At 36.5% G+C, this 288,358-nt stretch overlaps 1 protein-coding gene across 4 annotated transcripts; it reads left to right on the plus strand.

Moving 5' to 3' along the window:
* The first annotated feature begins 20,682 nt into the window (after positions 1–20,682).
* Positions 20,683–190,086, plus strand: CCDC102B (coiled-coil domain containing 102B). 4 transcript variants are annotated; one of them, XM_071554901.1, is made up of 7 exons: positions 20,683–20,765; positions 38,581–39,201; positions 40,114–40,328; positions 43,178–43,286; positions 71,086–71,190; positions 72,526–72,609; positions 185,431–185,450. In XM_071554901.1, the coding sequence occupies exons 2-6, from the start codon at positions 38,593–38,595 to the stop codon at positions 72,577–72,579; spliced, it is 1,092 nt and encodes a 363-aa protein (XP_071411002.1). In that variant the 5' UTR covers positions 20,683–20,765; positions 38,581–38,592; the 3' UTR covers positions 72,580–72,609; positions 185,431–185,450. The 4 variants fall into 4 exon arrangements, with proteins under 4 accessions (XP_071411002.1, XP_071411000.1, XP_071411003.1 ...); XM_071554899.1 differs by lacking the exon at positions 72,526–72,609 and having other exon boundaries at positions 185,431–190,086; XM_071554902.1 differs by lacking the exons at positions 72,526–72,609; positions 185,431–185,450 and adding an exon at positions 133,117–133,437.
* The last annotated feature ends 98,272 nt before the right edge of the window (positions 190,087–288,358 follow it).

A 288,358-nucleotide genomic window follows, 5' to 3' on the forward strand; every position in this document is an offset into this window, starting at 1 on the left:
TAAAGAATAGTCAATGCATTGATAAGGTTCTTGATGAGACGATGACCTTAGTGAAGCAGGTGCTCTCCCCTTCCATGTGCCCTTACACCACGCTGTTACTCATCATCTCTGATGTTACACAGTCTAGTGACCTACTTCTGCAGCCACTTTGCTTGGTTACAGGCACAGGCAGGCAAGGAGCCCAGCTGTCCTTGTCCCAGCCTCAGTCAGAGGCCCCAGGCACCCCTGCGCCCACATCCCTGCAGAGCTACAGCTCCTCTGGAGCTCATGCTGGGTCCACGCGTCTAATGTGTGGGAGCAGTTCCTCCAGGAGAGTTTGGGGACTATGCCGTGTGGGACATCATCACCAGTGCTGAGCACAGGAAGGCGCTTCTGTCCCTTGCCTTCTGTGCACCCTTCTGTGTCAGCTGCTGTGCCTGCTGGCTGCCTCCCTGAGCTGTACCCTATATCTGAGAGTGCCCCTCACCAGCCACACCAGAGCAGATCTGTAACAGCTGATCATGAGGTCAAGAAACAAATACACTGGATTTGGTGCACTGCAGATTACATAAAGATTCCACTCATGGCCTAGGGATAAATGAGGTTGGTGGAGATGGTCACTGTGACTAGTGCCCTCAAAGGTGCTAACATGGACATTGGGGACTTCTGAAATAAATCCTTTTCTAGTCAGTTGACACATGGTAGCAAGCAGGTAGACATGAGATACTGCCTTTACAGAAGAGGGGTTCTTTCTACACAGATGATCTTGGCATGCTGAAGGCCATCGTTGCTTACTTTTAGGACTTCGATATTATGTTTTCATTAATTAAAACACATCTGCTCTCTGATGATAAAAAAGTTTACTTACATGTTTACCCAATTCTGTAGATGCAGGAAATATTTGAGATTTTCAATTTTTTTGCTTTCCTGCCCGTCATTTGTTCCCAAGTAAGTAGCAATATGTAGATTCCATAAAGCAAAATTCTGAGAAAATCTTAAAGCATTTTCCTGTTTTAGAGAAAACTGAGACACATAAGAAAGTGAGGTGTCTATGTACTGCAGTTTTAAGAGATAACGCAGAGTTCTGTAAGGAAACCATGTCAAAATTCAAAACTAGCAACTAGAGTGCAAAATCACTAATTGTAACAAGGAGGCATTTGGCTAAATGGTTGGGAAATGCACTCCATTATTAGTAGGAGCCAAGAGTGTCTTACAGGAAATAGAAAAATCTTTAAATGATCCCAAAGTTTTTTCTCATGTGATAAACACACTACCTTAAAAATAGTCACAACATATTTTTTAGACCTTACCTATATTATATCTCAAATTTAGTGAGGAACACATTTGAAATATAAAAACTGCATATTCTGATTTGAAATGCTGCATTTTGCTAAATATTCATTCTTATTGCACCTATTCTAATATTCTAGCATGGATGTTTTGCTTGTGCAGAGTCCAGATGATGATGATGATGATGATGATGATGATGATGATGATGATGACGATGATAATGTTATTTTATATAATATTCCTTGGAAGAAATTGCTTATTCCTGTGAAATCAAGAAAACAGCTTTAGTGGATAGTAGATAGTAGATTCTGATTATTCCATTCTTAAATATTGATTTCACTATAGGGTGAGATGTTAATGGTTTTCAGTTTTAATGAATTTGCTTAAAATATGCTTTTAAGAATTTTTAATTATTTTTAATTATTTTATGTGCTCAATTTAATTTTCAAAATTGGTCCTCAATAAGCAAATCTACATAAATACCAGAGCTATTGACATAAAATGCAATAAACAAGTATTTGTGTTAGAAATTGGATTTTAATTTTATTTGATCCTACCAGCCAAAGCAGTCAGTTACTATTGGCAATTAACTGTATGCTCGGAATGCAAACTAGAAATTTCATAGATACAATTTTCCAGTTATGTAAAAAAATAAATAGACTGAAATATTTTAAAGGAAACAATTGTAAATAAAAACAAAGGAAAAAAGGTCAAATTCCTTTCATTTAAATAGTTTGTTGTATGTTGTTATCCTGATACTGTGAGAAATCTGATTTTGCCCCTCACTAGGCTGTATTTCACATATGTAGAAAATAGTGTCAACAAGACAATACACAACATCTGCAGGATGAAGTGAGACAAAATATAGTTATAGTTGTTCTGTAACTTCCTTGCCCTTTTTTTGTTTTTTTTGACAAGTCCATGGTTAAAATTTTCTACAGTTAAAATGGAAAATGATTTTGCAATTTCGGGCTAAGGTGCTGTATCAGGTTAAATATGAGTAAAATAACTTAATACTGACCAATATAATTTTAATACCTATAGATCTCATTGACCACACAAACATAAGCCTGTTTAGTTCATTCACTTTTATGCATACGATGACCACCACCTTTCCTGAACATGAATAGGTTAATTTTCTTACTCTTGCTCTGCAAATGTCCATATATCACCAAATATCTATGTGTGTTATTTCTTCCTCTTCTAATGGGGGAGTTTATAGACATATTGTAATACGGGCTGTAATATGTTTGCATGGTGAAAAAAAAAGAAAAATAAATTTGTTTAACTTTTTGTTTAATAAGAACAGTGTTATATTGTTTTAGATGGACACCTAAGCACATTTTTAATTCTCATAATGATTCTGACATTTTTGCTTCTTCAAGGGCCCTTTAACAAACAGGGTGGTTAATTCCCAGGGTTTTTTTATTGTTTTTATTTTAGTGAAATAGTTTCTAAATTGCAGATAATAGAAAACATCTGCAGAGCTCTATTTGTAGAGCCAACAGGATGCAAGTAGATTGTGGAGTGCTAATGTAATAGCTGTGATAAAAAGCAGACTCTGTATTAAAGAAAATCAACCTCTTGGGCTGGTAACTATTATTTCCTGTATTGTATCTCCCTGTATACTTCCCACTTAAAAAGGGTTATCCGCTTTTGAATGAAAGTCACTGCAGTATGTTATGCAAAGCTTAAACCATGTCATATTCACCATGTTACTCACAGGACAACTTTCCATAGCTGCAGATGGGCAGGAGGGCCTGCAGCTGAAGCCTTTAAGACTGTGAAACTCCAAGGAGAGACCCTCAGGCAGCTGTGAAGACTGGTGGCCCCACAGTCTGTCAGGGCAGTGGGGGCTCTTCATCAGGATCTGTCAGGGCAGGGCATGTCACCCAGTGCCTGTCCCATTGCCCACCAGGAGCAGCCAGGGGCACTGGGGCAGAGCCAGCCCTGGGCACTGGGCATGGCCCATGACTCATGGGTGGGTTGAGCAGGGCTGTGGGAGCTGGAGAGCAGCCCTGCTGCAGCAAGTGCAGTGGTTGTGTTTGAACCGAAGGATATGGCAGAGCTACAGAGATCATTCTTTGTATTTGAAACATCCAAGCAAACATAACACTGCTGTCGATTTTCTTTTAGAGCCAGATATTTTCTATCACTAGACATCCAGTGCTTCACTCTGATGACCTTTGCTCTGTCCTAGCTTTGTCATCTGTTGTCCTGAGGTTAGAGGCTTAGAATCACGGTTAATGTTTTTCCACAGTTCAAAAACTAAGATTTGTTTTTCTTTGCTGTAGTCTGAAAGTATTAAATTATCTGTCCTTTTTGGGGTTTGAGACACAATTACATATGCAAAAATTCAACATTTTCCAGATAAGAGTTTCAATATCAGCTAGAGAAACAGCTTCCAACCTCATGTGGCTGACAGAAGTATAATTACAGAAGAAGTTTTTAAATGCTGTCTCAAAAGGACATACTTATCAGTAAAACACCTGCGCAAGGTACAGCATTAGACAGACCATATACATGAATAAAATATTACTGTTTTGTATAACTGGTGGTGCACAAAAACGACACACAGCTGGACGCCAGGCTGAGGCCCCCAAGAAAGACTTTCTCAGCCGATTTTTTTACAGCCTGTGTAGAAAACATGCGTATTGCCAGATGTTTTGTTGAGGTTAGATCTGTGATATCCCCTCTGGAATGATGGCCAGCATCTTTGTAATGAACAGCTTAGTTTACGCCGTAGCTTTCCAGCATCCCACTGAATTTCACAGAACTCTCTGTCCTCCTTTCAGGCTTTGAAGCTGCAAAGAAAAGTAATGTTTTGTTGGCTTGTGAACCAGTCTGTCAACATCTTGGGACTAAATTACAGCATGCTTACTACAGTTTGCTTGGATTGGCAGAAACTAGTAGTACACATGTCAGCATCCTGTGATTATTACCAGCAGCAGAAAGAAACTGGAGGAGCTAACATAACGTGGGACTAAATGAGATAGCTGGTAAAAGTATTTTTGAGGGTTGGTGTTATCCTGTTCTGATTATTCCATTCATTTGAGAAATTATTCTGCTTTTATTGACCTGAAAACATTATATTATGGCAGACAATCATACAATCTTGATTGAATTTCAAGAAAAAAAATACCCTCCCAGCATTTTTACTTATAGTCTTTGAAATCTATTTGCTTGTTCTGGCACTCCCTTTTTTTTTTCGCTAAGAACTGAATTTCTGCACAATTATTTAAAGATTCTAATCTAACAGCGTCTGGGAGTCTGAATTCCCTATCATCTGTCATTTACTTCCTGTGTGACATACATTATATGCATTTATTTCATCTGCGAAGGGACAAAAAATATTATCATAAGGTTGTTGTGGGATCTAATATTTGTAAAGCATGGTCTAATCTGTTCCATTGAGAAGTTTCATGAGAGAAAATTTGTGCTGTTCAGAATGTTAGCTATGAAAAAAATGAACATATAAACCAAACATCTAACTAAAAATCTCACTATGGGAAGTTTTGCTTTCAGTTAAATAAGTCTGTATTATATACGATCTATAGATATTCCATGCATTGGATCAATATCAATATCAAAAGAAAGTATTAAAGAGTACTTACAGAGGGAATGTGAGAGTAGTTGACATATTATATAAAAAACCATTTTTTCAATTCTGTCATTCCTTTATCCCAGATATTACATTTCCCCTGATATTACTGGATAGTACAGTTTAACCTTTCTGTTTGGTTGGGGTTTTTTTTGTTTTGTGGGTGTGTTTTGTTTTTTGGGGTTTTTTTGTTTTTTGGTTTTTTTAGTAAGGTCTATCTTTTAAAGTATACTTTTGTCATTAAACCTCACAACACAATATGGATGAATTTGAAAATGTGAGATGGGTGTCCCAAGTAAAGTTTGTAGTAGCATTTAAAGGATAGATTGTAATAGCCTGCTATGCCAGAGGCTTTGTGAGAAGTCACAGTCCCTATGTTTTTCAGTCTTCCAAGACTTTCAAGTTTTTCAAGAAACTGTGCTAACATTAATTTGTAAGAATTTAGATATCCTGAAAATCTTGTTTCCAGCTACCTGCAGCATTTTTTAACAGGATTTCATCAGAATGGTTTGTATTAGTAGCTTACATTGAGAACATGGGTGCCAGTAACTGAAAATGAGTTTCTATATGGACTCTTGTACAGTGTTTCTAGGTGAATATATGGTTTCTAAAAATGTCAGTGTTCTAGGGCTAGCCTGTCCTAGTTTGCTTTATTTTAACGGAAGACCCACACAGAATCCAGATAGAAATGTATTTCAGCAAAATGCTTATTCACTGAAAATGCAAACTAGCAGCAAAATTGTTGATGCAAAAGTTTTGTCTTCAAGTAATATTTCATCAGTGCAGAGAAAAGGGGGCTTAAATTCTAAAGATAGTTCTACTTTGAAAATTGATAAGTATCTTTACTTTTTTAGTCACTAACTTAGAATTTTGTGATGACTACATAAAGACATTAATTTCTCTCATTTTATTCTTTCTAAATTTCTTCTCTATAATTTTAAAGTTGATTGTTAGAAATTTCTGGATAATAATTTCTTTTTAGTCTAATTTCTCATAGTACAGGAAATGTTTTACTAGCTGTACTATGGACACAGCATCCTTTCTTAGACACTGTAAAACATTCTCTTTCACACTTCAGTTGGGCAGCTTTCCCTATGAGACTCTAGCAAGATCTATCTGAGGGGTATGAAGGGGTTTTTTGTCCGAGAATACATGTGTCAACAGGCTGGAAGTAGTAAGTGCTCAGGTTAGGTGTTTGCAACCCCTTTAAAAACAGCTCAGTCCTCTTGGGCCAGACAAGGTGTCACTTGGGGAAGGGCCAGACTCCTCAGTTTGACCTTTCATGCTGCTGCTGCTGCTGCTGCTGCTGCTGCTGCTGGGTTGTCTTCCAGTTCCCTAGATCTGGCAGGAGGGGAAAGGCCTTCATTTCTAGTCAGTACTTTTGAGTCCTGGAGCTATTAGCTGTTACTGCTCTAACGGTTGCACTTCTATCTGTTTTCACTTTCCATTTCTTGTCTCATTTTAGTTTGCCTGCTTTCTCACACCTCCACAAGAATTTTCTCAGTGAGCCAGAGCCAAGGTCAGGCAGAGGGGCTGTACAAACCAGGGACAGCTGAACCCCACAGCAGAGGGTCATAAAGCTACTAATGAGAAAAGTTACTGTGAGAAAAGTACTGGTGTAGAAGCCAAGAAGGCAGTGAAACAAAAAAATCAGAGTATGGAAAAAAAGGGCAAAAGAACATAGTATAAATTTTTAAGACACTGGATTCATCATACAAGTATGATCTATTCAAAGTGTAGCTTTGAATTTCATGTCCCTGAATGCAAGGTTGAAGTCATGGCCAAGTATAAAGGTACAATGATTAAAGGTAACTGTCAAAGGTAACAAAGGACAAGTATATATTTTTGCATCCCTGTATGCAATTAATTTGATTTCTGTAAAATGATTTTGGTTTATATTGATTTGATTTCAAATATCCAATATTGACTGAATTGGAAAAAAAGACATAATTAGGTGCCTGTTCCTGCCCACATCCCAGCCCCTGTGTTGCCCTGACACCTTGCACAAAACTGTATTCAGAGAACATTAGCAGTAAAAGACACACACACAAAACTTCATCAAGGTGTTCAAAAGAAATACTACAGTTTTGTAATGAATATATCAGAATCAATTCAAAAAGCAGCTGAAATTTAGCCATGATGGAGGTAATACACACTGGCTTTATTACTATAGCATTGAGGCTGAGAACGTTATTTGGTGTTTTTACGGTCTGCTGCTGAGGTTCTTGTATGATAAAGTCAAGTGACTTTCCACCTAATTTATCTATGGGAAGATGAGAATAATGATGCTTTTGCTTTTGTTGAAATCTGCTTTCTAGAGATTTGGAGACTTTTTTTCTGAAGTCTGTGGATAAAGAACTGAGATTCACTATTTCATACGCATGCATGATACATCTTAGCCAAAGTCTGCAGAAACAGTTTCTATAACTATTGTACTTTGCAATACATGGGTTGATTTTTTATTTAAATACTTCAATATTGTCCCAGTCTCATGGCAGGTTCAGGATGGGTGGAATTCATTGAATAACTTTATTCATCTTCACACTTCAATGTCTGCTCACATTATTCATTTTTGGAAAAAACTAGGCAAGATTTCTGGCTTATTCATTATATGATATTTGACTTCTAAGCTTATTTTGACAGTACAAATACTTTATATAATCAGACAGTAATGCCGAGTTTGGATACTATAGCCTGACTCACAGTGCATAAAGTACATAGTGTTCCATAGAACAGAAAAACATTGTTTCTTACTAATTTTTAAATCTTGTAAATATCATTATGACTAAATAATTTAGCAGATAACTGCTTATCAAAATTTCCTCGATATCCTTCATTTGAAGCAGGTTATTCTTAAGCCCAAGTGCCTGTACCATTGTCTCAGCTTCACTAGTCAGCTTCAATCCGGGGTCTCTTAACTAAGCCATAACAATTTTTAAGATAAATGATATAGGAGCTGATTTAGCCTTTTCCCATTCAGGAGTCAAGTTGAAACATAGTATATTTGTAACTACCTGGAAATATCAATGAACCTCACTCCCAGAATGTAGCCATGTAATTAAGCAACAAACATCTGAAAACACTAATGCATTTATGTCCTATCTGCAAAAGGTGTCAGAACAGATGTTTCTTATATGTTTGGAAATGACAGCACGTGTGTTGATTTGTCCCAGAACATTTTTGCTGCTGAGTCAGTTTTTTTGAAAAGTAAAAAATGTTCCATTTACAGCATTTTTCCCATTTGTACTTTGCCATGGTGACAAGAGGCACCCTTTTAGTGTAACTATATCCAAAACTTCTTTGTCAGAATCTGAATGTCTAGTTTCATATCTTATTAGACTTATAGAAAATTATGTCTGGAGCACAATTATTGCTCTAGGTGCATGTATTTCCTAGAGAATGTTTTGTTACTATTGGAACAACAGAAAATAAAGTTAAATAGATAGGAAAATAGTTATTTTAAAAATTATATAAACTTTAATATAAATACAAAAATATTCTAAAAAAATCTAGTTGTTTCCACAACTTAATACAGTTCAGTTTTGCAAGGTAGCAATTTATTTGTATCACAGTAAATACAGAAGATTTTATTGAAGGAAAGATTGTCTTGATTTCAGCACAATTTCATATAGATAACATAAATACTGTTTGAACTACTTTAATAGCTTTTGAATTAATTATAGTCTATTTCAAGAAATACATACAAAAGCCTGATTGTATTATTATCCTGCTTAATATTAGATAATATATTCTCTTTCTTAGTTGTATTCTGTTGGCTTTTACAAACCTTGATTTGTTTCCTATATTAACATAGCAACTGACACACACTATATATTAAAAAAAATTATAAAATATATAAATGTATAAATTTTGAGCAAGAAAGTATTTGCACAGGTAGTTAATATTTTGTGATGGTTATTTTTATACTGTTGAAAAAACAAAATAATCTTTTTTCGGCAAGCTGTTTGAAGATATCGCTCCCAAAGATCTTGCTTCTTTTGTGTATTTAGATGATCATACATCTAACAAGGCTCTGATGAAAATGAACAGGATATCTAATCAGTCTATCTATTCAAAATGCAAAATTGTTCTATGTCTTCAAACATTAAAAATATCATACTTAGGTAAAGTAGGAAAAAAGTATCACCACCTCTTTGTTCTCTATATTATACACTTTCCTCAAATGAGGAAGAGCACATTAAGATGACAGACTGTATCAGTTCTACTTTTCAAGTTGCGGCTGTTGGCACTGGTTGATGGTAATTCTTTTAGAGCATAAAACAGCAGCATAATAATAATATTTTCATAATGTTTTGGCTTTTTAGCCTCCGTTAAAAGTTTAATGATCCTGTCTATGTTCTTTCTGACTTATATCTAGTCTTCCTCTGGCACAGAAAATATATTTATTTTAGTCAAACATAGCTCTGATGAAATACTAGATGCTAGTAAACTGTGCTAGTACAAAATAACTGTGTGCTCATACCTTTATAAAAAAACATGGAACAAACTTCCGAAGAGGAGATTTTGTCATGTATCTCCTTAGTTTCATCTAAACATATTGCACAAATCAGAGAGAACTAAGGAGAGGCGTTAAATGACAGGGAGAGGATTGGAAGGAAATTAATTTTCTATCCTCATGGAGAAATCTAGGGCTCTAGTGCAAGGCACTCAGGCTAGGAACCTCTGGCATTTCAACTTTCCCTTCTAGAAAGGATCCACAATTGGCTGAGTCTCCTCACAGCTGCCCAGGAAAACACACAGCAGGAAATGCAGTAAAACGTAATACCAGTGCAGGTGTTCTCAGTCAGCATGAAAATCAGACATCCACAGACATCTGCTGAAAATTGGTTTTGCAGTTTTTTCTATCCTGCTTGCTAATTAAATCTTCTTGAGCCATTTCCACATATTGCTCAGAATTTCAAATTTTGGAAGATAATAATCTTTTAGATCAGACAAACTTAGAATTTATAAGGCTGGAAAAAACCTCTAAGATCATTAAGTGCAAGCATTAACCTGGCACCACCATGTTCACCACTAAACCGTATCCCCAAATGCAGCATAGAATCATACAATATCCTGAATTGGAAGGAACCTCCATGAATTATTGACACATTGGCACATCCTCACACTTTTTGAACATGTCCAGGGATTCCACCACTCCCCTGGCAGCTTCTTCCAGTGCCTGAACACCCTCTCTTTGGAGAAACTTTTCTTAATACCTAATCTAAACCTCCTCTGGTGCAACTTGAGGCCATTTCCTCTGGTCCTGTCACTTGTTTTCTGGGAGAAGAAACCAACCCCGAGCTGTCTACAGCCTCCTCTCAAGTCATTGTAGAGGCTAATAAGGTCTCCCCTGAGCCTGCTTTTCTCCTGGCTAAACAAACCCAGCTCCTTCACCCATTTTTCATTTGACTTGCTCTCTAGACCCTTCACCAGCTTCATTGCCCTTCTTTGTTTAATTATACGTGTTGTTAAAATTGGAAAAAATAATTACTAAAGACAATAATAATTCATAACAATTTAATTTAGATTTCTAAAGGAGAATTCATTATTTATTAGCCAGGTGTCAGATCTTGGTGCACATAAAGAACAGTTTAAAGCAAAAAGCAGGTGGTTGATTTTAAATAACCCGATGTCATGTGTCTCCCCTTAGAATTTAGCTTTTGCTAAAGCCAATAAGGAAGAAAACACTCATACCAAAGAGAAGTGATTTTGTTATTTCTTCAGTGTTTTATTGAGTTTGAAAACCTATTACTATCAGGCTTTTGAATCTTTTGGATTCATTTGTAATATCTCTGCCTTATATGCTTGTATATTCTCCTTTTATTTATACACACAGTTTCAGGAATGGTAATCAGCTGGTAGTAGGTTTCATCTCCTATTTCAGTGAATAGAAGCTTGCCATCTAATTTATACCTTTACAAAAATTAAAATGCTTTGTAGCCAGACTATACAAATAATTTTAACAAAAATATGTCCTCAGTCATATGCATGAGTGTGTCTGGGCAGTGGGGAGGGTTCTACATTTGAGAGAAATTTAGTTACAAAATACATAGCAGAACACTGCACTTATTTGTGAATAAAGACAAGGCCGAAGCCACACATAAGTTAAACTAGCAAGTTAACTTCTCCAGGCCAATCTCAATGATTCTAATCAGCCACAGATATAGAAAAACTGCATAGAAAATATGTGCACAGGGGAAAAATGGGAAAAATAAATGGTTTATCTGTCTTTTAAATATGTTCTTTTAGTTATGGGACTGTTGAAAACTAGATCATTCAGGTTCAGGGTTGCCAACAGATAAACTTAGTTGAGGAGAAACTTTTACCACTTACATTCATCGGCAGCAATTCTTGTTGCTGGATGAATAAAAGCAAATACTGACCCATTTACCAGAAAACAGTATTGTTTCTTTTTCTTAAGAAAAAGGTTATTATATCTAGTGTTCTAAAAGCTTTTATGAACACCACATACATAGACAAAATTAACACATACTACTTAGAAAGTTTCTTGCTTTGTTTATTTGAAAAGTCAAAACACAATTTCCATCTTATTTGGTTCTGTCATCCCTTCACAATACATTTCAATTTGTCTGCTTTAGCTTAAAAAGATAAACAATTTCATAGTTTTGACTTGTAATCAATAAGGCATTCCTATTGTCAGTAAATCTTTTTATTGGAGTAAATGAAATTGTTACGATCCATCACATAATATATCAAAACATCAGAAAAGGATAATTTTTTTGTTCTAAAACTGCTTGTATTTTCCTTTCTTACCACATTTCTGTCTTTAATTGATCTCTTGGAGTCTGGGCCAAGAGAAGAAAAACAAAAAATTGAGCAGGCAGATGCAACAGAAGATGTATATTGAATATTTTTAGTCTTCAGAGACAAATTGTTTGATCTTTGTAGATAAAATCTCTATATGCATAGATATGATTACAAATATACTTTCATATTTCTATAAGAGTTTTTATAATTAATTTTAAATAATTACACTTTTCAAGACCATATTACATGGAAAATTTCAACTATAATTTCAAATTCTAACACAAGATGAATTCATACTTGGTGAAGGCAATCAGTCATGATGATGTTGGCCTTAGCCAAACTCTGACAAGTGAAAAGCCAATCACCTGTTCAGGTATAAACATGCCTAACTCTTAGTTTCTCTTTGTAAAATAGTGGGACTCAAGATGCTAAGAGATTCAAGGCTTATCCCTGTGATAGACTGATGATAGGCATCACTCAACCAAAAAAAAAAATTAAATGTATCCATACTCTAAATATGCCTGAGTTACTACATTAGTTTATGGAGGGCTTCTGTTTCTAATTTAATATCTAAATTTGCCCACATACTTCTTGTCTTTGCAAACTCATATTTTTAAGCATGTTTTTTTTTTATTTACAGCACAGTATTTAGTGTTAATGAAAGCTGAGTATTCAATGCTAAATTATCGGGAGTGGAGAACAGAGCTCCTTTTTTGTTAGAAAATTCTCTCTTTCGATTGTAACACGGTTCTTCTTTAGGCAAGCAATGAAGTAGAGATATAGCAGAACAAGGAACTGAAAATCTCACCAATAGTTTTCCCTTCTGTGCACACAATTTTCATATATCATTCCCAACTTGATTTACTTATTTCAAATACTAGAATGGAGGGATTAAGTTACTAATATTTTATAGTTTTAAATTATCCTTGTAGCTTCTCACATTATACATCTGAACTGCATTAATCAATGAAGTTTTCACAGAATGTTTTCTATTCTGTTTCTCATTTGCTTTCCTGCCCTTTGCTTCTTGTTCAAAAGAAATGCTAGCCATCAACTTAGGTCAAGTTAAACAGTACAGAATGTACTGGCTTATCTATGACAGGATCTTGGATACTGGAAAGTTCATCCTTTCATTTCTGCTGCCCATTCCTGTGCTTAAGTATGATGGAAAGCCACTAAGAATAGAATGAGAGAATTAGATTAAGCAGAAAACACTAGAGAGGGGATAATCTGAAGCAGTACAAGATTATACTGAGCAGTTTGCTATAGAAAAATGTGAAGTTAAACTGCAAATGGTGTTAAACGAGGGAGTAAATATTTTTAATGTCTAGATATGTCTTAGTACTCCTTTACAAATAATGAAAATACATAACTCCATGACGAAACCGGCATGCAGAAAAGCAGTGTCGTATTCCATTTCAATAAAATGAGTTGTACAACAACATGGCCAAACTTCTAGTCACATTAACATGGCAAACAAGCTTAAACTGGAATCAGGTTTTCCATTGATATTTTCCCATTGAACATAACTATTCAAAATAAAATTCATACAACTCTTAATAATTAATACCTTAATATTTCCTTTGAAAGGGATATACTTTTCAGGATAACCCACAGCAGTCACTTGCATTATATGTTAACTTCAGAGCTCTCAAGGGCACAGTTAGAATGGCTTTGTTTACCAAGGGGCTCCTCATTACTGACGAATTATGTGGGAAACTCTGAAATGTTAATAATTATGGCTTAAGATTATATGGAAAGAGCCAGAAATATTGTCCATAGTACTTTTAGGAAATGGGTATTTTAGACTATAAAAAAATATTGGTATTTTTAGATTAATGTCAGCTCTGATTTACAACCTCTTCTAGTACATGGACTGGTGTAGTACTTGGAGACTATTTGTAACATGCAAGTATATCCATGAATACTGTTCTTTCTGTCTTGACTGAAAGTGATTTGCACCACAATTTTAATTGAAGACATTTGCCTGACACTCTGCCCAGACCAGTTTCATTTCTTTTTTCTTTTAATACCTTTCTTTTAATATTGTTGCAAGTAGTGTATATCTCTTTGTGATACTCTCTTATGTTGTATACAATAGGCTTAGGTGGTTAATAATGTTTGCTTTGAACCTGTGATTAATTTTGTTAACAAGAACACATAGGTTAACAAAAAAAGAGTAAAAGTTTGCAAAAAGTTTGCAAACCAAACGAACCAAAATTATGCTGTTCCTATCCAAAACAAACAAACCCCCCAAAACAGGCCCATGCTTGACTTTCTACATGTAAATGTGTTCTGGGTTCCAGTGCTCATTTAATCCAGGGTAAGGACAACCTATCTAATCAAAGTAATCACAGGAGTGTGGAACAAGATATTAAATACATTCTTGCTTTTTAAGGCCTCTTTAAGTGCTGTTATTAAGACACTAACTTTCAACATCTATATGCTGCTGATGTTCATCTTAGTTTTGGACTACAGGGGAAAAATCAAGAACACATCTTTCTTCGGATAACATTTATAATCTGATGACTCAAAGACCTAATTACGATAGCTTCTTTTCTGAAATAGATACAGATGATGCCCAGATGTTCAAACTTAAATGAAAATATTCTTTTTATTAATAACATAGAAGCTTCCATCTTGCCAAATTTTATCACTTAAATTGCTGAAGATACAATGTTTTCATTATTGAGAATGGCAGCCTTACAGGCAGAGATAGTGTTGCATGTAAAAGTGAATAAATCATTGCTTTTTAGCTCAGTAACTGTTTTTATAGATTAAAGTTTCTGTGGCAGTCACTGTTGCTGTTTGAACGTCGAGTACAGGCAGTAATGCTATTAGAGTAAAAGAAATTACTACTTTTAGATGAGAAAGAAAAACTATGCATGTGAAAAATTGGAGGTAATTGTTTTTTCAGAATGGAATAGGCAGTGTTTACAGTACAATTTTATACATCTTCCCTGATGTAGGTGTGGTCTGAAGAAACACTTGTCACACTGCTGTTACTGTCCCCTGTATAGAGCAGGGGTATTCTTGTGGAAGACACTGTTATTCTTGGGATATGAGGGTAAGGCAGGGGGGAAAAAGTTGGTTTTAACAATGTAATTAATAATAGCAGCCACATTCTAAATGTACAAAGTAGTGTCTGATCCCTCAGCCTTTCCAAGGTGATGTTGGAAGATACATTTCCAATAAGATACTTTTTATACACTTCCTTGCAATATTTGTCAACCTCTGAAAAAAAATCATTTATTTTAGAGTTGATATCTGAGGAGGCAAAACTGAGAAATCTGAGCATATGAAAGATTTATCAAGAAATATATTTTCCCTAGAACTGTGAAGCTTCATAATTATTTTTGTGGGGGACTTTTCTCATTTTTCAACAAAAATATATGTAGAAATTACTTTTTTTACTTTTATCGGAATGTGCTGATTTATACTGATTCATTCAAATTCAGATTTTTGTGTTTAAACGTGACGAAATGAAGAATAATGCCAAGTCTGTATCTTCTTTGCATCCACATATGCAAGTCTTTGTAATGACTGCATTCCTGGACAAATCTAAACATCACTGTAGCATCACACCTATGCACAGTTAATGAAAGATCTGTACAAGATAAATTGTCTATATTAAACTGCTATCACTGTTTGCACTTGTGAATCAGTTTAACTTGCACAAGTGAAGTCAGAACTGAAAACTAACAAGCTGAGCAAAGTATTACCTCTGGATAAGCTTCTTCTTGTTATGCTTTATCACAACGTTAGGGTAAAAGTAAGAAATTTTTTTTGAGACATTGCTGTTTGATGCTGCTTTTAAGTTTTATGATCTGTTTTAAAATTACTTCGGAAGAATGAGGTGCTATAAGTGGTTTTGTTCATGATATCCTGTTATGCCTGTGTGTAACCTATTGTGGTGGATTGAACCTGACTGGGTACCTGGTGCCTGCTAAAGCCAGTTTCACTCCCTTCTTCAACTGGACAGGGGAGAGAAAATACAATGAAAGACTCAAGAATTGAGATAAGGATAGGGAGAGATCTCCCAGCAATTACCATCAGAGAGACTCAACTTGGGGAAATTGTTTTAATTTCTTAAATACCAGATCAGAGTATGATAATGAGGAACAAAACTAAATTTTAAAAGCACCTTCTCCCCACCCCTCCTTTCTTCTCAGGACTAATTTTATTTCGAATTCTTTACCTCCTTCCCCCAAGCAGCACAAGGGGACAGGAAATGGAGGCTGCAGTCAGTTCACCACATGTTAAATCTGCTGCTCCTCTCTCCTGAGCAGAAGGACTCCTCACATTCTCCCCATGCTCCAACACGTGGTCCCTCCCATGGGAGAAAGGCCTTCATGAGCCTCTCCAATGTGAGTCCTTCCCATTGACAAGAGGTCTTGATGAATTGCTCCAGCATGGGTCCTTTCTACAGGATGCAGTCCTTCAGGGTCAGACTGCTGCAGTGTTAGTTCCCATGATGTCACAAATCCTGCCAGCAAACCTGCTTCCCTGTGGGCTCCTCTCTCCATGGGACCACAGTCCTGCCAGGACCCTGCTCGCGTGTGGGCTTCCCACGGAGTCACAGCCTCCCTCAGGCATCCACCTGCTCCAGCATTGAGTCCTCTGTGGACTTAAGGTGGATATCTGGTCTATCTTGGACCTTCATGGGCTGCAAGTGGAAAGCCTGCCTAACCCTGGTCTGCATCACAGACTGTAGGGGAATCTCTGCTACAGTGAATGGAGCACATCCTGCCCCTCCTTCTAATGAGGTGCTTGCAATGCAGTTTTTCTCACATATTCTCACTCCTCTCTACAGGTGTGCAATTCCTGTTGTGGAGGGTGTGATTTTTTTCTCCCTAAACTACATTATCCCTGAGGGGTTACCACCATCACTGATGGGCCAGGCCTTGGCCAGCATTGGGTCCATCTTGGAGCTGGTTGGCATTGTCTCTGTCGGACACGGGTGAAGTTTCTGTCAGCTTCTCACAGAAGACATCCCTGTAGCCTTCCCACTATCAAAAGCTTGTGAAAGGAAAGCTTTGCTATGATTTCTTGTTTAGTGTGTGCTAGAACTTAGAAGTAAATGGGAGAAAAATATTATTTTTTTTGCATTTCTAATTTTAGAGAGAGATTCTAGAAAATAATTAGCCTGCATCTTTTTCCCAGTCTGTGTATCAAACAGAACTGCAATATGTTGCCCTGTGCTGAGTCTACGCGAGGTTTGGGGGTGTCTCAATTTTGGTCATTTTGTTTGACTGTTTTATCCTTTCTGTAATTAGTTATATCTTCACAGGTTTGCTCTTTTGTGAGCTAAGTTTGGGCTTCACTAATGCTTCTGGAGAAATGAGATCAAAATTATATGGGTTTTTTGCCCCTATTTTCTTCTACTTTGCCCCTTGAAGGTACCTTCTGTGCCAGATTGTCTTCTATGTGTTTTCATCATCTAAGAAAGCATGTCTAGGTTGAAGTACAGTAAAGTATGACCTTGTATCCTTGTACTTTCAAACACATTGTATAAAATTCTGTGGAATAATATGAAATAGTAAAATTAAAAGTTAGTTTCATCAACAGAGAACTGGTAAATTATGTGTTTTTTGAGAACACTTAAGGAAACCCTATTTCAAAAGGTTACAATTTTAGTGCTTCATACCCCTCTCAATTTTCCCATTTCTTTAATAGGAATGTTCTGATTTATTGTCATTTGTACTTGAAGTGTTTTATTGTTTTTGGCTTTAATGGTAATGTAATTTAATATATTGTATCTGTTAAGGAAATTGCATCAATACAGTAAATATTTTATGTTTTGAAAAAGACTTGCTCTTTTTCCTCTGAGACAAATTATTTAGTCTTCTTCATTGGCTCAGTAATCCTAAAAGAGATCCGGTCTCTTCCTTTGTGACCCCAAAGGGATGAGTCTTGACATTTAAAAATTCAAAATTTGGCTTTCATGTTCTCATAATGTTTCTCTATGGATCTTGGAAAAAGCAGGTCAGGCGTGCTGCTGCCAAAGTTTAGAGTCTATCCCACTCTAAACAGAGGTGCCACAGCACAGTTTACAGCTAAGGATATGTATGTAAACATATGTTCTATATTTTAGATTTTGTCTATAGTCTTTTTTCATATTTTCTGAGTACAATTTTCTTACAGAAACAATGACCAGCACCTCATTCTCTTGATGAACGTATGAATGTTCTTAGTATGAACTAAGGACTGTTTACATACATGGAGACTTCCAGGAAGACAATTAAGTTCCCTATCTGAAGGTCAAGTGTTAACAAGCTGGCTGTTGGCAACATCTGTTCTGCAATTAGTAGAGACCCAACATCAAGGTCAACAATCAAATGAAATTGAAAAGGAAGAAAATATTTGCAAATAAAAATACAAAAATAACTAATCTTTTGCCTTACTTTTTCAATAAACCTTTACAATTGCTTATCAAATGTAGCACCTTAGATGTGTCAGGGTCCTTACTACCCTTCCCTAACAGTACGTCATAGTATTTCCCTGGTGATTCCCTAGATTCAGGAAGAGTTGCAATTCAGAAACTTATTTAGTATGAAAAGCTTTTGAGTTTTGTTTTTTTTGTTGTTTTTTTTTAATTTTTTTTTTATTTGAGTCTCTCATCAAAGTTGATGATAAGTTTTTATCAAAGTTTAGAATAGCCAATATTGTATAGTTTGGTACATACAATTTTACACGATAACTTTGCAAATTAATAGTATATTTTTTAATTAAATTTGACTGCACCTTTTACAATGATACAAAATCAATCAATACTACAAATGTAACAGAAGAGAAGCTGATTTTTGGTTCACAGAATCACAGAATATGCCACATTGGAAGAGACCCACAAGGATCATTGAGTTGAACCCTTACGCCTGCACAGGACCGTCCCCAAGAGTCACACCATGTACCTGAGAGTATCACCCAAACACTTCTTTAACTCTCTCAGGCTTGGTGCTGTGACTACTTCCGTGGGGAGCCTGTTCCAGCACCCAACCACCCCCTGGGTGAAGAACCTTTTTGTAATATCTAACCTAAACTTCCCTGACACAATTTCAGGTTATAGTTTTATTATTGGTCTATTATACAGAATTCTTTTTCTGCCTTTTTTCTTGAAGAGTACAGTTTTCCTTACCAAAGAGTACGTAAATGACACTTTCAAAGGCGGTAGTACTTCACTAGTTCCTTCACATGGTCTACTGACACTTTTTTCTCTGTATTTATTTGGTTTTGAATGATAAATTCTCTGCAGATCTATACTTGTGAAGATATCGTCAGTTGTGATCAAAGCTACCTTACCCCCTTTCAGACAAAATAAATGTGCATCAGTTTCTTTAGAAACTGAAAATTTACTTGATATGGGAAAAGTAACAGCCTTCTTGAATGCATTCAGAGATTGTAATAAGTAAAAAATGGTGGAAAGTGAATCTCATTAATGGGTTGAAATGTGAATAGTTACAAGGGAATAATATGACGTCTGAGTTATGGAGTGTACATTACATAATTTTAAAAATGTGAAGAGATTTCCTGCAGTAGGGATAATGGAATGTAGCCAGAAAGTATTCTAGTGGGAGATGAGATCTATGGAGTTACTAAAAAAGCCATAGAAGATGCATTAAGTAGCTGTTGCCTTATTTTAATTTCTGAACTTGGGGTTTGTTGGGTTGGGGCTTTTTTTGTTTGTTTGTTTCTTTTTAATCAGATACAGACTTGTGGTTTGGTTTTGTTGTGGGGTTTGGTTTGGGTTAGGGCTTTTTTTTCAGTTTGGCCTTGTTTTATGTGGAGTCATTCTTTGGGTTTTGGGGGATTTTTGCTTTGGCTTGGGGTTTTTGGGTTTTTGTTTTGTTTTGTTTTGTTTCGTTTTTAACAGATATGTCTAGGTGAGGGAGGTGTTGTGTGTGAGAGGGGTTTCGGTTTGGGTTTTTCCCCACCTATTTTACTGAATGTCTTTTGTCTCCTGGCAGTGGAATAGATTTTGTGAGTCACAAAAGCCACATAATGCCTAGGTAATTTATGAGAGCAGGAGGATTTGCTTATTAATTTCCTTAAAATAAATTTTTTAAAAAATTTAAAAGGCCTAGTATTAGACAACAGAAGGGCCCTGTAGCTATAGCTACTATTCATGATGAAAATCCTACCTACGATATTGCTGCTAAAAGTGTCAGGATGTTAGTATGAAAATAGAGATACATCCCTTAAAGCTATGAGTAGGGAAATCTGGCTTCTCAGTCTGAGCTTGTGACATAAGAGTTGTCAGTATTCTGTACATTATGAGGGGTTTGGGTTCTTTTAGTGAAAAATATTTAGCTTTTCAGAGCTATGGAGAATCATATCAGCTGTGTCGAACTATATCAGTTTTATGTCTCCAGGACCTGCCATTTTGGTGGCCTGTGATACCAGTCTTAGGACAGTGGTGTCATTCTTTGTCATGTTGGTTACAAAAATGTTGGAACTTGTATTCTGGGAGAAAAAATTTAATATATAACTGAACATTTTAATGCAAAATGAGCTTTTCATAGTTCATATTTTTTTGTTTCCTCATTATGGTTTTTTTATACTCTGATAATCCAGAATTTTTCATCATAATGTCCAACAGCCCCTGGCTAATTGCTGAGGTAATTATGAAAATACATGTATTTGCAGGACTGTGTATCATCTAGCTGATTAAAGCCCTAGTGTTATTATAGGATATTTAAAACTCAGGAGGTATACTAGGAGCAAGTAGCGGTCAATTTGGTTGAGTACTAGTACCTACGCTTAAGCCTTGTGATACAAATAAATAATTTCATTTTATACATAATATTTGGGGGACTGGGGCCACAGACTTCAGCTTAGAAAGGGAAGGACAAATAAAAATGAACGATGCAATGCTTAGCGAAGAACAGTATGGCAAAAAGTTTTATTTTTTATAAATGATTTCTATAAAAAAATGTGGGTTTAGTTTTGGTAATGCCTGACCAATGAGAATCTTTTTCAAGTTACTGTGGAGTGGCCTTAATGCTGTAAATAGTCCAGCTGGCCAAGTCCCAGTGCAGTGCAGATGAGAAAAGGATGCAGGAAATTCTGTTGTTTACACATGTGTCTGTAACACTGAGAAGCAAGAGGAGCTCAGCAAACTCAGAGGGTAAGGGGACTTAAGCTTCTGGGTTTAATGTCTAATTTCTATATTCCTCTTCAGGGACAATGTGTTACTATCATGCTGATGGTGAGGAGGAAAACAATTGAAATATCCAGCAAAAGTACTGAAGATCAGAAAACAGTATTTGAAGTATGTGGCTAAGTTATATCTAGCTAGATTTTTCTCTTCTGTCTTTTTCACTGCTATCAGATAGTATTAGTTCTAACACCCCATTAAATACAGCTTGTTTTTCAAATGTAGTAGGATCCATACTTACCATAACCAGGGTAAGTTTTCAAAACATTCAGAGTGGCAGTTTGTCAAATAGTTATTTCATATCTTTGATTTAGAAATTAGTATAAATGCAGAAATTGCAATACTAAAACCGCTTTTTAAATTATTTTGCAAAATGCATCTGCAGCAGCATGAACTGGTAAATCTTTGTTACCTTTTAATGAGTTACAGTATTATGGGCGTGAGTGTAGTGAAAATACTGTTATGAGTTTGCCGATGTTCACACTTCATTTTTCTTATTTAGAAAGCAATGTTGGCACGGTATTTCTATTTTCATAAGTTATGCAACTCAATAATAGGTTGTATAATCCTAACTTCCTTCAGAAAATGTCTGAAGATGGGATAAGAAAAGAGCATGTTCTTAGCTATATATTATTCTAATGCAATGCAGCATGTTCACCCATACTCTGATTTGTTGATGCTAGACAGAGATATTTAGCTTGTCATTATTTGAAAGGCAAGTATCAGAGATGGTATGAGACTATGGATGATCCATCACCAATGAGAACCAAGGATCAAATTCCAAAAGTAATGTTGATGACTTTAGTAAGTATGTATAACAAATAGTACTAACAGGCTTCCTACTGACTATGCAGATAGTTTCATTTTGCTTGTCTTAGTTCTCACTGTTTCTTACCATTTTATGAAGCAGACTCTGTTATAAATAATCCTATGTCAAGAATCCTAGCTTTTGTTTTATATTACCTGTGCTAAAAAAGTTACTTTTGAGTTTCTGAATGCAGTTCCTTGCATAATAAAATGAAGATAAATGGATTTCCAAAATATGTTAGGCATCATTAATAGAACTAATCATATCACTTCCAGAGACATCTACAAAAAATTAGAGAAAAATGTGAAATTAGATGTCTATCATATTTTTATGTGTTTGCATGTAGAAGTTTTGAATTGAGGCCACTCTTTAACATTAAATATAAATTACTAATATTAATTTTGTGTAGATCTGAAAAACAAATTGCTTCTAAATGAATACTCTAAAGCATGTCTAATTAACAGGCTTAAACCACTGTCATTGACTTTTGATATTCATGGAACCATAGAGTCAAAGAATGGTTTGTGTTGGGAGGGACCTAAAGATCTACTTCCAACCCTCTTGCCATAGGCAGGGACAATTCCCGGTAGATGAGGTTGCTCAGGGCCCAGTCCAACATGGCCTTGAACACTTCTAGGGATGAAGCATCCACAGATTCTCAGGGCAACTTGTTCTAGTGCCTCATCACCCTCAAAGAATTTTTTCTTATATATTCTACTGGATGACTCTTCTATGAGTTGAAGAGACAAGCATTACCCACAATAACAATTCTATATTCTACATCTTTCCATTAGAATTTGCTAATTTAGCAAAAAGAAAAATATTTTTTTTCTGTTCCAAATAGTATTTTCAGAATAAGAAGGCATATCTACTATCACTTTCATTAAACAAGTTTTATTTTAACCCTTTCCTATATATATAATTAACAAGAACTTATGGACACTTCAGGCAATATGCTATCATGAAGAAACTTCTAGTGTAAATATATATTTTTGTAGCCTATAGAATATTCTTATCATGAAGTATGTATTACTTTTAAATACTCCTTTCTTCTTGTATTCTTGTAAACTCTGTGTCCATCTTCTTTAATGATTTTGTGTTCATTACCGTTCTTGCTCTTACTCTTCACTTCTTTCTGAGCATTGAATCTTCCTCTCCCCTTAACTCAATGAGTTATAGTAGTAATTGAAAACTGAACATTAATCTCACAATTTCATAAAGCTGCTTTAATGTCAAAAGATTTTCCTTCATTCCCCAATCAGATCTTTATTGCAGTTACAATTATGTCTGGTGAGTTTCTATATGACTAAAAAATTGCCAAAATAGCTCGTAAATAACATTTTTATTGTTATTAACAATCCATTCCATTTGCAGGGACCCTTATTGAGCTTTTTTCCCCATATAATTAGGAACTCCCTTTTTTTTCCTCCTCTGCATTTTAATGTGGTATTAAGAGAATTGTACCACAGAGGTTTACATAAAAATGTATCAATATATAGAAACTATGTTATCTTGCAATTAATTTCCTGTTAAATCTGATACAAACCATATTCAGATTTCCTCTGAAAAACAAGTCTCTAAGCAAAGGGCACTTTTGCTCCTATTCTCTTTTTAGTCTTTAATTCACTGGTTTATTGTGAAAATTATCCTCCCTGAACAGCTTGAGTCTCTGCTCATGCTAATTTGAGTAATCTAGGTCTGGTTTATATTGGGTTAAATGAGACTGTGTTTATGCCAACTCCATTCTTATTTAATGTCAGTCACATTACTGGAGGAATACCAGGGAGGAAATGCCATGAAAGTTGCAATTGGTTTGATTATTTTTTTAAAATGCATTTTCAGTTGACTTGAAGGTTTCTCTGTAACTTTTGTAGGTATCCATGTTGGCAAAAGGATGCCAACTTCTCCTCTGTCTGAAGGACAATAATCAAAAGAAAGTATGCAGAAGTCAGGCTTTGTAACCACCACTTACACAATTTCTTCACTTTTAGTGGAACTACTCATTAGCCTACAGTGAGTGGGCACTGAGAAAAGAGATGCTCCTCCAAGCATTTAAGTGACCTCTAGAATACAATAGATGGTGATTTATTTTATGTGACCACTATAGTAACTGTAGAATTCTGGTTAAAGTGACAATATGAATTATTTCTTAAGTTCATTTTCTTCAAAGACTTAGTGGAGTTGGCAAGGAGCTATCTTGAAGCATGAAATCCCACAAAGGAGTCCTTGAGCTGTTGAAAGACATAAAATGCTGTTAAAATGCTAGAGTGGTTATGGAAAATCAAGAATAATTACATATGAATGTCCAAATAGCAATGATTTTGTACAGAATATTCTTAAAAGACCTAATTATAAAAGAAATGGCTTCTAAAATTGTTCTGATAAAACTGAGAACATCTCTGCACAACAGAATTGTTAATTCTGATAACTATATCAGAGTAGTTGAACAAGCCAAAAGGATATGCTCTGACCCAGAGAAAACAAAATATTCATCAGCGTTTTTACTTGTCCACTTATGTGGGTGGGAAAATCACTTGTTTCCAGGCTGACTCTGAGGAGCGTTTTGATGAAAAAATTGTTTCATGTCCTAATAAGCATTGGAATGTTTTATGTCTTTGTCTGAAACAAAGTATCAGATATGTGTGATTAATTTTCCCTACTCGCAGTGTTATGAAATTTCTTTTTAAAAGTTAGGTCATGTTTTGAATAGGAAAACACCATAAATGATTTCAACTCTAACAAGATAATCCCTGATCTCTCATACCATATAGCATATGGTTTTAAGATATTGTCAAGAGTTTTAAAACCCTGAAGAATTTCCCAGTGTATAAGCAGGGATTAGAAACTCAACTTTTTCAGAGATATGCCATTACATATTCACACTCTGAAAAAAAACCCAACAAAAACCTAAACCCTATGTTGCTTTGTTAGTAAGCAAAAAAAGGCTGTAAATGAAGGTGAAATTATCCAGTTCAAAGTTTCTTTCCAAATGAGTAACATTGAAGTTGTTAGAAATACAGTATAAACTTGAGAAAATATTTTTTGGTGATTTTTATCTAAATAATGAAGCTTCTCTATATATTTAAGTGACCTCTACTCTTTGCATGGACAGGTTTGAGCATTGCATCTGACCTAATCCTTGTTCAATAAAGTGCCTTTCAGATTGGTTAAAGTCTGTCTTCAATTGAATTTTTCAACTTCCTTTTGAGACTGAAAGAAACCCATCTGACCTGATCTGTAGCCCAATCTGAAAAATGTGGGGAAAAAAACTCCCACAAATCTGTGAAGTCCTCAGTGCCATTTGGAGTTAGCTGAACCTCCTCACTATACCAAATAATAACTTACAGCGACTCTCACAAACCAATGAATTTGGCTTTTAAATATATGAAACAATAAATAGAAGAATGCTAATATTGTCAATAATTGCAAAAGGAATTTGATCATTGAGAATTCAACATAATACAATTGTCTTTGCTCTAAATAGTATGTTTTAAATATTGACGTGTAAAGTCAGCTGGTCATTTTCATCCAGGTTTTTTGTTGAACAATTTAAGATTATATGAAACACAAATATTTGCAAGTAAGCTTCATATAATCTTAAATTGTTCAACAAACAACATGGATGAGAATGACCAGCTGAGTAAGAAGATTTAGCTTTCTTTTCTTGTTTGACTTTTAACTTACAATAGACTTTAATGCTGCAAATTTTAAGGTCTTCTAAAACCAATTATCAATTGCATGCTCAGAGGCAGGTCTAACCTTATGGAGGATGCATGCCTTGAATATTCTTTCCCTACATTTCTGGGGTCTCCCCTCTTTCTGAAAAGTTCAGAGCAAGTCTATGAAAGATGCTGTTCTATGTCATGTTAAAGGGCTGTCTGTCAGTATAAGCAAGCTAGTGCATGTCTGTACTTGCTGAGCTGTGTATCCTTTAATAGCACACTGACAACTTGGATTGTGTGGAGTCTTCAGGTTTTATGTTGTTAACTGACAACTGATTCACTTGTTACTGAGCTGACTGATGCAAAAAGCTACCTGCTTAGTCTTCCTTTTCCCAGAAAAGGGGCTATGACCCTTTTAGCACTACGGTTCATTTTAATGTGGTGTGATGGTTGTCACATTAAACACTCACTGAAACTACTTCCTCTGCCTTCTGTGGAAACAGAGGAGGAAGACTCATGCACTTGGTTATTCTTTGCCTTTACTCTGGGACTGCTGAAAGCAAAAACCCAAATAGATACCATTTTAATGTGATTAGGAAGAAATCTCATTGTGCCTGAAGATCAAGATACCCATAGGTGTTTTCATAAATCACGCAAAGTGTTCACTTGCATCTTCAGCCATAATCATTAAAAAGGATAGTGTTTCAGTATAGTGAAATAGTGTTAACTAATATCAACACTATTCTTCTGCAGCAATACCTTTCTCAATTTTGAGTATAGACTACTTTTGTTCTAAAGAAATCTCCCTATGCTATTAAACTAGAAAAAAAAAAAAGTTTGGGAAGGGCTGTCCCCCAAGTGGGTGTGCCCTTCCAGCCTGCGCAGTGGATTTTAGGTGAGGCTCAGCATGCGCAGAACTGGCCCCACCGTTTAAGTCCTGAGGTTCATCTGCCACGGCCAAACGAGCTTGGACAGTGCCCAGTGAAGTTTCCTCAGGACTAGAACCTACAGCACCCGGCATTTCCCAGAAGGTCTCCCATCCAAGTACTAATCCAGGGCTGACCCTGCTTAGCTTGTGAGATCTGACGGGATCGGATGTCAGGGAGGCATTTAACTGCCTATGGGTGGTCCTGTGGTATAATGGTGAGCACTCTGGTCTCTGATCACAAGGTCATGAGTTCGAGTCTCAGTGGAGACCCTACCGGGCAGTTAAATGGCTCCCTGCCATCCCATCCTGTCAGATCTCGGATGCTCAGCAGGGTCAGCCCTGGTTAGTACCGGGTGCTGTAGACAGTCCCGAGGACTTCACTGTCACCGTCCAAGCTCGCTTGGCCGTGGCAGATGGATCTTGGGACTGAAACGGTGCGACCTGTTCTACGCACGCTGTGCCTCACCTAAAAAATCCACTGCGCAGGCTCGAAGGGCACACCCCCACGTGGTGAAAGCCATACATTAAACTAGACATTTAACTGATATGAATTTATTTGTAAGTATTAACCATCTTTTTTTAAATAAACTCTGTATCAATTGAAGTTACTATTCAAATTATTATTTGTAGCCTGTCTTTTCTAATAATTGTACAGAGCATTATTCAGACCATATATTCCATAAGATTACCAATCTCCACAGAGGATGAGGCCAGTTTGAATTTTAGGAGAGTTGGCTGCTTTTTTTAGTTAAGAAGTTTACACTAGCTTTTGTAAACCTGTTTGTAAGTTGGTTACCCAGAAAAGATCTAAAACTTTGACAGTTCATACTTATCCAACCTACTTAGAAAATTTATTTTGCCTGTTTTTCATTGATCATATTCTAATAAAAAGTGATAAGCAGTCTCAAAGGGGAGCTAACCAAGCAAACTGTTGCATCTTAAAAGCCACAGCTGCATGATTATATCAGGTTACACTTGTCTAACTTCTGCTTAATGCTTAGTTCTGTTTGAGACTGTCTGGGAAAGTTGTTCATTTCACACACTCCTCTACCTCCCTGTATAATGTGATTATAGTAGATATTTTTCATGTGTGTTGGCTGAGAAATGAGTATCAATTCTACAGACTTTAATGTATAAAAATTATAGTTGATATACTATGAAGGTTTGTAATCAAACAAAACATTCTTGGGGAAATGAAGTTACTGTAAATTCTATTTAAAGTAGTAGTTCAGAGCTTCTTTTGGTCTCATGGGTAGTAAATGCCAACTTCTTTGTGTACAAATATTTATGTTACTCATATTTAACCCTAAAGATTTGAATACAACCTCAAAGATGTGAAGAAACATCAGCTTGTTTCTGTAAAAGATTTTGAAAGATATTGCAATGATATGTAATCACTTGTATTAGCCAGTAGAACTAAATCAGATTAAGTATATACTACTGGTTCTCATCTTGAAGAAATAGTATCCAAGCTGATTAGAGTTTATTGAAAGTGGCAGCCAAAAACAAAAAAGGAAAGAAAGAGTAACATCTGTTTAGTCTTTATTGTAATCTGACTACCTTCCAAGCTGTCTTTTTTACGAATGTGTTTGCTTACAGTATGTATATATAGTATATACAGTATGCATATAATCTGTATAATAATATATGATATATTATATTCCTGTGTTTTAAAACAAATTGAAAGAGTGAAGAGGATTTTACTTTAAACTGGATATTTAGACATGGAGAGAAAATGGTAAAAGTAAAAAAGGAAAAATAGTACATTGGGCCACTAAAAAGTGGACCAAGTTCTTTTTTGCTGCATCCTTTTTCAAAGAGTATTTCTGTATTTCATTTTGAACAAGAACCTGTAAGAATAGCCACCACTGGCAACAATACTGTAAGATATGCTGTGAAAGAGTTCTTGCTCTAATTTACTCCTTTTAATTAAAGGCACCTTATGTCTTAGCGTAACTTAATAGAAAAATTCTCTTTACTTAGAGGTGTTTTTGTTCAGTGCAAAGAAAAATATGGTCAGTTTTTAAAAGCTTCTAGTCATGCTAGTTTTACCAATTCTGTGATCAAGTTCTCCTATTGGCATAGAAAGGATCCACTATACTTTACAGAAGCAATTCACTCATTGAGAGAAATATATAATACCTTACGGTTAGATGAATCATAATAAAGGTATTCACCTCAATAAAAGCTTTAGACCAAATATAAAATTTTATGAAACTTCATGGAGAACTAAATGTTTCCTGCAAGTCACTAATTGTTGCTATTACAGGCGTATTTTTTTCTGGATTGTTTCCACCTGTGCTTAGAAATGACCTTCAGCCTGGGAAGTATCTGGGAATGCTTGATTACCTTGTTTGCCCTTTTCTTTCACATACACTGCTCTCATATTCTCAGTATCTGATGGCAGAACAGATTTTTGGGGATAAAACCATCTTTTTTTCTTTTTCCATGTGCCTTACAGCTGGTTCTTTGCAAGAGTGCAGAATTGCTGCTTGTAAGAGAGTTGTCCCCAAAAAGCCTTTTTTCCTGTGACCGTTCTCTACTTCCATGATGTTTTGTGAACCATTTGGCTAAAAGCTACATATTATGAGATTTGTGATCTTAATTTCATCTCAATTCTCTGCTTTTACGGTAACAACTGGGAGAGCAGGCAGAGCTCCTCAGAAATTACACTCCTCAGAGAATCATGGAACAGCTCATGTTACTGGGGCCCTCTGAGATCATCTGATCCACTCTCCTTTCTCAAAGCATCTTACTCAAGACTCCTACGTAGCATGCCTTTGTTTCAAAAGAATTGCTCTCATACTATATATTTTGTTTTCTCTAATATGAGCAGGACTACTTCCATTTGGAATTGGAAATCTTATTACAAAGGATTGGAATAAGATATGGAAAATGATAGCAAATAAGAATAAACTAGTAATAGGACTGGCATGGCCAAACCTGAGGACCACTTAGGGCTACATCATGTTTCTTTTTGTGACGTTATAAATTATAGATATGTACTTTTATTCTACATGTCTTCATGAGATTTAATAAAACCTTCAGGAGAAGCAAACTACTACTAATAATAGAACTCTTCCTCTGGAGCCAGGAAATGTTTGTTTATTATAATACATACTGGAATATCAAGTAGCTGTATACTTAGTACTGCTGTACAGTGTAAAATGCTTATTTCAACATTATGGTGATTTCTTTATTTTCCCTTTGTTTCCAGATAGCCTGACTAAATGAGAAAAAAAGATTTAGCCATTTTTGATTACTCCTTTCACTTATTATTCACTTTGTGGTTTATTGCCTTTCACTCACTATCTTCACTGTGCTCATGCTTTTCCTCCTCTCCTGGTAATTTAGGTATACATGCACAGTTAGTATAATGCACAATCTGAGGCTACTTCAGAAACACCTTGTCTGACACAATGTTTTATATGATGATAAATGCAACTCTCCCTGCAGAAATGCCACTTTCTTGAAGTTACTTTCTGGTTTTGAGCTTTTTAGGATGGATAGAGTAGTCAATAAACTGTTATAATGAATTTTTCAAAAGAAGGAAAACTCTAAATGTGGGGTTTTTTGTTGTTTTTTTTTTTTGCCTTCTCTCTCTCTGTCATGTTATTCCCTCTCATCTAGGGTTGCACAACTCAGAAATGAAGTCTGACTCCATTTACTCCATTTTTACATAGATTGTACTATCAAGAGCTAACTTACTACTTTTACTGCCTCTGGAGTTTTTTAATGCCTTATGAGAATAGATTAATTTATTTATTTTCAAGGCAAAAATGTTCATACTATAATGAAATAATGAGGAAAACAATGATATTCAGTTTTCCCAAGATTATATACTTGGTCAGACCTATAGGAAATGTAGAAGACTACTCAACACTTCTCCTTGTGCTGTTGCTTCTGAAACAGTGTAAATATTTTGGGGTTTTTTTTCCTTCAATTCTATCCTTTTTTTTTTAATAAAACATTTGAGTTTTAATCCTGTCCTTTAGGTACTTTGAAAATTAAAGAACTTGGAAATTAAGATTTAGGCCCGACATTGTCTCTTACACTTCAAAAATTCAGGTTGAGAATACCTTACAGAAGGAAGATGCAGGTGCATAATTTTAATCTTATGTATCAGAACATTAATGAATTTTGGCTATGATTTCATTTGATCTCAAAGATGCACTTAACAAACTATACTGTCCACATTGATATGGTAAGAAAACCAGTTTCTTTCAGACACTTCTAAGATTTCATAATTGGACAAAAATAAAATAAAAAACAAAACAAAGAAAAAAAAACAAACAGAAAAACCCCAACCAAATAAGAAAACCTTGTAAAAAATCCTCACTGAGACAAAACCTCAGAAACCCATAAACATTTCTCTTTGGGAAGATAGAAACATAACTTTATATTTTATTATTTTCATAGCATAAGTGTTTTTAGTTGCTGGACCTGAGAAATCAATAAAGCAGGGTTTGAAAATAAATTAGGTTTGTATTGATATTTTGATACAAAAAGGAATTTAGAGAAGTATAAATAGGAAGAAAAAATTATCACATAACTCCTAAAAGGAAGTAAATAATTTGCATTATTTGTCTCTTGAGGACATTTTTTGGCTTATTTTTAGTTATGGCACTTGTAAGAAATATAATGTTTGGAAACAACATAAACAGCCTAAATATATACCATATGGTTTAATATTGTTATGTTTTATAGCTGCGGAAAAAATTAAACAGAATCATCTTTGGCTGTCCATTGAAAAGCCTTGAAATCACTATCTTTTCATTTTCATGTGGAAGTATGATAATCTGCATATGATGTCATGGTCTGTTTGGATCTCCCAAATTTACAGCCCTGTGTACTTTATAAATTAAACTTTATTTTACGAGCTTATGATCTCGCTAAAAAAAAAGATAAAAAAAACCCCACCCAAAAATAAAATACTCTGCCCCAAAATGTCCTGCCAAAACATAGAAAGACATCAAACAATGGTGGAATCATCTTTGTCCAGACTAGTCCCACACATGAACTCACTAATTCATTATTTCACTGTTTCACAAACTCTCTCACAAGTTCTCTAAATCATATTTTCTCAAATTAGTTACCAAACTGTTGGTGAGAGTGCTCATTTTTCCTTCTCCATCATGGTGTGAGTGTCCTTCATACTATGTTGACAAGCACAAAAGCCTCAGCAGTCTGCCTGCAGTTGGATCCGCTTCAAAAATTTTAGGGGTAAGCTTAGGCATTTACATTTTCTAGCTCAGATGTTTAGTCTACAGCATTTCCATGAATCAACAGATCCTGAAGAAACTGTCAGGTAGTTACTTTTTGAAGATGCAGGAGGTCGTGGCTGCAGATGATATTAGTCCACTTGCTGCTCTCACACTGACCTAATGACACTGCTCCCAGCATACGTCAGACTTCAACAGGAATTGTGTGATCACTGCCATATTTTTCCTTTTCTTTCCTTTAAGCATTTTCCAAGTCTTTCTGGTTATTGTAACTTTAGTTTCTCTCAATACCAACAATTTATTGGCTAGGGTTTGAGTATCAAATGAATTCAATTCATATACCAATTACACCCAGTAGATTTTGAATATCTTTTTTACTTTTATGCCGTATTGGTCAGTGACTTTGTAGACATCACTGTAGAGATGGTCACTATAATCAGTACTAGTTTTCTTCTGTACAAGAGTGTATGCATTTCTTTTGTTCAATGTATGTTCATTGTCTTTAATTTTGGAAGCATAATTCTAGGCTCTTGTGTATCATACAGTTGCATTAAGTGAAAGGTACTTTTATTAGGAAGTTGTTCTAATTGTTTTTTAAGATAAACAATCAGAAACAAATGGTAGCTTAAATTTGTCCATTTACACTGACTTGCACAGCAGTTAGTAAGAGACTTCATGAAAAAAATAGCTGTATTTTTTCTCATTGTGTACCGTTACTGTAATTATTGTGTATGGTTATAGTGTATGATTAGATGACTTACATGCCAGTAGTACCCATTTCACACGTTGTCACAACCACATACAGCTTCACATCTAGTGTTACTAAATATGGTTAAATTCAGGTTAACTTTAGAACTTAGGGTTAACATAACATTATCACCTGCTGTCAGTACTGCTCCTTGTGGTGTTGCAGATGGTACTCCTTCTGTAACTAGTTTTAAATCAAGTTATGACTGATCTGTAATACCTGAGTTGTGTCATGGGCAGTGTTAATAGGCAGGACCTGTTAGAAGCAATTTTTGGGTTCCAATTACCAGTGTTGCCATGGTGATTTCATAAGGGCGCTTAGGTCTTGGACATAATCCAAACCTCAGTTATGGTTAACTTGTTCCCTTTTCCATTGTAAAAAGAGAGACATACAGATAACCCCTGAGGTGGATGTTTAACTGCAGTCTCATTTTATAGATTTCAAGAGGGTTTTACTTCTGTTTGAACAGGAATTTAGGCAGCTACCCATATGAATCCTTTATCTATGGTTCTTCCTGTTGGGTATTGTCATTTGTGTAGCCAACTTGCACATTCTCACAGATAGGACCTCCACATACAGTATCAGTAGGTTCGTTCTTGTGTAGCTGCTGGTTTAGTAGTTCATTCCATCAGTCTACTGTCCTAGTATTTTCAGGTTTATACAGTAGGCAGAAAATCCAGTGTACAACATTTGAAACAAACCAAGGTTGTCCTGCTTTATTCTTAAAATGTTATCCATTATAAGATTGTATTTCTCTGGACAAGGGAAAATAACAAACCACCAGTTTAAAGCTGTATCAGCTGTGAGACCAGTGATAGTTTAGGCAGAGAACACATTCCCTGCACCACTATTTCTGCTCCTGTTAAGGATGTGTTTCTGCTGTCCAGGTGTTTGTTCTAAAGGATCAATATAATGTAGATGAGATGTTTCCCAGATTAATTTACCTTCCCTGAAGGGGGTACAGAGTTTGTGATGATGTACCACTGTTTGACAATAAAATAATGGCACTAATATACAATTTGTTTTTCCAGAACTTTTGCCACTGGGAATCCTCTGCTGTTGAAAAGACCTCCATAGATTGTTGAAATAAATCCTAAGTCTCAGTGTGTCTAAGCCATTCCCGTAACCAGGTAGACTGGTGTTCTGCCTGAGCCTTATGCTATATTTTTTCCAGCCAAATGATCAGCCACCTCATTCTATGTTGCCAGAAGTTTTAGGGATTTGGTAACTAGATGCATTTTTATGATTATATTCTTAGATTGAGCTATATCATAAATCACTTTCCATTGTGATGTTTTTTTCCTGCCAAATATTTCAGTCATTTACTTAGCGGTATTTTTTCATCCAATTCTCTAGCCACTGGTTGGAACCTCTAAGAGTTACTAATTAAAACCAGCTTTACAACAAGAACAGCCATGTATGATTTGATCTCCTTTTGTTGAGTTAATAGCTTGATGGTTAGCAGCCCTTAGGAAAGAGACAAGTTTTGGGGAGTGACAGTCAATCACTCCCTCTGTTATTCTTCCCTGTCACCCCTGCCTATTTTCTCTAAGCCTTCCTCCTTTGTCGGGTTTGATTGAATAGTGAACTGCAGCAATGCCAAGGATAGTTCTGACTTTCCAGTAGGACTTACAAAAGTACATGTAGTTTCTACATTTTATTTTGTCCTATTAAATGTGTAGATTACACAAAAGAAAATTAAGTGGCTGAATCTGAAGCAGATATTTTCTGTGAAGACAGAACACCTTTAACAAAAGTTTGCCTGGGGTCTTAATGTAACTAAGGATTGTCATGCAATTACTAAAAGGGTGTTGAAATATTATCCTTGAGTTGCTGCTTTAGCTATTCAACTGACTGAAAAACCTGAGTTCAGTGAACAGATTTTAACATGGGAAAAGTGCAATATTTCTTATCCCTCCTGATGATTTTGTTTAATTTTGCTACAAGGGCTAATGTGCTTGCTTATAACAATAGCTGGTAACAATAAATCAAGAGCTCTTCTTTTTCTTACTGGTGTTCAGGATCTTTAAGTAAATAAGGAGAGGTTGCAATGCAATGAAATGTGGTTTAGAACTATACTCCTTGTTGTGTTCACCAAATGTCTGGAGGTTTTGTTCTCTAAGAACTATCAACGCTCTCTCACATGCTGTCCCCACTCTGCTCACATGATACAATGAATGTTCATTCATGTATTTTGTTCATACTTATTGTAAATTATTCAGTTAAGAACAACTACTCTAAAAGGGAATTTGTGTTCCTTCTTATCCTTCAGTTGTTAAAAATAAAACTATAAGGTTTCAGTGAACAGAAACCCCCCATTTTCATCCAATTCTCTAACTTTACCTTATCTTTCTATCTAATTATCTTTTATTAAGTAATCATGTCAGCTGAGCTCCATTTGCTGTACTAGATAGTCTGGTGCTGCAAACTCAAGCTAGCAACTTTAGCTGCATGCAGTTTTGAGTTTTGGGTTATTTTTTTCAATTTTCAGACTTATGGAATTTCTGATGTTCTGATGTTAGCACATAAAAAAACCCAAAAGCGAACAAACAACAACAAAATAAAACAAACAAAAACCCCCAAACAAACAAAACAAAACAAACAAAAAAACCAAACCCACAACCCTGTAAAGTTTGTTTCCACATTAAGGAGCTTAGGCTAAATCACTTTGAAGAGGTACTAACAAGATGAGGAGAGATGAAGCAGTGACTTTTGAAAACAAAAATCTAGGTGAAATTCAAAGTTCAAGATGACCTTAAATCTAGCAATATTAACATATAACTTTCTTCTTTTAATTAGCATTAACATAAAAGTTAGAAATTATTCTTGTGCTCCCTGGGAACATATACGGATATTTTATAGATGAGATTTTTCTGAGCACAATGTAGATATATGATGTTTTACAGTGAAATGCTTTTCTATGAGCTGGTCATACACCAGAAAAGAGAATTATTTTTTTTTCTTTAACATCTCCTAATAACTACAGGAATGATTAAAGATTTACTATCAACTGGTTCAGTACTACAACAGTCTTTAGTTGGACTTGTTTTTAACATTACTTCATCAGAGCAGTATTTTTGAGAACATGAAAGAGCAGGTGGATATGAAATATAAATGAAATTAAAAAAAATACTAATGGTCCTTTTGGAACTATGAGATTTTTGACCCTTTCAAGTCTTTTACAATAATCAACACAGTTTTCTAATTTTTAAATCTTTGCGTCCTTTTAAGAAAAATCTTTTAGTCAACTTAAAAACATATGAGCACAGATCTTAATAATTCATAGTTGTAATAGAATTCCTGTTACCAGTTTCATTTATCCAATAAATATTTCTATTTTTTCATCTTTATATTCTGAGTCAGTCAGCCACTGAAATGGATTGTGTTGAGATCTGTGTCTCATAACAAGAAAAATTGTATCATTCTACCTCTTGTATACTCAAAGAGGATTTCTGAAAAAGAGTTTAGATTGGATTTTCTGGAAAGCAGGCAGGGAAATTAAGACACATAGAAACATCTCCTTTTCCTTACCTCCTTGGATTGAGCCAGCACTTCTGTTATGTGGAAGAGGAGTAACTTATCTTAATTTCTTAATTTTTTGGAATTTTACGTACAGAGTTGGAATTATCTATCCATGATGAAAAGTGCAGTCCAAGTTCAGCCTGTCCTAAGACTGTTAGAAGGGTAACTGACTACTAGTTCACCGTACAAGCCTGCTTCAAATATTACAGCTGTAATTTTGATGTGACTGGCAGTGTTCCAGCCCCAAGAACACTTAAGCCATCACAGTGGAAGGGACAAAGAACTCATGACCACTGACTCTCGTCTTCAGTAGGTTACAGTTAAGTCACCTCACACCCATAATGAAAACAGAGAAAGATCTTATTCTGATTCATGATGATTTCTGAAGTCTTCAAAGTTTCTGCCAAAGAAGAATATTTACATTTGTATTTCTCCAAAGATTTGTTGTTATGGGTTCACCTAGGTGGGCCTAGATTTGGGCTCTGAAGTTTGGACTAGGCCGAAGCTGTCAGCTGACTTGAGCTGGGCTGAGCTAACAGCTGACCTCTTCTAGCCAGTAACTTTGTATTCCATACCACATTATGACATCATCTCCAGGGAAGCAGGAACCAGTGTGGGAGTGGTTAAGGCAGTCGCTTCTCAGCCCTCCTCTTGGGAGGACACACGATGCTGCCCCAGGGGGGATGGAGAGGACCAGGCCCACCACTGGCTCACAGGGTACCTCAGGAAAGTAAAATGTGTTGTTCTGGGTCTCTCCTTTCTGCCTGAGTTTGTCTCCCTGGGGAATAAGCTTCTTCTTAAGTAATGTGTAGTTAGGACAGTAGAATTTGTGTGTTCGTTAAGAAGTTGAGGTGGGGAACTTGTTGTTGCAGACTTGTGTGAGTGTATATTTGTACTCTCTTCTAATTGTCTCTTTCTTTCTGTGAAAAATATATGTAGATTTAGTATAAATGCAGTTTGAAGTGTTTTTTTCTTTCCCCTCTCTTTTCCTCCCTTTCCCTGGTGTTAGGAGGGAGGCTTTTCTCTCTGTGCTTGGGAGGGTTGGCAGTTGCTTATCTCAAACCAAGACAATTTGTAAACTGTACATTCCCCAAGTTCTCCCTTCTTTTAGTGAATATGCAAAGCCATTGGCAAATCCATTAAAAAACCCCTACTAGTTATGAAGAGTGTAATGAACATTACTAGTCTGGAACAGATACAAAAAGTGTCAGAAAAAAAATTTAACCCCCCACAAGTTTCAACTATTAATTATATATTTATTATCTTATATATTTTATATTATTATATATTTAAAATTTATTGGGTTGGTTGGTTTGTTTGTTTTGGGGTTTTTTAATTAAAATTTCAGGAAACAAAGGCATTACCACAACTCGAAAGTTAAATTAACAATTTTCTACAATAGTTTAGTTATTTTGGTTCTATTGGGTCTCATAAAAAATTGGGGGTGGCAATATCTTTGTATTTTGGATAAGGCTTATTCAAATTAGATTGCTGGAAGAAGAACAAGAAACATGAAAATGGCTTAACCTTGATGAAGCTTTGGAAGCAGCTGTGCTACATCTGTGTAGTGTTGTGGTGGGGGTTGATGGTACTACACCACACAGTGACAATGAAGGGAGCTGTGAGTCCTTTACTGTCCTTTTCCTTCTCACTTATTCATACTTCACTACAACAGTTCTCCATAAGCTTCTAACAAATGGCAAATAAATATCCCGGAAATCATAGAAAAGTTGAAAACAGCTGGAAAACCGGAAAAAATCTGCAAAACACATCTATTTAGCTGAAGTGAAGCATGACTGAATCTCAATGCCAAAACTGTCTACTCTTCAGTATTTTGTTTGCAGCATTGACCTTCTACATTTCAACTGAAGGTGTTACCACTGATTGCTGTAACATATAAATATGATATCTTTGCAAATTGATATTAGAATACAAGAGCAATTTCTTTTTTACTTTAAACAACTTTTTCTTCCATTGAAATTACAAGATTTTTAGATTTGTATATTTATATTTTGGTTGCTTGGTAAGTTTTTTTTTGTTTGTTTGGTTGGTTTTGTTTGTTTTTTGTTTTTTTTTAAGATAAGGAAGAGAAAAAAAAATTAAGGAGGTTTAACTGACTGGTCTCTACAGACTGTCCACATCAGCATTTTCTCAGCATGGGGGTGGAAAAGCAATTTCTGAGATACTATTTTTTTCTCTGATCAAATAAGTAATAAATAATGAAAATATTAATAATGAAAAAGAAAATAAGATTTACTAGCAGAGTCATATCATCACAAGGTAGGCTGTACAGTACAGTCGGATAGTGCTACGCTTTCAAGATTAATGTAAAAATATACTGCCTGGACATCTTCTGAAATGTAGACAGCAAAATTAATCTCCCTGTATAAAAGAAATGAAGAAAATCCAAAGATCAGAGGGATTGATCATATTTTTTAAATTAGGTATGCAAATTAGAAGGTAAGTTTTGTTCAGTATAAAATTCCATTTTGGGAAAAAAGGCAAGTAAATTGTGATTGGAGTTCTAGACAAATAATTTCCTCTTACTAGATATTTAAAATATATATTGATCCAATTTAATCTTGTCTTGAAGGAAGAAAGCTTTTGTCTGCTTTCTTCAGACTCGAAATTTTTTTGAGAGCATTATAATTATTTAATGACACTTCCTTTCTAGAAATTCCCAGCCAGGTAACAGCATGTCTGTTTCTGTTACTAAAAAAGTATTGCATAAAAGATATTTTAATATGTATTTCTTATCAATTAAACAGACTTCTGAAACATGAACAGAATTATTAAAATTAACTCAATTATTGTAGTAAAACCCCACTACAGTTGGAGTTTATCCATATAATTTAATTGAATAAAGTTAAATTATTGTCTGTCTGTCTTTTTTAGGAGTAGAATTAGATGGTGAATCAAAACATGAACTCAGACTCTGCTCAGAAACGAATGGAAGAGGCACACATTTTTGGGACCCAACCAAGACAACCTTATAAATTAGATGGAAGTTGTCATCCAGGTGACCATCTGTGTAATCCAAATCAGCCATCTCAGAGTTTCTGCCCATATTCATCTCATTATACATATATGCATATGGATTACAACAGTGATTGGGAAATTTTTGAAGCAGTAAAAATTCGGGAACTGGAAGAAGTCAAAGCTAGAGCTGCGCAAATGGAAAAGACCATGCGCTGGTGGTCAGATTGTACTGCTAACTGGAGGGAGAAATGGAGCAAAGTTAGAGCAGAAAGAAATAAAGCCCAAGAGGAAGCAAGACAATTGAGAATCAAATTAGATAGTGTCATAAAAGAAATGAGTATGCTTAAAAAAATAAATCAAAATTTGTTAAGTGAGAAGGAAAACTTTGAAAATGGAACTGGCTGGAAAACAAAATGCAGTTGCTCAGAAATATATTATATTAAAAAAGACCAAAACTTGTTAACATTTATGGAACCAGAACCTGTGAAAGAACTGAGCAAAATCAACAAAATTCCTGGAGCAGAAGACACAAAGAAGGTAAGAATGGGTATTGGGTTTTGGTTCATGAAGTGGCAGAGTATGGACATGTATCTAGAAATGGGATTTTTCAATCAAATCAATGGGATTTTTGGACAATTATTTTGTCCAAAATGTTGCTTCTTCCATTCACTAGCAAAACCATTTTTTCTTCATCCATCTAAATATTGTTAATACATAGAAATATGGAAAACAATTCATACTATTGAACTATGACTAAACCTTTAAGTAACAGAGACAGACTGTTCTAGCCAATAACTTACAGTATTCTTATTCTCATGTTTCATGGTAACAGACTACCTCTGTTATTTAAATTCATCATGTTTTATGGACGTACAGTTCCTCCCCCCCCCCCCCCAAAAAAAAAAGAAAACCAAAGAAAATTAGATTATTTTTATTCATTTAATTCTCCCTGAACTTCAGAAATATGAGAAGGGGTGAGGCAAATTCTTCTACAACTTTGCTCCTTATGAAAAACTTTTATAAGCCTATCACCTGCTTCAACACAATTTACATTCAAAGTTTAAGAGTTCATAATGTAGTGGTTTCTTGCTATATTATTTGTAGGCATAAATTGCATTCCATGTTTTATTAGTTCCAGGATTCTGTCTTCACCATAGTTATAGCCAACAAATGATAAACAGAATCAATTTCTTTAGTAAAGAAATATTAAAAATATTTTGGACATGAAACTTGTCATAAGAGAAGGTGTGAGACATCACAAAATTACAGATTCAACATTTTTGCATGTTCTATCCATACCCAGTGCAACTGTCTAAGATGTTACTTATTTCTTTTTTTGTCCTATTTGACTTAAATACCTAGAAGAGCCTTTGTAGGCCTTGTAGGAATTATCTTAGACTTTTCCCTTCATTTATGTTTTCCTCAGATGTTATACTTTTGTTTTCCCAGGATGTAGAGGTAAACAAAGACCAAAGCAATCACAATAAAAAAATCACTCCAAATCCTCCTGATCTCTTCCCAAATGGACTTCCCAGCATCTATTTGGAGGACCCTAAAAAAAGTTTGGACATTACAGCTAAGATGAATGAGAATGATTTAATACATGTTTCAGTCTTGCATTTGCATTTGGCTGAGATGAAGAAAATCTCACAGAAGGAAAGAGAGTAAGTGCAAAATATATCCTACTTTTGGAAATCTCTGTTAAAAATAAAGGAGTTTAAAACACTTTCTAATATAGGTATGGTGATTGTGAATTTTTAGCTCATTTGTTCTCATTTCTAAGCTTTATTCATTGCGATATATAAGGCTTTGATAAGAATTTAGAGGGATAATTCAACATAGAGACTGTAATTTTCAAAATCAGTTGAAGACAGTTAGAAAATCAAAAGGAAGAAAATTCCTATTGCAAATATATTCAACAGTTTCAGTTCAGAGAGTGTAATGATAAAGTGTGTTTATCACAGGAATTTCCTTCTTGTCAGTTTATTTCATAATTGTCCTGTAGACAGCAAAAGTCTGAGAAAAAAAAATCCTTTAAATTCCTAAGCAGTATTTACTGTGTTTTCTTATATGAATTAAGACAGCTTTAGAAAGCATACAATGATTTTTTTCTTGAATCATATTGTAGAAAATGACCAGAAGTATGCTCTCTCTCCTTAAAAAGAATTTAATTTTTTTGTAGAAGCAATACATATGTACCTGTGAGTTATGAGAATGATGCCTCACATATCTATTTTCGCTTAGTTGAAATATTTGGAGTCCTAGATGTTTCATCTTTCAGTGGCAGTCAAATATATATACATGAATCTACAGTAATTTTCTTTTAGAAAGGTGATAATTTTTCAACTCTTGTTTTTAATCACTTCTTAGGCAAAATGTTCATAAACCCAGATTCTGAGCCCTGGTTTTGTCTTGTTTGTTTGTTCACATGCTTCTCTAGCTGATTTGTAACTGTACTTCAGAGAGTCACATTTTCCCACTTATGCTTAGATATAGACTGACTGGTATGAAGTAATGAATTTACTAACATATGGTAAGAATTGGGGCATATCTATAACATACAATATATGACTGTGCAAACTCAAGTAGAAAATGCTTACAGAGCAGTGATTTCCACATAATAGCAGGTATTAGTATAACAACTCCCTCTCTAGGTCAGTTTGGGCAGCATTTTCTCTGTGCAAAGATGTTATGTAAGCAGAATATATGCATCTTCAAAGTATGAAGCACTTATATTTGGCAAAGTGCACAATGAATATCTAGGAGTAATGTTACTAGGATAAGTATTATCATAACCACTGGTCTCTTGAGATAGCTGATGCATGTTTGTTGGGCAGGCTGTCATCTGCCACCTCAGAAAGGATTGTTCTCTGCTGCGTAGTGGAATTGGCTCATTTTGCTGTTTCCACCTCCAGAGCCCCAACTTTCCCTCTTAGGTTTTATTCTTGTTCATGTCAGTGATTCTGCTCCTAAATTCTGGAGCTGCTAATGATGTCTATCTCAACAATCTCACCCCTGTTTGCATTTTTACTTCCCTTATCTTACATGGTTCTAGTTTAAGTACTTTCTCACAGCTTCTTCCTCACAACTTAGCAATTTTTCAACGAACTTGAGCCAAGGACACACAGCTGTGCTTCATCAAAAGCAAGCAGATCACCGACAGCTTGAACCCCAAGGCCAAAGGTTACTTTGGCAGTTAGTATGGTCTTACTCATAGAGCAGAGGACTTCTCAGCAATTTTCTGGTCTACATGCAGTACTTTGAACTGTGGCTGCATTTTTTCCACGGTCAAGTTAGCTTAAGCAGATACAGTGTTTAGACTTGCCCCTAGTTATCTATCTAATTTTCCATTAGGTGTTTTGCTTCTTCATCCTGAGAGAACCTATGCCTATTGCATTCATCAGTAATGCTGATATACCCTTATGCACACAGATCAGGCTTTGCAAAATAAAATTTAAAAAAATCTAAAATAAAATAAAATAAAATGAAGGGGTGAAATGTTATGTTTTAAGTTTCAAAAAATGTCAGGGCTGGGTTTGCAATGTAAAATCACATACCAACATCCTCTACTAGGCACTAATAGCTCTTATCAAATACACATTTGAGGTTTCATTGACATGAACAGAAATTAAAACCCTATGAGCTGTTAGCACATTAAATAATCATTTGCTTAAAATAATTCGTTTTAGAAATTTTTTGGATCAGTGTGCTCATCTAAATGTCTTCTAGTTTTAAGATTGTGCTTTGTTCTATTTTGAACTTGGAAGTGTTTCTTTCCTCTTAAGAGATGAATTTTAAAACAAATATTCTCAGTTCTAGTCAGTCTGGCAATGACATCTTTAGTAGAAAGGCTGACAATTAGCCTCAGAACAGAAAATAACTACACTGTGACATACAAAAGTTTCTTTAATTATCAGTATTAGAATTTTCTTTTCAACTATTTCAAATTTTTTTTTCATTCTACATGCATAGTACTTCTGAGATAAATAATCCATTTCCCTAAAATTCTTCTAACATTTTCTTTCAAGAACACTTATTTTTTGAAAAATGAAACATACATATTTTAGTAATGCTTTTTAACATCTAAAGCTGATCATCTTTGGTTTCTGTACTATATTCATACTGTATATTTTCCCCTGTGTATGTGCTTAAACTAATTTCTACCAAACCAAACTGGTATATTACCCTTTCTCTGAGGATCTTCACTACCTTGCTATTAATAAGTTTACTTGAATCATTAACTGAAGTCAAAGTCCAAATTTCTTCAGTTTATCTCAAAATTTTATTTCACTTGAAATTTTAATTCTGTAGTACTGATTTTCTTTTTTTTCTCTGTAGCTATTATTTTTGGTAAATCTCTTGGAATAATTATGCAATGGTAACACAGATTTTAATTAAAATCAAGATATACCATTGACAAAGGCAGTAAAATATAACTCAAGCCATGAAAAGGATATTTGTCTTTTATCAGCTTAAAAATAGTGCAATGCTGAATTTTAAAATACTTTTTCAGAATGAATGCATTTCTGGAAAAAGAAATGGAAAAGATGAAAAATGAATTATTTCTTTGGAAATGGAAATATGAAGAACTGAGGCAAAACAAATTGGAAAGCCTTAAACAGGTATGTTACAGTACATCATTGTCACATGGAATAAGAAAGAAAATTTAAACTTCTCATTTCCTGTGTTGTAGCTAAAGGTAAAATTGTATCCAGGGTTTATGAATGTGATAAGGGAAGGGACGTGATGTGGTGGGAAGGGACGTGATGACAGTGTGTGAAGCCAAGCCCTGGGTGCTGCCATGGCAGTGCTGGTGTGGGTAGCTGTGAGAGCGGCACAAAGGTGGCCCCACAGTCTTACAGGAAGGAACTAGCCAGAGAAGCCAGGCTCTGGTGCCCCATCCCTATGTGTGGTGATGCTGGTGGCCCTGAGGTACAGCAAGCCATGATCAGAGGCCATCTAGGCTTGTGTTGAGGGGGAAGGGACCCATGTGGGGCAAGAGGATGTTTGGGGAATCCCTGCCACCTGGAAAACACAGCCCCTGGAGTACTGAATGGGCATGGTGGTGGTATCGACCTTGCTAGGAAGGGGGTGGCATACTTGGGGACGGTGGGGACACCCCAATTATACAGTGTTGAGGGGTAGGAGACAGCTCTTGCAGGTCCCTCTGAGCTGGGGAGCCCCTACCCAATCCTGTCCAAGTTCCAGCACCTTCACCTCAGAATCCTATAGAAGCCTTGTGATTGCTCAATAAAACATTATTCACCTCGAGTCTCTCTGAGAGAACAGACATCTCTCTTGCTCTCTGGCTCGGAGGGACCTGAGGGAACTTTGCTACCAGGCATTTGAACCTTTTGAACTGCTCTGAAAAAAGAGCCATTCTCCAGTTGCTAAAAAGCATAAGTGTCCAGCCCTCCTACTATGGGACTCTACCTTGCAATTCACAGTCTCTGGCTGCCCCTCCCAAGTGGTTCAGACTTTCTTACCTCTGAGTTTTAGACCCCAGTTCTCATGGGTGACTGACAGTACAGCTGCTAGAAAGGCAACATGGATATTGCAATCAAAGAGATTGCTGGAGAGTTTCAGGAATAAATTCTTGCTGAAGGGCTTTAAAGGACCAACCAGTGATGATTCATAGCTGGATCTGCTGTTGACCAATAAGGAAACTAGCTGGGGACGTGATGATGAATGATCTCCTTGTCTGTGGTAACTTTGAAACAACAGCATTTGTGGTCCTGAAGGAAGTCAGAAAGATGAGCAGCAGAGTACAGACCCCTAAACCTAAGGAAAGCAGGACATTAGCTTAGTCAGGGAACTGTTGGGAAAGATCTCATGGGAGGCTGCTCTGAACAGTAAATGAAGGAGTCCACAAAAGCAGGCAGGTCTTGAAGTACAGGAAAAAGCAAATGTTGGTCTTAATACTCAGGAGAACTGGTAGATGCCTAAAGAGACTGAAATAGCTTAGGAGTGCACTCTTAGTGGAGTTCTCATGCCAGAAAGCAATGTACTTTCATAAAGAAGATCAGCGTTCAAAGGAGTAATTTAAGAACATTACCTGGTTAGGTAGGATTGGTGTTAGGAAAGAAGTGTTCATGTCAATTCAAGTTCATGAGTAGAAGAATAAGAAATATTTGTGTTGCTGTTTACAGAGTTTAGTTTTCAGAACAACAAATTGAGGACCTCTTAGATTCAACAAAACTGAAAATATGTGTCTATGCAAGTAAATGCAGATAGTGAATTTAAAATTTCCTATGAATTTAACATCTCAGATTTGAATAATGCAGGGAATTTACTTAGCTTTCTATCATGTTTTGGAAAATATTGCAAGCAGTCCATTAAATCTCAAGTTCTATTTAAAAGGTGGTGCATGTGTACATGCAATTTCCGTCACAGATGAACATTTGCAGCCACAAATTAGTATCTATCTCTCCTTTTTGAGTTTCTTCATATTTTAGTTTTTTATTTTCTGCTTGCTCTTCTATCTTGTTGCTTCTGCAAAACATAGGAAATTGAGATTGAATTAATTGTTTTGTTTAAGGAACATAATCTTTATACTTTATGTTGCTGTCAGTAGGAATAGAACAGGAAGTATAAATTTGCTGAGAATTTGTTGGAGATTGATAGATAAAAATTTTTATGCATATGCATGCATACATATATGTGTTGCTGCTTTTCTCTTGTGAACATGCTCAATTGCTGTTATTGCTAACAGGAGGTGATATTTTGAGCATTCTGTTCATCTTCTGAGACTTATAAGACATACATCTAGTTTTTAAATTACAGAAGAACATTGGTCTTGATGAATCTGATTAATGTGAATGAAATTACTTATATTATTGGGAGGGTTGTATGTGAAAACTCTACTGAAAAAACCCAAATCTTGATTGCTGCTGACACATATGTGAATATCATTCACTTTATATTACTGTTGAGAAATGGATGATGGAACACCATAGAAGGTTTTTGACAGTGAAAAATTTGAAAATGAAATAAAGGAAAGTGCAGACATGTACTAGGCTAAGCATGGAATCTGATTCCTATACAGACTTGTAATACTAAATCAAAAAGGAATTTCTAGATTAATAACAGATTAATCATTACATCTTGATTATCTTCATGTCCTTGACTAAGAGGTTTTGGTTTTAGTTATGCTTAAATTATTTTGCTATTTCCTTTGGTAGATTGCCTAAGAGTCCCACTGGAAACGTGAAAAAAGTGCTTGGTTTGCAAGTGATAGTGCCATAACAAATTAAACCACTTTTAGGAATGGTTAGCTCTGCTAGCCTTTTGGAAATTGGAGAGATTTTGTGACTTTATAGAAACTTCACAGGACTCAAGACTTGATTATTAGAGCTTCCTGTAACTAATTACTTTCTGTTAAAAGATGACTTTTTACTTGCCTTGGAACAAACTGAATATAAAAAGCCTTGGTGATCTTGATAATCATCTTTTTTTAAAAAAAATGATGCATTCTTTATCAATTTGGAAACTGTAGATAAGTTTTCAAAGTATCAAATTAACTAAAAAGTAGTAAAGTGGCATTTTATGTTCATGGTAACCATGAGAACTATAGACAGGTTTGTGTGATGCTAGCATAGCATTTGTCTTGCTTGGGGTCATAAATTAGATCATTTCAACAGAAAGGTTCATTTACTGTTGTAATTGATAATTTCCTTTTGTGTCATAAGCATTCTGTTCTCCCTTTAAATAGTAAAGTAAAAAATTAACACTAAGAAACTTATGGCTCAAATCTTCATTATGTTTGACAGCACCCTGTTTCTTTATTTTCAGGTAGTCAGATGTCTTCTGCTTTTACTGCACATGATTTTGTTTCTCTAAGGACACTCAGAATTCCTTGTTCATTTTCCTTTCTCTGGCCTTTCCTTAAATTCAAGTATACTTTCCTTATGACAGTTTCAAACAAAGTTTTAATTGATTGTTCTTAAAATTACTTCTTAACGACCGACTAGGGCTTAAGTTTTCCCTTCCTTGTCTGAAAAACTGAAAATTATGTCTTGACTTTCATGAAAGCATTTATTGTAGGGAAAATGTATTGCGCTACACGGAGCCTACCTTGCAAAGTATTGTGAATTTGTGGCCCAGCATTGCTATCAGTATCCACGATTGTTAGATACTTTGGGGGCTTTTGAAGAGACCTACTTATGAGTTTGTTACACAATATTCAGTCCATCAAATCACATCTGAAACTGAGATTGATGAGATATATGCACATTTCTTAGCTGTCAAAAACATTTTGTATGTATTGTCGAGATAATAAGCTCCACTTCTAGAAGAACTTTTGGCTTTTAATGGGATACTAAATCAATTAATATTTTATTAGCCTTGCTTTTCACACATATTACAAATAACAATTTAACAGCTGTAAAACACTTTGTTAATTTAAAAAGAGGAAAGAAATTATTCTGTATAAAAGTACACATTGTTGTGCTTGTATGAGAATCCACAGAAAAGCAAAAATCAAGTCTTTAAAAATATTGAATAAATGAAGGGTGTTGACATTACATATATTTGGGGTTAAATCATGCTATATTGGAAAAAACTAGAAATCTTTAAGTTCTCTGAAGAACATGGACATTTTTACAACAATAGCATTACGAGTTGAATGTCCCCAGAAACTGACTAGCCAATTTTGTCAGATACAGTTTAGTATCAGTATTAACCAACAGTCTGAGAAACACAAAATAAGTATCTGAGTTTGATTACCTAGTCCTTGGACTCTTTGTAAAACACAGCAAATCCTTGTCCTGATGCTTGCAAACACAGAATTCTAGTTTGCAAGATTGTTAAAGTTTTAGGGTTTAGAAGAATCTTTCAATCTTATAACATACACAATAAAACATTCTTGTTTATACTCATTTCAAGTCTCCCTTAAAATTTTATATCTGTCTTTATAATTACCAAAGGATGTGATTTTCTGGTCATTTAAAAGATGGAATATTTACAGAGCAATTTTACATTATACTGGAAATAGTGAAAAAATGCATGTACTACTATATTCCACTGGTGTGCACTGTAGACTTACAAATACCACTATAGGCATTGTCTTCTGTGTTGTTAAAAGTAATTTTTGACTAGCTGAAGTACAGAATGTGCTCTTACTCCATATTATATAGTGTTTTAGTAGTTAATGGGGGAAATTAATATCCTAGGTTGTGGGCTATAAGGCTAAAATTGCACTAATTGGTACTTAACTTATCAAAATATCAGTAATAAATGTCCCTATATAAAAAGGAAAACAGGCTAAATTAGAATTTTGTATCTTCAGCAGAGATATTTTTCTTCTTTTTTACATAGTTGAAGGTAAGACACCAGCTATTGATTTTGCACTAGAGCTAAAAAAAAAAATCTTTAAACAACTTTTAAAACATATGTTTTCTTTTCTCTCTCTCATTATATAGATGTTTTACACTGTGCATTACTGCAATCTTTGTATTGTTACTTAAGAGATCACAGACTATTCAGAGTTGGAAGGGACCCACAAGGATCATCGAGTCCAACTCTTAAGTCAATGGCCCACACAGGGGATTGAACCCATGACCTTGGCATTATACAACCAAGTTTTAACCAACTGAGATAATCTCAGGGTCAATACTTAGGAGCATTACTTTCTTTGAGAGATCATTAATGGTTCCCTACCCATTATTTTCCAGGTGGAGGAAGCTCCACTGATGCGAGTGAGGCTTCTGGATAAATCAGGTCTTCTACTATCACTGTAAACACTTAAATGCTCTTTAAAATGGAGTGGTCTTTTTGGAGGTTCAGGTTAACAGCTAGTTCTTGAAGATTCTACATCATTTCTACCTTCTCCAGAAACCTTTATTCTGAAATTATCTTAAGGCATGAATATGCTACACAGTAGCTTATCTATAATTGTGGTTTGGTTTTTTTTCTCATTCAGTTAGTGTATACATGAAACAGAAATAGAAATAAGGATATTTGATGATCTTACATTTAGACACAATTTGGCTACATGTAGTTCAGTCTTCTATTCTGTCCCGTACTCTTTAACTGACTCAAAAAATGCCTTCTGATTGTCCTTTGAATCCTGCAGAAGACATAATCATTATCCGACATAACTCAATAGCCTGAATGGCTATCCTGGCTACTGTGAATTTTTATGTTTAATTTCTCACCTAAGATACACACACATATTGCATAATTTGCATGACTGTAATATGAACAGATGTCCCCAAAATTAATTTTGTGGTGCTTTTTATATACTACAGAATAGACAATAACCTGTTTTAGTGAGCTAAAGGAGTTTTTATAAAGTTTGATATCAGAAGCCTCAAGGCTGAGTTTTAAAATGTAATTAGGCAATTTTCTGAAAACATCATCTAAATTATTGGAGAACTCAAATGACTTTATGGAATGGAAACTCAGTGCAGTCAATTTTCCTGTGACAAAACCTCATTATTTTTAGATTAGATCTAGAATTTTGAGTGTCCCTCAGTCTCAGTCCTTCATTTCTCTGTGATTTTCAGATTGAGTGAAATGGGATGGTAATACTGTCACACGTTTGACTTGTACTTTGATAAAAGTACTTTAAAAATTGCTTTTGATATACATTTTTTCTATATAAACTACAATAAATGACAAATAGAGAGTAAGGAAAGAATTAAACATTGTTGCTTAAGCTTAAGTTGTAAACTTTTAGCTATTTTTTCCACTGTTTTCATAAACCAGGTCCCAGTTCTTATCTCTAGAAATTGTGTATTTCATGTGAATGTTCTTACTGTCCAGCATGAAGTAAAATTTTTCACATTGCATAACATCAAGGTTCCATTTCATGTTTATTTTCCCAGAAATATTATTTGGAAAGTACAGGAAATGTCTACTGTTTTCATTGACTTTCCCCCCCCCATACTGACTTCTAACAAGATACTGTATTGAGTTGTACTTGCCAATATTTTCTCTGCTTTGTTTACATGTTTTGCAATGAAAATACCAAGCAAGACCTTTCTTTCTTTCTTTTCTCTCTTTCTTTCTTTCTTTCTTTCTTTCTTTCTTTCTTTCTTTCTTTCTTTCTTTCTTTCTTTCTTTCTTTCTTTCTTTCTTTCTTTCTTTCTTTCTTTCTTTCTTTCTTTCTTTCTTTCTTTCTTTCTTTCTTTCTTTCTTTCTTTCTTTCTTTCTTTCTTTCTTTCTTTCTTTCTTTCTTTCTTTCTTTCTTTCTTTCTTTCTTTCTTTCTTTCTTTCTTTCTTTCTTTCTTTCTTTCTTTCTTTCTTTCTTTCTTTCTTTCTTTCTTTCTTTCTTTCTTTCTTTCTTTCTTTCTTTCTTTCTTTCTTTCTTTCTTTCTTTCTTTCTTTCTTTCCTTTTCTTTCTTTCTTCCTTTCTTCCTTTCTTTCCTTTCTTTCTTTCTTTCTTTCTTTCTTTCTTTCTTTCTTTCTTTCTTTCTTTCTTTCTTTCTTTCTTTCTTTCTTTCTTTCTTGGCATTCTGTTACAACTGAAAGACGAAAACTTAGTTTTATGGGTAAATATGTTTAGAAGAAACATATCTGTGCATACTGATATTCTGTGAAAGGAATTTCATGGCTGGGCTTCGCGAACGAAGATTTGAGAAGGGCACTACCCACGCTTGCTGCAAGCGTGCTGGTGGCTAAAAAGGCCGATACGGGATAGGCAGGTCCGGTCACAAAAGGCACAGCGGAACGTCTCCCTAGGTGACATTGGCAAGGAACGGTTCTTTCTGCGTTGTCTTTTCCTCTCAAGACTGACTCTCCGTGCATTCTCAAAGGAAGCAGCAGCGTCGTGAATGGTGTGCCTCCATGAATCGCAATTGGAGGCCAGAGTGGACCATTGGTGGCAGTCAATATGGCCAAGGCTGAGGTGTTGTTTCAGGGAGTCCTTGTATCTCTTCTTCGGGGCTCCTCTCTTGCAGCAGCCGGTGGCGAGTTCACCATAGAGCACAATCTTCGGAAGGCGGTGATCCTCCATCCCGGAGACGTGCCCTGCCCAGCGCAGCTGCATTCTCATCAGCATGGCCTCGATACTGCTGACCCCTGCCTGTTCAAGAACAGACACATTGGTCACGTAATCAGACCAGTGGATGTTTAGGATTGAACAGAGGCAGCGCTGATGGAAGCGTTCGAGAAGCCGCAGGTGGTGGCTGTAGATGACCCAGGATTCAGACCCATATAAAAGAGTAGACAGTACAATGGCTCTGTAGACACTTATCTTTGTACTTTTCTTCAGGTGTTTATTGGACCAGACCTTTATGAAGTTTTCCGAAGGCTTTGTATCCCTTTGCTAACTTGTTCTCTATCTCTTTGTCGATCTTACCATCTGAGGAAATGATACTTCCCAGATAGGTGAACTGCTGGACTGACTTAAGCTCTGAATTGCCTATGGTGCTGTGAGGATGATGGAAGACTTCCTGAGGTGCAGGTTGGTAGAGAACTTCCGTCTTCTTCAGGCTGACTTCCAGACCAAAAAGCTCAGCAGCCTCTGCAAAGCAGGATGTTAAGCGCTGCAGAGCTGCTTCTGTGTGAGCAACAAGGGCGGCATCATCAGCAAAAAGCAGCTCACGGACAAGGTGATTCAGGGTCTTGGTGTGGGCCTTCAGTTGCCTTAGGTTGAATAGGCATCCATCAGTACGATATCGGATGTAGATGCCGTTTTCTTCATCAAGGTCTGCTGTGGCTCTTTGGAGCATCATTCTGAAGAAGATTGTGAATAGAGTTGGTGCAAGAACGCAACCTTGTTTCACACCACTGGTTATTGGAAAGGGCTCAGAGAGTGCAATGCCATATCTGACTTGTCCATGCTGATCCTCATGTAGCAGGATGATCATTTTGAGGAACTTAGGGGGACATCCTAAACGTTCCAAGATCTGCCACAGGCCTTTTCTGCTCACAGTGTCAAAAGCTTTGATGAGGTCAACGAAGGTTACATAGAGACCTTTGTTCTGTTCCCTACACTTCTCTTGCAGTTGTCTGAGAACAAATACCATGTCTGTGGTGCTCCTATTGGCTCTGAAACCACACTGGCTTCCAGGTAGAAGTTCTTCTGCAATAGTGGGTACTAATCTGTTCAGAAGTATTCTTGCAAGGATTTTACCAGCAATGGAGAGCAAAGTAATACCTCGGTAATTTGAGCAGTCTGATTTTTCTCCTTTCTTCTTGTACAGGGTGATGATGACTGCATCAGGGAGATCTGGTGGTAGTTCCCCTTGTTCCCAGCAACGCACAACAAGCTCATTGAATTTGGCATGGAGTGCTTGACCTCCATGCTTCCAGATTTCAGGTGGAATTCCATCAACCCCAGCTGCCTTGCCAGTTTTCACCTGTTGTATGGCCTTGAGTAACTCTCCCATAGTAGGGGCTGCATCCAATTCATGTTTCACTGGTTGTTGTGTAATGTGCTGAATTGCTGAGCCTTGGACTACATGGTTGGCACTGAAGAGAGTCTGAAAGTGCTCAGACCATCGGTTCAGGATGGAGGTTTTTTCTGTTAGAAGCAGTTGATCATCTGCACTGAGTAGGGGGCTTTGAACCTGGTGTGTGAGTCCATACACTGCTTTACTCTTTGGTCACCCAAATCTGCGCATAGTTGTGTCTTTTCTGCTAGGTTGAGCTACCATTTGTTCTGGATGTCTGGAAGTTTCTGTTGGAGCTTACTGCATGCAAGATGAAAGGCAGCTTTTCTTGCATGGCAAGATGGCTGAGCAAGGTGTGCTTGGTGAGCAGTTCTCTTCTTCTTCAACAATTCCTGGATCTCTTGATTGTCTTCATTAAACCAGTCTTTGTTTTTCTTGGAGGAGATCCAAAGGATTCTTCAGAGGACTGCAGGATGTTGTCAAAGCAATTCAGGAGAGGCATTATCTTTAAGACTAGTTTGAAGGCTTATCCGAAAGCTGTCTCTCACTGTAGCTGTTTGAAGATTGGTAACTTGGAGCCTCCTCCTTGGAATGCCGCCTCTCTTATGTTTGGGCTTGAAGTGGAGGTTAAGTGTGCAATGCACAAGGCGGTGGTCTGTTTGACATTTTGCACTCAGCATCACTCTGGTATGACAGATATCGCAAATATCTCTCTTGCACTAAGACATAGTCAATGAGGTGCCAGTGCTTGGATCAAGGATGCATCCAGGTCACCTTCAGGCTGTCTTTCTGTTGAAAGATAGTGTTGGTGATGGTGAGCTGGTGTTCTGCACAAAATTTTAGCAGGAGGCATTCATTGTCATTGCAGTTTCCAACAGCATGCTTGCCCATGACTCCTTTCCAGGCTTCAGAGTTCTTTCCTACTCTGACATTGAAGTCACCAAGGATTATGATCTTATCATCTGCAGGAACCTTTTGGGTGAGGCAACACACATCGGTGTAGAATTTGTCTTTTTCTGCTGGGTCAGCTTGGAGAGTTGGGGCATATATGCTAAAAGAACAACATGTTAGTTGTGTAGTGGGAGGTGTAAGGACATATGTGATCGGAATGACCTGTCGGCAAATTTTCAAGTTTGGAGGCAATGGAGTTTTTAATCATAAAATCAACTCCTGAAAGGTGACTTTCAGTTTTGGGTTTGCCTGACCAGTAGAGTGTGTAGCCAGCACCATGTTCTTTAAGGCTGCCTTCCTTGTGAAGACTTCACTGAGAGTAGCAATCTCGATGTTGAGTCATGACAGTTCACGGGCAATTAGAGCAGAACGATGCTCAGCATGTCCACTATCCCCAGTATGAAGCACGGTTCTGATGTTCCAATATGCGAGTGTTAATTTGAACACACCTTTGGAGGCAGGTGTATGCCTTTGTCTCTTTGTCTTTGGCCGCATCAGAATATGGCCGCTGGCTGCGGTTAGCCAGGTGGGTGAGCGGTGTAGATGAGCTTTGGTTAGGCCACCTTTTCTAGGTCTCCCTCCGTGTTGAGCAAGCAGTTCTCTCCTTGAAAAAGGCTGCTTAGTCATTCAGGATGCTCCCACACAAGACTGTTATCTCCCGGGTCAAATCTCAAATGACCAATGTCCTGAACCACCTGCATGCAGGGTTGTGTCTGCAGCTTCCAGCACTTCTTATTTTCTGCTGTTTCGACCCTCGTCCGTCATTACAGGGCTTTGCGAAATGGGCGAACCCTTCAAGCCTGCGCAATGGACTTTTTAGGTGAGGCACAGCATGTGCAGAACTGGCCCCACCCTTTACTCCTAAGGTTCGTCTGCCAGGGCTGAGTGAGCTTGAACAGTGACAGCGAGTACCTCAAGACATAGGTTTAGTTAGAGTATCCTTCTCTTGGATGGATGGCCTTACAGGGCTAAGAGAGCTCCATCTGCCTGGGCTTGGAGTTAGAGTTGTCCTTCTCCTGGGATGGTTGCCAGGGGGCTAGCAAGCCTATCCTGCCTGTGGATAAACTTTGTCCGACCCTTCAGTTAAGACCTGCCTGGCATGGGAGACCCTACTGGAAGCACATACCACCATCAGCATAGCTCTCAACTTCATGAGGGCACGCAAGCTTCTCCCCTGAGACAAGGGGTTGTCTGTGGAGAGGCAGAATCTGGTACCTTTTCACTTATGAACAGTTTCCATTGCAGTCTCAGCAAGACTGTTAGGATGCACTGCTTATGTTGAGGCACAAGTCTGTGCAAGCCTTGAAGGCTTGTGAAATCCATTGCTGTGTAATAACCTAGAGTTTCAGGTTTGCTGTGTGGTAGATGGATTAGGTAATTTTTTGCATTCCTTTGAAGGGAAAACACGTGAGGAACTGGAATTAAGTTTAAAGCTAACTTAGCTTTAAACATTCTTGTCACAATAAAGACAGTGCCTAAACATGTAGTGTTAGAATTAATGTAGCTTCAGGCCTTCTGTCTTGGATACAGTTATATTCATAGAGCTTGAAGGATGGTTGGGTATTTTGCTTCCTAATTTATGTGTGTGAAATAAAGGATCAGACTTATTGTTTCACTGTGGCTGCAGAGATGGAATTTTCTTCTTGACTCAGCTACAATATATACACAAGACAGATATATTATTTCTGTAACAAAGAAATAGTGCTTTCATGGGAGGTAGGAAGAAAATCTGATAAACTTACCCCCATGAGCCCCTACTGTTTCTTTCTTTTTTTTTCCTCTGCTTTCTTTCTTTTTTTTTTTCTGTTTATTCTGCAATAGGAATTTCTTCTTTGATCTTCTTTCTTAGACAGAACCGTCTGGCACTGACGTAAGCACTGTTTCATTGAAGCATTATCTTGTCAGATTACTTTCAAACAAAGGATTGAATCTAAGGAAAAATTAATGACTGTCTCGCTTGAATACAGTAACAAAACTTCCCTTGCTTACAGGAAGAAAGAGCATAAGTGGTACCCTAAGTCAATAAGAAATGTGCTGAAGTCCATGAACTTTGGATCAGTTTCCAAATGAAACTGCAGTAATAGGTGATTAAGAACTGATCCAGAAGATTCTTCAGGAACATTTGTAACTTCAAAATACTAAGATAATTAGTTATTGTATGGCTCAGGTAAAACAGAGGAGGTGCCATGTAAACTGTACTGAGAACAGTAGAACTATTGCAACAGGCACTTTCCACCAAACCACTGTGGTATAGAAATTATCTTACATAATTGCTTACGCAGATCAAGTGACTAAAGCTGCATATTTCATATTCTTGCTCCAAGAGGAGAGCTGAATGAAGACAATGTTTATACTGTGTTTATTTGAAGTCTAAGCATGCCAACACTTAAAAATTTCTTTCACTTTTAAATATATATGGATTATTTTCCTATGGGAAAGTACTGATTAGAAATTCTAGTATGGTTTCACACTATTTAGTATTTTAGTATTCAAGATGTATTTATTTGTAGAGACCTAGTTACAGGAAACATCCTATCCCCAGCATCCCTTGACTATTAATCTGAAAAGTCAACAGCCTTCATCTGTAAGATAAGTGAACTACTGTAGTTCCTAAGTTAAATGTAGAGGGCTTTGACTGTCGCTGTCAGTTTTGATGTATTTTTGGTATGATTCATTTATAGTTACATAAAAAATGTACTGTAAATTGAAAAAAAATTTAGTATTTTATTTTCCAATCTATTAGAATTCTTGTTATATCTTTAATATAATTAATTTAATTTCTCTTCAATCAGGTACAAGGGTGCTTTGATCTGCAACATGTAATACTGATACAGTGTAGGAAATTCTTGAGACTGATGACAATTTGAACCTGCTTTGAGTGTTTCCAGTCATGCTGGCCACTATTGATTTTTCTGTTTCCTGACAGTTCCTTATTTAGATATATATTTGGTTCAATTCAACAATATAAAGTGAGGATGGAAAATTGGCTTAGAAATTGGTTGTAAACAAGAGAGTTATTGACCTTCTGTACGGCAAATAAAACTTCAAAAATAGTAATAGAAAAAGGAAATATTGTCAATGGCACTGTTTAAATTTTTTTTGCTTGCCTTTTTTTCCCAAAGTTTTTCCTTCATGTCTGCATTCATCTTTTTGACACAAATCCCTATATTTTTTGAGAAAGGGTTCTCATCTTTCTTTTACAGTGCTTTTGGTAAATGATAGATGGTAAATGGCATTGCTCTGAGACTTAAGAATAAAAATTTCTTTTATTATTCCTTTCCATAGAATAGAAGCTTATTTTTGCTTTCAATAAAGTCTATGTATGTATTTCTACTCAACCAACAAATCTGTTCTTTATCTTGATATTAAAAATAGTTTTGCATTAGTCAGCCTGAGTTCTCTCAGGAGGTGGTCTGTGTTCCTTATTTTGGAAAGAAGATTCTTATATTAGGTTATGTAGGAAAAAACCCTAAAAAGCAGGACACACACCTTGTCCCCTCCCCAGGATAAGAGAAGTAGTAACAGAAGTAACCTTTGATCATAAAAAGTCTTAAACTCGATAACTTCAGTCTTGTAAAAATACTTGAAGAAAAAGGGCATAAAATAGAGTTTGGTAAGAATTTTCAAGTGCAATTAAAAAAAAAAAAGAAAAGAAAAGAAGAGGCCTATTCTACTTTTTTTTTTTTTTTGAAATGTCAACCAAGATGTCTGGAATTGAACCTTTATGGACACAGTAAGCAGTCTTTCTTTTTTTTCTTTTTTTTTTAGCCCCACTCATAAAGCTAAGATGTCTCTGAGACAAATAAGGGGATGAAAGCTCATGTTTTGCTTCAGACCATTTAGTTTAAGAATGCTCCAAAGTAGCTGCCCTTTGAGATTTCAAATGAAATTAGGAAAAATAATTGCTGTAATCCCTATGTATAAAACAATCTTTGCCATTTACTTAGGTCTTTTAACACAGTTTGTTTAATCTATTATTGCTGTCACCCCTACTGTGTTCTGTCATAATCCAATCAACTGCATGAAAAGCATGCTACTATTTGTAAAGCAAACAAAGTAAACCTTTTGGTGTTAATTTCAAGAGCTCTAGTTTCCTCTTGCTTGGTAGTCAAACAGCAATATTAAGGTGTAATTTTTAATTTTTTTTAAAGAAATTGGTTTGAGCTACATTTATTAGATATGGGAAATTTTGTTTACTTCATTGATAAAAATTCAACCTCTCCATTCATAGTAGCACAAGCAACAAAGTGTTTGTTAGTAGACTGGAATTCTCATTCTCCACATGAGTGACAGCTTTTCAAGTTTTGAGAATTCTGGTTGATGTATGTCTCATAAATTTCAAGCAGAATTCTCCAAAAGGATTAGCTGAAATGTGAATTCTTCCCTTGACTGAGATTAGAGAACATTTTAAATTCACCTAAACCATTGTATAGTGTTTATTTAGATTAAACTTGGTTGGAACTCTAATTATTAGGTTCATGTCTAGGGAAAAAAGGAAAGGTAGTTCAAGAAATCATATTAATCCCATTTAAATATCATTTTCATTAATGAATATAGCAAATGGGCATACTGTACACACCATTTTTAGGTGAGATCATGCACAAATATTTTGCCTAACATAACAAAAAATGGTAATTTGAAGAGCTTGCAGTAAGAGGGATGTTGCAAAAAGATCCCCAGTACATTTAAATGAGTTTAGATTCAGTCTCTGTTTCTAATTACAGGAAGCACACAAAGCACTTGAATCTGAGTGGTTTTGTCTTTATTAAAAAAATAGCCTTCAAGTCAAAGGCTACTTAAGGGATGCCTAATATTAAAGTTATGAGTAAGTCACTGAATCAATGCTTCAACTTTCATTTCTGCAGTCAAGAATGACTCTGAGAGTTGCTCTCTTCAGACTTGTACAAGGAGGAATGAAAAGTATTTGACCTATGGGCAATATCAAGGAACTGGGGAAATTTTTGGAAGTGATTAATATTAAGAAGTAGGTTAGAGTGGAACTAAAATAGAAAGCTGATATTGGATAGTCTGAAAGATCATAGCAAGAGGGAACTTCCTTAAGCCATGTAGTATATTTGCAGAGTTAAATTACTGAAGAAAGCTTGTGAAACATCTTTTTGGTGCAGCTGTTTAAGTGGCTCAGGTACATTTTATACCATGAGCATTGCTTTTAAAATATGGCAAAGCCATAGAAGTAGTAGGGCAATATATCTGAACAGCTTCTAAAGTAAGAAACACAGAGCAGGCAAGGTTGTGAGTGATGCGGACAGCAATTCTGGAGGTATGGTTCTTTGCCCCAGCCTGAGGCAGAAGTCTGGGGAAGGTTAAGCAAAAGGGAAAGCTAAGAGGTGTTGTTGGAGTGGGGCTACAATGGGGCTACAATTGGGGGGGAAGTTAGGACAGCCAAGAGATCTGTACTGTGAGGGCCTTTATGGTGTGAGCCAGAATTGCGCATCTTAGTTCCCAGTCAGAGCTGGAAAATATGATTCTTCTGCTGTTCTCATACTATAATAAAGGTATAAGGTCAGCAAAGATGATCTGCATATATAGGGGTGCAGTATATATAAAATGAGAAAATATGACTATTTGTTTCTAAACAACAGTAAAAGTTTTAAAGGAAGAATGACTTGATGCACCATTTATTATTGGTAATTTAAGTATAATCAATCTTTTTCAATAAGTAAATAGGTCTCACTCAATCACATTCATCTTATGGGGGAAGATAGGAAAATTTCAGGATGTTTCCCAGTGTCTAGACAGATAGGACATTTGTAACTGAGGGGTATTCTTAAATAGCTTTAAAAAAAAAAAAAAGAGAAAAGCAAATTATTACGGCAAATTTGTTACAATGTAGGAGGACAGATTATAGACTTCATAGTTTTTTGTAATTTAGAAGTATTGCGGGGGCATTAATTCTGTCTAAGATGCAGTAAACACCAAAATGCCCTCTGACAATTCACATCAGCAGCTAGATGTCCCCATTCCCCAAGTAGGGAGTTTCCTACTGCTATTATTCACTACTTCATTCTAGTGCTCCTGAGTGGCTCAGCCTCACTCACTAGAGAGGCTTCTCATCAACTGCAAAGGCACTGAATCTATTCTGAAAGCACAAGTTAACAAGTTGGGCATAAACCTGCTGCAAGAAGTCACCAGTTTCCAGTCTTCACCATCATGGGAGATTCCACTTTCCAGCTTCATAGACATAGCTTGTTCCTGTCCCTTCACTAAAGGGGATGGTTCAGGCTCCTGAAGTTGCAAGACCTCAGATATTATCTAGCCCATCTGCGTCTCATCCTCTCTGATGGTGTGCAGTCTTGTGGCCCCTTCCCACACATCTTTCACAAGGGAGACAGTCCCTTGACAGCTACACACTTCCTGCCATCTACAAGACCATGTGTCCAGTGAGAGGCTCAAGGGACTCTGTGCACCCTGGCAGTTGCTGTATCCTCCTTCTGAAGTTCTCTCTCAATACAAGATTCTGGTAGTGAAGGTGCAGTTACTTCAGTCGTTCTCTGTGTGGCAGCAGCAGATACTCACAAATACCTGACAGACTTCCCATGAGCCCCTCAATAACCTCTGAGAAAATGCTGAGAAAGTCAAGAGACTTACACCAGAGCACTTTCAACTTCAACTTGGAGAATGTATTTCATCTAGGGTACTTAAGAAAGTCAGTCAATAACAATAATAATAACAAAATTGAGGAATTGTTCTTACTCAAATATTTTATTTTGAAATATGCAAATATATGGCCTGCTGTCTTGTTGACAATATGGGAACTCCCCAACCAGAAATGGTGGTAAAATATTGATATATTTATATTACCAAATATGAGATAAAATTGCATCAAAAATGAACACTGAGATGAGGCTGATATTCTGTTTTGTTTTGCAAGGTACAGGAAGGTGGTCATAGGTAGTTTTTATGGCTTTTATTGTTTTCCCTAAATAAATTTGCATATAGAAGATACATTAGCGTATATTTTCCTGTGATCAAGGAATCATTTTTTTTCTGTGCTACTATCATCTGAAACACTTTACTCACAACAATTACTGATATTTGTGTGGACTGGTAATGCATGAGATTTGTATCTTGAACTACAGATTGTTAAGTTCTGTTCTGAAAGATAATAAGGTATGTGCATTAGTAACTTGGTTGATTAGGGCACATGGACATGATATATTGCCTGGCTATAAAAATGAATAAAGCATTTATGCATTCATTCTCTTTAATGCATGGTTAAAAGCCCTTCAGTTTCCAAGACAGAAATAGTTTAGCATTTGGTTTATTTCTCAATAGAACTGTATTCTTACTTAAGAAGACTTCATTCTTCAGTATTCTTGTCTGGAAAAAAATCTTATTGTTATGCAGCTCTCGAGATTCATGTCATCATCCCTGTTCCCCAGATGAACTCATTAAAATAAATGACATGAGATGTGTGATTTTCTCCACATAGTGTGAATGTGAATATTAATTTCAGTATTTCAATAATATCTTAGATTGCTTATTTTAATATATATATATATATATACATATATGTATGTGTATATAAAACAAAACAAAAAGATTGAATGGAAATCTATGTTTAGTGGTCTTTGATTTTCAGTTTAATACATGATTGATATATTCTTTTGATACCATTTGGTCTTCTGGGAAAATGATTTTCATATTAATTTGGAGTTAAGTACACAGGTGCTTTGTATAATTTTTAGTCAGTCTGCACCTTCTGATTATGTACACTAAAGAAATGACAGCAGCACTTCATGAAACTTATTTATGTCAGTGCAAAAAGTATATTACTTTTTCATTTCAAAAACAGCTTCTGTTTATACCACGTGTCATACACAGTTTACTTCTATACTCAGCAGCAGCTACTAGAGAAAGGATACTATTGCTAAATAGATACTACTTGCTAAAAAGAAGCAACATATTTCAGACTCTTATAAGTAGGGCTGTAGAATTGAGGACCCCAGCATTATAGGGCTAATGTGTCCTGAAGAGATTATAAATGCTTTTCAGTTGATCTAGTTTTGCTACAGCTCACTTAGTTTAGTTGCAAAATGAAATATACTTGTGCAAAGGAGAACCTTTCAGTCAGTCTGGTTATCACCAGGTTTTGTGCACTGACAAGTATTGTCATTCTAGACTTTTCATCCTGAAGATAGTAGAAGTGCAGACTTCTTTCTCCTGCAGATGTATTTAAGGAAGATTTTTTGTCTTTTATTTGTGGTTGTAGATTTCAGAAAGAAAGCAACTACTTTCCTTCATTTTTAAATTCTTACTTTAATTATCAACTTGATCATAATTTACTAAATTGATTTACTGTTCTCCATCAACAGTAGAATCTAATTTGGAGGCCAACGGGAAGACAGAGTTTTTTATTTACTTAATGTTATGCTAAATTAGGGGAAATCTGAGACAGTAAGGCTCTAAGAAGGATCATGTAAATATGTAAATATGCAAGTATGAAAACAGACATTATGTGGGAGAAGACACAGCTAAAACAGCATAGGATTTATCAGAAAAAATAATCATGCTCTTACCTTCCAACTCACAATGTTCTCTGATTATGTTATTTGTTTTTAAATATGCATTCAAACATTCATATATTTCTAGCATACCTACAAGAATATCTACTTGAAAGAATTGGCTTTACATCTTATGGCTATCATACATTCTATTTATACCATGGGTTTTTACGTTCATTTTAGCAGTCCTTCCTAGTTCTAACTGGTTTCCTTGATAATTTTTACAATAACTTGTTATTCATGAAGGAAAATGTTGAACAAATAAGCAGCACTGTATAACTTGGTAGACACGGATGGTTTGGGCATTCCTCTGGTGTCACTCTTGTTTTGAATTACTGATTGCACTATTACTTAATTCACTGGCTACCATGAAGAAGCCCAATATAGCCTGATTGAGCAGGGAAGTTGGACCAGGTGGCCCACTGTGGTCCCTTCTAACCTTACCCATTCAGTGATTCTGTGATACTGCAAGAAACTTACAGTATTTGTTTAGTCATCTTGCTAAAATTTTCGTCCAGAAAAATGTAAACATCTCTTGTTTAAAATGAGATAAAACACAAAACACTTTATAACTTTAAAGTAAAAATTAACACATGGTGTGTTGGCAATTCTTTACTCATCTCAACAGTTTAGATGGTAAAAGTAGTTCCCCTGAAGTTTTTCATTAATTTCAGATATTTGCTAAAAATAGAATTTTGATCAGGTATTATGGATTATTTTCTCTGATACTCATTGACAGAAAATATGTTTTCCTTGAATGCATAGTAGATTTTCCTGAACCAGAGGTCTTAATTTTAATGTAATACATAATCCATTTGAAATTGAACTAACACACAACTGATACACACTGTGCCAGATCTGCATGGAAACAAAGGTCTGTGAGATCAAGAGTTATTTTCCCTACCTCACACCAAGCATTTTCCAATTTTTAAACTTATTTATGGCTCTCTGCATATATTACTTGTGATTGTTGTAAAGTTTTAGGCTTAAAGATTTTTGTATATCTATGGACAACTTATATTCCTGCATAAATCACTTCTGGTAAATTATCATAGACACAAAAGACTTTTCTCTGTGTACACATGGGGGAAAAAAAATAAGTGCTGGTAAACCAGCAACTTTTTTTTTAATGTCATCATTGTGCAAAGATATCAGCTTGGAGCAGACTTAAGCATTTGAACAGAAGGAAGAAATATTTGATTACTAAACATGGTGGTGCTCAGCATTCTTATGCATATAAGCATTCATTAAAAAGTTCAATTTGTTGCAGGGCTTGGTTTCTCAAGATATCGTCGGTCACAATAACATTTATCATGCTTTCAGTAGTTTCTGGTGGACTAAATGGTGTTCTTGGCAGACTTGCTCACAATAAGAGAAAAAGCAGAGCAAACTTTTTTGTTCCTCTATTGAATATTGAAGTACTTGTCAAATAAAAATATATCCAACATTTGTCTTCTTTTTCCTGTAGAAGGAGTGCTATGGATTCTGGTAGTCTTTGATTGCACCTTTTAGATGAAAAAGGAAAAGAATTCCAGAAAATGTCAGATATACTCTAAATAATCATTGCAAAACTGCCCAGTGTCACACATGCTAAGGTACATACATGCCAGCAAACACCACACCTGCGCACAGCAGTGCTGGTTTCAGAAGCAGGAAAGCTGATTGATGAGTTTCCTTTCAGATGTTAGGAACTTTTGCAATTATCCTCATGTTCTTATAAACCTCTAGCAGTAGAAATCTCAAAACAAATAAAATAAATATTATATATATATATATATAAATAACCCCAAACCAACAACAACAAATAAAACCGAAACCCCAAAACAGAATCATCCCATATACCAACAAAATAGAGGTTACTTTGCAAGAAATGAAGATTCTTGGAATTGTTTTCTATCCACTTGTACATGAATGTCTTGCTTATGTGAAGTCTATCTTACTCTTACACCTTTCTCAAAGGGAGGTAGGAAGTGGAATGGAACCATTGTCATCTTCCAAGTATTGTAGACAGAGCTGAACTAAAACCAAAAGTGATTTCAGAGAATTAGATTTCTTAATCTAATTATTCTCTTCTCTTGTGTATATAGTACTGCATTGAAGATGCTTCTGCCTGTATGAGTTTTTTCCTGATCATCCAGCACAGACTATTTTTTCCCCAGTTATTCTGAGAGAGTGTTAAAGGTTCAAACACAGGAAGGTGGTGTTGGGAGAAGCCCCTCAGAGAATTTTTGTTAGCATAAACACAAAAGGTTTAGGCTTGGAGTCCCAAGGGTGAGGACAAAAGATAGCTGATGACTTTTAGATTCAAGCTTAATGGTTGGGTGGAGGTGAGAAAACAGAACCCCAGCACCTGGGCTTGGGGAGAGGTTTTTCTTTCTTTGTTCCCTGTGTGCTGGTTTGACTTTTTGGGGGTTTTCTTTGGGCAGCTGCAGAAAAGGAGCCACTGCTTGCTGGTGAGCTCTTTTTCTGGCTCTGCTCTTTGTTTTTCCCCCTTCACCTCTGGGGACCCTGAGCTTGAGAGAGAGAGAAGAGAGGAGAGACACAGCTGCTTCAGGACACTGCAGACCCTTTTTTTCCCCTCTTCCTGGGGATCAATTTGGACTGCAAGGAGATTCCTGGGAACTATCACCATTTCCTCCACTCCCAGGTTTTTTCCTTCTTTGTTTGGAACAGAGGACAAAGAGAGAGTGAGAGAGAGAGAGAGTTCATGTGAGTGCTCCCTTCTTGACTCTGCCTTGCTGGGAAAAGACTGAGAATTCATCTTGCAGCCAGCCAAGGTGGGACACTGACACTGTCCATAAATATAACTGCTCCAGGAGGAACCTACTGTTTGGGGGTTGTTCTCTTTTGTTTTTACTTTTGGTGTTGAGGGAGTAGTTTGCTCTGGTCTGTATACAGTTATATCTATATCTACATATATAGTAGTTAAGAAAGTTATCCTTATATCCATTTTCTAATTAAAGTTCCTTTTCTTAAATTTAATAAAGAGTGACATGATTATTGTGGAGGAATCCTCTCCTCTGCCGTTTTTGGTAAACATTTTGGTTTTTTCTCTCAAACTAAAACAGAGAGTGTCTTTAAGCATTTGATACAGCTCCTCTCACACCACTGATAAAAGATTTTCAGACCCAGTAAAACTGTGCAGGTGGTTGGTAAAGCTGCATAACTGTTGAGTTCTTGACTCTGGTTTTGAACATGCCATTGGATATGACACTTTTTGAGTGATACTGTTCCTGTCTGAGTTACAGAAAAGGAAAATTTACTTCTTGTGATGAGTTTTCTGAGTAGAGAAAAGATCTACAATAATCAAATTCACTGATTTCTTAATGAAGCTTTATAGTTATTTTAATTAGTTTTCTTTATGAAGAAAGTGAAGTGATCCTTAATTCACATTCAACCTGTGGCTTCTTAAATTTTCAGTTTAATATATGTCTTGCTTAAAATTTATAGAATAATTTAGAGCATAGGTAAATGGAAATTACCTGCATGCACAAAACAATTGGGATGTCAAGAATCTTGAAAATTGTATTCATTCATCATGCTTTAAAATATGAAAAAGGCTCTGCACAGTCATTTAAAGCACAAAAATTTTATTGATATCAAATTTTCATTTTTGATTTGTGTAAACTGAAACAGATGTTTTACATCTGTAATTGAATGAGTGTGCCAGAGTTTTTAGTAATTGGTTTAAACGGAGATTCTTGCACCTCTGGATCACAAGTAGGCCATATTTGGCTTGCCTGTAGATTCCTAGTAGAAAGACAGATAGCATTAGAAGTTAATATTTTGGTGTGGTTGTGTAAAGTTCAGACTGTAAATAAATAAACCTACTCTTTTCAGTCAATTCAGCTGTGGTAAATGCCATGCATGTAATGTGAAGTATCTTGTATGGACAGCTTTTATTTAAGATGTTTGTAGAATCTCAGAAAATGCTCTTGGTAAAAAAGGGCAGTTCTGTAAAAGAAAATTTTTGGAGGGAGAATTTCTGGTTGAATTGGCATTTTTATGTTTTTGATATCACTGCCAGTCAGATCAGATGAAAATGACAGGGAATTTCTACCATAATGCTTGTGTTCTGTCCATCTCTATTTTAAGTGCTTCTTTTAAAAAGCTGAGGAGCATAACTCCCTAAATACACTTACCTATCTTTTCCCAAGTTTTATAGGAAGCTGATAAATTTTTTGCACTAGAACAAACAAACAAACAAACAAAGAAATTGCACCCATCTTAATCTCCTTTGCTCCTGAAGGGTGTGTGGAAATTCTTCTGTTTTCTGTTTGAAGTCATATTGACTGTAACGCCTCTTCATCATCTTTCTTTTTGCTGTCATTACATATTAATTGCCCTCCATCCTACTCTATCTTCCTTTGACTAGGGGAAAAAAAATCTTGTTTCAATAAAGCTTTTTGAGCCTCAGACACTGTTATGTTGCCTTAAACTGAACTAGGGCATTAAGATTTTCCTGCTAATGAACTGTAAGAGGTAGAGTTCCTTTCTCTGTCTCTGGGGTTTTTTTTCTGCGGTTCTACCTTCATGATAGTCATAAAAGGATGCAGGTTAGCTCTAAGATGCAATTATCAAGTTTCAAAAGGCCAGTACACTGTACTTCATTTCCACCATTCACCTTTGCAATTATTCACTTCACTGACAGTACCTCAACCATACTCTACGCTGCAACCACTATTCTGGTCTTCCTATTAAAAGGTAAAATTCAGTGCAAGTCTGAGGAGACATTTTATGGAGAGAAAATATTCACATTTGAAGGGAAAATTAAAGATCTCAAGATTTTTTTCAAATGTTGTAAATTTTTTCTTATCTTTCACTTCCTTTATAAATCAGAATCTAGAGTTGCACACAAGAGCATCTAAAATACTTAATGTCTTTACAAATATGACAATGTATATTTTCAGTGGAAAAATAAACCACACCTGAAATTCTTTTCACTGAAGGTGTGAGATAGGTATCACTGCTGTTCAGTCAATTTGCATTTTTAAACTGAAGCTTCTCTAATATGTTTCAAAATGAAAAGTATGTGTTACTGTTCTGGTGAAAAGTTTTTCTGTGAAAAATGAAAGGAAAGAGTTGAATTTAAGGCAGCAATAGATTCATTTAAAAGATATTTGTTTGTTTTTCATGTAATGAAAGACGGGAAAAAATTTTTCAAGTGCCAGGTTCCATTTAAAGTAACACAGGGACATAGAATCATTTTCAATTGATAAACAAGGAACATTTCAGATCATGTTTCTGGAGATAAACAGATCCCTGAAGATTTTTTTGCCTTTATTTTTTGTTTGCTTGTTCGTTTGCTGGGGGTTGTTGGTGGCATTTTTTCTTTGATTGGTTGGGTTGGGATTTTTTGTTTCTTTTAATTTGTTTTCTTTAATTTTGCCTTGTTTTAATAAGAACAGATTCTCAAAAATCTAAGTAACACCTAGCATTGCCTTTAGTAGTTTCACTTTATCTTTCCTGAAAGACAAATCATCCATTATACAAAGACCTTTCTTACAACATCTCAAAGGAGGTTGAACAGAATTGAGTGTGTTCTGAAAGACCACAACCCTACAAGATTTTTTGTAGGAAATTCCACAAAAGAGATCACAAATTATCTAATTTTGCTTGTTCTTCCTAACTTAATTCCAGACTTTTCACTTTGCTTTTATCTCTCTTCTTATTTTGGAAGAATGGCATGAATGACTGAGAAATAAGGTTTAGGGTTGGTTGTTTTTTTCTGACTTTATTGTGGAGTTCTTTGTGTATATGGTACATACATAGGCAGGCAGTTAAACACCATGCAAGTGTTCGCTCACTCCCCCTCCAGTGTGATGAGGGAGACAATCAGAAAAAAGGGTAAAACATTTATTGAGATAAAGACAGTTTAATAGGAAGATAAAATAATGATAAAAAATATACAAAACAAGTGGCATACATTGCAACTCAGCACCTGCTCACTGATGACCAGCTAAACTCTGAGCAGCAATCAGACCCTCCCAGACAACTACACCCATGTATTTTTTTTTTCAGAGTGACATCATCCTTTTAGCTAGTTTGGATCAGCAGTCCTCTCTCAGCCTCTTGTGCAATCCCAGCCTCCTTGCTGGCAGGGCAGTATGAGAAGCTGAAATGGCTTTGACTTGGTGTAAGCACTGCTCAGCAACAATGAAAATATTCCTATGTTATCAACATTATTCTCATACCAAATTCAAAACATAGCACAGTATCAGCTATTAGCAAGAAAATGAACTCTATCTCATCTCAAATCAGGAGAATTAAATATGCAAATTTATCATTATTGGAGCTTGTAGACATCTTGGGCACAATGAATTAAAATTTTACAGACAAAGAAGTAAGTAAATTTATCTTTAATATCAGATCTTGGCTTGGTAGACATCTTCTGTTTAATTGCCTGACTGAAATTCAACCTTGAATGGTTTCGTGATTTCTCTCTATTTGATGTCTGCCAAAAGTGAATTTGTATTGATCAGTGTCAACACTGTGAAAAGGTGAACTTTCGGGTTTACAATTTCAGCTGTTTATTTTGGCCAAGGCATTGCAAGAACATGTTCCAGAACTTTCATGGATACTTGTAAGACATTATGCCTGTACATTAAGGAAAAATATAGGGTTTGTGATTGTAGTCCAGGAGACAGTATTTAAATGACTAAAAACTTGCATAATTTTGTTGGGGGAGAAATAATGTTTGGGGCTAAACAGAAGTATGTGATCTCTTCATTTCCAGCTCTTGTACAGAAATTCAATGGGTAAAGTTTAAAGACCTCATTGCGAACATGAGAGCATCAGTGTCATGTGCATTGGAGTTAATATACTCTAGTCTATCACCAGCAGCCAGACCACGTGAAAAGAAAAACCAAGCCCAAAACTGATGGTACAAGATTATCTTTCCCTGATTCCCTGTTTAGAATCACAGTATCACAGAATATTCTAAGTTGGAAGGAACCCACAAGGATCATCAAGTACAACTCCTAAATGAACAGCCCATACAGGAACCAAACTCATGACCTTGGTGTTATTAGCACCATGCTCTAACCAGCTAAGTTAATTTCTTGTTTTAGTGTAAGTACAGATGTTCATCAAGTTCTAATGAATTTAATTTGGTAAGTAACCTATAAAGATTATGAGGTAGAATGACTCTAAAATACATAGACCTCTCACTCTCTTGTATTTTAATCAGGTGGGCCACCCTCCAAAACTAGTAGTTTTATAGCTGTATTAAGTCTTCTCATGCAAGAACAAGTCCATAATGTAAAAAAACCTGCTGAATAGTGTAATTGTTAAAAAAAAATTAAAATTAGTTCCCAGTTATTCAGCCAAGATGATAGAGAATGTAAAAGCAATGTATTCCTTTCTTTATTTGCTATTTTAGGCAGTCTTAGATCAAAAACCAATTTTAATTTAAGAACTGCTTTAGATTTATCTCCAAATGCTACCACCCAAGAGTGTATCATGATGTTAAGACTGGCCAAAGTTTAAGCAATATTGTTGGGTTGTGAGGGAAGGGTTGCACATGTGTTGCTGTTTTATTTGTTAAGGAAAGCAAATAATTCATGATGAGAAGGAACAGCCTGTGGAAATATCTGTTGTTGATAAAATAAAATGCCCTGAAGTGTAATCCATTCACTTTGAAAATCTTTGACAAGTTAGTTTTCTGAGTGAAGTAGTTGGTAGTCATCCTCTGTACTTAGAATCACAGGATCTCTCAAGCTGGAAGTGACCCAGAAGGATCATTTAGTCCAATTCCCTGCTACTTGAAGGTCTACATAAAGATAAATCATATGTGCAAGAGCATGGCCCAGACACACCTTGAACTCTGGCAGTTTTGGTGCTGTGACCTTTTCCCCAGGGGACGTGTTCCAATGACCAACCATCCTCTCAGTGAAGAACCTTTTCCTAATGTCCAACCTGAACTTTCCCTGATGTTGCTTCACATGATTTTCTCACGGGTCACCAGGGGTCATGCCTCAGCCTTCTTTTCTCCCAGCTGAACAAACCAAGTATCCTCAGCCACCCTTCATAAATGTTGCCATCAAGCCTTTTCAATATCTTGGTCATTCTCCTCTGGACCCAGTCTGATAATCTGATCATCTTCTTATATTGTGGTGCCCAAAACTGCACACAGTACTCGAGGTGAGGCTGCACCAGCAGAGTAGAGTAGAACAGTCACTGCCCTCTGAATGAATGAATCTCTTTAACTCTATGGAGTTTCTAATTACTTTTATTTACTCAGAAATGAGGTGGCAACAGACAAGTTTGCAATTAGATTCAGCTAGAAAATCATTTAGTAGCTATTCACAGGATCTGAATTATGTTTCTCTGATGCTGTAACAAATCGTTCTCTTTGCCTCACATTGAGTAGCTTTTCATTATTTGCCAGAAATTGCTTTTAGAATAAAATTAAGCAATATTTGAAAAAGAACACCTCTATGGCTCTTTCTAAATCTTTCTTGGTATGTTGATACTCTGTTTCTTCAATGAAGAAGCGCCTCACAATGTTATCAGTCTCTTTTTTGATCAAACAATTGATTTTAGTTCTCACAGAACTGAATGGTTAAAAGACCTTAAAATTTTAAGTTTTATATATTAACATATATATTAACATATATATTTTTCATCTCAATCGGGACTTTTTATTTTCACAGTTTTTATCTTAATCTCTTTTAATCTAATTTAAGAACCAGTTAATAATAACTTGTTAATAGTAAGAACTTGTCAATATTAATCTTCTGATCAATATATGTTAGCACATGATAAGTACCTGTTTTGTTCTATTTAAAAATATTCATTTCACCATGTTTTCTTTTGAATTCTGAGAAACATTTAATGCAGCCTTAACAAAACTTCTGTGTAGTTGTCTCTGAAGAACATATTAGTTCTTCAATAACTACACTATATGACTTAGTAACATGGCTTTTTATTTATCTATAGAATTCTCTCTAAATGTGGATTTGATGGATGAATTCATAAAGTTATCCTGAATTAAAGTTACAGCATTTAGCACAAAAGACAATATTTCCCTTAAGCTTTAACTGTGACCACAAGAAACAGATTAGTGTGAAAACTTAAAAATCTTTTCCCTGATTACGAGGTTAGCAGTATGCAATACTGAAGATATACTTTAGAACTCCTTCAGTTTAATGAATATTCATTACAATCCTTCTAAAGTGTAAACAGAGTAAAAACATGCTGACTTTCATCCTTTGTAAAATAAAAAATAAAGTTTGACATTGTCAAGCCAAACTCAGTGTCCATATTATTTAAAACATTTAATTATTTTTAATATTGTTTTTCCATAAATAGCAGGAAAAGAATAAGATTTTGTTACCAGTTACTGTGTTAAAAATGATCTATGCTTTCCTTTTGAAAAGGTAAATTTGATGAAAAAATTATTGTCTTGGTTACTTTCTTTTCAAATTGAAGTATTTAACTTTATGAAACATGGAAAACATATTTCTTGGACTGATTTCTAAGATGCCCACCTTACTCTGAGGTGAAACCATTAGCCTCACCCAGTGAACAGGGGGTTTTAATCATATTGTTACTTTTTGTTTTTTTCCTCTTTTGGCTATTCTTCCTCTGATCCCAACCCTTCCCAGCTGGAAAGAATGCAGTCTGAGAATACCTCTGGATGGGGAAAGAGTGAGCCACTTGAAGCAGAAAAGCAAAATTTGGAAGAACAGACCAGAAAACTGAAATTACAGGTAAAATAAATACTGAAACTTCTGGAGATGAAAAAATAAAACAACAATGACTAAACTGAGTTGTGATCTCAAAACATACAAAGATGTTGGTTAAAAATAAGGTATGTGTATTACTTAGTTTGATTCTTTGGGTAGCATTCACACCCAAAATTACTTTTTCACAATGTCAAAATGTGTCTCTAAAACAAGGATTATATAAGATAGAACAGCCTGTTCTGCATCTCAAACTTGGATAATTTGAACTCAGTGACTTAGAATTTCTGTAGGGTACAGAAACAGAAAAAAATATATTCCCATTTTTAAAAAGAGCAGGGAGAAATGACAAGTCTAACAAGACTAGGAAACAAAAATGAAGACTGAAAAGAATAGAAGAGATTAAGTAAGCTTTGGTAGCTACAGAGTCCTGCTGAAGGTTAAAGCAAAGAAAGCTATAAGTCAAATCATTTCTCTGGCATGTTGAACATTGAAACTCTTCTTAGGGGATGATCTGTTCAGTTTTAAACCTTATTGTACTGCTAAAAATGATGTGATAAATTATTCAGACACTCCGTTGAGCGTATTTCCTTTATTTTTTTGTTTTCTATGCCAATACCAGAAGGCTCCCATTTTCAATAACACTCTGAAAGCTGTGGAAGAGAAAGGAAAAAAAAAAACCAAAAAAAAAAACAACCAGAAAAACAACACAACAACCAAAGCCTACCAACCAATTAACAAATGTGCATACCAGATGCTTTGAGCTAGGCAGTGAGAAAGTCTTTTTTATATTATTATTTTCCTGGATAGCAAACAATTTAATCTAATTTATGTGCATTTATTGCTGAATAATGTCATGCTGAGTAACAAGATTTAGTTGCAAGAGTTAACTCCTCTTGGGAAAGACTGAGATCTGAACTTGATGTCTACTTTTAAAAGTAATTATATGATTTTTCTATATTTCTCTGATGGGTAAGGAGCAGTAAATTGAAGTTCATGCATATAGGACACCTTTCTGAAATATCTTACATAACAAATACTGGCTATGGACTTTACTAGTATTAATTTTATCTTATTATATCATACATATCATATAACATCGTACTGTATCACATCAGTATTTTCTTGATTTCTGTGTAATACAAGTAATCTGAGGTTGTATATATGGCCAGAAAGATGCTCTTCTGCTAAGGCATGCTATTGTTTTTCAAATGTCTTTGATTTACGTGTTTCTGCTGCTTTGTTTATTTGTTTATTTTTCAAAAATACCAGTTACTTGTAGATTATTAGACATCTGTGATGAACTCTGTCTGTTACTATGAAATCTATCTGTTAGTATCACACCTCTATTTGATTTACAAGATCTGCAAAACACGGAATCACAGAACAAGCCAGACTGGAATGGACCTCAGGTGATCTTCAGTCCTACCTCCTGCTCAAAGCAAGGTCAGCTCTGAAGCCATAATTAGTTGGTCGAGGTTTTGTCCAGTGAGGTCTCAAAAGCCTCCAGGACTGCACAACCTCTCTAGGCAGCATGTTCGTGATGGGTTGACCCCAGCTGGCAGTTGAGCATCCCCCCAGCCCTCATTCACTCTGCAGCAGTAAGGTGGGGGACAGAATTGGACGGGCAAAACTGAGGAAAACCTTGTGGATTGAGATAAGGACAGATTAACTGGAGAAGGGGAGAAAAGAAAAGAAAAAAAATGAAAAAGAAGGCATGAAAAAGCCATCACACATCACCGGGAGGCTGCCTGCATAGCCAGTCTCCAGGCAACAGTTACTTTGGAAAAAACATAAGCCCTCTGCTCTTGCAAGGGACTCTTCCATCCCAGATGAAGTGTCATTACACAATTTCACAAGTTCCCTGTTGGCCCCTTCTTTCAACCTGGGGACAGAACTTTTTGATTCCACCTACAGGCAAGGATATTGCCTCTGCCTGCCCCATCCTCAGAGGGAGATAACAAGACCTTTATGGGAGTAGTTTCCATCCAGAGCTGTGAATTGAGATATTTGCTGTGTTTCTCTATTTTGGACTGAGAACCATGCCCTGGGATATATCATCACCAAGGCTGAATGCTCTTGTAGTCTTCAGCAGGAATTCCAGCCAGGACTTCTTGCTAGGGTCTGCCATGGTATCCTAAACATATTTGTTCACTGTGTCCAGGGCTCCTGGCCTCTGGCTGCAGGGAGACCAAAAATTACCATCACAAAAAGCATTCTGTGGCACCAACAACCCATTAAGAACAAATAAAAATCAACAGTATCAGAGGAAAGGACTGTGGTGAACTCTTAATCATAAAATTAACTCCTCACAGGCAGAAAAGGAAAAGTAGAAACAGTCTTCTGAGAAGTATTACTCTAGCAATGGATTAATGTCCAAATCAGTCATGGTATTGGTCACCTGGCAAGATGTATGTGGAGAAGATAGTGGTTTGTAGAATTAGTTAGCATATTTTTCAAGGTTGCTGCTGCAATTAAATCAAAAACAGGAGTTAAGGAAGGAAAGAGATTTTTTTTCAAGGATTCCAGCCTAACTGAATTTATATCTTAGGTGGAACCTGTCTATTCCCATGTAGACATAGCCTAATGTCAGTCTTGAACCTTTCTAAATTCTGAGACTATTTCTATCTAATATGCTATAATAATGTAAATAATCGGAAAAGAATGGCTTTGACTTCTAATTGTGGAACTTTTATTTCTAGGATGGTAACTGGAGTTCAAATAAAATAACACATTATGTGTGAGGTTAGAAGAGTACAGAAGGATGATTCCTGTAATATGGGTGATAGTTAGATGTTTAGGTTAGCAAAGATTGAAATTAGAGCTGTGTAAAGACCTTTTTGCATCTTCATCTGTATGATTGGGCTTTATTTAGCAAGTAGACCAAAGAGATATATGTAATGCGTTATGAAATGAATTTCAGAGCAAAAACCAGTTACCTAATGTTCTAGCTTTTCCAGAACCTCTATTTTGGAGATCCATTGGAGTTGCTTAGAACGATGTGATGTCATTAATTGATAAATGGCTGAAACATACTTGTAGAGGGTATAAAGCAAACATTGGCAACAATATTTTGTTTAATAATGGATTCAGTAAGATTAAAAACACAGTAACAAAATGTAGATATTAAATCCTTTCTAAATGATTTCATCCCTTTCTAAATGATTTCATGTTGACAGTTATCTAGCTCTTTAATATGTATGTCACTACAGAATATAGGTTTTGTGCAGTCTCTTGCCACTCATAGTGGTAAACCATGCAGATGGAAGTTCTGAACATAAAATTCTTCCTTCATTGTGTATCACAGAAAATGTGAATCCTTAATATTATTCTTAGCTGGCAGTAGGTTGGTTTATAATTTTTCCATATGCAGTTTTTGAGAGTTTGACTTCTGTTGTACAAGATGAGCAGAATTGATGAAACAATTGAGATCAGACATTGTTGCTATGCAGTATTATTGATTGTAGTTCTTGGAATGGAAAATACAGTTTAAATTAATAGCTATGTTATTTGACACATAACTTGGCAACAAATACTAAGTGGATTTACTTGGTTCATCTAGGAAGGGATAAAATGAAGGAAAAAAATCCCGTTGTTGATAGTATAAATCAATACCCAAACCATGCTGTTTATAGAAAAATATTTTATGTTTCATCTGTGAGTATGACCTTTAAACAAACTTATAAATTAGTTTTGGAGAATAATAACTGTATTATTTCTAAAAATTATGGTAAATATCTGGTTATGAAATATGAAATTAATTGAATATGTTTTGCAGTGGACTCATGCAGAATACTGAACTGTGGAGCTTGTAGAGCCATAGATTGATTTTTTTTTCCTAAGTTTAATTTCTAACTTTATTATGATAAGGTTATCATGTTGTCGGGTATAAGAAACTGTATATTTTAAAAATGGAATGATAAAAAACACGAGTTTTTAAGAGGAACCAAATTTAGATTAACATTAGCTAGCACAATGTTTTTTAATTCATCAATATTTTAGGTTTGATTTTTCAAAAGTAGGAAATACTACTTTTTTTCTGTAAATGGTTTGGAAAACAGTTTACATAGCAAGGTTTTGCTAGCAGGGGGGCTGCAGGGGTGGTCTCTGTGAGAAGAGATCAACAATTGCCCCATGCCAGACACAACTGGCTACAACTGGTTCCAAAACGAACCCACCACTGGCCAAAGCTGAGCCAATGTGAGAGAAACAGTCCTGCTGACAGCAAGGTCAGTAAAAGTGAAGGAGAAGGGGGTACTCTGGGCACCAAAGCAGAGATTCCTCTGCAATCCATGGGGAAGACCATGGTAAGGTAGGCGTCCCCCTGAAGCCCAAGGAAATCCATGGTGGAGCAAAGACCCATATTACATTCCATGGATGACCCTACGCTGGAGCAAGTGGACTTGCTCTAAAGGAAGGTGCAGCCTGTGGAAAGCATAGGCATGAGCAGGCTCCTGGCAGGAGTTGCAGTCCATAGGGGACCCACTCAGGAGCAGTCTGTTCCTAAAAGACTTGCCACATGGAAAGGTTCCATTCTCAAGCAATTCTTGAAGAACTGTGTCCTATAGGAAAAAAACCATGCTTGATCATTAGATGGAGGACTGTGTCCCATCGAAATGACAGCACCCACTCTGGAGCAGCAGAACAGCATGAGGAGGAGGGAGAAGCAGAAGCTGTAATGGACTGACCCATATCCCAACATTCCCATCTCGTGCAATGAGGGAGGAGGTAGAAGAGACAATGAGTAAAGAAGTGAAAATCAGCCTGCAAAGAATGGTGAGAGGGAAGGAACATGGTTTTAGATTCATATTTGGTTTTAACCATCTTACTCTATTTTTAACTGCAAATAATTTTAATTTTCACCAAGTCAACTCTATTTTTGTTTGTGAGGATAATTTATCTCAATGCACAAAACCTTCTGTCTTCTTTTTTGCCCCTATCCTAGAGCAGAGAGGGTAGTACAACCGCTGGAAGGGCTTCTGGAAGCCAGCCAAGGTCATCCCATCAGTGTCAGAAATGGGAGTATTCCTTGTGTTTCATAGGCAAAAGTTACTTTTATGATGCAACTTCAATGAGGTTAGTTTTCTTTATATTTTTTAAATAGAGGGACAATATCCTCAGTCTCCTTTTCCTTAGACAAAATAAGTGAAAGGAGTATTTCTCCTTCTAACTATATAATGAGATATTTGACAATGGTTTTCTTACATGCAGAAACCAGTTACCCAGCTGTAGCCTTTGTAATTTCTAATAGTATCACTTTGTAAACTCTAATTTTTATTGATACAAAATTTTGTGTGGGAAGGGTTACAATGTGAATGATAATCTTCTTAACTTTTAACTAAAAAAAATAAAACTAGTAAAGGCTATAAGACTAAATTGCTGGTAAATCAAAAATTATTATTAACAATTATTAACAATTATCAAATTAACAAAAATTTTAAAACAAAAATCATCTGATTCTGCACATCTCTAAGGAAGATGTTATAAAACAGCTGTACTCACTTCCACATTTATTATTAAGATAGTATAACTTAATTTCTTTATCATTTAGGCACCTGTTCCAAACAAAGTACAAATACTGGGATCTTTCTTAGTATATAATTGTATGACAAAGTTTTCAAAGTGACTGAAGTATTGGATGTGTTACTGGAAGGGAAAAAACCAGTCAGTTCAAAGAAACAGTGCATACATATTTGATTCTCAAGAAAGAGAACTGCAAATACCAGAGTTTTGTAGAGTCATAAGGGTTTTCTTGATTCAGAGAAAAATGTTATCACTTATTTTTCTTCTCCAGTTAGAAACTGACTGTTTTCTGAGGATTGCTGTGTATATATATCAGGCCTTTCTGTTTCTTGTGTCTGCTGTGCTTTAATGGTTACCACTACTTACATGTAAACCCTTTGGATGATAAGCTGTAAGATCAGATCATATCGTAGTAACACGTAATTTATATGGTTTATGAAAATGATTTATTACATTTCTTTATGAAAACATCTCAGTTACAGTTTTAAAAACTTTTTATGTATGCAAAATTTTGATATGAGGAAGTTTTATTGTTTGAATATTAAATGCTTTTCTCTTTCACTATGGAAAATATTATGAAATGTCCCAAACAGGGAGCTAAAAAGATTGTTCATACTGTATTTTAATTCTTCACCATGACGGTGGTGAGGCACCAGAACAGGTTGCCCAGAGCAGTTGTGGATGTCCCATCTCTGGTAGTGTTCAAGGCCAGGTTGGATGGGGCCCTGAGCCACCTAGTCTACTGGGAGATGTCCCTGCTCATGGCAGAGGAGTTGGAACTAAGTGGTCTTTAAGGTTTCTTCCAAGCCAGACCATTCCACAATTCTATGATTCTATTCTCCCCAGAAATTTTTGGATCATTTTAAAGTTCATTAATATTCATTTGTTCCAACTGTTTGATATTTACTTGAATGTAGATGTACTGGATTGCACTTTTGGCTACAATGAGGCTGATAATGCACCAATGTTTTGCCTGTTCCTGAGAATACTTTCTTTTCAATCTCCTGCTCAAAGACCAGTATAGTGGTAGTGGGCAAGAGGTTTAGATAGGAAACATTCAGGACAGCTGACCCAAATTTATCCAAGGGGTATCTTTACAATATGATGTGCTCAGCAGTAAAAGCTAAGGGAACTAAGACTGGAGACATTTGTTGCTAAGGTGTTTGTCTTCCAAAGCAATGCCTATGTTATTCTGAAGCCCTGCTTCAAAGGAAGTGGAAGGACATTACCCGCTGTTGGGAAGTAGAGAATGCATCACTATGGAGTTTTTTGAGGGATGGTTTGCTTTACTTCCACATGTAGCCTTTTGTGTGTATTTGCTGGTTTGTTTGTTTGTTTTTGACTAAGCAGCCTGTATCTTGAACCATGAGGTTTCTCATCTTACTTCCTCCCCGTGACCTGCTGAGGTTGGGAAGTGAGAGCAGGTGGGTGAGCACGCGGTAGACAGCCAGGATTAACGCACTGTGGTAGCACTTTGTTGCTGAGAGACAGCCTTAGTTCTCTGAGTTCCACAGAAACTTATCACAAGTTATTAATTATAACCATATTATCAAATACCTTTGAGAAATCAAATTTAAGAAGTGGTTGAGAAAAATAAATGGAGTAAGAGAAAGTGACAAGTGCTGCAGCTGCATTAGCATACCTTTACATTTTGGTTAAAAGTTGTAATGTGGCTTTAAGGCAGATTTATTCATCTTCCCCTCTTGAACTGGTATTGCTTTACTTCAGCATGGTTTTGTGTACACTTAATTCTTTTTGAAGGAAACTATGTGGGGAGTTCTGCTTCAGGTATTTACAGTCCTTGATCCAAGCCCTTAGAGAGTGGCTGAGACTAGAGCATTGACAGTGTTTAGGATGGCCTCATACCACGTGTGGATTAAGGGCCAGAGGAGAGGCAAAGTCTAGACTCTTGTGTTTGTGCATGGGCCTCAGCACTGGCTGCTGTAGTCTGCTTATTAACTTCTGTTCTGCTGACTTACTGATGTGAATAGGGCCAAATGCAAAAGGAGATGGAAACTGCTTCCTTGTCAACAGTGATCACAGTAGACAGTGATTTGTCTACTCACTATCTGAATGCCTGTGGACTGCCAGATGCATTTTGAGGACGCAGCAGAATATGCAGGAGGAGTTTTATAATTTGCCTGGATGATAAGAGAGGAGATTGAATACTATGGGTTTGTACTAATTCCCATGTGTTTCATTCCTGGTTTTGTGTCACAGATCTCTTGGACTGAGTTTTTAATATAGTTTTTGTTCTTCATCAGAACAAAACTCAAGACAAGACATATTTGCAATATTATTGTTAAAACCCTTGATATTCATCCAGTGCTATTCATTCAGTGGAGAATTATATTTATTTCATTGCAAACCTCTGGGGCTGGTTGTTGCAGTGATAAAGCACAGACTCCACAGTTTGTTCCCTTAACAGATTTCTAAAACACAATATATTTTGTCAGAATTATGACTTGGGATATAGTTGGTTTTATATGCTTTTTTTCTAATTACCTTCTGATGAAATGCTTTTTTCAATTCCTTAGAAAACCCTTTAAACTGTAGAACTAAAACCACACAGAGTTTTACAGTTTTACAGTTCATTTCCTCTAGCAAATTATGTTGATATTTAATAAAAGTAAGGAGAAAAGAATTTACTAGATTGCAAACTGTTATGGATCAGTCCTCAGCACTGTACTTTTCTCATCAAATTGTTTCCAGTTTCAAAAGTATTTAATTCAGAATTCCTGACAAGAAAAGGTGAAAGTGCAATAACAGATTTAAAAATTAATCTCTCACATCTGACTAGAGGTATAAGAGTATTAATATGTTTCAAATTTTAAATTTATCTATAGTATTTTATCTCCTATTTTCTAACTTCTTGAATGAGCCTGTAAATTGTAGTGATAAAATTTTCAAAGATTGTATAAAAAAATTTAAATTACACATTTTATAACAATGATAATAAAAAACTATAGGTTTTGCTGATGAATGTATACAGGTGGCTATTCTATATTGTTTTTTCTACTTCAGGACAATATTTTTATTTCCCTTAAGAAGAGCATGAATATCTTAATTCAATAATTTACATTGAGATCTACTCTAATCATAAGATAATAGAAGGTCTAGTTGGAGGAGATCTCTTCAGTCATTTAACCTCAACCTCAGTGATGAGACCAAAGTAGTGAAACCTGTAATTTTAAATGGAAATATATAGAGTATTACCTATACCAGTTAGAATATTTTCTTCTTTTTAGACTGAATTTCTCTATTTAAAAGTCATTGGAAGCCATTCAAGACAGAAAGGGGAAAAACAAAAAGAAGAAAGATTAATTTTTCAACTCTTTTTTACATACTGTTTATGTAACAGTCAACAAACTATCTGATGTTCTGCTGTGGATTTGTTTATAAAAAGACAAATAAGGGTTTTTATAATTTCTGCAAGTTGTTTATCATATTCTATTTGACCTGCCTTAGTTAGCTTTACAAAAATCTGCCAGATTGTAAGATCTAATTTTTCCCCTTTGAAAACAGCCAGTTGCACTATTCATGTGATATAATATTGTATTTAGTTCCCTTTATGAAATAAATACAGTATACTCCACCGCAGAATATATGTTTGAGGAACTGACTTAACTTTTTGCTGCCCCATTCTGAGTCTTGAATGTGTTTTCAGACTGTTCCCAAAATCTGTAATAAAATCCAGATATTTAATTCTGTTTTTTCCCCATTTTGTTCATTCTTGAAATACATTCTTTACATTTTTGGTGTTGATACAAGGTCAGGAAGTTTCTTTTTTTTTTTTTTTGTTTCATTTGGTTTGGATTTTTTGTCTCATGATCAATTGTCAGTTGGTAAAGGGGGAATAAATGCATCAAAGTGTGTTGATGCTCAGTTCAAGTTTCATTCCTTTACATTCATCCTGACAAATGTGACAATTTCAGTGATTAATCTTCTCAGTTAGAAACTTTGTTCCTATGTGGAAAAGCCTTAAGCTTATCTCAGTTGGCGAGGTACTTTTTACAGTTACTGAATATTTGAAGAGTGCTTCTGATTAACTTCTGACTTCTGTGAAGTAGCAGACTTTCAAATTCACTTGCTGCAGGAACAGGAGCTGGATCTTGATGATCCTTGTTGGCCCTTCCAAATCAGGATATCCTATGCTTCAAATTCCTTTTTAAGGAAAATAAAATAAAATAAAAATAAAAAATAGAGAGAGGTTAATTCAGCCTTCAGTTTGGGGCATCTTTTAACGGTCTTGGACAAGGAGCAGTATCCCTCTTAAAAATGCATGTTTGTGGATTTGAACTCTATTTTGTGATATTTCTGATTAACTTCAGAAATTTCAGTTTTTCAAACAGCAGTAGATACTTGGAAGATCTTGTGCTTTGCTTTGCTTTGCTGTGCTATGCATATCACATTGCCTTTCAGAACAGCTTTCTTGAGGTTTTATGTTCATTGAGGAGGCCATGGGGTCAGTTGTTCTTGATAATCTCATAAACCAACCTTCCTTCCTTCCTTCCTTCCTTCCTTCCTTCCTTCCTTCCTTCCTTCCTTCCTTCCTTCCTTCCTTGCTTCCTTGCTTCCTTCCTTCCTTCCTTCCTTCCTTGTCTGCCTGCCTTCATTTCTTTGCATCCTATCCCAGGATACTGTGCTTGAGAAATGGACCAGTGGGCATCTCATGAGATTTAACAAGACCAAATGCAAAGAGCTGCACCTGGCTCAGTGCAACTCCCACTATCAATACAGGCTGAGGTATGAATGATTTGACAGCAGCCCTGCCAAGAAGGACTTGGGGGTTTTGGTGGATGAGAGGCTGGACATAACCCAGCAGTGTGCACTTGTGTTGTAGTTTGGGATTATTATGTAAATTCTCTCTCCGGCCACTAACTGCTCATGCCAGCAGTTAACAAAAGAAGTAGTTAACTGCTGATCACTTGGATGGGGGCAGGTTTGTCTCTTTTGTTTTGGGGGACATCTTTCCCTTCTTAGCTCGGCGGAACGCGGGAGCGGTGGCGGCCGAGGAGGGAAGCTGCTCTGCTGACACTGCTGGGGCTTCTGGCTGAGACGCTGTTTTTCTCCTCGCCGTGGCTGTTTCTCCTGGTTCCTGCATCTGGGATCCCAGCCTCTGTTCCAGCCTCACCACCGCCTGCACCATCACGGCCTGCCCGCCCCGGCTGGGGCAGTGACCCAGGAGGGAGAGAGGTTTGCAGCTGCTTTTGCAGGACACATGGTGGTTCCCCACTTTCAGCTTTCTTTCTCCTTCATCTGGGACAAGAGACACAGAGTTCATCTGGGAGCTCACCACTCGTCTGTCTCGCTGGAGAGGGACTGGGAACTACTGGGAACTCACTCCGCAGCCAGCCGGACTGTGGCATTTGCTTAAGTATAACTTTCCTCCTGGAGGAAAACCTGGTGGGTTTTGTTGTTATTTTGTTGGGTTTTTTTCTTTCTCTTGTGGTGTTGGGGAAGCGGTTTGCACTAGTCTGTTTATATATAGCAGTTAAGAACAGTTATCCTTCTTGTATTAAATTCCTTTTTCCTTAAATTTTATAAAGAGTGGTGTGATTATTGTGGAGAAGGCCCCCTCCCCCGGTTGTGGGTAAAATTCTTTCCTGAGAGTGTGGTGAGACACTTACACAAATTTCCCAGTGAAGCTGTGGATGCTCCATTCCTGGAAATGTTTAAGGCCAGGTGGAATGGGGCCCTGACTAACCTGGCCTAGTGGACGGTATCCCTGTCCATGGCAAGGGGGTTGGAACCAAATGATCTTTTAGGTTCAATCCAAACCAAGCCATTCTATCGTTCTGTGTGGAAAGAGTAATCTAACTGGAAATAGTCAGTTTGTTCTTCATTGAACCTTACTAAAAAAGAAAAGAAAAGAATAGAAAAGAAAAGAAGAATAGAAAAGAAAAGAAGAAAAGACAATACCTCAAGGCTTAAGAATTGCGTAAAAATTAAGTTCTGTGCCAAAGAAGGTAATAGAAATAACTGTCTTTATTTTGTTATTAGATAAAATAATTTTGTTGAGAGATTTGCTAAAAACACTTGTTGTTTATGTACATTGGAGAAAAAGAGTCCTCAAATGGCATAATACTTGCCTATAGATCTGAATACCTCTTGTCTGATCCCATCTGTTCCTGTATGATTTGCTTTTCTCAGTTTAGGAATATCAACCTCTCTGTCATTTTCATTACAGAAAATTTCTGATGAAGAAAAATAATAGATTATGTAAGATAACCAAAGTTATTTCTCTATTTGAAGTTAAAATCCTTTCTTTCTCCTATCTATTTTTTTCTCTTTTTAAGGTGCTTTGACCAAAATTTCATTTATATTTGATGATGATAAAAGCGTTCCTTAAAAGACAATGTTGTACCCTATAACTACCCTTTCTAATGAAGAAACATTGGGAAAAAAAGGAAGTATTTAATATTTCTGGTCTCTGTTTAGACATAGTTGAAAAGCGAGTATGTTAAAAAAAATCAAGATAGTCTCATTCTGTGTTGTCATACAACAGACAAAGGAAAGGAAAATAATTGCAAAGGAAAATAAATAATCTTCAGCATTATTTCACCTCTAATCTACAATTAGAAATATCAATCAAGAAGTCATTTAACCAGAACTCTTAGATACCATAATAAATCCTTACTTCAAGCCACACATCTTACCAAGGGTATTTATTTTCAAGTTACTAAATATGTAATACAAATTAGTGGCAACCATGTTGGAAGATTTCTTTAGTACCAAATAGTGTACTATATTCAATACACTGTTGTACACCTTGCTTAAGCAAGGTTGTAAGAACCTTTCTAAAGGCTGTTTAGAAAATATTTTTTGTCATACAGTTTGAGAAGGAGTTTTGTACCTTCACAAGTGATTAGTCTATGGAGACTGCTTTGTTTGCCAGTGTTGGATAGATATATTATGTCCATAAGTATTTGGAATAAAGAATTCTTCTTACATTGTACTTCTGTAATTTTAATATCTGCATCAAAACCAGTATGTTAACCTCTACCCCAATATGTCAGAGGGGCACCTATTCCCTGAGGGAAGCAAAGCCAGGAGCTGAGCAGCACTTGCTTTTACTTTCCAACAGCTTTCTGGAAGGGCTTTATGTAAGGTGCTTTCTAAAAGGGGAGCAGAGGCATGCCCTCAGCTGTACTGTCTAAATTGATCCAGAGCCCAGGCAGCCAAATCTGTGCCCTTAGAGCCCTACTGTTCCTCCCTTAGTATCAAATGACAGCATCTGCATTAGAACATGGCTAAGAGGCTACAAAACAGTAGAACAGAGAGAATGTCAGCCTTGTCTAGACTAATTCACCAAAATATTAACTTCCTTTTTTTCAGATTAATTAATAATGAGCTGGGGGTGTTGAGAGTTTTTGTTTGATTTTGTTTTACTAACATATTGTGATTTTTGGCTGCTCTTGTAAATTCATCAATTAACAACTTTTATGTCATGTTGAAGGTCAATGGTGGTGTTTGCTGACCTTCAAATGGAAATGACTGTAATGGGCTCCTGTATAGTTGAGTGGAAATGCCTTTTATCAAGTCTAATGGCCTAGAACTGATAAATTTAAATCAATTACTCTACATTCACAGTCCTGTGGTTTTATGATTACTAGGTGTAAAAGTATCTGCAGTTCTGAATTGTCTTAGACATTTACAACTCATCACACAACATATAGAAACCACATACCATGATTGAAGAAGGTGCTTTTTCATGAGAAGTTATATTTCCAGGTAAGTAAGTGGAATTGAATGCTTTTGGCAGTTCTGCATCCCTTGCTCCCATGGTATAAGGTGGATCAATTTACATGAAGAATATTGTTGGTAAAATCTGAAAGGTCATGGTACTCAGACATACATAATAGTCTGTCTTCTGAAAAATCAATCTGTCTGCATTGATTAGGTGAAGAAAACTATTGATGTTTCTGTTTGTTTCAGAAATGAATGGTTGAGAGTAAACTTTATTTCCATTGACCTTATTGGGATTTCTTAAATCTATTCTTTTTTCTTTTAGATACAAGAATAATCTGTACAATTTAGAAAATACTAATTCCATAAATGTAAATTTTTAAGGAAGATAAGCTGTAAAAAACAAGAACAAATTGTTCTAGAATTAAATAATTAGAAATAGGAAAACTAAGCTCTGATCTACTCTGGGGTAGATCCTCTTGAGACTATTTCTGTGATGCTCTTTCACATATAATAAATCACTGCTGATGTGATTGAGGAGTTCAGTTCTTATCCAGCCTGAGCAGTCCAAACATTAAGATTCTATGAAGACTATGTTTATCTTATTTTTGTTCAACTTTCATTCTACTGCTTTTCATACTCAAAAGCATATGAGCAACACCCCACTCAAATCCCTGGAATTATTCCAGCATAAACGGGCAATATTTTGTCTTTCAGTCTCAGGAGTAGAAAGGCTGCTGATGCTCAATTCCAACACTGCCAAGGCCCTCAAAGAAATAGTTTAATCCTGCAGATTTGAAAAGAACTTAACAGGAAGCATAATAAATAATTTGTGAAAAGAGGCAGTCAATGTTTGCATTCAAGGAGTTTTATTTTCATTCTCTATGCTTAGTTACACTTTTCAGAAAATAAGAGGTTAGATTCTTGATGGGCATTGCATTCCAACTTGAAGATTGTTTTTTTTTTTCCTTTCAAGACATACTTTTTAAAGTTTTGCCAGTAAAGGGCTTAAATTGCATTAAGGCATAAAATTAATTTGTATCAGTGATGATGGACTTTTGATTTCCACATTTAGACTATTTTTAATTAAAAGAAGACAAAGTGATTGTTAACTCCAGAAATTGGACTGTTAAGGTCAATAGGTGGACAGTTTCAAGTGTTACTAGTGGAACAGAGGCAACTGTATAACTTTTTTAGCAGTACTTGGAACATAAGCTTAGTGTTGCAGTTCAATTAATGCAGATCTTTTTTGTTATTTTACACTGCATTAAGGCACTTCAGTACTTTATTTCAATTCTGTTCTGATGTTGGTATATATAACAGTGAAAAGCTTTTAAATGTATTTTTCACAGCAAGATTTAATTAGTGGATTATTTTTTATTTCATTGAGATTTTGCGAGTTTGTATAGCTGTACTGTTGGTTGTACTAGTCCCTAGTTATCTTGGTGAAGATGTTGCTACAGTACCCTGGCTTTCATACTTTATCTCAAAATAAATGTCTTTGAAACTTGTAACTGAATCCACCAGTATGGGCTCTGAGTGCAGGTATCAAAAAAACAAGAAATTATCTGGTTTCTTCAAGGTGAAGAACAGAGGAAAGTATTTGCAAAATGTGTCTTAGACTATCAACTTTTGTATGATAGGTACTGCAATTACTGTTTTATTTCGAATATTTATGTATTTGAAAAATTGATGCAGATTCATATGGATACAATTAATTACAACAATACTATAATAGTCATCTATTAGATGAAGAGTTTATCATATCAGGTCTTTGAATCTGGTTTAACCCTGTGGTTTTCTGTCATAGCTGCTGCCTCTGTGCATCACTAGACTTTGAGTATTAAACCACATACAAAAAATTCTGTACAGAATTATTGGTCCCATAGCATGGTACTAAAAAAATCACAGTGTTCTGTAACAAAGGACACCAAGAGTAAACATATTTTTAGCACTGTACAGAGCATAAAAACATCCTGGACACTTTGGTTTTGATGTTCATTGATAGTTCCCAGATTCCTTTTTTATGAAATACGGTATTGATTATTTGATGAATTCTGTGGATACTCTGAAACTCTGCTGGAATTCTAAGTATTACTCTTTATGTTGACACAAATGTGAGAATAGGCTGAAAGAAGGCTATATTTTCTTATATATTTTTCATGTCTCAACATCTCTGCTCTCTCTATTTCTTCAGATTTATGTGTTAGAAGTAATCACACTTTCAAGTCTTAACATTACGTGCTCCGAATGGCAAGATATGTCTAAGTCTATACATACTGAGGGTTTCTGCTCATCTGTATATTTATATAAGATATGGGCCATACATTGTCACCCATACATTGTCACTTTAAGCCATAAATAATACATAGCTTTCTTTTCTCTTAAAGGAAGGAAGTAAAGTTTAGTATTTTACACATTGTTCATATGGAAAGAATTTTTCACTTTCACTACCACATGAGTGCAGTGAATTCAGACTTCAAAAATCAAATTGAATCAAATCAGAGGCAGCACTAGGATATATTCTATTTAAAGGTTTATAGGTTTATAACATGTCTTAATCTAGTCTTCAATAGTAGACAGTATTTTTTAAATTATTTTCAACTATGAAGAAGGTAGAGGATGCATATTGGAGGTATTAGTTTCTTTGAATTTTAAGGGGTTTTTTAGAAACAACACCATGAGTTACACTTCAGGCTTACCATAATACAGTGATATGACAGAACTAACACCATTGAGATGCTCTGCGCTGGAACAAAATATTTCAAATAATCTTTGTAAGAAATAATTCATTTGTTTTGTTGGTGTAAGAAAAAGTTGTACTGGATGTATAACTAAAATATACATGCTTTTAGATGGTAAAAAAGTCAAATTTTTACACTTGAATTTGAAAATAGAGCTTTTACATTTTAATAAAACCAAAGGAATCATATTGTCAAAAGTAAGTGTTCTGACACGTTAGACATTTACAATTTAAATTGGGATTAAAAAAAAATCAGTTTTTTTATACAATTGAAAACTTAAAATTGACTTAGCATCTTCTTCCTTGTCCTCTATTCAATATTATATTCTGAGCTAACTCAGTTGAATGTTTTATTTATCTGGTTATGTCTTTAATTTCCTTTTCATTAGTAAATTTTGAATTCAGAAGTAAATTCTTAATAAATATGTACATGACAAAAGGTGTGTTATTTGGCTTCATTCTAGTGTTTGACTGTTTAACTGAAGCATTAAAAAGATTGAGTAAAAATTATTTAGTTCAAAAGTTACTAAGTTAACTTTGAAGAAGTAGAAATAAATCAGATATTTTAGCATGTTTGTACATGTGCTGATCAAATTAAAAAAAAAACAATAAAAAAAGAGAAAAGCAGAGTGGCGGTAAAAAATATAAAACAGGTACTCTGAACAAGTACTCTGACAAAAGACATTACATACCTTACTGTATTGAAAAGTATTGAAATATTTTCCAGTGGTATTAGAAGAATTAAAAGAAGAGTTAAAAGAATATTAAATGTGGGAAAAAAATTTAATTTAACTTTAGTCATATTTTCGGTTTTCAAAACATTCCGTAAAATCTTGCAGCTTATGAACTGATCAGTTTGTTTTGATTAGGAATAGAAGCTTCAATAATGTAAAAAATTGTGGTGTTAATACCAAAAGATAAAGGATATTGAAGATAGTAAAAAACCTTGGATCTTTATGGGTTTTTTGATGAACATATGCATTCTCTGAAATAGAAAGAAATAAATGTGAACAAAATTATATGCCTGTCTTAGTTTAAGGGGAAACCCCAAAATGTTTACCAAAAAGCAGAGGAGAGGATTCCTCCCCAATAATCATGTCACTCTTTATTAAATTTAAGAAAAGGAACTTTATTAGAAAATGGATATAAGAAGGATAACTGTTCTTAACTAATACATATAAATATATAAATGAATGAATGAATAAATAAATAAAGACACACACACACACACATATATAAATATATAAATATATATATATATATATATATATATATATATATATATATATATATATATATATATATATGTAGGTATAGATGTAACTGTAAATACACCAGAGCAAACTACTCCCCCAACACCACAAGTAAAAACAAAAGAGAACAACTCCCAAACCCGTAGGTTTCCTCCTGGAGAAGTTATATTTATGGACAGTGTCAGTGTCACACCTTGTCAAACTGCAGGGTGAGTTCTCAGTCTTTTTTTCCAGCAAGACAGACGAGCGGTGAGCACTCAGATGAATTCTATCTCTTTCTCTGTGTCCTTTGTTCCAAAAGAAGAAGGAAAACTGGGAGTGGAGAGCCGCAGCATGTCCCAGAGAGCAGCTGTGATTTCTCTCTCCCAGGTCGCTGCCACGGCGGGGGCGGGCAGGCCATGGCACTGCAGGCAATGGTGAGACCAGAGTGGCAACCGGGGCCCCAGTGCCAAACCAGGAGAACAGCCGTGGCAAGGAAGGAAAGGAACCAGCTTGCTAAAAAAAACAGCAGCAGCGAGGAGCAGGAGAAACGGCTTCTCCTTCACAGCAGCACACACACAACTGCCCCGTTCAGCCTGAGCTAAAATGGAATGTCCCCAAAACCAAAAGAGACCATCTGCCCTCCACCCAAATGATCAAGAAGGAATCAGTAGCAGTTAACTACTTCTTTTGTTAACTAATGGCATGGGCAGTTAGTGTCAGGGAGGGAATTTACATTATCATTTCAAACTACAACAATGCCTTGACAGGTTGCAACTACAATTTAGTAATCTGTTACTAACTGATTAAGGAACAAAGGATTAAAAATCACATTTTCTGAATTTTTAGGCCTATTTCTCACTATCATAGAACTTATCCAAGAAAAAATTATTTTATTTCTTTTCAAGTGCTTATTTTTTCTGAAATGTTTCAGGTCATAAAATTCAATTTATAATTTATTTAAAGGAATTTATTAATAGTGACCCAAAATATATGATGACAACTCACTAGAGGTTTTCAAGGAGACTGGTCAGAGTATGTGGTGCTCACTAGCTTCCAAATGCAGATAGGTTCATTTCATTGTACAGTGGACACAATTTTCACAGAAATGTTTAATCAAATGCTTCAACGTCTGCCTATATTAAATTTCCTAAGAACAAATCAAGCTTGTGTGCATGAAGCAGAAGTTTTGCACCCTGGAATTCTGAAAGTCATATGCCAATCAGCAGAAGTTGTGAAAACTGGAGTTTATGATGAGCAATGACTAGAAATGATTTAAATTCCATTTATTCCTCGTATGGAAACAAATTCTTACTAAAAACATTATTCATCTCTAAATATTGGACATGATTCCCTAACTTGCATATAGTACTTTAGAATTCTACACTATATGTTCTATATTATCTTTTATAATTTTCTGAATAGGTATATTCATCTCATGCATTTGTGTTTTGTCCATTATAAAGATGTGTTCACGTAAGTGTCTTGGTTTGAGATAAGCAACTGCCAACCCCTCCAAGCAGAGAGAGAAAAGCCTCCCTCCTAACACCAGGGAAAGGGAGGAAAAGAGAGGGGAAAGAAAAAAACCACTTCAAACCGCATTTATACTAAAGATTTATCCTAACTACACATTACTTAACGAGAAGCTTATTCCCCAGGGAGACAAACCCAAGCAGAAAGGAGAGACCCAGAACAACACTTTACTTTCCTGAGATACCCTGTGAGCCAGTGGTGGGCTTGGTCCTCTCCATCCCCCCTGGGACAGCATCGTGTGTCCTCCCAAGGGGAGGGCTGAGAAGCGACTGCCTTAACCACTCCCACACTGGTTCCTACTTCCCTGGAGATGATGTCATAATGTGGTATGGAATACAGAATTACTGGCTAGAAGAGGTCAGCTGTTAGCTCAGCCCAGCTCAAGTCAGCTGACAGCTTCGGCCTAGTCCAAACTCCAGAGCCCAAATCTAGGCCCACCTAGGTGAACCCATAACAATAAGGAATAATATAATAAAATCAGTTGTTGAAGAAAAACCACCAACATATCTATAATCAAAACAATGTAATATTTGAAATTTGTTTAAAATACTGGTGTTAAATACTGCAAGCTAAGATTTCATTTGTTCTTTATGTTAAATACAGTACATTAATGGGGATTTCCACATCCTGAAAATGAAAAAAATAAAGTAAATATGCTATTTGTATATATAATTCCAAAGTTTCAATAAATGGTCTTACAAAGCTATACCTAAAGTTAAGTTTTATGTATTTGGGACTTCTTGCTTTGATGCAAGAAGAAAACAGAATTATTATTTAAAATCACACAGCTCAAAAAAAAGGACTGTAAACCTGTTTGGATTGAAAGCATATTCCACTTCAACTGGGTGGCTTTATGAAAATGAAGAGTAGTTAGCTGATATGCTGGAAATGAACATTGTATTTCAAATATCCTTCTTTCTACTTAGAATTGTTCCTGCACAGAAGATAAAAAATATTTTTTCTGAATATGGGTGAGACATGGAAAGTACAAAACTTTGGGACTTCTTTTAATCTACAACATTGATATGAATGATAAAGCAATTTATAAAATGTAGCAATGTTACATACTCCCAAGTAATTTATATAGATTAATAGAATCACAGAATCATAGGATGGTTTAAGTTGGAAGGGACCTTTAAGATCACTTAGTTCCAACCCTTCTTCCATGTTCAGGAACACCTTTCCCTGGACCATGTTGTTCAGAGCCCCATTCAGCCTGGCCTTGAACACTTTCAGGGATGGGACATCCACAGCTTCTCTGGAAACCTGTTGCAGTGCTTCATCACCCTCACAGTAAAGAATTTTTTCCTTATATTTAGTCTGAACCTACTCTCTTTCAGTTTGAACTCATTCGCTCTTTTGCTGTCACTACATCCTCCTGTAAAAAGTCCCTCTCCAGCTTACTTATAGGTTCCCCTCAGGTACTGGAGGACTGCAATTAGGTCACCCTTCTATTAGGTCATGTCTTCTATTTTCTAGTCTGAATGAATACAATTTTCTTTGCCTTTATTTGTACAAGAGGTGCTCCATCCCTCTAATCATCTTGATGGCTCTCTCTGGACTTTTCCAAGAGACTGATGCCCTTCCTGTGCTGGGGACCCCAGAGCTGGATGCAGCATGCCAGAGGGTCTCACCAGAACAGAACAGACACGCAGAATCCCCTCCCTCTCCCTCCTTGCCACTCTGCTTATAATGCAGTCCAGGACACAATTGGATTTCTGGGCTGCAAGTGCACACTGATGGCTCATGTCCAGCTTCTCAGCCATCAGCACCACCAAGTCCTTCTTGGTAGGGCTGATTTCTGTTCATCTGCCAGCCTTTATTCCAGGGATTGCCCAATCCAGGTGCAGCCCTTTGCACTCGGTCCCATGAGCCCACTTCTCAAGTTTATCCAGGTCCCTCTGGATGGCATCCTATCCTTCAGGTGTGTCAGCTACACCACTCAGCTTGGTGTCATCTGCAAATTTGCTGTAGATGCATTTGATCTCTTTGTGTATGTCACTAATGAAGATATTAAATAACACTCTGAAACAGCTCTGCAACGCTTAACATCCTGCTTTGCAGAGGCTGCTGAGCTTTTGGGGCTGAAAGCCAGCTTGAAGAAGACAGAAGTTCTCTACCAACCTGCACCTCAGGAAGTCTTCCATCATACCCACATCACCATATGTGAATCAGAGCTTAAGTCAGTTCACCTGTCTGGGATCCATCATTTCCTTGGACAGTAAGACTGACAAAGAGATAGACAACAGGCTAGCAAAAGCATACAGAGCCTTTGGAAGACTGCATAAAAGAGTTTGGTGCCATCAACACCTGAAGAAAAGCACAAAGATCAGTGTCTACAGAGCCATTGTACTGTCTACTCTTTTATATGGGTCTGAATCATGGGTCATCTACCGCCACCACCTGCCGCTTCTCGAACGCTTCCATCAGCGCTGCCTCCATTCAATCCTAAACATCCACTGGTCTGATTACGTGACCAATGTGTCTGTTCTTGAACAGGCAGGGGTCAGCAGTATCGAGGCCATGCTGATGACAACGCAGCTGCGTTGGGCAGGGCACGTCTCCAGGATGGAGGATCACCGCCTTCCGAATATTGTGCTCTATGGAGAACTCGCCACTGGCTGCTGCAAGAGAGGAGCCCCGAAGAAGAGATACAAGGACTCCCTGAAACAACACCTCAGCCTTGGCCATATTGACTGCCACCAATGGTCCACTCTGGCCTCCAATCGGGATTCATGGAGATACACCATTCATGATGCTGCTGCTTCCTTTGAGAATGCACATAAAGTCAGTCTCGAGGAGAAAAGACAACGCAGAAAGAACCGTTCCTTGCCAATGTCACCAAAGGAGACGTTCCTCTGTGCCTTTTGTGACCGGACTTGCCTATCCTGTATCGATCTTTTTAGCCACCAGCATGCTTGAAGCAAGCGTGGGTAGTGCCCTTCCCAAATCTTTGTTCCCGAAGCCTAGCCATGATGATGATGAAATAACACTGGTCCCAGTATGGAACAGTTTATAAAATACAGTTTGGTAGTATAAATAATTACAAAAATATAAAAATAAACATAAATAAGCATGTTTTGTAGACATGGGGAATGACAGAAAAATTGTGAACCATCCATTTCATGGCAGGTTCCAAAATGCAGGCCCAGTGATGTGGACTCACTTTCTTACACCTTCAAGCAGTAAATCAGCATAATAGCAGAATCAGAAATCCTTAACAGATGCTACTTATGAACTTTAAAATAAATACTGTGCAATTACACAGTGCATAATTCTTTTGACATAAGAATTACTATAAAATCTGATATTCAGTATCTGAAATTACCTGAGTGCTCTTTGTATAAACTACTAAGCTGTGGGTTTGGACTAGTAAAGGTAGGCTGATAGAATCCATTTTGGATGCACATGTAGGCTGGAGTCTTTCATATTTGTCTTTGAACTGTGGTCAAAATCATAAGACTTTGTATTTTTCTTAAACTATGCTGATGGGCTAAGGAACTTCTCTTACACTGGCATATTTGTTCAGTTTGGCTCCAAAGAAACAAGAGCTGTTTCATAAGATCGGCTAAATTGATATTTAGAAATGTCACCCATGATGTGGTGGCCTTTTCTAATATATCCCAAGGTAAATATAACCTTTCATTCAAAATTTTTGTTGTTGAAGTTATATGAGCATATAGCCACTTTCTTATTTGAAGTTCTTAATATTTAAATGATATTTTTAAAAAATCAGATTTGCTTTTTTTTTTTTTTTACCTCTTAAAATCACTGATTTCTGCTATTTATACATATGGTAGAAAGCATGTCATTAGCATGGTAGGAAATTATTGAGTTAAATTTAAATGTTTGATCAAAGAATTTCCACTGAGAAGCAGGTAAATGGGCCTTGTTACACTAAGCAAAAAGGAATTTTTTGGCATGACAAACATATATGGAAAATGGTGCAAAGCATACATACCAACTAAAAATTTTTATGAAATTGTGCTATCTTTCTATGTATAACCTTCAGATGGTAAGAAGAATGCTGTAATACTTTTATCATTAAACCTTTGCACTTTTCTCTGTGTATTGTGTCCTCTTACCCTTTTGCCCCAGCCTGCTGCAAAACCAGGTATAATTCCCCTGATGACACCAGCAAATGTGGATAGAAAAATTATGCTATTTAAAGGAATTGTTCGGTAAATTGCTCAAGAGACCTGCCATAAATGCCTTACTGTTCTTATAGCAGATGCATTAGAGTTGCCTTCTGGGTGATCTGAGGAAAGAATAATGCTACATACTTTCTTTTAAAGATTAGATTAGAAACATCAATATTATCCTGCAAGAAGGCTTTAGATGTGCTTCAAAAGTTGCTTATTCTTTCAACCACAGTGGACTAACTCAATGGCTTTTAGGAACATACCAAAATTACACAATTTTTGGGTTCTTTGTTGCTTTGCTGTGTCTTTTTTTTTTTTTTGTGTGTGTGTGTGTTTTGGGGGTTTAGGGTATTTTAATGCCAGGTAGCATTTCCATGTAGTTTCAGAGATCTATTGTTCAGAAAAAAACTCCAACAAACAACTCAAAATAAAAAGATAACCACCCACCAAGGTTACTATATTGCTATGAGGTGGGCAGCTCTCAATTTAAAAATATAGTCAGGTACAGTGGATCAGTAAGATAGAAAAGTTTAACTATGAAGGATTAATAAATTAATATATTGCACTAATATAATGTGCTAATGTGTGTTTAGGACAACTGTATGAAATTGCTTACACCAGACAGTAAGATAATCTCTGTGGCAATGTGCCTTTTAACTTTTCCATATATATTAAATAAGAAGCAGCTGTGTGGAATTGGTAAACTGAGCTAGACTATGTTATACATGAGATATATAAGATAACATAACACAGAAGGAGTGTAGTACAGAAGGACTGTAACTGTCAAAACTAATGGGTTTTTTCAATGTGATAGCACCCATCTAAAGATGTAGCATAAGGCTGCAATAAAAAGCAAGCAAACAAAAAACATATTGATGTTTTTGGAACTAAGGTGCTCATATCTCTTCTCCACCCACAGAAATTGTGTGTAAGTGGTATTCAGAATATTTGGGACTGGTCTTGCTAAAAATACAAGTCTTGAATGAATGACAAAATTTCCTAACTAAAAGTCTGGGGATCTTGGACAGTTCCATTATCTAGATCAGCTTCATAAGACTTGTGCAGTGGCACCCTGATTTTGAGAAATGCAGAAGTTGTGTTGCAGTTCTCTGCATTATTGGTCTGACCATACACTTTAAATCTGGCATGAGAAAAATGTGATGCCTTTCCTGAGTATACTCATATCATTGGAGCACATCATACCCAATAGATTGGAAACCATTGGCAATATCACACAGCTGGTATGTACAGGGCCAGAAGAATAAAAAAACCCCAACTGGATGATAAATTCATGGCACCAGTATTAAGGGATGGGGCAATCCTGGTAGTACATACAGAGTGGGGAATGAAAGGCTGGAGCATTGTGGTGCAGAAAGGCAGCTGGTGTCCTGGTCAACAGCAAGTTGAGTATGAGTCAGCAAAGCCCTGGCAGCAAGGCATAACCAGCTGGCTGAGGCATGTGATTGTCTGGCTCTACTCTGCAGTGGTGTGGCCTCATCTTGAATATCGTGTATAGTTTTGGGCACCACAGTAAAGAAAAGATATTAAGCTGTTAGAGAGTGTCCAAAGGAGGGCAAGACAGGTGTGAAGGGCCCTGAGGGGAAGCCATATGAGGAGCGACTGAGGCCACTTGATCTGTTCAGCCTGGAGAAGAGGAAACTGAGGGGGGACCTCACTGTGGTCTGCAGCTTCCTCATGAGCAATAGAACCTTAGGGAATGGCATGAAGCTGTGCCATGGAAGATCTAAGTTGGATAGTAGAAAAAGGTTCTTCAGCCATAGTGTGATCAGGAAACGGAGAGTGGTCACAAGAGAAGTGGTCGCGGCATTAAGCCTAACAGAGTTTCAGAAGTATTGGACACATGGTGTGATTTTTGGGGTAGCCCTGTGCAGGGCCAGGAGTTGAACTTTTAGGATCTTTGTGGGTCCCTTCCAGATCAGGGTTTCCTCTGATTTTGTGATTCTATGACATGATGCATGGATGTTTGTTAAAGTAATTTTGCACTTTTTTTCCCTCTCTTTTCATGCTGTGCCTTGGACTTATGACTATTCCATTCTTTCATTTTCTGTGCAGTCTTGCTTCTTGAAAATATGGTTAGAAACTAAAAATTAACTTAGTAATCCAATTATAGGTCATGTAATTTATTGTTCTGGTTTAACCTGGGAAGGTAGCCCAGCTCCACACAGCAGTTCACTTGCTCTTCCCCCTGGTGGGATAGGGGGGAGAATCGCAATGTTAAAAGTAAAAAAAACTCATGGGTTGAAGTAAAGACAGTTTAATAGATAAAGTAAAACTGAATACACAAGCAAAGCAAAATATTAAATCAATTTGCAACTTCCAGTCAGTTATGAAATGTTGAGAGTCACCGCAGGAGAGCAGGGCTACATAACACTTAACATGTAGGTGAGAAGACAAACACAACACTCTGAATGCCCTGCCCTTTCTCCTTCTTCCTCCAGCTTTATCCACTAAGCATGACGCCATATGGTATGGGATATCCCTTGGGCCAGTTGGGGTCAGCTGTCTCAGCTATGTCTCCACACAGCCTCATGCCCACACCCTGCTCCTTCAGAACCAGAAAAGGCTCTGATGTCATGCAAGCACTGCTCAGCAAGAGCTAAATTATCTAGTGTTACAATACTGTTTTGTTCACAAGTCCAAAACACAGCATTATAGGAGCTGCTATGAAGCAAATTGACTCTCCCAACGAAACCATTGCATCTATGAAAGTCTCCTTCAGATGACATTTATCTCTTTTTTAAGGATGACTTAAAGCAGTATTACTCCACTTAAAATAAGACATCACTTGTCTGTTTAAAGCATCTCCTTCAATAATTTATTTTCCTCCTTTATGTTGATAGAATTTAGGAAATAAACAGAAAGAGTGGATGAAACTAAACTATGTGAGTAATATATACTTATTTAATTATGTTTATGAAAACCCTATCATGCATTTCTAATTAGACATTTGCTTCTAATAATTTTATCAGATATAGACTCACAGGCTTCAGAAAAATACCTTTCTGTTATAATCTGGAGGTGGACCAGGATTCCTGTACTCATCTTTATTAAAAAATAAATGTTTCATCTGCCCTTTTTTGCTAGGTAACAAAGTAATAATACCTAGAGGGAAAAGTATCATCTCTCTGTGTAGTTAAGGATGACTGCATAATAGTGTGAGATTCTGTTGCTATTGTTCCCTTGCAATATGTTAGAGATGCAAAAAAATATATTTTATTGATGCAAATCTATGATGTTTGTGACATCACAGTAATGTTGTAGTAACATGAGAAGTTTTGTGGTTTGAACAGGATTGTATTAGAAAATGACTGGTATAATAATTCAGTTGATTCAATCTTAGTAAAGGCAAACTAAATAAAACAGAGACCAGAAAATCATATGTTCCAATTTAAATAGCAGAATGCCCATTAATTTAACTTATCTTTTTAAAACTATTTGCAGAATAATACTGTCATGGTTCCTGACTCACTCAAGAATCCTTTTCCAGCATGTCATAAATTCCATGCTACTTATAAGTAATTACATGGAGTATCTCCATTGTCACTTCAGTTTAAATAAATTTTATGTTTAGAATCTGGCATAATAAAAGTTGAAAATACTGATTAAATGAGCTTGATACTGGAGGGGATGAGGTGGTAAGGGTGGAAGCTGGAATTCTTCTTGAATATCCGTAAAAATTACAGGTTCTTTTTTCTGTCTAAGGTTTGTATTTTGAAAGTCTAACAAATCAACTTGACAGTGGTAAAGACAGATCTTACAATAAAAGTTAAAATTACCTTCTTGAGAAGTCCTTAACTGGCTTGTTTTCCTATTTAGCAATTTCTCTGTGATAAATTTTGTCTTTTTAAAACAATTATTGTTTTTAATTACTTGACCGTATTTGAATATTCAGTTTTTCAAGATAATTCCTTCTTGTTTGCCATAGTTCTGTCTTGTCTGCCATGTCATCTTTTCATTAGAGGCACTTACATATACAAGCAAAATCACCTCTTGTGTTGTCAGGATTAAGAGGAGAAAAAGGAAACCACTGTCAATTATCGTCCCTTTGTGATATTTTAGATTGTTCTTTAAAATCCTTTTATTCTTTGCCTCTATAACATCAACACAAACAGATTCTATGAAACATCAGTAATTAGAGTTCAGCTCTGTTATCTTAGTTGCTATTTCATTTAGTATCAACAGAATAGTTAATGGGATTCTTTTTTTTTCTTAACAATTGAGCTCTGGATGGCATTAAATCCTTTCTGTTCTTTGAGGGACATGTAGTTGTCATGCTATGCACATTTTCTGTAGGTGTGCACAATTCATATCTCAAAATCAGAAGACTGGAATAAAGCAGAAAACATCCTATTAGATCTGCAGTACCTGTCAGCTTGCCAAATTATAATAACAGAATATCCATCAAAAGTAAAGAAAGAAGAACTGTTGGATTGGATTTTTTCCTTCGTGCACCATAAATGGATATTTTTGTTAAAACCAACGGGGACATTAATTTTCAAACTTCATTTGCTTCTTGATCCATAGAAATAAATGTTGCATAGGAATTTTCTTTCTAGTCTCTCTGATTTTCATCTTCATCTAAAAGGGAGTAGAAGCAAAATAAAAAATGTTACAGCTGGATGTGTTTTTTTTTAAAATTGAATTGTGTCAGTAAGCAATAGATTAGGTACGGTGACAATTAACAGCATGGGCCTAGGTAACATTCAGGTGCTCGAGGATCTGAAGAATGCCTGTGCAGTTACAGGAAAGAAAAAAAAACAACCATAAAATAAAATAATAACATAAAATAATAAAAAGCTGTCTCTTCATAATGCTGATTCTCTTTGTTTTTTTGTTTTACTAACATACTGTGGCAGACACTAGAGAGGAAATTGTTAATTAAATGTTATTTTATCACATTCTTTAGTGAAAATTAACTGTCATCCTATTTAAGATTTGGACTTCACTACTGTGAGTAAACTGCAATTTGCTGGCATTCCTTTAAGTGTAGTAAACTTTGAACTTGTCCCTGATTTATTGTTGTTTTCTTTTGGAGTGATTGATGTATATTGTGGAGTGGTAGTTGTATCAGACTAAGACAAAAAAGGATTTCGTAATCAGGATATCTTGAAATTAGGAGGTGCATGTGAAGTTGGTACTAATTCAGGAAGCTCATCCACACTTTGGATTATTTTATAATATCAATGGTGTATCTTGCATATCCAGAGGCTTACCATCCAAAAGGTACTAATGGTATTTCAGTAGGAGTAAGGATAGACCCCTTGTTATTCTTTTATATATAGTATTCATAATCCTGCCTGTACTTTGAGAATTGTGTTTAAAAATACATGGTGTAGCTCTTGGGGGTGGTCCTGTGCAGGGCTAAGAGTTGGACTCCATGATTGTTGTGAGTCCCTTTCAACTCAGTATAATCTCTGATTCTCTGATTTTTTTTTAACAAAATATGTTATCAGCTTTACAGTAGAAATTGGAGGTCTTTTTTAGTTATTCCTGGGAGGAAAGAATTACATGACAGTACAAGTTAGTTTTCAGCAGCTCATTCGATTTTTTTAAAAGTAAAAAATAACCACGTTTTTAATATCTTAGATTATCCTGACTTGTCAGGCACCCACTAGGATCATCAAAATCCAACCTCTGGCCTTGCACAAGACAGCCCCAAGGATCACATCATGTGCCTGAGAGCATTACCCAAACACTTCTTGAACGCTAGCAAGCTTAGTGCCGTGACCACTTCCCTGGGGAGCCCGTTCCAGTGTCCAACCACAATACGGGTGAAGAACCTTTTCCTAATATCCAATTTAAAACTCCCCTGACACAGCTTCTTGTCACTTCTTGTCAAATCACACTTTATACTTAAACAGCTGTTGTATCTCTTGTACTCAGCTGAATGTTCCTAATCAAGTTGTATAAGATTCATTGACAACAACATGAGAGGATTTGGAAGAAAAAGAGTAATAAAAATTTAATCTTTGAAAAAAATGAAAGTGACATACAATTCAATATAGAATGCCAGAGCATATCTACTATGAGCATTTCTATACTCCTAGTCTTTAGAATATGTAAGACTTGATATTCTACGGTCTTATTCAATGTCTATTTTTTCTGTTTTAACTTTTCATTTAAGGGGAAAGAGGAAAAGTGGTGTCTCCAGAGATATATTGTGAAACTAAACAGCTTCAGTGGAACAGCGTGCCTTTCCCATATTTTGCTTCCTCAGCTCCTAACTGATAACAAAACAAAAAAACCCACTGTCTCTCACCATGCTCTAAAATGCTTCCTTGCAGAGTGTAATAACATTTAGTTGTAGTTATCAGCCTGTTCTAACAACTGTTTTCAAAACTGTTCTGTCTGAGAAACATGGGCTCCTGAACAAAAATTTTTACTACAATGCTGTAAATCTCTTTAACTGAATGGCCTGGGGCCTGTAGGTTCTTTTGAAGGTGGCTTGTTTAAAACCCATACATAAGTGACTATACCACATCCATCACATGGTGATCTATAAGAGCTGGCTCTGTAAAAGTGGTTCAGCTGATACCTGTAAGAGAGGGTGATTGACATGAGAGTAGAAGGAAAGGCTCAACCCATCAAAAATAACTTCCTATTGTGAAGATACTACTATATTTGCAGAGCAAGTTTCCGGGATTGAGGCTGAAGAAAAAGGTCAAAAGAACAAGTTAATCTTGAAAGTTCAGTTTTAAGAGTGGTCATTGTTAAATGAGGAAAACAGACAAAAATGTTTAGTAAGAAGCCTTGCATAGTAATGTTGGCTCCATTCTTATGGCTTTGCATGGATTTAAATCTTTGAAAAGTATTTACTGGTTTTTAAGAGAAATACGAGAAAAAGTAAGAAAAGAAGGATGTATATGTACTAATAGCTTTAAAAGTTACCTTTGAATTGCCTTTTTACACTATTAAGTACTTTCATAGCAGATGGTTCTTTTCCCGGTTTGTCTTTCCAACTTATTAAAAATCAAGGACTTTTGGATTCAGTAAAGTGATATTTATGTCCTCTGAGCAGAGAGGAAAATAAATCTTTTGCCTTGAAAATCTAGATATTGGATGCATCAAACTCCTGTGGGTAGAAAAAGTGAGGCAATGCTGTGACTCTGGTCATATATGCTGGATTCTGCAGGTAATGGATCCACTGTATACCATAGATTTCTGTTCCTCAGTCTTAAAAGCTACATTTATTGTTGAGTTTTATTTTCTATTTCTGTGAGTCAGATGATTCTATAAGATTTTTGCAGTTCTTTCCTCTAACAATTTCTACCAACAATCCTGAAGAACTGTTAAATGAAATGTATGATCAGTTTTGTAATTTCTAACAGGAAAAGTGACTCATAATATTACAATATTTTCATCAGTAAATGTGATAGCAGTGTAATGTTGTTGTAAGGGTATGCTTCATGCCTGCTAAGCAGAATTTCTTATTTATCATTCTAAATCTGTGGAGATCTGACCTTGTTTAGTAAAAGACAGATGTAGTCATGAGTGTTTTGGCTTGAATTCAATCCCCCTGCATATGTACTTGCTAAAATACAAGTAATACAGGCAGCTGCTTTTTGACCCATTTAATAGGTATATGGATCTACTCAGAAAATTTATTTTATGCACAGAAGGTTGATAACATCCATTTCTTATGCTCTTCTTTTGAAAATTTGTGGATAGATGATGCTGAGTAAATAATTCTCTTGCTTGCTGATTTTTGTTGGTTTTTTTGACATGCCTGTTAAAGATGTTGAAAATACAACTGGGAATTAAAATAAGCAATTAGTAGAAGTAGATAATGATAGCTTAAAGAAAACTTTCAATGCCTTAAGAGCAGTAAACTATATGATGATGTAAGATTTTTATTTACTGCATCTACCAAACTGACAATCAATAAGGATGAAAGTATTTGATGTACACTGTATTTTACGCCTTTTATGCCTGCCCTGGAGAATTTTCAAGGTCTGTGAGAGGAATATACATAAGTTACATCAATAAATACACTATTTGCAGTGCTTTTTTATTATTATTGCAGTACTGTCAAAATTCATTCTTCTTTATTTTCTTTTGACTAAGTACAAAAGCAACGATAATTCTTGACATGTGATGTTAGTAGGAGTTCTGAACAGCATTTGCCACAAGTATCTACATTATATCAATGTGACATAATATTTGGTGTATAATTTTGAAAGTCAGAACCATATTGCAGAGCTGTCTCCAAATTTCTGAAACTATGTAAAGTTCAAGAGGAGAACATCTAGTTGAGCTCTCTAATGGTAGGTTTGCTATGCCTCCCCCACATAACGATCTTATTGAGGGAATTGCTTCTTGAAGCTGCTGAATGTTAAATAGTGTTCCTTGTCAATCCTTAATGAGGTGGTCATTTAGGAAAAAAGTGCTGGATTAAGACTTAACAACATGTAAGTCTTACACATCTTTCAGTAAAAGTCCATGAATGGCCCGAAGGATCAACAGAGACCGTTTGCTCTATCTCAAGCACATCATTCATTCAGCACAACTTCATCTTTTGTAATACCTCAAATTCTCATTATTATTTTTATCTCATAAAATTGACTGAAAAATCAAATTTAACACTCCACAAATTTGTATATGAATGCAGAAGGCTTCAAAGAAACACTTAGAAGGTAAAATATTTAGTTAATTGTTGCTCAGTGGTTGATCTTGATCAGTAATTATTAATAGTAAGTATTAGTTAACTAGATGAGTAGTGCTAAGTAATTTTGTTTCTGTTGAAGAATATTCTACACCAAAGTATATCTGCTAAAATCAAAGAATATGGAGAGGGAATATGAATTTGTACATAACAGTAATTTAAAAAGAAATGCAGAGAGGGTAGTGACATCATTTTCCTGTGATATTTAACTTCGATGCAACTCAGAGACTGCAGATACTTTTAGGTGCCATTCAGAGCAGTTGTACAACAAACTGTTGAACAGATTAGAAGAGTAAAAGGAAAAATTGTTAGAGTTATGAGATCCCAAAGTACTGCCCTTCTAACAGGTGTCTCAGTCAGTTTGGTCAGAACGAGCTTTTGGCTATTGCTAAGTAGCAGCAGGGTTACTGCTGATTAATTAACATGGCCATCCTGCAAGAAGATGAATAGATCCATGCTGCGCTACCATTTCACTGCCACCATTTCCATGATTACCATAGAAACCATCAAGGATGAGATGTTGCTGACAAAACTGCACACTGCAGCTGCAATCCTTATCTTCAGAATGGCTGAGCTTCTTACATGATCAACCTGAAACTTAACAGTGGACATTTTTTCCTACATTTGGTAATCTGCCCTTTTTCAATGGAATAAGTGGGGTCTAAAAAAAGACTTCAGGCAAGTGTGGATTGATTGTTAGTTATTCAACCTTTGGCCATTATCTTATATCTCACTTTTTCTGCTTATGCATTTATGTTTGCACATGGTCAGATTTACTTGGCAGAACCTCAATGTAATATAGTGGTGTAATACTTTCTGTGTGAGAAGAAATAAAAATGAGATTTCATCATGGTTCTCATGATTGATGAGATTTGTAAAATAAGAGGGAGTCCAATTACTAAACAGTTTTTGAGGCAAAAAGATCACTGAGTTTCTCAGTCACTGCTGACTGCTAATCAATTTGTTGAGTGATGATTAAAATATATTGCTTTGACCTAAAATGACTTTGCAGTTTGAGTCCTGGCTAAATGGTTCTTTATGATAAGGAACCACATTCCTCATCTGTATATAGGTTTCAGTTCCCTGTTTTAAGATGAAGAATTATGAGTAGCTTTTTTAGGGTTTTATAATTCCCTCCATTTTTATTTATTCAAAACAGGAATTTGCCATCTTTATAAAACTTGCATAAATTTTGTGTTCATGAAGATAGGAGAAGAAAATGAACTATGTCAAAATAAAGAAGATGCTGATATTTTCAGGTTATTTTTTCAAGGTCTTCCTCCATAATATTTTGACATATGAATTTTCTGTTTCATAGAGGGTTGTTGAGACAAGGGTGCAAAAAATCACATATGTAAAAGCAGGTGACTTCACCTTGCATTCCCAATAGTAAAATCATCTTTCTTAGATATGTGAAAAAAATAAAACACACTAAATTTTAATGAGAATATTTCATTTTTTTACCTAAGAAAGATTTCGTACAAGAGTTTATTTCTATACCTACACTTTGTCTGCATCAGGTTTTAATAAAAATATGTGATGGTAGAACAATTGTATTATTATATTATTAATCAAGAACTTCAACTTCCAGAAGAAAAGAAAATTTTCATAGAGGTGTATCCCATTTGCAGGTAGTCCAGATTTCAGTGTAATCTTTTCAGATGCGTGGGTATGATCCAGGTAAAATTTCATTGAACAAAGCCATCATTACTAATAGCCTCAGTAATCCTTTTGCAAGATTTATCTAACAGTCAGATAAGATCACACCCAAGTTTAATTTGTTTGGCCTGGGAAAAAAATTGCTGGTACGTCACAATGTCAAGGCAACCGATAACACTGAAGATAATAAACCTTTCCCTCATAGTAACATATGAAACCCCTGAACCTATAATTTCCTAAAACAGATTTACAATATAAAAGCTTTGTGCAGAAGTCAGGTATGATTCAAACACAGAAGTCTGGCCAAAGTCCCAGATTAAATGCTGTGCCATTAAATCTGTTACTAGTCTAAAATCCAGAGTTTTTATAAGTGTACTATTTGCAAAATTATTCAAAACCGAAAGAAGTCTCAATACTCTTTAGCAGGTTTATTCAAGAAAAAGTTAAATTTGCTGTAATGTTTTATTTTGAGTGACTGTTAGCTTAAACAAATTAGGATACATGCTAATTAGAATTAATATATATTAGCTTAGAGAATTCAAATGTCTTTGGAGAGCTCTAAAAAAAATTTGATAACTATGTACAAGTTTGTATTTCACAATTAAAATTGCAGAGAATAAAATTGCAAATTTGCAGAATTATTTTTGAATTGAATTTTTTTTGTATCAGTCATATTTAAAGACTGAATATTCTAGTTCAGGGAATATGAAAATCTAGAAGTGTGTTACTTTCATAAGTTAAGAGGAAAAATTCATATTCTCTATGTAGGGCTGTTCTGTTCCACTATTCCTGGATTTAACTGAAATCTTTAAGCACCATAAATATTCAACTAAAACAAAATACAGAAAGTCAAATGCAGAAAGCAGCATTAAGTCTCCAGCTGTGTAGGGACATCTATAAGAGTAGAACATAATACACAAACTTTCTTGAAAAGTGCAAAGGTGGGAAAAAACTGAATTAGCTTATCCACCTCCTAGTAGCAGAGTCAAGCTGTTCTTTGGAATAGTTTGTTTTGCCCACAGGCAGAAGCAGTGCCAGTGTTCTCTCTCCACATTTACTCTAGGTAGCAGAGCTTTTTGGGAAAACACTCTAAGCGATGCTAAGTAGGAAGTTGGAAATGCAGAGCAAGCAGACTGTCTGCTTGTGGGGAAAAGACAATCTGTCTGTGCTCAGAGAAGTAACATCTCACTTTAGCAAGATTTATTGCAGCTCCCAGCTGAAACAACTTTCTTGATATATATATATATCTGAGAAAGGGGATGTGGTTGTCTTGATCAAAGCACTGCCTTAATGATTAATTGATCTGTGCTGCATGTTCAGTTTTGCAGACTTGAAGGAGACAGGTAGTAGTTCCCTGCTTCAAATTTCTCATAAATCAAAATGGATGATACTTTCTTACGTTGTCAGTTTTCTATGAACAAAACTTATTGCTCATAGGGTCTCTTGTGGGTCCATAGTTCCATAGAGAAACTTAAAATATTAATATTCAGTACCTCTACATAATTTCATACTAATATTTCTTCACTGTATTATGGTATCTGCCAAGTGGTTGTCCCACTTTTTGTTTGGATTTAGAACAGTTTACCTGCGTGGCACATAGTTGGCTGTGAGTTACTTTGCCCTTCATTTCTATGTACATATGTGGAAATTATTCTTTCAGCTTGATTTTAGCTATATGTCATTCAGATATGTAATTATACGAAACTTTTGCCTTTTTAAAACTGCAAATAATTTCAAATAAATCTGACAAATATATATAGACCTTGTTGATGATAGATAGATACTTAATAAACCTGTAAGGTATGTTCATAGAAGATAAATAAAAATTCTCTATATTTGCTATGTGATAAGGCATATCTCCTTCTGTATATTACCAAATATTTATAATTTTTCAGTTTTCCATCTTAACTTCTTTGCAGAGAAGTGCTGTACCTTGAATATCTTGACAAAACCCCAGGTGATCTACCAGGAGAGTATTTCTTTAATGAATAAGCCCTTTAATTATATTCTCGTTCTGCTATATGCTCAAGATTGTAAAATTACTGAGGAGAAGAGTAAGTAATTGAATAGCAATTTAAGTGTGAATTTATTTAATCAATTAGATTTACAAAAGTAATTTGAGACACAGAGCTGCTATGTTGGGCACACCAAGTATATAAAAAATTTAAAATAGATGCTTGTAAGTGTAGCATAGTTTCTAATGGGAATTTGTCTTGCTTATAATAGTAAAAATGATTGATTCTACATGTCTTGTAAAGCTTATTCTGTAAGTTATTCTTATCCTAATAGTACCTCAGAGGTAGGTCATTTCATTTCAGATTGCTGAAGAATCTCTAGGTATAATAAAAGATTTAATAAACTGATGAAAATTTAAAACAATGATTGAAATATTTCTGTGTTTTTATTTTTCTCTAAAACAAAGATAGTTAAGTAGTTTAAAACAGCTATTAATTTCTCTACAGTCTGAAATTCCATGAACATTATGTTAAAATTTTACGTGTACTGTACTATGTAATATTTTATGTGGTACTTTAGAAAGCTAAAAGAAAATGAATTTATGCAATTTGATGGGTCTGTGTGCTGTAACTAACCAAACATAAGGATTGAAAATGGTTACAAGGGCTTATGTGACCAATTGCTCCTTTAGCCTTCCTAAAGACATTAACTCATACCATGGCATTATGTGCATTATATCAGAATGTGAGAGAAGTTACTGGGTATCAAAAACCAGAAAGACTGAGCCTAATATGTGAGGTGTGACTACTACTCATTACCTACCTTTCTTACCTTCCAAATAGTACAAAAGAATTTGTCTGTTCAATCTTTCCTTAATGTGACAAAATAAGGTGTAACACATGCAGAAATTTTTGTCTCTTAATGGCACCAAGACCTCATGATACACTTTTCATTGCCCCTTCAGTTTAGTGACGATCTACTTCCTTTTCTGCCTCCCAAAAAAATATCTGCAGTCCTTCAGGTCATCTTGACATTTCCTATCCCATGAAACATGGTTTCCCTGCTTGCTCTCTGGAGATACACAATACTTTGAAATACAACTTTGTTCTTAGGTTTGTTTGGTTGTTTTTTCCCCCCTCTCTGCTTTTAAATGTCCTTTGATATCTGATAATTAAACTCCAGTCACTGTTGGTATGTTGCTTCCTCATCCCATCACTTTACCTCTGCCACGTTGATTGGATATTCAAGGTCTTCTCCCTCTCCTCTTATCAAATAATATTTTAGTTTCCAAATTCTGTATATTAATTTTTTACTATTCTCCTCAGTCATGTGAGTTCAGGAAATTTTCAGTTTGAAGAGGCAAGTTTCATGTTTGAGGAACATTTATTATCATGCAAATTTCTTCCTGATTACTCCATTGTGTACAAACTCAATGTTGGGCTACATGTTAGTATTACCATCAAAATGGGGTAGGAGAGTGAAATCAAAAATAATGTTGCTAAAAAGTACCTGAATATTCCCATGACATTGAGTGAAGTATCATAAAGATCAAAGCAGAAAATGAATGTGTTCAGTAATAAATAGATTGATCATTTATTTAACTAAACATGAGACTTGAAAAAACTTTTAGTTTAAAAGCACAAAAGTGAGTAGTGAAATATTATTACCAATAGTAAATTTTGTACACAGAAGGTGGTCCCAGAATACGAGTATAGGCACATCCATTTACTATTTGTTTTTAAAGCAGTAATAGAGAAATATTTGTAGACTACCACTCTCTATATCAGCTTGCGTACTCTTTGGGTATTAGGCAATGATTTTTGGAAGTAAAATAATAAAGCCCTGGTCTTAAAATATTACAGCTCAATGAACATGAAAATATCCTAAAATTCAGATATTTATTTTGTAAGTTATGAAGTGTTGGAGAAGCTAATGAAAGAAAGTAAAACCTGAACTGGTTGGCTTTATAAGGTTCCTGCATATTTTGAATTTATAATGATAAAAACAGTGAAATGTGGAAATGGAAGATTTATAATTAAAAACTTCATAATGCCCAATTGATTGCTGATTGCCCAATAAAAAAGCTGATTTGTTATGTTTTCTTAAACAACTCACAGAATCACAGAATGGGTAAGGTCAGAAGGGAGCACAGTGGGGTGATCTGGTCAAACCTTCCTGCTCAATCAGTGTCATACTAGAGTAAATGAAACAGGATTGCCTCCAGATGGTTCTTGAATATCTTCAGTGAGAGAGAGTCGACAGCCTCTCTTGTCAACCTCTTCCAGTGCTCAGCCACTGCACAGTAAAGCAGTTCTTCCTGATACTAAGGTGGAACTTCCTGTATTTATGTTGAGCCATCAGTGGTTGGCCTGGTAATACTTTCCATACTCAGGAAACACCATTGGCAGCAGGCAACATTGACATTTAAGACACACTGCAATACCTGACTCTTTGGCAGGCTGGGGCATCAATATGCAGAGCTATGTCTTCAACATCCACAATCCCTATATTATCACATACCTCATGAAGGTAATGAGTTATATTCCAAATCCCACAACATCTCTTAGGCCTGACCCTACTGTCTGAAACTAGTAATCAGTTGCCCCATCTTGCATTAGCACCCAGCTCCTTGCATCACCTTGTGTGCTCTCACATACTGCACACAGCACAGTCCCTGCCCCTACTAATTACTTCATAGAGCCATTGCTGAGCTCATGGGGTAAAGTGTTGTGTGCTAAAGTGTATGAGCCCTTTAGATGAGCCAAAGAGCACTGGTGGCTTTAATAGACACTGATGCAGATTCTTTCCCTAAGGAATCAACTTATTTAAGGATTCAGAAGTAAATGTTCTACTGTGAAGTAGACAATTAGGATGCTAATCATCTCAGAGCTGTTTTCTTGACCCTTTTAAAGGAATTAACCAATTAGTGGGTGTAAAGTGAGTAATGTCTCCTTGAAAACTTTTTGGAAACCAACTAGTCTTATTGGCTATCAGGAAAAACTGAAAAAGTTTTGTGTACTCACCAGAGTTTGGAGTGAGGGGGAAAGCCCTAAGATTTTGTTCTGTTTCTGATTTTTTTTTCACTTTTTGTTTTCATCTGCAGTCCCAATGATGCAAAATCTGACAGCCTTGTAGCTCAAGGAAAGAGCAAACTTAGTGGAGAAGATAACCACTACCTCTCCACCTGCATATGAAATGGTCACAGATCAAAGAGATGTTTTCTCCTGGTGCAGTCTCTCTGAACATGTGACCAATATCTTGCTAACTAATGCATTTTAAATTTAAGCACCTACTTTAAGCAGAAAGACTGTGAATTCTAGGGCTATTAGATACTGAATTTGAACTCACATTCTTGTGAAGGAAGATTGTATCCTCTATACACAAGATACTTAACAGCAGACATTCAAATTAACATCACCCTGATGGCATGCTTGAAGCCAGGCAAGGTAGTATTGATGCAACAGGTAATAGCAACCCTGTCACTCTTCTGCAGGCTAGTCTAGTAGGTCAGTTCCAGAAATAAAGTTGAGATACTGCACATTTCTCAGGGGAATGACAAATAAGAAGATAGTTCCTTCCAACTGACACCAACAATAACAGCTAAAATCTTGCTGCGAACAGTGCTGAGGCACAGCAGATGTGGTAACAATCAAAAGGACTCTAGGTAAAAGGTGAGAAAATCACACTAATATGCTGTGGCATGAAAATATACCAGTAAAACCATTTCAAGAAGTGGACTATCTTCTTATTTCTCCTCTTACCAGATTTCTTGAGGATCTCCAACTAATATGTAATATAGTAAAAGTGTTACAGTTAGATATCACCTAAAGAAAAGGTCTTAATGCATGTTCAACTTAGTCCAACTGTCTTAGTCTGGTCTAAATGTTTTTCATATACTGAAGGTAATGTTCAAACCTGATCTCACTTGGAAGTATGTCTTTGTTTCACTTTATCGCTACTGTTCTGCAGTTAGCAATTGTCCTTTTAGATCATCTATTTGCTAATAATAATATCACCTTAGTATCGGTGATCACAATTATAACATGCTCTTTTTGTTATCACAGAATCTGACCACTGTAAAGGTGACTGAGACAGTCATCAAAATCTCTACTGTAACATGGATGGTGGATGCTATGTAGGGTTAGGAAAAATACTGCAAGTGTGCTGATGTTCTTCAGTGAAGCTAAGTTAGCTCAATACGCTAGTGCCCTTATCTACAGCACGGGTGGCCTGAGAAGAAATTGGCAATTTTGCCTGAATCCTTTAAGCTCACAGACTAGCATAAAAGTTCAAATTCTCACCAACTTCAGTAAAAATTATACTTTGAATTAGACTCAAACATAGGCATGTACATCTGTCTTCAATTCTGTCATGAGTGTAGAAACCAAAAGATGACACTGTCGGGAGCATAAACCTCTTCAGACATTACATCTAAATGCACCAGAGCTGGGCTATTGATGCTTCATCTTTTGGCTGATTGATTTCAGTGTCAGTAGAATGTATCTGTGTACCGATTAACATTTACAAAGCATTGCACAGTTCATAATGACATTACTATATGTGTGAATATTGTAATACAAACCTTGCTGATTTAATCCCATGTATCTAATGAGCTTGCACTCTGAGCACACGTGCGCACATGCGCGCATGCACACACACACATACACACATCTGTTTTCATGGATATCTTGTTTTTCAGGGTTCTTTGTGACCCTGAGCTATGCTAGGAAGAGTTTTGATAGTAGTGACAGTAGCAGTCAAATTTTATTGCTGCTCTTTTGTTACTGCCGTTGTTTTAGACTCTTTTTTCAAACAAACGTTAGTTTCACTGTAAGATATTTTTTTTCTGTACATTAGCTCTCAGTTTCTTTTCATGTTGGCTTCTCTGGTAGGTAAAAAGGACAAAATTCTTAGTATTAGTTACTGGTGTACCACAATGTAAACAGCCAACTTGCTTTGACAGAAGGATATTAGAAATGTTAGAAGAGAATAGGCTAGCATGATGGCTTATTATCACAATCTAGATTAATGTGATTGAATCCCACACCTGTGGCACAAAAGAAGGCATTAAAAGAGAGTGTTTCTTCAGTTACTTAGTGTGCCTGGGCTATCCAGTACACTGCATTTCACAAAACCTTGGCAAAACTTCTAGTACTGAACAGAAAAAAAAAGTGTTCTTGCTGTAATTTCCAGATTGAAGATTAAATTTGTGTTGAGAGATCATTTCTGTTTCCTCTTTCCCCCGTGGTTTCAAAGATTAGGTTACCATGTATTTGTAGAACTGCAACACTCTAGTGTGGACAAATAGTGTCACTGCACGACAATATTAAACTTTCCTCATTTCTTCACTTGTGGGCTTGACTTACAAAAGAGAAGTCACCCTCAGAAAAAATGCCTTTACATTCAGTCACCCCAAAAGTAAACAATGTGTTCCAGCTAATAAGGAAATTTGTATTTATTGTCTCTAGTACATATTTTGTTGCTTTTCTAAGAAGCTATGATGTTCTGGGATTGATATTTAGGTGATTTTCTGTGACTTTTGAAGATATCATGACATTCAAAGCATTAGTGTAACATAAATTTCTAGGTCACTCACTATATGAATAAGGACAGCTATCCTCATCTAGTCAATAATCTTGCATCAATTGATAGGAAATGCAGAACTGATAAACAGAATATTATAACCCATTTCAGACATATTAATGCGTGTGTTTATACCAGCTGAAGAAATTTGCAGCAGGTAAAATTTAGACATACAGAGGAATGAAAATGATTTTTAAAATTATGTGTCAGCATTCAGAATTCCCATACTGAAATTTTGTATGCTAGTTGTTTTGTAAGGCTCCTTACATACCCCTAACTTTTTACAGATATTTATATCTCTAAAGTCCATTTTGGTTCTGTCAGAAAATCTGATGTATTTTCAAGTACCTGGAGTGAATCTTGTCAGCTTTGAAAGTCATAGATTCAGTAACATATTTCAAGGTTCTTGAATTATTCCAGGCCATTTTTTTCTGGCAGTACAGTCTATCTATATTTATCTGTGGGGAGGAAGGGAGGAAATTAAGCACTATCAATAGTATGTGATAGTAAAATTCTAATTTATGTTTTAAGATAACTAAATTTTAGCTATAGGGGTCTGCTCTCTGTAGGAGAGTGAATATTTTTATGCTTTAGGTCAGAAAGGAGTGGGTTGTGTAACCTTGGTCTCCTAGATGTGACCTGGTAACAGAGCAATTAGCAGAAACATAGACTGTAGTTAGAAAAGTTGTTTACTAAGTAATAACTATTTACTATAATAGTAGTATTTCTCTGTTACTTTAAATTGATTAAAATATTCATTTTGTCTTTTCTTCTGTCTCCCAAGTTTTCTGCCTCCATGAATGCAGACTTCAAATGGAACTTTGGATGCAAATAATGGAAGTAATTTAACTTAATTTAGCAGAATGGGCTATTTTAAGATACAGTTCATTTCATCCTAAAGTGGATGTCTCTCTGAAAATTTCTGTTATCTAACAAGTCACACATGCAACATAAATATAGTGGATGAGGTATGAGTGTGCAAGGTCTAGAAATGACTAGTTCACTGCACTTAGAAGCAAATTTTATTCACTTCAGTCATTACAAATGTCATTCTGACATATTGTTGACCATTTATGAACTGCAGGAGCTGAAAATTACAGTAATAGATGGTGGAGATGGGAAATACGGACCATTTCTTTCATATAATCACTAATGTGGCTTTTTTCAATACTAAGAAAAATTAACACTATGATAGTCAATAATAATTGTTCAAGTTTGGAGCTGATGGGGCAGATTTCTTCAAATTTTACTTTTGGGTAAGTTTCATTTTACTTAGGGTCTAAGTTATTCAGGGTAATGATTAATTTTTCTGTTTGCTCTAACCAGAGTGTAATGCTACTGCACTGCAGCCTAATGGTGCTGAACACCAATATGATAAAACCCACAGCTTTTGTTCCAAAGTCACCCTCACACATCTACAGGCTATTTTGTGTTGTTTCTTTTAAACGCCCATTCCAACCTCTGCCATTACAAACTAAAAATGTTAAATGAGCCCTATTATCACTTCTCCACCGACATCCAAATTATTTCTGAGCAAGTGCCAACATTATCACAAAGGAGGGATGGTGGTGTCTCAGTGTACATGTACAGCATCAATGTTCAGGAGGAAATAGTAGATTGTACACGGGACTGGCAGAAAAGCACAAGATAATAGTGAGATAGTTCTGTAATATTTCTGCTGTAGGGACTCTTCTTTCTTTTATGATGTCTAAAAGAAGAGAATGACCATGCTGTGATAAACTCTGACAGCGACCTTTGACAATTTACACCAGTTGCACATAAGTCACAGCAGAGGTTTTTTGTCTCATTTTTTTCCACATAGCCTCTGCCACTACTTACATTTTAAATGCAAAAACATGTTAATCAAATATAAATAAACTATATTAGCATAAATAAAATAGGAATCTTCTTTAAAAACTCTTTGTCTCTGAAAGTCTTGCCCCAGATAATATAGCAAATATGGTCAGATAGAGATAAAAAAAGAACAAACACCAATGTATGAATATACAATGTTTTTGCCCATACCTGTTGAGAAACATTATAAAGCCTTTTTTTCCCAGCAGCAGACATTACTTGGCATAACTCAAGATAAGAACTTGGAGTCTCAGTTGTACTTTTTTCAGTTCTTGGTTAAAAGTAACTCCAAAATCTGCAGCATGCTTACACCAAGGTAAAAATGGAGTATCAATAAAAAATAGCAAAACTGCTACGTGCAAACAAAGTAGTAGAATGGCATGAAACTGAAGTTAAAATACTGAGAATTTTTAGGAACTCTTAGGGAGCTAAAATACTCAAAAGTTGAGGTAAGTCAAAGTAGAAGTGACTAGTATTACTATTTTGTTAGAAGCAGTTGACTGTCAAAGTTTTGAAAATTTATATATTTATTGAAAATTAATCAAGACATATCTGAATTTGGACAAGGATCAGTCTAACCCATCGTTGATACTGTTCTTTCTATATCTTTTCTCTCTACACATATTTGCTTTCCTACTTCTGTGTGTGTGTGTCTGTATATATGCACTTCAAAATGTCTGTATTTGTATAAGTCACTTAGACTGTGACAGGCTAATTTGTAAAACACTGCATTGTTTGATGGTAACATCTTCATGTGTTTTAAAACATAAGTTTCTGCAGTCATGTTGGTATAAATTGAAAGAAGAGCATTTTCTTTTTTCTTCAGTCTCAGGATTATTTACTTAGAGGGAAACTGAAGAAGATATAAATTAAAATTTTTAATGAGAAGGGAATTGAACTCCATTTAGGCATCTAAAAAATGGTACTTGGCAGAAGCAATGCGCCCTTGTTATTCAACCGTAATTGTATATAATTTTTAGCAGGTTGGTTTGTTTTATAAAATTCAAGTGTAAGATCCTCATGAAAGACTTAACTCTATACTTCCCTCAAAAGAGGCATTAGGCAAAAGAGATCAATCTTTACCTTTTAAATTGTATGTGCGAGGTATGCATTCTTCCTTCTTTTCAATCTATCTTCTTTCTGAAAATACTCTTCCTTAATAAATGCTTTCTCACCAGTCTCAGAGTAAGGGTTTCTTATTATTATTACTATTATTTTTCTCCTTCTTCTTGTCATGTGTAAAGAATTGTTAGAGGGCAAAAGTAGGTGCCTTTCTCATTCTCTGCAAAATGGCTGGACTTACATTATTACACTTCATTTCAAGGATCACCCTTCCTCTAGGAGTGCATGGAAGTTACGTGTTTACTTTTCTCTGAATTCATGGGAAGGGACAGAGAGATGTGAATCACTAGCTGCATTTTGAAATCTATAATAGTCTTTTCTGTAATCACAGTCATGACACAGCATAAAGAAGACCTCTCCCTATCACTCACCTTTGAGGGTTTTTCTCTTGTATAGAAGTGTGTAAAGATAAACATTTTCTTATAAAACAATATGACCCTTGTAAAATAACACAATGTATAAAACCTCAGGTGAAGAAGTAAAAAAAAAGAAATTATTTCCTTATTCTGAAGGATGTGTCTTTTTTTCTTGAAGTTTTGTTAGGCTTTTCATTTCCTGTGATTGAATTTCTGACAGCCAAATACACCCAAAGACCAGACCTGAGTAAACACATCTGAAAGTAAATGTAGGAATGGTAGCAATAATAGAAAAATACAGGATAGTGGGCATTGATGAGTGTTTTTTAAAGCTTGTTTTGAGTATTTGGGATTTGTTTTTTTTGCTGTTGTTTGTTTGTTTTAAGATTAAATTCTTGCTATATATATATTCCTGTTTGAAAGCTTCAATTGCCTCACTCTGGCTGCAAAACCTAAACTTTGCATCACAGCTTGCTTTTTCACCATCTTCCTTAGTCTTAATCTGAACATCACCTCTGCTTTAGCAGGTGATCCAACAGCTTGCTTTGAGATTAGATAAACAGGTGCAACTGCTCATGACTTTAACTGTCACAGGTTACAAGTTCTTTAAAACTGAGCAGCAGATCAAGAACCACTACAGTCAGTAGGGTTTTATTTCCAGAGAAAAGATTTTGATTGCAGAATGCATGAGGAACTTCATCTTTTTGCTTTTTTTGTCAATAAAGTACCATAATACAAGACAAAGGGATACACATATATTTGGGATGCCTGCTCAAACATTTTATGAGTGATAAGGGTATCTGATCAAAAGTGTTTGGAGTCTTTTGGACTTGACCTCCTCCAGAGACACATTCCAACCTCAGCACTTCCATGACTGTGATTCTGAAATTACTTGGCATATTTGCTAGAAGTGCAGGAAAGGATTTTTATAAGTATTAATACAAAATAATTTAACTTCCTTTACAAAACATTCATATTGTGATGTTGTGTTTTGTTTTTCATAAAGCTACAGCTCACCTGGAACCTTTTTTGTTGTTTGAAAAGACAGTTTTCTAGTCCCTAATTGTTTACCTACTGAATCTCCTGATATTCAGTAAAAGACTTCCCTCTGGTCTTTCTGGGGTAGTAAGTAAAACAAAGAAATAAAGTCCCCAGTAGTGGAGGAATTAGTTTTCCTTTATTGCCCTAAAAACCCCCACAGTGTCAAAGAAGAGGTAATTTGTATTTTTATAGTATCACTTTACTTTTTTTCTCTAACACATCAGTTTACCAGTCGTTTAGCAAAAAACATGAAGATATGTTTTCACTCTAAATTTAAGTGGTAGGAATAAAGGGATAAGACTAAATGTAATTTTCTTTAGATAGTATTTAGCTATGGTATATTCACTGATAATTTATATTGCACAAAAGAATTGAACTTAATAGTACAGGCTGTATGTCTTTAACACACCACAAAAGTAGTTTGTTGTTTTCTCTGTTTCATTGCCAGAAAATTATCTTGTGTATTCAAATTACATGTACGCTGTGATTATTTATATTCTCAGACTTGTAGGAAGATGGAAAGTTCTCAGTTTTTCTAACTCTGCTACTTTTTATTTTACTGTATGATCCATATTAATTTTCACTGGCCCTCTTAGGAGTACATTTATATAGCCATGCCCTAATCTATCAGGTTTTGAAGGGATATGTGACATACTGTTAATACTCAATCTGATTTATGCAGATCAATGCAACAATATGATGTGCTGCCAGATTTTCTCATTATTTAATGTACTGTTTAGGACATGAATCATTGAAGTGATCAAGGCTTTTCTGGGGTAAGTGGGATTCCGAACACTATTATCAGTGAGTCATTAGTAAAGTCTACAATTTCCAGAATAAAGGGGTTCATTCTTTCTTTGGATTTGTTATTCTCGAGTGAAAAAAAATATTACAATGTGTGGTAAAAATATGTAGCACTTATGTTTTGTATGTGAAATTATGTTTATGTACAGCTATTGATATTGCTACAAATGGTAAGATTATCTTGTTCCAATAAGGTAATAGCTCATTATTATAACATTTTCCTCTACAATGGAGTGTGTTTTCTTTTTTTTCCTATGGTTGTAAATTTTTAGATTCTGATCATGTGGTTGTAGATTAAATTCTTTGTGACGAGTTAGGAGAATGAAATTTTTCCCATGAGAGACAAGAAAGAAATACTCCAAATATTTTTGCTCTATAAAATGCATTTAGACAACTGGAGTATACATGCTGAACAAGGTATGAATTTTCTAATAAACAAACTATGTTTTTTCTTAAAAACAATATAGTGTGGAGTTGGTTAGAAACAAAGAGAATTTTGTTGCAGCAGATGTTCCTGTCAATAAATAAAATCAGAAACAGTTACATTTTTTAACACTGCTAGGATATTGCAGTATACTGCCCCATTAATTTCTTTTGTAAACAGTCTCTACCTCTGCAGTGGCTTGTGGTCTGTTTTCTGAGTAAGTAAATAATTGTGACATTTTATTAACTTAGTCATTTTAGAACGGTATTTAGTTTTCCAAAACTCTTTACATTATCATGCTATGTTTTCACTTTAACAACAACAGCAAAAAAATAAAATTAAGAGTGGAAATGTCAACAGTAATGTTAAGACATTCTTTTGTACTTTCTGACAGTAACCTGTAGTTAGGGATGCAGTGACATTTGTGTTTCACAGAAGTACCTGAACTGATTTAAGTCTTTCAAAGACTGGAAATATGCTTAAGCATCACCTTTATGGTATTTTATCTCAATGAAAAATGAGACTGCACTTGAAAACTGGTGATTAAAATGTGGTAAGGAATAGAAAAGGAAAAAGTATATTACAGGGAAAATTGTGAGTATTCTATGAACTAAGAAGCAGCAGAACAGGAGCATTAAACCCATGAATGGAAAATAAGATCAGCTAAGATCTGGCTTTAGGGATACTACATGAAGAAGTGGATAATGACTTCTACATACAGTTAGAAGCAGTCATGCACACGTCCTGGTTGTCATGGGGGACTTCAATTACTCCAATATCTGCTGGTTAATATTAAGTGATCCTCTTCTCTGAGCTCAAGAGGGGTCCATCCCATTCAGCAAGAAGTCAGGTAAAATTTCTAGGAGGCTTGCATAGATAAAAATGGAAAAACTCTAATGCAAAAAGGAATTCTACAGGGTGGAAGTAGGGAAAGGTAATTTTGGAGGTATACAGAGACATTGCCCAAACACACAGAGATGCAATTAGGAAAACCAACACCCAAGTGGAATTTAATCTGGCCAGGAATGTTGCTGGAACAAGAAGGACTTCTATAAGGATATAGGTGACAAAATAAAAGCTGAGTAGTATTTGAGTCCAACACTAAATGACAAAGGACATGGAAAAGGCTGTGGTGTTGAATGGTGCCTTCATCTCAAACTTTACTAGCAAGATCAGCTTTCAGAAATCCCAGGGCTCAGAGACCAGGGTGAAAGTTTGGAGCAATAAAGACATATACTTTCTGGTAGTGGATCTGGTCAGAGAATACATAAGAAAACTGGACATACATAGAACCCTGGGCTCTGATGGGATGCACCCACAAGCACAGAGGGAGCTGGGTTTTCTTAGAGCCAAGGCCACTTGATAATCTTTGTAAAACCATAGTGGTTGAAAGAGATACTTGAGGACTGGAGAAATGCCCGTGGCTGTTCTTTCTTTGAGAAGGGCAAGAAAGAGGACCCAGGGAACTACAGACCACTCAGCCTCATCTTCATTCCCAGAAACGTGCTGTAGCAAAAAATTTCCAGGTAAGGGCAAGAAAGACATTGCATGTAGCCAACATGAATACACAAAGAGGAAGCCATGCTTGACTAGCAGGGAGAACCTGTCAAACCTATTTGGTTAATTTTGTGAATACTAGGATCTGAGCTAGAGTAATATGCAATAAATATACATACATATGAGGTAACAGGACTATGTCCATATTAAAAAAGCATTTGAGAGAAAAGAGTGGCCTATATGAGAAATATTTATTTATGTGTCTTCTTTCATTCAGTATTTTTGTTGATGAGTTTCACACTACAGTTAGTTGAAAGATGGATACCAGCATAACCCTTTCTCAATTTCAACCATTTCTTTTCAAATATCTCTCACAGCTTCTGTCTTTGCAAACTCCCATCATTAAACTGATTCGTTCATTTTCTTTTCGAAGATTAGCAATTTTTATTATTCTTTTTTTTAATCATGTGAATTATTTAAAAAAATATTCTTTTTTATAGAAAACAAAAACTTCCAACACTGTGAACATTTCTTTTCCAATTTATATTTGCCTGCTTTTGATCTCAATTCTGCTTTTTTCTGCAACGGGCTCATTTTCTGTCCCCTACACACTTTATCTCACTCTTTACTGAAGCCTTTGTAAAGTACTGTTAAAACAGTCTTTCATTTTAATTTCTCTCAAATTTACACCTCTTTTAAATGATAGCATGTGGAAATTAGTAATTTAAATTCTATTCATTCCGTTCAGTTTGGTGTATTAAAATCTCTGTAGACTACCACCACTGCCAAAACCAGGTCATTCTTTTGCATTTGTTCATGAACACCAGGAACTCTGCTCTCTATATTCCCAAGTATATGTTAAAATAGGTCCATAAAATCGCATATGTATAAAATAATCTCATATGGTGGCACATTCGATTTTTAAAGCAATACTGGTGTAGTCATCAAACAGCTCATAATAACCCTAACTGTTTTAACTACCCACATTGATCTCACTCCAGTGAAAAAAGGGCAAGAAAAGTGTGGGGTTTTTTTCTGAGAAACGATACAAGGAGAAGCCTCGAAGCCTCCAACTGCAAGTGAGATAATCAAACTCCAATTAAGCAGGGACCATACTCTTGTTTTTCAGATTTTAGTCTTGATTACGGTTTATTGTGGCTCCAAAACATAAACATGATGGGAAAAACACAGTAAAGGCAAATAATTTTGACTTGCAGCATGCAAGGGAGAAAAATGCAGAAGGCTAACTGTAGTTCTTTTATAGATTTTAGGTCAGAAAGTCTATGAAAGGAATAAAAAGTTACTTCTTTTTCCTTATTCTTTTTATATTAGTTCACAGCGTGCACTAATATACCATATAAATACCATAAAATACCAAAAAATTGTCCCAAAGTACTGCATTGTTTCAATCCAATAGATTTATGAGATTGTTAGTTGGACTGATAAAGAATAGACATGTTAACAGCTTCACACCTTTCATACATATTTTGTATGGTTGAGAAAGCTGAGGAATTCTTAGGAGAAGTTAAATGTACATGTTAGCATTTATTTGAAAGGAAATAAAGTTCTCAGCACAAGAGATTGGAAATCTTTTCTGCAGGGTGTCAGGTGACTGTGTCTGCATAACAAATTCAACAGGAACTTCTCTGCACTTAACTGCTTATCATAGAGGGAAAATTATTTAAAGTATTTTATCCAAACATAAGAAATGATTGAGTGATCTTAGGCATCACTAAGAGGATTTGATTTTTATAAATAATTCTGTTAACTGCATGTTTGCCTATTGACAAAGTTCTTAAAATCAATATTATTCTGGCAGATTAAGAAAAAAATAGGAAAAAAAAGGATGTATATACCTTGAGGAGCACAAATAGTTTGTATTCTAAAGTCACATCTTGTTATAGGTGAAAAAATGTATTGGCACTGTTTCTGCTCTTTACTGCTTTCCTTAAAAAGAAGTAATAATGTCTTTCATATCTAAAGATATAATATCTCTCAAATTTAGATCAATATTGTCTAAGTCTGCCAAGATCTAATAGCAAAATCCTTACAGATTTATATTTGTATCTTTCACTGACTTGAATGCCTTTGCAGCTTTATGTCTCATACATTTTATGACAAATATTAGAAAAAGTACTACCTCTATGTATTTATTCTTTATTCTTTTCAACATTGCCATAAGGTAGACAGTTTGAATGCTCAGTGTTGTATACAGTTTATCAAGTTCAAACACAAAAAACATTCAGGTGTGTTTAATAATAGTGCACAGTTCTATATGCAGAGTTATGGTTGGGTGGATAAAGGCTTAAAATAAGTTAATAAGCTTGCTATCATTGCCTAAACAGTTGTTATAAGGATAAAGCAAGGCCATTCTCCTGGTGAAACGCTCTCCCAAAAGTGCCACTTTTGACTATTTGGCATTAAAATTTATTGTTTTATTGTTGAACCATGAGTCCTTCAAAAGAGTATGAATTCACTTGACACAGTAAAAGACAAGAAATTTAAGATGGAAAAGGAAAATTTAGAGATACATTGAAAGTAAGATTAATCAAGTACTGTATTAAATTTTGGTTTAGATAACTGTCATTAAAACTTCAAAGAGACAGTTGAGGTCATGGATATCACTGGCATACAACAGATGATAAAGTACTGAACTAAGGTTCAAAAACCTTGAATTCTCATTCTAGTTCTGCTACTGAGGCATCATGATGTCTTCTGATGTACTCATGCTTTATGATCTACCATTTCAACTGACTACAACAATGGGACAAAACCAACAAGAAATATCAGATTACTTTTCTTTCAGAATTTAATTCTCCAGAGAACTTATCAGTGTAAAATATAGTCCATTTCAGATGTGATACATGGTTCTCCTCTCCCATGTCTCCAGCCTTACAGGTCATGCTTTAAGTCATTTGTGTAGCAATTGAAGATTCTTACTGTTTGTAAGATTAGGAGGACTTCTATGAGAGTCAATTGTTTAAAGACGATCTATCAAACATCTACTCATTCAAAAGAGGCACAGAGCCAAGGTCCTGACCACTTGCAGTGATTAGGCCCCATGGCTCAAAGGGTTTAACCAGTGTTGAGCCAAACTCTGCCCACTGATTTTAGTGAGATGATATGACTGCAACAGATGGCAGAATCAGTCTTTTGTTTCTCTGGCCTCCTACCAAATTGAGTAATTACATTCAATATAACCACAGTTATGTACAGTTTCAGTTCAGTATTTTTCATTGCCTTCATTGCTAACCAGCCTATATACTTGAGGAACCTGTGTTTGTGTTGTGTGGGTTGCATAGATGATATTCTTCTATAGTTAAATGAGTATTTTTATTTATAGTGATGCAGCATACTTATGTTCATATCATTGCTGAGAACCTCTCTACACAGAACTGAGCAAAGTACAGGTTTTGAGGATCTTAGAGTTTTTTTGTTACACTTCTAATATATTAAAGTCTATTTTGGACCTGTGTTTATATAGTGTCAAATGTATTAGCACTGTAACATCCACCACTTCCAGTCCTGCAATCAACCTGAATTAAGGATGGTGTATTTGCAGCTGAATGTAAATAAATCTTCTTGCTATTATATAACATCTATTTAATCTGAAAAAAGGCCGAATGAAACCTCCACACCCCCTCCCCCCCCCAAAAAAAAAAGAAAAAATCTTGAAACAACGCAAAAAACCCAAACCAAAACAAAATACTATTTACTAACAAAGTACTATTATGTTCCAATGTGTATTACTAATGGCTTGTTTCACTCTTTTCATAACTGAGGTTAAGAGAAACAGATGCGAAATAAGAAAATTCAGCTGTAAGTTTGATCTTAAAATACAATAGGAAAACAGTAACCAGAGTAAATCATGTAAAGAAATTAGAGTACACAAAATTCATATCTCTGTGCTAAGAAAAATTTACACATTTAAGCATAAGCTAGCAAAATACTTGAAAAGTAGTTATAATGATTGCAAATCTTACTAGAACTAATTCTAGACTTAGTGAGAGCCTTGATCTCATACCTATTAATGTTACCTTGGAAACTTCTTTTTCAGAGTCTTTGAAGAATTCCCACTCCTCCTCCTCTAATCTCTGTCATAAGTATCAAAAAAGAATTTTCAATGAAAGGTGCAGATTTTTACCAGATATTAGGCTAATTATACTGTTTTGAGATGTTTACTATTTAGACTTCATGATTTGACTGTAAAAATAACCTTATTTTTTTACTAAATTCAGCAACAGTGCGATTCCTGTGTTCTCATCTCTCTGTGGTCTCATAAAAGTATACCTAGAGATTTTTGTGTCTGAATGCTTACAGTTCCAATAAACACTTCAAGTGATTGTTATCTGTCAAATTGAAATACTTGTCAGCTTTTCCAGTTTCTTCATATTGAAATACTTGTGTATTCCTTACCTCTTAATATCACCCATCATTGCACATTGTACAGTATGTACCCCACCAAAAGTCCTCTGGTTTAACTTTTACGTTTAGCTGATGCAATCAATGTAAATTTGTGTAGTTCTACATATAATCTCATGAAGATATTGAGCGACTACAAGCCTTTCCTTGCAGCTGAAGGTTCACTGTAGGAAGGAATTATGTTATATGTAGTGTGCCCATTGAACCCATTTATCTGAAACTGCTCAGAAATTCACAGTATGTCTTCAGGGATTCCAGAGATCATGATTTGGAAAGACGGTTACATATCTTTGGGTTTCTTAATTACTCCACTTTTAAAGAGTTTTATTCTCTTGACTCCTTTGCTGTGGCTAAACCATCTGGCTGGGACATGTTTTATTATTTCTTGGGGGACTATGCCAACATGGCTCATTTTGTGGCTTTTTTCACAATAAATTTTATGCAATGATAGTTAGATTCCCCCCCCCCTCCCCAGATATGATCATGATGTTATCCCAGTCTGAATAGAACTTATTGGACAAAATAAGCTATTTGGTATGTCTTGTGTAAAATGAAACTCCCTACACATACTACGTGTAGGAGGAACTCTCTTCTGCACTGAAAACTCTTAATGGCATAGCAGCCATTATCACTAGTGTCAGTAGTTATTGCCAGTATCATTCATGCAGAGCTGGAGAGGAAGATGAATCATGCTGCTAATTGTTGGGAGGCAATTTAAGAAATGAATACAGAAACATTTGAACTTTTGAACTGAAAAATTGTCCATTAAATCTAGAAAAGAAATTGGAGGACATCAAAGTCTTTACACTGAGTTGAGAGGGCATCAAAGTCTTTACACTGAGTTGATTTTCTGCTTCCCCCAATTTGAGTCTAGTGAATGCTATACCATGAAAACTGCTGACTTCCCAAACAGTGTTCTGAATAGTTCTTAAAAAACTTTTATTTGCTTTAAAGTCTAGGTTGTCCATGATTATTTAATTAATTTTCTTTTTAAGTAAATAGTTTTTACTCTTCTGAGAAAGCCACAGAATAGTACAAATATTTCCTTTCTCCCTTCCATTTAGAACGCGCCTGTTTATGGATTTTGATCCTTGAGAACCAGAAGTATTATTTTATTACTATCAGCAAACATCATCAACTTTCTTGTGTCTCGTGGAAAATTGCTTTCTACACAAAGTTACTAGGATGGCTATCACTGTTATTTGTCAAGTTCTGACAATGAATTTTATTAACAAAATTTAGTTTCCTCATGAAAACAATGAGTAGGTTTAGGTTTAGGATATGTATGAGTGACATGACAAGAAAAAGTTATTAATACTCATGTACAGAAATAACCCATATAATTATTTTATATTCATTATGGTTTTTTTCTTTTGCATTCAGTTTCTAGGGACCTATTCAAGTCTGGTTAAAACATAAAGGAAGGCTGGTTTTACTTGGAAAGGAAGCCAGGTAAAACTGCTGCATCTAGTGGAAAACTTAATGAATTCTTTTTGCCTTCTATTTGTAGAGAGAATAGTTTAAAAAAATTAACATCATGAAAACAGTATTCTTTCCTCTTATTCCAAATTGTTTGAAGAGGTAGGATTTATTCCCTATACTGAAGTATTAAGCAGAGCTGTCACTTTTTCACCATCCATTTTTGAGTGTTCTGTTAAATTCAGTCTTGCTATATTTACATCTCACAGTTCTGCAAATAAGTACAATTTCACAAACAATTGAAATAACATTCCCCGTGTCTCCACTAGGCATTATGTCCTTTGGTTTTTAAAAACAACAGGACAAAAAGCCTATTTTATCTCATTCAGGCTGTGCACAATAGGTTTAAAAGTTCATTTAAGCAGGAAGAAACGTGCAACACATGCAGCAAAAGAAGCAGAACTCTCTCAAGGAGGAGTGAATGCACTTTCAGCTGATGACCTAACATTATCTTATTTTTCAACAAGTTCATACATGTGATTAACGTTTGACTGATTTATATGACCACATTGTGTAAATTATATGTTTGGGGCTTTTTTTCACCATACCTCAATATAAAAAGGATTCTTTTACTCAATTCTTTAAGAGGAATCATTTACAAAATTCCTGAAGACAAGAGCTTATCCTTAACTTTTTCAGCATTGTTGACTACTTTCAGTTCCTGTCTTCAGAACTAACACATCATCTAGTGTGCTGGTTTGAAGGTGAACCAGCAGGGGAAATGAACTCACCACGAGAGAGATTATAAGTCAGACCTAAAATTTAATAATAATATTACAATAACAACACTGACACACAAGGGAGATTGCTTTCAGCTCACAAAAACCCAGCAGTATAACCCAGTGTCCTGGGGCACAAACCCAAGGGGGTTTGTTTGCCCTTGTGCTGAGACCCCTGTGGTTCCCCCAAGTCCAGAGCAAAAGGAAAAGAAAAACCTGTTGGTGCAGGCGAGGGCTGTGGTCTGGGCAAGAGCGGGGATCTCCTCCTGTCAAGGTCCTGCTGCTGCTCTGGATCCGACGAGAGGTTCCCGAGGTCTTCTTACCCACCCCTTATGTACCCTCAGGGAGCTCTCAGTCCCTCCCCCTGGGTGGGGACTCACACAATGGGTGATTAACTCTGGGAGCCAGGGGGTGTTGAGCTGTTGATGGCCCATTAGCAGCTCCGCCCCCCTCAGGCTGGGTGTGAAGGTGATAATGGCTCCCTGGGCAGCTGCCGCTAATGGCCCATTGTCCTTGGGGAATGAATAGAGGGGGTAGAATACACAGCTTTGATCACCCCCACACAGGGTTAGCTGGTCCCTCCTGCTGAACTAGGACATCTAGTAAACCAAAGAGGAGTTACTGAATTCAAGTTATGACCAAAAAAAGAAATACACATATTAGTATTGTAAAGTTAGAAGTAACTATCCTAATATCTGGGGGAAATATTGTCAACCATGTCAACTGACCGTATAATATTTTATTCTTTCCAAGATAATCAAGTAACAGTATCCATAGAACAACAGTTTCTACTTTGACTGATAACAGTTAGAAAGACAATGTAATTATAGTAACTAAAACGTGTGTCATGTTTTTATGGAGTCATAAAAATAAAAGAATAGATCTGGAAGATGCTGAAGAATAGTTTATCCAATAGCATTTTTTTAGATGTTCTGTATTATGGTATACAAAATATTTCTCTTTAGCAGCTAGTGAAATGAAAGTTGAGCAGAAACTTAAATGTTCTTTCCATTGAAATTTGTATTTCAAGTCACATTTTCCATATGGGATATTGTGTTTATCTGATTCATATTTCCTGTGATGTAAATTTGTCTCATGTAATGCTGAGTAGCACAGATAGTCTGACTAATGAGAACACAGTAAATTATGATTGGGTACCATTCCAGAAAATCAATATTTTTTAAGCTAATGTATTATATATAATTCCATGTCAGTTTAGAGAACCAAATATTTTGTTGGTTGGGAGTCTGGGGGGGTTTTTTTTTTTGGGTTTTTTTTTAATTTTGGTATATCAACTTGTTTGTTTCAATTTCAATAAGACATGTTTGCAAGAATTTTCATATGACAATTCATGCAGTATTCAAAATTATAAAATGCTTTTGAATTATCTTGGACAAAATGTCATATTGTTAAGAAACAAAAAATAATTCAGTATGTCAATCACCATCTTCTTCTACTGCCTGTGTCTAGAAAGGAATTAAAATATTTTACAAGTATCTTGATACTGATTGCAAAGAAATTCCTGCATCAGATCATGTTCTAAGCCATAATGTCAACCCTTTATTAAAAGCTTTTCCTATATGCTATTAAATATTGTCATTATGGGTTTTGCATTATTTTCAGAAATGTAGATGCAAGATTTTGAGACCCCAGGTTATGCTTTTTAGAAACTTAATTGCCACATTATATTCACTTCTCCCCTTGAAACTAATTTTTGACCTTGAAACTAAAAATACAGTCCACGAACAGCCTCTGAAAATACAGAAGACCATGGAGAATGGAGACCAGCTCAAGCTCAGATAGAACTTTCCTGATGATGCCCTTACAAAAATGCTGGTCATACATTGGTTGCTAATGTATCAAACCCAGAAAAAAATAGTTTCATCCATTATTAGTTTTCATTGCAGAAATTTCATAGGGCTCCAATTTCAGTTCTGTGATGAAAGTTAAATGTGTCCTATTTCTAAACCACCTCTGTACTATATTACATTTCCAGTCTTGTGATACATTCTTTGTTGTCAGTGGCACGGAAACTGTAGAAATACATTAAGGTAAAGAAATGTCCTTTTCTGTGATTAGAAGGAAAGATCTATGTGATGCCCTATTGTCCATAAACTGTCCCATAAAATTTTAATGAAAAAATTTCAAGGTAGCTAAGACAATGGGATTTCTGTGGATAGCCTAGAATATACAGTGCAATGATATACCTGCCATAAAATCTGACAACTTACATTTCAGGCATGAAAAGGAGAATACTACTCTTTGAAGTTCAACATTTTTAAAAGTGAAATATGTGCATGTACAGAGAAGTGCTTTAAATATTCTTGGATGTTACTTTTCATTATAACCAACATCAAAGTAAAAGTGTGCTTAGGATACTTGAAAATCAGTCTATTTATTTTCAGCTTGATGTTTTGCTAAATTAGATTCAAGCTACAACAGTGCCTGGATAAGCAGAAAGAAGCAAAAGAAAATCTGCACGTTCAGTTTAGGCATTTGAACAGTATATAGATGACATTAATAGCTAGGCCTTAACAGTGATGTTAAAAGGGGTAGATTAAGGGAAGGTGCACTATACATTGTTTTGCTCAGCAGTTTGCAAAAACTACTATAGTGAAAATATATCCTTTTTTATTTCTTTTAATTTTTTGTTCTGCCTCTGTGTTTTGAATGTAAAATGTTGGCTTTAATGATGGATGGATGAAACAATATTAGACAAAACACAGGCAAACAGTGGCATTCTGAAAGGAAAAAGTCATGTTCTTGCAGAATATTCTTCATGAGGTACAGCGAATTGTGCACATTCATATTGTGTCTATACATGCTGTTTCCAATGGTCCTTGCAGAAAATAAATTTATTTAGCATAGGCAGTACATAATTGCTGCAAAAATTAATTTCATGACAATGAAAAGAGTAACTGAAAGGAAGTCTATGTAGAAACTCATAATAAAAAAGTTTGAATATCCAGTTAAGGATATAAGATATAATGATACAAGAATACAACCTCAAAGAGATCTTAGACTTAATGAGGAGTGTTGATTCTTAGAAAGATGTATGCGATACAATCTAATGAAGAATATTAAAGCTATGTTTCTTTATAGGAACAAGAGCATTTGATTTTCCAGGAAGTTGATTGGAATTATAGGGTTCTGGACTAATATCCTGATGAAGAAATGTAACAATCTTCAAAAAACTTTTCCAAGAAACTCAACTTAGCTTCATGGAAGAATAGACCTTGGTCCAGAAAAAGCTGTTTTTTTCTACGGATTATAACTGACCCTAGGACTAGTCAGGCTCTCCTGCATTGTCATGGAAATATACCCATTCACTATATGGAGTTGGCTGTAGTATAGCTTTGTTGTGTGGACATGGCTAGGCCACATCAAATAGCATTGTATAAACCTTTCAGTTTACTCCAAAATTTGGTGTCCTCCTGTATTATCACACTCAAGATTAATGTCAAGCTAGTGGATACAATGCAATTGTCAGCTGCCTTATCCTTAAGTAACTTTTTTTTTCTTTCTTCTGTGGATGATCGTCATGAAGTCCAAGTGTTCACCTTCTAATGCCAGATTATCCTAGTAAACATGTTTTTGGCAGAGATGGATATTTAGAACAGTAACATTGAAAGATCAGTGGAATAGCATTGTGTGATGCTAGTTATTATTAAACACAGGTTATTTGTGACAAAATAAAGTTAGCAGCGGCTCTTTTTAACAGCATGTTTATGTACTTTGCAGCTTTAGCAAAGTCTGAATGCTGTAGACTAGAATTCAAACCTAGAAATAAAGCCTTCGGAATGAAACCTCCCTTGTTAAGCAGACAATTAGCAATGTGTTAAACAAAAAAGATTTAACATTTACATCATTTCTAAATATCCTTTCAGGTTTTTTCCACTACCTTATGGAACAGCAGATCAGCTGGCTAAGTTTTTTAATGTCAATGCTGCCAGCAACATTACAGAAACTGATTATCACAAATAAACCAGTTAGCTCTTAAATGCAATATTATTCTTGCTTTTGTGGTGTTATCTTTCCGTTATAGTTGAAGGCTTATGGATTTAATAAACCAAGAAGGTGTTAATTAATATACTAAAATTGGCAGACAATTTGTGGGGTCTGAGTGTACTTTGGACAGAATCTGCAGGTATTGGAAAAGTTCCAAACCACATAGGAGACTTCTATATTTGTGTCAGCAGATGGGATTGTGTTTGAAAATGCAGGGTTGCAATAAAAATTTGGGCCACCATTTAGATACATAAACTTTTCTTGACCAGGTGTTCTCTCTGTCCACTGTTATGCTGAATGTTAGAACATCCTTTTTCAAAAAATTTATCTGTATATTACAATTAATTTATTTTGTAGTGCTGCATATAACTATAGAACAATATTAAACAGCTGTGTGCAATAGTACAATACTGCTTTTACTTAAGCAAATACACATAGGTGGAATAGTCTATATACATTTAAATGAAAAAAGAGGATTATTTCTTTACAGTTCTTTTCTTATACTAATTAATGCTCATAAAGAAGTCAGTTGCTGTATAATCTAATAAAAACAAATCTGATCATAGAAGAGAATTTCCCCATTTCAAGAAAATGAATAAATTTAAATATTACACACTGCAAAGTGTTGGCATTTTTCCTTAAGCACCAATGCTAAGTTACAGGAGTTATAAGTTGATAGTCATGAAGTCCCAATAGACAAGAAATAAATTTATGCGATTGTCACAGAAACATTATGTAGCTAATAAGACACATGAAGACTTTTGTGTCTATGCATACAAAGGCTTAGTCTTTGTACACAGCTTCAAAATACATTATTCCAGCATAATTAATTATCTTTTTAATATAAAGACGTATCTTTTTTTTTAGGAAAAAAGTTAAAATTATTTGTAGGATACAAATTATGTTATGTTATGCACTTAAAATGAATTATTGCAGTTAAGCACCGTGTTTAACACTTGCCTACAACTTCCTGTATACTCAATAATTTCAAATTTTTAAATATATTTGTATACTGCTTACCAGTTCAAGATATCTTACACAGATTTTGCTGCTGAAAATGCCACGTTGTGCCCTGCAGTCAACCAAAAGCTGTTTGATACTATAAATTGAGCTAAAAGTGAGGAAAAGACAGTATATCAGGAAAGAATCAGGATGCCTAAAATGGTATGATACAGTTCTCTTTATAAAAGACAGTTCCATGTTTAATTTGCTTCTCTCTGAGTCTCAAGGGCAGCCAAGTGAACTGCCAACATGCATTTCAGAAGCAGAATCTTCAAGCCTTCAGAAGCCCATTTTCTGACAACAGATTTCTTTCTTCCTATTTAGATAATGATTCCACCTAATACCATAAAAGTGTTTTACATTATATAGGAAATACAGATATTATTTGGATTAAGAGCCATTATTCATTTTTGATACAAATCAAAATTGTTTTTGAAATGTAATTTAATTCAGAGTTCTTTCCAACTTTGACTGATGCTTCTATTTTTCCCTGATTTTAATATATATATATATACATATATAAATTTTTTTTAAAGGAGTATTTTCAAAATGATGTGTTTTAATGCCCACTAGATTTAATAGAATAATAGCTTCAGTTCAAGGAACTAGTATGCAGGGGACAAACTGACACAAAATTTTACCCTACTTTGCACAATACCCCTAACTACACTAAGTTTATAGTTTCAACTAAATGTTCTTTGCATTTCAATTTTAATTGAATTAATAAAAGTTGTTCACAGTTTAGTCTTTAAGTGCTCAGGAACTTGGCTGTGTAATTGTTTAATTTAGTGTCTGCCAGTATTTTCAGATTGGTTTGCTTTGTGTGTGTCTATGTTTGTATGGCCAGACTTTGCGAAAGAAAATTTGGGAAGGGCTCTCCCCTCATGGGTGTGCCCTTCCAGCCCGCGCAGTGGATATTTTAGGTGAGGCACAGCGTGTGCAGAACTGGCCCCACCGTTTAAGTCCTAAGGTCCATCTGCCACGGCCGAGCGAGCTTGGACAGTGACAGTGAAGTCCTCAGGACTGTCACAGCACCCGGTAACTAACCGGGGCTGACCCTGCTGAGCTTCCGAGATCTGACGGGATGGGATGGCAGGGAGGCATTGAACTGCCAGGGGACGGTCCCCGCTGAGACTTGAACTCAGGTCCTTGGGACACAGAGTCCAGAGTGCTCTCCTTTACACCATGGGACTGCCCCAGAGTTATTCAGAAAAACAGTCTTTGCCTTCCCAGTAAAGATGTGAAAGAGTTTACCTGTGATAAATTTGGGCTTTGGTATCAAAAATGTGACATATTTATGTTTGGAATGCTACTAAAGGGTGTCTGAACTCAAAAATTCTACATTAAACTGAAAAGTCTCCCTTAAGGCTACTGTGACTTTTAGGCAAAGGCAGGTCCTAGTTATTTTCAAGTTAAATAACTTTGAAAGATTCAGGTAAAGCATAATGATATCAAAAAGAAAAAGAGATGAGTTTATATATGAAATGAGTCTATAATATTCTTCCCATCTCTCATTATGTGTAATTATATATGTCTACTGGATAAGATCGATTCATTATGTTATGAAACCACCATTTATTGTTGGTGAAATGAATTAACTGCTCTGGGTTACCAGCTAGCTGATTATACTAGGATTTGGCACATGCTGTTCTCTTACAGTGACTCTGCAGTAGATCTTGGATCAATCACTTCTCTGGTGATTTTCACTTCTTGAATCAATCACTTCTTCCCTCTTCTGCATCCTCTCTATCTCTTAATTTTAATTTTTTGTCTTTTTAGACTATGAAGTACTCCTTATTATACACTTCTGTAACATCTAGAACAGTTGGGATTTGAATTCCACTGTACTTTATATGCACTTCAGCATATAAATATTCCTGAAGGACTTCAAAATCACTGAGGTTATGATAATTACAATTATATGAAGTGTTTAAGAAAAAATGGCTTTCCTGAGTCAATGCTGTAAAAATTAAGCTTGCTGAGGTCTGATATATTTGGCATTGAGGTTTATCTTAGAATATCTCTACATTTTATTGTTGGAAGATGCTCCAAACCTGATTTTCTTATTTGTGATCTTGGGGAGGAAGAAAGATACTGCAGCCAACACTGTCTCAGTCTCTTTCTTTCTCTCTCCTCTTCTGCCCTCTCTGTTAACCCTGTCTTGGCTTTCTTTTTATTTCTTTTTTTTTTTTTTCAAATGCAAATTTCTGTTCTAGGTGAGAAGGAAGATTGTTAACACTTTACTCTGTTTTACTCTACTTCTATACTGATTGTGTTCCGGCAGTAAGTGGGTAATAACCCCTAATTCTCTCTTTCAGCTTCATTTTCTTAGTCATCTTGTTTTTATTTTCTTGTTATTTTCTGGTTTTAAGACAGACAGACAGGAAGTTATCGGATGTCTTTTGATATCATGGCAATTGTTAAATGAAATTTTGACTGCTAGAATTTAAATAATGTAAAATTGATGTTTTCTTTAATACAGGTTACCACAATACTCCATTCAGATTCCAGTAGTTGAAAACTGTGCCACTGCATTACAAAAATGCTTTAAAACAAGCTCCATCAAGTCAAAGGCTGTTGAAGGTTTTGTGAGTTTCAGCTCAATCACCTGGGAATACAATGAAAAAAAATCTATATATTTTACTCTGCACTTGTTTAGACATGCTGAAAATGAGATTCTGTCTCATAGCCATCTGGAGGTAACAAAGTGCACTGACAGTGTCCTCTGAACTGGAAGCTGCTCAGTATTGTTTTGGAAAAGTAGCATTAAGCATAAATAAAGGTGCAGATTTTTTGAACTTTGATGTTTCATGTAAAGTAGAATTTTGATATTTAAATGGAAAGTACAAAAGTCTGTTAGAGATTGCTCACAGGAAAAAAAACAAACAACCCACTCCCCAAAATAATAATAATAAAAAAAAAACAGATAAAAAACCTCCCAAACAAACCAGGAAAAAACAAAAATACAAAGCCAAACACTAATAAAATTTCAAGTATTTGTGCAACTCTTGCTATGGTTCTCAGTGATTATAGTATTACAATACAATAGTTCTTACATATTCAGTCTTCTGGGCAGTCAGAGAGGGTACTTTCAGCAATGCATCTTATGCTTAACATATGGTAATATCTTAATTTCAAGATCTTGACACAATCTAATCTGGTTACATTTAAGTACATATAGTACCAAGAACCAAAAATATTTTGACTTCTTCATTTCAGGTTGAGTTGTATTTTTCTGTATCTAATCATACTTACCTGTGGAAAAGAATCCTAACCTTGCACTAAAACATAAATTCTAATAATAATGGAGTTATTAATGCATATGCAAAATAATATTCAAGAACATTACTGTATTGTGTTAACAATTTCAGAATGAGTCTAGGAAGGACAGACAAGCTAGATGATATTTGAGAATTAATTTTGGCTCAATCTCTCTGTATGGATAGATTTTCTGTGTCTTTCTTTGCTATATCTCTGCTCACTAGACTAAAAATTAGAGATATAAATGTGTTCAGAGATTACATTTACTTTTCATTGGCTTGATGTAGAAGGTTTCTTTCTAATACTAATTCACATATGAATTACATGTATCAATGAGAATCAAAACATGATTTTACTAACTTGACTAAGTACTTTAATTCAGAGGGTAGGATGACAACACTACCTAACCATTTTTCCAGTAAATGAAATCAAATAAGTCATAAATATGTTATTTGTCTCCTTTGAGGAGGGACTTTGTGGTTCTGTTGTCCATATGACATATCACAGCAAGGTCAAAGAGTAGACTGTGTATCTCTCCAGGCATTTTATCTCATTTTAGAAAAGAAGCTTATAATAATTCATCCAGAAACATTTTTATTTCCATTTTCTCATTACGGCACTCTTCTGCCAACCAGTCTTTTTTTTAATAGCCAACCATTTATTTACTTTTACATGAGTACTAAAATATTTTCCTTCCTTGAGCTCAGGGTCAGAGTCCATGAAAATTCAGCTTTGAGCACTGACTATTAGGCTGCTTTCTCTATGAGATGACTCTGAATTTATAATAATTTACTATTCACATTTGGTGTATTCTGACTGTGTCAGCTGATTGCCACCCCTATATCTTCATGCCCTTTGAGCTAACTTTTGAAATCTTGCTAATACAGCCACTGAACTGTGTAACATTTTTTTAAGCAAATAATAGAAAACTAGTTCAATTTCATATTCACTTATGTGTAATAAATGTCGTGATCAAGTTTACTATTCTGTTTAAAAACGCAGCAGTTGCGACTTGGAGTCAGACTTTGGAAACAGTATCCACACCTTCATGAACAGAAATTTTTAGAAGAGGAAACCAAGAAATTATTACCTCTAGGATATTTTTTAAAGAAGTCAGTATATGTAACAAACACTTGATATTTCCATATTATTTGGAGTGGGGCAGGCTAAAAAAGGAATTTTTTTGTTTTCTAGCATGTATGTATAATACTTTTATGCACTACCTTTCTTTTAAATAACTTTACAGGAAACCTAAAAAAACTTGGAAACTGCCAAAATTACTCTTTTGATAGTTGAAAATGAAAATATGCCAAATTTCTTCATGAAAATATGAAATGCCTCAGTAAAAAAAAAAAAAGTTTACTTCAAATTAATGATTTGTCCATTTATTTCTGACTACCTCATTCTTCCCATTTTGCAAAACGTTACCTCCTTATGTAACATTTATGCAATATATGAAGCCAAGGTTTCCTTTAATTTCTGTGTTCATTCTGAATCTCACCTTCAGGTGAAGCTTTAAAGAATTTTACAAATGTCACTTGTATTATCCTAATAGAGAAGAGTTTTTAAATTTACTGTACGTTTTATAATATGTTGTCTTTAGAAATATAGAGCTGATGTCCAATTCTAATTCCAGTTCTGGTGAAAAACAGGGACACGGAACTGTGTGTTGATTCTATTACAATGGAAAGGCACAGACATAGTGAGATCTCTCATGAAAAATCAGGTAATGAAGAAGTGGAGAAAAATAATAAGAAGCAAAATATTCTGAAAAAGAATCAAACACATTTCCCTTTGCACATTCAGTAGGCTGTTATGAGTCTGTGCATGTTGATTATTTAAGGTGAGGACAGAGTATTGAATACTCTGCCTTTTAAAGTTCTTTGTCACTAATACTGGTAAAAAATAGAGCAGATTTTCACTGAGTCTATTTGATCTTCAAAGTGTATGGCAGTGCTGAGTAGATGAGCATAGGGTTTGTAGATGTGTGCATGGAAATTCTGTTTAATGTTTGTTACAAATCCTTACCTGCAGATAAAGATTTGTGACTAACAGAGGCTTTGAAATGCAAGTACCAGAATTTCAGCAGGAAAGAACCTTCTCTTTCTATCATCTTGTAATTGTGTTAGGAATCAGAGTAGATTTTGTGGTTTGGTTTGGGGGAATTTGGTGGGGGTTCTGTTGTTGTTGTTTTTGTTTTGTTGGGGTTGTTTAATAAAAATTTTCCAGCATTATCACAGTAGTTGGATAGGTAGAGTGCATAAAGAAAAACCCCATGGCCTACCAGTTAAGGTCTTTGTGTCACAAAGAAATTAAAATAAAAACGAGACTTAATCAAACCTCATGAATGAATAATCAAGTTGAACATTAAATCTTAATTGCATTTTCTAAAATATAACAAAATTATTTTAAGTCATTTTTGCAGTGTGGCAGCATTTACATTAGCACTTCTCAGTATGATAATGTTTCATACTCCCTAATATGGTTAATGAGAGGCATTTTAATTCTTTCATTATATATTATCTTTCGTATATCAAAATGTTTATATAGTTTTTTGAAATAACATGATAAAAAATATTTAGGACCTTGTGGGTTTAGACTCTCTGACACATTTCCATGAACTGTGCAGCAACACAATGCTCCAGCTGAATTATTTCAGTAATTTTTTATTCACTGTTGTGCTAAACTTGAAATTATTTATTTTGTCTTATACTACAAACGCTGCATCTTCTTCGTAATTGATCAAAAAATCATTTAGCAGCTTTGGAAAAGCAGCATACTTCTAATGAGTTGTGAAGATTAATAGAGGTGTTCCGTCTAGAAAAAATAAATTTATATACCACTTTTTAAATAAAATTTCAGATGTAAAATTGAATTTGTGAAGTTTAGGAAAAACTCAAGGTTCACATATGTCCTGTAAATAGAACAAATGGATTATTATTAGATTACTGGAAAGGAAATAACTGATGTGGTGGTTGTAAAAGACAGAAAATGCCAGTTTAAAGCAAATAAAAGTAGTAATGTGAATAGTTGATAACAGAAGTTGACAATTATTTTAATTAGAACTGCATGTTTATTTTTCAATAATAATTTGCAGGAAACATGTTTTGTAGAAGAGAGTAATATTCAAATTAACGATGGTTGAATCTAGCTACTAGAGAAGACTTTTGTGTGCGTGTGTGAAGTCATTTCTCACATTGCTAAGCAGTTTTAGATGAATAGTCTCTAGCTTGACACTAACAGTTACTGACTAGCAGTTCTCTAACAGATAATAAGTTGCATTTTTCATGTTGAACTGAATTACAATATTCTCATATTTATCAATAATAATAAAGAAAACAAATGCATAATTTGACTATGCTTTCAAACATAAATACAAATATACCGATCTAGTCAAAGATGATGGTTGTGCCATGCTGGCAGATGCACATTTTTTCCTATAATTTTTGAAATTGGAGTATTAATGGCTATAATGACATGTATTCAATTGCCAATTGGAACCAGTTTTTGATAAATACACTTTTTAAAATACATGGACTCTAAGGGATTAGGTACTTCCACTGAAATATTTCTGATCAAAAGTAGGAACATATGAATGTGGGTTTTTTTTCTGTTATTAAAAAAAACTTCTCACTGAATATCCAGATAATTCTAAGAAGATTTAGTTAGCCTGAAAGTTTGTGGAGAAATGTGTAGTGTACAGATATAGTAGCCCTTCTGTCCAAGCCACTGAAGCCATTTGTTAATAACTTTTCCCAAAGGTCTTTTCCCCTCGACTACTAATAAAGGCAATATTTTAACTTTTAATTTTTAGCATAGTTTATACTGCTATTCCTAATTTTTCAGTCACTGGTATTTTGATGAGAAAAGTATATTATCATAGCTGCTTCACTCTAATTTACATCAAACTAACTGAAGCTTTCACTTACAAGATTTATTCCATTTTATTAGTAAGAAAAAAGTTTTTTAGATAGACTATGAGGGTTCAGGGGGTAGGAGACGGCTCCCATAGGTCCCTCTGAGCTGGGGAGTGCAAGAGAGATGTGTTCACTCTGAGAGACTGAAGGCAAAAACCCATTTATTGTGCAACCATAAGGGTTTTGCAGGGTCCTGAGGGGAAGGCACTAGAACTTGGACAGGATTGGGTAAGGGATCCAGAAGAAAGGAATGACTTGGGCACTCCTCTAGCCAATAGGGGAAACAGAAGGATCAAACCAAATAGGAACACAGGGATTGGGGATAGACAGGTGAGATGACCAATGGGGTTAGGACAGAGGTGGAAACAAATAGGAGGGACAGGGGTGCTGCCGGCAGGTACATCACCACCTTGAGGCAGAGCCAGTTCTGAAAATGGGGTCACCTCAGCCTGGACTGGTGGGTTTGGACCTGGCTGCTGCCACTCAGCCACAGAGGCACCCACTGTGGCAGCTGAGTTGGCAATGCCATTGGGGAGACACCCCCCCAGCCGGGGCAGTCCCAGCCCAGGAGACAATCCCTGTGCCTAATCAGTTCAATGACTCATCAGGAACAAAGCCTCAGGGGGAACACACGGGAGGGGTGCTAACCATGTGGCAGAGGAGGGGTGAAAATAAAACCTTTTGAACTAATATCTGTACAAGTAAAATATGTAACTTTCAAACTCCAACAACCAACATCTTTCATATTTGTAGTTAGTACTGTCTGGGCTGTTTTTCAGTGCCATTCTCCATGTAGGTCTGTATCAGAACTTCTTTCCATATTTCATAGTCCTGTTTGTTTCCCACAGATAGACTTTGGGAAAAGAGTGATCAGACTCGAATTTCTTACACATTGGTGTTTGTTTATATTCAAGACAATGTAAATACTGAGACAGTTCTTCTCATGAAATATAGATTCAAAGAATCCGTCCTCTTAGATGAGTAGCCTTAGCCATGACGTTCCTGTATATTCTTGCCCTGGATATCAATTTAATCATTATAGAATTAAACTATTCTGACACACGTGGTCTATCAATGTTACTTTACTTAGACATTTACTTTGTAACTTAGAGTTCCATTAGGTGGAAAATGTAGGTTCATATCCATTTAGACAGAGAAACAATTGGATCCAGTTCTAACCTCCAAAATAATGCATAATAATCATAATACAAGAGCTGACTTTCCAGACCACCATAAAAGCAACATATAGTTTCCAATCTTTCAAGAGGAATGAATTGCCACCAAAGAATGATTTCCTTGTCAAGTGATCTGGATCTGTCAGTGGTTTATGGTCTGCTTTTTTGAATTACTCTTGAGAAGGAGAAAACCTTCTGATTATAATGAAACTTTTCAGAGCTGAATTTGCATTTCCAAGTAATTACTCTAATGTTCTAATAACTTCACAGTCATGCCCAAGTAATAGTAATTAACGTGTATTTTATGTTCCTAATACTTACTGGTTCCACCAGTAAAGGATGGCTTAAAGGATAATATTGAGTTTTACAGTGTATTCAGAACAGTTCAGGGTAGTTTTGGATTCCAGTTCAAGTCCTTAGGGTGAATTGTGTAGATGTCAGTGTCTTAGTTTGAGGGAAAAACCAAAATGTTTACCAAAAAGCAGAGGAGAGGATTCCTCCACAATAATCACATCACTCTTTAGTAAATTTAAGAAAAGGAACTTTAATTAGAAAATGGATATAAAAAGGATAACCGTTCTTAACTAGTATATATATATACATATATATGTAGATGTAGATATAACTGTAAACAGACCAGATCAAACTACTCCTCCAGCACCAAAGGAAAAAAAAAACCAAAAAAAACCCAAAAGTGAACAACCCCCAAACCGGTAGATTCCTCCTGGAGCAGTTATATTTATGGACAGTGTCAGTGTCCCGCCTCGGCTGGCTGCAAGATGAATTCTGTCTTTTTCCCAGCAAGGCAGAGATGAGCACGGAGCACTCACATGAACTCTCTCTCTTTGTCCTTTGTCCCAAACGAAGAAGGGAAAAACTGGGAGCAGAGGCATGATGATAGTTCCCAGGAAGGAAAAATCTGCAGCATGTCTCAAAAGCAGCTGTAATTCCTCTCTCTGGTCGCTGCCAGGGTGGGGTGGGCAGCCACGTCACTGCAGTTGACAGTGAAGCCAGGGTGGTGACTGGGACCCCAAAGCCAAACCAGGAGAAACAGCAGGGGCAAGAAAAAACTAGCTTACTCCACAGGAGCAGCGAGGAGCAGGAGCACAGCTTCTCTTTGGCAGCTGCCCCAAAACCAAAAGAGACAGTGCAGACCCATTCCCGCCACACCTTCCCCCAGTTTGCCCTCCACCCAAAACTATTAAACAGGAATTTGTAGCAGCTGACTACTTCTTTTGTTAACTAATGGCATGGGGAATTAGTGGCAGGGAGAGAATTTTTGTCCTTTAACATCCCAAAACTACAATCTAACCACTGTTATTTCTTCATGTTGTGTTTTACCACACTATCTCACCTAATTAATACAATAATGGTGGGGTTTTCCCCCTATTCTTACGTTGGTTCCTTCTTTAGGATTACTAGGGTTGTTTGCTTTTTATCACTTTCCTTATAAAGCATTAAATACTGTGGCTTTAGTTGCCAAGACTTGCCTGTAGTTCACACTGTCCAAGATTTCCAACCTCAGTTTTTGTAGATCATTAATTTCGTGTAAACCTGCTCATTGCATATAAAGCCAATGTTGCTTTGCAAGTTATGGCATAAAAATTGAAACATAATTTATCAAAGTGCTGCATGTTCCTACTTCTACTTTTGTGTTCAAGGTTTGCAAGTTCAATATCTGTTCTGTACAGCACAGCTTTTCTTCTTGTTTTTGGTGTTATGAAATAGTGTTTCCAATAAATAGATTTTAGTCCCATTGCTCTAGCACACCAATTTGTTAGTTCACTGATAAATTTCTTTTGCCGTTCAAAGCTATTGTGAAGATAAAATGGTTATAAGTGTTAAGTAATTTGAGAGCCTTGTCTATTCCAATGCACTGTTTCATGACTCTGGAAGTTCAAATTTTGGCAGTATGAACCTGTAAATTTAAGGATTGCCTACAGTAATAGAAAATTTAATTGTATTTCTCTTTACTGGAATATCTGTTCTTTGTTTTAATAGTATTGCTTATTGATACTTCTTTTTTCTGAAGAGCGTACTTTATCTCTTCAAAGCACATCAAATTCTACTGGCTTTTTGAGTTAATTAAATCAAATCCACTTCCAGCAATGATGTGCGGCCTGGGAAAAAATCAGAAAATCCTATATAGATCCAGATTCAAGGCCAGGCTGGCACATGAAATCACTGATAATTCAAATTCCTTTTTTCTCAGTCTTTTCCTTTGACTTCAAACTATCTTTCATCCTTCCTGTATGCCACTCCCTACAGAAACCAGCATCATTACCTGTCTATTCCCATTCTTTCATAGTTACTGGAAAAACAGAACTTCGATTCCTTTGTTCACTTCATTTAAGTATTAAGATTTTCCACTAACATTTTTTGCCTGGATTTTTATGGCAGAAAAACATGTAGTACTAAAGGTAACACTAGAAAATGTATGCATTGTAATGTAAAATGTACAGAATTGGTAACTGGCTTTGTTTACTTTAGTTTATGGGGTAGGGGGGGTTGTTTTTTCGGATTTGATGAGGGTTTTTTCAGTAGTTTTGTCGGAGTCCCTGGTTCTAGTGCTCGTAGTAGAAGATATGACATATGGAGAAGAAGTAGCAAAAATATTTTGAGAAAATACTTTTACTGATGCCATTATGGATAAATAAAGTATATTAAATGCAGTTCTATTTTAAAAGGGATAATTTAAATGTGGCATTGTCATATGCTGTATCTGTTGCCCTTCTGGAAAGATGCTGCTTGTTGGATATCTTTTTGTATGAGGAGTCCTTGTCACTTAAGCATCCACTAAACAAGGTTAGTCGTCAGTGTATCTTAATTTATTGGGTTTTTTCAATAAATATGAAAAGACTTTTTTTTAAATTTGTTTGTTGGGGTTTTTACTCCTCCAGATGAAGTTGCTTAGGTAAAGGAGGGCATATTTAGTATTTCAGGCTATATTTTCAGAAGATTTTGGTGCTCCATGCCTCTCCAAGAGTTCAGGAGTTCTACATTTGCAGTAGAACTTGAAGCACAATGTATTTAATAACTTTTTCTTTGTTGTTATTCCCAGAAGTTATCAAAATCTTTTTAAAGAAGATAACTTTGTGAACATATTTCTCTAAAAAACCCCAATTAACAAGTGCATAAAAGTAAATTCCATTCAAAATATTCAGGAAAAGAGACTAAGAACAACTGTAGATTTAGTTTTGAGGGAGGAGAAAAAGAGGAGACTGTATTTTTATAGCAAGGCCTTACGTTTTAAACTGCATATCACTATTATTTTCAGTTTAAAGTCTGTTCCATTTTTCCTTAATATGAAGTAAAGACACTATAAAGGTTATAGTATACAATTAGATACATAAAATAACATATTTTCAGTTTGTACAACAGAAGATCTGACTATTCTTAGTAAATTATGTCTGTTACCGAAGGAAACCCATATTCATGCCTCGTGTCTTTGGAAACCTAATTGTTCTCCCCTTCAGAAATTAATAAGGAAGATTATTGAAGGTCTGGAACTTATGTAGATTTTAGATAATTAAATTATGTTTTCAGGATTTTTTAAACCAAATTAATGGCAACTGATACAAATCTCGGCTTAAATCTGACAGTTTATGGTCTTCAATCTATAAATATTGTAGTTAACATATTCAGTACCAACTAAGATGCAAAGGATTAATCATCCACCTTTATTCTTTTTCTTTATCAATCCAGTATATTTCTTCAAATCAGGCTATTAAATGTATGCTACATGAAGTTATTTTTCTGCTTAGCACACTGAAAAATAATATACCTAAATGTTCCTAAGAGCTTCTGTTGTAGTATCCAGCATCATATCCTATATCTAATTAAAATATTTTGTAACAAAATTCAGAAAATATGCTATGTTTCCTAAACATTTCAAAGTGCTTAACAATCATTACATTTTCAACAGTAGGAAAGTTGAAAAATGAAGTTTTGTATTTTAGTCAGACTGAACTGTTCCAGTTTCATTAGCATTTTGGAATCATAGAATAATTCAGGCTGCAAAGGACCTAAGAGAAGGTGGACATCCCACTCAACTATATGCTCAAAGCAAAGTTGACTTCAAGGATAAATATGGTTTCTCAGAGCCTCACCCAGTCAATGTTTTGGATGTTTCCAACAGCAGAGATGTCACAACTTCTCCAGACAACTCTTTTGTTGGACTTTACATGTGTGCATTCAACAACAGTCCCCATCCTAAACACAATAAATGTTAAACGTCTGAGAGGAAGCTCCATACTGATGAATAAATTATTGGTAACATTGTCTGAGGGAACAAGTGCAGTGTGCTTCTGAGATACCATCTATCTACATATTTGTAATAGTTCTATGGTAATGAAGCAAAGATAAGTTTTTTTAGAGGATTCTGAATGATTAAAAGACACTAATGGAAATGTCTAAATTCCTGTCTAACTTAAGCAAGCATAATGTCATTGGCTTATTCAAAGCAACAAATTTTTGTCTCAGCCCAGAAACTTCCTTTAATCTTGCCAGTTGCAATCTCATACTTAGGGTTTTCTTTTTCTGTAGCTTTTCAACTACTTATTTCTTAATTTGATGTTACTTTTTATTTATTCAATATCTCTTAACTTATATAAATCATTTTGTTATGTTCTTCTCACGGGTATTGGTTATGACAACTGTTATTCATAAAAAGTAACAAAAGTATGAATTGTAATCATATTTCCAAGTCCAGAGCTATAGAAGATGAACAAAAATCTTTGATAAACTGAAAGAGGTGATTCCATTCTTTCCACAAGATGTGAGAGTGAAATATAAGTTCCATTTTTTATATGATACCACATAAAGGGATTAGGGCTAATACTGTTTCCGTTACAGTCAGGGAGGAGCATATTTGTCTCTAGCATTGAGAGAAAGGGCAAGATACATGTGTGTCTGGACTAGAGCTAGAGCAAGAGGCTAGATATACAATAACTCTTTGTATAGACATTGCTAAAGTCAATTTACATTCCCAGTGCATGCCAAAGTGAATTTGTCTCCGAGGGGAAAAAAAATAAAATTCTGAAGTTTGTGATATGAACAAAATAATTACCTTGCAGTGAATATAAACAGACAGCATTTCTGCAGCTGTCTAAATCATGAATGCTTACTGTATCACTTTTCCCTGTGGTCCAAGACTAAATGTTCCATGTGCAAAATGATTAAATGGATTTCATAGGTAAACATATTTACCATTCCGTTTTAATGGAGTTATCCTTCATTAGAGGCTGTCATTCAAAATTAATATGAGGAGCTATTACTGAGGTGTCTAAAATGAAGAGCTGAATGTCATAGTACTAATTTTTCATACATATGGATGTTTTTAAAATGGAATTTGAACACTGATGGCAGATTGATGTAATACTTAGTTACATTTTTATGGCAATTCCTCCTGTCAGTGTGACAAAGGATAAAATGCAACAGAAGAAAAAATCAAAGCAACAAGCACAAACAAGCTTGTCCTCTTGTCCATTTTGCTTATAACACTTCCATAAACATGGAGGAACGTTCTGGGTTCCTTGTTTGCTGGGGTTTTGTTTAGATTTGGAGGTTTTTCTATTTAAATTAATATTAAATTATTGACTATTCAATTAATGCAAATTTCAAGACAAACAAATGGGCACTGAGCCTATATGAGCTTAGTGAGTGAAAAGACAATATGTTTATCACTATTGGACTAATATCGACTAATATTTTTACCTAGAGTCTTTACCTACAATGGAAAAAAAAGTAAAGGAAAAATGTCAAGTACAATTTTATTTTCAGTAAATAGTGTGTGTCAGATATCTCTACTAGCCTTTCTGATTTATTTGCTGAGTAGTATATCACCAGATTTATGTGTTCTTATAAATTACTCCATAGAGTAATCAATTTAATTTTCTACTCTTCTTTCCTAGCAGAGACTTATATTTCTGTTCTCTTTAATAAGAGTCTGTATTGCCCTTCATATACAATCATAACTGTTAGAATATGACTATATTTTTTAAGATGTGCATTTTTTTTTGTCCTGCTTTTATAGCCTATGGCATCTTTTGCTGTCTGTTTGTCATAAGGACAAAGTATTTCTTTATAGATGCTATTCTATCAATTCAGTTTATATTTTCTCATATATTAATGCTACCAAAATTTACATATAATAATTACTATTGTTTAGTTTTATTAGAGCATGCATCTGCTCCTCAAAACTATGAAGTTTCAATTTTATTTTACTGTTTACTCTCACTACAATGACAAATCCTAGTTAGCAATTAGACCATTGTTTACTTCAAGACCTGCAAGTGAAGTAGTCATTTTATTTCAGCAACATCTGTCTGCACCTGCCATCTGTTCTTCTCATGCAGTCATGAAATATTATCAGTAAAAATTTCTCCCTTTAAGTTTGTGATTGGTGTCTACAATTTCTTAATACTTGCTGCTAAGCAAATTAGCAACTTCTTGTATATAGAGTTAATATGACCTTAGTCATTAAAAAAAAAATTAGAAAGAAGAAGAAATTATATCTCAAGAAATATTTTCAGCCTGGAGAAGCCAAGGTTCACAGAGACTGCATAGTGGCCTTCCAGTACATAAAGAGTACCTACAGAAAATCTGGAAAGGGATGTTTTACCAAGGGCATGAATTGATAGGACAAGAGGGAACATCTTTAAACTGGAAGAAGATAGATTTAGATTAGATGTTAGGAAGAAATCCTTTATAGTGGGGGTGATGAGGCACAGGAAGAGGCTACTGAGAGAACTTGTGGATGCCCCATGCCTGGCAGTGTTCAAGGACAGGACTGATGGAGCTTTGAGCAACCTGATCTAGGAGATGTTCCTGTCCAATGCAGTGAGGTTGGAACAAGATGATCTTTAAGGTTTCTTCCAAACAAACCATTCTATGATTATTTATATATTACTATCTGTCTGCAAAGGCTGAGGCTCAATGCTGCAAAATACTAGTTTTCATTACTGCTTTAGCATTTTAAAATAAGAAAAATGTTCTGTAAAAGTTAAGTGGCAATAAACTGAAGTCTTCTGTAAACTGAGAATTTATTTCATTACCAGTAAAATGTAGTACACTTTTTCATCATGAGAACCTCTTTTTAGGTTTATCAGGTTACATTTAGAGTATTGATGGTTGGGTAAACATATTTCTTCTCTTGAGGAAGTAAAGAGTTAAAATTAATTTAGCATAATGCATATCATTTGTACTGTTACAAAAATAAAACATATATGCTTAGAGATACTGTACTAATCCTGAGACACGACCAATAGACACAATTGATCTTTATGTGGTAGAGAGGGATGAGTCACATTTTATCATTTTAAAATTATTTGATTTCATCACTATTTCTAAATATCTTTAAACCAACAATAAATTGTGTTTTCATGGTTTTGAATACCTTCCTATTATCACAGCAGAACACCATATAACTCCTGTATAATAGTTTAGGTTTTCTTCTGTCAGTCACATAATTAGTAATGAGATTATGAATGGAAGACTTTATAAGCCTACATGTATGGGAAATCTGTTTGGCAAAATAACCACTTCTAAGTGCATTTGATCTTGTAAAATTTTCAGCTTGTTTTCTGTAGCAAAATACTCTTGTGTTCTGTTTGTGCCATTGTCAGGAAGTGGGTATAGACAAGATCACAAAATCACAGAATATGGTGAGTTGGAAGGGAACTCAAGCATCATCCCTGCATGGGAACATTCCCAAGAGTCATACCCATGTGCCTGAGAGTATTGTCCAAATGCTTCTTGAACTCTGTAAGGCTTGGTGCTGTGACCACATTCCAGGGGAGCTTGTTCCAGTGTCCAACCACCAACAAGATGAAGAAACTTTTTCTTATACACAACCTAAACCACCCGTGACACAACTTCAGGCCATTCCTTCAGGTCCTGTCACTCATCACTACAGAGAAGAGATCAGTGCCTGTCCTTGCCCTTCCCCTCCTGAGGAAGTTGTAACTGCAATGAGGTCTCCCCTCAGTCTCCTCTTCTCCAGGCGGATCAGACCAAGTGACCTCATCCACATCTCATATGGTTTCCCCATAAAGCCCTTCACCATCTTCATTGCCCTCCTTTGTCTGCTCTCTAATAGCCATTGCTGAAAATTTAGAACACCTAAAATAATTTTAAAAAATATTAAAAATAAAGAAAAAAGAGGAATGTTAGTAAAACTATGGTATTAAAATTCTAAGACTTCTTTCCTGAAGTTAAAGGAAGAAGACAAGGGCAGGTATTTGATACAATTATTATCTCTGTTTTACATTTTACCTTACAGCTTCTCTTCCCTCCACCCACAGACTCTGAATATAGAAGAGGAAATGTAGAGAATATAGGACTATACAGAGGAAAGAGGTTGGCTTTGTAGAATGGAATATGCATTTTATGTCTTGATAATGGTTTCTAGCTTCAAACAAACATGAAATCAACATTAGCTATTAGATAATCTTAAGTTCTTAATCTAAGAACAAGGATAATGGTAAAACAAATCATGGACAAATGTATATGGCTACAGCGTCCATTCTGCTTGGTCTTAATGTATTGTCAGTATTTTCCTCCCCCTGCTTTACTTTTAAAAAATACACATATAAAAACTGTGTAAACATAAATGATGAGAAAGGAAAACACTCAGCAGTATTTCCATCAGAATTTAAATACGCATTATTAAAGTGCTGATCCTTCCTGCTTCTTGACAATATTCATCAGAATAAGTGAAGATTGATCTAGTGCCCAATGTAAGTTTGATTCGGGAAATAGGAAAGATGAAAAATGTCCTCTTAATACACACACTGAAGTGCTAATTTTAGTTAATTTCTATTGGTTTCATAAGGCTGAAGCCACATATTCACATCAACATTCAATGAGCATACATAACTAATGAGTAAAAATGCTATTTCTATTAAACATTCTTAATAACCCATAAAGAATAGATTGGAAAAATGATAGTTCTCAAATTTTAGCACAAATAAAGGAAAAGCATGAGAAAAGTAAAGTAATCTAATAATCCTTAAAGTGAAAAATCAATTTTTGGAATTAAATTTTCAGGAAGAAAAGCTAGTGTTTTGCTGATAAGCTGCAATTTTCTGCTTAATAATTATCTTTTAGGGAACAGTCACATTTTATTAAAATGAGTAATTAACTCACTACTGCTGCGCTAATAGTGAAGGAAGCACAATAAATGAATATTGATAGTATGAGTTTTTAAAAAGACAAAAAAAATTAAATAGCGATATGTTCCCCATATTCCATAGCAGCAATTTAAATGCAAATGTACAATACAAAAAATGGACCCCCATTTTCACCCTACATAGAATATGCATAGATATGCATTCTGCTAAAGAACACTTTTATTCAGGAACCAACCTGAGAAAAAAGACAAGTTAATGGGGAGATATCAGTTGTTAAAACACAGTCAAGGTCAGCAGGGGGAGATTTCAAGCAGGGTTATTCTCCTTGAACTGTGAATTCAAAAGCAGTAATCTCCAAGAATCTAATTTCCTGAGTTTTATGCTTCTCAACATGTCAAAACCCACTTGTCATTTGGAGCAAAACTGGAGCTACAGACTTCTGGTGAACAAAAATTGTTTCTCTACGAAAGTAATAGATAGATACAGTATGGGACTAATCAAGGTTTCATTGCTGCTAACTGCATTTCTCTGACATAATCAGAATTTTTCCTTTACTTAACAATGCACTGCACAAGTAGTGGCTACATAGGACATAAAGTAATAGCAAGAAACTTGGCCTGATGGAAATTTTTGCTGAAAAAGAGAACCTGGAATAAATAGTAAAATAAAAGTAAATTAGAGATTTTCATCAGTCAGTATTTCCCCATGTCTAGTCAGAATTTGGTTTATCTTGTGCATAGACCTGTATGAACTTTTAGTCAAATAAGAGCTCACAGTAAAGAGAGAGGTTAGAGTTACATGGTGCTTCAAGGTGAGCAACAAATTACAGCTGTTTTATACATTGTTTCAAGCAGGCAATTTTCAGAATACTCTTACCATCTATAAAGACCTGACATCCAAATTTTGCATCCAGCTAGATATTTCAACCTACTATTATATTTATAGCTTGATAACCTTACTTTGCTTTGTCATTTCTTATTTATAACTAGGCAGTCTTCTAAATAATTCATATTGAATATTTGCACTTGTAAAGTGGAGAAAGTTGAAAGACTATACATGAAAGATCTTTTTCTACTATCTTCCAATTGTGCTTCCAGAGCGATGAATGGAAAAACAGACAGCAAACTGACATTTGGGCATATTAGTATGTTCAGTGCTACATTGTGTATCAATATGAGATTTAATCCCACAGTGTTGGTTGTGTCATTGCAAAGCTGGCTAGTAATTTCCTGGTATGGAAATCTAGTGTGGAAGCTCTTGCATTAAAAGGTGAGCAAAATGCAAAGAAATAGTCTATGGCATTTTCAGGTTGTATTTTAGGTTTCTACTATTATTATTAGGTTCTGATTTTTTTTTCTTTAATGAAAAGGTGTCCTAGATTCACTATCATCCTCACATCATATCATCTCTGTTGTTGAGAGGAGCCCTTTTTCTTTCCTTTTGTGTCTCATTTTATTTCTCTTGCTCCTCTCTAATTAGTCTAGTCACTAACCTGAAAACTCGTTTTACTACGTGAATTGAAGCAAGAATTGATGAAGGGACTTTCATTCTGAATATATAATGGCAATTGTAACAATGAGTTTCCTCACAATGTTGCATTTTGCTATAACAGTTCGTGGCTAAAAATACTGAGAAATTATTCATGTCAAAATTAGAATAAAAAAAGAATCTTAAAACTGCAGAAAGCAAAGAAAGCAAGAATTTGACTTCCCAAAAAAATTGTAACCAAGACTAGGTTCTTTGGAAAACTGCATGAAGATAAGGTTGGAAATTTACACCAGAACACAAAAAGTTGCAAATGATTTCCAGGACTAGAAATAAATATGATGAAATGCAGTATTTCATATAAATAATGCTGATAAACAATGTAATCTGTTAGTAGCAGTCTCAGACAGGATCATACTAAGCATCATGTGCTATTATAGCAGGATTCTTTACATTCTCCTTTCTTTTGATGAATACATAGGCAAGAACCATTTCTTCTGAGCATTTTGGATTCAGAGTTTCCGTTTGGAAAAACAAGTTGAAGGTTTTCTGTCCTATCATCTCCAGGAAATAAGGTTATGAAGGAAAACAGACTTGCATATTTTCATGGCTTTCATACTTACTGCTGTCAAAGCCTAACAAGGCCTCTATAGTCTGTCTGAGCTGTGCTGCAAATGGAAACGTGAAGTTTTCAGAACAATGAAAGATTGTGTTCTTAGGGACTCCACATCTTCTTGTCATAAGCTGATAGCTTCATCAACACATCTTTATGTTACATTTGTCATATATTCTGAAATTTGATACAATTTGAGGTTAAAATGTAATTTGTTTGTAAATGAACGATCTGTAAAATACATTAACTTTCTCATAACTTGAATTTTGATTCAAAATCTAAAGATCTTTCTTAAGCATTCACAACACTAATAGGAAGTTAATTAAAATTCTATTTTAGGGGATTTTGTTCTTTTTTTTTTACATAAGAGATATCTGGAAGTTTCAGCAGGATGCAGCAATGATTTTTCTAGTAGCATTGAGAAATTCTCATCTGTAATATGTAGGCAAATTTTGGACACATTAGGAAAAATTCACCCGTATATTTCATAAATGTATACTTCTGTGTGTGAATAGACAACTTTTTAGCTCTCTTGGACCGCCATATTTTGTTGGCTTAATAAAGACTCACAGATAGAGAGCACTAGGCAGCCCTATGTAGCTTGCAAAATCAGTTATGCTTTATGAGTTTTCAGTTAGCATTGGTTTAAATCCTTGTGATTTCCCACTATATAAGCTCCAGAATGATATTCTGTCAAATTCTGGAGTTCATAATCAAACCCTGGGCACTGAAAAAAACCAGACCAAACCAAATCCCCACCTTATACATATGCAAAATTGTTTGAATTTTTTTTAATTAAGTTTGATGACTAGGAATGTAGTGCTTATGCAGTTGTTTCAAATTAATGTGATCTGCAAATTCTTGCAATAAACAATGATTAAAATGTATGACTCAAAACTATGGCTGCTGGGTTGGCTTTTTTGTAATTCCCAAGTATCAGCTGAACACAAAATTATGTGCCGTATGTAGTGGAGCACCGTATAATTACTGTCAGGAGTGACACCACTCAGTCTGCTGAGTGAGAAGGCTGGGCTTTTGGTTGTTTTTTCTTTCTTCTTCTATAATAGCTGTGTTTATGTATTAAACTGTCAGACTCTCTGATTAAGTTATTATTGTTGAGATTGCCTTCTTCAGAGCCAAATGATTTCAGAATAATGGGGGTGCAGGCGTTTTTTGTGTGTGTGTCAGTGTTGTGTTTCTTTTTTTTTGTAACACAAAAGCCAGCAAACCTCCAGCTCCTTTTATTTCTGACGTTGTGGAAGTATATTTGCATCCCATCATGGGAAAAGATTTTTGTATTTGTTGTATTGTTTGATCTTAGAAAACATAACACAACATCCTGCAGGCTGCTTGACTAACTTCCCCTAGTGATATCTTATGCTCCCCAAAAAGGGTTTAATTTCTTACTTGAATCTTAAATCTAATGTGAATATTAATGCAACTTGTGAAAAATGTTCCTGGAGCAAGGATTAAACCTAGACATAAACTCTGCTAAGACAGGCTATTGAAGAAAGTCAGAATTTATTTAAGGTTATGTAGAAATATAAAGAAATCTCTTAAAAAGCTCATCAAATTCAAGATTAAATATGTTTTGAATAAACTTCACTGTAACACACATACACACAAAATATAACACAGGGAAACAAAAAGCCAGAAAAAAAGTTAAGACCACTCTACCAAAGAAAGAAATATTGCCATTAAGTAACTTGTGAAGCTAATTGCAGAATAGGCTGTTTAAAGAGTTCGGGTGGATATTACTATGTCCTTCACAAGAAGTGATTTCCCAAATGAATTAATTGCAACAGTCAAGAAATGCAAGGATTCCAAAACATCTTGACTTTGTCTCATTGAAGATTAAAACCCCACATTTGTCATAGAATACCAGATGGGAAGGAACCTCAAGGATCATCTGGTCCAAATTTTCTTGGCAAAAGCACAGTCTAGACAAGATGGCTAGCTGAATCTTAAAAATGTCCAGTGTTGGGGAATCCATGCTTTCCGGGGGAGATTATGGTAACAGGTGATTGTTCTCATTGTGAAAAACTTTCCTCTTGTGCCCAATTGGAATCTCACCAGGATTAATTTGTACCCATTGATCCTTACCTTTTACAAGGAAGTCTCCACCTTCTCTGTATACAACCTTTAAATACTAGAACATGATGACAAGGTGTGCCCTGAGCCTTCTTTTCTTAAGGCTGAACTCATTTCTCTCAGCCTTTCCTCATACAACAGGCTTTCCAGTCCTTGGATCAACTTTGTGGCCCTTCTCTGGACTCTCTGCAGCTCATCCACATGTTTTTTTTTATAGCTAGGGCCAAAACTGAGCACAATATTCCAGATGTAAAGTAAAAAAATGTCGATATTTTTTGAGCTCCCGAGGGTCAGTGCCAGAGTCAAAGACATCATCTTCACAAAGTATTGTCAGGTCTCTGATTTATTGTTTACATTACACACACACTTATCACATACTTCTTGAGACTACGAATAGTACAGGAATATTATTGGTTAACGGCTAGGGTGTGCTTGATTTACCACACAACTTGATTGGTACTTTTCTCTAAACTATGTCCCTCTGTATCAGTGTTTTTACCTGCTTTTCCTAATGTCTGCTGCATACTTTATTGTTTACAGCTCTTCTTGAAGCAGGTTCAAGGATACAGGGGCCCTGTTTTCCCTCTCCATGGGCTGGGTTGTGCACATAAACTTCCAAGTTCAAATTTCTCTCTACACAGATGTGGTCTGACAAGCACTGAGTAGAGTGGGACAATCACTTCTTTATTTCTGTAGGTGATGCCCTTGCTGATGCAGCCCGGCATTTTTTGCTATCTTTGCTGCTGCAGCACACTGTTCACTCTTACTGGGGTTGTACACCAGGATTCCCAGGTCCCTTTTCATAGAGTTGGTCCCCAGCTTGGTAGAACTCAGCCTGTGCTACATTCCTGAATTATATTTTCCCAGGTGAAAGACTTTACATTTGGCCTTGTTGAACTTCATAAGGTTCTTGTTAGCCCTCTGTTCAAGCCTGTCCAGGTCTTCCTTCCAAAGTGTTGACTTCCGCATTCAGTTTGATATCATCAGAAACTTCATCTGGGTACACTTGATCCCAACTTCCAGATCACTTATTAAACTATTAAGCACTTTTGGGCCAAGTATAGATCTCTGGGGGACCCCACCTCAAAAAGGAGCTATTTACCACCATCCTCTGGGTGCTGACTGCCAACCAGTTCCCTACTGATCACATACAGGCAACTTTTCTAGACTGTAACACATCAGTTTCTCTAGAACAAGACTGTGGGAATCAGTATCAAAAGTCTTGGAGAAATTCTGGCAAACAAGGTCCCACTGCTTATGCCACAACAACCCAGCAGGTTACTTTGTTGTAGCAGGAGACTGGGTTGGAGAAGAATGATTTGCCTTTGCTGAACCCATTCTGGCTTTTTCCAATCATTGCTTCATCCGACTTGTGAAAGCCTTCTGAAGGATTCATTCCATAATTCTCCCTGTGATTAACTAAGACTGATGGGCATATAAATTCTTGGTTCCTCCTTGAAGCTGTCTTCTATTCTTCTAGGATGGTCCCTGATCTCCACAACTTCTCAAAGATCATGGAGAGTAGCCTCACAGTTATGTCAGCCAGCTCTCTTAACACCCTTCAGTAGATAATGTCAGGGCTCATAAATGTTTGGGGATTATGCTTGCATAGTAGCTCACACACCAGCTCTTCCTTCACTGATGGTGGGTCTGTGTTTCCACCAACCTGGATTTTTGTTCCTAAGTCTGGGGGCCTAACAGGCAGAGGTGAAGAGATTTTTGACAACATTTATCTTTCTACCGCTCCTCTTTAACATCAGGCTAATATTTTTCTTCTGGGTTTGACTGTTGTTTACCCAAAGAACTTTCTTGTACTTTTTGACATCTCCAGCTAATTTCAATTTGAGCTGAGCTTTTGCTTTCCTAACTCCATCGCTGTACACCCTGGCAATACCCTTGTAGTTCTCAATGGGTATTCATCCACTTTCCCATCTCTGCTATGCTTTTTGTTTGGATCTGATCAGACTCAAATGCTTGCAATTAAGCCAAAGGAGTCTCTTGCTCTGCCTGCTTCCCTTACCTTAAAGAGGATAAAGTGGTTCTGTGCTTCCAGAAGAGTGTTCTTTTAAAGCTCCCATCACTAGTTAGTTCCTTTATCCTCCATGGAAGTTCCTGTGAAATTCTCCCCAACTGGGTTCTGAGCAAGATGGTTTCCTCTTATAAAACCTAAATCTTTTTGTCTTAGAACTAACCTTCTCTGTGCTCAGCAGGATCCCAAAGTCCACAGTCTTGTGATCATCACAGCCAAGGCTATCACTAACAGAGATAATACAAAGCGGGTGTCCTTGGTTTGTGATCAAATTCTGATTGAAATCATCTTAATACTCAGTGGCTGTAGTCCTTCTAGTTCCATAAAAACAAGTGAACAATAATTAAAGTAGACTGATTTACCTGTAATTTCTGGTTGTTGTGGGTTTAGTTTCTCTTTTTTTTTTTTTTATATAAAGCATAGCTGCGTATAAAGAGCAATATTAAAAAGTCTTTCTATCTGAAGCTTAGGGGGCAGTGACAGCACAGTTGCTGAGCTCTCTTAGTAGCTCAGCAATTAAGAGAACAGTCCATTTTCTGAAATATGAAAGCAAAAGCATATATTATATATTTCACAATTATACAAAAACCTAGGGGATTCTGTCCATGGTAGACTAAAACAGCTGTCAAAACATACTAATTGAAAACTTAAATATTCTCCAAGTTTTCTAAAACTAATATATCTTCTCTGTCCTTATATAAATAATATTCAATGGTGAACAAGAAGTGAGAGGAACATATGGGGAATTTATATACATATATATATGCAGGTTTAAATGTAAACCGGCAGGAGAAGCAAACTCAACACAAAAGAGATTGTAAGTCAGAGCTACAATTTAATAACAATATTACGATAAATACAATGGCACAAAGAGAAAATGGTTTTAACCCACAAAACCCAGAAGTGTGACCCAGAACCCTGGGGTACAAACCCCACGTGGCTCTTCTAAGTCCAAAGTAAAAAGAAGCGAGAAACCTGTTGGTGCAGATGATGGTCCCAGTCTGGTTGAGAGTGGTGGTCTCAGTCTGGTTGAAAGTGGTGGTTCTCCTGCTATCGAGGTTCTGCTCCTCCTCTGGATCCAAAAAGTGGTTCCCCGAGGTCTTCAACCCCCCAGATTATGTACCCTCAGGTCCAAGTGGGAGCATCCAGTACCTCCTCCAGGGTGGGGAGTTACACGAAGGGTCATCTGCCTCTGCAAGTCATGGGGTATTTTGGAATCGTTGCTGGCCCATTAGCAGACATGACATCTCAGGCTGGGTGTGAAGGTGCTAACGACTCCCTGGAGGGGAGTTATCACAGCTCTTATCTCACAGGTGTCCTTCACACTCCGCTCACACCCTGAGGAGTCGGGTGTGCCCTGGGCTGCTGAAAATGATCCATTGTTCTTGGGAAATGAATAGAGGGGGTAGAATACATAGCTTTGGTCTCCCCCACACAGTGATAAACTGGTCCTACCTGCTGAACTAGGACATTATATGACCATGAAGAGTAGATATGCACAAATACTGATATCAGCCAATGGCACTACCATCCCTAACCTTCCTTGATGTAACTTACTAAAAGTTTTAACAACAGCATGTAGTGACAGGACAAGGAGGAATGGATTCAAACTACAAGAGAATAAGTTTAAATTAGATACTAGGAGGAAGCTTTTTACTGTGAGGGTGGTGAGACACTGGAACAGGTTTTCCAGAGAAATTGTGGATGTCCCATCCCTGGATGTGCTCAAGCCCAGGCTTGATGGAGCTCTGAATGCCCTGGTCTAGTGGAAAATGCCTCTGACCATGGCAAGGGGGCTGGAATTAGATGCTCTTTAAGATTTCTTCCAACCCCAACCATTCTGTGACTCTGTGATTCTATGTTATCGATATTTTTGTAATTTTTATTTGAGTTTTATCTTTGTTTTCTTTATGTAAGATACCTATTTGAATCTTTTGTCTTTCCAAGATGTTTCTTTTTCTCTCTGTGATTTGAATCAGATCTTTCCATTGAGGTAAAGACCATGCTAGTGCACTTTATTAGTTAGAGATTGCAAACCATTTTTCACATATATATGTGAATTTGCAGGTCTTTAAAAGTAAAGATGGCAGAACCTGTAGGAACAAGATCTTTTTTGAAGGAAATAATTTAAACTGGTCATTCCCTTTCTAGTATCAGTAAAGCATAGGAATAATTTCCAAAGATACTAATGCAATTTCTACTAGAACTTTTCAAAAACAGTTAGCTAAAAATGTTTTTTTTTTCTGTGTCACAACATCTAATCTCACTCAGACACAGTTCTGAGCAGCTTTTTGTGAGGCTACAACCTCTAGTTGTTACATAAAGCACTTTGACTTTATCTAATTTTAATTTTTTTGAGATTATTCAAGGTCCTCTTCATCATGGATTACAGCTACTTGAGGAATAGTGGAAAAAGGGCAATCTATGTTTACATTAAAGCAATTTATCTATTCATGCATAGGGATATCACTAACTACAAGAAGGGTTACAAGCACAACTATTTTTCCACACAGTTGCACACAATTTTAAAACTTACACAAACTATCCAAACTATCTAACAACACATCACTACAGCTAAATATCAACAAATATATATTTCACAAAATTGTTGGATCCAAACTGTCTTTATGTATCGTATTTTTATCTTTAGAAAAAGTGATCTTATTAGATGTGTTTCTTCATGGAGTTTAGCAGGCTTCTCTCACCGCTGCATAAGCCCAGGGTCACCTGAGAGATTCCACAGTTATCTCAAAGGCTCCCACCTGGGAGTCTGCCCTTGGCTCACCAGCCTGAAAAAGTGCATGTTTTCCAGCATTTCTGTACAATGTAATAGCATTTTTAAAAGTAATGGAGTTTTCAAGTAAGAGCTATTTCATTCCAGCACCCAGAAGGGTTTTTCTTAAGAACTTGAGGAAATTCCATCTTCTTAACTCTTTTTTATTTCTCTTGGATAAATGATCCTTAGTCAAAACTTTTAGAAGCTTGTCACTTATAGTAATTACATAAAAATGGAAAAGAATCCAAACAATAGCATGTAGTATTTATGCATATCTTATCTATTTAGATCTTCCCCCTTGTAATTCTGCATGAGATCTGGATTTGTCTCAGGAGCTAAAGAAGGGCAAAATACTCTGGCAGGAACATGTCTGTATGGCAAGTACTGCTTATTTTTTCCACAAAGAATTGAAATACCATTTTTATTTTTTGCCTGCAGTATTTTCCATAGCACTGTTGACTACTCCTGATTATCCTAAATTGTCTGATGGAAATGAGATATTTATTTGCTTGTTGGCTCAGAACCTTCAGCAGTGTTTTCCTTCTCTGAATTGGCATTAATATTGCCCATTGGCTTTGATAATTAAATTGTACACCTGTTCAAAAATAAGCACCAGATTGTTAATGATTCTTGGCCACTACACTGTTGGTAGTTTTCCAACAATATTTCTCTTCAAATCATCAGAACATTTTTGTATCCCTCTAATTGTGACATTAACTATTCCAAGACTTCCATGACAATATATGGGTATAACCATAACTTATTCTAAATCACTAACATTGTAGCTGAAGCAGGGAACCTGTTGAAGTGAGGGTTATTATTAAGAATTTATTTAATTAATCAGCTTATAATTACACTTAATAAGACATATTTCATTTCGGTTATTTCTATAAAGATATGACAATTCTACATGTAACTAAATCACTGGACACTAAGAAATGATAGTAAATTGAAATTCACCATATCGCATTCTCTGAAAAAATAATTTATTATCTTTAAAATTGCATGTTACTGAGTAACTATGAGGAGAATAGCAGAAGCAGAGAATAAACTGTCCCATACATAAACATTATTGCTTGATATCTTTTTCAAGTAATAGATGCTATCACTATGAACATGTTAGGTCTTTATGAATAACCCTTGCAAAATCCTTTAAGAAATATTTATTAAGAGATTTATGGTCTTTGTGTTTCATGTAGAACCTTTCCACTGGGTCAAGGCTTCATTGCATAAAATGATTTTTGAAAAAGCAAAGTAAAAAAGGGACTAATACAGTACATGAAGGCTTTTCCCTACCTCTAGTCTTTGAATTTATTAAATTTTTATAGTCTGATTCATACATTTCTAGAGACAAGATGGGCAGAAGGAAGAATCATTGGATATTTCCTGAGTGTTATATGAATTAGAATGTCATCTTCTGTTGCCATTCACTCCTTGTTAATCTGAATGCCTTATACAGTTCAAGTTTGGCTTCTCAAGGATTGCTGGTTTTTATTTTTTTATGGCACTTTGCCTATAATGGAATTAATATTTATTTCTTTTAAGCACAATTCTATCTCTCCTTCAGAGATGATCTGATTATTTGTGGTCTGTATAATCACTAAGCATGAACTATTTTGCTCTGTATAGCATCTCATCCTGCTCAGTTGGGTCTCAGCTGTTGGGCCTCCCAGACCTAGAAGCAAAGATACAGCAGCATGTAAGCATGTCTGTCTGTTCCAAAGTGCCATCTGTGTGGTACTCTGAAGCTGGTTACTGCATCTGGCAGCAGTGCTGTTTTTCCTGGGCTGTGCCTTATTCTCACCTTGCAGAGCTGAAATTGCAATAGCTGGTGCTGCAGTGAGCTGAGCATTACGTTCAAAAGGGTCATCTCCATGATATAGTTTAACAGCTTCTGTTCAGACTGCACATCTGCTGTATGGCTAAAGGCAAATTGATGAAACAGTCCATGCAAAACAAAAAAACCAGTAACTCCTTCTCCATCTCTCATCCCTTTTTATATGCCTTTTCTGACTCCTGCTGTCATACAGAGCACAAGGACCCTCAACCTGTTCCAGGCGTACTCTTCTTTTCCTACATTAAAGTCCCTGATTTTTTTGTTTCTTTTTTCAGTTTGTACTACCTGTCTCAACGTTCTTCAAGTTCCAAATTAATGTGAATAGAGAAAAGAAAATGACTGTTCAGACCATATGCATCGTTAGACTGTATTCATATCTGTAAGCAAGAGATTTACACGATAGCTGGCACACATTTAAACATCTCTCTATAACATTCCCAAAGGTCAGTATTTTTAAGGAAGAATCATCTGTTGTATGCCACATTGATGTAAACTTCTTCCTGTTCTGGAGCTGAGCCTCACTTTACCTGAATAAAAAGTCCTGTATAATCTGGAGAAGAGATACAAATTCTTTACAAAGACAAATACAGAGTTGTGAGGTGTGGAGTTGCAATTTTGTTAGTTGAAGACCTTGCCTCCAAAGTTCATGTATTTCACTGGACTTATGTTAAAAGTCACATAATCCCAATTTTACCAATACAGATTCCAGTGATGATTATCTACACTCGATTTTTATATGGTGAACTCTTATCTTTCTTTTTCCCTTGTTCCTGTCTCTACTATATTGACATGGTCCAGATGTCTGCATTCTGATTTGTTTTATGCCCGTCATGTCTCTTGAAGCCTGTGAACTTGCACAAAAATATAGACAGCTTGTATTCAGAGCTCAGAGAGGGCTGCATTTTCAAACACAAAATCATTTTTTAAGGAAAACAAGTGACATGATTACATCTCATGTTAGACAAGATAATGATACTTTAGCTTTTTTTGTTTATATATCTACTAAGTAATAGAAAATTGAAAACCTTAAGAAATGTCTCATAAAATCTTTAAAATACTCATCTGTGGTGGATATTGCTAGCATTTAATTAAGGTTTTTGAAAGCTAAAATAATATGAAAAGTAAAATGTTTTTAGATATTTCAGTTACACCTGCATCTGTAGCGAAAACCTGAATAACAAAGCAGGTGTTATTTTCATGTTCATTTAGCCTTCAGGGGACTTAAACCTTATATTTGAATGTTTGAACTGTGGAGTTTATTCAGTGTATTTACTTTTGGTTCATTTTTAACTCAGTATTGTTTCTAATGTTTTAGCTGATGAGTATCCCACTTCCCACTCCCTCCTTGCCACTCTGAGGGCTACAGCTCTGGCACAATATCCTGCCTGTGCTAGCAAGTTTTTCTTTGTCCAGGAATTAAATCTGGGAAAGAGTCATCAGGCTGTAGAGTTAATGGTGAGGGTGGACCCCACTGGCCCTCGTAGTGAGATCATTCCTCTTTTCATTGACTAAAATTTAGTTTTGGATAAATCAAGTGAAACAGAGTAAAATCCATACTATTTGATAATTACTTCTATAGACATAATGTTGGTGTTGAAGCTTAGAGATGACATTTTAACATAGTGGTTATTTTATCTTTTTAACATATTTATAAACATAGTGGGAAAATATCTAATATGATAGGACAGGTAATTTCCTTAAAAATATGATATTCTATAAATTTTAGAAAAATATAAAATTACATACTGTTAACAACAGATCTCTAAAATGAGTTTAATAAATGCAGAATGTTGGCATTTTGTATGTATCCATGTTTTTAAGGAGTTCAGACCACACTATGTGTGCTATATACTGCAATCAACAATTTATGAACAGTTATATGACAGGTTCTACATCAACAAGGAGCTTAAGTTTCCCAGATATTATTCCTAAATATCTTAATTAAGTCTTCAACATTGAAATAATTTTCTGGGTGATATTGTTGTAGTGTAACCCATACATATGCCTGTTACGAACAGGCAAAAGAACACAGAGTTCATACAGGCATCACAGAGAGCTTTCAATACTTTTCTGCACATTTTTCTCACTATGCTGAGATCTACAAAATCACACCTTTCAAAAAATTAGCAATTGTGTAAGAAACATCAAAGTAGTGGAGGAATAACCCGGGTAATTTTCCTGGTAAAAAGATTTATGTACCTGTATACTTGTATATTTTCTCCTAGTGCTATTGCTTTAGTTTTTTCTGCAGTTTAAGGGATTAAGCTGATATCTACTGTATAAGTTTTGTTCATTTAAATTGCTACAACAGCATAATTGCCAGCAAATAAATCTTAGTGGAAAAGGTAACCCAAATCATATTATACTTTTCCTCTCACATCATTTATGTTACCCACTTGCTCTCCCTCAAATACATGGTAACATTTTTAGTGAATTTGGAACAAAAGTTCAGCAGGTAGTTGACAAATCAATACTACAGAGCTTGGATTAGCATATTTTTGCAGCCCGATCTGATCTGGATTTCAAATTCTTTACTCACTTGTCCTTTGAAATTCCTTTTGAAAAGCTATTCATCTATTGTATTTCTCAGTTTTTACAAATATAAGACAATTGGAAAACAAACTAGACAAAAGATCTCCAGATTAATCAAAGTGGTAACCCTGCACATTATGATACAATGCAAAATACAGATTTTTTAAAAGTATTATATTTCAGAATACAGTATAATATGTATTTGCAGTTAGAATTTGCTTTATAAGGAGATTATGGTCTTTACCCTTCACAATCAATTATCTCTTCTGAAATATGTGAATCAACATTGCTATTGTCTGGATTTTCCCCACTGTAATTTTAACAGTGTAGAATGTAATTGTGGGTTTTATTGCCCACTGGAAAGAATGTGATAGCTTCATGTACTGTCCTGCTGGTTACATGGGAAGGATGACTAGATTTTACCTCCTGTATTCACTTTAGACTTTAAGCCAGGCAAGGCCATGAAGCCTATTAAGAAAATTACAGCTCTCTGAAATTAATGACAAATGCAGCTGGGCAATGAATACAGTTTTATTTCTGTGTTTAGTAGATTTGAAAAAGACTGTGGACATCAGAAAAACCACTACCCGTAAATGCTGGTAGCTGGCATAGACAGCTCGTAGGCAAACAGGAGAGACCAATCTTAGTATTCAGAGTGTTGGATGGATCAGACTTTCATAAGGTAGGCTGTTCTATTTGCACAATCCCCTATAGTTGCTAATATATAAAAATAAAATCATATTGTATATGATGCCTTGAGAGACCCCAAAAAATGGACTCTGAGCCAATTTAGTGTGGGATGAGATAAAAAGGTAGATTCTTTAATGTCTAGGCTTAGGGCTTTCAATAATACATGATGACTCACCTGTTTTGAACACTGATTTCTATGTCTTTCATAATATTGTCCATCCAATCCCCAGTTCACACATCTCTCGGTCCAGCCCTGTCCTGCCTCTGGTCACACCTCCTCAGGATTTGAGTCTGGGGGACAGTAGGACCCTCTGTTCATCACCTCCTCTTCCTCAGCACACGCAGGGCTCTTGGAGCTTTTCCGATGTTCTCACGTGGAGGTCTCTGCCCCTGTTTATGTCTTGTGCTGCAGTCCTTCTGATATTCTTCAGCTTTCTACCTTGGAAACAAGGCTAAACAGCTAAAAGAATTTGCGCTCTTGATATGTGGTAGAGGTTGGCATGTAAAAACATTGAACTTAATACTAATACACTAAAGTCTGCATTTTACTACAAGTACTTCTAAAATCAGAAAATCAGGAAAAAAACCCCTGAGGCATCATATAATATAATATAACAATATATTTATTATATTTATTATATCACTTTGCTTAAAACCAGTTTATGTTGACAGCAATCATTGTATCTGGGTATGATAATGATCATAATAATAGCAAATAAAAACTTTCCCTCTCATTATTGTACCAGTTTGACAAATTACTGGGGTAAAGAAATACATTGGGGAAGGCTGGAAACTATGTATGTGTCTCTGACATACACATATGCACAGATACATACGTACATACATGCATACATATATATATATTTTATATATTTTTTTTCAAGCTGCTATAAGGATTTGGCAGCCCCCATGATAACATACTGATTTTTAAAATAATTCTTAAGTTTAAACTTTTTGACTCACTGTGCTTTAGAGAAGAGACTTTGAGTAAGGTAAACTGATGATTCTGCTGTCAGATATATGCTTCTTACCCTTCCCATGAAGACCTGGAATATTCTAATGACACCTTCAGAGATCAATTTCCCACACTGGAGTCTTATTTTGGAGTCTTCTTACCTTCCCCATCTACCTGGTTTTGATTAATCCTGACTCACGAGACAATGCAATATTTGTTAGAACTGCCTCTTCCACCTGCAGAGGACATCTGGAATCTGCAATGTTTTGGGGCAGGTTCTGTTCTGTGTTTGCAATGCTCCCCCTCTGACATCCACACCCTGAGGAAGTGCAGTGTGGCTGAGAGGGGCAAAGATCAGTAGGGCTGGCCATGACAAGGTGTAGAGCGAAGGAACTTGGGCCAGAGGCAAAAAAAGTATCAGATAGTAGGAGATGGAACAGAGGGAGATTAGAAGCAGAAAGGGTGATTAACAAGACAGATGGGAATAGGGAAACAATACTCAACCATGCATGTAGGACTATATTATAAATAAAATTTGGGTCCCCCAAAGTGTTGCAGGTCTTAATTCTGCAACTTGAAGCTTATGAGATGTTTGATTTTGCAATCATACAATTTTATAGCAACAGGCAATAGGACAGCCTGGCCATAAGTCTTACCTTTCCATCACACATTTCCTCCACCATTTGAATTTTTCACTTTTTCCCTGTGCTAAGTGGAGGATAAATTCTGTATCTCGCCTCTCCACCAAAAATGTCTGTAAGACCAATTCTATCTCTGTCTTTCTGCCAGTAACAATTTATTTTCCAAGATTAAAGCAGGAGGAGAAGGCAGACTTAACTTTTCACAATGACTGATCTGACTAAACTCATCAATATCTCCATCTTTACTGAATAAAAACAGCTATTTTTTTAATGCAGTATTGACAGAAATAAAGTAAGTGCTTTCTCTGTGTTAAGGGACTTCCTAATCTCCAGTCTGTGATCTTATGACGCAGCTATCCAATATAAGTCATTTCGTTGTTGAACATATACGAGTTATCTCCATGGAAGAAAGGTCTGAAAATAATATCTACAATATTCATTTCTTCAAATGAAATTTCAGGCTACTGGAAATAATGTCCTATATTTCAGACCATATGAAAAATGAATAATTCAGGTGTTTACAGGGGCAGTAGTCTGAAGTTTAAACTTCTTTCCCCCAAAACTTGCCTTTGTTAAAAGCCATCAAATAGTCAACCAATATTTAGATATCAATTAATATGAGTTTGCTTTCTTATTTACATATTGTGTTTACTGCATAAAAGCTTTCAATGAAGATTGGATTACATTTATTTACACACAGAGAGAAATTAAAATAATTAGTTAAAATTATATAATCAATTAGCTTACCAACAGCATTAAGAAACCAACCTATAGAATATTAAAAAAATAGTTTAAATAACTCTCCTAAAAATAAAAATCTGTTTAAGCTGATCCTGCCATTCAGGGAATGAAAAAAGATGAAGGTTTCAATAACATAAAGTCAGACACTTGAGATTTGGAATGGGCAGAGCCGAAAGGATGTAAAATCTGACTGGTGTGCATGTTACAGTATTATATCCTGCAGAAGCAGTAAATTATGGCTACAAATTAATACATTGTAACATCAGCAAAGTTGCTAAATTTTTATGTTTCTATCAAATTCAAAATGGAAAGTTTATTTGAAAGTTGGCTCTCAAAAAGGAATTTTTTCTCCTTAGCAAACAGTGTGAAGAATGCATTTGATGCTGTTGCTTCTGCAGTGAAGATATTAAGTACCTTGAAAGGATATCTAGAAGTGCTATTTTTGTTTTTTTTGTAATGCATATAGATTCATTTTTCATACTCGAGGTGACGATTCAAAGAACTGTGAATCAGTGGGTCTTGGGAAATGAGTCACATCATGGGGATTGATTGATTCTAAACTTCTAGTACCATACCAATTCTTCTTCTAATCTAGAGCTTAAAATATTCACATTTCTGACCTACCAAGTTGGGAGCCAGGAATTACAAGGATACTATTTCAATGAATATGAGATATTACATTGTGTAGAGCAAAATGAATCTGGGAAAAGAATATTGAGTGATATGCATACTTCTACCAGATAAAAAATCCCAGTAAAAAGAGAAACTGCACAGCATCCTCATACTATTAGCTTCTGCAAAATAAGGAAATGCTAATATTCTTTCTCTATAGCTTTAGAAGTGGTCTTCCAGAAAATTATATTGATAATCACATATATTTCCTATCTCGTTCATTCTGAAAATTGAATGTTTTCTAATTGACATCAGCAATAAATTTATCCCATGACACATTTATTAAGACTTTGAATAACTTGTTTTCATTCACAAAGTTTGAGACATTATCTGTCAGATGCAGAGAGGAAAATGCATCTCCCCAGCTCCTTAATTCAATTAAGAAATAAGCTTCGAAAAAGAAATTATAAATTGTGATTCTTTTTCACATATTCTTTTTTTTTATTTAATTGGAAGTGTCTGAGCTAAGTTGCTGTTCTTTTTGAATACTTTCATTTATAGATCTTTAAAAATGAGAATATATTTGTGCAAAATGCTTTTGATTGATACTTCTAAAATTTAAAACTGCCAAGCTGATTTTGAGCAGGCATTTCATAAGACACTACTGTGTTGTTTGCATGCTCACAATCTAAAAAAAAGTCCCTTTATCACTAATTTTTATTTTTCTGATGTTTAATAGAACTTACACAGAAGAAAATGTAAGGAGATGGTGGATGGATTGTTACTGATCACTTAGAGGAACATAACAGAAGGAGAGTTTCCATGTGGTTTGACTTGCACAGAACACTATAATTGTGTTTGCCCTCTCTATTAATTAAATTGGAAAGCCAAAGAAGTATGTTTGTTCAATGACCTGCTGAAACTATACCCTGCTTCTCTGCACTTAGCCCCTCTTATACCAACTTCTCATTGGTTTCTTTAAAGCATTAAAAGTTGCTAAACACTTCATGTTATGATTTAATGTCAGAACAGAAGTAACTTTTAATATTAGAAAAAAAGGTTTAGTAATCAAATAGTTCCAAGTCCTTTATTTTTTTTCATTATGACTGACAATGTTGAAATGCCTACAGCATCAACCACATTGCTTCTTATAGGTTTGGAAAAGTTCAGTTAATGAGAATAGTTTTATGTTATGCTGATTACCTCCAACAGTATATATATCATTTGTTATATATACAAGTTGTAAAACAGTTGTAAAAGAAAGACACTTCTTTTTACAAATTACTTGGAATTTCAACTTTTCTGAATGTATCACAGTAAGTGGATGACTTTATGCTGAACATTATAAATTTGTATCATGGCCCAGATTAGCTAACAGTCTTCAGCAAGACTTTTAAAACATTTTCTGTAGTCAACTGTGTACTTTCTGGTTCTTAAAGATCCTTCAAAAGATAATTTGTTATGACAGTTTCTGTGTCAGCAGCTCTTTATTCCTGAGAGCTTTAATTAAATCTTTTAGATGTGCTTATCACTTCTCAGCACATATTTCAGTTATATTTGATTCAAGAGACGAGAAGAGTCACTTTCTTCTAGTTTTCAGATAGCAATGTGAAGCAATTTTATGACACAGATTCTTTCAACAACAATTTCAAAAAGTTAAAACTTACATTGCATACACTTTTTTTATCATGGTATCATGTTTGTCATCCATACTTGAAAGCCTTCTGCTGTGCTTGCAAAAAAATTTAAAAATTAGGGTATATTACTCATATTTTGAAAAAGAAATTTCTGAAATGCATTTGAAGAATTTATTTTGTGTGCTTGCCCACAACTGGAGGCAAGTTGAAAGACACAGAACAAACAAAAAAGTAGATTTTTGAAGCATCATCACAGATTTGTAGAGGCCACCATTAGAATTCTATGACAAGCCTCACATAATGCAATGTGAGAAAAATTCCCCAGGCTGTTGTATCATCCCATCATAGCTGTAGCTGAACTGAAGTTACTGTTCAGTGAAACTGTGATCACTACACTAAATACGAGGAAACCTTATGATAAATATTTGATTTTGAAGTACAGATTTTCAAAATTTAAGCCAAACTATTTACTTGAAACACACAAATCAGTTTTGTTTATATGGTATTTCATTTTAGAAAACAATTAGTAAACATAAGTGTATATCCTTTATTACATTGCAGTATTAAGTATACAAATTAAAATTCTTCAGAAGCACTAAAAGTTTTGTGCCTGAGATCTAAATGAAAAAAATACATCTAACCAGAACTGCTCTACCAGAAAGCTTGCAATTTGTTGTAAAATATATTACTTCAGAACAATTAATAAATCAATTTATATATTCACAACATATAAATACAATAGAAAAAATAAGAACGTGGAAAGTAGTGCAAAAGAGGAGCATTAATTAGAAAGTAATGTATGTCCAAGTGCTAGGTTTCATAATCAATAGTGCACTTTGCAGAGGGTTCTGCAAACCTGTCATTTGAATAATTATTTTCATAAGTACCTAGAGATTTACTTCCATATTCTGGTGTTATGGTCCCTTTAAAGGAGACCAGCTAAAGATGGTTCCATAAGATACAAAAAATGAAGTATCTTCGGATGGGTCGATGGGAAACTCCAGCACTAGAGAAGTAATATTGCAAAATTTGTGCCAAAGAGGCCATCTTGGGTGAAAATGGAGCATATGGGAAAAATTACAAGAGAGTTGTGATGCTTCCAGTGTTATGTGTCTTAAAAAGATGCAGTTTTTTTGGAGTGAAGTACTATTCTAATGGATTTTAATTCTCAAGTAGGAGATGTTATTTCAGCATTTTTTAAAACCAAATCTGATCTCAAAAAAGAAATAAAATATATTACATTTATCTGAATTACTTAAATTCATCAAATTAACAAGAAATTGAACATTGATTTCAATGATATATAAAGGTGAGGGTAGCTCAAAGTTTTTCAAAGAAGAAACTGTAATTTCACCTCATCTTTCAGGTCATAATACATGGAAAATACCACTCAATTTTACTGGACAGAGGGAAATCACCATCTGAAATCAAAATCCCAAACATTACATTATCTTTTGCTATACTTTGAGACATTGATACTGCTTTAATGTAAAACAGAAAGTCATGCATCTGAATGTTTCTCCCTGGTCAGTGAGGCTTTGTGTCTTAAATTCAGTTGGACAGAAAAGCTACCAATGGAAGCAAAGCATCCCCCAAGTTCTAGTAGAGTGCATTTCACACTTCTAATGTAACTTTAAGCATGAGTCTGAAAAAAAGCCCCTTAATTTCAGATGTTTTTCTCTATGCTCCCTACTTCCTAATGAGTATAACAGAACAATATCACACAAATTTCCATCTAAACTGGTATCCTCTTTCTGGTGGTAGGCAAAAGTGGGTCTGCACAAGACTTTAAAAGCAAAGCAGACATACATCCCAGGAGTACGGTGTGAGATTCCAGGAAAACTCAGGTCAAGAACTCCACAGTCAGAGATGGTATTTTTAAGCCTTAAATTGAGTTTTCTTTTACTAAACTGTTCAATTGCTTTCTGGACCCTATAAAGCTTTTATAACAGACTACTAGAAGAGATTTCAGGACTTAACTGTGTTCTGTTAAAAGTTACTCTCCTTTGCAACAAAGATGCCTTTTGCTGGTTTCATCTGCTGCTCCCTGCTTTCGCTTTTGTTAGATTGTGACCTGTTCCTATTCACTCCATCATATATATCCTGAAGTTTGTTTAGTCTCCTCTGCTAAAGGAGACCATAGTCTCCTCCGTGCAAACATTTGTTTACATGTTTGTGGTTCTGCAAACCTTTTCTTGATTTCTTGTGATTTCTTCTGTGATACAGTGAATGTTGTACTCAGTACTCAGGATATGGTCATTTTATTGGATTAATATAGTAGCATAGATGTTGTGTTCTCCATTTCTTTCCCAATAGTTCACTTCTTTTTTTGTTTGTTTTTTTCTACTTAACTGTTCTGGAGCATTGTTGCACCATCTTATCACTTTCTGAATCCCACATAATTAGCAACTGCTTTTCTTTCAAGGAACAGAGCAACATATTCTCACTGAAAAAAAGCAATAGGGTAACTAAAAAAAGCTATTAGTTTTATGAGCAGAATAATTCAGAAATTTTTAAGTTCAACTACAGCTTATTTAGAATCTACTTTTCTATAACTAATCAGATGTTTGTTATTCCTCTATGATTTTTTTCTTCTTTTTCTGAATTCTGATGGCCTCATGATGCTTTCCACTCTATTGATCTCACTGTCACTTCACTGATCTCAAACTATCATCTTTACAGGTCCTGAATGATGATGTGTGAAATTGTTTTTTGAGCCTATTTCAAACTCCAAATATTTCACTTGTTACTTCTATCTCTTTAGACAGAGACATAGTAATGCATTTTTCTATTGCCACTGTGGTGTGCTTTAGAAAAAAAAAAAAGAAAAATAATCTTTTTACCTACAAATTATTTACATAAGCAAGGAGGGTCTGTCAACATGGGCCTGTCAGCATTTGTGGTGTTTATAGGGTGCTGTTTCTTTACTATTATCTGTAAAGTATCTGTCAAAGTTACTTTTTCATTATCGTTTCCATTATTCAGCTGAGATGTGTTTCAAAATTTTGAAAATAAATAGAAAAAAATGTTCTTATAGTTCTTTGGTTCATATCTAAGTATCTTATGTCTTCCTCCACACATAAGATGTTTTAAGTCAAACAGCACCTCAGACTTGGAGAATGCAAATGCGTTCCATTTAGAGAGACTTTCAATGCTTCATTCTGAAGATGACACCACCACTAAGGAACTTCTTTCCCTTCCCAATAAAGTGACACTTGTCATAAAATTTTCCAAGTGATAATTGTGCCAAACTGAAAGACTGTAAAGCTAAAGTTGAGATAAGATTATTCATATTATTTGCATAGTTTTCCTAAATTTCTAGGTTATAAGGATGGAAGACTTAAGAAAGCTTAGAAATTCTTATAAAATTAAAAGCTGTTCTACCAAAATTATTTATATATTCTCAGAATTTCTGTTAGTTTTGTGAAAATAGCTCTATGAATGCTAGATACATCAGTGTGAATCTGTCAGTGGTGCTTCTTACACAATTTTCAAGGGAAAAATTATTTCTCACATCAGGCCTGGGAATAATTAAATGCTGTGTCTTGTTATGAATAAGTGAACCACCTCATACACATGCATGCACTTGTAACAGATGGCTATATATTCATATATCATTATGTTACCCACAACTTTCTATGTAATTTAACTTGAAAGAGATGAGCTACTTACCAAAATGTCATGGCCACTCATTATTAGAATCTGACAGAGAACAATTCTAACACTCTTTGTGCATCAGTTTATGGAGTTAACATAATTACACTGGCACAAAACTGATCAAATTCAGTATCTACAAGACAACATATGAGCACAGTTCATAACCAGAGGATGAAACTATGAGCTTCTTCAGTTTATTCTTTTTGTTTTTCTTAAATTTAACATAGGTTTGGCACGTGTCTCTGTCTTCTATATATTCTATGGATTCTGTATCTTCTATAAAATGCTGCTAAAGTTCCTACAATCAAAGAAATCTACCATGCAAACAATATTCTCAAACTGCTTTTGTTATTTCTGATCCCAGTAGGGTGATGTTTACTCTAAATCCCCTGCTGTGATTCATAATTCTCAGGAAATAAAGTAAATAGATTGAATAAGCTATGCTTGGTTTAAAAACATAACAAAAAGCTGGATTTTGTTTCTGGTCACAGAAGAGCTTCATATAATGTCAGTCCAATACTCTTTTAATTTTAATGCTATAAATAGATTATTTTTAATTATTATAGCATCAATGTTTTTGAAAAGTAGAGATTTTCAGGTATCTAAAGAATTGTGTGGCAAATTTAATCTTTGAAAGCAGCAAACTATTTAAAGATCTGAAAAACCAAGGAATAGCAAAACAACAGCCAGAAAAAGAATTACAACAGTAATAAAATAAATCAATAGAAACAAAGAAAAACCCAAACCACAAGATTTTTGTGAAAGAAAAGAAAAGAAAGGAAAGAAAAGAAAGACAAGAAAGGAAAGAAAGGAATAAAGGAAACAAAGGAAGAAGGAAAAAGAAGGAAAGAAGAAAGAAAAGAAAGAAAGAAAGAAAGAAAGAAAGAAAGAAAGAAAGAAAGAAAGAAAGAAAGAAAGAAAGAAAGAAAGAAAGAAAGAAAGAAAGAAAGAAAGAAAGAAAGAAAGAAAGAAAGAAAGAAAGAAAGAAAGAAAGAAAGAAAGAAAGAAAGAAAGAAAGAAAGAAAGAAAGAAAGAAAGAAAGAAAGAAAGAAAGAAAGAAAGAAAGAAAGAGAGGAAGGGAGGAAAGAAAGGAGGGAAGGGAAGGAAGAAAGGAGGGAAGGACAGAAAAGAAAGGAAAGAAGAGTTTAAGATATAAGTCCTTTTCTATTATTGAAAAGTCCTTTCCTATTACTGAAAGTTAAACGTAAAATTGCAGATGTGAAATCAAACTCAATTACATAAATTGGAGCAACTAATAATCCATATTAATATATACATGCTTTTTAAAAAAAAACCTGTTGCACATAAGGGTACAATAAACCAATAGTTGTGTACACTCCAGCTTCTCAACTGGTCAAATGGATGAAGAGACTGCTTTGCAAGGATGAAATCTTGGACTCTTTCACTGGAATACAGAGAGCTGAGGGGGGTTATGAATGAGATTTATAGAATTATGACGGCAGTAGATAAACTGAACATGACACTGTTGTTGGCCAAATATGAGAACTAGGGGGCACTGAAGCCTGGATTAGAGCATGAACAACAGAAGCATCAAACAGGCACAGCAGTTTGCACAATCTTTTGGATAGAAAGAGGCAGAAGGTGGATATTATGGAAAACCACAGAACAGTCAGTCTCATTGTTATGGGTTTAGCCAGGTGGGCCTAAACTTAGGTTTTAAAGTTCAGCTAGGCCTAGGATTGTCAGCTGACTTAAGCTGGACTGAGCTAGCTAACAGCTGACTTCGTCCAGCCAATAATATTGTATTCCATACCATACTACATCATCTCAAAGGGTGTAAAGTCCAGTGTGTGGGAGTGGCTGGGTGAGTTCCATCGTGGCTGCACTAAGAGGAGGACATCTAGCAGCTCCTCTACTATGCTAGGCCCTGATTCTGTTGCCTGTGCTTGTATTTTTTTTGCATTCAGGGAAGTAGAAATATTTTGTTGTTATACTTTCTCTTTCTTGCTGAGTGTCTTTTGGAGTGCTTATGAATTTGGAGTAATGGGCTTTGTATTAATTGGGGAGTGGGGAGTTATTCCTTGTTATATACATGTAACATGTATAAGTGTGTGCTATATTGTAGTATCCTCTTAATATTCTCTTCTCTGTATAAATACATGTAGTTAGTTTCAGCATAAACCTGGTTTTGAGGGTTTTTCTTTCCTCTCCCTCTTCTTTTCCCCTTGGCTGGTTGGGGGGAGGAGGAACTCTCTTCACTCTGTCCTGGACAGTTGGCATTTTGCCAGCTCAACCCAGGACACTTATCTTAATCCCCAAGACAGTAACAGAAAAACTAATCCTGGAAACCATTTTCAAGCATACTGAGGACAAGGAGGTGGTTATAAGCAGTCAGCATGGATTTCTTAGCATTGTAATGGATTTGTTCTCTGACCAACTTGGTAGCCTTCTACAGTGAAATGTCTAACTTTCTAAATTATGGGAGAAAATGAATGTTGTTGTTTTCTTTATCCTGACATTGGTAATAGTTTCAACAGTGTCTCTCATAACATAGTCATAAACAATCTGATTCAGTACAGAATAAATAAATTATAAATTATGTGGATGGAAAATTAGCTGGACTGCTAGGCTAAAAGATTTGTTGATAGTGAAACGAAGTTGCCCTGGAGGGCTGTCAGTAGTGGTATACCCCAGGGGTCAATGCTGGGTCTAGTACTGTTTAACTGCAGTAATCCTCTGCATTATGGTGCAGAAGGCCATCTCAGATGATGACACAAAACAGGGAAGTCATTAATTGACCGACTACTTTTGCTGTCATTCTGAGGGACATCGAGAGGATGGAGAAATAGACAGACGCTAACCCCATAAAGTTCAAATGGAAATGCCAAATTCTGCACTTGGGTAGTAACAAACCCTTGCACTAGGACAGACTTGAGGCTGCCTGGCTGAAAAGCAGCTTTACAGAGGGAGTGGTGGGCAGTCCTTTTGGAGAACATGCTGATAAGGTCAGGAATGCACCTTCAAGGCAACGAAATCTGACAACATTAGAATAAGCACAGTCAGCAGGTGGAGGGAGATGGTCCTTTCCCTCTACTCTGCACTAGGAAGACCACATTAGGAGTACTGCCTTCAGTTCTGGACCCCCAGTATAAGAAAGACATGGACATACTGTAAGGAGTTTACAAAAGGTCACAGAAATGATTGAGAACTTCACTGCTGTGAATCTGCCTTAAAAGATTCCTCAGGCAAAGTGTGTTATCTGGTTCCAAAAAGGGTTATCTGAATTGCTGGGCAATAGGTCAGTAAGAGAATCCTGAAAGTACTAGTCAGGAATGTATCCTCAAATACTCTTAACACAACAGTTATGGATGCCTCAGGAGTATCATTAAAAATAGACAGTAGAAACACAGCCATTTCATTATGAATTTTGTCCTGGCACTGTCATAATCCAGAGACACTAAAATTAGAATTTTCAAAGGAGTGTATGGATAATAGGTCAACTTATCTCAAACTGTATTGAAAAATTGGTATATCATAAATGTCATTGAGATATCAAAAACCTTCAGGCATCATTCCTCAGAAAAAAACCCAAATTTAGAAAAGCAATATTATCAATTTCTTCCAGATCCATGAATGGTATTTGGCAAAACCCACTTGTTTTACATTGGTAAATAGACAAAACATTGCTACAAAAAATAAACAAGAAAAAAAGTAAGAGTTCTCTTTATCTTATCTGCCTGAGCATTATATCTTGTCTTTAGCTGCTTTAGTCTTTCTCTGCTTTTGTCTTTGTCTGCTCTGCCATTTAGGGATCAGTGCTTGCCTCCTGCTATTTGCATGCATAAGATAATTTTTCTGGTCCTGAGAGCACCTGTACTATTTTATCAGACACAGTAGGTCCTAAGATAACAAAACCTTCACATCACCAGATAACCATCACCATTTGTTGCTTTTCACTTTAACTCCCACATGATTTCAGCAGTCAAAGCCTTACAAAGCACCGAACAGGAGATTAGTGCTCTGTGGCATTTGAAAGCTGAGGTTCCAACTTCCTTGGAAGTTAGATGACTTTCTAGATGCATGCTATCTTTAACAGCTGGTGAGATAGTAGCTGCTATCATGTCGGAATTTGAAGCTGGGAAGAGTGGAAGGGAGCAGAATGAGTCATTGTAATGTACACATTCACATTCCATCTCCAGCCTTAGAAGTTTTAAAAGAAATGCTTTCACTGTTGCAAAGCTCGTAATCACAGCAGAGCAGTTGTGCACAGTATTTGTTTCTACTCCAGCCGGTTCAAGAGATATCAGACTTTAATACTGTCAAAGATGAACAGTGTTTTGGGCAAAGATCCAAGACAGAATGTGGTCTATGTCATAAGTCTCTAGTGCTTCCCAGAATGCTCATACAATTTTCACTCAATGACTGTAACTAGGAGGCATAACACTGAATGATACTGCAGCATAGTAAGCAATTTTTTCAGGAACTGAATTATTTATTTTGTTGAGTGCACATGTTTTTGGTTTTTTCCTTATTTTGAAGAGAACTTCATTTTCAGTTTAAATATTAGCATGGTGTAGTGTTTGCAGAGTAAAAAATCAATACAAAGAACCTTCCTGACATAATTCTGAAAATATCCCATCCAGTTTCAAAACATACTTGGATGGAGAAGAGGAAGCAGATAAGGGAAGCGGAGACGAAAGTTAATGTCTGCTACAAAGTTGCAACTTTCATATTTGGAAAAAGAGGAAAGTAAGAACTATGCATGTTGAGCAACTGCTAAATGTTAAGAATTCTGAAAGGGTAAAAGGAATAAATTGAAACTGGCAACCATGTAACTACCAGGAAGGCAAATGATCAGGCTTTTGATTGGCCTGAAGATTATGTAGGTGAAAATATTACTGTGGCAAGTGAATTTTAATGTATAAAACAAGGAATGAGAAAACAGCTTGCACTAAGTATATTTTCTTAACCTTTTTTCAGCTATTAAAAAAAATACCCACAAAAAACCTTCCATGGAAATCACACATCTTAAAAGAGAAAGAGTGTATATATTATTTATACCTTCTTCTCTGTAGGACCATGTAGTGGGTTGACCCTGGCTGAAGGCCAAGTATCCACTAAAGCTGCTCTCTCACTCCCCGCTGCAACTGGACAGAGGAGAGGAAATACAATAGATCCATGAGTTGAGAAAAGAGCTGGGAGTGGTCACTCACTGATCACAATCATGGGCAAAACAGATTCAGAGTGGGGATATCAATTATATTTATTGCCAACAGGACAGAGCAGAAGAGTGAGAAGTGAAAATAATCTTAAAAACACCTTTCCCCAGCCCCTCCTTCCTTCCAAGTTCTACATCCTCCCCTTTAGTGGTGCAGGGAGACGGAATATCACCAACACTATCTTTCAACAGAAAGACAGCCTGAAGGCAACCTGGATGCACCCTCGATCCAAGCACTGGCACCTCATTGACTATATCTTAGTACAACAGAGAAATGTCAGTGATGTCCGTCATACTCGAGTGATGCCGAGTGCAGAATGTCAAACAGACCACCGCCTTGTGTGCTGCAAACTTAACCTCCACTTCAAGCCCAAACCTAAGAGAGGCAGAATTCCAAGGAGGAGGCTCCAAGTCAGCAATCTTCAAACAGCCACAGTGAGAGACAGCTTTCAGGGAAACCTTCAAACTAGACTTAAAGATAATCCCATAGATCCCTCTCCTGAAGCACTTTGGCAACATATTAAAAATAGCATCCTGCAGTCCTCTGAAGAGTCCCTAGGGTTCTCCTCTGAGAAAAACAAAGACTGGTTTGATGAGAACAATCAAGAGATCCAGGAATTGTTGAAGAAGAAGAGAACTGCTCACCAAGCACACCTTGCTCAGCCATCTTGCCATATAAAAAAAGCCGCCTTTCATCTTGCATGCAGTAAGCTCCAACAGAAACTTCGAGACATCCAGAACAAATGGTGGCTCGACCTAGCAGAAAAGACACAACTATGCACAGATTTGGGTGACCAAAGAGGATTCTATGAGGCCCTGAAAGCAGTGTATGGACCCACACACCAGGTTCAAAGCCCCCTACTCAGTGCAGATGGTCAACTGCTTCTAACAGATAAACCTCCATCCTGAACTGATGGTCTGAGCACTTTCAGACTCTCTTCAGTGCCAACCGTGTAGTCCAAGGCTCAGCAATTCAGCACATTACACAACAACTGGTGAAACATGAATTGGATGCAGCCCCTACTATGGGAGAGATACTCAAGGCCATACAACACGTGAAGACTGGCAAGGCAGCTGGGGTTGATGGAATTCCACCTGAAATATGGAAACATGGAGGTCAAGCGCTCCATACCAAATTCCATGAGCTTGTTGTGCATTGCTGGGAACAGGGGAACTACCGCCAGATCTCTGTGATGCAGTCATTATCACCTTGTACAAGAAGAAAGGAGAAAAATCAGACTGCTCAAATTACCGAGGTATTACTTTGCTCTCCATTGCTGGTAAAATCCTTGCAAGAATACTTCTGAACAGATTAGTACCCACTACTGCAGAAGATCTTCTACCTGAAAGTCAGTGTGGTTTCAGAGCCAATAGGAGCACCACAGACATGGTGTTTGTTCTCAGACAACTGCAAGAGAAGTGTAGGGAACAGAACAAAGGTCTCTATGTAACCTTCGTTGACCTCACCAAAGTTTTCGACACTGTGAGCAGAAAAGGCCTGTGGCGGATCTTGGAACGTTTAGGATGTCCCCCCAAGTTCCTCAAAATGATCATCCTGCTACATGAGGATCAGCGTGGACAAGTCAGATATGGCGATGCACTCTCTGAGCCCTTTCCAATAACTCATGGTGTGAAACAAGGTTGCGTTCTTGCACGAACTCTATTCACAATCTTCTTCAGCATGATGCTCCAAAGAGCCACAGCAGACCTCGATGAAGAAGACGGCATCTACATCTGATATCGTACCGATGGAAACCTATTCAACCTAAGGCGACTGAAGGCCCACACCAAGACCCTGAATCACCTTGTCTGCGAGCTGCTTTTTGCTGATGATGCCGCCCTCGTTGCTCACACAGAAGCAGCTCTGCAGCGCTTAACATCCTGCTTTGCAGAGGCTGCTGAGCTTTTTGGGCTGGAAGTCAGCCTGAAGAAGACGGAAGTTCTCTACCAACCTGCACCTCAAGAAGTCTTCCATCATCCTCACATCACCATAGGCAATTCAGAGCTTAAGTCAGTCCAGCAGTTCACCTATCTGGGAAGTATCATTTCCTCAGAAGGTAAGATTGACAAAGAGATAGAGAACAGGCTAGCAAAGGCATACAGAGCCTTTGGAAAACTCCGTAAAAGAGTCTGGTCCAATAAACACCTGAAGTACAAAGATTAGTGTCTACAGAGCCATTGTACTGTCTACTCTTTTATATGGGTCTGAATCCTGGGTCATCTACCGCCACCACCTGCGGCTTCTCGAACGCTTCCATCAGCGCTTCCTCCGTTCAATCCTAAACATCCACTGGTCTGATTACGTGACCAATGTGTCCATTCTTGAACAGGCAGGGGTCAGCAGTATCGAGGCCATGCTGATGAGAACGCAGCTGCGCTGGGCAGGGCACGTCTCCAGGATGGAGGATCACCGCCTTCCGAAGATTGTGCTCTATGGTGAACTCACCACCGGCTGCCGCAAGAGAGGAGCCCCGAAGAAGAGATACAAGGACTCCCTGAAACAACACCTCAGCCTTGGCCATATTGACTGCCACCAATGGTCCACTCTGGCCTCCAATCGGGATTCATGGAGACACACCATTCACGATGGTGCTGCTTCCTTTGAGAACGCATGTAAAGTCAGTCTTGAGGAGAAAAGACAACGCAGAATGAACCGTTCCTTGCCAATGTCACCTAGGGAAACGTTCTGCTGTGCCTTTTGTGACCGGACCTGCCTATCCCGTATCGGCCTTTTTAGCCACCAGCACGCTTGCAGCAAGCGTGGGTAGTGCCCTTCTCAAATCTTCGTTCGCGAAGCCTGGCCATGATGATGATAAATCCTAAAACAACCATCTATGCAATCTACTTCCTTCAATATTCTTGACATCTGTTTTCAATTTTTACTTTTAAATGTGTTTAAACGTTGAGCACTTAAATATGAATGTAAAACACAACTACCTTAATAATGAGAAAAATGGCAAAATCAGTTTGTTTTCATTCTTGATGTATGCTTAGTAATAGAAAAAGAGCTGAAGCATGCTTTGTATTCAAATATTAGAAAAATTACTGTTATCCTGTTATAATATGCAAGGAATTAAATATTTATTGTCACAATTACATGATAAACAGTGACAGACATAGGAAAAAAATATTTTCAAGCAAATTTTGGAAAATGTACTGTTTTCCACATTCTTTCACTGTAAAAGCAGATGATAGGGATATTCTGGTTCATTGCAGTAGGTTCATAGTATTCTGAAAACCAAAGGTAGAAAAGTCAAAATATTCCTATCAGTTTCCTAAAAGCTGATTTTTTTATTTCTTGTGTTCGTTTTGTTGGGAAGAGTGGATTGATTTTTTCTTCTATCATGTAATTGCAAGAAAAAGTAGTCTTAGCCTGGTATGTTCATATTCAAGAATATTAGAATCAAAGGAAAATGTTACTATGCAAAGTCAACTGAGAAAAAAAAAAGTGATTATCTGAGAATGGGGTCGTTCATCCTCTCCCTTCCTGCCCCACTTTTGAGTGATCCTAAAACACTCATTTCATGACAGAGAATTAAGGGAAAAAACTAAGAAAAAGGAGAGCTTTTCAAAGGTCATCTTAATTCTTATTATATGTCAAAAAGTGAAACAATTATGTGATAAATGGGAATAATTCTTCTTTTAACCTAACTGTTAACAAGACCTGAACTTATGAAAGACTTTTTGAAGGAGTCCTTTCTTCTTATGTAGCTACTTACTGCTGTTTATCTTCTGCCATTCTAAAAGTGCTTATAGTGGATAACTTACTCAAAATTTCAAGTTCTGATCTGTACAGCTACAGTGATACAGAAGCAAAGAGTAGGTTTTAATTTGCAGTAGCAAAAGTTTGATCAAATTTGTCATTTTGTTATATTCTACTTCAGGGAAAATATTAAATGTAACTGTACAGTAAATTTCAGTGGTACCTGTTGTTATACACAGTGCCCAGAAACATACTACAGAAATTTCTTCTAAGACAAATTTTGAACTCAAACCAGGTTATAATTATGTAGGAAAATGCATTTTCTTTTGAGGGAAATCAAAGAATAATTTCAAATGAGTTCAAAAACTAAAAATAACTGAATGAGAAATACAGAAAAACATGTCTTGGGGTCTTGTGGCTCTCAAAGGAAATTGAACATTTAACATTTTAAAACAATGTCATGATGTTTGAGAGCCCATATAGTATTTTTAGATGTATGAATGGCATGGAGGATGAATTTCCTTTGGGTCTATGCAATTTCTGTTGTGTAAAAATATCCATATGTTCACTCATGATCTTTCACAGTCCCCTAATGCCAAATGGCAAATGTGTTTTAATTAAATCAGAAGCTGACATAAATCCATGGTCTATAATTTGGGAAGTAACCTGTAATTCCACTCAGAATATTAATTATTTAGGTCATTAATAAGTGTCTAAAATTAAGGTGTATTTTATATCAGTAAAGATGATAGCTCAAGGTTTTAAAGATTTTCTTTCTTCATTCTGATTTTGTTTCATAATAGAGATTCCTTTCTTCTATATCCACACTTGGAAATAATCTATGCATGACTTTTCAAATAATCCTGCATAGAGCCTCGGTGACTGGTGAGACAGTAAATGACAAATCACAGTGGATCTAGACTGACATTTATTATTTATTATTATTACATGAACTCTCACCTTTTATAATTATGTATTCAGGATATTAGTTATTTGATCCAAAGGATTGTTTGATCAAAAGATTTCTGATTGAAGTATTTGAGATTTGGGGGCGGGGAGGGGGGCGGGCGGGGAGGAGTCTTTTTCAGTCTAATTTCATTTTCTATATCAAACCCATCAAACAGTATATGAAACTTTTAGGAAGGCACATAAAATAATTAACAGTATTCCTTTGAGAAGAGAACTATTTTTCACTTTCTATAATGAGTCCAGAAATCAAATACGAACCGGTGTGGGAAAGTTCGACTCTTCCAGGATACCTGTGAAATCATCACCAAAGAAAAAGTGTTTTGGAAATAAATTTCATCTCTTTTTTTGAAATCCTGAGATTCCATACTCTTTAGGTTCTCAAAAATAAATGTTTCTTGATGTATTTTCTTTAACACTGTTACACTAGTCACCTATTATTTTGTTACAAATCTACACTCCTGAGAAATACCTTCGTCTGTCCTTGGGAAGTCATCATTGATTAAAACAAACAACAACCTTGTAATGTTTCTCTGTAGTTTCATTAGAGCAAATTGTGTGAGGATTAAGTAAGACAACAATAATAATTTAAGTATCATGTATAGCTACCTTAAAATAGTTCTATCTAGCTCTTCCATTTAATTAAGATTTGGAAAGAATCCCATCTTACATTAATATTTATTGTGCACTTGCACTAAAAAAAAGAATAATTTAAACAGCAGTGAAAAATTTTAAAATGTTCTGTGGAGAAATGCACATGCAAACTATACTAATTGAGCTCTAAAATTGTGGTGCTAAACAACAAAAGCAAGGAAATGCACAGTGAAGCAGGAAATGTACCATATGTTATTGTATACCTGGGCACAATGGGGACACTATCTTAATGGCTTTCTTAATGTTCCTGTTGTACTAGATATTGGTGGACATATGGTATGCTGCCTTTTTATGCTTGTGTATTTTCATGATTTTGTTACTGACTTTGATAGCATTTTCTATTTGTCTACTGTTGGAAAAATGGCTTTAAAATGTTTTGCTCATTTATCTAGAGTTTGAAGCCCATGCATTTTATTTTGATTATTCATTTGCACCCTAAATTTTTTTAGTTTTGTTTTCTTCTGGAGCAGTTGCATATTACTTTTACGATTAGGCTTTCCACAATTTTAGTCCCTTTTGGCAAAAATTCGGAATACAGTTGTGAAGTCCTTCCACATATGGAGAGGGTTTAACTCACTGTCAGTGCTGGCCAAACAGATGGCTAAAGCAACAGTTGCACAGCTCACCAGGCTTTGTACAAGCAGGATGGTACAACCATAGAATCACAGAATTATACAATTGTTTAGGTTGGAAACGACCTTTAAGATCATTGAGTTTACCCATTAACCCATCACTACCAAGGCCAATACTAAGCCATGTCCCCAGGTGCCACATCTACATGTCTTTTGAATACCTCCAGGGATGGTGACTCAACCACTGCCCTGGGGAGCTGGTTCCAGTGCTTGACAACCCATTTGGTGAGGAAACATTTCCTAATATCCAATCTAAACCTCCTGTGGTGTCACTTGAGGCCATTTTCTCTTGTCCTGTTACTTGTTACTTGAGCACTCATGCAATTGGCTTCTTCCCTGCCTGCTCCAAGGGAACTTGACAAATTCTAGTTGGCATGACAGGTTTCCCACTTCACTTGTCTTCTAGTGCTTTTCCATAACAGCTGAGGGGCAAAATAGAGCAACTCTTGGCTCATCACTTCTTGGATGCCAAGATTTTTTTCAAGGTTGGCTGATGCAGACTCCCAGTGGGAAACATTTCCTTTTTTTTTTTTTTTAATAGCACAAACTCTATAAATGTTTCCACTTAAATAGGCTGTTCTTTGCTTCCCTAACATGGAATACACACATTGAAGTCACAAAAGTGCAAAACTGCAGGGGAAATATAACTTGTAAAAAGAGAAGAGCAACTGAGCCAGATTCTTTTGACATACATGTGAATTACTGAAGTTATACCCTGGCAAATATTATGCCCTTCCTTAAAGCAGTCAGCTCATGAGTTCTTACAGGAGGTGTTTGAAGACTGTGGTAAACTAATGTGGAGATAAGAGAAAGTTGCTGTCAACAGGCACTCTTTAAGTTTTATGTATCATTACAGATTGAGACTAGTTTTTAAATATGATTGTCTATCTGATAGTTATGTCTGGCAAGTATGAGCACTTTAGACTAAACTTTCAAAGTTTACCATTCTATATACTCATATAGTGGTTTTAGCAGCTCATGGTATTTTAGATGCATTAATCTAATTATGAAATAGAAGGCAGAATGAAAGTCTCTTAACTTTTCATAGATGTCAGATGCCCTTACATGACATCTGGAAATGCCAGCCTATGTGTTTCTGAAATGCTTAAGTAAGAAATACTTTAAAAACAAATAATGTGTTTTGTCCTGAAAATTTGCTATGTGTATTCCCAGGGGAGCAAGAGGTAATTTAGGCACACAGCCATGAGTTAGAGTCAATGTTTTTCCATATATTTTAGTTTACTTTTTTTAAATTTAACTTAAAACCTTTTCAGTTGCTAGTTTTAGGGATTCTATTTTTAGTTTATATTAATATATTTTCAATTAACAAATGAATAGAAAATAATAGAACTATGAGTAATATTGCACAAGTACTTTAATAAGGAATTTTTAATAGAACTTATCTAGACTTCATTTTTTTAAAGCAAAGTCATTATCAGAAATCATTAAAGTAATTAAAAAGGAAACAGCCATCCCGTTCTAAAAGATTCCAGTAAAATTCAGTAACAGCAACCAAATTTCTGAATAGACCGGTCTTGTGTATCCAGCAGGGTGAAGAATTTGCCATCTTATTGATTCTTACTGATGTAAGGCTTGGCAATCAGTCTGTATTTGGAATGATTAGTGAGCATGTTCATCAGTTGACAGGAGCATCATGAGGTTTGTGATGCTAGAAGCAATCACACTGCTATGCTAGCTCAAAGGCTTTTATACTTTGGCAGCTTAAATGATTTTGACATGTGATGCTGTTTTTTCTAAGAACATAGTGATTTTATAAGCAGTAGGCAGATTAGATTAGATATGTATTCATAATGGCATGACTGACCCATCCACGCTGCCAGGAAAGGGATTACAACTATGACAAAGTAACTAGATACCACCTGTTATGATCTGGTTATTAAAATGATTAGAAATGCCTTTGCCTGAATTAGACGTGCAAACAAGACCATATGTCACAGTCAATAGTATGGATTTTATTTAACAGTAAATGTGAGGCAGAGAGAAAGAGACAGAAATAGGAAAAAGGAAGTGCAGGAAAGACAGAGAATGACAGAGAGAGATTAAATAGAAAATGTATCACCACCCCATGGAACTCAGCAGTGTCCCATGGGTCCTTTTCTTCTAGTCTTTTTGATGGTGAGGGTTCCACAACAAAATATGGAGTCCAATGAGTTAATATACATTCAGGAGATATCCAGGCGCCTCCCTTTGGAGGGAGAAGTTTTGCAGTCTCTTGCAACAGGCTCTGTTGCCTCACTTGGATCACATGAAGTCCTCTGGTGGTGAAAGACCTCAGGAGTGAGTCTGGGTGGCATTTTGGGGGACTTTGATGGCTTATGATCACTTCTTAGCTGCCTTTCATGTGAATGCCCCATGTGTATGTGGTATTCCTGGAGTGGGAGCAGAAGTTACTCCTTTTGTTTGCTCTGGAGAGATTTCACCATCACACATACAAAACCCTTCTCTTCTGCTATCCACTGAGCCTTGTTGACCTCTCCGTAGACCTGAGATAATTAGCCGGTAGTCTCATCTCAAGTTCCCATTATAGTCCAAACTCCAGTTAGGAGTCATACTGGAGGGAGAAGAGGCAGAGGAGAGGGAGTGGATAGGGTGGAGAGGGAGGTGCTTTGGTGCTTGCAGACAGACAGTTTCTTTGCAGTTTGACAAAATGTCTTTCTATGCTTTTGACAGTGTTTCAGACATTAACAGCATTTCAGTCTATCTCACCACCACAGTGTTCCACAGTTTGGCAAAAACTCTCAGGTTACTTGATATGTTGTTCAAAAAACAAGACTTTTTAAGGTCTCAGAGTCAGGTCTGAACCAATGGGTTTGTGAATTCCCTTTTTAGAAAGCCTGTTCAAGACACATAAAAACAAACAAACCAACCAAAGCAAACCAAACCAAAAAACAGTAATCACACTGCAGCTTGTGGTAGAATTTTGGTGAAAATGCAAAGATGACATGGAGAGAATTGGAGATGTATGTCCCTAATTTTATAGCCCAGGGAATTCTCAATTAACATGGATGAGATAAAAACTAATAATATACAGAAACAGTTTAGATCTGCCAGGATTTGTTTACTCTTGCAGGCAGTCTTCTTGAGTCAGTTTTGAAGCATAGCTACTCTGGGTAGTATTTAAGATCCTAAATGCTGATAAATCTCTGTTATTCTAAACAAGGCTATTGTCTGTTCACTGTGCTTGAGTTCCACAGAGCATAATAGCCTGTTTCTAGTGTCCCGTTTGACTGGATTTTCTTGATTGGCTGCACATTGTTAGTAGGAATGTGATTTATCCACCCCAAAAATATAAAAAATAATATACATTTTAGCATGGTTGTGTTTTAATGATAATCTTTATGGTGAATATGTTTTTGTTAATAATCTCTCCCTATTGTTATTGATATACTATGAAGACATTATGCTGAACTAGCACCTGAATTCTGTCAAATGAGAGGTTTGAGATATCTTTAATCTTTTCCACTCTTCCCCACTTTCCCTTCTTGCAATAAAAATAATCATGAGTTACAAATAAGTACTCTAAATGTATCTTGAGTAGCAGTAGGACTGCAGTTCAGGACAGCCAATCAATAAATAATGACTCGTAGTCATCAAAAGAGTAGCTTGTTTCCCACTGTGTAAGACAATTCCAAGTAATTGCTCTGAAACCCTATACTGCTTTGTTCTTTATTAAGGTATGAGCTGAAAAAGTACCCAGTGTGTACTATAAAGTTAAAAATACTGACAGATTTTCTCATCTAAATTCCACTGTCTCCTACTAAAATTTGTTTCATAGAAGAAACTTGATCTGCAATTGTTTAAACTTGAATTGACTTTTCTGCTTCATGTTGAGGTCACATCTTTTTAAAAATTTCATTTCAGAGTAAGGAGATGAAACCAAGCAAACAAAGGATTTGGGACCAAACTAAATTCCTTGTATGTTGCTGGAGATTCTACCGAGACAGTGAGTGAAGAGGAGGAACATCATCAAACAGTCCTATGGCAGCAAGGCTAACAGTGAAGAGGAGCAGCAAACACCTTGTACTCTTCATAAAGACTTATATGAAAATGTCATTGAAGTGTGTGTCAGCCATATATAGGAACACTGCATCCATTGTTTCTATGTATTCCTGATTTTTTGCTAAGAACAAGGAAAATTATGCTAGTGTCAGTGTGTACAAATATGGAATTTTTGCTGGCCATTATCTATCCTTCCTTCTTAATGGTTCTCTTCTAAAGCAAAATGTGGACTTTAATTAGCATGTCCAACTTTTTAACTGTGGGGAAAGGATGTGCATGGCATATGAGAGAGGTTCACATTTTGTCCTGGAAAGATAATGAATCTGAAGTGGAAGTCAATGGTTGGCTTCTAGCTTTGCTCCTGCATTTTCTTTTCATACAGTAGTGGGCAAATACATCTGTACTTCAGGTCTCTCAGTTCTACCAGGGTTATGCATATTACACCTTTCTTTCTGTAGAAAAAAAAAAACTAAATTAAAGAAGAAAATTTATTTTATTTAAAATACCATAGTGTTATCACATATACATTTAGATTAAAGAAGTACTCTTTCTCTATGCATTTCTTTTACTCATGCCGTAATAGAAATAACATATCTAAAATTAACCTTAAGGTCTATATATCACATTTTTATTTAAATTGTCCATTTAACAAACTGTAAATATCAAATAGGAAGCAACAGAAATATATTAAGACAAACTGAAAGAACAAATTTTGAGAATTTTAAAAAAACCCCATGATTTATAAAAACAACAACTTTCGGACATCAAATTAGACACAAATAACAATTAGATGCTATTTGCCACATACAACTGATAATGTGTATATGCAGATTCTATTGTGCAAGGATTCTGTGAACTTGATGCAATTGCCCAGGAATATGCTTGTTTCAGACCTTATATCGCTATTAACCAAAAACTTGTAAGAGAATTCTAGTTTTTTGAAAAGCCATCTCCTTTCTAAGAGGGGATTGTATGATCTCTTGATTTCTCCTGTAACCTAAGACCATACAAAAAAGGAAAATTATTAAGGATTGTTAGTAACATAGAAATAACATTTTGCCCAGGAACTCACTGAGCTGCAAATATTTGGAAGCTGGGATCTACATGTTTTTATGACTCTCCATGAGCTTTTGGCTGGTGCTGGAGATGGGATGCTAGAGTAGAAGGATCTGTGTTTTAACTACCTTCGTACTTTCTTAACTCTCTTTCATGTTTATAAATGCTGACCTAAGCCCAGCCATTACCTCTCAGGATACACTAAGGAATATACAAAGAGGGAATGTTGTCTTTCTCTTTTGTCAGTAGCTAATCAATCAGTTCATCAACAAGGTACAGAGTTACTGTGAGGAAATTTATTTTTATATGGAGTTTAAACATGTAAAATGACAATAAAATAAGGTTGGTATTTTTTTTCATAATCCAAACTTCTTCCCTTTATTAATTCACTGGTTCAAGGGTTTATATTAAACAAAAGAATTGGGGCTTTTTCTTGTGAAATGACATACTGGTTTTCTCTAAAACTCCATCTGCTTTTCTCATGCCAATGTCTTCATACCACTGCAGTGTGTAATGTATGTATGGCCAAACTTCGCGAACGAAGATTTGGGCAGGGCTCTCCCCACGTGGGTGTGCCCTTCGAGCCTGCGCAGTGGATTTTTTAGGTGAAGGCACAACGTGCGCAGAACTGGCCCCACCATTTAAGTCCTGAGGTCCATTTGCCACGGCCGAGCGAGCTCGGACAGTGACAGTGAAATCCTCAGTACTGTCACAGCACCCGGTACTAACCGGGACTGACCCTGCTGAGCATCCGAGATGTGACGGGATCGGATGGCAGGGAGGCATTTAACTGCCCGGTACGGTCTCCACTGAGACTCGAACCATGACCTTGTGATCCAGAGTCCGGAGTGCTCACCATTACACCACGGGACCGTCCCTAGTGGGTAATGTAGCTATATTGAAAACATTGATTTGCAAAATATTAATGGCAAGTGCATAATTATTGCTTTTTAAATGCTGTAACAGCCAAATGCACTTTTATGGTTACATTGAAACACTTGAAAATACAGCAACACAACACAACACCTTACTGATAAAAGCTTCTATAATTTAGAGGAGATTTACAGACAAGATCATTTTTTTTTTCCTCTGAGAAGATATGAGAAATATAGTTCTTTTGGAGATAAAGCTGTAAGGTTTGCTTTGGGAAAAACCTCTATAAACTCCAGGGTCTCTTTTCAGCCCACAATAATATCTGTGGCTAAAAATCAAGTCAAATTATTGAGTTACTAGGGGAACTAGGATTCTCAGATTACTCTCTATATTTCTAAACATGTAGGAAAAACAAATAACCCTTACTTGGTGCTGGAGAACATTTCTGTGCTAACAGCTTGGTAGTGTAACATGGATATTGATGGAAATCAAATTAGAAGCTAGTTTCTGCTGCTCTGTCTAGCTCTACCATATAAACTTTTTGTACTTGCTGACTGTATTATGACACCCAGCAGTGACACCTGGCTAGTCTAAAGGTCGTGGTGACAATAAAAATATTATCAGGTGATGATAGTTTTAAAATTTATATTTCAGAATATAAATGTAGTATATTTTCTTTCTCATTAGGAGGTTATAGTTTCTTGTGAGGTAGTCAGTATTCACTTATTGTCCTTGTAGTCCTTGCAATCACTTATTGATCATATTTTACTTTCAGATGCCTTCTGAATAGTACTTTTTAAGTTTTCTTGCTTGCCTATGATAAATCACACAAGATGCCTTAATTTTTCATAATTTCTTCCAACTACCTGAGATAGAGAAAACTCAGCTACTTCAATTACTACATAAATATTTATTTCATCAATATATACACAAAGAACTTCATAGACCTCTATAAAGAAGTAAACCCATAAATTAATCACTTGAAAGTAAGCCAAAATAAGATGATACATGATTGCCCTGGCTGCAGTTCATAATGACTGAAAGTGTAAATTTATAACCTTTTCATAATAATACTAGAATGTCTCCTGAACTTAAATATTTGACCTATGATATTTGCTATATAGCAGTGCTCTCATCCATTCCTCTTCACACTTGACATGGGGGCAGTGAAGATACACAGATTTGTACAGGAGTGATTTGCTCAGGATCACTAAGCATAATTATGGAAAAGCGAGAAAAACTAATGCTAAATCTGGTTGCCAAATGCTGTGCTGTTCTTCATCTCTTACATGATTGGTGCCTAAAAAAGTGGATTGTCACTAGAAAACCTTCACAAAAATGGTCTTTCTTGTTTTCCCTTTTATGATAAATAGCATGAACATTTTATGTGGATCAGTTTTACAAACTGATTATAAAAACAGTGATAGAAATACCTGCAAATAATTTTAACAACTGGCAATTAAACCTTGTTTAATACTATAAATGTGTATATTATTTAATATTGGAACACATGCAGAAAGATAAGAAACAATGATTTATGTAGTCTGTAGTTGATTAGTCTGTTTAGTAGTTGATAAGGAAACAGTGGGTAACACTGTGTTTAGAATAGAACAGAATAACTCACATGGAAGGGAACTGTACCAATCATCTAGTCTTTCCATGACTTTCACAATTGAAAGGCTATCTCAGAATAAACTGAGTCTATTTTCCCCACTTTAAAAGGAAAGAAACGTCCAATACTAAATTTAAGATATGCCACTAAGAAATTATTTCTCAGAAAATATGAAGATTCTTGGATGCCTTTTACCATTACAGACCTCTTATCACATGACTTCAGGAAGAAAGCAAGCAATTTCACTCAAAAAGGTCTATTCATAATTTTATAAAATCTAAATCAAAATTATCTAAAAATCAAACACTAATTCAAAGGGATAGTCTAAATATATTTAATAAATATAACTATGTTAGACTGCAAGTGTGGTTCAATTGCTTCCTTTAATCTTGAATAGATTATTTTCCAGGTAATGCCCTTTCAGGAATTTATTGATCGAAATTAGGAAAGGGACATGAATGACTGCTTATGCTAAGATTGGATAAAATAATTCTTAAGGTTATTAACATTTGAAAGGATGAAAATGCAGATAAGAAAAGGACAAAGAAAACCATGCTACTTACCATTTAAGCTTTAGGTTTTATCTTTGTAAGAGTTTAGAATGAAGAAGCACTAGCATATTATCAGTCAGTGGGCACATCAGAAGTTAAAACTGCATTTGCTAGTCTCATTAACTCAACAAATTCTACGGTACACATACTTTAGAGTGTAGTTCAGTTTGTAAATTAATGCTTTTCTTCCAATGAGATGATCAATAAAAATACAAATGGATTCAACAGCTGATGTTTTACAAAGCTTCTTATTACACATAGCATTGTTTTATTGTGTCTTGGGTTGAACTCGCAAAATGCCAGCTGCCCAATACAGAGTCAAAGCCTCCCTCGCTCTCCCAAGGGAGAAAGGAAAAAACTGGAAACTCAGAACAGGTTTAAACCCAAACTAATTATATATATTTATACAGAAAAGAGAAAATTAAAAAAAAACCCTACAATAAAATACACTTACACAAGTTAGAAATAACAAGAAATAACTCCCCACTCCCTACCAAACACAAATCCTATTATTCTAACTACAAAGCACTCTGGAGAATTCAATTACCCAGAGACAGACCCAAGCAGAGAGAAAGACTAAGAACAAACATTTTACTTCCCTAAGATATCATGGTGGTTAAGCCAGTGCTGGGTCTGGGCCTCCTGTCCCTCCTGGGACAGCACAGTGCATTCTACTGGGACCACAGCTTGAAGGAACTGACCAAGCCACTCCCACACTGGCTCCTGTACTTTGAGATGATACCGGAATATGGTGTGGAATACCATTGGCTAGAAGAAGTCAGCTGTCAGTTGGCTCAGCCCAGCTCAAGTCAGCTGACAGTCCCAGGCCTACCCTGAAATCCAAAGCCTAAATTTAGGTCCACACTTACCCAAACACATAAATATTGATATCCACAAACAGAATTAAAGAAGCACAGCTTTGAGAGTTTTGAAATGGCAGTGTATTTCTGAAAGTCCTTAGTTGTTCAATTATGTCCTATGGACATTGATTAAAGCTCAATAAAATCATGGATCTCTCTCATAGGGAAAAAAATTAAATTATTGTGTGGACTGAATAGTGTCTTGATAATTCCGTAAGAAAACAATTTAGAATAAGGAAAAAGATCAAGCTTTGAGGTGTCTGCACTTAAAAGAAAAAGAAGAAACACAGTATTTTTAATGTACTTTGATGTATCTTAGACATGTATTTTGAAAAATCTCCCTTTATAAGCAACTAATAAATTAATTCTAATTTTTTTCATCATAGGACCAGAAATATCTAAAATTTTCCTCATATTTTGTTCTTTCCTTATTGTGTGCATAATCTGCACTATACTTCACTCCTATTTTGTATTGCTAGATATATTTTAAAAATCATGTTTAGTGGAATAGGAAATATAAATGCTTTTACTACACCTAATGGAACAATAATTTTTTTCGATTTTAAATGCCTTATGGAAGCTTATATGTAATTACATATAAATGATCATTGATCAGAGTCTCCTTTTGGAGTGTTGTGGTGGGTTAGTCATGGCTGGCTGCCAGGTGCCCACTAAGATGCTTCTCCACAGGAGAGAGGGAGAAAATAAGATTAAAGAACCTGAGAATCAGGCTAAGGACAGGGTGATTTCTTACCAGCTCTGGGGAAAACAGATTTGAGTGGGGGAAATTTATCTTATTGATAATTAATTACAGTGTAAGATAATGAGAAATAAAAAAAAAATAAAAAAAACTCATCTTCCTCTCCCCTTTCTTCCCAGGTTAAGTGTGAATCCTTCACTCCTGACTTCTCTACCTCTTTCCTTCAAGGAACATAGGAGGATAGGGAATGGGGCTTGCCATCAGTGCATAACAACTACTCCCTGTCACTCCTTTCTCAATATGTAGTCCCTCCCACAGGATACTGTCCTTCACGAACTGCTCAAACGTGGATCCTTCCCATAAGGCATGATCCTTCAGGAACAGACTGCTCCAGCATGAAATCTGAGCTGCAGCTCTTGCCAGAAAATCTGCTTCTGCATGGTTTCTCCATAGGCTGCACCTTCCTCCTGCTGTGTCTACCTGCTCCAGAATGAGAGCATTCCTGGGCTGCAGCATGGATCTCTGCTCCACCATGGACCTTCATGGGCTACAGGAGGACAGCCAGCCTCACCACATTCCTCTCCAAGCGGATGCAGTGGAACTTCTGCTCTGGTGTCTGGAGCACCTTCTCCCTGCCTTCTTCTGGGGCATTGATGTCTCCAGGGATGTATGTCTCACTTTTCCTCACTCTTCTTTCTCACAGCTGCTGTGTAGCACTTTTACCCATTCCTAAAAATTATTCCAATGGCTGGTGGGCACAGCTTTGGCCAGGGGAAGGCTCTTTCAGGAGCTGTCTGTGGCATGGGGTCAGTTTCTGTTGTCTTCTCACAGAGACCCCACCCTGCTACCAAAACTGCTCTATAGACCCCTCCCTGCTACCAAAACTTTGTCACAAAAGCCTAACACAGGAGTCTTTATTCTAATAGCATAACACCTCCTTCTAGAGTAGTTTGAAAGGTGGAAAAAACAGAAGTCAGAGTCAATTTACCCCATTGTCTTATTTAAGCAGATTTATTCCACCATTATTCTGTTATTGTGTATCAAGTTTTTGAGGGGCTACATGAATTATGCAATACAACTCGCTGTGTAGCAGTATACTGATCTGTTCCAAAGAGGTCAGAATTTATATCCTTCTCCATGGTTGATAAGAGCTATTTCCTATACTGTCATTCATTACACTACTTAGCAGTGAAAAGTCAAGAGTACAAGAATAACTGAACTGGATTAAAACCATATGTAGGAAGATGCTGAAATGAATTCCAAAGACAGTGCTGGACAAACACCTTAAAAAACTCAGAGACTCATAGTTGAAGTTTTAAAATGCAGTTTTTCTTGTTCTGTTACCTTGCCTGGTTCTCCTTTGTGCTGGGTCGTTACAACACACCCTGTCTCCTTTGTGTCTCCCGTAAGCTTTTTGTTTCCCTTAACGAGCCATCAACCTGAGGTTGAGCATGTTATTGTTTCTTCCCAGGCTGGGTAATTGCCTCCCCGCCCTTGGGGGGTCCCTGGACAAAGCAACCTCCCCCCACGGGAAGCCCCGTATGTGCCTCGAGGCTGGGGACTGTTCTAAATTCATTGGACCTTTGACCCTGCCTCTTCCTCAGTTTCCTCAGTCCCCAATCCAGCCGAGATCTGGGGACTGCCCCTGGAGACCTGATAATACCTCGTTGATATTTTGAATAAACACTCTCTTGCTGTCTTGCCTGGAACTGCCTGGACTCTTTGGTATCCTGTCTCTGCCCCCCTCAGACAAAGGGGAACACAGAGACTCTTTCTCTCTTTCCTCCAATGCTGCATAACCATAGAAAATTTTACCTAATTTATTGTTAGTAAAGTAAAATTGTCTTCAAAAAAACATACTGTGTGTTTCTGATCTGTTAATAAAAATGTAGTCACTTTGTGCAATTCATGACTTCATAGAATCATAGAATGACTTGCGTTGGAAGGGATCTTAAAGATTATTTACTTCCAACCTCCCTGCCAAGGCCAGGGACACCTTCCACTAGACCAGGTGTTAGGATCCATATTAAAAGATGACTCTACCCGAATTAAGATGCAAATGAGACCATATGCCAAAGTCAATATGATAGATTTTATTTAATAGTAAATTTCAGGGAGAGAGAGAAATAGGAAGAGAGAGAGACTGAGAATGAGAGACAGATTAAATAAAAAAGTTAAGATGTCATCAACACATGGATTCCGACAGCATCCCGCTAGTTGTTCTTCTTCTGGTCTTCTTGGTGATGAGGATCCCAAATTTGTGCTTCTGAGGTACCATTTTTTATAACCCAATTACAGATATTCACAGCATCTCAGATATTCCCACAGCTTAGGATTGCATGAGTGTAAGTAGTTGTTTTCTTTACCGCAGCTTGAATAGTGGAATTTTGTCTGGTGAGCTAATTTTGAACATTTACCTTCATTTAGGCCTGGAATTAACACTTTTCATTCTCACAGTTCTCCACAGTGGAAACCTTTGTTTGAGTAGGTTACCCAGATCTTTCTTATCAAGTCCAGGTCCTGTTGCTTGCATCTGCTGTTATCTCAAGGTCCTGTCATTGTGGCTTATCTTATGGGAATTTCCTTCTTCGACTGTGTTCTTAAACTCCTGACACCGGTGTGCTCAGACCCCCATCCAACCTGGCCTTGAACACTGCCAGGTATGGGGCATCCAAAACTTCTCTAGGCAAGCTGTTCCAGTGCCTCATCACCACCACAGTGAAGAATTTCTTCTTAATATCTCATATAAACCTAATTTCTTTCCGTTTGAAGCAATTTCCACTTGTTCTATTACTACATGCCCTTGTCAATAGCCTCTCTCCAGCTTTCTTGTAGGCTCCCTTGAAGGCCTGAAAGGTTGCAATAAAGTCACACTTAAGTATCCTCCTCTTCTGGCTAAACAATCTTGATTCTCTCAGCCTTTCCTCATAGGAGCAGTGCTCCAACCCTCTAGTCATCCTTGTGACCCTTGAGTTGCCATGTATGGGTTGATGGCAGGGTTATATCATGGGATAGCCTAATTTTTCTAGAGCTTCAGACCTTTCTAGCAGTTTCATTCAACCCTGGCATAGGTATGCAAGATTATATCTTATATTTTTCTCTGCATTTACATTACTACAAATACTCTGTAGTTATAGATACATCTTATGCTTAAGAAATACAAATTTTATTTGAAGTGAAATAGATTAGTAAAGAACAGTTGAAGAAAATTCTTTCTAGAGTGGCATTGTCTTGGTACATATTGCTCACTAGCTATGAGACAAATGCACTTCAGAGCAAGGTAGAAAAATCCACTTGGAGAGAGCTAGAACCAGTATTCTTGTGTTTCTGGTTTTGTTTGTCTTGCATCCTGCTTGTCAACTTTTAAGTATTGAGATGTGAAATAAGAGTAGCTATATGTGATTTATGAATTTTACTTTTCATTTGTTTTTCTTCTTTTTTTTTTTAATGTCCCAGACTGCTGAGATTTGAGACAAACAGAAAATATGTTCTATAAAATATGATTTAATTTTTATCAATCTTCCTTTCTGGTAAAGAAAAATTACTTTTTTCTTTTTTTTCCCTTTTTCTTCACTTTGAAGTTTTGCTGCCAAACTGAAAAACCCATTCTCACAATCCTTTTATAATGCTGCATGGAACAGCATAGACTTCTGGAGAGTTAAAGAAATCTATTCTGTTACTTTTTCTTTAATTTGTAATGGAAAGGTTACTTTTTCAAATCTGACTTTATCTGTTTGTGGTTTTTTCCAAAATATTCTTGAGATACAAAGGTGTTCACAGTATTTTTATCAATTTGCAAGAAGATGCATGTCATCAGCAAATAATATTTGAAACGTTTTTTTACAAATATGAGATACCTCTTCCATGTTTTTCCATCAAAACATATGTTATCAATGATTTATTTCTCTTCCACTGTGTTTCACAATGCTGACTTTGCTTTAGCTCATTATTCAAACCTTGTAAAATACAAAAGATAACAACAGCACTAATTTAGAAAATACTGAATATAAACCAGGCTTAATGTTATAGATGTATTAAGGGAAAACATGAAGACTTTAAACTTATTGAAAATTTTTTAGGGCTGAAAAGTGAAAGTTTTTCACCATGACCAGAATATACATTTATATTAACTTTAAAAAATGAAGTATGATTTAAACTGAAAGTGTAGAAAGATGAATAAAAATGCTTTACTGCTTGTTAGCTCTGTAAATCTGCTGTTGTTTCATTTCTTCATTTGTGCTTTTCACAGACATGCTTTTTTGCATATTCTGAGTTAAAATTAAAAAACAAAAAACAAACTTAAAATGAGAAAATGAAGGAGTGTTTCTGGAACATAAACAAGACTTCAATGAGAATGAGGACTAGACATATAACTTGGCATGTTCAAGATAGCTGGGAGCTAAAAATCACCATGCTCTTCAATGATAATGGAGCAAACATTCTATTTTTATTAATTCAAACCATTAAAATTCTCACAGTTTGTATCAATCTGCATTCCAACCTACAGGAGAAGGAAAATATTAAATATTAACTGTATGTTGGATGAGACTCTTAATGCATACGGGGGAAAAGGAAACTTTATGAGCTGGAGAGCTATTGGAAGTTTTGCATTTTAAAATTTGGTTTAAAATATCTATCATTAAGAAATATAAACAGGAACTATAAATGTGACTACTCTGTAGTTCTTTACCTATGAAAATACTGCTCATGTAATTGAAAATATGTTCCTAAAGACACTTCAATTTCACAGTCTTTTTTAATTGAAGGTCACCTTTTTTCCATTATTCAGGGAAAAAATACAAAGATATTTGGGTACAACACTGACACAAAAATAATTATGAAGATATGTTTTATTTATGAGTTTTCTTTTCATTCTTTCATTTGTTCATATTTTTTTGCATATACAGAAGTACAAACTTCATGTTTCAGTTCTCCCAACTCCCTCAGTAAGATGAAGTTTAATCCCTCAAAACTGAGAGTTCTAGTTTGACTCTGTGCCCACCTAGGGAATATGAAAGTCAGATTCAATTTTTCAGATTTCAGGTTTTTTCTTAGAAACTTGAATTTTTTTTCTGTGACTGTACTGTGTTATTAGGTGTTTCTTTACAAACTAATCTGTTGTGGAGAAACAGCTTCTTTTGTGTTTAAAGTCAACAACTCAGGATGGTAGAGAAAAAAATCAAGTCCTGGCTAAGTTACATTCTCCTATATCTCTACACATTGAACATTAAACAGGAACATTGAAGAAGGAGTAAGGGTCACATGAAAAGGGCTGACTAAAGACTACTGTCACCAGTACATGAAATAAAAACCTTACTGTTACTGGTATCCCTCTCTTAAAGCCAATCCTGAAGGGAAAAAGATTGCTTCATTTTCCTTTAGAACTAATGCACACTATAACTCAAAGTTCTCCTTAATTTCTTCAGGCCTGGCTTCCCATAATAAAACATTTCACCCACAGGAAAAGATATATTTGGCTCCTGAAGATTGAACCATTTTCTTTAGATAGTGCCCTATGGGAGACACAAGGAAAGGGAAGACTTATTTTTTACTCCTAACTAATTTTCAGTCAGTAGAAAGGAAATGCTAGAGCTCAAAAGATAGTCTTTTCATACTAAATATTTTTAGATTTAAAGCACAATTTGCTGCAACACTATTGAGTGGGTATATATCTTTGATTTTGCCAAAAGTAAAGTGGCCCTATAATATTTTTAAATGAAGAGTCTTAAGGTTAGTTCCCAATTAAGTCTTTCATGCAGTAACCATCTATGCTATTCATTTAATCATATCAAACTGATACAGTGTATTGGAGGATATATAAGGTATGGTGCATATATATGACATATACAGCATGCTCATACATTAGGAAAGCTTTTGTGCATTTAGCAAAAGGAAATCAGAAAAATCAGAGTTTTAGTATGCAAATATTCTGCTAATTGTTAGTTAATTCCCCTCTTATTCAAGCTAAAAAAGGTATAACAAAAAAGGAAGGTGTTGTGCCCAGGAGAAACTGATATGATGGAATTTTTGCTGAATGGAAATATCATAGGGTGTAGTCCACTGAATTTATTGCTTTCTTAAGCTAAAAGTTCATTACTCTCTGTCCTAAATATTTGAATTTAGAACCATTATTGACTTAACCTTTTCACTGAAAATTATTCTTCTAATATATTTATACTGAATTTTAAAGTCAAGTGTTCTTCCATGCAAGTACAGAGGATCATAAGAAAGTGACACAGGAATGCAATCTTCTTCTGATGCACATCAAAGCCTCTTGACCAAAGGCATGATACTAAAAAGGAAGACAACTAAAAGACAGAAAAATCTGTGAACTCATGGGTCACAGCACTGTAACAGTTTAGGCCCGATTAACATTTTTTTTTAGTGAGTAAGAAAAAATTAAATGATTGCTAGAGCTACAAATACATTAAAATGTACATCATCTCCAGCAAGCAGCATGTCCCTTGCAGTCCCAGATTGCATGCATTTAGCAGAATTTAAGGCACTGATATCATGAGTCTTGAACCACATAAATATAGGTGAATGCATCTGAATCTAAGCATAACAAAAGATCTATACCTGTTATCTTCACAAAACTCCTGTCAGCCTCTGTTCTTGCTCATGGAAAGATTCTGTCAATGAGAAATTTTGGATTTCTTTTAGAACAGTGATGTGTGTGTCTGTGTGAGTCTGTGTCTCTGCGTAAGTGTTGCCTGAAAAGACTGCTGAGAAAAAGACTCCAGGCCAATTCAGTAGGAGATAAGATGTAATGAGCACTCAGGCTCCACTAGGAATACACATCCATGTGCCTGTCCTGAACACTGGTTTCATGGGTTTTATAATAATGTCCATCCAATCCCCATTCACCCATCCCTCAGTTCTACCCCATAATGCTCCCAGCACACCCTATCAGGAATTGAGTCTGAGGGACTTTTGGGACTCCTCTTTCATCATCTTCATCTTCCTCATATCACATTGGGTTCTTGGAGGTTTTCCAGCATTCTGGTCTTCGAGGTCACTCTGCCTATGTTTATGTCTCCTGGTACAGGCCTTAAGGCATTTTCCAGCAATTCTACCTTGAAAAGAAGACTACAGCTAATGGAATTTTGAGGGGTTGATATGAGATGAGGTTAGCATGTATAAACATTGAACTACTGTGGTTGCTTTTACTGGTACATAAAAATCTACATTCAATAACTATTTCAAAAATCTATAAAAAGTAAAAAAATCAACAATCAAAGAAACTTCTGCATCATCACCGTATGGGGTGTATGTGTCTAGAAGCACATAACAATTTATTTATTTATTTATTTATTTATTTTTACCATGTACTTATCTTTAGGCTTGACATCAGTTAGCAAAACAGAATTAAACTACTATAGATTTGGTTACAAAGCTCTATAGGACATTTTTAAAAGATATTAAAATATATGGAAATTAAGAGAACTACTTACACTGCATGTTAATATATTTTCTTTGGGGCTTATAATTCAAAGAAAATAATTGTGTCCTTCTTTTCTTCTTCAAGTCACATGGATTTGAATAAAATTGACCAAAGTGACCAAAATTAGAGAACAAGACCAAATGATGAAGAGAATAAAACTAAAAATGATTAATGCAGGTAAAAGCAGAAGTGTACAAAAGTAACACAATTAAGTATGCTACAAATATTGCCCATAGAAGGATCAAAGCAGAAGCATAATAGACACTACACAGTATATTAAGACTCATTAGACCAAATCTTCTACCAAAAGTTTTCAAATGTTGTGTGGCAGAATGCATGAACTTCAGAAAGAAAGTTCTGAAGATTTCTCTGGACAACTTTTTCCAGTATCTCAGTAAAGAATTTCTTCCTAATTTCTTCTAATACCTAATCTAAATCCATTGTCGTTCAGCGTAAAGCCATTCCCCCTTTTCCTATCACTACATTTATTTGTAAAAAGTCCCTCTCCAGCCTTCCTGTAGGTCCCCTTTAGGTATTGAAAGGCTACCCTAAAGTCTTCCCAGAGTCTTTTCCAAACTGAACAACCCCAGCTCTCTCAACCTGTTTTCATAACTTGTTTGCTTTTAACTGTGACTTTTTGAGTACAATTCCCACTTTCAGAAGTGAGAATATAGGAGTAGGCAGAATGTAGTTTCTCAGACTTGATTAGGGTAATGAAAAAAAAAAGTATGTTTGTTTTGATTTTTCTTTACTAAAGCACTTCAAAAATATATTTGCGGACAAGTATTTTTACTGAAAATGTTACTGATATCTGCATCAATAAAAGAGGCTGAAAGATGAATTTAAATTATTCTAACAATCTGATATTTTAGAAGTTTATCAGGTACATAACTACTAAATTTTTAAATATTTTGGGTCAAATATGTGGTTTTAAAATTGTTTATTATTTTTACTGGTTTATGGAAATGTCAAATGGAAAAACACATATTAAAATAGATTTTCCCTAATACTGGTCTTAAAATCTATCTTGCTTTATAGGTTCATTAATGGTTTTGACACAAAATCTAGGGTATGCTTACGAAAGTGCTGACAAAATAAAGACAGCAGAACAGAACTGGCATATAATATAGGCATGAAATAGAACTGAACAACCCAGTGACTAAAACATAAATAGTGTAATTAGAAACTGATCATGTCTCACCTATATCTAGCGATAGATTTAGTCAAAAATGAAGAGGGCAAGGAAGCCACCAACAGGTTTCAGAAGAACTTTGGTGTTAGTAGAGGAAGTAGCAATGAAGAGGCACTGAAGAACACATAATAAAGCTACATACAAACCTCATTGCCAGTGTTCAGAAAAATAGAATTCAAATTTGTTGTAGTCAGGGGCTACTAAGATGGGTATATTTGACTAAAATAGCTTTTTACTACACAAAGCTGAGGTTGACTCAGAAACACACTGGATGTGGGTGAAAGCAGCAATATAGGTCATGCAGCAAGCCTATGTCACAACAAATGACCATAAATTGACTATGAAAGATTTGTCTGCAAAACTGTAACAAAGTCCCTACCTTTTCTTGTGGGATATTGTATGTTACAAGGTGAGTGATGCAATGATTTTGTTAAATTTAAAACAATAATTTAAATTGAAATTTAACTGTTGTATATTACATGTTGTTAGAATAGGGATGAAAATGTGGACTGCAAGACCTTCTAGGGTCTAATGTGTGAGCTTAGTCTGATGTACTAAGAATGATAGAAAGTGATTGACTGCAGTTATCCATCAACCAGACTGCATTTCGCCACACTGTGTTCCTGCCACAACACTGTAATGCAAGCATTGATCACGCTGTTCCAAGATTCCTGTTCTCCAAGGTGTTTAAGAAGTATTTCATCTAAACTTGTAGAAATAATAGTAAGTTATATTCAAGTGAGGGAAAAGTGTGGTACTGTAGTCCTGTTTACTACAAGGAACCTCTGTCTACTGTCTCTCAAATTCTGCACCCTTTGGGATATTAGAAGTAAATTGTTTCCCTGAGTTTGAAGACTGGATAAAAAAGCTTCCTGACATGTTTGAAATGCCTCTGAATCTCAGATGAGGATTAATCATAAGATGCAGCAAACAGCTGGCTCTGCCACTGCCAGCTCAGCCTGCAGCTGAGCAAGTCAAGCAGTGGCAATAGTGTGCTGTACCACCCCTGCTCCCTGGTGGTGGAGTGAACTTCAGAGAAATCCTTCCATTTCATAGAGACAGAAGAGGCTTGCTGTCTTTCACACTGAGAGTAAGGACTTTGTGAGGCTGCAAAGGCCTTTCTCAACTGTTAAAAAGAAGGTCATTAACCTTCTCCTCTTTCAATTAATATGTTATATAATAATCTGTTATGCTATATGTCTATGCCTTGAAATAACCCACAGTTTCAGACTTAACTGAATCCACTCAGTCTATGTTGAAAAATGTCATACTATTTAAATATTTTTAAGTGACTGGAAACATCAGAGACCTGAATACTGCCCTCAAACAACGGTATGGACTGACTACAAGAAAAAGTTGCATTATTAATTTTTTGCTCAGTGTCTTCATTTCACAGATATGTAAAGTGCCATCAATAACTTACCCAACAGCAAATTGACATTTTACTTCTTAGACAACAGCAGGAGAATTGATCTCTGTGTGGGAACAACAGCAAAAACAATTGGTGCTCTCTGGGATTTGTTCAACATATGCTCGTCCATTGAAACCTTCTTCATGTTTCCTACATAACAGGGGCTGGATCTCAGCCGTTCACAAAGTAGAAGACAGCCATAAGCACCAGGCCATGAGATATATTCTCTGACCTTTTCTCAGTAAACCTTCTCATTACCCAGAAAAGAACATTTTCTAAACTTAAAGTTTTTAATTAGATAGAATTCCCTCTTTTTTACCAAATCTGATAATTTTTCATATCCCCTTCACTTTAAATGAAGAAAAAAAAGACTATTATTTTTGATAGAATGTTATGGCAAATGTGAATTTTTCACAATTGAATAAATTACATTATAGCATAACATTTTAAAACACCGTTAATAAAAATACATATCCTTCCTTTTTGATAGAAGTGTCATATCCTCTATTCAAAATTGAAATTAATTTTCAGACTTGTCCCTCTTCAAACATCATGCTTTTCATCCAAGACTCCTAAAATAATGCATTCACTTCACATGTTAGAGAAGTGCAGCCTGATCCATGCACCTTTTCCAGTCTCCACAGCTTTATAAAAATCCTCAGAAAAACTAATTTTTTTCCCAGATGATCTTTAAGTGATAGCATTGTTGTTAGGATAGTCATATTTCAGTTTCAGTTTATTGGTCTGTAACGTAGCTACCAAGTTGTATTAAAAGCGGTAGGTCATGGCACTGAGGTTGAAATTTCTTATGCTCCTGCAAAAAATCCATGAAAACATAGATAGTTATATTTTCATGAATCAATTAGAAATTGGAAAAAAAAGGCTTTATTAGCATTTGAGGAGCCAAAAGAATTCTTCCCTGTAAAGATGGAGATCATTCATTGGTCTCTGGAGCTGAGTATAGGATGTCAAGATCTTTTCACTGGCTCTGAGAACAAAATCACATAGCCTAGCACACATTCATATACCCGTAGCCTCTTCTCCCTCTGTAGAAGTGGGCAGCACCAAAATTGCCTGTGTGGTATGACCTTCTCAAGTGCTATTTGTGCCAGTACCTGCTTAGGCAGAGGAAGGCAGAATGCCACCTGACATTGACTAGGGCTGTAAGGGACCATGCCAATGACTGAGCATGCAGCCATAGTAGACTGTAACCATGATACAATTATAGACCATAATTGTGATGCTGCCTCAGACCTGACCCTATTTTATTTATTTGTACAGACGAGACCTCTGAAACCTGTGAGACAGTAAAAGAGAGATGCTTAACATTTGTAGAATATTAATAGGGTATAAGCTGATTCAAAGATTATAAAGAGCTATGAAATTATATTTTTTGTTGTTTCTGTGAGAACTATGAGTTTTAAAATCCTATACATCTTTTGATAGATTCTGAGTACTGTGCTTTCATTAGCTATTTAGGCTCCATTTTAAGGAAGCCTCATCACTCCAGATGCTTAAACTCATGGTTAAGTCTCACAGAAGTACAAGGTGAGTACAGTCCCCATATACCTGGGCCACATAGTCTAGTATTTCCTGCAACAGGATTCCCATGTATTATTGGTCATCCTCTGATTTACAGCAGTAAACTCCCCTTTCTGTCTTTTTTTGCAACATTTTTATGTCTTTCTTACAATAAGAGCAAGTTCTCCTCCAGAAAATTATAAATAGTCTCAACTCACCATTGAAAACATCTTTTAACTTTTGAAACCAGAGGGAATTTGGATAATAGAATGGGACTTATACAGGCAGAAAGCAGACGTTACCATAAATAATATATTGTAGAGGTGTAATGGAGTCAGAACATATCTCAAACCCAAATCAATACTAGCAAACTAGTCCCATAATAGATTTTTTACTCTGTACTGTATAGTTAAAGTTTTGAATTGACTTTACATTCATAAAGCTATTCCTTGTGGAAATACAAAGTTATTATTCAGATTTTACCTTTAATAATATTTGTACAGAAAGTACAAATGATCATTGAAGAAACTTGTCTATTTTTTAAATGTTTTCATTTGCAGTGAACAGAGTTGCGAAGTCTATGTCTTGTAAAACTTAAGAACTTGAATCCAGCTGGTATATAAAAGAAAGCTGTGACCTGTGAGGGTTTGGAACATGACCAAGAAAACACAAAGAACTGCAATGTAAGGAAAACATTGCTTATTTAAAAAACAAACAAACAAACAAAAAAACCAACCAAACAACAAACATGGATGGTTAAGCAAAGTTTGGGGTTTTTTCCTACTGGCAATACAAAGAAGAGTTTCAAGAGACAGTTGCCATCTGAGTCCTAAATCACCATGTGTGATTTACTCAAAGTTTGAGAAAATAAAAAGGAAGTATTTTTGTTCTAGATGCATGACCAATGCAAAACCATTGTAGAGAATTTTTTCCTTAGACCTTTCTTTGGGCTCAATTTAGCTTTTATTGTTGCCCTACAATACTTGAAAATCTCTCTATATAAGTAGTTATAACATTTCTCTAAAAACATTAATGTCTTGTGTCAGTGCTTCCAGTGTGTTCTAAAATATTTTTCCTATTTCAATGTAGAATTGCCTTTTTTTGTTGTTTTAGGACCACATTTTTGCCATTAAAAGAATATGTTTTTAAATATTTTAATGGTATTTCAGAACTGGTTATTTATGATGGGCAAATCCAGAAAACCTTTTTAGTCTGAGTTTCAGACAATAGTGATAACTAGTTATTTCTGTTGTCCTGTACATGAAACTTGTAGGATTATGCAAGTCTGACATCATCGAGATCCAGCTTGAGATTCAGCCAAGCTTTAATTTTGGCAGCTAATGTTAAAGGTATCAAATTGGCAGTACCAATAGTAAGAAGAAAACTTTACTTTCTTCTGTTATTCTTCAGTATATAACCTGAAAAAAAAATCAGGTGGAATTATAGTTCTTTTAAGAATTATTCCATATAAATCATTAAATCCTTTGATTTGTATTCTGTTTCTCTCTGCATTTATTAAATGCTTTGCTGATTGACTCGACTCTATTGAATTATCCATAAAATTATATAAAAAACCTGAATATTTGGCTTTACTTTAATTTAGTATTAAAAAGTTCCTTGTAATGCTCTACCTTCATTATGAAAATAATACTTCTATTGCACATAGGATAATTTAGTCTCATAAATAAATATCATGACAGGTGTCTTTAAAATGAGATATAAAACAGTTTATAAAAATAAGATGCTGTGTAAATGTACAAGTGCTAGTTTTTTTAATATCTTCTTGGTGATTTTTTTCTAAAATTATATCTGTTTAACATAAAACTAAAAAACATTGGTTTATTTAACCTAAAATTATTATGTTTTTGTAAGCATATTTTATTTGCTCAGCTCCAGAATAATTTCACTCATGCACCCTCCTATAAGGCTCAGAAAGTCTGAGGAAAACCAAGAACTATAGATAAGGTACAGCTGACCTCCAGGATCATTCTTGGCATCTGAGACTTAAAGGACAGAGTATATAACATCAATGGGTAGGAAACATAATCAGCAAAGTCCATGTCAGTGTTCTTTCACAAAAAACTTCTTAAGCTTGATGGAACGGTCCAAATCAGGATATTTTTCATAAATAATAGTTTCTTTATTTTGCATTACGTGGTGAAAATCTGTTTGTTACTCAGAACTGTTCTCTTTTGAAATCCAGAAGATTGCTAAAAAGAATGAAATTTTGTGCAGAGTACATATGCTTTAAAAGTTAAAATTATATACACTTTAAATATCTGGGTAGTTCTCGTGTGCTTTCCTGAGCACAGGACTTCCAAATTTCTAAGCAAGGCGTCTAGCCTGACACACACTAAAACAAATCTGAACATGGTTTTCAAAGAATCACAGAGTTGTAGAATGGATTGGATTGGAGGGGATCTTAAAGATCATCTCCTTCCAAGGCTCCTGCCATGGGTAGGGACACCCACCACTAGACCAGGTTGTTCAAAGCACCATCCTACCTTGCCTTAAACACTTCGGGGAACAAGGCATCCACCACTTCTCTGGGCAACCTGTTCTAGTGTCTCGCCAGCCTCATGGTGAAGAATGTCTTCCTAACAACTAATCTAAACCTCTTCTCTGTCAGTTTAAAGCCATGCCCATCACTTAAAGCCATTAGTGTTCTGCAGGTTTGGACAGCCTGTGGGATATTTATTGCATTAAAAGGGTGAAGAGGAAGCTATGAAATGTTATACATCTTTCAATGGCTGTTATTTAAAATATAGCATCTCTCTAAATATAACAGGCCAGGGGCCACTTGCACAGCATTTTGTTAACACTGAGATGGCATCACATGCAGCCAGGTGCCTACACTACCTCTCTGAGCCGTATTCAGTTTCCACCCACTCAGGGTCAGAGCAACAGCTGGGGGCTGCCTGAGCACTCCTCTAGCCAAGCCTCCTCTGGGAGCATGCTGGAAACAGGAATATAGACATGCCAGTAATCCTGCACTGTTGTCTGTTTTATTTAATGATAAAACCATAAATCAGAGAGAATGACAGTATTATATCCTTTTCACCTTTTGTTAGAGTTCAGTGTTCGCCCGATAGAAGATCAGTCTCTCCAGAGAGAAGGAGCTGATCCTAGACTGATTTCAAAATACTCTCAAACTTCTAGGAATTAAGAGGACATGGAAAATTGATTTGTATTTCACATGCTACATTCATTTGTAGAACATGTCTTCAGCTGCAATAAACTAGTATTTCTCCATTACAGTAACGTGTATGAATCCTGATTTACATTAGGGTTTTGTAATAAAATTCTCTTTTAACTCCCAAGACTATAGAAGACATTGATATTCCTCACTTACTTTTGGCATGAACACATTAAATGCTTGAAACCTGTTTTTTGAGTCAGACCTAATGCTTCCCTCTCTATCCTGTTAATGACCTCTTTTCTGAATATCTCAAAGAAGAGGGATAGAATTTTCAAAACAGGAGGCAGGAGACATTACTCCATTCCACTGTGTCTGCTACATGAATTAAGTACAATTAAGCTGATGGCAAGATTTAACTCTCAAAATAATCATTCCTGAGAGAAACAATATAATGAGAGTTTCTTTTAGAAAATGTTCAGGTGAAGTCTGTATATTCAGAAAGAACCTTATAGACTGCATAAAGCTAGCATTCGTAATACTTTTTCAGTTCACTGTTTAATTTAACTCCCCTTGATAATTATCAGTTTATTGTTTCTTAAACAAATATTGTACTGATTGTGAAGAATCTTGGGTCTATTAAAATGAGCAAATCAATTTCATTTATAACCCTGACTTTTCTCAAATGTCGTATGCCAAGTCTGTTCCATATTATTTCTCTAGTTAAGTCATGATTTTTCTTGTTTCTGTTATGATTATACAGAAATATGAAATTAGTTTTGGTTTGGTCAACCTGAATTCCACAGTTCTAAAACTCACTGAACAACAGAAGGTTCAGAGATAAAAAATCAGACCTTGTTCTGTGTCAGGAGGGTATGAATGCACATATGGATTCCAATTTATGACAATTGACTTTCTGCAGCATGAAATAGATGTCTCAGTACAAAAATGATGAAATATTACTTTCATAAAGTCTCTTAAAAATGAAGGTAATTCTCCTAGGATTTTCAGCTTTGTATTGGTATAAACAAATGGGAACAGTTTATATCCTGCTACCTCTATTTCAATGGCTTTTAAAATGTCATAAATTTTAGTATCTGGGGTTTTTTTTTTGGTTTAGTTTTGTTTTGTTTTGTTTTTCTAGCATGCAATAAATATCTCCTTGATTGAGAAGTACCTTTTTTTAAGAAATTTTTTTCTTATTCTTCCTTTTGATCAAAGAACAAAGTAGAAAAGATTTTACTGTTGTGTATTGCCTCCTGAAAATACAGCATAATTTTTTTTCCCTTGGGATCTTAAGATGTCAACACAGAGCTACCAAGCAAACTTCCATTACCTATCTTTAGTAAAAATATTAGTTATTTCTTGAGTTTCAAAAAATCCTCTTTAACTTTCCTCAGGAGATGATGGGATAAGTAGTAACTGAAGTGTGAAAAAACACCATGGAAATTGCTCCTTTAGAAATCTTTTATAGAATCACAGAATCATAGAATGGTTTGGGTCGGAAGCAACCTTAAAGATCACTTAGTTCCAACCCCCCTGGCATGGGCAGAGACACCTTTCACTAGGCCAGGTTGCTCAGACTTCCATCCAGCCTGTGCTTGAACATCTCAGGGGATGGGACATCCACAACTTCTCTAGTAAGCCTGTTCCAGTGCCTCAACACCCTCACAGCAAAGGACTTCCTCCTAATATTTAATCTAAACCTACTGTCTTTTAGTTTGAATCCATTTCTCCTTGTCCTGTCACTACACGCTCTCGTAAAAATTCTCTCTCCATCTTCCTTGTAGGCTTCCTTCAGGAACTGTAAGATCGTAATTGAGTCACCCTGAAGCATTCTCTTTTCCAGGCTAAACACATTTCTCTCCACCTTTCCTTGTATGAGAGGTGTCCCAGTCCTCTAATCACCTTGGCGTCTCTCCTCTGGACTTCTCCAACAGGTCAATGTGCTTCCTGTTCTGAGGCCCCAGAGCTGGATACAGTGATCCAGGTAGAATCTCACCGGAACAGAGTAGAGGGGCAGAATCCCCTCTGTCAAGCTGCTGGCCATGCTGCTTTTCATGAAGCACAGAACACAACTGGACTTCTGGGCTGCAAGTGTACACTGATGGCTCATGTCCAGCCTCTCATTCACGAGAACTCCCAAGCCTTTCTTGGCAGGGCTTTACTTAGACAGTTCATCCTCCCTGTGTTGATACTGGCATTGCCCCAACCCAGGTGCAGCACTTTGCACTTGGTCTTCTTAAACCTCATGAGAACCACTTCTTAAACCTCATGGGCCCACTTCTCAAGCTTGTCTAGGTCCCTCTGGTTCGCATCCCATTCTTCAGGTGTGTCAACTGCACCACTCAGCTTGGTGTCATCAGCAAATTTGCTGAGGGTGCACTCAATCCCTTCATCTATGTCATTAATGAAGATTTTAAATAGCATTGGTCCCAGTAAAGACCTTTGAGGGGCACCACTTGTCAATGATGTCCATCAGGACTCTGGGCCGTTGACCACTACACACTAGAAGTGACCATTCAACCACTGTTCTATCAAACAGCAAAATTCATTTCTCTTCAGTTTAGAGAGAAGGTGTTGTGAGATTTGTGCCAGTCTGTAGTCACCTCATTGTTTCTATCCTACCTAATAGAAACCTCTAGTCCACCAGATTTCTTGTGTATTACTACCTACAGCAATTCATTAAGTAAATCTGGAGAGAAAACTAGAATTACTGGTATTTCTAGCAGCATTTCTAAAGAGGTTGGTGAATCCTAAGTATCCTCTGACAATACCCACTGGAGATATGTTCAAACTAGAAATCCTGATGCCGACCCTTGGCATAACAAAGGTCACATGAACCTCTGGCCCAGCCAGAGGACTGGACACTGAGAGACACAGTAGGAGCCGAGGACCCCATACTTTCCTGGACTTAGACTGTGAGTGGATAAACCATCCTTGTTTAGGGTCCCTCCTTGGAGGCACCAGCTCAAGCTGCTATTTTGTTGTTGCACAATGATTGAATTATTTTAAGGATTGAAAGGTCTGACTCTGCTGTGGGAGATCTGGGATCGAGCAGGTGAGGAAACCTGGTCTGACAGTGTGAGTGTGGTGTGTGTAGGAAGTTAAGTGGGATATTCAGCTCACAGGAACTATCTGCTGCGAAGGGACCTTGGTCCCAGCTCAGCTGGTTGTCTTGGTTTGAGATAAGCAACTGCCCACCCCCCCAAGCACAGAGAGAAAAGCCTCCCTCATAACACCAGGGAAAGGGAGGAAAAGAGAGGGGAAAGAAAAAAAAACACTTTAAACCGCATTTATACTAAATCTACATATATTTTTCACAGAAAGAAAGAGACAATTAGAAGAGAGTACAAATATACACTCACACAAGTCTGCAACAACAAGTTCCCCACTTCAACTTCATAACGAACACACAAATTCTACTGTCCTAACTACACATTACTTAAGAAAAGACTTATTCCTCAGGGAGACAAACTCAAGCAGAAAGGAGAGACCCCGAACAACACATTTTACTTTCCTGAGATACCCTGTGAGCCAGTGGTGGGCCTGGTCCTCTCTATCCCCCCTGGGACAGCATCGTGCCTCCTCCCAAGAGGAGGGCTGAGAAGCGATTGCCTTAAACACTCCCACACTGGTTCCTACTTCCCTGGAGATGATATCATAATGTGGTATGGAATACAAAATTACTGGCTAGAAGAGGTCAGCTGTTAGCTCAGCCCAGCTCAAGTCAGCTGACAGCTTTGGCCTAGTCCACACTTCAGAGCCCAAATTTAGGCCCACCTGGGTGAACCCATAACACTGGTGTAAGTGTGCTGGCCAGAGGGGCTCCTGGATGGTCAGACAGGAAATTTTCCTTAACAGTCCTCTAGAAAGGTGCCACTACCTTGTTGGTTGCTTAATGTAACAAAATCTGAATTCTATTCTGTGTTAAATATATTATCTACTCAGAGCGATAAAAATTTGCATGCATTGTTTGCAGGAACAAAGGAAATGAACTATGAAAACAGTGTCTCTGCCAGAATCTAGGCCTAAATTATGCTTTAATTCCATCAAGCCGTCAGTTTATCTCCTAGATGTTGTAAGGTAGGACATTAGATTGCTATTGCTATTCCTTCCCTTAAAGAACAATCAATAGCAAACATGAAGAATAGCTCTAGGCAAAGAAACAATGATCCTGGTTGTGAAAGATGCCAATTACATTTTGCCCTTTGGGGCAAACCTTCATTTCACAAAAGTGCTAATACAAAGCAACTCTTTCTCTCAATAAGCACTTATTTGAAGACTTTTGTATTCTGACTTGCAGCTCTAAACTTTCCAGCACATAAACTTTCCAGCTATGTTACTGTCAGAAACATATTTCTGCCTTCAAAGCTGTTTACAACAATGCTGTGTTGAAGAAGGCTACTCTCACATATATTTAGCCATTATCCCAATCTAGTGTCCTAAAAGAAACCTCTGTGGTTCTCCTTCTGCCAGCTATTTCTCTGTTTACTTTCCTTTTCCTCCAGTTCAACCTAGGACCAGCCACAGTTCTCTATCTTCAACCTCCTTGTCTAAATATTGTTATGAGTTGCTGTTAGCCGAAATGCAGGTCAGAGTACTGTACATCATTATTTATTAAATTACTCTGGTTATTATTTCATCTTGCCATTAACAAAGGAAATATGCCTGTGAAAACTCACAAATATTTCCATAACACCATGAAATAGCTGAGAACAAAAGACAATAAAATTGCTTTTTCTTCTTCTGTGTCAGAATCAATCTAATGTACTGTTAAGGAAAACCCTCTCCATTGCAGGAAAGCTTTCAATGGTTCACTGCCCCAACATTATTCAACATGCACTGAATGCTGTTTCGAAGAGATGAAGTGACAAATATATGTGAAAAATGTTGTAGTTTTACCTGAAACACAGCACCGTCTTACAGTTTCCATGCTTTCCAAATCAGAAATTGGGTGGGAGGGAAAGGTAAGTGTTTTATACCTGACTTGTGCTTGTTATAATTTAGAATTCTTTTATTTATCATAGTCTTACTTACAGATCCATATTTATTAAAATTCTCATAGTAATATATATCTCTTTAATTAAAAAAAAAAAATCCTAAAAAGAGAACTTTAAAAATCTTGCAAATCTGCTGGCTTCATCATGTCAGAATTGCATTTGTAAGGATTTCTGCAGCTAACATAATTTCTGTGTGGAATTCAAATTAAAAGATGACTGGCTTTCAGTGTTTGCAGGTGTATTTTTTTCTAAAATTTCCCTCTACCCTCTCCCCCCCAGTATAACTTAGAAAAATAAAACTTACAGAGAGATGTTTCATCATAAGAATTTATTTGTTATTTTAAAGTCTCTTAGTATTGTACTTACATTGTTGGCTATTGCAAAGCTCTAGAATGGAAAGTTTATAATTAAAGCACCCTATTTCATATGATCTTTATTTCATATAATTTACCCTGGCTGGAAGAGTAGACCAGACAGACATGTGACAAGGAATTAAACCTCTCATACTCAACATTTGTATCCTCAATCTTTCTTACAATCTGCTCCCATTCTCACTTTCACACAATGTTGTTACACATTTGCTATGTAAAATTATTAGTGATTTTTTTCTATCATCATTATGCATATGGCTATATCTTTTCACAAACAGTGAGAAAAAAGTCAACCCTAGAGTTTAAATTCCCTTATCATTTCTAACTGCTAATTCTTCAGCTGAAAAAGAAGACTGTTTAAATCCCTGACATCACCATGTGAATTTTATACTTGGGCCTTTGGAGGAAGAGTCACTGGTAAGTGTCTCTCCAGGTTCTGCTGCTGCTTTTCAAAGTATTCTTCAAACCACAACACACTAACACTGTGAGTGTTGCTTTATGGTAATACCCTGTTTGGGTCTGCCATTTTCTCTTGGAAAGTATCAAGCAAGAGGAAGCTAAAGGGTGACATTGACAGCAAAATATTTGACAGTTTTGACCTGCTGTAGACATGTCATTGACAAACAGCAGCACTATGATCTAGTGGATGGCATTTCATGGGTGCTATGCTATATGCATATGCCTTTGATTCTCCTGATTTCCATCCCTTTCCTTCCCCTCTTGGTGAGCTCAGACAGTGCTCCATCTTGAGAACTCAAAGTCCTTTTACAATAAGATGCTTATAAACTGGGACTGTGCAAGCATAAAGTGTGAAAAGTCCCTCTAGAGCGAGGCATAGGACAACAATTCTAGAAAAGGATAATTAATTGTGATACATTATAGTCCCTGGCATTGAAATCATGATTGCTGTTTTGAAAACTGAAAAATACATGCAGAGCAAGTCTGACTTAAAACATAGAGTATTAACAACTAAGTAAATGGCAGAAACCATAATGTTTCCCCACAATCTCCTGAAACAGGTTCTTCTAGTGTTTGCTAATGTGTTCAATGACATTTTATGAACTTGGCTATTTGTTCTGCTGCTGAAACAAGTGAATAGGTGAGGGGAGAATCTCCTGTAGGCAAAGCTTCCTTGAATTTCTGCAGTCTAGATGCCAGGCAATTTCAGGCTGAATCATACAGTCTTATTAATTATCAATATTGTTGATGTATTCTCAGAAAAGAGTCTTATACTGCAACAGTTTTGTGTAAATACAAGGAAAATTTCATACAGAAGAAGTCAACACAATTACCCATTTACTAGATCCCATCGTTACATCATGTATGAGATGTTTGACATCATCGCAGCAATAGTTATGATACTGTAATGGTTTGACCCATGGCTTCCTCAGTAACCATTGTATCTAAGGAAGTTACAAGTATTCCACACGTGTCTTCCACGTAGCGGGGGGGGGGGGGTGGGGGGTGGGGGGGGGGGGGTGGTTCTTGTTGCTGTTTTCCCTTCCTGGGCTGAGGAGCTGGTGGGAGGTTGTTGGAGTCTGGTCCCTCCGGTCCCTGGTGGTCCTCCTGTCCTGGGTGAGATTGTTTCATTCTTGTTCCCCTTCCTTGAGGTTTTTAATTGTGTTTGTTTTGATTCATTCGGTTTCTTTAGGTTGGGTTGGTGTCTTCCCTATTTTCCGGCTAATCAATCCCCTTTTCTCCCTTCCCCTCTCCCCTGGGGAGCGGGATCCTATGTATTGTGTATACAATGTGGTTTGTAAATGTTAGTAAATATAATTTATTCTTTTTATTCAGTTCAGTTTCTTTAGAATGTGTGTCTTTTCTGGGTTTTTTTCTCCTTTCCTTTGCTGGGAAGGTTCTGGGTGTGGGAAGGGGGTCCAGTCCAGGGTTGGCAACAGCTAGGCCAAACCTGCGACACATACAATTGGATCTGAGATGAGCAAGGTTCATTTTACAGTTAGACTATCTAGAATGTATAGTGAATGTTTACTTTAACATACCATTTAATGAGCTCTAAATGGGATATGAGTAAAGAATGAGAAAATTTTCATTGCTGTGATACACTTTGGTCCATACCATAATATGTAAACCCCAAATTAATATATCTAAGTTCCAAAAAATGGCCAAAATTCAATATAATTTCCAAATGTCATGAAAACATAGTTTTTCTAAGACAAAAACTTAAATGAAAGTATGAATAAAATAACTGCAATTTTTAACACAGTCCTAATACTAATCATCATTGTTAAAGCACCTAAGACTTCCAACTTATTTCTTTTATTTAAGGATCTCAGATCTCCTTACTGGTTTAAAGGCCCAGACATCTTTATAAGGTGAACTAATGTTATCTTCATTTTGCAGTAAGAATAGTGACAAAATTATCTTCCAGGAAAGTTACAGAAAACTGTTTCAGGCACTGTTCCTCCTCTTCCTGTTCTGAATTACCTCATATTTTAACTATCTAAGCACTTTACTTCAAAATTGGAAACTTTTCAGCCAGTCAGAATTCAGGAATGCTGTTACACTTTTGACTGATTCACCTTTGCAGCAGAGTATGTATACTTAAATATTACTCACTCCATTTTTTTGCACTCATATTTGCATAATGATAGAACTAAGTTATATCTTAGCCATTTAGCATAGTATGCAAATTCCCCTACTCTGAATTGCAGGCAGCTTTTATTAGCCAAGCAAAGTACAGGGATTTACATTAATCAATGTATTGCTCTTTTTCAGTTACTTTATTGCAATAACCAAAGTCTCCTAGTTCTGTTTATGAAGAAAGAAAGACTCTTGAGAAAACTGAGGGGAAGCGAATTGAAGTTTTGAGATCACTGTGGGTTTTACTGACAATAGTTTTGTGAACAATGTGCTTTCATCATAAAGATTACACATGTGGGAAAAATTCTAATAGGTAAAGGCTGTACAAAGACTGTCTGGATGAGGGCACCATTTTATAAATGCCAGTAAGACAAAATGTATCACATAAGTCTGTAAGTCATCTTAGTCTGTTCTGTAAAGTGACCATTTCCTCCTATATCTAGTTCATTGATAACAGTATTTATCAAATACTTTAATGTGGACTACATGACATTTAAAATATAAGAAGACAAAATGTTCTCAGCAAAGCATAAGTGCTTAAGGATACTCTAATAATTATGACATTAGAAGAATCAGAAACATTCCCAGTATTATGGATTATCACCACTCTTTTTATGCCGAAAAAAATGACATTAATTTACAGATGGCATAAAGAAAACTCCCAAAAATATGTGAGGGACTTAGAAATTCAGCTTTAGAGAACTTCATCTCTTTGTGCAGGCACATATTCAACCCTTTGGCTTATTTGTTCTGGGGGAGATTTAAGAATTAAAAGCCTTAGATGACTCATCTTCCTCTTTGGGAGCACTCAGGGTGAAAAAATGGAGAGAAAATATTTCACATAAAATAGCAAGCACAATTGTTCTTCATAGGGAGACAGATCCTCTCCCTCACCTTGTCTTCAGAGCTGCTACAGCCAGGCAGCTGGGACAGTCTTGCAGGAGGTGAGATACTCTTGCCAGTGGAAGATTATAGACAGTTTATATCAAGAATTGATTTGGCCATTAGGCTGCCAAAATCTGTTTGAGGGGTAGCTCTTACTTTAGAGATAGAATCATATAGAATGGTTAGGGTTGGAAGGGACTAAAGTAAACAATTTATAAACGGCAGAGGAACTGGACTTCACACCAATCTATGAGATTCATAGTGAAGACATTTTATTACACAAAGCACACAGTTTATACAGGGTTAGGACTACAGCTTATTGGCTAAAAGAATTAACACACCACCACGCCAGATACTTCAATTGGTTAAAGCCTATCTCTCACAAGTCCCATGTTTATATTATTTCATCCTGGCTGTTTTTGTGTCCCTGCAGAGTCCTGTGAATTCCTACTATGTGAATTCTTGGGGAGTAACCTCCTCCCTACCAGCCAGCAGCAGCTGAGCTCTTTGCTGCTTCTGGCTGATAGCTCAGTCTCACAGGGTCTTTCTATAGATCTGAATTGCTCACTTTTGATTTTACTGTAACAACAAATCCCCTTTCTTCATTTTGAGCAATTCAGATTTATAGCATTGACTTGTGAAGTATGTCTACAACACACTACAATAGGCAAAGCAATAGAACTAAGACAAATACAGTGATTTAAACAATTGTTAGGCCTTCTTTCAGAAAATTGAATAACCAACCATTAAATCTTAGCCTTTCCAACCAAATATCAAAAGCAGATGATGTTACCATTAGCTTTTTCATATAGTCTTTTAGCTATCTTAAATCTGTATGAAAAGACACTGAATGATCTGACAAAGTCATGCAGCACATCCATCAAATTCCTCAAAACTGAGGCCTTGAGCTAAAAGCTGTGCTGAAAGCAAAGAAAATTAAAAGAAACTACTTTATTTTGCAATAATGCATGCCTAATGCATATTTAAATCAGTGGTAAGACAAGGTATCTACATTCTACAGGTGGTTTTTTGGTCTTTAAAGATGCATTCATCAGTCATTTCAGATATCAGAGAATAGACACACACACACACGCTGGCATCTTGACAATTCTTTATAATTATGCCACAAAAATAGCAATAGCCCTTCAGCATGAGCTTTCAGGACAAGGCTACTGCATCTGATAACAACAGCACTTCAGCATGGGCCCTTGGCTGAAAGCTACTATACCTGATGTTAACTGCAGCACAATTGTCACCATCAAAAAATTCACCAAAAAAAATCTATAAGTCATTTTTAGAGCAGTTTGTTTAGCTAACTTCATTTATCATTTGTTGATCTTGACTTGGTTTTTACTTGCAGTTCTGTCACCTCTACTACTTTATTCTTTTTCTGATGTTAATGTCACTAGTGTTCTCCCCCGATTTTTTTTTTGAGATCCATAAAATTATTTATTTATTATCATCTTTCTTTTTCTCTTTTTGCTTTTTCCATAGTTTTCTCCCCCTTTTAGTTTTTAGAATGTGTAGTGAAAGTACTAACTGACAATACACTTAAAAGTTATAAATGCAACCTTATTCTAATGACTTAAACCTTAACCAAATTAACATTACTCTGTTAACTCAATTAACACTTTAAATCTTAACTTATTCTGCTTAACATCTTAAATTATAAACAAATTATAACACTATTCGATTTTACCTAAAATTCTTATTTTCTTAACAAATTAAAAATAATATTCTATTAGCTTAACAACTTAACTATCTTAATAAAAGAAGAAACTTTATCCTATCTGCTTAACATCATTATCTGTAACAAATGAAAAAACATTCCTGCAGGCATTGTCACCGATGCATCAAGAAACTTAAGAAACCTTAACAGAAATATAACAATACTACACAACATTATTTCTATAAACTTGTTATGTTGCATTAAGTCTTATAAAAACAGATCTTAACACTTCTAAGTCTTGCAGTTCTAGTGTTACTTGTGGTAAATATGCATTCTTGTATTTAAAAGAACATGTCTTAACTAATTTAAAGCTTTATAATTAAAACCACTGTTTGTTTTAATTCACTTTTGCACTTTAAAAGAGCTTGTTTTGAAAACGCTTAAAACTAACAGATGGAGACACATCAAGCATCACCAGGCGTTATGAATCTTGAATCTGAGGGGTCAAACTTAAAGCTTTAATCAGCCACTCAGATGTTCAGCTAACTGATCTTGAATCAGTCAGAGGAACCTGGCTGTTCTTATCCATCGCTGACTTCAACCTGTGGAGACAAAAATAGAAACTTTTCTCCAAATTATTAAAAGCTTAGAACACTCTGTAACCATTTAACAAAAGCCAAAATTAACAGAGAAATCAGTTCAACAGATCTCTCCTAGGCTTCTCTGTTGCGCTCTGAATTGCTGGAGAAAGATGCTGCATTTTGTCTGTGCATGATGTACTGTAAAGCTGTGACACAGGGCATCAGGTGCCTGTGTCCCGTTGTCTCAAAGGCAAGCTGGGCTGATGTTTGTTAAAGCAAGGTCACTCAAGCCGCTTTCTGGTCAACTGACAGGCTCACAGACTGTCAGGGGATATGCTTGAACCACAACAACCAGAGTCCTTTGCGAGACTGCATTACCCAGGGGTCTGTGCAAGGAGCTGATGTCGTAAGCAAAACTCCGCCTGTCCACCGTGATGTCTCCAAGGGACCCGCCTCCCTCCCCATCGGAGGGGGGCTGGCCCCTCCCATCTCAGAGTGGCAGTGCCATTTTCAAATTTCGCAGCAAAAATTCTCTCAGCATCGAAAAACTGGAATACGGAGCTTTCTGTTTTTGCAAGCACAGTTGTCCTCCCAATTCCCGTGTCGTGCTGTCTTTCTGTCTTGTGCCGATTCCAGGACTCCTCGCAGGACGGCGGGGATGGCAGTGGGTGGGGGTGGCGAGCGGGAGCGGTGGGGGGTGCAACGTTCCCCAAACGCGGAGGGAGCTGGACCTGCGCAGCGGCTGCCAGGGCTGGGGTGGATGGAGGCGGCGGGAGCGAGAAGAGGAGGCAGGACACAGGGCGGGGGGGGCAGTGCCCTCGCAGCTGGAGCCACAACGGAGCCACGGCGAGAGCCAGCGGGAGCGGGGGGAGAGGCAAGGCGTCCGCCAGAGCCTGAGCACGACCTCCAAAGGTGTCCCCCAGGTCAGCCTGCAGCCGGGGGGGTGTCGGCGGGAGTGAGAGCCGATCACGGCCAGCACGGAAAAACGCGGTAGTCCCTTAGGTTTTAATGTCCCGCAACACATCCCTTGCAAGTTTCTTCCTAGCTCTGAGTTTCCCACGTAAACAGCTTAAACGCCGTAACACTGGGAGAAAAGTCTCTATCTTGTGCCCACTTTCAAAACTACTTTAAAGTCCAAAAATTATGGCAAATACCTTTCTTAGAAAAGATATAAACAGAAGAGCTTATCCCCATCTCTTCCCCAACCGCTTGCCCACCTAAAGTTTTGAGCAAGATTTCTCGGACGACTTTTCCTGTCGCTCCATGACGCGTCTTTTCTGCCTCAGGCTCCGCGGGGCAGAGCGGTCCTGCTTGACCACCAGGGCAGTGGTCCTTCTTGGTTGGAAACTTCTCCGCCTTTCATCCTCGTGTCCTACTGCTTCTTCTTCAGGGTGCAGGAGTAGGGAAATGCAGCCATCCGAGGGAATTATCTTCCTCATTGTCTGAGGGTATCAGCCGTATTAGGGCGCCAGTTAAAGAAAACAATTTTTGACGGAGAGAAAGGACTTCACCAACAAGCTTATGAAGTTTATAGTGAAGACCTTTTATTACACAAAGCACACAGTTTATATAGGGTTAGGACTACAGCTTATTGGCTAAAAGAATTAACACACCACCACGCCAGATACTTCAATTGGTTAAAGCCTATCTCTCACAAGTCCCATGTTTATATTATTTCATCCTGGCTGTTTTCGTGTCCCTACAGAGTCCTGTGAATTCCTATTATGTGAATTCTTGGGGAGTAACCTCCTCCCTATCAGCCAGCAGCAGCTGAGCTCTTTGCTGCTTCTGGCTGATAGCTCAGTCTCACAGGGTTTTTCTAGAGATCTGAATTGCTCACTTTTGATTTTACTGTAGCAACAAGGGACCGTAAAGATCATCTAGTTCCAACCCTTCTGCCAACGATAGAGTTGCTATTAACTAGATCCAGTTGCTCAGGGCCTCATTCAGCCTGACTTTGATCACTTCCAGGGATGGAGCATCCACAGCTTCTCTGGGCAACTACAGTGCTTCACCAACCTCTGAAAAAAGAATTTCTACCTAACATTTAATCTAAACCTGCCATATTTCAGTTTAAAACCATTGCCACTTGCCCCTTCACTATTTACCCAAATAAATCTTTTTATAGGCCTCCTTAAGGTACTGGAAGGCCGCAATGAGGTCTCCCCAAAGCCTTCTCTTCCCCAGACTGAACCCCAGCTCTCTCAACCTGTCTTTACAGGAAAGGTGCTCCAGTCCTCTGATCATCTTTGTGGTGATGTACCCACTCTAACAGGTTCTTCTTGTGTTGAAGATTCCAGAGCTGGACACTACTCCAGGTGGGGTCTCACAAGAGCAGAGTAGAGGGGCAAATCAACTACCCTGACTTGCAGGCCACAAACTTCTTTTGTTGCAGCCTAGGATGTGGTTGGATTTCTGGGTTGTGTGGGCACACCTGGCTCATATCCATCTCTTCATCCACAAGAACCCCCATGCGCTTCTCCACAGGGCTGCTTTCAATGAGTCTGTATTGTATTGTACTGAGACTATACCAGTCTGTACTCATGTCTGGAATTGCCCTAATGCAGGTACAGCATGTTGCTCTTAGACTTGTTGAACTTCATGAGGTTCTTGTGGGCCCAATTCTCAAGTAAGATGGTAAAATTCATCCCCACCCATATACTTCAAAACTCTTTGGACCTTATTTCCCTCCTGCTAAGCACAGAGAGTGCACATGCTGTCACCAAGTCCCTCATCAGTTTACACAGTTGTATTTATGGGCATGTTGTAGTTTGGGATTATTATGTAAATTCTCTCCCCTGCCACTTAACTGCCCAGGCCAGCGGTTAACAGAAGAAGTAGTTAACTGTTGATCGCTGGGGTGGGGGCAGGTTTGTCTCTTTTGGTTTCTTTTTTTTGGATTTCTCGGGAGTCTTGGCTCGGTGGAACGGGGGAGTGGGGGCTCGAAGGAGGCAGGCTGCCCTGCTGGTTACTGCTGGGGTTTTTTTCCTGGCTGTCTTGCCGCTGCCCACCTCGGACTACTTTTCGTGCCGCGCTGCTGTTGCTACCTGCCTTGGATTTGCTGCTGGTTGCTCGTACCTTTCTGCTTCTTGGACGGGGAACACAGGGGGAAGAGACTGAGTCCATCTGAAAGCCCACTGCTCGTCTGTTTCGCTGGAGAGGGACTGAAACTCACTCTGCAGCCAGCCGGGCTGTGACAAGGACACTTAAGTATAACCTTTTCTCCCGGAGAAAAAACCTGCTGGGTTTTGTTGTTGTTTTGTTTCTTTTGGTTTGTTTTTTTTTCCCTCTCTTGTGGTGTTGGGGAAGTGGGTTGTACTAGTCTGTTTACATATATATATATATATATATATATATATATATATATATAGCAGTTATCCTTCTTGTATTAAAATTCCTTTTCTTAAATTTGATAAAGAGTGGTGTGATTATTGTGGAGGAGGCCCCTCCCCTGCTTGTGGGTAAAACATTTTGGTTTTTTCGCCTCAAACCGAGACAGGGCAGAAAGTGTATTCTGGTTACACTCAAAGTTAAAGAGGGGGGCATGAGGTAACCCAGCATAAGCATGGACACAACATGAAGTGGAAAGTTAAAAAATCACAGCATTCCCAGCTGTCCTGTGATTCTGTACATGGGATGAGTAGTGTCAATCTATTATGTAACTGCATGCTTGAGCCCTCCTTTGTATGATGACCATGAATAACTGAGGACCAAGGGAATGCAGAGATCCACCTGTGTATGACATCCACGCCAGGGCAGGTGGATGCCTGAATGAGGCTGTGAACCTGTGAGAAACCTGTGCTGGAGCAAGATCCTAGCAGGGACTTGAAGACCTGTGGAAAGAGGAGCCCACACTGGAACAGGTTGCCTGAAAGGACTTATGATCCTGTATGAATGTAATAAAATTCAAGTAATATCCCCAACATAAGGCTGTTGTCCATGATGGTATTAAGTGATGAATCCGTCCTTATCTCAACTCATGAACCTTTGCTATATTTTCCGTCCCCTGTCCAATTGTGGAGCAGAGTGATAGAGGGGCTTTGGTGGTTGCCTGGTCTTCAGCCAGGGTCAACCCACTACAGTTGTAAACTGCTGTTTTGTGCAATACTTTTTCTTTAAATATTCTCCTTGGTGCATACATGGCAAACACATAATACACACGCATCTCCTTTAAAATTTTCTGTTGACATTCCTATTAGCTGAAAAGCATTGGAGCTACCACTGTCTCTTGAATTAAAGGTCTGTATAGGATAATTGTATACACTTCTGAGATAACCTAGTCTATGGGGCAACTTTCTAGCAGCTGTTTTGAAGCTTTATAAACCACCTAGAACTTGGACCCAGAACTTTTCTCAGTGGTTTTAGTTTAATACACCATTCCCCAAACTAGGATTTCCAAATATTTGTAATTGCTTGCAAGTTTGAAGAAGCTGAAAGAAAGCACTCATTAAATTTTGTCTTCCACTCCAGTTATCTTTGCTTTTTTCTTTCCCCAGGGAATATTTTTGCAGACAATTGCTATATAAAATTTACTTATATGTGATACTAATTTCCTAATTTTTCCGTAAACTCTCAGGAGGGATATGGAAGTTATTGTCTATATTCCTAGAAAAGATAATTTTATAAACTAATATAAGCAATAGAGAGCTATATTTGGGACGGCTTATGCCTGTGTTTATTCTTTGAAGTATAAATAGAGCCCTGAAACAAATATAAGCACGTACAGAAACATGGTAGGATTTTGTTTTAAGATTATTTTTAAAGGCACTGAAAGTACAATGATGCAATTATAAAAAGAATATACCTCAAAAAGAAACATATCCTTAATCTCAAATTTACAGAAGTAGTTGTAGATACACTTAATCTCTTGAAAACAACTGAGAAGGGCCTACAGGAGTACCACATATTTTGTCAAGAGGTGGTGCCCTTAAATAATGTCCAGAATGCTAGTCTGTCATCTATTTATAGTATATTTGTATATATTCATACATAATGTTTATATATAACATATTTATAGGTATGGATGTGGGTGGGTAAATGTGTATATGATAGGTGCTTAAGAAAGGGATATAAAAACACTAGTAGGCTGTTTCCTACTGAAAGAAATACTGATCTACCAGTGTCTTGAAAACAGGGAGGCCCTTCTTTCCAACTTCTATTGACAATCTTTCAAAAATAATTGTTAGAGCTAGTGTTGTTGCTGTCTCTTGCTTTTTCCTCCATAAATTTGCATATAAGTGTATTCAGTCAAGTGACCTTGACAAGGACCTAATACATATATCTTACTTCCCAAGCATCCTGGCCTACACTTCATGAGGAGTGTGCGTGTGGATACAAACATGAACTGAGAAGCATGTGCTCTCCTAACTTGTGAAAATTTCTAGCTATGTCTCAGGCTGACATGACAAATAGTTCAACCTGCAGTAGAATTTCTTTGTTCATAACAGGCAAAAAGATAAAATATGAAGTATAGTATAAGATAAGAGTTATGGCTCCAAAGATATTTGCAAGTCTCCAACGTCTGGTAGCTACTGAGATGGAGTTTTTTAAATCACAGTTTGAAAGTAACTGAAATCCATTTTCAGCTTTTGTGTATCTTATTCCTCTTTATCCTCACCAGGATCTTAAGATTTTTTTTTAAAGCTTTGACTAAATTAGACTCTTATTACTAAGAAGAAAAGTAGTGCCTCTGTTTACTCTTACAAATGGGAAAATGTTTGACTAAATTTGTGGTCACAGTACTATGGTAAAAAATGAAAGACAATTAAATCTAACAGGGAAATCTCATAAATAATTCACTGCAAGAGCTGGGAGATGCACAACAGTTTTTCTTGTGATAACTATGAGAAATCCAGAAAGACTTGTTCTCCTCTGAAGCTGAACAAGTCTAGAATAAAAGTGAGCATCAGAAAAGCAGTATTGCTTCTAATGTGAACCAGTTCCTCACAGCCAAGCGTTTGCTCAGAGCTTCTGTTAGCTTTTTCTTCCTGGGATCCTGAAATATTTTATGTATTTTCTGTTAGGGTCTTCGGAAAAAAGCATACAAAATCTACAATATAAGACTTGGTTTGATTTTCAAACTCAAAGAATACAGTGATCAGTAACAGAATTGCCAATTGAGGCAATTCTCTAATACTCTGTAGTAGATGTATGGTTTGTATGTTTGTCAGCTAATACTGAGATTTGAGTGCAAATATATCATTATTCAAAAAAAAATACAAACCTCAGGGGGCACAAATTCAAAAACCAAAAATCCTAAACCAAACAAAATCCTTTCCCACATGTAGAAAAATAAAAATATGATGCCATTATATTTGACAACAAAATCATGGGGTTTTACAAATGTGTGTGAAACAAATAATAGGCTAGCAGTTAATGAAAATCTGCCTTGAGTTTTAACAAAAAAACCATGCTCTTGTTGATGATGTTGTAATTATAGTGAACTATATTGTTTGTTAAATAAAATGGCAAATATTTGAAGTTTTGTGAGTCTACCCCAAGATTCATGTTCCTTTGAGTTTTCACTTGTCAAAGGATTAATCTGCAGTAAATAAGAAACACTGAAATGTGTAGCAATTATGATCATTATATAGTTTTGATAGTTTGCCTTTTTGGACTTTTTAAACAAACAAATCCAAATGAGATTAATGTAATTTGAAAACCAAAATTCCTGCCTATAAAAACTGATATTTAGATTGTAATCGAGACTGTCCATGGATTTCACAACTTCAGTGTGGATCATTGAAAGGTAAAGACCCACCCACTGTTTTCAAAGGAGACAGAGCATAAATGAGCTGGAAAGCAGTGAGCTAGGCTTGTAGTTTAGTAAGTGGAATGGGAAATTACAGAGCTGTTTTGTACACAAGATCCTTCTTTCAGTCTTTGCTAGATGTGTTGCCTTGTGTTTTTTAGGTCACTGGAGATAAGCCTTTTGACCTGCAGAACTCAAATTTGCTTCAAATTTTGTATGACATTTCTCGATAATTAAAGAACAGCAGTAGTGGCTTGCAGCTTATATTCTCTCTGTTTAGCTGAACATCTTTCTACTAGAGATGACATTGTTTTTGAAGTAATTTTGGTAACTCCACAGGGAAACAGATTTTATTATAAGTATGCCATAGCTATTTTCCCAATCTGCACCTGCTCAGAATGCTGCCTTCTGTCCTAATATCCAAATTTATGAAATAACGAAGAGTTGGGGTTCAAATTTGTATGCAGATCCCACTGTTGGTTTTGATTTCTTTGTTCTTTATTTGTACTTTCAATGAGATATATTTGGATTTCCATTTTGGTTTTAACATTTTCCTTTTTTTCTTGATGTAATTTCAAGGCCCATGAATTTCAGGCAAGATGTATTTTATGTCTGATTTTTAAAGCTTTTTAAGGATTGCTTTGTGGTTTCAGATAAATTACCTTGGTTTTGGCCTGTATCTTTGCTTGTTAGACGTTACATATTGCAGTTGGCAACACGTATTCCACAGGATTTTTCCTGGGTTTGATGATCCATATTCTTTTAGGTTATTTGGTTTCCCAACCCAGGGACCATTACCTTAGTTATGTGGATGTTAACAAAGACTTTCTTATTTGCTTCCATTAAAGCAGCCAAAGGAGAGAAATTTTTCAAAATGAGCAATTTGCCTCTTATAATCTCCAACAATGATTGGTTAGCATCTTGAGTCAGCAGAATCACTCCAGCTTGTTTCACAGGGAGCCTGTCCACGGTGCATGATATCATAAATGCTTTTTTAGAACCCAGCACTATTTAGACCAGTCCCAGGATGTAACAAACTCATAAAGCTTGTTAATAACACCTCTGATAGAATCTTTGATATAATTTCTGATAAAAACTCCTCCTTTAGTAGGCCAAACTGAAATTAATTAGAAATTAACTCCAACTGGTTGCTTACAAGGGTTTTCCAACGGTGAAAATCTCAAAGGAGAAGGCCAAAAATTGTATTAACATGAACTCATGTTTTGTAAAAAATGAATAAAACAGTTCAGACATACTTATACCACTGAAGATAGGTTTCAGATGTTTTCCCTTACTCTAAGAAATCTCTTCTTACATAACAAAACATAGTGATACTGCAGTTGCTGTTAATGGATGGGAAAAAAGGGTAGCTCCCTTTTTTCATGATCACAAATATTAGCATATTATGCACATCAACGCATACAAACCCCACATAATTTAGAAAAAAACTTCTGCAAGAAAAGTATTTCAGCACCAAACTTCCTAGCTAGGAAAAAAAAAAGATATAGGAAAAATTACCCAATGTTATTTTCATAGAAAATTATGATTTTCTGCTGATTGCACTTAATGTTCTTCTTCTCAGTTATTTCTTTAATACATTATTGCTTTGTATATAAAAGATAAATCTTACTAATTCCCCTCATCAGCTGTCCATTTCCTGAATTTCTTTTCCTACCCTTAATTGGTCACTTTGTTTAATTTTTACATAAATATTTATCCTTTCAAACTGCATTGTTTCATAGAATATCAATCTTTTGTAAGGAAACAAAAAGATGCTCTCTTTCTGAAGAGAACTAAAATACACACACCACCAGAAGAGGTAAAATACATGTATTTATTTACCTTGTCAATTTTAAACATACATTAGCTAAGTATTCAGCCATTATTTATCTTCTTTTTTCTTTGCAGTGTGGAACCAAAAGACAATGTTTGAGAAGGGTAGTACTCATAGTTCAAAGAAATAATGTTTAAGGTCTTTATTGCAGCAGTGAAGCATTTGCTTTCTTTTTGGGCATAAAACTGACAGTTTTGATGATAGAGTTGCTGTTTCTTCCAATTTCTTTCTCAAAACAATGCTTTTTTTTTTTTTAAGAGATTCTCTTTCATGTTTACTTAATTTGATTGTGCAAACTGTAGAACTGGACAAGAATTTTGATGTCCTTCAATTGTAATTATTCATAAAAACCTCAAAGACTTAGTGGGGAAAACCATTTGATGAACATGATCAATGTAGCTGACATTTGACAAACAAATGGCATCATAACAGATGCCTTTGTATATTCCTGGCTAGTTTGCTTCTGTTAAAGACAAAGTATGAGTATGAGATAAACAGAATACCTAGTATTTTTTTTCTGTAATTTATGAGATTGCAACTTAAAGTCATTGCAATGATCTTCAAAAATGAGACTATTTCAGAAAGTAAAAAACTCTTTCTATGACCTGAAATAATGCAAAAGTCCTAATATTGAACTTGGAAGGAAATAAAATAGGACCAAAAAAAAGTGGAAATAATCAGAAAATAATTTTCAAACATAAAGGGCAATTTCTCAAATAAAACTATGAAGTATAAACTGTGATACATAGGAAAAGACTAGAAACTAAAACCTTTCTGACATAATCTTTGCATATAAAAATTCCAAAGGGATTCTGGAAACAGCAGATTTTTTTTAACAGTTTATTGTATGATGTAAAAACCTAAAAGCTTTAATTCAGCCTGGATTAATCTTACTCCAAGGTCACTGAAGGGTTGGAAAGGTGTTGAGAATGGCTGCACTTATGAGAGCACAGAGGGCCCAGACAAGTGTAAACCTTTCCAGAAATTATACAATCTGGCATCAGAATAGCTTTTGTAAAAAAAATAACTAACCACACAAACCAAAAACAGCGACATGCACACACACACACACACACACACACACACACGTACATGCATGCATGTACACACAGTGGGAACAACAGCTGAAAAATACAAAGTTGATTTTAGGGAATAATTCCTGTTATTCTCATTTCTAGATTGATGAGTAATTTTAGCATTTCCCCTCTCATTTCAGAAAACCTAATCTCCACTTTTTAGTACTGATATCTGGCTGAAACCAGTGGCATCTTCTGTACATTTTTGCTGCCACACACAATTTAGAAGACATTCATGCAGGTGAATCTCCACTGGCACAATAAATGGTAAATAAATCATTTGTTGCTCTTAATATTTTGCTCTCCTAGGTGACTACCTGGTCCACCAATCCAGTAGAACTAGTTCTAGGCATCACTGATGCCTCATATGGTTCTTCTTATTTTTCTTTTAGTGTTTGACTACATTATAGCTGACTGATCATCTAAAACAGCATTGGTTGAACTAGTTATCCAGCTTCAAAGGTGTGTCCCTTCCCAAATGTTTTGAGTAGCACAATATCTCTTGGTTTCTAATCAGTAAGTTTCATTTTATTGCCTAGTTTGCTACTGGATTCCATTTTTGTTGGTAGTGAACTCTCTGTTTAGCCTCTTGACTTGATTTCTGTCACTGTGATGAACCTCCATTAACCTTTCAACCACTTTTTCTCCCCTCATATGTACTTTAATTCACTATCTTCTTACTGTCTCCTTCCTTTCCTTTCACCCTCTGGCAGGCTACCACTTTCTTGTCACTTTGACTGCTCTGCAATAGATGGGGTGTACTCTCATCGCTCTCAAGCTGCTGATAACTGCCATGTTTTTTTACCATGTGGCTAGAAGCTACAAATTTAAACATTAAATAAACAAATAAATAGCATAAAGTATTAGAAAATTGCAAGCTCTATCATTTTTTTCTTGCTTGCTTTCAGCTCTCTCCTAATCCCTAGAGCAAGACTGTTATGCTATGACTTCTTAAGAAAAAATGATCAAACATTAAACCCTCAATGTCTGCTTTAAAATGTTAATTTCTTCAATTCCAGTGCCAATACTTTTGTAAAGGAATATAATTTCATTTCGATAATGTTGGCATTTTATCCCAATGGTCAGACAACAGACCTGAAACACCTGTGTTCCCTTTTATCCTTCTAAACCTGATCTTCTATAATCATATTCTAACCTGGAAAAGAATAGTGAGGATTACTTTCTTCAGTCTATAGATGTTTAGTTTTAAAGTAAAAACCCAAATACCCTGGACTGGAAAAAGATAATATTTATTACTATACTGCTCATGTTGTTTCTTTCCCCAATTGCCCACATATGATTTTTCATATTTTTAAATTTTAGGATTAAAAAATATCATATCCTTATGCAAACTAATGTTCTAGATACCTTGAGCAATGATCAGTGTAAATAAAATATAGCCTCAAGAATGCAAGGTTTTAGTATCTTTGTTAGCTGTTCTGCAAGCCACTCGCCACCCTGGAATATCAGAACCTTTCACCCAAACCAGAATGAATCATTTCACTGCAGAAAGGTTATTTTGAATATAAACATGAAGGAAAACATCATGGTTTTACTGCAAGGATTTTTGCTTCCTTACTTTCAAGTACTCAAAGTAATTGCAGTTCTTGAACATTTCTGAGGCCGTCTTCATACTGTATACATGGCATTATATTAAGTAGATTAAGAACAGGGGTAGAGGAAAAGGTACTGATGGTTCTTGGCACAGGAATATGGTTAGGAAGATGGGTAGAGGACGAAAGAGAACTTAGGACAGTTTTTGGCAACCACAGATCCATAAAAATCCTTAAGGTATAGGCTGCCTAAACTGAAATCAGTTGGAAATGTGGGATGGATCTTTCTTGACTTCTTCCTCATACTGAGATCCCCAAGAATATCAAATGACATAATTAAGCACCAAATATGATCTCTATGAGAATTTACATTAAAAATGAAGATTCAAAGTGACAGAAGACAGAATAGAAAGTTTAGAAGAACTTTACTAGTACCAAAATGCAATAAATACTTTAAAAAACCCTGTTGTCACTTAATTTATGAGCTCTTATGAGATCAATTTCTTCCTGGAAAGTATAAAGCTCCTCCTTTTTAGGGAGTTTCTCCCTTTTTAAAGTAATATGGAAATACAGAGTAAATGTTCTTGTGAGTCCTGTGTGCAGTTTTGGGCATGACAAAATAAAAAAACCACTAAGCTAGTAGAGACCATTAAGAGGAGGGCCATGCAGATGGTGAAGGATCTGGAGTAGAAGTCTTATGAGGAGCAGCTGAGGTCACTTGGCTTGTTCAACCTGCAGAAGACTCTGAGGCAAGACCTCACTGCGATCTTCACCATCCTCACAAGGGGAAGCAATGGGGCAGCCATGGATCTCTTCACTCTTGTGACCAGTAACAGGACTCAAGAAAATGGCATGAAGCTGAATCTGGGGAGGTTTAGGTAAGAATTAAGAATTTTTCACTCAGGGGGTGGTTGGGCACTGGAACAGGCTCCCCTGGAATGTGGTCACAGCACCAAGCTTGACAGAGTTCAAGAAGCATTTGGGCAATGCTCTCAGGCACATTGTAAAACTCTTGGGTTGTCCTGTGCAGGGCCAGGAGTTGGACTCAATGATGCTTATGGGTGCCTGCTAACTTAGTATATTCTATGATTCTATGAAATACAGAGCTAACATCCATCACAGATTATAAAGTACAGTTCTGCACTTTGAACCCCTAGAGAACCTGTCTCAAAATCTGTGCAATATAGAAATTCTGATAATCTCCTGGTGATCACCAAGAGGGAATTCCTTGCATTTGATCGCTGGGTCCATCCAATTCATATAGAACAATCTGTATGTATTTTTCCTATTTATGCATATTTTAGAATCAGACTCTTTTTTTCCTTCCTTATAGTAGAGTAATCTCAATGGATGTTTCTGGGTTTCTTATTTTTTAAAGCACTGTATATGGATATACCTGTAAGTATGTATATATACATATATATATATATATATATATATATATATATATATACACACTAATATATTCCTGTCATGTGCCTTTGCATCCTCTAGCACTGGTACCTTTTTGAACTCCTGACCCTGTGCCGAAAACTTATCCTGCAATTCATCTCAGTGCTACCATGCAGTGTCAGAAAACTTGGGTGCAAATCAAACAAAACCTTTTTTTTTTTTCAAGTACTCACAGAAAGTTTAAAAAGGCTGAAGGTGACATTTTGGCCTTAAGGCTTACTTCATATTGTTGAAATACAGACAGTGTCCTCTTATTTACCACCTGAAGAAAAATTTCTGAATGGCAAGAAAAAAAATTATATTTCCATGTCTCCTGATCTCTATAGAGGTACAGACTGGCTTGATTCACAGTGGGCACCAGTATTGCCTACAGCCAATGGTATGTTTTGAGTTTGTTCAGTGTGGGTCCAGGCACTGTGCTCATGATATGATTTAGCAGGCTTTTTTTTCCCAGGCTTCTTTAGAATTTCCTTAATGTTTTTCACTTGAAGGAGAGCACCTAAAGTGCCTTATCCTCATGAACCCCTAATCCTCATGAATTAATGTTAGGTATATAAGTTTGGCTGCTTTTCTGTTCCCATCTCCTCCTCTTCTGCCCCTATATATATAGTCTATTTTAAAAAATTAATATATATGTATATATATTTATTAATATATTGCCTCACCTTCCCTCCTCTCTCTTAATTTTTTTTTTATTCTTTCAGCGTTATACTCATTAGCAGTCAAAAAATAGTTGTTGCTCCAAGAGTGGAAATGTTACATTTAAGTTTGAAATGAAAGAAGGAAAACATTGAAACAGAAATCAAGTAAGATATTTATAGCCATTTACAGCACTTATCACACTGACATAAGGTCCCAAGGGCCTCAGATTTTTCAGCAAAACTAGAAAGGATTCATTATTTTGTCAGTCAGCTACTGCAACTAACTTTAGCAAAAACAACAGATTCTGAAGAGCTGATGTAAGTGTAAATAGACAAATTCCCTTGATCTACCTCCTTCTTATGTACTGTCTTGACAGAATTGCTGAGCTTTCACTTCTAGGAGAAAGTTGAAGTTTACCTTTCCTATCCAGTGTTTTGTATGATTTAAACAGTGCCTTAAAGAAATTAGGGTTGTTTTTTTTTTCCTTTCTCTTTGAATTATTCCTTTTTATTCAGTTTCTTTGTTTTTGCAGGTAGTATTTTCAGCATTCTGGTGTGATAAATTGTTGGTCCAGAGAGGTTTAATAGATACATTTATATAATCACATTTCTATTTCCTTTAGTTTATAAAGCACTGATGAAAAAAATGTTTGCAAAAAATTAACCAGAAGAATTATGCTATGGTGTGAAAGCAAATCTTAAAGAGCAAACACTACATAACTATTTATTTGGTATCTACAAATTGGTTGTCAGCCTGAATTCCAATAAGCTTTTGAAGGAATAGGCTCCAGGAAATTTAGTTTGCTACAATGTTATATTGTTTCATTTGGAATGCCTTCTGGATTTTGGGTATTAGAAGGCAACTTTCAACAAAACAGGTTAGTGTTGCTGTTTTACTTCGTCAAATTGTCTCCTGATATACTTAAGATGATATTATCTGAACTATGAAAATACTGAAGAGTGTAGTTTAGGTTCCTGTTCTCCTAATGACAGCATGAAATACATATGTTCTGACAATACTGATGACAGTAATGGCAGTGGTCCCTACACCACTATTCAAAGCATTTTTTCCAAACAGTACCTTTGCTCAAAAGAGAAAAATTGTTCTGACTGTTCAAAAGTTGATAGCAATGGACAAGACATGACTTGCAGATGGCTAACTATATTTTGGTCTTTAACAGGTGCCAGGCTCTTTCAAATATATCTTAAGCCTGTGTACTGTAAATCTGACTGCCTTCATTTCCCTTAAATCTGGAGCTGCACAGCTTTACCACTAAGTAATTGAGGATATGCATTGGATTCTTTTTTTTTTGTCTCCTCAGTATCTTATGCGTAACAGAGTGATTAATATTACTACAAGTACTGAGTAGACTACTAATGTATGGTTTTCACAGTAGATATCCCATAGCATAAACCCACAAAACAATAAGCTCTATGCTTTACTTTTCCCTAAAAAGCTTTCTTACATTCTCTTTAGCCCACTTATTTGCATCTTTATACTGAAGTGAGCAGACTTCTCATCGCAGTATCGAGCTGCATTCTCTCTCATCCGTTATTTTCAGCGTCTTTCTTCCCCCTTGCTATGTAGGAATACACATTTCAAATTCAGTTTGTACTTGTATCCCAAGTTTAGCCTGGAAAAAGCAAACTTTGCTAGGCTAGGGTATACCACTCTGTGACTGGGGAACCCACTGCTTCCCAAAAACCTCAGAACTGCTGTTTTCTGCTGATTTCCTTGGTGCTCTTTCTGTTAGTCTAACTGTGCTGATTTAAAGGTAAACTGGCAGGAGAAATGGACCCACCAGAAGAGAGAATATAAGTCAGAGTTACAATTTAATGAAAGATATTACAATAAATACACTGACACAAAGAGAAATTGCTTTCAACTCACAAACCCCAGCAATATAACCCAGTGTCCTGGGGCACAAACTCAAAGGGGTTCGTTAGCCCTTGTGCTGAGACCCACGTGGTTGCTCCGAGTCCAAAGCAAAAGGAAGTGAAAAACCTGTTGGTGCAGGCGATGGCTGTAGTCTGGTCAAGACAGGCAGTCATAGTCTGGTCAAGAGTGGTGGTCTCCTTCTGTCAAGGTCCTGCTGCTCCTCTGGATCCAACGAGTGGTTCCCAAGGTCTTCTTACCCACCACTTATGTACCCTCAGGGAGCACCCAGGGCAGGGACTCACACAATCGGTGATTAACTCTGTGAATCATGGGGTATTGTTGAACTGTTGATGGCCCATTAGCAGCCACACCCCCTCTGGCTGGGTGTAAAGCTGCTAATGACGCCCTGGGCAGTTTCTGCAAATGGTCCATTGTTCTTGGGAAATGAATAGAGGGGGTAGAATTCACAGCTTTGATCATCTCCACACAGTGATAACTGGTCCCACCTGCTGAACTAGGACACTAACTTTGGACATGCAGCAGGATACTATCATTATATTAAACTAAAGAGCATATAGATGTTGTATCGCAGTATGTTAATCCTATGGTATACCATAAATGGATTTGAATTTATCTAGTACTGAAGTCAATTTTCATTCTTAGCATATATGTGTATATATAAGTATCTGTTCACATACACGTTTTAAGCCTTTTTTAATATGTTTAATTTTTAGTTCAGTAAAATTCAGTAAACTCTCAATATTTATTAAAAAATACTCTAAACTTATTTTAAGTGTTTCTAAATACTAAAAGTTATTAAGTGTCTTCTTCCTTCTATTTTCATGAAGTTATGGGAGTTTGGCAAGAAGTAGTAAATGAATAGGATTGATCAACATTGCAACGATTATTCTCCTTACTAGAATTAAAATTCTATTAAATTTGTTTAAGATCTGACCTACAATGGGAATACAAATTTAAATCTAACTCAATGTTAATATTAACTGGCTTCTTCAGAAGACGTGAAAAAATCCTATTCTTCTAGTAGCACACATTATAAATATATTTAACCTCACCTGCTGCTCTTACTGTAATAAATTACAGGAAAAATTATATGATTCAGTCTTTTAAAGAGTAGCCACCTTTTTAGTCATAAAGAAGGTCTTAGATTTTTTTCAGGTTTTCAACTCTAATTTTTAATATGTGATTTTAGTGGAGTTTTGTTTAGAACTGATAATTGAATTTGTCTCAAGGTATTAGCCACTGACATTCCAACAGTGATGGGAAAATCAGTACTCTTTCTCAATACTATATTCATCCCATTGTTAACAGTATTCCTGATCTAAATGCTGCCCACTCCAGCTATGTGACAACATATTAAAACACTCGAAGCTCTATTGGTACTGTTGCTAACATGAAGATAGACAAACTATGACTGAAGTGTAGGTATTAAAATCAGCACAACTGATAAAGCCACAGCTTTAAAATGGACAGTGTCTCACTATAAATCTAATCCTATTGTAAATATTCATACACATCCTTTCCAATTTTGGATGCTGTTATGTTTCTTTGAACGTTTTCTGATGTAAATGCTTCTTTTTTCACAGTTGCAGCTGTAGTCCATTTATTGCTTGAGAAGCAACCATGCAGGAGGTTAGTATTTCAATTGCTGCTGTTACAGACAGTGTTAAGTCTGTTTTCAACAAGCAGTCAAGTAAGGACAGTTACGAAATGGCAACATTCTGTATTGTAACTCAAAAAATAATTGCAGTATATGTTTAATTTGTTCATTCATCAGGTTATTTACCCCTCAAACCAGATCCCACAGACAATGGACTTTTCCTTTCCAGGCTGAATAACATCAATGTAGTAGTTAATCAAACAATTGTGATAATGTCCATTTTACAGCCCAGCTTGTAGGAAACCATGCATTTCCAGAGAAAAAACATTTTACCTTTGTGCTTTCACACATCCTTGTTCCAAATAGAAAGAATATACATGCATATATACATACAATCAATATATATATAAAAACAAATGATACAATATATCTTTTGATCAGTGTCTGATATCATTGAGGAATTTAAGATGACTGGCCAAAGGCCATGAATACTGGAGAAAGAAAAAGCGGAATTTAATTCAATCTGATGGACTCAGTAGTCTAATGTACATTTTATACCTCAGTCTTTTTATGTCACCCCAGTTTATACTACTGGAGTGACCACAACAGAATGATCTTTACCATCACTGAATATCTGGCTGTGCTGTTATCCACTCATAAAAAAAATTAAACTTCTTTTTTTCTTACTAAAAGCAGTATTCTTTAACAAAGTAGCATTCCTTTCACTTAACTGACTGCCATCTCAACATTCTCCATCCTTAAATGCCATCTCTATTTATCAGTAATAAAAAATAAGAACTTCTCTATTAGCAAGTAAATGTTGGAACTTAGCTTCACTTTCAGTCTTCTGATTTTTCTGTCTTATAGGAAAACAAAATAAAGGATTATATTGCTGGGCATGTTAAAGTATTTTTAATGACTCTACTTAATGAAATATGACTCTTAAAAACACATGCATATTAGTTCTTAATTGAAAATTAACAGACTTCACTCTTCACAATATGACAGTTATTGTTAAAAGAAATAATTCAGGCATTTGGAATTTTTATAAGAATTCTTTTCTTTGATTTGTGTAGTATATATGTATGGCCAGGCTTCGCGAACGAAGATTTGGGAAGGGCTCTCCCCACATGGGTGTGCCCTTCCAGCCTGTGCAGTGCATTTTTTAGGTGAGGCACAGCGTGAGCAGAACTGACCCCACCCTTTAACTCCTCAGGTGCATCTGCCATGCCCGAGTGAGCTTGGATGGCGACAGTGAAGTCTTCAAGACTAGAACCTCTAGCACCTGGTATTCCCACGATGTCTCTCATCCAAGTACTAACCAGGCCTGACCCTTAACTTCCAAGATCTGACAGGATTGGATGTCAGGGTGGCATTTAACTAATAAAATCTAAATGAGGCATTTGTACACAGAAAGACCTGATGGTTTAATGATGCCATTCCCTCATGTCACAGAGCATTTTTATCACTCATTCTATGTTACAGAAAGATCACACAGAGCATGACAAGGCAAATCAGGAAAGGATTAAGCTATATATTTTCATCAGGCCACAATAATATGACCTGAATTATACTAGATTTAAATATTTAGCTTAAGAGAAATGAACTATTTTCTGTTGAATATATGGTTTGGGATAGTTAGTTAAACATATGGCTATGAGTAATACCGAGCAGTACTTTAAAACATGCTTCTTCATATTCATGAAATTTTACTCCTACCTTTCACAGCCACAACCTGCCATTATTACTCTTGCTATTAACAGACTATTTCAGCTTGCTTATTTTGGAGGCTAATGACTTCTAAAGTCATGTATTCATACTGGTGCATGAGAATCCTTCTTGTAATTCCTAACAACATTCTTGGAAGCTACTAATACAAATCCTTATTGAATTAAGAATAAAGAAAGGGCAGCATATGGAAAGAACATTGAAGGCAATGAGAACTTTTGTCACAAAAGATTAAAAGTCAGATTTTAGAGCCCAGTAGCCAATTAGTTCCTTTAATAGTGTCTTAGTTTATAAACAGATAAAATAGTCATGGATTTTCACCAGCATTTCATTTTGAATCCAAGACTATAGGATTGTTAAAAACATAATTTAAATAGTTCTAGAATAATGAATGAAAGATATGATCTAAAGGTTTAGACATTTATTTGTTTAGACATTTCTTAATTTATCATATCTGGAAATACATTCCCTCACAATTTTACATTATTTTTCCAAAACATAAAGAGAAATCAAGTGACCTTTTAGCTACTGTAAATGTCTTTATTAGCTGTGAACAAGAAGGAATGGAAAGTTTATTGATTCAATCCTATCAACTTCTAGCAGACATCCAATGCAAATAAGAGAGGGGTGGAATTTCAAGAGCTCTTCACAGTGACCTGGCTTTTACTCTTGTCAAATAAGCACATACATGATCTGCTCAAAGTCATTAGCAGTCACAATATCTCACTTGTGTTACAAATTACCTTTATTTTTATTAAACATAGTTTTGTATTGATATATTAACAAGAAAGAAGCCTCCACATATAATAAAGCTGTACTGGAACTCTTTCAGTTTTAGATGTGTATTCTCTGCCCTTGTTTTTTGTCATCACTAAGTGATAAATAAAATTATTACATGATTCATTATCTCAAAGGGGGAAAAAAGAAAAAAAATAAAAAAGAACAGAATGAGATTTATTACCCTGCCTAATGATCTGCCTACTCTGCAGAAAACAGATGGACTTTCAGAAAAAAATGAGTGCTCCTCTACTGTGTATGCAATCTTTGTGTATGGTATGGAATTTGTGAAATTATAGCAATCACTAGCAAAATAAACATCTGAATGCCATTAAAATATGTTTGGGTGAGAGGGAGAGGAGCTGGGAGATTTCTTTAACATGTTCAGACTAGCATATATAATTTTGTCTCATGAATTGCTTGTGACAAGTATTTTCATTCCATCGGGATCATTACATATCTTTTTCAGTTAATTGTTGTTAAACGCTAATTAGTCGATGAGGAAATCCATTATCATATCTCATTTGTCAAGGACAAAAATGAAATTTATGTATTAACACTATCAAATCCAAGAAGAAGATGTTAGTAATGTTTTATCTTAATTAAAACATGATTTCAGTACTTTAAAATTCAGTATTCTACTTTTTACATAGTGATATTACAGACTGTGTAGTGTCTTCTTGTTTCCCATTTGCTATACAATTTGAGATGAAGATAGACTGTGAAAGGTACAGGATGCCACAGGCTTTATGTGGTTATAAATCTAATTAATGTCAAAATGGTTAAAGTGTTGGATAATTACTTTGGAATATTAATGAATACTCCATTAGAAAGAATAACAATATATAAACTAGATTTTAATTTTGGTCTTAGCATTGATATGGAGAACTCTAGTGAAAGCACACAGAGACATGCTCAATTATCATATTTCTCTTAATTATAAAATCAGTTGCATGGGGGAAAAGGTAAAGGCCTATTTCTGTGCAGTAGGTAACTCTGAGTTAAATATCATCTGAAATACAAAAGGGAAATGATTGCACTCGGTAAATATTAAGAGAGGAGAAAGTAAATAGGAAGGCCACATTTGACTGGTTAATTCACAGGTTTAGGTCTTGTTAAAATTATATTGCATTGACAAAAGTCCCCAGCTGTACTATGGTCAATATGATTTGTTGCAGGTACTCCAGATATACATATAATCAGACAATGTAACAATTGTGTCCCACATATTCCTTTCTCCATTTCTTTCTAGGGGTGGAGGCAACTCAGCAAAGTGTCTGCTCACACTGATTAGACAAAAGAAAGATCTTCATCCCCTGGCTTGGCTAGGTACTAATTTTCAGAATTACAGGGAATGATCAAATTCAGTAAGAGAACAAAAATTAAAAGGCTGGCTTAAGAAGATGGTATCACCTTCTAGAAGTAGAATGTGGCAGTCCAGGGCTCACTTTAAAAGTGGGAGCCCTCTATAGAGGAAAGTGTAAAGATTAAATTCAGAGAGAAGATAATGAGCTGTATACTGAATCCCATATCTTTAAATATTGCTCTCAACTATCCTTCACCTCTATTTCTTCATTTCTGTTTTGGCTATTTAGGTCTTTCTCTTAAGATCAGTTCCAGATGAACAGAGATCTTTGCTTCAATGGAGCAAGGAGGCTTCACTAAAGTAGACTTATTACAAAACTTTGATTGTAATGCTCTAACTCACCAAATTTTCTTGACATTTCTGTGAAGTCCTGAAAGCTGTTATTTTATGGATAGGCAATATCTGTAAGTACAAACTTGAATATTCTCTGGGTGAACTTCTGTTGAGTTTTCTATTAGAATATTAATATTTTATTACTGTTTTCTCTGTGAATAGCATTTTATTTGACCATATTCTCAGTAAAAAGAGAAATAACATAGGAAGGTTACATTTAGAAAGGTTTCTTCCTCAAAGGAAGGTTACACATGGAGGTCCTGGATCCTGGAGTGAGTCCAGCAGGGGATGACAAAGACATTTAAGAGACTTGAGCATTCTCTTATAAGGAAAGGCTGAGGAAGCTGGGCCTGTTCAGCCTCAAGAGGAGATGACTGAGAGGGGACCCCATAAATGTATATAAGTATCTGAAAGAAAGGTGTTAAGAGGTTGGAGCCAGGCTCTTCTCAGTTGTGGCAAGCAACAGGAAATCAAGCAACGTACAGAAACTGATGCACAGGAAGTTCCACCTGAATATGAGAAAGAACTTAATTGTGCAGTTGACTGCGCAGTAGAACAGATTGCCCAGAGAGGCTATGGAATCTCCCTCACTGGTGATATTCAAGAACCATCTGGATGTAGTCCTGTGCTATGTACTTTGGAACGACCTTGCTCAAGAAGGGAACTTGGACCAGATGACCCTGTATGGTCCCTTCCAACCTTACCCGTTTTGTGATTCTGTGATTTTAAGGAAGATGTCTTTCTCAGAAATTATGGAAACTTTCATAAATGTAAGCTGTACCATGGAATCACTGAGCAAGTTCTATGTCCAGTTTTAATGTAGACAGGAATTGTTTTACAAGTAGAGGCAGGTCTGGTACTATGGTATGTTCAGGAAAGACACTTGCTACTGAAGGTTTTCTTGTCAAGGAGAAGAAGAAAAAAAGCCACCCAGAAGAAAATAATGTAAAAGAGTAGGCAAAGGATACACAGAGACACAAGTAGAAATACAACATAAAAAGCATGATACGATTGTGGAATCATAAGAACAGAGAATGGAAAAACTTTAAGTTGTTTGAATGTCTGGACATTAATTTGTTATGGTAATGACAGGTTTATTTGATACTAAGGCTTCATTGGAAGTGTTGGGAGAAGACATATTTAGTGAAGGCAATTTACATACCCAGCGAGTATGTGACTGAAAAGTTCAAAGGTATCAAATCAAAAAGGAGGAACCCAAGTTGGGAATCTGAATCCAGCTTGCACCAACTCATTACTGATGGTATAACTGAAGCCCCTGCTACTTCCTTCTTTCCATGGGCATCTCAGGTTACTGAGACTGGACCGGTTCCTTGCCTCAGGCAGACAACATAAGCCTACTTTAGGCTGAGAAACAGAGAGGAAATTCCAGTAGTGCATCATTCCAGCAATGAAGTTAGTATGAAGCTCACTTCTCTCATACTCTCCCTTCATTTTCCAAAATGAGAAATATATTGTCTTGACAAATTCACGAGTTATATATTAATGACTGGCAAAAGAACATAGGTAGGTGAGTAAGTGATGATGCTGAGACAGAGCAGCAGTGTCCCTGTGGGGGGTGACAGTGAGTGCACCCCTTAAGGAAAGCTGTTTGGAGTTCTACCTTAAAGAGAACAGAGCTACCTGGAGTATGTGTGGCTTGTGACCAACAAGAGGCTTTGGTGTATGTAAGGTGAATTGGTTAACCAACTATGTGGTGGCATGTTGGATGTGAGAGGGTATAAGAAGTGTGGATGTTACTGAGTGAGAGCTAGATGTGAGATGATGTAATAGAAATTTCTAGGAGCTACATCTACTACTTCTTCTACTATGAGCTATAAGAACTGTCTGTTATCTATCTTGAATAAACTCTCTAATTGTAAGCCTTCTGATCAGCCTTCTGATGTCTGCTGTGCCTGAGCTCTTCTGACTGCCATCCATGCTGTGCCTCTGCTCGGGACTAAGAGGTGACCCCAGTATGTCCCCACCATTTTTTATTCAGTTTGGAGACCTTTGATAACATTGATTCTCTTTATTACTTTAAGGAGGTGTCAATGAAATTGTTAAATTTGTTACTTGAGGAGAACTTGTTTCACCTTTATCAATAAATTTTGCTTTCCTTTCTAAGAAGTCTTGAGTGAGTCTTGAAAATAAAGCAAGCAAAATTCCCATGAAAACAGATATTCAATAGACAATTCAAGCTGAATGCAAGTGAATAACAAAGTTTATAGAAAAATCAAATTTCTCTAGATTTCCTCTTTAGAGAAGAAAAAGACATATGATTGTCCCCCTCTATTGTGTTTTTATGAGACCCCATCTGGAATACTGCATACAGTTCTAGTGCCTCCAACATAAGGACATAGAAACGTTGGAGCAAGTCCAGAGGAGGGCAACAAAGTTGACAAGAGGACTGGAGCGCCTGTCTTACAAAGACAGACTGAGTAAGTTGTGGCTGTTCAGCCTGGAGAAGAGAAGGTTGCTTGGAGACCACATAGCAACCTTCCAGTATCTGAAGGGGGCCTATTGGGAAACCAGAGAGGGACTGTTTTTCAGGAATTATAATGATAAGACAAGGAGTAAAGGGTTCAAACTGAAAGTGGGGAAATTTAGCTTAGAAATATGAAAGAAATTCTTTACTGTGAAGTGGAAAACTACTGAAACAGATTTCCCAGACAAGTTTTGGGTGGTCCATCCCTGGCAGTGCTCAACACCAGGTTTAATGGAGCATTGAGCATCGTGGTCTAGTGGGAGGCATTCCTGTCCATGGCAGGGCAGTTGGAATCAGATGATCTTTAAGGTCCCTTCCAACCCAAACCATGCTATGATTCTATGAAATTAGAGAATAATAATGTAAATCTTACGTAGAAAGAAAATGTTAATTAATTTGGAAATATTAAAAGGGATCAAGAGGAAAATGGAAAGAGTTTCAGAGACTAGTTTGATGCTTCTGAGAGTGGCTAGAGGTGCAAAAATGGGGGAGATATCATGGCAGCAAAGTAGTCTAAAAACAAGCTATATAGCTCCTAGAAATATTAGATGAAAGAAAGAACAATAAGGAACTTGTTACAATCAAAATAAAAAGAGACAATATGCTAATAAAATACATATCCAATAATCAAGACAGAAATTAGCAGAAGCAAAAAAAGTCAGGATGTAAAAAAAAAAGAAAAAGAAACAAAAAGCATAGAAAAAATATTTGGCTTACATTGTTTTGGTGGGGGGCTGGGGGTGGGGGTGGTTGGTTGTTTGTTTTTTCTTAGATTGTGTTTTTTATTTCAGTTCAACTGAAAGTCTCAGAGACAGAGAAGAAATCACGAGTAAATCATTTAGTCAAAAGCATACTGTGACCTGAAGATCAAAGAAGTAAAACTAAAAATGTAAATGCACGAAGGTGGAAAGAGAGCAAGGGTAAAGGAATATTCATGAAAGAAGCACTGGACACTTGTTAAAAGTGCAGCTGCCTGGACAGTTATAATAGGAATGGGAAAAGACATCACTTAGAAGAGATGTTGCATAAAGAGGAAAATACAGATCTTTTCAAAATTAGAAGGTCCTCCCTTTCAAATCTATGATATTAGTGGAGTGAGAGTGCTAAGAAAATGTTTAGGAAAAAAACCTAAATCCAGTAATCCTAATCAGACTACAAGAAGATAAGTGGATCCAATTTATAAGTAGATGCTCCACAAGACAGGATTTTCACAGACTGTGAGAATATCTTGCTCATTATGTCAAATTATGACTTAATCCTCTTGAAAGGAAGAGATGTGAATAAATGTTATTACCAAACTACATTCATACTTGATTGCTGTTCATCTAAGTCACTTTTAAGTAAATGACATAACTAATGAGATTGGAAAAACACCAAGCACAGATCATGCCAACAGTGCAAGTAAATTATGATTAGCACATACAAAAAATATAATTCCTTGGAATGCATAATAATTAATAAGTAGAATGTTTTTGGAAATTCTTTTTGAATAGATATTATTCATGTCATTCTGTTCCTTCTTGCTGGCCTCTGAGCTTTTAGTCTGAGAAGTACTGAGTATATCTGTATGTCTCCAATGGTTTCTTGCTCCCAAGAGGATATTTTATTACTTTAATTCCAGCTCTGAGCAGAGTAGTACTTTCTAAAGTCTAACACCACCTCTTTATGGGTGTATAAGCAGCATAACATGCAGTGTTATGGAGCAATGGAGGTGGCAACCATCACTTTGAAGTCTGAGGTTATGATTCAGAGCCCCCACTGTATCATAACAGTATCAGCAGGACTGGATCATTTCCTTCACACAAATATTGCAGTGACTTCTCTGACCACACAAAGTAACTCAGCAGATCAAATTTTCAAGGTTTAATTCTAACTGAGCTCCTTTTTAAGGCAATTATTTTCCTTATCACCACCCACAATTACGGTGAAAACATTCCTCTGAAATTGGTTTCTGTGCTGCAAAGTAAGTGAAACTGCTCAATTATTTTGAATAATGACAAACATTCTTTGAGGAAATCTTGCCATCTTTTGTACAAACATTCAAATCCAGAAGTTTTCACAATTAACTGAGTGAATTTGAAATGGAGCAACTCCATATGCAGTATGAAGATGTGATGTGCTTGTTTTTCCTTGCTAAGCAGCAAGGAAATGTCATTTATAAATGTCATTTATATTACCCATTGCAATGAAAATCAACTAGAGTATAGTTCAAAAAGTCTGTCGTGCATTTTCTAAACTGTCAGTCTTCCATGAAGAATCAGACTTTTCTTCTGAGAAATAAGAATATTAATTTACAACTTGAGTGTGCTTATTAGGCAAGGAGTCACAAAAGTTTTAGATTCTCATTAGAAAGATAGGCCAGTTCAGAAATATCAATACTCTGCCTGTCCTTTCTCCTTCACTAACAGAACTGACACCTTTTCCTAGTTGAAGCAGCAGCTAGAACTCAGGGCAGGATACATGTTCACCCTGGCCCAATGACATTTCTTTATGAGGTCTCACGTAGTGTTCACTATTGCTCTGAAAGTAGGCATTCCTTCAGTCTGATTTCTGAAACTTTATTTCTCTAACATCATCACTACAGTTATAGAAACATACACACCTACAGTTATAGAAACACATACGTATGTATACTAAAAAAAAATTAATTTATATATTTCCTTAGAAAATCTGTATCTTCAAAAGATATCAGCATTAAATATCTGAAATGAAATTCGAAGTAATGTATATCACATGATTCTTTGTAAATATGAATAAAGATGGTAAAAAAATGCTTTAAATATGAACCATTTACTCCTTTTCAAATTTAATTACCCACATTGTTGGAAGCGATATATCTGAAGATGTTTTTAGCTACAAATTTTTACAATCTGCTTAACTTACATAATTAACAACTATTTGCAAGTTTCTTGAGTCACATTTTTCTATCATGGTATAAAGAGTTTGAAAATTCTTGAATGTTCCTCTCATAGATTTTACCTTGCCTTAAAAAACTATGGCTGGCACAGTTCACACCAGTCCCTACCAGATTTCAGGACTGACCTAACTTCTCTCCTTTCAGTATCAGTATTAGGTAGATGTTAAACTTTCTTAAAGCAAAATCTTCTTATCTCAGTCTTATAACAGTATTAGATGTTCAAAAATATGAAGATTAATACCTTTCAAGAGTGTCTTTCCTTTCTAATATTGAGTTACAGTCAATATAAAAAGTGCTTGAAATAGTTGTTAGTAGTTTATGCATAATCTGCTAGTTTTTAACATGACAGAATTCACACTAGGGAAATTGAACTTAGTATTATGAGATATGCAATTTAAAATTTCACATAGTTTTCTATCCATGTAAATAGTAGTTTATTTTATATATTTCTTCAAAATATTCACTACTGCAATCCATGTGACAGCTCTGGAGTTCCTGATTGGTTTGTTACACGTTTTGTTATAAAAAGGTTACTTTTTGCTCTGTTTTTTGTACACATCTTGATAACTAGGAACAAAAGTTTAGACCTGTATGTCAGCTACTGCCTAACTAATCAGGCCATAGATCTTCAATATGCTGGTCTTTGATCTCTACCACAACTCTGGCACTTCTTAAAGAGAAAAGGGTGTGCTGGTTTGAAGGTGAACCAGCAGGGGAAATGAACTCACCACGAGAGAGATTATAAGTCAGACCTAAAATTTAATAATAATATTACAATAACAACACTGATACACAAGGGAAATTGCTTTCAACTCACAATACCCCAGCAGTATAACCCAGTGTCCTGGGGCACAAACCCAAGGGGGTTTGTTTGCCCTTGTGCTGAGACCCCTGTGGCTCCCCCAAGTCCAGAGCAAAAGGAAAAGAAAAACCTGTTGGTGCAGGCGAGGGCTGTGGTCTGGGCGAGAGCGGTGATCTCCTGCTGTCGAGGTCCTGCTGCTGCTCTGGATCCGACGAGAAGGGGCTGAGGTCTTCTTACCCACCACTTATGTACCCTCAGGGAGCACTCAGTCCCTCCCCCTGGGCGGGGACTCACACAATGGGTGATTAACTCTGGGAGCCAGGGGTTGTTGAGCTGTTGATGGCCCATTAGCAGCTCCGCCCCCCTCAGGCTGGGTGTGAAGTGATAATGGCACCCTGGGCAGCTGCTGCTAATGGCCCATTGTCCTTGGGGAATGAATAGAGGGGGTGGAATACACAGGTTTGATCACCACCACACAGGGTTAGCTGGTCCCTCCAGCTGAACTAGGACATTATCCACCCCTTATTCCACTCCATCTAGTCATTCCCAAATTAACCCCCTTTTTACCTATACATATATATACACATGTATACAATGAAACATTACAAACTCTTCTCGCTCAAAATTAGGTCCCCTTGTGGTACACAACGTGTTTCTCCATCTTTTTGCATTACCCACCAAGTGCAACCAGGTCCTTGAGCAAAGACAATCCCTCGGATGGGTTTGCCTTTGTTTGAGGTGGGACTAACCCAAACAGTCTTTCCTAACATACCTCTCATATGGACCACAGGGACTTTATCTCCATCTACAGTATTCAAGAGTTCTGATTGGGCAGGGCCAGCTCGATTGATGGAGCCCCGGGTGTTGACCAACCAGGTGGCCTTTGCCAAATGCAGCTCCCAGTGTTTGAAAGTTCCCCCACCCAACGCCTTCAAGGTTGTCTTCAGCAGTCCATTACATCGCTCAACTTTCCCGGCAGCTGGAGCATGGTAGGGGATATGATACACCCACTCAATGCCGTGCTCTCTGGCCCAGGTGTCTATGAGGCTGTTCTTGAAGTGGGTGCCGTTGTCAGACTCTATTCTTTCTGGTGTGCCATGTCTCCACAGGACTTGTTTCTCAAGGCCCAGGATGGTATTCCGGGCAGTGGCGTGAGATACGGGGTATGTCTCCAGCCATCCAGTGGTTGCCTCTACCATGGTCAGCACGTAGCGCTTGCCTTGGCGTGTTTGGGGAAGTGTGATGTAGTCAACTTGCCAGGCTTCCCCGTACCTGTATTTCGACCACCGTCCACCATACCATAGAGGCTTCACCCGCTTGGCCTGCTTGATGGCAGCACATGTGTCACAGTCATGGATAACCTGTGAGACACTGTCCATAGTTAGATCCACCCCTCGGTCACGAGCCCATCTGTATGTTGCATCTCTGCCTTGATGACCAGAAGCATCATGGGCCCATCGGGCTAGAAACAATTCACCTTTATGCTGCCAATCCAGATCTACCTGAGAGACTTCAATCCTGGCAGCTCGATCCACCTGCTCGTTGTTACGATGCTCCTCATTAGCCCGGCTCTTGGGTACATGAGCATCTACGTGACGGACCTTCACACTCAGCTTCTCTACCCGGGCAGCGATGTCCTGCCACATCTCAGCCGCCCAGATGGGTTTCCCTTTGCGCTGCCAGCCGGCCTTTCTCCAGCGCTCCAGCCATCCCCACAGAGCATTGGCCACCATCCACGAGTCAGTGTAAAGGTAGAGTCTTGGCCACTTCTCTCGTTCAGCGATATCCAAAGCCAGCTGAACAGCTTTCAGCTCTGCGACCTGACTTGATCCACCTTGTCCTTCAGTCGCTTCTGCAACTCGACGTGTAGGACTCCATACAGCTGCTTTCCATTTCCGGCTTGTCCCTACAATGCGGCAGGAGCCATCTGTGAAGAGAGCATATCGCTTCTCCTCTTCTGGTAGCTGGTTATATGGTGGGGCCTCCTCAGCTCGTGTCACCTGCTCCTCTTCTTCTTCAGAGGACAATCCGAAACTCTCACCTTCCGGCCAGTTGGTGATGATTTCCAAAATCCCAGGGCGATTAGGATTCCCTATCCGGGTTCGCTGCGTGATCAGAGCGATCCACTTACTCCATGTGGCATCAGTGGCGTGATGGGTAGAAGGAGCTTTTCCTTTGAACATCCAGCCCAACACTGGTAGTCGGGGTGCCAGGATGAGCTGTGCCTCAGTGCCAATCACTTCTGAGGCAGCTCGAACTCCTTCATACGCTGCCAGGATCTCTTTCTCAGTTGGGGTGTAACTGGCCTCAGATCCTTTGTATCCCCGGCTCCAGAATCCCAGCGGTCGTCCTCGAGTCTCCCCAGGTACTTTCTGCCAGAGGCTCCAGGATGGGCCATTCTCCCCGGCTGCAGTATAGAGCACATTCTTCACATCCTGTCCTGTCCTGACTGGCCCAAGGGCTACTGCATGGGTAATCTCCTGTTTAATCTGCTCAAAGGCTTGTTGTTGTTCAGGGCCCCACTGGAAATCATTTTTCTTCCGTGTCACAAGGTAGAGAGGGCTTACAATCTGACTGTACTCAGGGATATGCATCCTCCAAAAGCCCACGGCGCCTAGGAAAGCCTGAGTTTCCTTCTTGCTGGTCGGTGGGGACATAGCTGCTATTTTGTTGATCACCTCTGTTGGAATCTGACGACGCCCGTCTTGCCACTTCACTCCTAGGAACTGAATTTCCTGAGCAGGTCCCTTGACCTTACTTCGTTTAATGGCAAAACCAGCTCTTAGGAGAATCTGGATTATCTTCTTTCCTTTCTCATAAACCTCCCCTGCTGTGTTCCCCCATACAATGATGTCATCGATGTACTGTAGATGTTCTGGAGCCTCACCCTTTTCCAATGCAGTCTGGATCAGTCCATGGCAAATGGTGGGACTGTGTTTCCACCCCTGGGGCAGTCGATTCCAGGTGTACTGCACCCCCTTCCAGGTGAAAGCGAACTGCGGCCTGCACTCTGCTGCCAACGGAATGGAGAAAAAGGCATTGGCAATGTCGATGGTGGCATACCACTTGGCTGCCTTGGACTCCAGCTCATACTGAAGCTCCAGCATGTCCGGCACAGCGGCACTCAGGGGGGGTGTGACCTCATTGAGACCACGGTAATCCACCGTCAGCCTCCACTCTCCACTGGACTTTCGTACTGGCCATATGGGGCTATTAAAGGGTGAGTGAGTCTTGCTGACCACCCCTTGGCTCTCCAGCTCACGAATCATCTTGTGTATGGGGGTCACAGAGTCTCGGTCAGTGCGGTATTGCCGACGGTGCACTGTGGCTGTGGCCAGCGGTACCAATTGTTCTTCAACTTTCAGCAGTCCTACAGCAGAAGGGTCCTCTGAGAGGCCAGGCAAGGTGCTCAGCTGTCTGATTTCCTCTGTCTCCACAGCAGCTATGCCAAAGGCCCAACGCAGTCCCTTTGGGTCTTTGAAATATCCATTCCTCAGGTAGTCTATGCCAAGGATACATGGGGCTTCTGGACCAGTCACAATGGGGTGTCTATGCCATTCCTTGCCAGTCAAGCTGACTTCAGCTTCCAGTACAGTCAGCTGTTGGGATCCCCCTGTTACCCCAGAAATAGAGATGGATTCTGCCCCGACGTATCCTGATGGCATCAACGTGCATTGTGCGCCAGTGTCCACTAAAGCTTTGTATTTCTGTGGGTCTGATGAGCCAGGCCACCGAATCCACACAGTCCAATAAACCCGATTGTCCCTCTCCTCTACCTGGCTAGAGGCAGGGCCCCCCTAGTTCTGGTCATGGTATTCACTGCGCTCTCCCTGTGAATATGACCGGGAGGTTCCTTCAAGAGGATCGGGCATAACATCATCATTCCTATACTGTCTGGAGCCTTGCCCACGAGAGACCGGAGCAGCCTTCAACCTTGAAGAGTTCCCTGTGTTAGTTGTGCCTCTTTGCAATTCACGTACCCGAGCTGCTAAGGAAGAGGTGGGTTTCCCATCCCACTTCCTCATATCTTCTCCATGCTCATGGAGGTAAAACCACAGATTGCCGCGTGGAGTGTACCCTTTCTCCTTAGCTGGGAGACGCCTGCTTCTGATGGCAGAGACTCTTGTTTGTTCTGGAGAGATATGGAAGAGTCCTTCCTTAATCTTCTCTTCCAGTTCAGCCAGTTTTGTTTCCACAGCTGAGACATGGGCTCGTAATGGAGCAGTGACAGTGTCTTCATAAATCCTGAGTTTGCTGACCAGTGCACCCACCTTGTCTTCTCCCTCTCTCCACTGCAATGTTGCAAGGTAGCGAGAATACATTTCTGGCCCAAGTCGTGCAAATTTTAACCACATCTGGGATGTGCACTGGACACCATCTGGACTTTTAGGGAATCTCTCATCCTCTGAAAAGATTATCTCCAGTACGGCTAATTCCCTTAAGCACCGGATACCTTGTTCCATCGTGTTCCACTGTCCTTGCTGTACGTGGAGGTCCTCCTTACAAAGATATCTCTCCCTCACGCTTGACAACAGTCGCCGCCAGAGGCTGAGAGTTTCCTGTCTCTTTCCAATGCCCTGATCAATGACAACATCTCGAGACAGGGATCCCAGCTGCCTTGCCTCACTCCCATCTAGAATTGTATCATTGGCTGCAGCATCCCAGATTCGAAGTAGCCAGGTCAAGATGGACTCATTTGCCTGTCGTGTGAACTCTCTCCGGAGCTCACGCAGCTCTCCCAGGGATAGGGACCGGGTGATTATTTCTGGCTCCATTTCTTCTGCTTGAGATGAAGGTCCTGACTCTTCCTCGTCATGCACTATACGAACTGATTTGGTCTTTGATTTTCTTTTCTGGACAGGGGCAACTGCTATCGGTTTCTGTTGTCCTTCTGGCTCCTCCATGGTCTGGGTGGACATGGTGCTGGTTGATGTATCTCTCTTCCTCTCTGGCTCAGTCATGGTCTGGGTGGACATGGCGCTGGTTGATGTATCTCTCTTCCTCTCTGGCTCAGTCATGGTCTGGGTGGACATGGCGCTAGTTGATGTATCTCTCTTCCTCTCTGGCTCAGTCATGGTCTGGGTGGACATGGCGCTAGTTGATGTATCTCTCTTCCTCTCTGGCTCAGTCATGGTCTGGGTGGACATGGCGCTAGTTGATGTATCTCTCTTCCTCTCTGGCTCAGTCATGGTCTGGGTGGACATGGTGCCTGTGGATTTACTCCTTTTCTCCTCCTCCTGATGATGCTGTACCACACCAAGCAGTGTGCGGTAGGCAGTGGCCAGGGCCCAGCAGGTTGCTGTGAGCTGCATATCTCTGGGACTACCAGAGCATCTTCCTTTGACATAGCTTAGCATTTTGGCAGGGTCCTGCAGTTGTTCCGGGGTGAATTTCCAGATCATTTGAGGAGAGAAGGTCTCCAAATACTGGCCCATATCTTCCCACTTCCCGTGCCACTCAACATCATCCGCTCCCAGGGCAGGCCTCCAGCAAGTCTCCTTAGAGAGCCCAGTTCTGACCCTAAACTTGGTGTATACAGTACAGAGGAGACAAAGCAACACTAACAGCAGGATTATGCTGTCCCTAACATCAAAAGGAAGCTCAATATTTTCAATGATTGTTGTAGCAGAGGTGAAAAGGTGGAAGTAACCATCTCCGCCTGTTTTCCCCACAGTCTGGGTGCTATTTTTAATGAGACCCCAGAGGTAACAACCCAAACCAGGACAGGCAGACCAGACTGAATATACATTCACAATGAAATTCATTGCTTCTGATGTTATGACAACATAAACATAGTATATTAATAAAGCAATTTTGATTCTTCTCCCTGGTACTAAAGAGAGCATCAAAACAGGCACATGGTTCCCCATGTGTCGAAATATGAACAGGCCCAGATACACGATCCACATGAATACATCAAGCAACATGGTAGTCAGGGAGTTTCTGTACCCAAATACACAAAATGAAATTGTAGTTCTGACTTCTCTCTCGTGCCCCACGTTGGGCGCCAAAAGATGTGCTGGTTTGAAGGTGAACCAGCAGGGGAAATGAACTCACCACGAGAGAGATTATAAGTCAGACCTAAAATTTAATAATAATATTACAATAACAACACTGATACACAAGGGAAATTGCTTTCAACTCACAATACCCCAGCAGTATAACCCAGTGTCCTGGGGCACAAACCCAAGGGGGTTTGTTTGCCCTTGTGCTGAGACCCCTGTGGCTCCCCCAAGTCCAGAGCAAAAGGAAAAGAAAAACCTGTTGGTGCAGGCGAGGGCTGTGGTCTGGGCGAGAGCGGTGATCTCCTGCTGTCGAGGTCCTGCTGCTGCTCTGGATCCGACGAGAAGGGGCTGAGGTCTTCTTACCCACCACTTATGTACCCTCAGGGAGCACTCAGTCCCTCCCCCTGGGCGGGGACTCACACAATGGGTGATTAACTCTGGGAGCCAGGGGTTGTTGAGCTGTTGATGGCCCATTAGCAGCTCCGCCCCCCTCAGGCTGGGTGTGAAGTGATAATGGCACCCTGGGCAGCTGCTGCTAATGGCCCATTGTCCTTGGGGAATGAATAGAGGGGGTGGAATACACAGGTTTGATCACCACCACACAGGGTTAGCTGGTCCCTCCAGCTGAACTAGGACAAGGGTTTTCCAAGATCAGATGAAAGATTGTGATATTAGTCTTCTTCTGTTGTTGAATGCTTTTCACTACTAATATCTATGGTTTAACTGGACATAAATTTTTGAACAGTCATTGCATGTCTTAGTCCAGTATGCTTCTACAGATGAGGTGAAAATACTTACTACATCCTAAGTTTGAAAATCTACTAAAGGGAATCATTGACTTTTATTTGGAGCTCATGTGATTTCTTGTAAAAGACTATAACTTCCAATTACACTTGTCTTTGTTATTTCAAAGAAAAAGCAGTCAAAATGTGACTACTGCAATTTATTCTTTTTTGGTTCTGAACTTGTTATAATATATTGTAGCTCCTTTTTCATAAAGATGTTTTTCTAGTAAGTAAAGATGCTTGACTGAATACTACATCCTTGATGGACCTGTAAGCAGGCGTGGTCTTCCTCGTCTATGTCTGATGTCACAGCTCCATTGGACTCTCAAAATCAAGTGTTGCAGTCACTTGGATGCACAACTCCATCTTCTTTCCAATGGCTTATATCTGCATGTCTGAGTCCATGTAGCTTGTGATTGTAATGATGATTAGGTGATTAGGCATTACAGAGAGTGCAGAAATTAATTCCTTTTTCACTATAAGAATTGCCCCTATTAAAACCTGCTGCCATTGTATCATTCTCACCTGAATTGTCTTCCAAGGCACCACATTACAAAATTGAATTATTATTGATCATCCTTTTCCCTTGCTCTGAGAACATTCTGTACCTCTATGACAATTAAATATTGTCTTACTATTCAGCAGTCAGTGGTACTGCTGTGTGTTAATTGCTATACAAAGGGATAACATCTCTTGTTTCCTGTCTTTCTTACTGACAGCCTACACGCACCCAGTTGTGATTATGGCAATATTGAATGAATGGCAGCTTACTTTCCTTGAGAGACATAAGAGAATACAAACAAGCTACAAATACCTTCCTTTTCACTGAAAATTTCTTCATCCTCCATCTCTGCAAGTATTGAATCTCTTTAGATCTTCCTGCTGTATTTGGAGAACAGGGAGATAAACACTCCCATTTCTTACAGTTTTTCCTCTGCATTATCACTTGTTCTGTCTTCATCCTGTGGCCTGAATTCCTTCAATTTCATTCTGATTATTTGCACTGAATTATTTATTGGCAATTTCCTTTCCCTTTTAAGGATAATTCAGCTGCCCTTTCTAGCTTGGATGCATGATATATGGGTTAAGTCTTCCTCTTTCAATTAAAAATTTAATTTAAAATTTTTAATTTATTTTTAATTACAGGCCTTTTTTTTACTATTCACAAAGTTAATGTGTTCTCATCTAGCAAAAACAGTTTTCTGCTTCCCATTATCAGACAAAAACTTACCTTTGCTTTGTTTCATTTTCTAGTGGTAAGGTCTTTATCTTAAAATTTTATCAGTCGTGTCCATGTTTCAGACACAATTGTTGACCGTTTTCACAGACATGTCAATTCTTATGTGTCAGATGTGGTATTGATTCATGAGACTCCATTCTGAGTTACTCAAAGCCCCCATCTTCTGTCTTTGTTACATGTACATATCTGACCCTGTTCTATGCCTATGTACCAGATGACCTACATTCACTAATACATGCAAATACATTTGTATCTGGAAGTCCAGCATTCTGTTCTCTTGCTGTCATGCTCTTATACACCTTTTCCTGTGCCTTTAATTACTGTCCTTTTACTTATTAATCATGATGTCTTGTAATGAATGTGGCTAGACTGGTAGCTTCCACTGTATTTCATTAATTTCTTGCTAGAAAATAACTAAAAGAGAGATGTTCATGACAGCCTGTGACCTTTGTTAAGCGAGCCATTTATCTGAAATGGTAAAAGCAGACCTAACTGCACACCCCATAGCATTATTCTCTGGAACATTAACCAAATACCTCCCTTTGTAATTTCTATTCCTTCAACCAGTTGTTTTCATGTTAATAAAATTTTTAAAGTAGGCTGGATTTGCCAACAATGGAGAGGTCAAAGAGATGGAGAGAAAGAACAGGAATGTCTGAGGTGTGTCTGAAGAGTCTATCATACCTCACTGAGCACTTAGAAGGAATTAAGAGGGATTCAGAAACTGTGGGAATATGAGTATATTTGAGGGGAGAGTTTTTCCCTCCCTTAATAAACATTCTTACCTCTGTTCTGGTCTCCCAAGAAGGATTTTACAGCCTTCTCCTCAGGCTTTTCCTTCCTTCACATAATATCCTGTGACCTATCCTCTCCTCTCCATGCATTTTTCCACCTTTCTGCAAGTGTTTGCATTTTCTCACACAGACTGGATTTTCCAATTATTCTTAACTGACCATTGCATTTGCAAATGCTAGGCTTTAAGACACAGCAAAGTGTTATGTGTAAGAGTACGGATTTCTCTCTAAATATATTTTGAAAAAGGTGTAATGGAGTTTTGTGAGAAGGAAGTGATAACCAAAACACACAAAATAAAATGTCAGATTTCTAATTTCTCCTCACTTCTGAACTGGACAATAACCCTTTTTTCCCTTGGAAGCTGTAGTGAGATGTCTGAATGAAAACCTAACCATAATTGCCTTTGCTGTACACTAAAACAAAAGAAATGTGAAGGATGAAGTACCAGCAGGCAGATCATTTGTTGATCAGGTTATGTTAGTGGTAAGTCAATTCTAACTGTATTTTCTATTATTGCAACTTGTATATAAATAGAGCTGTATGACCTAAGAGTGTGTGTCTTATTTTGTCAGTGCAGAGTAGCAGTACAGACAGAATGTCTGAAAGAGAATTAAATTTTATATCTCAGTTGGAAAAGGCAAGCAGTAGTTCCCATCTTGTTGTCCTTGCCATTGGTAATGCAATAAAAAAACAGACCGACTACCTCCTCAGTCCAGAGGCACATTCCTTCATCAAATTTGCCTGAAGAATTATTCCTAGAGCTTGAATGTGAGAGTGTTGAGAAGCACTATCAGAAGCACTGGTGAGAATGGCAACTGAGATACAATAGAAATAATCTTTGGTTGGGAAAAAAATTCTCAGAATTAAAACAAAGTAAAACAAAAAAAATACAAACAAACAAACAAAAACATCAACTAAAACCAATCAAATAAACAAAAAACCCCCAACCAAATAAAATCAAATCAGCACATGCAGATTTCTAGAAGAAATTAATTTTCCTGGGGGGTGGGGAAAAAAATTGCTCCAAATGTATAGACAAGCTGAGAAGACAAAAACTACCAATGAGCTTCAATGAGTTTGAAAACTAGCTCAGGAGTTTCAATGAATTTGAAAACTGGCTGATATTGAGTTTTCCATCAATCATCACTCCCGAGTCTTTCTCTGCCAGGCTGCTCTCAATCACTTCTCCACCCATGCTTACACAGGTGATTATAATTAGACTTATTGCTAATACACTGCCTAAATATTGCTGATGCAGTATAGAATATAAACAAGTCTAAAGGATTTTAACATAAGCAGGTTTGGCTAGACATGTAGAGGTTTACAGTCTTTGGCCTTGCAGAATGCAACGAAGCACCTATGGAGCTACTTTAGCATCTTATCTCTATGTGACCTGATCTTAGTGCTTTTACTCGCCCATCCAAGTGTGTTCCCTGTCTTTGGGCAGGACATACCCTGCAGACGTCCCTGCCAGGATGGAGATTCACCCAGAAGTTCTCTGTAACTTCGGGAGACCAGTTTGGCCAGTTGTCCCAGTCTCCAGCAGAATTTTATACCTTTTTGCAGATCCATGTGTACCAAAGTCAATTGCAATTGCCCCCCCACCTCCGCATTCATTCTGCAAGCATCCCAACAGTTTTCTCACGCAATTCCCACCCAGTGTTCTTATGTTAGGACAAACCACACCACCCATTAGAAACAATTGCAAGCGAGAGAGTGAGTGTGTGAAGGGAGGAGCATGTAAAGACCTGACTATCTTTCACTCCTGTCACAGTAATTTTAAAGACATTAGCGAGGTCTGTGGCTCAAGGAATGTGGAATAAGGTTTTGTCAAAGGGAAGTTCCCTGTATGTTTACCTGTCAATGCTGAGGATTACATTTTCTAAACAATGGCTTGCACTCCTATATTTATTACTGCTGTAATAGAAATTGCCATATTTTATAGCACTTTCATTCTTCAAACAGACAGGGAATTCCTCTGTTACAGAATTATATGTGGTTAGATTATGTGGGTGCTGTGAATTCAACACCTGCTTCAGGAGAAAAGCATCATCATAATGAAACAGGTTATCTCTCCCAAACTGTTGATAGGGCACTAGCTGCACCTAGGAGTATTAACTGCAGTACCTCTGAGTTTATAAAATTATCTAGGTTTTTTCTTCTCTAGCAAATAAACATCTACCTGCCAATTCATTGGGTAGATGTTCAAATACTGCCTGATGAAAGTGCAAACCATTTTTAATTAAAGACAAAGAATTTTCATTGACATAAATGAAAACTAGGAAAAGTAAGAATAAAACCCCAGACAACTCTACTTGCTGTAGCTATAATTGCTGTTCCTAAAGTATTTTTATATTTGCTATTTTACTCTTGTTTATTAGATTGATAACTTTTATAGAAAATTGTGTTTTCTATGAGAAATAAATTTTATGGGTACATTCTTTGTGATAAAAAGCATTTTTAAGTATAAAGTATTCACAAGTATTCATACTTGGCCATTTTTTTCAAATCTGAAACTTTTGCATGGGGGTTAGAGTTAGAACAGTGAGTGGAAATATTAGTCCCCTCAGTAGAGTTCCCATTTGAAGACAGTCCAACTGGCTTACGCATTAACGGTCAGCTACATAACTTCTGACAATTGAAATCCAGTGAGGTGCTTCAAATAAGTTGTGAATTAACTGAGGTAACAAAAAAAGCTAGACATTTTTAGCAATTTGATACAGACTTGTGAATTCAAAAGCAAGTTTAAGTTTTCCAACAATCTAGTCTTTTTATTACATTCTCTGTCCCCCTCTCTACTGGCATATGTGTCAAAGATAGTATTTATAGAAACACTAGAAAAAGTTAAGGTTATCCTTTTCAGTGTCTCTAACATAATCATGTTAAGATTTAGAGTGAATAATAATGATACAAAAGATAGTACTTCAAAACATAAATATGAGATTATATGCCATGGGCAGAGATTCCTGATGGAAAATGAAGCAGCATTTCCTGGGTTAGTTTAAATTTGATCTGTATAATGTATAGGATGATTAAAATATTTCAAAATTAGCATACTTTAAACTGCAGGCTTGCTTATCTGGTTGGGGTTTTTTGTTTGGCTTTTTTTGTTCTTTCTAATCTATACATGAAAGCTGAGGTAAGTAATTTTTTTATGTACCCATCTGGAACCAAAGCCCTTAATGATTCAAGAACAAAGCAGATTTGATGCACTATTGATTTCCTACCTTAGCAGTAGAAAAACAATTGCTCCACGCAAAGATCTTGGTTTTTTGGAGCTCTGTCATCAGTCTTTTGAGCGTTTATATAATGTAACATTTACATAGAAAAAGAACATCATACAAGGTTAAAAAGGAAAAAAATAGTCTTTCAAAACAACTTTAGGTAAGTCTTCATATTGCAAAATAACATTTGAAAGATATTTAATACATTTTCCAGTAAAAAGTATCTATATTTCTACAGAGCATATAAATGCATGTACTCTCACCTCCCTGATCTCAGAGCAAATGCTGGTCAGTCTATCTGCAGTGCTGCACTGACAAGTTAGACCCTATGTGTTGTTTCCTTTCCTAGAAGACTTGTGTATAGGGTTTTGGCCTCAAATTTTCCTAAGTCAGACTGTGGTTTGTGTAAGAGGCATCAGTCAGACACCAGTTTAGTAAATCAGACTCGATACCTCTAAGGGAGCCTAAGAGACCTGTGTAAGAGAAACTCCTGCTCAGCATCTGGTTCCAACGCATCTGAGCCCAGAGTGAGTTTGTCTCTGTTCTAGCATTCTTTGCCTGTGATCAGCAGACAGTTTGTAGCTCTTTAGAAGTGGAGAACAAATCACAGAAACAGAGTTACAGTGTAACCTTCTTGTGATTTATTGTGCTATAAGGGCTATTTTACAACAGCATTCACAAGTCACTAAAAAGTCCAAGAGAAAGCAGTATTTTATATGTTTATAGGTGCAGACAACAGAACATTTAAGGCAACAATACCATCAGTTCATAAATCATCAAACTTCAGAGTGCCTCCAGTTCATGATGAAGTTCAAGAATAATATTGTGCAGAAATAATATATTATATTTATACAGAAACCTGAAGCATTTATATATGCTGAAAATAATAAGTACTTTCCTTCAAAAGGTCTGTTGCAAACCCCCTAAAAGATATGTCATTGCCTTCTATTCTCAGGTCTAATACTATCTCATTTGCTATGTATTGCAATAGGAATCTGTTTCTTTACAAGGCTGATCAAAATTCAAACTGAACATTTTCTGTCCCTGTGTTTTATGGAAATGTTGATAGGATTCAACTGACTGTTTGAGCCATGGAGTGGTGTGAAGGACTGAAAGCCTCAAAGAGTGAACGTAAATCTGAAGGCATTAATGTCTCAAACACTGGCAGACAAGAAAAGGAATGTTATCATGCCAACAAAATAAGGTGTGCTTAGAAAAGAGGGTCTTGAAGAGACAGAATAGTGCTTTTCTGGAACCACCTTCTTTATCTTGGGTAATTATAACAAGAAACAATTTTGAGACAGCATTGCATTTGTGTCCGTAATGGGTGAGGGTAACTGAACCATGAGATCCCCCAACCTCCTTCTGAAAAGACCAACAATAAACAAATGTGCATGCACAAGACTAGTTTGTAAATAGTGCAGCTGAGAGGGACTGTGGGTGCACCCACCATCTGGATAGCACTGGAACCTGGAGTGGTCACCTGATTCCAGCTCTATTTTTCTATCTTTCCTTCCTCTCCCTAAAAGTTTCATTTGCTGCTGCTATGGGCCATTCAGAAATCTCTGTTGCCGTGTGCTGTTCAGAAAAGTTTAATCTACAAGCTGTTCAGAAATGTTTGAATTGTTGCTGCCACAGGTCATTCAACCTATTATAAGGTTTCAATCATTGCTGCGATAAAAACTTCTAATTGATCATTTGGCATTGTTTTGCCTTAATTTAGCCCAAGAGTGTCTGGAACATCAAATATCTCTAAACAGGTAGTCCTGGTCTGCTCTCTTGGGACCCAATAGCATCAAGACATGAAAAAAGAGGGAAAAAAAACTGGAAAAATTTCACAAAAATAACAAAGTGAAATATATTGACTGCATTTGAACCAAAACTAGTGTCTGTGTTTTCTGATATTCTGTTCTGCTGTTGTCAACAGCAACCTAGATCATCATTCCTCATGATGCAATATCATCCCCAGATATTTCAGGATGAAAGCAAATGTTTGGAAACTTCTGTTTCACATGGAAGAACTTCACTTTTCGAAGTCTTTTTCTAGACTGAACACTCTGTTATAATTCTGATTCATTCCTGCAGCAGTGGTATCATCTACTTAAAGTGTGTTCTCATCATCTAGTCTAAAATTATGATTCACAAAAATAATGATTTTTGCTGCCTCTTCCCTCATTTTATATTTTGTCACATTACATTTCCATTATTCATGACAGATATGTTTCTTTGCCCAGGCTCATATCTTCCTCTGCTCTCTAATCTGATTTTAACTATGTCTTTTCTCCATGCTTTGTCTTCCTAGATAATACAAGATCATTTGGCAACCACATCTTGTCAGGATTTCAACAGTTTGGTCTACAATGCTTCTTCAGAAGTACTTGATTAATACACGACCAAACAAAACCAACATCAGTACTGAAGTTCCTCAGGAAAAGTATATTTATAAATTTTTTTTTGTCTCCTTAAATCTTGCATTTCTTTCAAAGACAATAAATGTCATCAACAGTCTCTGTTTACTTGCATATGCTGGGGTTACAACATACATGAGTCTGGTGAATAAAATTTATATCTTATATGTGCAATATGAAGAAACACAGAAACAAATAAGGAAGGCTGGAGATTTATACAATTTGAAAATAGTCTGTCTTGGAAGTAAATTAACTTACAAAGAGTAGTATCTCACAGAAGGAGTTTGCCACTTGTTGCTCCCACTTCATAGGCCAGATGGCTTTGAGGAAGAAGTGGTGATAAGTGGAGTAATTTAATATATGAGCCAGTACTCAAAATTTAACTGATGACCCAAATAATTGTTATTTTTCAAACCATTTTACAATTTTGTATTTACCATGCCACTTGGAGAGTTGACAGTAGATTCTGAAGTGCATGAAATAGATAATAGCAGCTGCTAACTTTTTCTTCAATTCTATACTCACATTTTTCATTTACTCTTTTTCTGGTTAATTTTATTTTGCAGTCCTGTAAATGGGTCCTAAAAATGCTCCGTGATAAGATTTTGCTAAAGGGACTAAGATAGTAATAAATATAGTCAAAAAAGGATTAAACTGATGTGATGAACTGGAGAGATTAACTGTTAAAGTTTTCCATTTCTACTTGCAGTCTTTTTTAACCTAGCATCATTGTATTCTTTTGTAAACCTTATTTGAAGACTGATTTTCATGTTTACTTTATTTAAAGAATGATTCTCATATTCTGATAGATGTTTATGATTCTGATAGATTATCTTCACTGTCAAGAAAACACAGCTTTGGAAAGCACAGAAACAGTCAAATAATAAAAAAAGTGTGAAGTATGTTCACACAGAGTGTGCCAGAGACAGTGACTGATGGATTGAAAAGACAAAATGTTGCTATAAAGTATTGAGTTTTTTCTAATTTAATAAAAAACTAAAGAACACTATGCTATCATAAAACTACTAGGCTTCAGACAGATTCTAAGAGTAAACAATTCTTATTTCTCACCCAAAAGAAGTGAGTAAGATTATGTCAAGAAGAGCAAAACTGTGAGAAAATAATAATAATTGTCTGTCAAAATCTGTAATTTACAGTTTAGGCATTATAAGAGGTTACTGGTAGATTTCTTAGTGTGAAAAATATTGACTTCTTTTCTCCCTATATTTTTTGAACTTTATTTTGGTAGGGTTCTCCAAAGTGTCAGCAACATTTTGGCAAGTCTATGGTGGTATATGTCTTGCTAAGTAAGTGAAACCACAATAAACCAAAAGAATTAACTGAGATGTCCTTGAAATATGTACAAACAGCAAATTATCAACAGAGACAACTATAATGAATCTGTATTTGTTGCAGAGTAATTCACTGGTCAAGCAACAATATTGACTAGAATAAAAAAAACAAGAGATGCACCCATTAAGCATAAGGTAATCAGGAATCTCAACTGAGTGTGAAGAAAAAAGAAATAGGAATCCATATATGTGATGTAAACTAACATAAACTTCAAAATTTCCGCATCCACACTTTCTCCCATCCTCTTCTGTTTTTCTTTAGTTTCAGGACTACGTAAGAAAGAAAGAGGAGTAAGAATTTGGTCTATGCATGCTCCCTTTCTCAGGGAAAGGAATTAAGAGCTATAAAGAAAATCCCAATTTTTTTTTAAATTGTAATTATTAGATTTTTTTTTTTGTTAAAGGTCAGGGTTTTAAAAAAATTAATTAATTGTCAAACCTTAAACAAATATAGCAAGTACAGAACTTATTACAGAACACAGGTTTATAAACCTCAAGAATGAAAAAAGTCTAATATATTTGTTGAATTCTAACACAGATTTATACAAAGTGATTAGTCACCGGAATATCTGATATCCATTGTCACATCTTCACAAGACCAATCCAAGTTTAAAGTTTTCCTCTTGCTGAGTTGCCCATTGAATCAGTCAGATTTGTTTCATTGTGACTATACAATGCCCTGGAATGTGTATGACAAATACATATTTGTCACAGTAGAAAAGTCATACATTGACCAGTGGTAAAAATCTACCTCAAAACTTTTAATGCAAATTAGTGTCACCTAAACAGCTTTGTTGATGTTATGAAGTCAAACCTGCATGCCTGCATTTTTAGTAATCATTAATTGCTGTCTCACACTGTTCTCTCTGCCTTCCACTTCATTAATCACAGGACAGTGGTAGGCCAGGGGATGTGTGATGGGAGCATCTAAGCTATAAGGAGTAAATGTTCTGCTTCTACTCAAAATGGTGCAGTAAGCTTCTCTTTCAATGTTTTTTATTTGTTTGTTTGCTTTAACAAGAAATGCTAATTGAAAACCTCTTGTGGAAACTGAGCTATCTCAAAGTCATAGTGAAAGGCACTATACTCTGTTCTCTTCAACATCTTCATAAATGACTTGAACGCAGGACTGCAAGTGAGACTAAGCAAGTTTGCAGATAACACAAGGTTTGCAGGAGCTGTTGACTCCCTCAAAGGCAGGGAGAACTTGCAGAGAGACCTCAGCAAATTAGAGAACAGGGCAATGACCAACCATTTGAAGTTCAACAAGGAGAAGTATTGGATTCCTCACCTGTGATGGGGCAACCCTGGATGTAGAGACAGACTGGGGAATGAGATGATGGGAAACAGCGCCGTGGAAAGGGACCTCAGGGTCCTGGTCAGTGGCAAGTTGAATCATAGTCAGCAGTGCCCTGGCAGCCAGGAGGGCCAACTGTGTCCTGGAGGGCATCAAGCCAAGCATTGCCAGTTGGTCAAGGGAGGGGACTGTCCTGCTCTGCTCTGCACTGGAGCAGCCTCACCTTGAATATTGTGTCCAGCTTTGGGCACCACAATATAAGAAGGACACCAAGCTATTAGAGAGTGCCCAAAGGAGGGCAACAAAGATAATGAAGTGCCTGAAAACCATGTGAGGAATGACTGAGGTCTCTTGGTCTGTTCAGTTTGAAGGAGACTGAGTGGAGACCTCATCATAGTTTACAATGTGCTTAAGTGAGGAAGAGAAGAGACAGACACACATCGCTGTAGTGACCAATGACAGGACCCAAAGGAATGGCCTGAAATTGTGTCAAGGCAGGTTTAGGTTGGATATCAGAAAAAAGTTCTTTACCCAGAGGGTGGTTGGGTACTGGAACAGGCTCTCCAGGACAGTGGTCACAGCATCAAGACTGACAGAGTCCAAGAAGCATTTGGAGAATATTTTCAGGCACCAGGTGTGACTCTTGGGGATGGTTCTGTGCAGGGCCAGGAGTCAGACTTCATGATCCTTGTGGGTCCCTTTCAACTCAGCTTATTCTCTGATTTTGTGATTCTGTGATTCTGGTCCCTTCACTACTTTCTTTATTACCTAGTGATGGTGCATTGTGGTTATGATATATTTAGAAACTATGAAAACTTAGTCTACTTTTAGACTCTACCTATGAAAAATACAGATATTAATGACTAATGTATTTGCAACTGGGGGTTTGTTGTCTCCTATTTTTTTTCTAAGCACCAATAAAAGTAGTCAAACAGCTGCAGTGGATGGTAACAGGATGTCCCGTGCAGGGTGAGGCTATGTTCCCAGACAGCTCCGACACTGGCAGAAACAACCCCGCAGTCTGTCAGGGATCCCCAGTGTACCTACCTTGATGTATTATTGTGAAAGAGATGCAGCCTTCATGGGGAGGGAACATGTGAGGTGACAGACGGGGGCAAAAAGTGGACACATAAAGAAGCCTTTGGTAGGGGATATTGCTGGACATGCATCTGTGAAGGATGTGCTCCATGCCAGAGCAGGGACTACAGAGGGACCTTGGATGTGGATGACCCACCCTGGGACAGAAACAACCCTGAGCAAATAAGGCCCTCACTGAATGTCTTGGGAGGGATCATGTATGTGTGTGGCTCAGCTTTGCAAACGAAGATTTGGGAAGGGCTGTCCCCACATGGGTGGGCCCTTCCAGCCTGCGCAGTGGATTTTAGGTGAGGCTCAGCGTGCACAGAACTGGCCCCACCCTTTAAGTCCTGAGGTTCATCTGCCACGGCCGAGCGAGCTTGGACAGTGACATTGAAGTCCTCAGGACTAGAACCTACAGCACCCGGCATTTCCCAGGAGGTCTCCCATCCAAGTACTAATCCGGGGCTGACCCTGCTTAGCTTCTGAGATCTGACAGGATCGGATGTCAGGGAGCCATTTAACTGCCTACGGGATCAAGTATAAAATGCAGCAAAACAATGGGAGATGAACCTAGGGAAATGGGAATGAAAGAGGTTTCCTAAATGTTTATTTAACTATGGGTTTTTTATATTTGAATAATTTAAAAAAAGTTGCATTCATCGTCAGTAAATTAAATTAAGTAAATTTAACCTGTTTAGTCTATTTTGCAATTTGTTAACATGACCGGTTTTCCTGGTATTTTAAGATATGTTGTGGTCACAGATGTCTCCATTTAAATTATCCTGACTTTGTTCCTCTCTCAATAATTTGACAGTTTATTTTGCTGACCATATGGCTATCACTAGAACCATAATCTATTGCAGTTGAACTCAGGAACAAGGTGTTGAGGACAAATAATAACAAAATAATTCACTTTCCATCACTGCTATTCCCTGCAGGAATGTTTTGCATAATGAAATTAACATTTTAAATTAAAATGGTTGTGTCTCTCATATCAAGAATATCTCCTATTCAGGAGATTCTTTAAAACTTATTCATTTTTTTTAAAAATGCTTTAGATATCTCATTTCTAGTAGAAATTTAATTCCTAGAGTCAGAAAAGGGAGGGTGGGGGTGAAATGATGAGTTCCTGATTTCACTGGTCAAACTTCCAATTAAAAATTCTGTGCAAAATGCATAAAGAAGGATTGGATTTTCAGCATTTAATTACTTTAGCCAGTTGCCATCTGTTCTTTGAATTCTGACCTTTCTTTCCAAGTTGCAGCTTCATGGAGTGTCTGCAGGCAAGCCAATTAGATCATGGATGTTTCATGCTGACATTACAACAGACTTAATGTCCACCTGCAGAACCCCGATTGATAAATTTAATAGTGATGACACAGTGGCCTTCTGCAACCTTCATCCAGCAAGTAAATAACAGTTTATTACACTTGGCATTGTTCGTTTAAAATGTGGCACCACAAGCAGTGGCAAAACCACATTTTGATTTGTTTCTTCAGCCCATGACATTAATCATACATTGTCAAAAGCTTCTCATGTTATTTTCTCTCAAAGATGATGCAGGTTAACTTTTAAAAAGCAATTCCATAAATGTGTCCTTTTCTGGGCCAAGAGGAATAGTCACAGACTGAAATAGCTTTAACCCACCAATTCTCCCATAAAATTCTCAGACAGTCGAGGTTGAACCTTGTAGGAAGTCCATCATTCTACTCTCATACTGCCTGTTGTCTCCTTATGAAAATGACTGGCTGTCTACAGAGTTCTTGCACTAGAAACGAATACATATGAAATACCACCCTATTTCTAATAGTAATTATATTAACAGATGATTGACTATAAACATACAATAGTGATACAATACTATTTCAGTATTGTTAACTAGTAAATGGTACTAAGGCAAATTCAAGTCTATCTCAGCATCTAATGAGGACCAATCACTTTTGTGAACCTGAAAATGTCATAATTTGTGAATGTAATATTAGCATCAAAGAGTATACATCTATAGAATGTGTTACTTAAAAGTTCCTTTGAAAAGAAACTTCTGGAAAAATATACAGCTTCACTTTCAGTACCTGTCTGAAAAAAATAAGAAGAAGAAAGAAAAAACTCTTCCTTGAGGAACATTTTGAAGCTGACTCAAAGTGCAAAGACAAGTTGGAGGGCATAATGTGAAGCCTGTCAATGTCAGTGAGATTCAGCCCTCGTATTGATTTTAACAGTACTTAAAGTGTGGGATTTTGATAACCCATTAAAGTGTCCATATTTTAAAACTGAACTTCTACTGAACCACTAACTCAAAGACAGAAAATAAATGTTACATGAAGAAGCACAAATCCCTGCCGTCGTATGGGAATACTCTACTTCAATGCTTCCTGGGCTTACAGTGTGGAGCCAGATGGCTGTATATGTAAAGCACTCTGTTGCAGAGCTCCAGAAGTAATTTTGCTTTTTTGAGGAGCTTAATCTCTTAATAGAACTGCAGGTTATCTGTTTGCTCTTAATAGGACTCTTTTGTTCCTCTCTTCACTTCTTCAAAGCTAAAAAGTGCAATAAAACCAACTGCATTTGCACTCAATGAAATTCACTCTACTTCAGTGCTAGATAGTGATGAAAGTTCTAATGAGCCACTTTGCTCATTATGTTTTTTTGACAGCATCAAACAGAAACCTCATATATCACAGAAAAAATTCTGCAGGTTATGTCATCTTGCTGGGTTTACACCCCTAAATGGACCATTTTCAGAATTCTGAATAAAGAAGTAAGTGTTATTTCAGCTTAACAACTGAGTTCAAATACTGAATTTCTTCAAGGGAAAAGTAAAGACTGAGATGTTTCAACCACTCCACAATAATATCTGACTAAAGGGAAAATTGAGGTGACTTAGATGAACATTTAACATAAAATGTCTTTCTCAAAGAAGAACACATTACATTCAAAGTGTCATATAGAAATTAATTATACCTTTAACTGATCTGTGATGCATGTATGTAAATAATAAACCTTTCACTTGAAATAATTAGGCACAATAATGTACTTCTTTCCACTGAAGACATCAATAGCAAATTTTTTAGTCCTTAATTTACTAGAGCTTAAGAGCTATCTCCATGATCCCTTCTTTATTACCATTTAACCATGTCTGTGCCCAGACAGTCTGAAGACCAAGCATGATAATCTTTTGATGCTTTCCCACGATTAGTTTCTACACACTTCTTTTCCAATTAAATTTGGCTAAGAAAGAGTAGTATTCTCCATGTGTCATGACTTTTTTGGTCCCTCATGATAACTAACACATAAACAGATTATTTTTTTTATTCTGCCACCATATTTTGCATATGCATGTGTGCATACACAGAGAGAGAGAGTTAATGTTAGTCTAAGTCTTGTTCAAATGTTCTAGTGCCCAGAATACAGCAGATAATATTCAAGCAAACAGCAGCTCTATTTAAGTTTTTGCATGTGACTCCAACATCTACTTATTTTATGCCCTGACAATGTGCCTTATTCCATGTGCCATCATGTGTGTTCTCTCTCACTCACTCATGTCTTCACTTGTTAGTCTGCTATGGGGCTGGCATTAGTGTGACGCAATGACCAGAGATGGCCAGGCCCATAGAGTTCAGAAGTATATTTTCCACACTATGCCATCTCATTTTTGTCTGTTTACTTGTCATTTTTGAAGCAATTATTGAATTTCAATTAGAAGACTACAAAGAAGCATTTGACCTCCATGGTTTAAGGCCAGGTATGTGCCATGTTTATAAATTTTTTATTACTCTGCTCTTGAATTCACAATAATACTACAAAACAAATTGCTTCTAGGCAATTATGGATCAAAAAAAACCTAATGTTCTTGCTATTTTTATCTTCTACAAACAAGAAATAAATACTAGGGAGTATGTAGAGCAGACCATTTTTAGGAATAGATTATTACCTCATTAGAAAGCAGCTTGTGCTGTAGATATTAGAACATTCTTGCTTGCCCATTCAGATTAGGCAATCATGGAGTTAATTGCTCACTGGCTAGATGAGCTATTTCATTAGTTCAAAGTCAGCTCATCAGTTACAGTAATTATGACAGTGGAAATCACTGAAGGAAAAAATACTACACCATCATTTTAAAAAAATCAAAACAAATCAAAGCATTTAAAAAATCTCTATTCTAGTAGTAGCTATGCACCTTGTGTCAAAAAACTGATATACGGAGCTACACTGATATTAGTCCTAACACCTAAGAATAAATGGAAGTAATGAGGTAAAAGCAAGAGGTCACTGTCCCAAGAAATAATGTCAAGAAATAAGAAGAAACACTTTGCTGACACTATAAATTAAACAGTTTGACCAAAAGTTGTTTGATAAAAGTAAAGGAGATAGAGTTCATGTTGCTGCATTAAAGACCTAACAGAATGCTATGCTCAGTGAAAACTAGCAGAATTATTGATTATGTGTACAACAACTGAACAGTTAGTAAAATTCCAAAGATGTCTCTTAGTCTCAGTCCTAAAACCAGAAGTCAACATGGGCATCTGTCCTATTCCTGTAAATCATCCACCATTGTTATAGCCAGCAAGAAAGGAACTTGAATGTTACTCCTGGTCATTGCAGCTGAGTTATAGATTTAAAGCTTGTATACTTTATATATAGTACATAAATGTTATCAGTAACTCCTGGGATTTAAGAGGAAACTGAGCACTCTGCAAGAACTAAGCCCTAAATATTCGTTTGCATTCTATTTGAGTAGAACCTGAAGCAGAAAGTGATTCACATTTGCTTATCGATTACATTACAATGCACAAAAAAAAGCCAGTCAAAAATAGAAAAATATTTCATTTCACAGCTTTTCGATTTAACCAGCAAATTAAACAAGAATAGCAAAGCCAATTTCCTCATTTTTAATGCCTGTGATCCTTTCAAATTGTTGAAGAAATTGATCATGTCTGTCTTCACTTCCTTGAATTAAAGATTATTTTTGTCCTTGATAAAAGCAGTTAATGTTGCCAATTATTTCTTTTCAGGCATGCCTGAAACATTTTAATGGGAAAAATTCATCCTGGTGACATCTTTAAGTAGTGGATTCATGCATTCTTAGAAGAAAACTATCCTTTTTATAGATTAAAGAAGTTAGGAAGTTGTTACTATTACAAGATATTTAAGACATTTACTACAAGCTAAGACATTAAAGCTAACTATTTAAGAGAAGAGATTAAGCAGATAAATTTTATTCCTTTAAAATGTGCAAATTATCCACACATCAATAACTTATGTGAGGCATTTGTTGAAACAATGGAAATAATATGTAGAGATCTAATTTTTTTATATATGAATACTTAAAATACTTTTTAAAATTAATGAATTTGAGGTGTTAAGTAAGTTTCAGGTGAATGTTTCTTTTTCAACTAAAAAACTAGAATTTAATTAATCTGAAGGTATAAAAATTAAAGTTTTGACTTTTTTTTTCATCTAGGTGGATATCAGCAGTGTTCTCTTATCATTGAATTTGCTTTTGATAAAATGGCATTTTCTGAAAAAGGTGTTCTGTGAAATTGTTCCTTAAATATAAAAGCTGATATTTAATGGAGTATGGGCCAAAGTTTGCCATTCATGATCCTTGAGGACAACCAATGCCCGTCAATGACTATCTAGAGCAGCAATATTATTCCAGTTGGTCCCAGAAAACTGGAGTAAATTCTCCTAACATTTACCTTTACAAAGTGTTCTTTGCTCCTAGACACAGATAAAATAGCTAACAGAATGAAAGTTGCCTCCAGAGTGAGAAAATGTACTAGAATTTGTACAATACTGAGAGAAAAAAGGATGCTTTCTACAACAGAAGTGGCACAAATTTCTATTTGGTTAATATAACATGAATTATCTTACAACAGGAAAGTGTTAGTACAGCTTTTTGGGAAATTAGGCTATGACTTAACAACCTATATCATCACAAAGAACATACAGTGATAAGAAATTTAATTGCCCAAAGTTAATTTATATGAGTCCAGCTTGAAATGTCTGGAACATCCTGTAAACCATCTGAAACATTCTCAAAAGCTTCAGTGATTAAGCAACATGAATTTCATATTAATATTTCTGTTTCTAATTTACCAACCCATTTAACTGTGAACCAAGCTTTATCTGTGAATTAGACATTTCAAAGCTCTGTACTAATTATTCAGGCATTTCCATATAACAATAATTATATAGTGGTGTGGGCTCAAAGGAACCTTATAGATCACCTAATTCTAAGTTCCATGCCTTTTGTAGGAACACTTTGCATGAGATAAGGTTGCTTAATCTTTCTTAACATCTGTAAAGCACAGATGAAAAATGTATTCTAGACTACCTGAAAGGAGGTTGAAGTGATGTGGGAGTTGGTCTTTTCTATCATGTCTCAAGTCAAAGGATGAAAGGGAAAGGCACTAAGTTGCATCAGGGGAGGTTAAGATCAGATATTATTAGTTAGGCATTGGAATATGTTGCCCAGGGAGTGGTGGAGTCACTATCTCTGGAACTGTTCAAGACAGGTCTGAAAGTGGCAGTTGATTTAGAGGTGATTACAGCAGTGTGAGGTTGATGTTTTGACCAGATGATCTTGATGGTTTCTTCCAACCTTGATGATTTTGTGATTCTGCATTCATGGAAGAGCTGGCTGATAACTCACAGAACTCCTTTGAAAAAGTTACAGTCCATCTTGAGTGGCAAAGAAGATGATCTTATCTACAAAGACCCCTTCAGACAAAACTCCATCAGCTCACTACAAATATTTTATATCAAATATGTAAACATAATACAGGGTTCATTTTAAACAAGTAAAAAGGCAGTCATCACCACCATGACTCCTCTGCCTCCAAAATAAAAGCAAAATAACCTAGAAGAACTTTCTTTTTCATCAACTTATTTTAACTGCCAAGGAGAAGTGCTCCTTGACCTCTTGACTCTTACAGAGATGTATGAAGAACAGTGAAAATGGGCAGGTGGAGGAGCAGCAGGATTTTTATATTTTTTCTCTTTGGCTGGTTGGTTGGGAAAGATTCTAAGCGTGCTGTAGGTGCAATATTTTAGAGGAATATGTTGACAGTATGAACTGTATGACATGGAAGGGCTCTTTAATTTTGAGTCATCCTTGCTTTCCTGTGATATTAACCATCACACCAGGTGTTCAATTAACATACTTTGAGTGATTTACTATATTAGGAGAGAGACAAAGAGAAACTGCCATGTGAGGTAATAATTTTTGCCTTTTATTTTATTTTATTTGAGATGTTGTCACAGATTCCAAATCACTGATGTTAAAATTAAGTTAAATTATAAATCTATTAAAATTATATTTTTTGTGTAATTAATAAATTATAATATTATATAACTTATAGATTTATAATTGTAAAAATATTAAAATATAATTCCATTATTAATTAATAGAAGAATTTTAAATATTTACTCTGTGTATAATACCTCTCAGCCATTACTTCTAGATGAAGGATAACAATCTTGATTTAGTACTCTTCAGCTCTCTCATTCTTATTTCTCCCTTGTGTGTGCATGTGCATGTGAAACACACAAGTATGTTCCAAACAACATACTTGTTCTGATCCCTAAAGTTTGTTCTAATTTTAGATATTTCAATTATGTTCAAAAACAAAATGAGTAGATACACTGGACAGAAGCCTTTGTGCTTTCACCAGGGAGTCCAGAACTCAGATTAAGAAACACTTCAACTTAAGAAACTTAGCTTTCTGTAAAAGCTTAAAAGACTTCATGCATTTTAAACCACTTTAATATTTTTGACAGCTTCAAGGTTTTTAAGATGTTAATTCTTTAGAACAGGCTATCCTGATGCAAAACTAGTTTTACAGTTTGAAATAAGAAAAATACTTAAGGAGTCCTAAGTTTCTATTTTAAATATCTTACAATCTTATCTTTGTTACACAGGCTTTGTTATGTGTCTACACTGTAAAGACATTTGCAAAGCTGTGGAAATGATGCACTTCCGGACTTCAAAAAAGATAGAGACTGGGCTCTGATGTGGTATTGGTTCATCTGCTCCTTGGAAAACCTTGTCATACCTATCACCTACTACAGGAATATTTTCTTTCCTAAGGGCAAAAGCAAGGCTTTGCTGGCAGCATTGGACAGATAATTGCCACTCAGAGTCATAAGCCTTGACTTCTTATTTGAAAAATTTAATGTCTGTGCTGGTTTAAAGGCAAACCAGCAGGGGAAATGAACTCACCATGAGAGAGATTATAAATCAGAGCTAAAATTTAATAATAATATTACAATAAACACACTGACACAAAGAGAAATTGCTTTCAACTCACATAATCCAGCAGTGTAACCCAGCGTCCTGGGGCAGAAACCCAAAGGGGTTTGTTTGCCCTTGTGCCGAGACCCATGTTGTTCCCCCAAGTCCAAAGCAAAAGGAAATGAAAAACCTGTCGGTGCAGGAGAGGGCTATAGTCTGGGCGAGACTGGTGGTCTCCTCCTGTTGGGGTCCTGCTGCTCCTCTGGATCCGACAAGAACTTCCCGAGGTCTTTTTATCCACCACTTATGTACCCTCAGGGAGCACCCAGTCCCTCCCCCGGGGCGGGGACTCACACAATGGGTGATTAACTCTGGGAGCCAGGGGGTATTGAACTGTTGATGGCCCATTAGCAGCCATGCCCTCCCAGGCTGGGTGTGAAGTGATAATGGCTCCCTGGGCAGCTGCTGCTAATGGTCCATTGTCCTTGGGGAATGAATAGAGGGGGTAGAATACACAGCTTTGACCATCCCCACAAAGTGTTAACTGGTCCCTCCTGCTGAACTAGGACATGTCCCAACATATTTTGATAGACTGCCCGTATTGCTGCTAGTTTGTTTCTTTTGTTTTGACAATGCATGAATTTGCTACAAAACACATTTCCCTCTTGCTTATCTGGTGGGTTTCCATACATATTACCCAGGTCAACTGAAGTTTTGGAAGCCACCTCTAGCAAAAGACATTGTAGGTCTGAGTCCAGTCACGAACATTGTCCAAATGGGGAAAGCAAGAGGCACAGCAACAAAAAAAAGACAGAACAAATAAATAAATAATAAAACCCCCCCTAATAACCCGTTCAATCCGGCCTATGGTGGCACATACAAACCGATTGATTTGTCTGTTGCCCGTCATCGGCCCGCACGCCTGTCCTGCACAACAAAACAAAAAAGGTGCCAGCGATCAGGTTGTGCCCACATGGGCGTTACTATCATCAACAAATATATGGCTTAGTTTGGCCCAGTGCCTTGACACAGACTCCGTTTGCCTGTCAACTACGGACCCATCCAACCCTTTTAAGACCTGTTTGGTGGGCATCCCGTGGTCAACAGAACAAAGGGGGCAGGTAATTACTCAGAAGAGACAAAGCGATTGTCAAAATCTATTTATGGACTGTATGACTCCAACACAGGGTACTCTATATAACCAAATTAGAACAAGATACCAATGGGATAGACCTGAAGAACTAGAGATTTTAGGGACCCTAAAATCTCCCTAGTGTTTCTCTTTCTAACCTAGTAGTCAGATAGGGTCTACTTGGAGAGCCAACTACCTAAGCCCGAGGTAGGGTGAGGGTCAGTCCCCGGTTCCATGATGAAACGACGGGGATGATCAGCGAAGCGCTGAGAGATGCCAAGGTGCACTGACCCGATTGGCTGCCTCCGAGGTCCACTGCTGATTGGGGGAGTCACCCGGCCCCGCGGTTCATGATCCTGTGGTGTGGAGGACACCAGTCCCACATTGGGCGCCAATTATCAGCGGATGGTTTAGGTCCACTGATACAGTGGGACAGGGTTCCAGCTTCAAGGAGCAAGGCTCGAAGAGCTCCTGAGGATCAAGCCCCTTCGAAGCTTGGGATGGCTCCTCCCGCTCCCAAACTGGTGACAGCCCCCCGAAGGAAGAGGTCCACACAGGTCGAGAGTCCATGCAGAGAAGCAACTTTATTGGTGTGCCCGGACTTATATAGGGTAGCATGGGACTTTCTAGAACTTAGGCGGAGTAATGGGAGGAGACGGGGAGGAGCGCTGCACCTCATTGGGTGACATGCAAATTAAGGGGAGGAGTGAAGGAGGAGCAGAGAAGGAACCAATGGGAGAGCAGGGTTCAAACATAACCATATAAGGAAAATGGTGCACTGCACCAAACGTGGGCCAATCAGGAGTGGATTGGTGGGAATATGCCCTAGGGGTTTGTGGGATGAAGAAACTTGTGTAGGTATAACTAAGGGAAAAATTAATAGGGAAGACATATTGGGTACATAACATTTAAACTGGGGAAACATCAATATAACTCCTGAGGCCATCAAAGTCTTTATTAAACTGTCGCAAGGATTCTTCATTGAGAGTGGCAGGGTCTCGAATCTCCTCGTCCTCTTCAATCCACCTTTTATAATATTGTTACCATTTTATAAACTCCTCATCCCAGTGGTCTCCTCCGACATCACAGCATTTCAGATAACCATGTTGCTGTGCTTTAACCCCAGCCATCAGTCAAGCACCAACCAGTCATTCGCTTCTCCCCACCAGTAGCACTGGGGAGAGAAGCAAAAGGGTAAAAGCCGGGAAACTTGTAAGGTGAGATAAAGACAGTTTAACAGGGAAAGAAAAAGCCACACACAAGTGAAACAAAACAAGGTGCGACCATGTAAAGCAGTGAATTAATTGTTTGCTTTGCTCTCTCCAGTAGAGCAGAGCCCCATCACTAGTTACTTGGGAAGACAAACACTATCACTTCAAACTTTCCCCCTTCCTCTTTTACCCTACCTTGGTCAGTTTGAGTCACCTCTCCCAGCTGTGTCTCCTCCAAATCACCCATGCAGAGTGGCAATAAAATAAGCAGAAAAGGCCTTGGCTGTATGTAAACGCAGCTCAGCAATAACAGAAACATCTCTATATTATTACTGCTGCCTTCAGCAGAAATCCAAAATACAGCCCCATACCAGCCACTGTGAATAAAATATGCCAGCCAAAACCAGCACACATGTATCCTTGAAATATTGCAAATAAACAGAAAAGGGCAAAGAAGGGACAGTGAAGCTGGTGATGGATCTAGAGGGCAAGTACTATGAGAAGCAGCTGAGGGAGTTGGAATTGTCAATCCTGAAGAAGAGGAAACTCAGGGGTGACCTTATCATACTCTACAACTACTTGAGAGGAGATGGTAGACAGGTGGGGGTTGGCCTCTTCTCCCAGGCAACCAGTGACACGATGAGAGGACATAGTCTTAAGCTGTGCCAGGTTGGATATTAGGAGGAATTTCTTCACATAAAGGGTGATTAAACATTGGAAGAGACAGTCTAGGGAGGTAGTAGAGTCACCATCTCCAGAGGTGTTTAAGAAAAGCCTGGATGTGGCACTTAGTGCCATGGTTTAATTGACATGGTGGTGTTGGATCATAGGTTGGACTCCGTGATCTCAGAGGTCTTTTCCAACCCAATTTTTTTGTGATTCTGTAACACCAACAAAACAGCAGTTTTAACCTACCATAAGACAAAAACTGCCACTCTTTCTTCATCTCAGTGGATCCCTGGATCTTATATTTTGTCGCCACAGCATGAAAGAAGCAGTATCACCGGTTGTCACTACTTTCATAGTACATAGTCCAGCGATAAGGACTTTACCTTGGAAAAAACTTTATCCTTAACAGGTGCAGGAAACAGCGACATCAGAAGATTAAAACACCACAATACAGAGACTGCCCAGTCTTGAATGTTGACAACTTTTATTCCCCCAGTAGAGATGAGATGGACCAGGTGACTCTTTTCGAAGCATTTTCTTATCAGTGCTTTTCAAAGTACCATTTGGTAAAAACATCTCCTTATTCTGCCTATGGCCTTCATTACCTATTATTGGTAGATGATATAAAAAAAGTCTAAACCTAGATTGTGCTTTCTGGTTCTGAAATTATAAACAGTGACTTAGGACACATTTGAAGAAAGTGAGATTTCTAAGGTCAGTTACAGAACATTACTGAGTGAAATGAGGTCAGACTAGCAGCAAGAACAACTGGAAGAATGACTTTACAAAAATCTATTTAATGAAGTTTTCATATTATTATAAAAATTGGAAATTACATACACAGCTGCATAAGATTAAAAGACATATTTACATCTTACCTTTAGAAAGAAACTTTCCTGTAATTTTGCCCTCCTCTTCTAATCTGGTAAAATGATTAGAAGATACCTGAATGAAGGAGATCCTTGACAGATTTCTATAGCTAATAGAAGTCTAATTTTTACTGCATATTTCAGAGATGAAATTTTATTATCAGAGCTTCTGTCATGAACGGTTCCTTCAAAGACATTCAGGAAAAGCTTTGCAGAATCCCACTGAAACACACAATGATTGAATTTGCTAAGTCATTTAGTCATGGATCTGTAGAATAATTTAGGTTGACAGATATCTCTGGAGGTCTTCTAGCCAATAGCAGGACGAATTTGGACGTTGCATCTAACTAAAAAGTCAGGTTTTTCAGGACCTCATCCAGCAGAAGTTTAAGCCTCTCCAAGGAGATAGTACAACTGCCATTATATTTTCCTGAGGCTGTCAGTTGTCCTCTCTAGTTCCAGCAAGCCCCTTAGGTTTAAAGGATTTGAATGGTGCTTTGGAAGCATTTATTTCAAGAATGGAAATATTCACGCAAATTCTTTAGTTCCAGGTTCACATATAGGCCCTTGTCCACAGGTTGACTGAAACCGATGTAGCTAGGACTGAACACCAGAACTTCCAAACCCTGTCAGTATTATGTTAACCAAAGTGCCTGCTAGTCAGGTCAGAAAGAGAGCAGAGCTGCCTCATGTCTATTTGTAAAACAGACTTTATAGACTGGATATCCCTAGTATGGTGTATCTTATTTGCCTAAGGAACCTGAAAGAACCATCTGGTCGTTTTTAATCCTCATGGTTATTGTGATGAGAAACTCATTCAGGCAATTCTTCCACAGCTGCAAAAAAGTGGTGAGACAGGCTGTATTTGTGAGAGAATAAAACGATTTCAAATACTGCTAAATATGTTTCAGGATAATGGCATCAATAGCACATCTGATGGGTATTTAGAATAAGTGAATGCTGAATGCCTTACCAGTGATAACACAGACAAAGGTTATCGACATGTGCCACACATCAAACATTGATTCCAGTGCAATTAATTTAAGTGAAAAATTGTCTCCATCAGCAAATGCTTTTACTCAACATCAAAGCCTATTTCTTTGTTGTCTTTTTAGTGGGAAACTTTGACCCATCCAAGCAAGTTAGAAATCTCTGTTTCTTTTAATATATTGGTTTCCCATGCTTTGTAATTAACCTCTCAACCTTGCAGCCTTAATTGTGTAGACATTTTTACTGATCTTTTGATAAATGAAATTCTTTATAACCTATGGGATTATTTTATAGAAATGTAATTATTGTAATATAAATATGATAAAAATCACCTTGAATACGTTGAGACCTACGGATTCTACTTTTCCTATTAAAAATGTATTCAGAGCCCATTTCAACAAATGATTATACTCACTGTAATTTCAAATGTATGTTGTCATTGCTATTAGAAGGTACTAGTATCTACTTGTACTACTTGTACTCTGAGATAAAAGAAACTTTTGAAAAGATAATGGCAACTTAGAAACCACACACTGGTAGAGTCAGTGCGTGACTTGCAAAGGCATTGAAGAAAATAAACTCTTATAATGGATTAGAGGCAAAATTCTGTCAACAGTTTCTTGAACACAAACAGAAATGATGGGCTACCTTAGATATTTATTTACAAACACCAACATGTACAAGATGTGCAAAATAAGAACAGTAATTAGAGCACAGGATAACTGCATTGTGCTCAAAAGAGACCTGGGGCAAACTGAGTAATAATTGCGGGCATAATAAATCAGTTCAAGAGGTCACAGGCACTGAACAGTGTGAATGCAAAGCCGTACTTTTCATTTTACCCTACCCAAGTCACATTGTGGAACTGATTAGTTGGTGATAGTCAATGCCACAAGATTGACTACAGAAGGAAAATGGTAAAAAGTACAGAAGTACAACCAGTCCATTTTGTTTCCAGATTAAGAATGTTATTATCTCAACTTATTTGTGAATTATGACAAAAGAATGATTATTATAAATGAAAATCTGGCACACTTTTCAAAAGGGAAACACAAAAAATATGAATAGAGAACAACAGTAAAATTATTATAAGGCATGCACAAATTACAGGCATCATATAAAAAAATGCAGAATTTCTGCAATTATTAAGATTACTTTAAGACTTAATTTGGAAAAAAAAAGTTGCACTCTTTAAAGAAAAAAATTAAATGGATTTTTCACTATCTAACTGTTCAATATCTATAAATTTCAATACATTAAGTCTCTTCATGCACTCTGTATGAATAGATTGTTTATATTACAGTATTGTAAACTAATGTTTGATCTTCATTACATTCACTGGAATAAGGAATGTTTCATTTAAGTTTACTTGATTTTGCTTTAACTTTTTAAGAAAACACACACAACCAATGAGGTGTGCAAGAGTAATACATACTCTTAAGTACAATTTAGGAAGTTTGACATACCATCGGCCAGAACTATAAAATTACAGTTTGATATATAAATGAATCCACAAGAAATTTTAGCAATATGATTATGTGGTTGCAGGCTAAAAATGACACACTTAAGTGCCTGGAATAGGAGTATCCTGATGAAAAACAACCTACAGCTTGTTCTTGGAGATACATGTCAAAGTCTTTGGACAACCAGAGCACCCAACAATGAGAGTGATACAGTTCTTGTGTGAGAATTCCTGACTGATGATTTGAAGAATTATAATTTTCATAGAGACTAAATTATTCTTATGATCTGTAATACTGTAGCTCCCTTATCTTCACGGCAGATGCAGTGAGATGAGTAGGTTATATAGAGATCAAGTAAGGAGGTGAACAGGACAAAGGGGAGGAGTGAATTACATACAGGCAGTAGCCTGGTCTGCTAAATACTCCCTTGACAAGAAGAAAAACAACTGGTGCTTTCTCCATATTTCCATGGTATTTTAAACTTAGAAAGTAATATCACTGTGCCACTTTTGTCCCCATATCTAATTTTTCCCTCTACCTAAAGTTGCAGAAGTCCCACACTAGGTACAGAGATTATATAAATTTGCCCAGTGACTTTGTACTTTTTATTAGTGCTCTGACTGGTATAGAAATATTACTGCATCATTCACTACCTATATGGCACTTAGAATAAAGGTTACACACTTCAATGTCTCTTGCTAGTATAGCCCATAGGAATTTGAGAGACAGTGTCTGCACTGTAGTTAAACAGCCTCTTTCCAAATTTATAAATCACAAATAAGAACAAGGTTTGGAAGATTTACAGTAAGATTTACAAGGCAACCTTAAATAGCGGAGCAATAGTTATTCAGATTTATATCACAGGACACAAATTGTAGAGCTACTAAAATCCTGCCAGTCCCTGACATCCAAGTTATATATGCTTTTGCATAAAATTAAAGCATCTAACTCATTTTCATAATGGCCCACAGCTTTTCTCTACCTCAAGCTTATATATCTTTAGAAAGGAAAATAGTTTTATACCTCTAGCAAAAGCAATAGAACATTTATTTATTACCAGGTGTGAAAGGAAGGTCTTCTGCCTTTAAAAACATCTGCATTTAATTACTAATAGTAACATACTGTAATCTTAATATGTTGCAAAAAATTAACTAAATCACTTGATGTTGCATTTGCAAATGCATGTTTCCATGGAGATGCAGAAACTGGATTTATTTGGAGCTATATATGACATTAATAGACCTAAAATTAGAGCTAGGATAAAATATGTATTTTAAATATTAGATATTTAAAAAAAGGAAAAATATTTAAAGATCTAGTATTTCTGAGAATTTCTCATGGAGAAGTTTCCTCTGTTAAAGGAAAATATTTCTCAGTCATATTGTCAATGACCCATCTCTACAGAGCTGAGTATTAATATTTTTAAATTATTTTCTTGGGTTTAGATACACTGCAAAGTTATGTACGACTAGCTTGAAAGTTCATATAGTGTAATGCTGGCTGTCAGTACACAAAAGAAGAATAATATTTAAAGTGGATTGAATCTAAGCACTGGTGATTGGTGGCTCTTTCTGGTCTACAAAAATAAGAAGTATTTAACATTTCCAGAAGTTAAGTAATTTAACAAATATAGAATATGACTGTAATTTTCTCAGTTATCATGTGACATACATGACAACCCAACTTAGAATTAAATCTGAGCACCTTTTCTTTAAACCATTTTTTTTTGATTGGTAAAATACTTTTGTCCTTTTTAGTGTGACGGTATCATGCCATCCAGAGGTCAGCTAAGCTCATTACAATGTTTTGTTGCTAGTGTTATACAAAAAGCAGCCATCTTTTGATCAACTTAAGGTTTGGTTCCCTCTTCATCATTACAAAATACATGTTTTACTATAGGAAGGCCTGACTTTGGACTGAAATAATGTTTATTTTCTACTTGATTCTCAACATCTTCAGAGTTGTCTATACAACAGGACCGCTTTCTTAGGTAGCAAACAGGAATCTTGAGAGGAATTACTGTTCTGAAGAGTATATTAATGGAACAAAATTTAAGCATTAAATAACTAATACATTAAAGCATCTAGCTTCCTAAAGTTCCCAGTTCCCTCATCTACTTTCTGTCCTACAAATCACAGTCCTCAAATCTCATAAAGTGTGAGCACAATGTCCTCTCAGTTGCCAGGGGCAATAGCAGAAAATTCTCAAGAGTTTATTCTCAAAGAAAATTCTGCACAGTCACTGAATATTAAAAATAAAACAAGAACAAAACAAACACACAAAACTTTTAATGCCGCTGTCCCAGACTATTTATCTTTGGATCTAATAGCATGACAAAGTAAACTGTACAATTCTGGTGAGCTATTTTTCAGTCTACAGTGTATATTAATTAACATTAGACCAGAATATTTTTATCTAGAAAAAGACCCACAAACTTTATTGTATGCAAACAAGAGATTAATTACACCTTAAAAATTTTGTTTAGAACAAACCTTTTCCATTTTTCCTCCAAAAAGGCAGGTTGACAAGATTTATGTTGCTTTACACTGCAACAAAATCATTTCTTGTGCATTATGAAATTATTTTTCATTAAAAAAATGTTTTAAGACAATGACATATTAAAATAATAAATTTAAATTTCAAAGATTAGAGAAAAAAAACTTGGGAACTGAAAATAGCCAGTAATTAAATGGGAAAAAATAAAATTAATGCATTATTTTGGTTCTCAGAGTGACAATACCAGACTAGGCTCACTTTGTTTATAAATCCTAAGCAAAGATCAAAACCTTGACTTTTGTCATTAATTGTGTTCACAAAACAGGAAAAGTTATCCCCAAATATATTTTAAGATGGGAAGGAATTGACAGAAAAAATTATGACCATGCACCAGTCAACTCCTACTCGAAGGTTTGCTGGGAAGCATCAGGTTGATTCTTTAACTATAGACCATGAAGTAGGTAACAAGTAGCAGTAACAGCATAGAATAAACTGGCAGGGAGAGACTAAGCTGGAATCCATAGACAGGTGCATATCATCAGATGCTTCAGTTTCTCAAGAGGAAAGTCTTTCCTTGGAGTCAATAAGAGTGCATTAAAACTGAAAGGTAAGCTTGACTCAAGGCTTTCTATATGCTGCACTTCACCCACATGGGCAGCAGAATCACCAAGGTGAGAGGCTCTGGTGCTGATAACATCATACAGGAGAGCTGTAGTGTGGTGAACAGGAGCATTTGCCAAATTGGGATTACTTCACAGGGAGCCAAGAGAGCTGCCAGGAGCTCTCAGCTTATGAGAGAGAGGCTGATGAGACCTGGGCTGGGCCAGGAGCAATGGCAGCGAAGGCCCTCGCTCACCTATGTAAGAAGCCCTTAGGAAGGACAAGTGATCAAGGGCATGGGGCAGCAGTTTTGGAGGCAGGACAGGTCCTGTAGCCCTGCCAGCTTGACCAGAGAGCAATGGTACCCACCTGGTAAATGCTGTTGTCTTTTTATGGTCTGCACCCACTAAGACTGCTTTCAGGGCACAAAGATCAAGTGTTTACTAGCAGTTGCCACGTAGCACATTATTTCTTTACGCTACAAGGACCAAGGGCCTATATTTATTTCTCCCTAACCAAGTTAGGAATACCCTCATAATCTTAATCATAAGTGGTGTCCTAGTTGAGCAGGAGGGACCAGTTGACACTGTGTAGGGGTGATCAAAGCTGTGTATTCTACCCCCTCTATTCATTCCCAAGGACAATGGGCCATTAGCAGCAGCTGCCCAGGGAGTCATTATCACCTTCACACTCAGCCTGAGGGGGCGGAGTTGCTAATGGGCCATCAACAGTTCAATACCTCCTGACTCCCAGAGTTAATCATCCATTGTGTGAGTCCCCGCCCAGGGGGAGGGACTGGGTGCTCCCTGAGGGTACATAAGTGGTGGGTAAGAAGACTTTGGTAACTTCTCGTCGGATCCAGAGGAGCAGCAGGACCTTGACAGGAGGAGATCCCCACTCTTGCCCGGACCACAGCCCTCGACTGCACCAACAGGTTTTTCTTTTCCTTTTGCTCTGGACTTGGAGGAGCCACAGGGGTCTCAGCACAAGGGCAAACAAAAACCCCCTTGGGTTTGTGCCCCAGGACACTGGGTTACACTGCTGGGTTTTTGTGAGTTGAAAGCAATCTCCCTTTTGTGTCAGTGTTTTTATTGTAATATTATTATTAAACTTTAGGTCTGACTTATAATCTCTCTCTCGTGGTGAGTTCATTTCGCCTGCTGGTTCGCCTTTAAACCAGCACAAGTGGTTAAAGAATTTACAGCCTATTTTATCTACAATATTTGAAGTTCTCCACTCCAGTATATGAAGTTTTAAGTAGTGAAATCAAAGGAATTCAGATCACTGGCTTACTCAAAGTTTTCAAAATAGAATATTTTAAGAGTTAATTTGAAGAGAAAAAATATTTCATATGTTTTATGTAGGTATCATTTATCTTTATAGAAAATCAAGGAAGATTATATTATGGGATTTGTTATGCTATAACAATTTCATGAGCAAACACAAGGGGAAAATTTGAAATTAATATATTATCATTATTGCAAACTGTGTTCAGTCATTGCATTTTTTCCCTGTGTTCTTCTATTGACTGAGAGGCCATACTGTGAAAATACCACTAAATTAAGCATGAATTATATCTTCATTAAACTAGTCTTCTGTAACTAAAGCAAAAATAGAATTCAAAGTCTGTTATGATAGATTTATAAAAGCAGTGATAATTGACCTCAATAAATCATGATGCATTGTAATTTAAGTATTAGGTAAATACTGGAGTTGTTTTAGTAAAAATATAGAAAACATTTACCCCAGCCACCAAATATAAAAATCTATATTATAAAAATTCCACATTGTCCTCTTCTCTCTGAAGACAATAACTGTTTTTCTATGATTCATAAGTATTCTGTCTGTCCCTTTCTGAATTGTCAACTTGCCTGTTTCAGAAAGAGATAGGTAATACTGAAAAAAATAAATGTTCAATTTCTAAAGGAAGTTCATCCTTTCTAGAGTACCCAGGTGAAAAATAAATTCAAAGAAATATTGTTCTGATATTATTTTAAAAAAGAAGTGGGATTTAAATTTGCAAATACTTTAAAAGGGCAGAGATGTATTCCTGTGTGCAGTGATCTCTGGGTTATTATAGTTACTAGATTCAAACCATGCTTACTTCAGTACTCCTGCAATCTTGTGTCTGCAAAGGTTTATTCACCAGCTTAACTGCATACAATATAAGTAATCATGTAGAGTGAAGATTTTGATGGAATTATACAGTACATATAAGGCGGTGGTTCTGGCTATCTATTTGAAAGTTAGAATACAGATTTTTAAAAGTACATCAATAAGCAGTAGAACAAAAGCACTTTGGACTTCAAATGACCATATCTATAAATTTTACTGTTTACAGTTTCATTAGTTTTCAGGCTGGTCAAGTGGGCAAATAAGGACTTTCTACATCTGAATAAAAACAAAGCACAGCAAATCTGAGGGCTGCAGCAAACATTAACAGGGCCATGTTTCAGGCATGGACTACAGCTTTTCCCAAAAATGGTTGCTATGGTTAATAGGGTAAACCATGTGGCAATGCGACAGGCACTGCCAGAATTGAATTTGGAAGCATTCAGTCAGCTTCTACTTCTTATACCACAAAAATGATGTATCAATCTTCAATTTTTTAATGACTGGTGGGAGTTTGTTTTGTTTTCTATATTTCTAATTGTACTGTTCATTACTTTAAACTATATTAAGAAAACTAGAAGTTGCTTTATTTGTGAGAGCTGAGCTACTTCCAATTATGCAGAGAATGTCAGTTTTCCTTAGCAGGATAATCAGCCTATAATGTTACACTGAAATGTTGATTTCACTTGCTATAAGATGCAGTTAATTAACTTGAAGCAGTATGAAGTTCATGTTAAAGAGTCATTTGAACTGAGTGAAAAAGTGAACTCAATTGAAAATCAAAAGGTAAAATGATCTTTTTATAGTTTTCTCCTATGTTTTGATTTGCTCCAAAGTAATAGAAAATAACTCCTGAATGCTTTATTACCTTCTTTTAATACTTTTTCTGTCCCTTTTCTGTCTCTTACTTTCTTTATGTTTTAATCAGGTTAACTTTGTTTAAGACATTTTATTTGTTAATTTGAACAAGTTAGAGCTGATCAAATGGAAATCTGTCAGTGAGTCCCTGAATGCCACAGCACCTCAGTTTCTGTCTCATGTTTCCAGTGTCTTCTCTGAGCCAATATTTGCATTTGAAATGTATTTCCTGTGACACATCAGTTTCCCCTTTGGCTGATCTAAATGTTAATTTGTGCCATTTCCATCAAGTAGCCTTATCTCCTGAGGATAAGAAACATTCATACTGACATCTCTGAATTTATCTTATCATTGGTAGAAAAAGTTCAATGATTTAAGTAAAGGCAACCACTTTTTCTTTTGTTTTTTTGTCTAACCTAGAAATTAAAGAAAATATGTATTTGGCTTTGTATGCTTATGTGAAAATGGACATTTCAATATTTGACATTTATATTTTTGGACAGTGACAAATTCCAGCACTGATTTAGGACAAAAATAATTGATAAAGGGTTTTAATTTATTTCAGAGGAGAAATCCAAAATTTTAATCGGATTAATTCATAAGACATAGTCCAGATTTTCCTCTTTTTTTTCATACAATAATATCTGTCTTCTAAGTATGAGCTGAAAAGGCCAGTCCTAATTTATTCTAAGAAACCATTTCAATGGGACAAAATTATTTCTTGTCTCATTGGCTTTCACTATTCAGTGAACTTGAACATATTTCAAGACTAATTTGAAGGATGCAATTTGTTTGGAAAAACTTGCAGCCTGGAAATTATTTCTGTTTCTTAATGTTCTGTCTTCTCAAACTGGAAATTCATTAGAAATGGTGATTTGGTCTAACAAAAGATTTTGATTTCTCATAGTTCAATTTAAAAGTTTCACAGTCTGAAAGGAAGTTCAGCCACATGTATCACCAAATTAGAAACTTTAAAGTGTTTGGTTTTTTCCCCCACAGCATTTCGCATGATCTCAATGGAAAATGGAAGAAGCACAAAGGACATATTTTTATATCTCTTACCTATAGCTGTGATTCTGACCTACTTAGATGAAAATTAGTATTGACTCAGGTTTTAAAACAGGAGCAAAGCTAGTGCTAGAGCATAGTATCAAAAATTAGAGGAATAGTAGAACCATGCAATCATGGAGTGGTTGATGTTGGAAGGGGCCTCTGGAGGTCATGTGATTCAAATCTCCTGTTCAAGCAGGGTCACCTACTGCTGGTTGTCCAAGACCTTCACCAGATGGCTTTGAGTGTCTCCAATAATGGAGACTCCACAACTTCTCTGTGCAATCTGTGACAGTGTTTTGTGATCTTTACAGTAAAAAATGTGTCTCCTGATGTTCACATGGAATTTCCTGTGATTCAGTGTTGCCTCCTGGTCCTGTTACTGGGCACCACTGAAAAGAACCTGTCCTTGTCTTCTTTGCATCCTCCCCTCAGCTATTTGATTTATATACCCTGTAACCTGCACTCCAGGTGTGGTTTCACCAGTGCTGAGTATCAGGGAAGGATCATTTAACTTGACTTGTTGGAAACACTCTTCTTAATGCATCCCAGAATACCATTAGCCTTTTTTTACCATAAGCAAACATTGTTGACTCACGTTCATGCTGTTCACCAAGAACTCCAGCATCTTTTTCTGCAAAGCTACTTTCCAGACAGTCTCCTGCATGCACTAGTGCCTGCAGGTAGTTCTTCCCCAGGTGCATGATTTCATAATTCCCCTTGTTGAACTGCATGAGGTTCCAATCAGCCCATTTCTCCAGCCATTTCCAGCCCTCTGGACATCAATACATCTGTCTAGTGTATCAGGCACTCCTCCCAGTTTTGTGTCATCAGCAAATTTTCTGAAGTTACACTCTGATGCATCATCCAGATCATTAATGAAGTAGTTGAACAGGATTTGGCCCCGTATTGACACCTGGGGCACAACCCTGGCCTCCAACTCGACTTCATGCCACTGATCACCACTCTCAGACCATCTGTTAGGCCAGTTTTCAGCTCACTTAAGTGAGCTGCTTATCCAGTCCATGTTTCCTCAGTTTTTATGTGATGATCTGATGGGTGGCAGCTTCAGAAGCCTTCCTGAAGGGAAGGTAGAAAATACCCACTGCTTTCCTCTCATCTACGAAGCCAGATACAGCCCACAATGAGTCACAGAACATTGTCTTGTCCAGGCAGAATTTGGTATCCCCTTAAAGCTATGATGTAGGAATAGTGAGTTACTCATGTTCTTAATTAATGATTAAATAATTATTTCAGTAATAACTTCACAACATTGGCAGCAGTAGAGAGGACTAAAGATACCATAAATGCAAAACTAGTATAATGATAAATAGGTGGCTTTTAAAAATTACCAGTTAAGCCCTTCAGAAAGACCACTTCAGAACAAATAGCTCCAAAGTAATGGTAACTTGAAGATCATAAATAGTTAAAGACAAAGCATACTATATGTTCTTTATTTCTGTGAACCAACAATAAATTGATGTATTAATTCTTTTATTATCTGTAGCATTTGAAGAGGCTTATAATTGTCACCATAAGTCCCACATATTATTTGCTTTTGTCATATTTTTCATTAATGTAATTATGTTTTTCAATTCATAGAAAAAATAAAAGATGAAGTGATAATCCCCCCCAAAAGTTTATTATATATTCAAAAGCTCTTCTGTGGAGTAATAAAAATACATATAGGTCACCACTGTAATATATATATCTCACAGGTAAGTGTGAGATAACAATTTCTGAAGGCTACAACTGAAACTGAAATGCATTAACAATTATATCTCTGAAGATAATCCTATTGTCATATTTGTTAGCGTAAATACACCCGTGTATTTGATAATATGTTAAATTGTTAGCTATGATTTTTTATGAAACATTTTAAATGAGTTAATAGTGCATTTAATATTACTGTAGACATCAAAGACAATAAATCAGTAGCTGTTTTGCAAATCTAGCATCTGAAATAATACCAGCACTTAAAAGTAAACCTGTGCGGTAAAGCTGAAATATTAATGCTAATATTCAGAGTACAATGTAAATCTCTTTTTATTTTAAATGCATTCTCTAGTTCTTAAAATTTCATACTATTAAACTTCCTCTAAATGAGGTAGTTCATAAAATTCAGGAATCTCCAGGGCAATTAATTCTCTGGTAGGTGACTAGTTTCACCATAAAAACATTCTCTAAATACATCAATGTAAAGTAAAGAAATAGATGACATTTTAGCATCAATATGTCTTTTTCTGAAATACCATTAAGTTCTCATGCTGTAGTGAGAGGAAACATGCAATATTGTCATTTAAGTCCTTATCTCCTTACATTCCTTAGGAGACTTAAGATACATGTTCTCTTCTAACCTGCTTTGCTGAGTGATTTCTGTAGCTAATTTAAAATTAAAAATTAATAAAAGCCTCTGGTACCTATTTCTTCCTTGTTTATAGAAGGGTAAGTTTGTGAATGTTTTCATCTAGTTGGAAGGAGGGTGTTTGTGTGAAAGCTACTGTGAAGCTTCTGCTTCATTTATAAAAGAGATAAGTTTTCACAAAACTAAAACTGTAGAAATATTGATAAAATCTTCCCATAGGAAAGAAACCTAAAAGAATATCTGAAACCATCTCAGAGAAATTATGAAGACTACTGAGAAAGAAATTGAGATTTAAACTCTTCGTAAATGCTTGAGGAGTGGCTTGTAGACAGATTGCAGAGCCACATAGCTGATGATAAAACATTTTTGCTCCCCCAGAAAAGCTGGAAAGCATCTGACAGATCCTGAAATTCAGTTATGTGTACACATCAGATTGAAGAACCAATAGCATTTTCTCTGTCATAAATAAGGGAGAGACAGGAAGGGAAATTTTAAAATTAGTGTAAAGCTTTGGTCATTGAAGAATGTCTTGCTTAAAGTGAACTGAGTAAAGAATGAAGGAAAAAATTGTTAGAGGGAGAAACTACCGAGGAAACTGTCTGAATAAAAAAGTAAGGGAAGGCAGAGAATTTAAGACAAGGGTTCTCTAAAACTTCCATTTCTCAGCTCAGATGAAGAATATAAGACTAAATCAAAATCAATGGATAAATTCACTTTTCATGGAAAACAAAACTCATCAGATTTTCTTTAAACTCAATTTAATATCTTATTTCTATTGAATAATTTGAGAAATTCATAGGAACAAATATTTCTAGTAAAACCTTTGAGGAGTGCCATAAACAATACTATGACTCTAAAGAAAAATCTTAAACAGATCTATTACAAATGCACAATATGTGACTTGGACCTATAAAAAAATCTTTTGTAATTGTGGCTCTTCTAATAGAAATTAAGAGTTGACTGGGGAACGAAATCTCACTTGAACTGCTAAGGGATTTGAAAAAATCAGAGAATTATAGATTCTTTAGGGTTAGAAGGGACCTCTGGAGATGATGTAATCCAATCCTCCTGGACAAGGCAGGGTCACCTAGAGGAGGTTACACAGGAACATGTCAAGGTGGGTTTTCAGTGACTCCAGAGAGGGACACTCCACAACCTCCTGGGCAGCCTGTTCTAATGCTCTACTACCCTCAACATAAAGATATTCTTCCACATGTTGAGGTGGAACTTCTGTTGTAGTTTATGGCTTTTAATTCTCATCCTGTCACTGGGCACCACCAAAAAGAGTCTGGCACCATCCTCTTGGAACCCACCTTTGAGATATTTATGCATTGATGAGATTTCCTTTCAGTCTTCTCTGGACTAAGCAGGCTTCTGCAGTCTTTTCTCATGAAAGCGATGCTCCATGATGGACCCTCTCCAGTAACTTCTTATCTTCCTTGTACTAAGGAGCCCAGAACTGGACACAGCATTCCAAATGTGGCCTCACTAAGGCCCAGTAGAAGGGGAAGATCACCTCCCTCAGCATGCTGGCCATGATATTCCTGATGCACCCCACCATACCATTGGTGCTCCTGGACACAAGGGCACATTGCTGGCTCATGGTCAACTTGCCACTCACCAAGACTCGCACATCCTTATCAGCAGAGCAGCTCTATAGTGGGTCAAATATGAACCTCTACTGGTGCTTGATGCTATTTCTCCCCAGGTGCAGGACCTTACATTCGTCCCTGTTGAATGTCATTAGCTTTCTCCCTGCCCAGCTCTCCAGCCCATCAAGGTCCCACTGAATGGCAGCACAGCCTTGAGGTGTGTCAGCCACTCCCCCAGTTCATAACATCAGCAAACTTGCTGAGGATACATTCTATCCCTTCA

The sequence above is a fragment of the Pithys albifrons genome, chromosome 4 (assembly GCF_047495875.1).
Source record: "Pithys albifrons albifrons isolate INPA30051 chromosome 4, PitAlb_v1, whole genome shotgun sequence".
Lineage (NCBI taxonomy): Eukaryota > Metazoa > Chordata > Aves > Passeriformes > Thamnophilidae > Pithys > Pithys albifrons.

Coding starts and splice junctions, on each gene's coding strand:
- CCDC102B (XM_071554899.1), top strand. CDS start 38,593: ATGGTGAATCAAAACATGAACTCAGACTCTGCTCAGAAACGAATGGAA. Junction 43,287..71,085: donor AATTGGAAAGCCTTAAACAG/GTATGTTACAGT, acceptor AACCCTTCCCAG/CTGGAAAGAATGCAGTCTGA. Junction 71,191..185,430: donor CCAGAAAACTGAAATTACAG/GTAAAATAAATA, acceptor ATTTCATTTCAG/AGTAAGGAGATGAAACCAAG.